Source organism: Schistocerca americana, chromosome X (assembly GCF_021461395.2).
Source record: "Schistocerca americana isolate TAMUIC-IGC-003095 chromosome X, iqSchAmer2.1, whole genome shotgun sequence".
Classification (NCBI taxonomy): domain Eukaryota; kingdom Metazoa; phylum Arthropoda; class Insecta; order Orthoptera; family Acrididae; genus Schistocerca; species Schistocerca americana.
In genome coordinates, this window is record NC_060130.1 from 1,011,607,931 (window position 1) to 1,011,896,288 (window position 288,358).

At 39.7% G+C, this 288,358-nt stretch overlaps 1 protein-coding gene and 1 pseudogene across 2 annotated transcripts; one reads left to right on the plus strand and one right to left on the minus strand.

Moving 5' to 3' along the window:
• Window positions 1-8,348: 8,348 nt before the first annotated feature.
• Window positions 8,349-206,654, minus strand: LOC124555223 (F-box/LRR-repeat protein 6). Of its 2 annotated transcripts, XM_047129076.1 has the most exons (9): window positions 206,285-206,654; window positions 192,314-192,477; window positions 184,184-184,353; window positions 175,530-175,658; window positions 143,797-143,958; window positions 128,630-128,852; window positions 80,348-80,507; window positions 31,722-31,895; window positions 8,349-10,313 (listed from the first exon to the last, which is right to left on the minus strand). In XM_047129076.1, exons 1-9 carry the CDS (start codon window positions 206,518-206,520, stop codon window positions 10,310-10,312), a joined length of 1,422 nt encoding a protein of 473 aa, XP_046985032.1. In that variant the 5' UTR covers window positions 206,521-206,654; the 3' UTR covers window positions 8,349-10,309. The 2 variants fall into 2 exon arrangements, with proteins under 2 accessions (XP_046985032.1, XP_046985033.1); XM_047129077.1 differs by lacking the exons at window positions 8,349-10,313; window positions 31,722-31,895 and adding an exon at window positions 79,840-80,032.
• On the plus strand, window positions 201,861-201,978 carry LOC124557265 (annotated as a pseudogene).
• Window positions 206,655-288,358: the final 81,704 nt, after the last annotated feature.

The window sequence follows — 288,358 nt, forward strand, 5'->3', positions numbered from 1 at the left end:
AGGCAGAAGCGACTCTCATCGCTGAAGACGACACGTCTCCATTCGTCCCTCCATTCACGCCTGTCGCGACACCACTGGAGGCGGGCTGCACGATGTTGGGGCGTGAGCGGAAGACGGCCTAACGGTGTGCGGGACCGTAGCCCAGCTTCATGGAGACGTTTGCGAATGGTCCTCGCCGATACCCCAGGAACAACAGTGTCCCTAATTTGCTGGGAAGTGGCGGTGCGGTCCCCTACGACACTGCGTAGGATCCTACGGTCTTGGCGTGCATCCGTGCGTCACTGCGGTCCGGTCCCAGGTCGACGGGCACGTGCACCTTCCGCCGACCACTGGCGACAACATCGATGTACTGTGGAGACCTCACGCCCCACGTGTTGAGCAATTCGGCGGTACGTCCACCCGGCCTCCCGCATGCCCACTATACACCCTCGCTCAAAGTCCGTCAACTGCACATACGGTTCACGTCCACGCTGTCGCGGCATGCTACCAGTGTTAAAGACTGCGATGGAGCTCCGTATGCCACGGCAAACTGGCTGACACCGACGGCGGCGGTGCACAAATGCTGCGCAGCTAGCGCCATTCGACGGCCAACACCGCGGTTCCTGGTGTGTCCGCTGTGCCGTGCGTGTGATCATTGCTTGTACAGCCCTCTCGCAGTGTCCGGAGCAAGTATGGTGGGTCTGACACACCGGTGTCAATGTGTTCTTTTTTCCATTTCCAGGAGTGTATAACCATTGCCGGTAAATACAATTGGTGTGTGCCGACAACTACAAAATTAATAGAGATGTCTGAAGCTGATGAGGCGCTTTACAACGTGAGGCACCCTGAATACAAACATAGATTAAGAAGATTGGAGACCTAACCTGACCTAACCTAACCTAACATAACCCTCTCCTGTAGCAAGGAATCGGAGTGTTATAGTGAGCCTGTCTTCTGAAGATGTAGCAGTTCTTAAGTGAATATTGTGCTTTGTGATACGAGGATACACTTCATTGAGCACATACAGAAATGTATGCTCATCCGTTCTTAAGTAATTGATGTACGACTTGACGTCTTCCACTGTAAGCTCACGTAACAAGTTTTGTTGAATGCTTTTATCGTGTCGTCGTAAAACCCACGGCTTCACCCAGATTAGATTAGTTTTGCGTTCCATAGATCCGTGCTGAGGAGATCCTCGTGGATGTGGAACATGTCGATTTTTTTAAGCTGAAATAACAATACCAATAGTATGAATAAATACAATACATCATTTGTTTCTATTAAAAATTTCGCCAATTGAGTAGAAGGAGTTGGCCAGTAGTAAGTCTTTCAGGCTCCTTTTAAACTGATCTTTATTTCTTACTAATTTTTTTATGTTTCCTGGCAAATCATTGAAGATGAGTGTTCCTGAGTAGTGGACCCCTTTTTGAACTAAAGTAAGTGCTTTTAAGTCCTTGTGCAGATCATTTTTGTTCCTGGTATTGTATGTATGAACTGAGTTGTTTGTTGGAAAAAGAGATATATTATTTACGACAAATTTCATTAGGAAGTAAATATACTGAGAAGCAGTAGTTAGTATACCCAGTTCTTTGAAGAGGTTTCTGCAGGAGGTCCGTGAATTTACTCCACAAATAATACGTATTACACGCTTTTGGACCTTGAAAACTTTTGTTTGACTTCAAGATTTACCCAAAAATATTATCCCATATGACATTATGGAATGAAAGTATGCAAGCTTTTTCATTTTTATGTTGCCTATGTCTGCTAACACTCGAATTGCAAATACAGATTTGTTAAGGCCTTTCTGCATTTCTGGGGTGTGCTCCTCCCAACTGAATTTATTATCAAGTTGTAATCCCAGGACTTTTAAGACTGTCAACCTCGTATGTATGGTTCCATTTTTCCCCCTACTTCTTTTCCGCATGTGCACACAATGCAATTGGAGTACGTAGAACTGCTGCGGTTAATAACAAGTTCTTGTCAGCCATCTTGAACTTTGACGAAAAATTTGATGACAGTGTAATACCCCTTGTAGCGCTACGTCAAAGATCTTTGTCAAATATATTGGACGGAATATTGGATCACATCTTTGATCAAATCTTTGACAAAGAAATTTGATAGTGTAATATTGGCCTCAGCACTGTACTTGACCGGGCACAGACGCCCACATTGAACAGATGATGTCACAGTGTCGCACTTGTGCTGAGAATCTACTGGCCCCACCACTAATGTTTTCAGCTTGGCCAAAGTCACAACCGTCGTGGCAACGAGTGCATATTGACTTTGCTGGTACCTTTTGGAACACTCGTTCGCTTATTGTGGTGGAAATATCCATTTGCAGTGCCCACGAACTCGGCTACATAGCGTGGTTCCATTTAAGCTCTGTCATCTATTTTTTGCTCGGGAGGTTTGCCTGAAGTGTCGGTTACAGACAACAGACTACAATTTACGGCTCAGGACTTTGAACAGTTTTTGTAAATGAGAGCAAGCACTGCTGCTGTTACACGCAATGTACTGCTCCCCGGCCCACAACAGTCGGAGCTTCTACACGGCCACTGCTCCAGTTGCAGCGCACGGCGCCTCCCGTGCTCCACAAGTATTGCTTCACACCTATCGATTCTATTCTTTTCAGAGTTTCGGTAGCACTAGGAGCCGAGAGAGAGGAGCGATTCTTCGAAATTTAGGCACTCTCACGTATTTAATTGAACGCCCTGCCGGGTATCCGCGCCACCCCCGGAACCAGATTCGTAGATGTCGATTGTGAGATTCTTCTGCAGATTTTCCGTTCCTAGATTCGCATTCTACTGGAATCTTGCAGCCGCTGTGGCCGCCGCCAGGTACCTCTTCGGCACCGCCCGTGGAACAAATGGAGCCGGACGCACTGGCTTCGCCGCCACGGCGGCTCGACTTGCACCCACGGTGGACCCGTCGCTGTTGCCACTGTCATCACTGCCCTCTCCATTTTTCGGCCGACCGGGGTCCCTACACGACATTTCGGGGAGGGAGCAAAGTGCGGTCCCAAAGCGACGACTACACACCGACCGCTGCAGTGCCACGAAATTGCCTCGAGGAGGCGTCGACAGGTGCACCGGTGGAAAGAGCGTTAGCACCACACCTCCGGGAAGACAGAGTTCGGCACTAACTGTCGGTGCTAATTTAATCGGCCACCCCGTGCCGGTCAGCCCAGTTCGGTCGCAGTCTCCGAGAACACCGGCACTGAGTAATAGCGAGACGACACTCGGCCCGTGTTCCGCAAACAGTTATACCGAACAGTAATTGCTCGTAGGAGGCACAAGCAGCACGAGTTAGGTTGCCATTTTCTTTTTAGAAATAAAGAGTAATATTAATCTTCGAGTGTTTTCTACACACGATTTGGATCCCTGACAACGCCCATCACAACTTCTCTCCATCCTCGTTCGTGTCGGTGCCGACTCCCACGGTAGCCGACACGACACACACCAGATACTCGTCTGCACTGTCTTCGACTGTGCGAATAGAGCTCTTTACTCCTCCTGAAATTTACCTCTCCCTCTAAATGACTGAATGGTTTCAATTGTCTCTCACTGCCTGTACCCAACAATTTGAAAGACATTGCTTATTATGTATCCCGACTTCACTGATCTGCTCCTGCTCTGTTTGTGAGATCATGCTTTTACAGACATAAAATACCCAACAACCGTGATTAAATATTTCAGTTTTATAAGTCCGTGCTCTGCAACTGTTGCTGTTGATGTTAGTCACAATATTACCGAGGGCTGAAGAAGCCTACTATAAGGTTAGGTCCGATTCGGGGATTGTTGCATAAAGTAGGTGTCTTCATTGCGAGAACACGTGATATGCTAATGTACAAATGAGTAGTACATAATATAGGTCACTTTTACAGAGTAAGCTGACTGGCAGGAACTGTTGTTCACAGCAGTCTGCTCCCTGATGAGGAACAGTCGCAGTTTCTCTTAAAAACGGAGAGAGCACGAATCCTTTTTCATTCGGAAATGCTATGCTGCTGCAGTTGCTGTTAACAAACAGCTGCAATGGTAGGGACCAGTTGTGTTCCAAAAATCAATAGAAATTTGAAGAGGTAAGGTATTAAGTCTAGTGATGATGTCATTGTTTAGTAAATTCAATAGCTTTCAAACTCTGAAATAAACTATCCCTATATTTGTAATTTTTGCATGGGTGCAAGAATCAGAAGGGGGAGCTGTATAACTGCTTTCTTGTGTAAACAGTTATGGATTGTAAAATTCAAGATATTGGCCTTAGTGTAATAATCTTACATTTGAGTACTTGTATGGAAAATGACTGTCTGGACAGAAGATTTAGAGACACTTACTGATATTACACTGTGCAAAAAGTTCCAGGGAGTTGTTCAAATTTGGTAAACAAAATTTTTCTTCCAAATGCACTGATAGCTTCTTTCATAGCATTCTTTATGCAGAACCTTTTATGACACAAGCCTATCTAGTTCAGACAATTTCCTGATCAGACTTACACGAGCTACTAACTGGAAGATTCACATAATCTGCTAGAGGCAAGTAAATATTTTAGTGCCATTATATTGTAAATAACATGTTTAAATGAGTGTTGGATTGCCTTCACTGCATGTCACACAGACTTTTACTTCATCACATGGGTAGCCTTACCTTCCTTTAAGGCAGTGATATATTCAGTGAAAATTTGCAAGTACATTTATACATCCATTTAACAGTTAGCAAAGAAGAGGTCACAGTGTTATGGAAAGAGTAATTTTTCTACAGATGCAGATATTTAATTTTTTACAAGCATCTTAAATCAGGAAACTTCCTGGAAGATTAAAACTATGTGCTGGACCGAGACTCAAACTAAGGACCCTCGCTTTTCACAGGCAATTGCTCTATCGAATGTGCCATCCGAGAATGACTCCTGACCCGATTGGCAGAAGTAAAGCTGTGAGGACGGCTCGTGAGTCGTGCTCGGGTGGCTCAGTCGGTACAGCACTTGGCCACCGAAGGCAATGATCCCGAGTTTGAGCCTCGGTCCCACACACTGTTTTAGTCTGCCAAGATGTTTCACGTCAGTGCACACACTCCTGCAGAGCGAAAATTTCATTCAGAAGCTTAAATCGTACTGTATCAATGAAAATAATCAATCTTCAGTTTTTGAAAATATAATGTTACTGGATAGATAAGAGAATATACTCACCAAGTAGTGGCAGGAGAGCACACACATGCAAAAGGTTAAGGAAATTTGCAAACTTTCAGAGCCAGTGACTCCTTCTTCTGGCAGAAGGACTGAAGGGGAAGGAAGAGGGATGAAGAAAGAGGACTGGTGAGGTTTAGGAAATGGGGAGAGTTTGGATTGGACGAGATCTGAAAACCTGAAGGCTTAGAGGTGAGAGACAGGGTAATAAGCAAGACTGTGATTACTGACAGAATGTCACACAAGAGTTAATGAGAACAGAAAGCTAAGAGCATTGAATGTGGTAAAGGTGGGGCGGGGGGATAGGTCAGAATCCTGGTACTGCTGATCCCTCCAGGAAAACAACACAGCAGTACACCTCTTGTCACTCAGTATTATTCTGGTCTTGAATGTATTAATCAGCAACTTTGACAAGGCTATGACTTCCTAAAATCATACCCTGAAATGAGATCCATTCTGGCCACCACACCTAGAATAACTTTTGGTCCCCTACCTCTCCCTCTCTGCAGTATCCTGGTCAGACCTTATGCTCCTTCTGCACTTATTTCCCTACCATATTGCTGCTACCCCTCTGAATGTCCCCACAGTAAGACTTGCCCTATACACCCTCCTATATCAGCCCAATAAATGGTAAAACATACACTATCAAAGGAAGAGCCACCTGTGAGAGAACACATGCAATGTATCAACTGTTATGTAAACACTTTTTGGCCTTCTCTACCACATGACAGTTGTGACTTCCATGCCTGTTGCCCCACACGTGCCATCTGGATTCTTCCCTGAGACACTAGCATCTCAGAACTCCACAAGTGGGAACTGGCATTACAACGTGCCCTTGGTTCTCACTACTAACTTACCCTTAATTTACTTTTTTTTTTTTTTTTTTTTTTTTGTCTCTGCATTTCTTCTCAGTAACCATTTCTTTCTTCACTACTTTTTAGTTTTTTATATCTTTTACTTTCTGACCTATCTATTTTTCCCCGCAACCCACCTCTCCCACATACAGTGCACTTAGCTTTTCAATTTTATTAACTCTTACTCGATGTTTTGTCAGTAATCTCTGAGTTGCTTATTACTCTATCTTCCACCTATAAGCTCTCAGGTTTTCAAATCTCATCTGGTACAGTTCCCAACAAAAGCCTTTCCTTCTCATCCCATCTGATAAGGCTTTTCTGACCTGGGGTTCTGGACGACTTTTATAAACTCCTCCCATTTCCTAAACCTCACCAGTCCTTTTTCTTCATCTCTTTTTCCTTCCCCTTCGAGCCTTTTGCCAGAAGAAGGAACCGCTGACTCCAAAAGATTGTGAATTTCCTTCACCTTTATATGTACGTGTTCTGCTGCCAGTCGGTGAGCAGATTAATTATCTACCAGGTTACATTAAACCGTACCACAAATCATTTTGTCAACATTACGAAACGGATAGACTGCCGCTCACCATAATAGAGGAGTCACAGACAGGCACAGCAAAAAGGCTGCTATACATTTGTGCTTTCAGCTCAACTTGCAATAACCGCTCACAGATTCCCGGGGGCAGCACTAGCTGTGGAGGGTATATAAAGCAAGTTGGGGGGACGTGGAAAACAGTCAGTGTTATTCCGTCCTGGAATTCCAATGTGAATCGTTTTGGAACACATATATAAGGCATCTACTTTTCACGAGATTTATCATCACTAACACATACTACCAACATAACAAAGATTCATAAATGTGATCGACAAGAAGTATATTTTGTTTGTAGCACGTGTAATGGGATAACTCATTGATACAAATTACTTTTACATTCTTTGACCTTTAAGTAGAAACGTACGATAACCACTGTGTAGTTTATCTGTGGTTTAAAGGTATCCAACTGTGGAGTTATCAGCACGCTTTGTTGTCACTGTCAAACGAATGCTAATATCTAAATTTATTATTGCAGTACGTTTGTTTTTTACACATGTAATTTGAAATTACACAGTATTGTAATATACACGGTGCAGTCGTATTAACGGAGGTTGAGGGATGTGGAAAACAGTGCCACCGTCATCGTAATCCAGAAATGGGACGATTTATCTGACATCCGAATGGACACCATCGTCTGTTTTCAGGCCAAGGATGGCAGCATTTCCAAAATGGCTAAGTTTGTAAACTGCACATACGTTACCACAGATAAAGTATGCCGCGAATGGCAAAAGGTGCGATCCACAACTGGCGCAGTGGCAAATTTGGCGCACCACAGGCCATATACGACAGGGACGAATGACGACTGCACAGACGTGTACGGACAGACAGACGTGCAGTTGTCGAGTGACTGACTGCGAGGTGAACCGAGGGGCTACCTACAGTGTCTCCTCAACGACCATTCGGCAAACACTTCTGCGTAAGGGCTTCCGCAGCAGGTGCCTGGTTCGGGCACCTGTGCCGACTGCTGTTCGGAGGCGACAGAGGCTGGAATTTGCACATTGGTACCACAACTGGATGTCCACAGAGTGGTGACAGGTGACATTTTCAGATGAATCACATTTTATGCTCCATCGGACAGCTGGCCACTGGCGTGTGCAGCGTGAAACGTTGTAAAGAATACGAGAAGGGAGTGCTACAGTCTGGGGAATGTTTTTATGTTACTGTGGCATTCCCCGGGTGATCTCGTCATCCTGGAAGGCACAGTGGATCGATACAATTACGAATCTACCCTCGGAGACCGTGTCCGCACCTACGTGCAGTCTGTTTTTCCTCGGCACAGTGGCATCTACCGGCAGAACAGAGCAATGTGTGTCACACAGCTTGCAGTGTACGTGCACGGTTCGAAGAGCCCCACGATAAGTTTATCGTACTATACTGGCCACCAAATGTACCGGATTTAAGCCCGATCGAGAATTTTTGGGACCGCCAAGTGCAGCTGGCCACGGTACAGAAAATTGGTAGAGAGGAGTATAAATTGATATTAATACACACAGTTGCCAACAGAACGCTGCAGTTAAATAATTCACTTGTGATAGGATATTGTATTAAAAAAAATAGATTAAACGGCAAATGATTCGTCTAGACACATTACTAAATTAAAGGCCACCACTTTTTTTCTGTCTTTACTTGAGGTTAATCTCAGGAACTACTTTAGGGATTTTGATACAGTTTTCACTAACAGACAGATTGATTCACAAAGAAGGTTTATGTAATAATTTATTAGTGCTATGCCAAACAAACTGTCTGGCCACAGATATCAAAGCCGGGAAAGGCAGCTAATGGAGTATTAATTTTACAGTTATTGAAACCACGATAAAGTAACAAAAAGCTGGAACTTGGGAAGATATTTGTGCTACCTGTGTGAAGCTGGTGCAGGCAGCTAGTGAAGTACTAATTTTAAGTTATTAAGATCAAAATAAAGTAACAAAAAGATGGAACTGAAAAAGATATTTAAGTAAATATGCAACACTTGAATTAAGGCAATTACCAAACACTGCAGAGCTTTGTTTCCTTTAGGTTACATGGGTCACCCAGTAATGACACTACATGAGGCACCTATTATATATTCAGTAAGGTCATAAGCTGACACTGATTTTTTTACAGAGCTTTTTACCCTCAAAGTCTTTTTTACAGTGAGAGAATAAAACTGCTCATCAGCAAATGTCTTGCATAAAGATGGAAATACAAAAATTTTTACTATGACAGGACATATTGTTGGTCAATGTAAGAATAAGAATAACAAAAATACAGGTTATCACAAATGTAATTACAAATATTGTAATCATCAAGAAAACTGTTTTAATCACTTATCAGTTGAGATTGATTTTTTTTTATTTTTTTATTTTTCTTTTTTTGTGGTACTGACACACAATGTACAACATTTTACGACGTATCCTCACAATTAATAACCAGAATAATAAAGTAATAACATGTTAACTGAATCTTCTGTCAGTTCTTGGTAGGACAATTGTATAATAAATTAAAAGCACCATGTTGCTTATGTTCTATATGATTAATTTATTGCATTAACCGGTTTTTGGCTTGCAAAGCCATTATTAGACTTTAACTGACTATTTCCACCAAAGAAATTACAATGTCTGTAAACAGCACACAAACACACAGTAAATGGCATCTTTGACAGTGTACTGGTAATGCAACTTAAAAGAAAAATAGCTGAACAATAGGTAAATATAAAGTGAGCAAACAGGAAAAACCTTACCGCTCCACTCGATAATCATGTCTGTATAACATTAAATAAACAAACCGAATAAAATAATGGTCAGTTAAAGTCTGATGATGATCTTATAAGCCTAAAACCAGTTGACACAATAAATTAATCCTTTGGAACATTAGCAATATAGTGCTTCTCATTAATTATAAAGAACCATTTTACAGGACTTGCCGCACGGTGTTTGGATGAGTGACAAAATCAGAAAAATAACAGTAATGTGTCTTCCTGTTCACTAAAAATTATGGCCGTTTTGTTGCAGAAATGCTCATGAAACTGGATCATTACAACGGTGCTTGTGATTGTGATCCTATATATAGTATATAGCTTGCACAACACGTGAAGGAAACTTCATTCATTTGGTATATCACTGCTTCACAGTGTTCATTTTCCACTTTCAGCAAGTGTATTAACATGCTAGAGCAGGCTATCTGAGGTGAATTCCAGTCATTTAAAGATTATTGTATTTACATATCTTTAAAACATAATGAACAATCCAATTATTGCTTCTCAGATAAAAATTGGAAACTCAACAGCCAATGGCCCTACTGAAATAATAATAACATTTAAACAAAATCTAGCACACAACAGGCCTTATACAAATACAGGATAGAAACATAAATATGAAGCAGCTGGAAAAATACAATCACACTGTGATGTTACGGAAATAAAAACAGTCTTTCAAAAAACTAACTTACAATACACCTCACATAAATGTAGTGTTAAAATGTAATAATGAAGCTGTTCTACAGATAATGGCTTCATAGTCTTTTTCTAAATTTGCCTAATGCAAATAGTACAATTGTCAGTGCACAAACAATGTTTCTCATGTTTCAGTACCCAAACACTAATCACCTTGTATACCTGTGATCATTTTACTGGTGTGTCAGCACTTTAATGAGATTCAGTCTCTTTTTAACACAAACTACCTTTTCCAGATATGGCTAGAAAGATCAGCTTTGTCTTTTCAAGTCCACAAACCTAGCTGAAATAGAAGTGAACAACATTTATATAAAATGCAAACACAGCTAAATCAAAATCTACACACAGGTACTTCACAGTAACATATAATTGTCATTAGCTTCATCATTGTCATTATAGATTTATCACATTGCTTTCTTACTTTCAGAAGACTGAGCTCAAAATACGATAATCTAGAGAATCTTTGAGACAGACAAGCATTTTTCCACTTTCCTAACAGACCAATATTTAAATACATAGTTTTGTCTTTTGTTCTGAGCAATAACCTACTATGGCCTTGCACATCATTACGGAACATTTTTTTCCAGCTGGAGCACCTTGTGTCAATTTCCAAAAAATTAAAGTGATGTAATTTTTCAGACTGTGTAATTAGTAAATCACATCATGGTTTTGAGGTTTTAGTGTGATCAGAGATGAATGACTTATACATAACTTCCATGAAACATTGGTTACAGACTGTAACTAGAAGACAGTGTAGCAACTTCATGAAGGAAAATTATCTGTAGCTTGTTTATTTTTCTTATCTCCATTCCATTATGTCCTGTGATGAGTATTTTCATTTATAAGGAATATTCTGAACCCAGAAACAGGTAATCCGAATTATCTGCATTCACAGTTCATGGACATCATGTGGGCTGTTGTTCGTGCATCTCAGAACTCTAACCCTGCCATCCCTCTACACATACTCTCTAATGGCATTTGTGGTTTATAATGTGGACTCATTCCAATGAACAGCAGTACTCATTTAGTTAAAAGGAAACAGAAAAACAATTTGCATTCGGATAACAGCTCTTTAACCATGGTTCCTACAGTCTATTTATATATTTTTCTGTATTTGGCTTCTATTTTCATCTTGATTTTTTAAAAGTTTTACTTGATCCAAGCATAACAATGTGCTTTAGGCAAGTATGTGCTATGCAAAGTTGGGATGGAAAAGGCCTGCCACAGTTCGACAACCGTGTTAGAAAGCTGCTATAAAATCAAACAGAGCTTCACTGCAGATTTAAACATAGCCAAAGCCTCAAAGACAAACAAAAACTACATGAAGCAAAACTTAGCACAAGGAGGACCATGCATAAAGCATTCAACAAATTCAAAAGTAAAATTCTATCTACAGATTTGACAGAAAATCCTAACAAATTTTGGCCATATATTAAATCAGTAAACAGATTGAAGCCATCTGTCCAAACACTCTGTGATCATAATGGCATTGAAACAGAAGATGACACATAAGAGTCCAAAACACAAAATATCATGAAACTTTCTGGAGGATTAAAACTCTGTGCCAGACCGAGACTTGAACTCGGGACCTTTGCCTTTCGTAGGCAAGTGCTCTACCATCTGAGCTACCCAAGCACGACTCACACCCCGTCCTCGCAGCTTTACTTCTGCCAGTACCTCGTCTCCTACCTTCCGATCTTTACAGAAGCTCTCCTGCAAATCTTGCAGAACTAGCACTCCTGAAAGAAAGGATATTGCGGAGACATGGCTTAGCCACTGCCTGGGGGGTGGTTCCAGAATGAGATTTTCACTCTGCACTCTGCTGCAGAGTGAAAATCTCATTCTGGACTAAACGTCACTTTTTTCAAAATTGTTTTACTGAGGTAGATTGCACTATAGTTCCTTCTTTAAAGCATCACACGAATGAAAAAATGACAGATATTGAAATATGTGACCATGGGATAGGAAAGAAACTGAAATTTCTCAATAGAAGAAAGGCCACTGAACCTGATGTGAGACCAATTTGATTCTACATGGAGTATGCAATATAATTTGCCTCTCTTCTAGCAGCAGAGTACCGTAGGTCTCTGGAGGAGCGAAGTGTTCCTAATATTTGGAAAAAAAGCACAAGTCATTCCTATTTTCAAGAAGGACCATTGAACAGATGCACAAAACTATAGGCCTATATCTCTGTTGTTGGTCTGTTGTGGAATTTTGGAACATGTTTTATGCTCACATATTATGGCATTTCTCGAGATCAAAAATCTCCTGTATGTGTCAACATGGGTTTCGAAAACAATGATCATGTGAAACCCAGCACACCCTAGAATGAAATTTTTCACTCTGCAGCGGAGTGAAAAATTTCATTCTGCAAACATCCCCCAGGCTGTGGCTAAGCCATGTCTCTGCAATATCTTTTCTTCCAGGAGTGCTAGTTCTGCAAGGTTCACAGAAGAGCTTCTGTGAAGTTTGGAAGGTAGGAGACGAGGTACTGGCAGAAATGAAGCTGTGGAGACGGGTCATGTGACGTGCTTGGGTAGCTAAGTCGGTAGAGCACTTGCTCGCGAAAGGCAAAGGTCCCGAGTTCAAGTCTTGGTCCGGCACACAGTTTTAATCTGTCAGGAAGTTCCAGCACACTCTGTTCATCCATGAGACCTAGGAAACAGTGTATACAAATGCCCATGTAGTGTTCCTTGAATACCCGAAGGTATCTGATACAGTATCAAGCTGCCACCTAATGAACAAAATAAAGCATATGGAATATCAGACCAACTATGTGACCAGATTGAACAGGTTCTAGCAAACAGAACATAGCATGTCATTCTCAATGGAGAGAAGTCTTCTGACATAAAAGTAACTTCTGGTATGCCCCAAGGGAGTGTTATAGGACCATTACTTTTCACAATATGTATAAATGACCAAGTAGATAATGTTGAAAGCAGCATGAGGCTTTTTGCAGCTGATGCTGTTGTATACAGAGAAGTTTCAACACTAGAAAATTGTAGCAAAACGCAGGAAGACCTGCAGAGGACAGACACTTGGAGCACAGAGTGGCAATTGACCCTCAACGAATGTAACATATAGAGAATACATAGGCAGCAAGATCCTTTATTGTACGACTACACAATAGACTAGTTTCCTATGTTAAAAATATGGATCTGATTGTTGTTATTCTGATTGATTATAACATTTAAATAGCATTTGCAGTCAATATTCTCAAGAAATATCTGTTATTTTTAAATATCACAACCTGGTCACATGATTGAAAATGTTCTGTTATTGGCTGATGCTCTGGTGATGTCACAAGCTAGGAGTAATATGAGGCTATACGTGTGTAACAGGAGTGCTAGCCACAAGTTACACAGTTTTTACATAGATTTCCTGCAAACAGTTTAGCCATTTAATGATGGAAAATGCAATTACAACTTTTAAGTAACAATAGAAAGGAATTTTGTGAACGCTGATAGTGGAAGCCCTGCGAAAGTTGATGTGTTTATGCCCCACCCATTTAGAGCAGCGGTATGTGCAATGATGGACATTCTTTTCCCTGCTCCCTGCAACATCATTAAACTCACTCAAAACTAAGGAATTGTAGAACTTTTGCAAATGGGTCCATTTATTATAACTAGATTGTCGAGTCATGAGCTATGACCCAAAGCACAATGAAATTATTCTTGGCAAAACTTAGTGCCGATTTCTTCTGCAGAAGATGCTCAGCGGAGATACTGCTGCCAGCAGGCGTACCATTGTGCAATGGATAGCTCATCCGAGTACCATTGAGGTGGTTGCCTGTTTGGATCCTGGAAGGGTCATATATTTTTAAACAAAATATGAAAATAGCACCGGTAAGAACTGACTGTAGCAGTTGTTTCGATTGTGGGATGTATCTTACGAGGGCTATCCACAAAGTACATCATGTTTTGGAATTAAAAATAAATAAAGTATTGGAAATGTTTTTTATTATATACAGATGAAAGCCACACTTAAATACTACTTTTCTTCATAGTTGCCATTTAAATTAAGGCACTTATTGTAGCGATGGACGAGCTTGGAAATTCCTTCGTCGTGAAATTCGGCCGCCTGCGCCTTCAACCACGTGGTTACCTCTTCTTGAAGCTGTGCGTCATCATCAAAATGCTGCATAGCCAACCACTTCTTCATTGCTGGGCATAAGTGGAAGCCGCTCGGTGCCAGGTCGGGACTGTACGGCGGATGAGGAAACAACTCCCACTTAAAAGATTCAAGAACTTCACGAGTGGCATTTGCCTTGTGGGCCCAGGCGTTGTCGTGAATCAGCAAGATCTTTGAGCCCAACTTTCCCCTGCGCTTGTTTTGTATTGCTCTTCTGAGGTTGTGCAGAGTTTGGCAATAACTTTGAGAGTTTATTGTAGTGCCTCTTTCCAGGAAATCCACAAAAATCACACCATTTCTGTCCCAAAAGACAGTCGCCATCACCTTCCTTGCCGACATTGTCTGCATGCATTTCTTGGGTTTTTGGGGGGAATTTGTGTGCCCCCACTGCATTGACTGCAATTTTGTCTTGCAGTTCACATGCTTAACCCATGTTTCGTCACCAATAACGATGCAATCGAGTAATGAGTCGCCATCTTTCTCGTAAGCGTCCAAAAACGTTAATGCTGCAGCCATTCGCTGATTTTTGTGAATCTCTGTCAAGATTTTTGGTATCCATCTTGCACAAAACTTGTGGTAACCAAGCTTTTCAGTAATGATTTCGTGCAACAAACTTCGTGAAATTTGTGGAAAACTCATAGAGAGTTCTGTTTTTGTGAAATTACGGTTTTCACAGACTGCGGCATCAACTTTTTCGACAAGTTCGGCAGTCACTATGCTGGGTCTTCCACTTCGCTCTTCGTCGTGACCATTAGTTCGGCCATTTTTAGATTTTATGACCCATTGACGCACTCCACCTTCAGTGATTATGTTGTCCCCATACACTTCACAAAGCTGCCGATAGATTTCTATCGGTGTACAGTATTTTGCAGTCAGAAACCTTATTACAGCACGCACTTCACACTTCGCGGCATTTTCAATTAACGCTGACATTTCAAACTGTCACAGTAACTCAACGGAGTACAGCACGAACCTCTCACAAGCACGGCAGGATGCCGAATGAGTGGCGGAATGCCATGACACCAAGATGGCCGCGCTAGCCCCGCCCCTAACGGACACAAACGAAAACATTATGTACTTTGTGGATAGCCCTCGTATATAGCCTCACATTAGTCTTAGCCTGAAAAATAGACAACATAGGATAAATGCATTTACTCTGCGAACAAGCAATTCCTTTTTGAAAAGCATTGCTAGTAGTGAAGATATCACCATACATCCACATTAAAATGAGGTGCAGGATGATGAGGTTACACAGAGAGACATAAAGCGTGTACAACATGCTGGTGACACAAACATAAGGGTTATGATGTTTTTGAGAGTAAACTGACATTAGCATTTGAAGCAGACTTACTTCATCTTTATGTTGGATCATGAAACTGCAAAAATGTAAACAATACAAACCCTAGCTGGACAGAACAACAACAAAAGCATTGTTTCTAATAAAGTAAAAAGTGTGTGGTCACGTTAACTAGAAAATATCTTTTTGAACGTGACGTGTGAACAGCAATTGCGAATGTAAGCATGTGTGAGCAGCAACGAAAACAGAATAATATTCTGTTTCTGATCAGTGTGGTGAAGTTTTTTAATTGTGATTTGGTTTTCATATGAGAGGGCTGTAGAATCATTTAACAAATAAGTTAAAATGTTCTTTCGGATTAGATTCGAACCGGTGATCTACGGATGTCATCTTTTATAATTCGACTGTCTACCGCTCTAACAACTGAGCTACTGAATAATTGAGGCAAAGTTCGGTAAAATGACAATTTTCACAAGGAGTTTAATTTCGTCAAATGGTGCTGTCCTTTGTTGTAACAGTGGGAGAGCATATCTCAGAGGTAAGTTAATGTTAACTTCACAGTGCAACACATTTTTAATTAAGTTAGTGAACTTGTGCATCTCGGTAGCAATTTGTGGCACAGTGCAACCACATTTTACACATCATCTTATTCTTTGGAACATTCAAAAACAACTTTTCAGTGTTTTTAAAGATGCAATTGTGCAGTATGGTACTGCACACCACTTGTAACCCATTTTCTGAAACGTAAATTCTAAAACAAGGAACCACTGTTAATTAGCACTATGAGAATACGAGCAGTAAGATAGCCAATGATGCCACAGGCATCACGACTTGAATGGAGCGTTACAGTTGGCCTTCAAATTACTTGCATTTCATTTCCGTTTTTATACAAGAATACTGAAATTCAAGAGGAAATAAGCATGTTAGGGGCATAAAATGACATAATTAATCATTTACAGGACTTTCCAAAAAACAGTCAAATACCCTATTGCAGAACAATCATTGGAAGCAGTTACTTCCATAAAATATGTAAGAGTACTTATACAGAGTGATTTGAAGTGGAAGGACCACATAACATTAATCGTGACTAAGACAGATGCCAGATTGCGATTCACAGGAAGAATTCTCAGGAGACACAGACTGTCGACAAAGGCAGTAGCTTACGAGGCACTCGTTTGACCGATTCTTAAATATTGCTTGTCAGTCTGTGATCTGTACCACATTGGGTTGATAGATGAAATAGAGAAGCACCGAGGAAAAGCAGCACATTTCATTACAGGTTCATTTAGTAAGTGTAAAAGCATCACGGAGATGCTCAACTAACTCCAGTGGGAGATGCTGCAAGAGAGGCATTCTGCATCACTGTATGGTCTACAGTTAAAGGTTCCACGAGCAGGCATTCCTAGAGATTCAACCAATATATTTCTTCCTCCTACATATATTTTGTGAAAATCTTATGAAGACAAAATTAAATAGCTCACATACAAGTTTTCTGAGTAGACGCAGAAGAAGGCCACTATAACCGTGGCTAAAACATTGAATTCCCCAATACAGTTTTGTACATTATGATGCGGTCCTATACTCAGAAAAATTTTACGTCAACTAATTCTGGCTGTGGCAGCTGACACATTTATACAATTATAGAGTAGATTCCAGCCCACAGCAATCGTTCTTCCCACAAACCGTTCACGATTGGAACACGAAAAGGGAGAAGTGGCAATGGTACACAAAGTACCCTCTGTCACATGCAGTAGGGTGGCTTGCGGAGTATATACGTGTATATACAGGTAAAATGTGATATTTCTGTAAGCTTGTTGTACCTGTCATTATAGTTAATTTTTAAAAACAGACGACGACAAAAGTGCATGCAGTCAGAGGTGCAGGACACTACTAGTACTGTATCCAAACATTACAGGTTTTTTCCTTATTTTATTTTATTTTTTTACAGTTACTGCTTCATATCTAAGAATTCATCTATTGAGCAGAAGGAGTTGTCATTCAGAAATTCTTTTTATTTGCTTTTAAATGTTAGTTGGCTATCTGTCAGATTTTTAATACTATATGACAAATGACCAAAGATTTTTGTGGCAGCATTATTCACCCCTTTCTGGGCCAAAGTGAGATTTAATCCAGAATAGTGAAGATCATCCTTTCTTCTAGTGTTGTAGCTATGCACTTCGCTGTTATTTTTGAGTTTTGATGGGTTATTAATGACAAATTTCATAAGTGAATATATGTATTGTGAAGGTACTGTGAATATCCCGAGTTCCTTAGATTAGATTAGATTTACTTTCATTCCAATTGATCTGGAGTGAGGAGATCCTCCAGGATGTAGAACATGTCAAAAAAACAATACATGACAAATATTTACAACTCAAACAAATAAGCTAATGTACCATTCCACAGGTCCCAAGTGGCATGGTCATCATTTTTTAATGAATGCTATATGAAAGAATCATTTTACAAATACTAAAGCATTGAATTTAAAATAAAAATGTTTTTTATTTATTTATAAGGCAATAAAAATCAGTCGGTTCTACTGAGAAATTCATCAATGGCGTAGAAGGAGTTGGCCACCAATAAATCCTTTAGGCTTCTCTTAAACTGAATTTCATTGATTGTTAAGCTTTTTATGGCTGCTGGCAAGTTATTGAAAATGTGTGTTCCTGAATAATGCACACCTTTCTGTACAAGACAAAAGTAACTTTAAATCCTTGTGAAGATTATTCTTATTTCTAGTATTGATTCCATGAATTGAGCTGTTGGTTTGAAAAAGTGATATATATTTTTAATGACAAATTTCATTAAGGAATAAATATATTGGGAAGCAGAAGTTAGTATCCCTAATTCCCTAAATAGGCTTCTGCAAGATGTTCTTGAGTTCACACCACATATAACTCTTATGGCACATTTTTGTGCCCGGTAAACTTTAGCTTGGCTTGATGAATTGCCCCAAAAAATAATCCCATATGACATTATGGAATGAAAGTAAGCATAGTATGCCAGCTTTTTCATTTTTATATCCCCTATGTCTGACAAAATTCGCACTGCAAATAGAGATTTGTTAAGACGCTTCAGCGGTTCTGTGGTGTGCTCCTCCCAGTTGAATTTATTATCAAGCTGTAATCCCAAGAATTTAGCACTGTCCACTTCTTCTATCTGCTTGTCATCGTATGTTAGGCATATACTTGTGGGACACCCCTTACAAGTTCTGAACTTCATGTAGTGTGTTTTTTCAAAGTTTAGTGACAAAGAATTGGCTAGGAACCAGTGATTAATGTCCACAAATATTTTATTAGCTGACCTTTCTAAGACTACACTTGATTTGCTATTTATTGCAATGTTTGTATCATTGGCAAATAAAACGAACTTGGTTTCTGGTAATGCTACTGACGGAAGGTCATTGATATACACAAGAAAAAGTAAGGGCCCTAAAATGGAACCTTGTGAGACCCCACATGTAATTAGTTCTCAGTTGGATGATACCAAGGAGAAGGTACCTGGATTCGGTTAACAATGATTTTGAAGTAATAGGCTTAACATCAGAAGAGGCACCAATGTTAGCACTGAATAGGGGATCATGGAGGAATTTTATAAGGGGGACTATGCTCCAGACTGAACGCTGAAAGGCATAATCAGCCTAAAATGATGATGATGATGATGATGAATTAAGCACATTTTCACTGTAAGTGTAGATAGCCTTCTCAATATCAGAACCCTTTATAAATCCGAACTGTGACTTTGACAGTATGTTATTTGAGATAAGGTGGTTATAAAGCCGATTGTACATTACTATTACTAAAATTTTTGAGAATTCTGGCAAAAGTGAAATTGGACAGAAATTTGATGCTATTTCTTTATCTCCCTTCTTAAACAGTGGCTTAACTTCAGCATATTTCAACCATTTAGGAAATATTCCACTGATAAATGACTGGTTACACAGATAGCTTAATATGTTACTTAACTCAGAATCACATTCTTTAATTAACTTCGTTGATATTTCATCATACCCACTAGACGTTTTTGATTTTAAAGATTTTATGATGGATATTATTTCTGTTGGGGTAGTGAGGGTCAAATTCATATTACGGAAGTTACTTGAAATGTCCAGTCTGAGGTATTCCATAGCAGCATCTACAGAACCTGACAACCCCATCTTGTCAGTAACAGTTATAAAAGGTTTGTTAAATAGTTCTGCAACACTATACACGTCTGTCACCAATGTATCATTTACTCTTAATGCTATTTGTCCCTCTTCATGTCTGGTTCTAGCAGTCTCCTCCTTCACTATATCCCATATAGTCTTTTATTTTGTAGTCTGATATGCTATCTTTTCCTTGTAATATATTTGCTTTGATGTCCGTATTACAGTCTTTAATATTTTGCAGTATTTCTTGTAATGTGCTATAGCATCAACATTGGAACTGTTTCGGATTGACAGATACAGTTTTCTTTTTGTTTTACAAGCTACCCCTATTCCTTGAGTAATCCATGGCTTCTTTGTAGACTTTGCTCTAACCTTGGTAAGTTTTGGAGGAAAACAGTGTTCGAATAAGGTAAGCACTTCGAATAAGGTAAGTCCTGTGAATGTCTCTGAGGAGTGTCCTAAAATGATCAATTTTTGGCTTATTGAGCTCAGATTTAACAGATTTTATGTCCTGATCAGTATTAAAATTTAACAGAAGGAACCGCATGTCATGGTCTGAGAGGCCATTGACTATTGGTTTTGTAATATAATTTTGTTCATTGGACTTTTTTATAAAGATATTATCAATGGCTGTTTGTGAGCAATTGGCTACCCTAGTGGGGAACTTTACAGTGGGAATTAAGTTGAATGATATAGTGTTACTAACTCAAATAAGTTCTTATTGGGAGAGTCTTTAAGGACATCTACACTGAAATCACCAGCAACCACTATTTCTTTGTTTTTGGTTGTTAAATGGGCCAGTACAGCTTCAAGGTGGTGTACGAACAGATTACAGTTACCTGCAGGTGCTCGATATACACTTAATATTATGAAAGATTTTTTGTGAAAATCTAATTCTGTTGCACATGCTTCCATATGCTGTTCTAGGCAAAATTTATGAATGCCTATGTTCTTAGATTTATGACAGTTCCTGATGAATGTGGCAACTCCTTCTTTCTCCATTTCTGATCTACAAAAGTGAGATGCTAACCTAAACCCCGTAACACTTAAAAGTTCTATACCAATGGTCACATGGTGTTCAGAGAGGCAGATTATGTCAGCTGGATTTGAAGACTCTAATTCATCTATGCAGATAGTTCATTCATTAATTTTATTTCTCAGTCCTCGAATATTTTGATGCAATAAAGATAGCTGACATTTCACAGTGACTGAGTTAAAATTGGGTAGAGTTAAAATATCTGCTGACTGTTGTAAATTCTTAACCAATAGCTGTTTATGCTGATGTAATAAGCTAGAATTATGTTTTTTGGTTTCTTTCTCAAACTGAAGGTTTGTCTCAGTCCTAACCTGTCTTAAAATTTGGTTTCTTTCTGTCCTCGCTACCCTAAAAAAAGGGTCTTTTCTGAACCCTATAACCACTGGTATTTTATCACTCATGACAGTGCCTCCCCCCTTTAACTTTCCTGCTATTTTCCCAGCCAGTGTACTCTTCCCGTTCCTGTTGAGGTGAAGCCTATGCCTAGTATAATCCCACCTATTGAGAGTATCAACAGGAACCACACCAATGTGTGACCCTGCACCTGACATAAACAGCCATTCCAACTCCAAATTAACTCTCTTGCCAGAAGAGTTCAAATGAGGTCGATCATGGCGCCCAAGAACAGATACAAACTCAACACTAGTATGCTTTGATGCTGATGCATCTTTGCCAGGTCACACTCTATACTGTACCCAGGATCTCTGTCAATACAATTACCTGCCCCACCCACTATAACCACGATATCTTACTTAGTGAAATCTTTGCAAAGTGATCCTAAATCCTCCGTCACCTGCTAAAGACCAGCAATAGGTTTAAAAAAATTGGTGACCTGGTATTCTGACCCTAGTTTATCCTGCAAAAGTTGGCCAACACCTCTTCCATGGGAACTACCTAACAACAACACTTTATTTCTCTCTACTGATTTCCCTACATTCTTACTTTTCAATTTGCTGCTGAAAGTTTGTTGAGCCCTGTCTACACCCGCAACTGCTTGAGGCTCACCAGCTTCTAACTGAAGCAATAGGTCAAGTCTATTTTCCACATCCACCACGAAGCTGTCAGACAAAGTTCTAGGCCTTTTCCTCCTGTTGCCTGTTGCCACTCCCCACCTCTCTTTACCCTTCTCCCTCCTTAACCTGTCAAGATCTCCCTTGGCCTTGTCTAACTCAGCCTGAAGGGCGACAATTTTCCCTTCCTGTTCTAGTATCTTCCTATCTCTACTACAAATCCTACAAAACCACTGATGAGTCTGATTTACTTCCCCTATTCCCATGCCACTACAGTCGCCCACATGGAAAAAACTACAGCACCCATCACACCAAAGCCCCGACGTAACAATTCTACAGCAAGTCAAGCACTTTTCACTCATGATAAATGTAATAGAGTATTAAGAATAACTCAGTTAAATTACAGATAAACACGAAAATATGGTTCAACACATTTGGCCTATATGCAACTGTGTGTAAACAAAAACAACAGTGCAAAGTTTCTGAAATAACAACTTAAAATTTACACTACTTTCCGGAAATGCTAGTTAAATAATGAAGAGGTACGCTACAGTTAAATTGCTGGAGAGAGCAAAGAACAGCTAAACGAAATTCTATAGATTTACTGCGGCAAAACGTAAACAGAAAATACGACTGTGCGATCTTTTCGCGTTTTCTGCTATATTACGTAAAGAAAAATGAAACCTTTAATGGTACACTTAAAAGGCACATTAATACACCTGTTCACCAAGTAATCAGTAGTAAACTATATGTTTTATAATCTAAAATGACTTAACTTTACGAGAACACCAAAACTTGCGCTAGTCGCCTGGCTGCAGGGCTGCCAACATCCTAAATGTCTGTAAGGCGATCTTGGGTGGGCTCCAGCTAGTATTCTGATTACACGCTTTTGTGCAAATAATATTTTCTCTCTTAATGACCAATTGCCCCAAAATATGATGCCATATGAAAGCAGTGAATGAAAATAGGCATGGTAGGCTAATTTACTGAAATGTTTATCACCAAAATTTGCAATAACCCTAATAGCATAAGTAGCTGAACCTAATCGTTTCAGCAGATCATCGATATATTTCTTCCAATTCACTTTCTCATCAATGTACACACCCAGAAATTTTGAGTATTCTGCCTTAGCAACAGACTTCTGTTCATAGTCCATATTTATCAATGGTGTTATGCCATTTACTGTACAGAATTGTATAAACTGTGTTTTCTCAAAATTTAGTGAGAGTCCATTTGCAGAGAACCACTTAATAATTTTCTGAAAGACATTATTTGCAATTTCCTCAGCTGATTCTTGCTTGTTGGGTGTGATTACTATACTTGTATCATCAGCAAAAAGAACTAGCTTTGCATCTTCATGAATATAGAGTGGCAAATCGTTAATATATGTTAAGAACAATAAGGGACCCAAGACTGAAGCCTGTGGGACACCATTTTTGATACCTTCCCAGTTAGAGGACTCTTGATGTTTGCAGACTATCTGTATTGTTAATTTCAACATTCTGCATTCTTCCAGTTAAGTATGAATTAAACCATTTGTGCACTGTCTCACTCATACCACAATACTTAAGCTTATCTAATAGAATTTCATGATTCATGATTCACACAATCAGAAGCCTCTGAGAGATCACAAAATATCCCAATGGGTGATTTTCGGTTATTCAATGCATTTAATATTTGATTAGTGAAAGCATATATAGCATTTTCTGTTGAAAAGCCTTTCTGAAAAACAAACTGACATTTTGTTAGTGCTTCATTTTTACAAATATGTGATGGTGCTCTTGAATACATTACTTTTTCAAGAATTTTGGATAAAGCTGTCAGAAGTGAGATTGGGCAGTAGTTGATAGCATCAGATCTATCCCCTTTTTTGTGCAATGGTTTAACAATAGCCTATTTCAGTCCATCTGGAAAAATGCCCTGTTTCAGTGAGCTACTACATATGTGGCTGAGATTCCTACGTATTTGGTGGGAACAAGCTTCTAGTACTCTGTTGGAAATGCCCTCAATTCCATGTGAGCTTACTTTTGAGTGAATTTATTATTTTCCTAATTTCAGTAGGAGAGGTGGGTTGAATTTCAATTTTAACAAACTGCATAGCTACTGCCTCTGCCTTGCATTTTCTAATGAATAGCTGGAGCCTATTTTCTCAACACTTATAAATGATTAGTAAAAATGTTTTTTACTTCTGACTTCTTGTTAACAAACTTTGCATTGTGTCTGATAAAAATACATCATCAAGTGCTCTCAGTTGCCCTGTTTCCCTTTTAACAATATTCTAAATTGTTTTAATTTTATTATCAGATGTGCTAATCTCAGACGTAATGCATATACTTCTGGACTTTTTAATAACTTTTCTTAATACAGTGCAGTAGTTTTTATAATGTTTCACTGTTTTGAGATCATTACTCCTCCAAGCCATAAGATACATTTCCTTTTTCTGTTTACAAGATATTTTTATCCCTTTAGTATGCCAAGGCTTTTTACATGGTTTCTTACAATATATTTCACTGTTTTCTTGGGGAAACTGTTTTCAAATATACTCACAAAGGTATCATGAAATAGGTTAAATTTTAAATTAGCATCATGTTACCTGTACACCTCATCCCAGTCTAATTGTTGCAAGTTTTACATAAAATTTTGAATTGTTAAATCATTAGTTGAACGCACTAGTTTGGAGGACTGTTTTGCATTACTGTATGGAGCTATATCATATACTGTAACTAGCTGTGCATCATGATCAGACAGACCATTCTTAACAGGAAAAGTTTTTATTTGAATAAATATATTACTGTGCTGCTTTGCTGTACCAACCGAGTAGGAAAATCAATAACTGTTGTCAAACTGAAAGAATCAGGTCAAGCTTTCTATCGGACTCTTTCAGAAAATATATATTGAAATCCCAACAAACAATAATTTGCTTTCCTCTGTCTGACAGATAGCACAACAAAGAATCCAAGTTTTTAAAAAAAATAGTTGAAAATTTCCCAATGGGGACCTATACACGGCTACAATTCTAAGTGCCATTATTTAGTTTAAGCTCACCTGCCCATGCTTTTATATGTTGCTCTACGCAAAAATTTTTAGTTTCCAAATTTTTCACACTATTTTAACATACATGGCAACTCCTCCTCTCCTCATAGTGTCTCTACTTACACGTGCTGAAAGCTTATATCCACCTACATTTACCATTTCCATACCTGTGACTATATGATGTTGAGACAGGCATAGAACGTCTATTCCACCATCAGTTTCTAAATCTTCTGAGTGAACAAGAAGCTCATCTACTTTGTTTTTTAACCCACCGATATTCTGATGCAATATATTAACATTATTTTTCAATGTCCTTTTTGTGAATCTTGTGACATACTAACATTATTTTCCACTGTACCGTTATGAGAATCTTGTGATATTTTCACATCTCTAGTACCTGCCTCTCTGAACTTCTCATTAGGCCTAATTTCAATCAATGTAGGATGATTGGACACTGATCTTAGCCTAAAAAAGTACTCCCATGAGTTTCAGTGCCCCCTATTAAAGATTTTGCTATAATCCCAACCAGTTTACCCTTTCCTTTCCTATTGAGATACAGGCCATGTCTTGTGAAGTCCCACCTACCAATACCATCAACTGGAACCAAACCTATGCCTGACAAAGTAGCTGCCCGAAGCAGCAGATCTAGCTCCATATCGACCCTCCTGACAAAGCTGTTCAATTGGGGCTGATCATACCACATGAAAGCAGGAACCCAGCCAACATTTGCTATTTTTACCAGGTCACACTCAATATTGTAGCCCTGATCCCTATCAATACTGTTTCCCACTCCACCCACTACCACAGCAGGACCCTGTTTTGTACAACCCTTGCACAATGATCCTACATCCTCTATCAGTTGGCTAAGACATGCATTGGGCTTGAAAATACTTGTGACCTGGTACCTGTCACCTAATTTTTCCTGCAAGATCTGGCCCACACCTCTTCCATGGCTACTACCTAACAACAGAACATTCCTCCTACTTTCTACTTTTTTTGCAACAGTTAGTTTCCCAGTGAAAGTCTGTTGAGCGCTGACTACACTTACATCAATGCTGACTACACACTCCTACTCATCTGCATTAACTTACATTTTTCCAAATTTATAGCAAGGCGCCATTCATCACACCAACTAGAAATTTTGTCTGAGTCATCTTGTATCTTCCTACAGTCACTCAACTTTCACACCTTTCTGTACACCTCAGCATCATCAGCAAACAGCTGCAGATTGCTGCGCACCCTGCCCGCTAAATTATTCATGTATGCAGAGAACAATAATGGTCCTACCATACTTCCCTGGGGCAGGCCTGATGATACCGTTGTCTCTGATGAACACTTGCAGTGGAAGACAACACACTGGGTTCTATCACTTAACAAGTCTTCAAGCCACTCATGTATCAGCGAACGTATTCCATATGTTTATACCTTCGTTAACAGCCTGCAATTGGGCACCCATATCAAATGCTTTCCAGAAATCTAGATATATGGAATCTGCTTGTTGCCCTACATCCATAGTTCACAGAATATCAAGTGAAACCGGACAAGCTGCTCATTCTGGCAACAGACACTTCCCAACATGCTCACAAAAATGCTAACGGGTCTGAACAGTCGTCAATCGTGTATACCTCCAAAACCCTGACAGCCATCTAGTACAATAATTGTCAATTAGAAAAGAAGGCTTTAGCCATAGTGAATGGCATCTACATGTTCCATGTTTTCCTCTGTGGCACCAAATTCCATTGCATCACCAACCATAAGTTACTTGTGGCACTATTTGACACCCATTTGTGACTCTCTGACAGGAATGCGCAACACCTTCAGTACTGGGCTTCGTTTTTGAGTGCATATCAATATAAGAGTCATTAGAGATCCACAGTACACGATAATGTGGATGCATTGTCACACCTGCCTACGGGACTTGACCTGGCCTTCAACAGAATCAAAGTTGTCTGTTTTCAGAGTGATGCTCACTTGCAGATGTGGCCGACAGACTTCCGGTGATGGCCCATCGCATAGCTCAGGCCATCTGGCAAGATCCTGTGGTCGATTCTGTGTGCAATGGTTGGACCAAGTGCCAGCCTGCCAAGGAGTCTGGTCCACTCCGCACCTCGTTCCTTCTCCATCATCAGCTGGCAGTAGTCGCTGGTGTTCTCCTTCTAAGTGCCAACTTGGAGGAATCAACCGTCCTCATCCCTATCATCCTGCGGGCTCGTATCCTTGCTCTCTTACACTGTGATCATTGGGATGTGACTTGCATGAAGGTCCTTGCATAGTGTTTTGTCTGTTGTCCTCAGGTCGATTCAGCCCACGAGAGGCTTATCCACGAGTGCTGCTACTATGCCGAACAGCAGGTGGCATCGCCATGAAATTTTGGTTCTTATCCCATGCCAAGTCAGCCTCGAGACTGCATTCACGTCAGTTTTGCAGGCTCCTTCTGTCAGTCTATGGGCTAGGAAGTAACTGATGCACTGTCCAGTAACCCGTATGTCCTACACACGCACTCCACCTCCTCACAAGCAACTGCGTGGGGTCTCACCCAGGTTTTCGTAACTGAAGGGTTGCCCAGAATGATCATCTCCGACAATGGTGTGCACTTCACATCAGTACCTGTTAACGATTTCTGTACCTGCAATGGTGTTGCACACTTCACGTCTGCACCATTTCACCCACTATCGAATGTGAAGGCAGAGCATATGGCACGCACCTTTAAGATGCAGCTCCAAAAGTGCTTGGTAGACTTGTCAGAAGACTCAGCATTGCCTCTGTTTCTCAACACCTATATGACCACACCACTCTATCACTGAAGCCCAGCAGAGATCTTCCATGGCTGATCTTTGTCATATGCCCTAGGGAGTCCTGTCTGGGCACATACCTTCAGTTGGCAGCCTGGATGGGTGCCAGTGACAGTGTAGATGATGTGCAGTCAGCAGAGGTTCACCACAGACATCGGGTGTATCTCTCCAGCCATCAAAACTGTCTGCATGCTCAGTTGGGCTACTACGTGCCACATCTGCAGTCGAGCAGACGCTGGTGGGGAGTCTGCCTGCAAGCACCACTCCAATCCAGGGGCCAGGTGCCACAAGACTGACTCCACCTCTGCTAATGTGAAGTGTCATGACAGCAACACATCACAGGATGCTGACGATCCAATGAAGGTGAACAGCATCGACACACAGCTGCTGCTGCATCTCAGTTGCCACAGAGTCTTCTGGGGTGATGCCGTGGCCTCCTCAGCCACCACCATCCGTCTCCAGTGGCAGTCCTGCCATTGTGGCCCATGTCTTCTTCCACCAGTGCCTGTTGTACTGGCTCCCTGAAGGGGGGAGAAGTATGGCACACATCTGCATATGCTGCCACCAACACAACTACAGCATTCATATTTGGCACCATTGGTGAGACACCAAAACAAGAGTGCCTGCTTCACTTGCTGCTAGCACCACTGCCAGCTGAGTGAGGATAGCTGTGCGTCTGCAGCACGCCCCTTTCTCTTGTGCATCATTCGCACTTCGTGAAGTTTCAATTTGCTGTTTAGGACTGTTTCACGATTTTATGATGAACTGTGCTCATTACTGGGTTGGCCTGGAGTGTTCACCTACTGTTTTCTGTCCACACTTGTGCAGAGCTCTGGTGTTCTGTGACAATTGTTGCAATTACTGTGCACTGAGTTATTTGTAAGAAAACTGTAGATACTACAACTTGGATCTGAAATGAGCCTGTACATGGAATACAAATATCGATATGTAGCTTATAAACAGTAATGACTGCAACATCAATAACAAAACAGTGGCAGTAATGAACTTTACAAAAAGTGGAGTGTTGAAAATTATTTTTCCTTTATCAGCCCAAATTAAAATACAAATTGTCAGAGAAGATTATAAGTACAGATGGTGCAGTGATGGATTAGAGATTATATAAAATAAGGAAGCAATTAACAGGAATTTCCAACTGTGTGCGCAACATAGGAGCCTCACACAAAAGGTATTATTTATTACTATAAAACAATTATTCCTTGGAGTACAACAAAGTGTCAAACACGTACTTGTTTAACTCATTTTTAAACAAAGATGAATTACTTTTTCTGGCTTTGGTATTATTTGGCAGCGAAATGTGTAGTTTAGCATCAGCGTACTTTGTTCCCTTTTGTGCAAATACCAAATACTTCAGCTCACAAAGGATATAGTCCTCTCTTCTGGTGTTATGGGCATATCTGCACTCTGTTCCCTATTAAGCAGTGTTATTTGTGACAAAATACATCAGGGAGATGTTATAATAATTGTATCAAGATGTATGAACAGATTATGACACGAGGTCTGCACATATTTGGGTGGAGGGGGTGGGTGAAGATGGGGTGGAGTTGGCGGGGGTGGGGAGGGGAGGCTACCCCACGCATGACTCAAACTGCTGTGCTGCAAAGATTTGATTTTTTTTTTTTTTTAATGCTGGAATGTTGCATCAGAATATTATGCCAGTACATATTATCAAACGAATAGCTAAAATATGTTGAATTTGAGATACTGGAGTCACTGAAATGGAAGATCACTCTCAGAACAAATGTTGATGATAATAATTATTTTAGTATCATGAAAAAATTATGTTCCCACTTAAGACTGCTATCAACAAATTGTGAGTACACAGCTTTGGTAATTGGTTATTATGCACAACTGCACAATATCTACTTCTTTTGCATTCTATAGGTTTGTGTGGAAGTGAACAATACTAGTCAATTGATCAAAAGGGAATTGTCCGGGAGCCAGGCCACATTTTCCTCAAGCATATCACTGATATCAGCCTCTAATTTAATAACTGATGTTTTATCCAGTAAAATGTGTTTGTTATAAGCTAACATAGTGAAATAACAGTTTTTACTGATGTACGAAGGCTGATCATGCCCATAACCTGCTCAAAAAAAGTTTTATCCAATCCTCATGTCTTTTTTTTTTTTTTTTTTTGAAAAAAAAAAAAAAAAAAAAAAAAACACCACTTTTGCAAAACCCTGTCGAGCACAAGAAATCACATGCAGACACCTGTGTAATGGAAATAAAAGTAAACCTTCATTCTCACTGTAGCTGAGTACAGTGGGTTGTCCCCCAAATTGCAAATGGGACAATGTGGCTTGTATATGCAGTCCAGTCTCTCAAAATACCTCACAAGGTCATTTCAAGCTTAGACTGTGTGTGCACTGTTATTTCATGGCAGGATGGGTAGTCAGCATGGGAAGTTTCCCACCAAACTGGCACACATAGCAACATCATTTGAACATATAACCACTATTGTAGGACACAAAACATTGAAGATCTGCCTCCTAGTGGTCACCTATGGTCAGCAACAGCTCTTGACCACTACCTACAAATTATGGATTGTATGTAAAGAACTGCACGCTGCCTTTTTGGAGGCAACTAAGAAGCATGTGTCAATCCAGACATTATGCAATAGTCTCCAATTGATCAATATGGCCTCTAGGCATTCATTATGAACAACAGTACAAACTCTCCAGCACCAAGATGCACAAAGAAGGTGCAGTACTGGGACAGGATTCTCCAATCTATTGGCCAGCCCTGTAGTCAACAGTTCAGCAATGGGTCTGTCCTTAAATTAAATAATTCAAGAGGTCAACCCCCATCCCATGAACACCTTCCTACATGGGGCAGAATTCAGCAAAATGCATTGGCCTTTGGAATCTGCTGATGTGAACCTGACTGAGCATGCTTAGAACATAAGAATGCAGTTTCATGGTGATAACATTCAACAAAATGTTCTCGGGCTTCTAGCCACTTCAAGAGGTTAAATTGCCACAAGCTTCTGACCGAGCACTCCTCGGGCATTGTCAAGTGGACTGACTGCTGGTATACCCTTATATGTGCTAGCTGCCAGCTGTAATGTCACTGATGCTCACAGCATCACCATACGTGAACCTAAGATGACTCAACATTCAATGCACCCACTTCAGCCTTGTGATTGCTGGGTCTAATGCCACACTGAGCTCAAGACTGCCGTCTCTGTTAAGGGTGTTGTCAATCATTTTTATTTCCACGGCTCCTTTAATTACATAGCCGCAGAAGCTGTTAGTGCAAACCGTGACAGAGGTTTTGTCAAATTTGATACGGTGACCATTTTCTCGAGCACGCTCAGCATATTTTTCACGGTAGTGTAGGTGATAAAACCTCTCGTGCTCCTTCCTGTGTTGTTCTATACTGTGCAATGTTTGTCCCGCACAAGTTTCACCGTGCTCGCAAGGTATCTTTCGGACCTCAGGTGTTCAGGAACATGCCATTTCTTTAACTGGTCTCAGTAACTGCCACATTTTTAACAGAGGCCTGAAAATCGATTTGATTTTGTGTCTTTTCAGCAGGTGACTTACATTGCCCGACACAGAGCCACAGAATGGCAAAAAAAGTTTCTTTTCCTGCTCCTTGACATTGGTCTTACTGCAGTCTTGCTTGGGACAACTTCATTTATCTGGTGATCATTGTAGCCTCTGTTCCTGAAGACCTTGTGTAGGTGGCTCAGCTCGTGGGGCAGCTTAACGACATCTGGTATCATTCTTGCATGATGTACCGATGTTTGTAACACAGTGCATTTCTGTGCCGGGTGATGACAGCTGACGATGTGCAACTACGTATCGATGTGTGTAGATTTTCTGTGAATGCTATGGTGAAGGCAACCATTTCATTTGTGGTGCACAAGGACATTCAGCATCCATTTCATTTGTGGTTCGTGAGGACATTGAGCGAGGGCAATGCATTTTCTTTTTCAACTTCCATAGTGAACTGGATGTTACTGTTAATACTGCTGAGACATTCCAACAACTCATCGAATTTTTTTCCATCCGTGGGGCCAACTGATGAATATGTCGCCAACTTATTGGCAGAAACGTCTATGCTTTAATGGGGCAGTGGCATATAAAATCTTTTAGAACTGATGTACAAAAGGGGCATTAGGACTCGATTGGTCACACATAGCAGTTTATGGCCTTAGAATGTGCTTAAGGTACATCAGGAGTTCAAATATTGAGGCTCTCAGTCATCACTTCAACTCACCTGTTTTTTAGCTTGCTGCGCAGTTCAGAAATCTCACCGCCAGTATAGCGTCTCTTCATACCACGAGACAATGCACGGCAAGATGATAGGTTCAGAGAATTTAGTAAAGGACATTTCAAGACAACAGCTTTCACAGCATGAAGACTTGCTGATGATCCACACAGGTTGAGAATCCTTAAGAAATGAAAAAAAAGTATGAGTACATAAAATACCTCAGAACAAATAAAGATTAAAAAATATCAATATCTATGAAAACCATACTTTTTGGTGTAGTCTTACATACAAATTTATGCAACTCACAATAACAGTGCAGTTATTACATACATATGCTGACTGAAATTTCGTAAATAGATCTCGCCGCGACGAAAAACGTCTTTCCTGTAATGACTTCCATCCCAACTCGCGTATCATATCTGCCACACTCTCTCCCCTATTACGTGATAATACAAAACGAGCTGCCCTTTTTTGCAAAACGAGCTGCCCTTTTTTGCACCCATCCGATGTCCTCCGTCAATCCCACCTGGTAAGGATCCCACACCGCGCAGCAATATTCTAACAGAGGACGAACAAGTGTAGTATAAGCTGTCTCTTTAGTGGACTTGTTGCATCTTCTAAGTGTCCTGCCAATGAAACGCAAACTTTGGCTCGCCTTCCTCACAATATTATCTATGTGGTCTTTCCAACTGAAGTTGTTCGTAATTTTAACACCCAGGTACTTAGTTGAATTGACAGCCTTGAGAATTGTACTATTTATCAAGTAATCGAATTCCAACGGATTTCTTTTGGAACTCATGTGGATCACCTCACACTTTTCGTTATTTAGCGTCAACTGCCACCTGCCACACCATACAGAAATCTTTTCTAAATCGCTTTGCAACTGATACTGGTCTTCGGATGACCTTACTAGACGGTAAATTACAGCATCATCTGCGAACAACCTAAGAGAACTGCTCAGATTGTCACCCAGGTCATTAATATAGATCAGGAACAGCAGAGGTCCCAGGACACTTCCCTGGGGAACACCTGATATCACTTCAGTTTTACTCTATGATTAGCCGTCTATTACTACGAACTGCGACCTTCCTGACAGGAAATCACTAATCCAGTCACACAACTGAGATGATACCCCATAGGCCCGCAGCTTGATTAGAAGTCGCTTGTGAGGAACGGTGTCAAAATCCTTCCGGAAATCCAGAAACACGGAATCAACTTGAGATCCCCTGTCGATAGCGGCCATTACTTCGTGCGAATAAAGAGCTAGCTGCGTTGCACAAGAACGATGTTTTCTGAAACCATGCTGATTACATGTCAATAGATCGTTTCCTTCGAGGTGATTCATAATGTTTGAATACAGTATATGCTCCAAAACCCTACTGCAAACTGACGTTAATGATATAGGTCTGTAGTTAGATGGATTACTCCTACTACCCTTCTTAAACACTGGTGCGACCTGCATAATTTTCCAATCTGTAGGTACAGATCTATCGGTGAGTGAGCGGTTGTATATGATTGCTAAGTAGGGAGCTATTGTATCAGCGTAATCTGAAAGGAACCTAATCGGTATACAATCTGGACCTGAAGACTTGCCAGTATCAAGCGATTTGAGTTGCTTCGCAACCCCTAAGGTATCTACTTCTAAGAAACTCATGCTAGCAGCTGTTCATGTTTCAAATTCTGGAATATTCCATTCATCTTCCCTGGTGAAGGAATTTCGGAAAACTGCGTTCAATAACTCCGCTTTAGTGGCACAGTTGTCTGTAACAGTACCATCGGCACTGCGCAGCGAAGGTATTGACTGCGTCTTGCCGCTTGTGTACTTTACATACGACCAGAATTTCTTCGGATTTTCTACCAAATTTTGAGACAATGTTTCGTTGTGGAACCTATTAAAGGCATTTCACATTGAAGTCCGTGCCAAATTTCGCGCGTATGTAAATTTTAGCCAATATTCGGGATTTCGCATTCTTCTGAACTTCGCATGCTTTTTCCGTTGCCTCTGCAATAGCGTTCGGACCTGTTTTGTGTACCACGGGGGATCAGTTCCATCTCTTACCAATTTATGAGGTATGAATCTCTCAATTGCTGTTGCTACTATATCTTTGAATTTGAGCCACATCTCGTCTACATTTGCATAGTCAGTTCGGAAGGAATGGAGATTGTCTCTTAGGAAGGCTTCTAGTGACACTTTATCCGCTTTTTTAAATAAAATTATTTTGTGTTTGTTTCTGGTGGATTTGGAAGAAACGGTATTGAGCCTAGCTACAATGACCTTGTGATCACTAATCCCTGTATCAGTCATGATGCTCTCTATTAGCTCTAGATTGTTTGTGGCTAAGAGGTCAAGTATGTTTTCACAACCATTTACAATTCGCATAGGTTCGTGGACTAACTGCTCGAAATAATTTTCAGAGAAAGCATTTAGGACAATCTCGGAAGATGTTTTCTGCCTACCACCGGTTTTGAACAAGTATTTTTGCCAACATATCGAGGGAAGGTTGAAGTCCCCACCAACTATAACCGTATGAGTGGGGTATTTATTTGTTACGAGACTCAGATTTTCTCTGAACTGTTCAACAACTATATCATTGGAGTCTGGGGGTCGGTGGTAGAAGGAGCCAATTATTAACTTAGTTCGGCTGTTAAGTAAAACCTCCACCCATATCAATTCGCACGGAGTATCTACTTCGACTTCAGTACATGATAAACCACTACTGACAGACACAAACACACCACCACCAATTCTGCCTAATCTATCTTTCCTGAACATCGTCTGCGAGACTTCGTAAAAATTTCTGCAGAACTTATTTCAGGCTTTAGCCAGCTTTCTGTACCTATAACGATTTCAGCTTCTGTGCTTTCTATTAGCACTTGAAGCTCAGCGACTTTCCCAGCACAACTACAACAATTTACAACTACAATTCCGACTGTTCCTTGATCCAAGCACATCCTGTATTTGCCATGCACCCTTTGAGATTGCAGCCCACCCCGTACCTTCCCGAGGCCCTCTAACCTAAAAAACCGCCCAGTCCATGCCACACAGCCTTCGCTACCCGTGTAGCCGCCAGCTGAGTGTAGTGAACTCCTGACCTATTCAGCGGAACCCGAAACCCCACCACCCTATGGCGCAAGTCAAGGAATCTGCAGCCAACACGGTCGCAAAACCGTCTGAGCCTCTGATTCAGACCCTCCACCCGGCTCTGCACCAAAGGTCCGCAGTCGGTTCTGTCAGCGATGCTGCAGATAGTGAGCTCTGCCTTCATCTCGTAAGCAAGACCGGCAGCCTTCACCAAATCAGATAGCCGCTGGAATCCAGAGAGAATTTCCTCAGATCCAAAGCGACACACGTCATTAGTGCCAACATGTGCCACCACCTGCAGCTGGCTGCACCCTGTGCTCTTCATGGCATCCGGAAGGACCCTTTCCACATCAGGAATGACTCCACCTGGAATGCACACGGAGTGCACACTGGATTTCTTCCCCTCCTTAGCCGCCATATCCCTAAGGGGCCTAACATTGGAGCTCCCAACTACCAATAAGCCCACCCTCTGTGATTGCCTGGACCTTGAAGGCTGAGAATCATCCTCTGAAACAGGGCAGGCAGCTGCACCTGGCTCAGCCAGAGACAGTGCCTGAAACCTGTTTGTCAGACGCACCGGGGAGGCTTTCTGATCAGCCTCCGGGGACGTCTTTCGCTGTCTGCCACGCCTTGGAATGACCTCCCAATCAACCACAGGCGAGGGCTCAGCCCCACTGCGGGCAGCAACCGGGGCAACCACAGTGGCAGACCGATCTGGGGACAGCCGGGACGAGGTTGACATCCCCGTGATACCCAAGTCCGGCTCCCCATAGTGGTGCCCATTGGCAACAGTCTCAAGCCGCGCGACCAAAGTCAGCGCCACTTGCAGCTGTGAGCGAAGGGATGCCAACTCAGCCCTCATCCGAACACAGCAATCACAGTCCCTGTCCATTCTAATCGATGTTGAACAACAGTTACTGACACACAAGTCCGTGCCTAGATAACGCAAGGGAAACACGCAAAGAATGTATTAACTAACCTATACAAATGCCTAATGACTGCACTACAATCTGCCTGAATTTACAATTACAGTAGCTAAAACTCGAAATTACACCTCCTATACAAAACTCACACGGAATTTAAGTAAGAATCTACGAAGTAGACACTAAAGCGCAATGCTACAACTCTCAAATACTATAATACGCCCGAAATTTATGAATTAAACAATGCAAGTACCCAAAAACACGCAAAGAAATTAAGAATTAAACTATGTAACAAATAAGTAAGCTAGGGGTATACGACTTGCTGCTGCAGCTGCTTATCCAACGGCGGCAGGGAGCACATCACACTTAGTCCCGTCGATCACCCATCCACTACCTTGTAACACTGAGCATTTTGCTCCCATGAGCCTCCCTTGTTCACAGCAACTGGTCAACACTAACATGTTGTTGCATACTGAGTATATCTTTTATAACACAGATTTCTGAAAATACAGATAGGGCTCAGTCATCTATTTCTGACACAGATGTCCTTCCATCCTACCTCTGAATAGCTGCACGACACATGCACTTCCACCTGTGATAACATCACATGCCGGGCATATACTAATCATCCCACTCTAGCACTGCTGAAACTCACCCTCAGCCATCAGCACATGTTAATCCCTGTCTTCTGCTACTAGCAACACGCTCTCTTCTCTCACCTGCACACACTTCCCCACTGCCGCTAACTTCACCACAGAGGTGCAGAGTGTAAACAGTGCGTACTTGCTCACTACAGATACTCTCACTGACACATACAATTGTGCATTACCTGTCATAACCTCCACTGCCACACTATGGCAGTAGAAAAGGAGAGTCTAGTTGCCCAGCTCCACTACTAGCTGCAATTCTGGCAGTACCTTTTTCCAGGGCCTATCTCAATCCTTTCAAATACTGTTCAGGGGACAGCAAGACTAGATTCAACTGCCTGCAAAAAAAAAATTAATCCACAGCTTCCTGTAAGTTTGTCAGCTCCACTCTTGCATCCCAAATGCTATTTTCTAAAGATCGAAACAATCTTGTCAGTGTTATCCCCACATCTAGTGCCTGCATTCGTGTTCTTGCGGCTTCCAAATCTCGATTCAAAGTACTCACCTAGGCCCTGTCATAATCCGTAACCTCCTCGGTGAGCTGCCAATGTATGTTTGTGTGTCATTTAGCACCCCACCCTTCAGATTCATTATCTGCACGGAATGCCATTCCACTGTCGCTCTATTTGCCTCAGCCAATTATTTCGCCGCTTCTGCAGTTTCATTCAATCTGTTCCCATCACGTCTGCTGTTCTGAACAAGATTTTCAATATTCTATTTCCAGCCTCTATTCATCCTCTCTTCACCCTTCTGGCATTGTGCGGCATGCTGACTGCTGGCACTGCTCGGGCTACCTCCTGCATCTGCTCTATCAAATGTGCATATGATCCAGATGACTTCCTGTGTGCCTTGGCACCTTCCCTAAAAAACCCATCATTACTTGTTAACTGTTGCACCTGTGAGAATACCTCTTCAAGCCTCCTCACCTTGTTCTGTGGTTCTAAACATTAAACACTAAGCTCAGTGACTAACTATCGATGGACAAATTTACAACTTGTTGCCTGGAAAATACAACTCCTCCACTCAGGTCACGATCCTGCAGCGCCCCCGCTCTGACTCTAGCAAAGAGTTACAGTACTGCCAACGCTAGCATGCTTCTCCTCTGGCCCTCCACAGTACAGCAATCTGAGGACAAGGGACAGCATCACGTCACGTCACATCATGTCACGTCACATCATGTCACTTCCCCTACCCTCCCATCAGAACCCTGCTGTCTCTGACAGCATGTGTCCACATACTACAGGCAACTAACATACAATCTCAACTAAGATATCAATGCCCCATTCTATACACAGAAGAAAATAAGAAAAAAAAGAAAAGAATCACAAAACATAATACATAACAACTACATCCTAGGCCTTAATGTATACGAGGTGCCATCCAAAATTTTCGGGACTAGTTCTGCCATCTGTTGAAAACCTTACTTTTGGCCTAATGGTCACCATCACCCTCGAAGTAGTTCCCATCCACACGTACACACCGGTCCCAGCGCTTCTGCCACTGGTCAAACGTTTTCTGGCAGTCCTGTTCTTTGAGGGTGTTTATCACTGCCAGCGATGCTTCTCGAATCCTCTCTAGAGTGTCGAACCGACGGCCTTTCAACTTGAGTTTCAGTTTTGGGAATAGCGCGAAGTCGCAAGGTGCCAAATCTGGCGAGTACGGTGGGTGGGGTACGACCGCCATGTCGTTTTTTGCCAAAAAGGTCCCGGTGAGCGAGGACGTGTGACAAGGCACGTTGTCGTGATGCGGCAGCCAGTTCCCTTGACGCCAAAGTTCTGGCCGTCGTCGCCACGTTTTCACGGAGCTGTCTCAAAACGTCACAGCAGTACACGGAATTCACTGTTCGGTTGGGTGCGACAAATTCTTTGTGCACAATTCCCTCAGTATCTAAGAAAACGATGATCGTGCTCTTCACTTCCCTCTTCACCTGTCACGCTTTTTTGGGTCTTGGTGAACCCGGGCTCTTCCACTGGGAGGATTGTTGCTTTGTCTCTGGGTCATAACTGTAAATCCAGCTCTTGTTGCCAGTGATAACCTGTGACGAGAAGACAGAAATTGATACAGACATGCCATTCCGTTCACAGATCCATCGTAAAACCGCCACACACAAAACACAGAGTATTACGGACATCACTGTGGACACGCAACACGTCCTCCCGGCTGACTGCCACTCCGCACACTGACTCGTCACATATGCAGCTCTCACCACCTAGCGGTACAAAGATCTACTACTCCTACTTTCCAGATGGCAGTACCAGTCCCGAAAATTTTGGATTCCACCTTGTATCGAGCATGAGGTATCTGGGCATGCTCCTCTCACTATACAGCTCTCGGTTTCTTCTTCCCTGGTTCCTTCCTTATTTTCATTCCCAGTTCCTGTGATGTCACTTCCTTGCATGGTCAATAATACCCAACACACAAAATTATTGATCATGTAGGTACCTGTAGCTTTACATTTACTGGTGAAGTAGTCTTAATGTCGTGATATGGGGCCTGGTACTGTGCTACAAATTTCTTTGCTTTTCCCTTTGGAGTATAAGGACTGGATAACAGGACTCACTGTCCCACTCTCTGTACTGTGGCAATGTTCACACTCACTTCACTGCATCCTCTTATTTTTTCAGTGCCTTCATATTTGCTTGCTGGGCCCTTCTCCACACATCCTTCACTTTCCTCGAGAATTCTCAGACTGATTCACCATTCCTGCCTCCCTTTTGTCGAATCAAGTCAAATGGTGATGGCATCTTCTTCCCATACACCACATCAGCGGCAACAGCCCTCTGCGAGTGTGTACCTTGGAGTTATACACACTCACCACAAAGCTTAAATATGTCCCCCAATCTGAATGGTGTGAATTCGTGTAATAACTCGGCATTCTTCCAATCGTCTGATGAACCCATTCTGTTCTTCCGTTAGCATGAGAATGAAGTGGACTACTTCTTAATTTTTGTACTCTTTGTAAGTGACACAACTCTTTCATCAGGTATGACATGAAGTTTGTTTCCCGGCCTGTAGTTATCGACCTCAAAACTGCAAACTTCAGTATGCACCTGTTAATCAATGCTTGTGTGACTGTGACTTCCTGTTGGTCCAGCATTGGCACAATCTCTTCTTAACAAGAAAAATGATCTATTATGGTCAGCACAAGATGACTACCCATTTGTGTCCGGTTGAATAGTTGTAATATGTCCACCCAATAAAACTAAATAGTTCCATCATCTCCGGCAACCTTTGTAGTAACACCTCTTTCTGGTTCAAATCTACTCACTACACATACTCTATGCAAATCTTAACATATCGATCCGCATCACCTTTCCTCCCCCTCCACCAGTACTTCTCTGCAACTCTCCACTTCTGACAGCACTATATAGCAAGCTGGAGGATGAGTGTGTGATGCTGACAGGCCAGTGGGCTCGTGTGAAATACTGTTGACAGTTACAAATGACTTTTACTGAATTCAGTACATGACGTAGTGAGACACACATACCCCTCCCCATTGTTTCTGGCTGGTGCTGATGAACGGACGGCAGCTTCTGCCCTAAATGCTGAACTGATGCCCTGCTCTGCTGAGGCCGGTGGCCTTTGGAGGTCACAGATGTTGACATCAGTGGAGGTACATGGTCCACTTGGGAAATGGCTCCTCAGCTCCACACATGGCTCTGGTTGTGTGGCATATGGAGTCTGCTGTGTGTGGGGTTCGACCTACTGCCCACAGACACGAGTTGGATGGCGGCTGTTCCTGTGGCACCGAGATCCACAAGGAACTCAGCACTGACAGTGGCAGACACTGACGGCAGGTTGGCGGGGCTGTGGCACTGAGTCTTCCAAAGGACTTAGTGCTGGTGGCAGGTACAGCCTTGTCTCGAACCCAAGGCTGCTGCTGGCAGAGCCCAGGTGTCTCACTGTCTGGCGTGACTCTGGCATTGTAGTGGTGCTGCTGGTTTCCAGCAATGAGAGGTGATCCCTGCCTTAAAATCCAGACGTATTTATATCATTCTGATGCCCATTTGTTTCACTAAAACCTGGTACCTAGTCCTGTTGCCCATAACAAGAGACTCGAAACAGTGTGGTGACATTAGCTCACTTGTTACACTGTTACCGCTGTTTACTGCTGTGCTCAGCTACCATTGCAAATCCAGTGGAGTGTCTTGTTATTGTGACCCATATGTTGCCACATCGGCGGCCACCGACCTGCAGCTGTTAACACAGCACTCTATGGCACTTTCTGTACTACTTCTCCTTACTTTTGCTAAAGACATAATTTTCTGTCCAAAGACTGGGTAGCTGCACTACAGAAGTAACGTGTGATAGTTACTTACACCTGAAGCTCATAATCTGTCACTAACTTTTTAACTCTATAAAGTAAGCCACAACAAATCTTAATATACTGGAACACATTCAGAAGAGGCAAGTCTCAAATGCTCATGCAACCACCAAGATTTAGGTTTGTGTGTTTAGTTTAGTACATTTAGTTTCATATTCCATGGATCACTTGTCCAATTATTTGTAATAATGGGAATAAGTAATTTTACATTCTTCTGTAAATATGGATACATGCCAACCACTTACAAGGTCTTTTTCTTTTTTATGGTTGTAAATTACTTATTTGTACCCACCACAGAATTCTTCTATGGAATACTAGTTGTCAAGGGCAAACTTTTTTTAAACTTATCTATCTGTCAGACATTTTACATCATTCAGTAGGTAATCAAACATTTTAGTGGCAGGCTTAAGTCAAGCTTACTGGAGAATAATTAATGTAGTTTTTCTTCTGGTATTTCAATTATGTACATTATTGTTCCTTTTGAACTGCAGTGGATCATTTTAAAAAATCAGGAGCTAATACATATTCTGTGAAGCAGTAATCAAAATGCATAACTGCCTAAACAGATGTCTACAGGATGACTGGAAGTGAGCACTACAATTATTCTTATGACATGTTTTGGAGCAATGAAAACTTTCTTTCTTGGAGGTGAATTACTTCGTAAAATTATTCCATAGCACATTACTGAATGAAAGTATGCAAAATGTGTTAACTTACTGATTTTTCTCTCTCCAAGATCTGAAATATAAATGTCAGTGAACTGAGTTGTTTTAGGAGATCAAGAATGCGCTTTTTTCAGTGAAAATTCTGACCGATATGAACACCTTGAAGTTTCCACTATTTATCAACCCCTCACTAAGTTAGTTACATATTCTACAGAACACCTGAAGAACTCTTCTATCAAAATGATGTGGAACAAGTCAGTTTATAGATATCTGTACATTATTAGTGTTAACATTAATGAAAATATTATTTTTAGTCCTATTCGTGCAACTGTACTCAAAAACTAAAAACCTAAACTAAACTCTGTCTGCAGGCCTTGTAAGACCCTAACGGTACTGACCGACCTCCGTGTCATCCTCAGCCTATAGGTGTCACTGAATGCGGATCTGGATGGGTGTGTAGTCAGCACACCACTTTCCTGGCCGTTGTCAGTTTTCATGACTGGAGCTATTACTTATTAGTCAAGTAGCTCCTCAATTTGCCTCACAAGAGCTGAGTGCACCCCGCTTGCCAATAGCACTCAGCAGACCGAACGGTCACCCATCCAAGTGCTAGCCAATCCGGACAGCACGTAACTTTGGTGATCGAATGGGAACCGGTGTTACCACTGCGGCAAGGCCCTTGGCATACTTAAAACTAGTTTTCTTTTATAGGCTGATTTTTAGTGGCTTGGTGGCTCAGTGGTAAAGTACCACACTACAGATCTGAAGGTCTTCGGTTCAATTCTCAGTCAATCCAGTCACTTATCACTTCTTTCACATCTGGCTAAGTTTGTCAATGAGAAAAATGACTAATTGCACCATGGTTTGGAATCCATGTTAAACTGTAAGTCCCCTATATCTGGCTGTGTAAGTCAGTTTAAAGGACAGAGGAAGACAATGGCATACTACTGCCAACAGGACCATGTCTAGTAAAGCACTGAGTTGTTCAAAACAATCTTCCACTTGATGACTGCTTTACTACCAGTTATTCAATAAAAATTTGTCCATGAAATAGCAGTTGTCCAGGAGAAGCAATTTGAAGTTAGATTTAATAGTTGCTTTGTTACCTGTCAGTCTTTTTATGTTGTTGGGCAAATGATCAAAAATTTTTGTCCCTACATATTGAACTCCTTTCTGAGCCACTGACAACTTTATTAAAGGGTAATACAGGTCATAGTTTCCTCTAGTATTGTACGTATGGACATCATTGTTCTTCTCAAAATGTAATGGACTATTTTTGATGAATTTAATAAGCGTATGAGCAAATGTATGTATTGTTACGGTGCAATTAAAATGCCTAACTCCTTGAAGAGGTACATACATGACGGTCATGGGTGAGCACCAAATATTAATCTTCCTGCTCACTTTTGTGCAATCAATACTTTCTTTCTAAGTGATGATGTGTTACATTTGTCATTAGTGTATTATCTTTAGACGTGCAGAACTTAATGTGCTACATCTTTTTGAAAACTGAGAGTAAGGTCATTGCAGAGAAACTCTCAATAATACTTTAAAGAATATTATTTACCATTTCTTCTGTTTCTGTATGTATATTTGGTTTGATTACAATACTAGTATCATCTGGAGAAACAAGGTCATTTTTATACACTGAAAGAAAAGAAGTCACAACACCAAGAAGGAGTTGCGTGACATAAATGAAAGTTGGTAGGTGTATTACTACAGCTGAGATTATGTCTATTCAAATTTCGTGCAAGTCACATAAAAGTTCCACTAGAGCACCACTATGAGGATGCAAATCAAGTTTGCTTTAAATACACACTGTAATGCTCATGAGTGTTATTTACTTTTGAGATTGGACATAGTGAGTTGGTGTTAGTGAAGAATGCCTTCCAGGTGAGAAAGATGCCATTATCAACACCTCACCGAGTTTGAAAGAGATTGTGTACTAGGGCTTCCCTCTGTGATATTGCAGAAAGACTTGGCAGGAATGTACCCACTGTACATATCTGCTGACAGCAGCAGTTCCGAGAATGTACGGTCACAAGAAGAATGGACTCCTGACGGCCACGTGCCACTTCCAAGAAGGGAGAACACCACGTTTGGTGTGTGACTCTGATGCATTGTAATTGCATCTGCAGCATAAATATGAGCAGCAGGTGGCACTACTGTGACGCAATGAACTGTTACCAATCAATCAGTTACTTCAATGACAGCTCCGAGCCAGACGTCTCGTACAGTTCATTCCACTGACCCCAAACCATCGCCATTTGCGACTTCAGTGGTGTCAAGGAAGAGCTCACTGGAGGACAGGGTAGAAGCCTGTTGTGTTTTCTGATGAAAGCTAGTTCTGCCTCAGTGCCAGTGATTGCTGTGTGTTGATTAGAAAGTGGCCAGATGAGGGCCTGCAACCAACCTGTCTGTGCGCTAGACACACTTGATCTACACCTGGAGTTATGGTGCAGGGTGGCATTTTGTATGACAGTAGGAGCACTCTTCAGTTATCACATGCACCTCGACTGCAAAACTGGATGGCAATCAGGTGATCCGACCTGTTGTGCTGCCGTTCGTGGATAGCATTCCGGGGGATGTTTTCCGACAGGATAATGCACACCCACATCCGAACATGCTCTAAAGAGTATTGACATGTTGTCTTGGCCTACTCAATCACCAGATCTGGCTCCAATCAAGCACATATAGGACATCATCAGATGACAACTCCAGCATCATTCATAAACACCATTAATCCTGCTTGTAATGACTGACATCCAGCACCTGTAAAACACAACTCACAATTGTTTGCATGCTTGCATTCAACATTCTGGTTGTTAATGTAAGAGCATTTCACAATTTGCAATGGTTTATTGTGCGCTTACATTAACCTGTGATCTTGAAATGTTAATCACTTAAATATGTTACCTAGACAATTGCATTGCCAAAATTTCTTTACTCTATATTAATTATTTTTTGATGCTGCAACTTTTTTCTGTCGGTGTGTATGCGTAACAATAGTGGACCTAAGATTGAGTCTTTTGGAACCTCATATTTGATTTCTGTACAATCAGAGAATTTTCCCTGCTTATATTGGTTGAACTATTAACTGCAGCTTTCTGTATTCTTCTGGTTAGATATGACATTATCCTTTGGTTGGCTACACCAACAATTCTGTAAATACCAAAGTTTGTCTAGGATACTGGGATTGAAACAATCAAATAGCTTCAATGGGTCACAGGAAACACCAAACTGGTGCCATTTTGTTATTTAATGCTTGTAACATTTGGTGAATGAACATCCAAATGGTATTCTCAGTTGGGCAGTTCAGTCATCAGATGCATAATCAGGAAATTTATTTCATTTTACCTAATTCAACAGAGCAATCTGTTGTCTTCAGAAGCTTACTGGTTAAACAGATGTCAATATCTTCATCACACAAGCATAATGTTATGACACATTGAAAAACATACATATTGTATGCAATAGTTTTACTCGCAGATTGATAATTTACAGTGAATGAGTCACTGTGTACATAAATATGATTCATTCACTGCAAATTATCAATCTGTGTTTATAACTATCACATACAATATGTACATTTTTCAACATATCATGGCATTATACTTCCGTGATGAAGATACTAACATCTGCTAAACCAATATTAAGCTTCTGAAAATAATAGATTAATCTGCAGAAACCAGTAAAATGGCATAAATTTCCGAGGTGTGCAACTGACAACTGTGTTTTATTCTGAAATATATACTATAGTTGCTGAGGAAATAACAGCTATGACTACAATCAGAAATTTAGTGGTCAAAATTACATATACACATTGCTATTGCAATTGACTGCTTCATTGTTAATTAACTTGTCCTATTGTGTGCATAAAGTTCAAATTGCAGAGCACAGCAGAATGTATTGGCAACATTGCTAACTGCACTTACTGCCCTATAGACAGACTCAGTGTGTTGAAGAAAGGAAACAGGCAAGATATAAATACTAGAATCATCAGTTTGCCCAAAAGCCACAATATCAGCAACTTTATCACTAAGTGAGGACTTTAACCCGGAAGATTAAAATATGAAGTTGTTAAATTCCTTTATAACTAAGGTGAGAGTATTGACATCAACAGTTACTGACCTGTTTCACTGCTTACCTAATTTTTCTAAATTTTTTTACAATGAGACATAACTCTGGAATAGTGACGCATCTTGGTAACAATAATACACTTATCAAATCACAATTTACATAATGCTATATATACATTCATTCACCAGATTCTACAAGAATTAAGTACCACTACAGTACCTATCCAAAAAAGTTAACGAACTTCTCATCAGTTTACATGATCTAGAACGTCAAAAGAAAGCTGATGTATTACGTCTATTTAAGCACTGTGTAAATACAGGAAACCATATGCTAAACACAGACGACTACAAATCAGTGGCCCATTAATGCAGGGAAAATATGGAGAAAGAAGACATTGCCATGTATGTAGAAAATAAATTCAAGTTCAGATATATTGATACTAGTGGTTACTGCCTAGATTAGCAATTCGAAGCCTTTGCTTGTGAACTGCTGCTACTAGAAAGGTCATTTATCACAATTACCATGCATGGATCCACTAGGAATCTTTCACATACAGTATCTGATCAAACGTATCTGAACAGCCCTATATAATGCAGAATGGACCACTAGATGTCATGACAGATGGGCCCCACTCGTGTAAAAGCAGGTGGCGAGTACTGTACGTACAGAAGCAGTAATAGAAGAATGGGTTGCTCATGAGAGCTCAGTGACTTTAAATGTGGACTAGTCATCGGATGTAACATGTCTAACAAATCCAACTGGGATGTTTCAATCATTTTAAAGCTGCCCAAAGTGACTGTTGGTGATATGACTGTGAATTAGAAATGTGAAAAACAACCTCAGCAAAACCGAAACCAGGGCAACCTCACGTACTGACAGAATTGGAGCATTGAGCATTGTGGGCAGGGGGTTAGTTTTAAAAAATCATGTGAGAGCAGCAGAAGTAATCATTTGTGAGTTACAAAATGCTACCAGCACTCACACTAGCTCAGTGACTGCATGTAGGGAGTACAATGGTCAAGCAGCTCCTCATAAGCCACACAGTTCTGCAGTCAATGCCTTAGCTGGTTATTATTGCTTACAACTCATGAGGCAGTGTAAGAAACTGGACAAAGGATGACTTGAAATGAGTGATTTGGAGTGATGATTCATACTGTACCCTGTGGCAGTCCGATGGAGGGGTTTGGGTTTGGCAAATGTCAGAGAGTGTTACTTGTCACCATGTGTAGTGCCAACAGTGATGTAGGGAGGAGGTGAGTAAGGACGTAGCCCCCTTACTGCACTTAAGGAAATGCTAAATGTGGAAAGATATGCACACATTTCACAGCACTGTGTACTGCATCAGTCGAGGAACTGTTTGGAGGCAATGACTGTTTATATCAACAAAATAATGCATACTATCATAAAGCAGTATCTTTGAGGAAATGGTTTGTGGACAATAACATTCATGACATGGACTGGCTTGCCCAGAGTATTGACCTGAACCCAATGGAATGTCTTTGGGATGAGACAGAAAATTGACTTTGCTCCAGACCCCTGCATCCAACATCACTACTTTCTCTGGTTTCAGCTCTTGAGGAAGGATGAGCTGCCATTCCTCCACCGACAGTCAAACACCCCTCTGAAGGTGTTCAGGCTGTCACAAAGACAAAGGGTGGACACGCCCCATATTAATGTCCACTAATAAGTGCCAAGATACTTTTGATTAGATAACGTATTCTTACAAACCTCTGGGTCATCATTATGCAACCTAACAGACAAAAGAAAGCAACTGATGGCCTACAGAGATTTTAGAATCAGTCTTTCTGAAAGTTTCAGATAAAAGGAATGATTTGAGAATGTTACTTGTCCTGTTATCAATTTTCCTATGAAGGTTATACAGGTTCTTCTTCTTTTTTTTTTTGGGGGGGGGGGGGGGGGGGGTTCTTAGAGCTCGGTTCCTATTTGAGATAGGGCCATGGTTTAGAAACTTTTTGGTTTAGCCCAGACCAATGGTGATTTGTATAGCCATTCGAACATCTGTTTTACTGAACCTATTTACAGCATATTAAGAAAGGTTAGAACAATGAACTGGAGCTGGCACCCAGGCAAATTGTACAAATTGATTAATTCCTTCTGCAAAAGATGTTAATTGGGCTGTAATTACTGCTCAGCTAATGGCACTATTTGTATGTGCACCATTCAGATTTTACATGCAAATACACACAAAAAAAATGTTTTACTGGGAGGTTTTTGAAGTGCCCCACTTCTATACTTTAAACTTGTAAAAATTGTGGTCCATACTTTTCACTAAGGTAGATAAATCGCTAAAGTCAAAATGATTTGTTTTATCCAATAGTCTTTATACAATGACTTAAAAGTCAAGCTAAATGTAGCCACTGAAAATCATTCTTATTTGAACTGAATGCTTGGATTCACTATAAATAAAAAATGCATATTGTGATAAAATGAACCATGGGTTGGTGGGGAGGCTTCTGTGCCTCAGCGATACAGATAGCCGTACCGTAGGTGCAACCACAATGGAGGGGCATCTGCTGAGAGGCCACACAAAAGTGTGGTTCCTAAAGAGGGGCAGCAGCCTTTTCAGTAGTTGCAGGGGCAACAGTCTGAATGATTGACTGATCTGGCCTTGTATCATCAATGAAAATGGTCTTGCTGTGCAGGTAATGCAAATGGCTGAAAGCAAGGGGAAACTACAGCCATAATTTTTCCCAAGGACATGCAGCTCTACTGTATGGTTAAATGATGATAGCTCTTGGGTAAAGTATTCCAGAGGTAAAATAGTCCCCCATTCAGATGTATGAGACAGGCGAAATATCCTCAGACTTCAAGAAGAATATAATAATTCCATTCCAAAGAAAGTAGATGCTGACAGGTGTGAAAATTACCGAAGAATCAGTTTAATAAGTCACGGCTGGAGAATACTAACACAAATCCTCTACAGCAGAATGGAAAAACTGGTAGAAGTGGACCTCGGGGAAGATCAGTCTGGATTCCAGAGACATGTGGTAACACACAAGGCAATACTGACCCTACGACTTTTCATGGAATATAGGTTAAGGAAAGGCAAACCTATACTTATAGCATTCATAGCCCTAGAGAAAGCTATTGACAATGCTGGCTAGAATACTCTCTCTCAAACTCTAAAGGTGGCAGGGGTAAAATATACAGAGCAAACTGCTGTTTACAATCTGTACAGAAACCAGATGGCAGTTGTAAGAGTCAAGGGGCACGAAAGGGATGGAGTGTTGAGAATGGAGTGAGGCGGGGTTGTAGCTAATCCCTGATGGTATTCAGTCTGTACACTGAGCAAGCAGTAACAGAAACAAAAGAAAAATTTAGAGTACGAATTAAAGTCCAAGGAGAAGAAATAAAAATTTTGAGGTTTGTCGATGACATTATAAGTCTGTCACAGATAGCAAAGGACTTGGAAGAGCAGTTGAACAGAATGGACAGCATCTTGAAAGGAGGATATAAGATGAACATCAACAAAAGCAAAACAAATATAATGGAATTTGTAGATTAGATTAGATTAATTATTCATTCCATAGACCCATAAAAGAGGGAATCCTCCTGGGTGCGGAACATGTCAGATAAACACATTACAAAAATGTAATTAGAAAAACTTGAGTTTCATTCATTTTAATGATTCTCAGTCAATAAACAGTAAAATTATGTACACGAATTAAATTTAAACTTCTAATATTTACAGGTTTAACTATATATGACGGTAGTATCTGTTCCCGAAAGAACAGTTACCGTGGATGACCATGCAGCTTGCTAGAAATGAAATGATAATTAAATAGACACCCTAGCTGCAAACAGGCGTTGATCTCCTGCTTACATGTAAGCAGGAGATCCCGGGTTCGAGTCCCGGTCGGGGCACACATTTTCAACATGTCCCCAGTGAAGTACATCAACGCCTGTTTGCAGCTAGGCTGTCTATTTAATTATCATTTCATTTACAGGTTTAATACTTACATCTGCTTTCATTAAATCCATTATTCAGACATTTGCTAGATTCTTGGCTTTTACAACCAAGCATTGTCAAAAATTAAAGTATAATAAATTTTCATTAAAATGGTCTACTGCACTTGTTGAGAAACCCATGGATGGAATAGGAGGAGTCGCCCACCAAAAATTCTTTTAAATTATGTTTAAATTGTGCCTTGTCTGAAACTAAACTCTTAATGGTTGCTGGTAACTTATTGAAAATATGTGATGCTGAATACCGGACTCCTTTCTGGGCAAGAGTAAGTGATTTTAAATCTTTATGTATATGGTTCTTATTCCTAGAATTGATACTGTGTACTAAGCAGTTAGTTGGAAAAAGAGATGTATTATTTACAACAAACTTCAGTAAGGAATACATAAACTGAGAAGCTGTGGTTAATATGCCCAATTCTTTGAATAGGTTTCGACATGATGTTCTTGGATTTACACTACTCGTTACTCTTCTTATACGCTTCTGTACTCTAAAATTTTTTTCTCTGTTTGTGGAGTTACCCCAAAATATGATACCATATGACATAATGGAGTGAAAATAAGCAAAATATGCCTTTTTTTAATATTTATATCTCCTATGTCTGACATCATTCACATTGCAAAAACAGACTTGTTTAGGCGGTTTAGCAGTTCGTTAGTATGTTGCTCCCAACTGAATTTATTATCAAGTTGTAATCCCACAAATTTTACACTCTCAACTTCTCTTATTTCCATGTCATCATATTTTATACACACACCTGAAGGAAATCTCTTGGAAGTTCTGAACTGCATATAGTGGGTCGTTTCAAAGTTTAATGGGAGTGAATTGGCTATGAACCACTTATTAATGTCAGTAAAAATTTGATTAGCTGCCCTTTCTAAATTTATATTTGATTTACTATTTATTGCAATGTTTGTATCATCTGCAAATAAGACAAACTTGGCATCTGGTAATGTAACAGATGACAGGTCATTAATATACACAAGAAACAGTAGCGGACCTAGTATGGAACCTTGGATAACACCACATGTAATTTTTCCCAGTCAGATGATGTCTGATTGCCTACTGCTGAAGTGTTACATAATGACACCCTTTGTTTTCTATTTGTAAGATATGACTGAAACCACTTTGCAGCACTACCAGTGACGCCATAATATTTTAATTTACTTGAAAGAATGCTGTGATTCACACAGTCAAATGCCTTTGACAGGTCACAGAATATGCCAGTTGCCTCTAATTTGTTGTCCAATGAATTAAGGACATTTTCGCTGTAAGTGTAAATAGCTTTCTCAATATAAGAACCCTTAAGAAACCCAAACTGTGACTTTGACAGTATGTTAATAATAATAATAATTAAAATAAACAATCCACCAAACATAACAGACATGGTACACTTCTGGAGCAACATATGGTCAAACCCGGTACAACATAACAGGCATGCACGATGGATACAAGCAGAAACAGACACATACAAGATGATACCACAAATGCCTGAAGTGATAATTTTGCAACATGAAGTCACCCAAGCAATTAATTCTACTCACAATTGGAAAGCCCCTGGAAATGATAAAATAGCAAATTTCTGGTTAAAGAAGTTCACCTCAACACATTCACATCTAACTAAATTATTTAACAGTTACATTGCAGACCCATACACATTCCCTGATACACTTACACACGGAATAACATATCTGAAACCTAAAGATCAAGCAGACACAGCGAACCCAGCTAAATATCGCCCCATAACATGCCTACCAACAATATACAAAATATTAACTTCAGTCATTAAACAGAAATTAATGACACATACAACACAGAACAAAATTATAAATGAAGAACAAAAAGGCTGTTGCAAAGGAGCACGAGGATGTAAAGAGCAACTGATAATAAATGCAGAGGTGACATATCAAGCTAAAACTAAACAAAGGTCGCTACACTACGCATACATTGATTACCAAAAAGCTTTTGATAATGTACCCCACTCATGGTTAATACAAATATTGGAAATATACAAAGTAGATCCTAAATTGATACAGTTCCTAAACATAGTAATGAAAAATTGGAAAACCACACTTAATATCCAAACAAATTCAAATAATATCACATCACAGCCAATACAGATTAAGCGTGGAATATACCAAGGAGACTCATTAAGTCCTTTCTGGTTCTGCCTTGCTCTGAACCCACTATCCAACATGCTAAATAATACAAATTATGGATACAATATTACTGGAACATACCCACACAAAATCACACATTTGCTATACATGGATGATCTAAAACTACTGGCAGCAACAAATCAACAACTCAACCAATTACTAAAGATAACAGAAGGATTCAGCAATGATATAAGTATGGCTTTTGGAACAGACAAATGTAAGAAAAACAGCATAGTCAAAGGAAAACACACTAAACAAGAAGATGACATATTGGATAACCACAGCGACTGCATAGAAGTGATGGAAAAAACGGATGCCTATAAATATCTAGGATACAGACAAAAAATAGGAATAGATAATACAAATATTACAGAAGAACTAAAAGAAAAATATAGACAAAGACTAACAAAAATACTGAAAACAGAATTGACAGCAAGAAACAAGACAAAAGCTATAAATACTTATGCCATACCAATATTGACCTACTCATTTGCAGTAGTGAAATGGAGTAACACAGACCTAGAAGCACTCAATACACTTACACGATCACAATGCCACAAATATAGAATACATCACATACATTCAGCAACAGAAAGATTCACATTAAGCAGAAAGGAAGGAGGAAGGGGATTTATCGACATAAAAAACCTACATTATGGACAGGTAGACAATTTAAGAAAATTCTTTCTAGAACGAGCAGAAACTAGCAAAATACACAAGGCAATCACTCATATAAATACATCGGCTACACCACTGCAATTTCATAACCACTTCTACAACCCTTTAGATCACATAACATCAACAGATACGAAGAAAGTAAATTGGAAAAAGAAAACACTTCATGGCAAGCACCCGTATCATCTAACACAGCCACACATCGATCAAGACGCATCCAACACATGGCTAAGAAAAGGCAATATATACAGTGAGACAGAAGGATTCATGATTGCAATACAGGATCAAACAATAAACACCAGGTATTACAGCAAGCATATTATTAAAGATCCCAATACCACAACGGATAAATGCAGACTTTGTAAACAACAAATAGAAACAGTAGATCACATCACAAGCGGATGTACAATACTAGCAAATACAGAATACCCCAGAAGACATGACAATGTCGCAAAAATAATACATCAACAGCTTGCCTTACAACATAAACTTTTAAAACAAGACGTTCCTACATACAAGTATACACCACAAAATGTACTGGAGAATGATGAATACAAATTATACTGGAACAGAACCATTATAACAGATAAAACAACGCCACATAACAAACCTGACATCATACTCACTAATAAGAAGAAGAAATTAACACAACTAATCGAAATATCCATACCCAATACAACAAATATACAAAAGAAAACAGGAGAAAAATTGAAAAATACATCCAACTGGCTGAGGAAGTCAAAGACATGTGGCATCAGGATAAAGTTGACATCATACCAATTATACTATCAACTACAGGAGTCATACCACACAATATCCACCAGTACATCAATGCAATACAGCTACATCCAAACATATATATACAACTACAGAAATCCGTAATTATTGATACATGTTCAATTACCCGAAAGTTCCTAAATGCAATATAACACATACCGTACAGTTAAAAGGAAGTGACGTTTGATCAAGGTCCGCGTCACTCCATTTTTAACCGGACTTAACGTCTGAGAAAGTGAAGGAAATAATAATAATAATAGCTTTATTCAACATCGAATGGTACACTGCACATGTACAAAGAAACAGTAATGATTAAAGTTATTTGTGCAATACACAAGACACATTCTTCTGAATACATCATTAATTTACAACAAAATTACAATAAGATGTTTACTGATTTCTATTCAGATAATTTCACAAAGCATTTGTTGTTCTTCATATAAGTATGGTACTCTTCTAATGTGTAGCAAGGGTGTTTTACTAAAAATTTCTTAAGCTGATGTTTCAGTTTAATTGTAGGAAGAGCCATGAGTGCACTAGGCAGTGCGTTAGCTAATTTTATACCTGCGTACTGAGGCCCCTTTTCGTGAAGTGCTGTTCTGTGGCTGCCAATGTAAAATCTTTCTTTATTTATAGTATTGTACTGGTTGAAATCTGAATAAGCGTTTGGGTGCAGTCTTTTCACAAGCAAGATGGCTTTTAGAATGTGTGTGTTTATAACAGTTAACACCTCTGTTTTTGGAAACAAGTTGCGACAAGATTCCCTATATTTTGCTCCACAGATTATTCTCACACCCCTTTTTTGAAGAATGAGTAGCTTATCTAGATTAGCTTTAGTTGTTGCCCCCCAAATTTCAATACCGTAGTTCAAGTGAGAGGAGAAAAGAGCATGGTATGCAGTCTTTAGGACTACAGTGTCTCTACAGAACTTGCTAATAGTACTGATTGCAAATATATTTTTTGACAATTTAGTTGCTATGGAGTCAATATGTGTGCCCCATTTCAGGTTGCTTTGGATTGTTACGCCAAGGAATTTTACACTAGACTCTTTCCTTACCAATTAGTTGCCCATGTATAATTTAATTTCATTATTCAAACTGCTTCTGTTAAACTCCATCAAACATATTTTACTGGTGTTTACATTTAAGTGGCTTTAATTAAAAAACTGAACAACTTCTTTCGTCACATTATTACACTCGGCCTCTAGTTCATTACATGATTCCTTTTTACACACAATGGACGTGTCATCGGCATACAGAACAATTTTGGAATTTATAGTACAGTATTTAATATCATTTACATAGATCAAGAACAGAAGGGGGCCCAACACCGAGGCCTGGGGCACACCATATTTTATGCAAGTGATCTCTGATTTGTAGACACCACTTTCCATTTTAAGTAGAACAAAGTGTTTTCTATTGCTCATATAACACTTTATTAGGTCATAAGCAGCGCCTCTAATGCCCACGTTCCATAGCTTGTCTAATAGGATGCCAACATTCACACAATCAAAGGCTTTTTCCAGGTATAGGTATACACCTGACATATGTTCCTTGCTTTCGACACCCCCTAACACCTCTTCAATTAGTTGAGCAGCTGCAGTGCTAGTTGATTTACCTTTTAGGAATCCATTTTGATTTTCAAATACCAGGTTGTGTTTGTTAAGAAAGTTTATAATCCTGTTGTATATAACTTTCTCAACTATTTTGGAAAAGACAGGAAGGATTGAGACTGGTCTGTAGTTTTCTATTTTGTTGTTGTCACCTTTCTTAAAAATGGGTGTTACCTGTGGTATTTTTAGTCTGTCTGGAAAGGTGCCTGATTCTATTATATTGTTGACTGCTACAGACAGAGGTACAGAGACATTTTGGCTACAGGCTTTTAAAACATTAATATTTAGGGCATCATGCCCTGCTAAATTAGAAGGTTTTAGAGAGCTAATGAAGCCCATTATTTCTGCACAGTTTGTGGGGGCTAGATATATACTATGGTCATATGTATTACCTTTAAAACTGTAGTGCATGTTTTTATGTTTGTCATTTATGGCTTCCCCTAAGGAAGAAAAATATTCATTAAAATATTTACAATTTCCAGTTGGTCTTTTATGAGCATGCCATTGTGGTTAATGGTATAGTCCATACAGGATTTGTCATTGCAAGTTCTAAAACTGTTTATGACTGCCCAGATGCCAGCAGTTACGTTGTGTGAGTTTTGAAGCTGATCTGCAACATAGTTGCTCCTGGTCTGTGTGAGTAAGTCCTTATAGTGTGCTTGATATATTTTGAGGGCTTCCTTTAGCTCAGAAATCTCTCTATTATTCAGCATTGCACTGTGGAATAGTTTTAATTTTTCCCTCACTTCAGTGACATTACTATTTACCCAAATATTTTTGTTTATATTTTTTGTTTGTTTTATTTTTGTGATTTCAACTGGGCATGTGGTATCAAAGCAGTAATAGAAGTCAGCAGCAAAGCTATCATATGAAAAGCCATTATTTTCAAACCATTTTATTTGTGCTAGCATGCAGTTTAGTCTTTTATGTTGTCATTATACATTATTCTTTTAGTTACAAACTGTTGCTTTGTGGTGACAGTGGGGGGCCTCATGGAGCTCCAATTTAAGCTGTACTGCATGGTGATCTGAGGTGGTTAGTTTTAAAACCGATGCACTGTGGGATAGGTGGGTCATGTTTGTTATTATGTTGTCAAGACATGTTTTACTATTGCCAATTTCTCTAGTGGGTTCCCGAATGAGTGGGGTCAGGTTAAATTCATCACACAGATGATGTAACTTTTTGGTGCTGACATCACTTGTTAATAAATCTATATTTATATCCCCTGTAACTATAATATTTACATGACCATTTGGCCCAGAAAATGTTGTGTCTATATATACAAGCAAGTCAGAAAGATTTACAAAAAAGGTATCTGTATTTGCTGCAGGTGGCCTGTAAACACTGATAACTGTTATGTTATCTCTACCCCATTATAGGTTTATTGCAGCAAATTCTGAGACTCCTTCCAAGCAGAAGGCACTCACATCAATAACATTAAAATTACTTTCATTTACAGTGAAAATTGCTACACCTCCCCCAGTCTTGTCTTTTCTACTGAAGGCTGTGCAGAATTTCATACACAGTGGTTGACTAATGCTAATCAGAGCTTCATTGTACCAATGTTCAGTTACAACTAATATATCGGGTTTGTCAATCCGTGAAATTACATGTAGATCATTATGCTTATTTCGAAGACTACCAAGATTCTGGTGTATGATTTTAAAGCTGAGTTTCACCTGCTGGACCTTAGAGGATAATTTTGGACTAGCAATGAGGCCAGCAGGCTTTACAAGTTTCCCTGGCTTGCCAGCGGTGGCTGGTGTTGTAGCAGGTCTTGTTGAGGTGGGTTGTACCACCCCATGGCAATGGGCTTCTTTTCATCACTTTGTGAACAATGTCGCCTGACTTCCTCAATAATTTTGCTACTAACAATATTTTTGGCTCTTTTGTTCATGTGCAGACCATGAGATGTGTGCAGCTCCCTTTCTAGATAGCTGACATCTACTAGAGACACATTCTGAAATTTGCTACATAGAGCTTTAATCCTATCATTTGTTTTATGAACTTCCCGGTTCACACTAGACTGTTTCATAAGATCATGCCTCTGTGGAATGTTGACAACAATTGATTTAGTGTCATTTAACTTACCCAGTACCATTTTCATATGTCTAATTGCATCATTTGCTTGATTTCTTGCTACATCATATGAACCTCCCATAATAACGACACAGTCATTGGATGAGAAGGAGTCACAATCCTGCATGCACGGCTTCACCACGGCAGAAAGAGGGGCTCCAGGCTGGATGTGGCCTACAGCTGCAAAATTGTCTTGCATATTTGCGATGTTTTGAGCTATTTCACGTCCATGTCTGTCTCCATATAATAGAATCTGGCCCTGCTTGTGTTTCTGATTGTCGTCGTTTCTTCCGTTTTTCTCTAGGGACGATTTCTTGCATGTACTTTCACAGATTCCATTTCCTTGGACGGTTTGTTTACATTCAGTTTCATGTTTTGCACACGAGTTTGGGACTTGGTGTTTTCGGAACTTATCACTGACAGTTTTTTTGCTGCTTGAAGGATTACTTCTAGTTTGCAAGGACTGAACTTGTTCTTGTTCCACTATTTCATCAAGAATTTGAAACCTGTTTTGAGTAATGACGGCAGGAAAGCTTTCCTTGGTTTTTAGTTTAGGCCTACAGTCGTTCATCATGTGCTGTTGTTCAAATTCACACACATTCTTATTTAAGAGAGTAACTTCAGCCTTTAGGCTCTGGATTTCACTTACCATATTGCCGACTAGTACAGAGAATTCACACCTACAGTCACAAAGTTTTGCTTTATGATAGTTATCTGAGTTCTTAACGCAGCACTGACTACAGTTCCAGCATGTTATAAATTCATTATTTTCTTTCACAAATGAGTCCACTTTTGCACATCGAAAATGATACGAGTTATTACATTCCTTGCACGTGATTCCGGTTTTCAGTACTTTTCCGCATTTTTTACACTTTTCCCCGTCAAAACATGAGTTTTTACATAAGCTAAGAACTCTACCATTACTATTTACCGCCATCTTATTTTCACTAAGGTGCTTAAGTAGATGCTTGAACATAACCTTTTCAAAGATTTTTGAAAAAGCTGGCAAAAGTGAGATCTGTCGGTAATTTGACGGCATTTCTCTGTCCCCTTTCTTGTGGAGAGGTATAACTTCAGCACATTTAAGCCAGTCCGGGAATGTTCCTGTGACAAGCGATTGATTACACACTAACTTAAGATATGACTAAGCTCACATGAACACTCTTTTATTAACTTTGTTGATATGTTATCATAACCACTAGAATGCTTTGATTTCAAGGACTTTATGATGGATTCTATTTCTTTGGGTGAAGTAAGTGTCAATTCCATTTTACTGAGATTGCTTGTGTGCACTGGTCTCAGATATTCCATTGCATTATTTACTGAACCTGACAACCCCATGCTATCACTAACAGAGACAAAATACTTGTTTAAATTAACTATATCCCATATTGTTTATATTTTATTGCTGGATATATTTATCTTCTTCTCATAATGCAGGTGTTTAGATTTCTGGATAACCTTCTTCAATATTTTGCAGTAATTTTTGTAATGAGCTATAATGCTAGTATCAAAGGTGTCCCTATGAATCAGATAGAGTTTCCTCTATGTCTCACATGATACCAGACTGAGATTCATTGGAAAAATCCTAAGGAAATGCAATCCAAAAACAAAGGAAGTAGGTTACAGTACACTCATTCGCCCACTGCTTGAATACTGCTCAGCGGTGTGGGATCCGTACCAGATACGGTCGATAGAAGAGAGAGAGAAGATCCAAGATCCAACGGAGAGCAGCGCGCTTCGTTACAGGATCATTTAGTAATCGCGAAAGCGTTACGGAGATGACAGATAAACTCCAGTGGAAGACTCTACAGGAGAGACGCTCAGTAGCTCGGTACGGGCTTTTGTTAAAGTTTCGAGAACATACCTTCACCAAAGAGTCCAGCAGTATATTGCTCACTCCTACGTATATCTCGTGAAGAGACCATGAGGATAAAATCAGAGAGATTAGAGCCCACACAGAAGCATACAGACAATCCTTCTTTCCACGAACAATACGAGACTGGAATAGAAGGGAGAACCGATAGAGGTACTCAGGGTACTCTCCGCCACACACCGTCAGGTGGCTTGCGGAGTATGGATGTAGATGTAGATGTAGATCTTTATCCCTTGTGTGATCCATGGTCTCTTATTAGACTTCTGCTTAATTTGAGTCACCTTTAGGGGAAAGCAATTTTCAAATAAGGTGCTAACTTTATTAATGTATGTTTTGCATTTTCCATTTGTGTCTTGCATGCTGTAAACATCCATCCAATTAATTTCTTTGGGCAATCTCCTAAATTTCTCAGTTTTTGACTGTTTTATTGGCCTTCTGTACTCAGTTCTGATAGATGTTTTACCCTGACAATTTTCAAACTTTAATGTTCGGTGTTGCTAGTCATGGTCAGATAGTCCATTTATTACTGGTTTTGTAATGTGGCTTAGTTGCCTAGAATTGTCTATAAATATATTATCAAAGGCAGTCTTATAACATTTGTATACCCCAGTTGGGAAATTTACAGTAGAAATTAAATTGAATGACTGATTTCAGTAACTGTTCACTGACAGTGATTTTCAGGACATCTATATTAAAACCACCAGCAACCACTAGTTCTTTGTTTTTTAATTTTAGATGAGATAATAAATCTTCAAGACCTTTTATAAACAGGTTGAAATTTCCTGAAGGTGCTCTGTATATGGCTACTATTATAAAGAACCTATTATGAAATTCTATCTCTGTTGCACATGCTTCTAAGTGCTGCTCTAAGCAAAATTTATTAATGTCAATATTCTTCAATTTAAAACTGTTTTTAACAAATGGGGCAACTCTTCCTTTCTCCATCTTTTGTATACAGAAGTAGGAGGCTAACTTAAATTCTGTAAGGTTTAACATATCTATACCAGTAGTCACACGATGTTCAGAGAGGCAGATTATATCAACTAGGTTCGATGACTCTAATTCATCAATGCACATAAGTAGTTCATTAATTTTACTTCTAAGCCCTCGAATATTTTGATGCACTAAAGATAGCTGGCATTTCACATTTACCAAGATGAAATCGGGTGAAAATAAAATTTCTGCTCATTGCTGTAAATTTTTAACCAACAGCTGAGTTTGCTGATCCAATGTGATAGGATTATGCTGTTTGATTTCTTTATTAAACTGAAGGTTTGTTTCAATCTTTAGTTCTCTCAGGACTTGACTTCGTTCTGTCCTACCTATCCTAAAAAAGGTGCTGCTCCAACACCTATGACCACTGGTATATTACCACTCATGGCAGTGCTTACCCCCCTTTCATTTTCTTCTATTAGCCCAGCCAGTTTACCCTTCCCTTTCCTGTTGAGGTGTAGGCCATGTCTAGTATAATCCCACCTACTGAGAGAATCAACAGGAACCCAATCAATATGTGAGCCCGCACCCAATCCAAGAAGCCGTTCCAACTCCCAAATTAACTCTCCCAACAGAAGGGTTTAAATGAGGTCAGTCATGGTGTCTCAGAATAGACACAAACTCAACACTGGTATGTCTCGTTGCTGATGCAATCTTTTCCAGGTCACACTCTATATTATAACCAAGTCAATACTATTGCCCGGCCCACCCAGAATAACCACAGTGTCTTCCTTGGTAAAATCTTTACAGAGTCAACCTAAATCCTCTGTCACCTGACCCAGACCAGCACTCGGTCTGAATTAAATCATGTGATGCTGAGGGAATTAGATCAGAAAATAAGACATTTAAAGTAGTAAATGAGTTTTGTTATTTGGGAACTGATGATGGTCAAAGTAGGGAGGACATAAAATGTAGACTGACAATGGCAAGAAAAGCGTTTCTGAACAATGAAATTTGTTAACATTGAGTATAGATTTAAATGTCAGAAAATCCTTTCTGAAAGTATTTGTATGGAGTATAGCCATGTATGGAAGTGAAACCTGGATGATAAACAGTTTAGACAAGAAGAGAATAGAAGCTTTTGAAATGTGGTGCTACAGAAGAATGCTGAAGATTAAATTAGTAGATCATGTAACTAATGAGGAGGTACTGGACAGAATTTGGGGAGAAGAGAACTTTGTGGTACAACCTGACCAAAATAAGAGATCGGTTGGTAGGACACACTCTGAGACATCAAGGGATCACCAATTTAGCACCGGAGGCAAGTTTGGGGGGTAAAAATCGTAGAGGGAGACCAAGAGATGAATACAGTAAGCAGATCCAGAGGGATCCTTTGCTGTTCCTTATCTATATAAACGATTTGGAGACAATCTGACCAGCCGTCTTAGGTTGTTTGCAGATGATGCTGTCATTTATTGACTAATAAAGTCATCAGAAGATCAAAACAAATTGCAAAACGATTTAGAAAATATATCTGGATGGTGTGAAAACTGGCAGTTGACCCTAAATAATGAAAAGTGTGAGGTCATCCACAGGAGCACTAAAAGGAATTTGTTAAACTTTGGTTACATGATAAATTAGTCTAATCTAAAAGCCATAAATTCAACTAAATACCTAGGTATTACATTTACGAGCAACTTAAATAGGAAGGAACACATAGAAAATGTTGTGGGGAAGGCTAACCAAAGACTGTGTTTTATTGACAGGACACTTAGAAAATGTAACAGATCTACTAAGGAGACTGCCTACACTATGCTTGCCCGTCCTCTTTTAGAATACTGCTGTGCGGTGTGGGATCGTTACCAGATAGGACTGACGGAGTACATCAAAAAAGTTCAAAGAAGGGCAGTAGGTTTTGTAATATCATGAAATATGAGAGAGAGTGTCACAGAAATGATACAGGATGTGGGCTGGACATCATTAAAAGAAAGGCATTTTTCGTTACGAGGAAATCTTCTCATGAAATTTCAATCACCAACGTTCTCCTCTGAATGCAAAAATATTTTTTTGACACCGACCTACATAGGGAGAAACGATCACAACAATAAAATAAGGGAAATCAGAGCTTGTACAGAAAGATATAGGTGTTCGTTCTTTCCGCGCGCTATACGAGATTCAAATAATAGATAATTGTGAAGGTGGTTCAATGAACCCTGTGCCAGGCACTTAAATGTGATTTGCAGAGTATCCATGTAGATGTAGATGTAGGTTGCAGTAGTTACTCGGAGATGAAGAGGCTTGCACAGGATAGAGCAGTATGATGAGCTGCATCAAACCAGTCTTTCAACTGAGGACCACAGCACATTGAAAACGTGCTTTAAAAATGTGATTTCATTTGGATTTCATGTGCAGAAAACATGTTTTTTGTCACTTTTTTACATGTGCCACTTATACGTTTCAAAAATTTCTAATTTTGTAAGAAGGTAGACAGATACATATAATTAATGATCAACCTGTTGTTTTGTGAAAGCTTTATACATTGCCATGATATAAGTGACATGGTTCAAAATAAAATTTTAAAAAAAATCTATATTGGATCAGCCATCACCCAAGGCAACAATACTTTGGTTGCCATGCTATGGAGATCTAATGTCAAAATTATGGTAGAGTAAAAGTTGGGAACCAGAATGAAAAATGCTCTTGTCATAGCACAAAAATGCAAATATGTCCTGGGCAGAATTAGGGATGTACAAGACGGGAACTAGCTTTTTGTCTTACCTGGCAGCTTCCAAGACATTTAAATCAAAACATCTTTGCCAGCCACAGTAAACAATATATAATATCATATGAATGAAGAGCATACATGCAATAGCTAAAAAAAAGTTTTTCTGGGAGGATAAAATTTCTGGGGGTGGATTTGTTCCTAGGGGGATGACATAATGTATCATGTTACTTTACCTGACACAATGTATTATATTACGTGAGATAGGTACAAATACTAACAAGTAAAAAAGTGAGAACATGTCAAGATGTTTTAATCTAAATGTCTTTGAAGTCGCCAGATAAGTTGAAAAGCTAGTTCCCTTCTTTTACATCCCTTACTCTGCCCAGAACATATACACCTTTTTGTGCTATAATAGGAGCATTTTTCATTCTGGTTCAGTGATATAAATGTTTATGCACTGGTAGATGGCCCCTCTGGCCATGATGCACAACTAGCCATACTAAACAACTAATCTCTTTACAATGAAATGTTATCATGAATAACAGTTACAGTAATCTATGAACACACAAGATAATGTTTCAAGGCAGCACTTTAGGAAGCTGACTGAAAGGATGTGCACAATATGACAGAACTTTTCTAAAATTAATGTATTTACTGCTGGGCTTCTACCAATCTTCAACAGCTGCTTTCCCAAGGAAAAATAAAGTCTGGTACTACTATACCAAAAGAAGCCCTGGACCACAAAAGGGAATTAAATAACATCTGCACAGAAAAGGAAATTGTTTGAAATGCTTGGGACAAGTAGAGAAATAAGACTGATTTTATATTACCAGAAATACTGTACTGTACTAAGTGAAGTGATTAAAGAATCAAAGTCTGAATGCAACAATTCAGATAATAAAATTAAATCTATATGGGCAATAGTTAAATGAGGGACCAGGAAATCAGTTAGAAATGGGAGTACTTTGTTATTGAAGAAAACAGCCAAATAATAAATGATAGCAGCCGAGAAGACTATGAATTTAACAACCACTTCCTTGAAGTACCTCAGAAGATTGGTAGGGACAGTTCAAGGGATAAAGCAAACGAATATAAAAGCAAACGAATATAAACAAAAACCATTGCCTCATAGATACAGGCAAATTACAATTACTCCAGGCAAATTACAATTACTCCATGCTCTTCCAAAGAAACTGAGAACTTAATTAACTCCCTCACACAAAAAATTTGCATGGAGTTAATAACATCTTGAGGAAAGTACTAAAATTCTGCTCTTCACAGATATGCCATGTTTCCAGTCACATATGCAACACATCGCTATCACAGGGGATATTTCCAGACAGATTGAAAATATGCTATTTTCAAACAATTTTACAAGAATGGTAGTAAGACAGATATTAATAAGCACCAATTAATCTCATACTTACCTACTAAATGAAAATATAGGAAAAAATTAAGTGTGCACGAACAGTAACACACCACTCTGAAAATAAGTTACTTAGTCAGTCTCAGTTTGTATTTCAAAAGGATTTCTCTACAGTATACGCTATTTTTAAATTTACAAATGAGATAACACAAAATTTGAACAACAAAATATTGCCAACTGGTATCTTATGTTACGTGTCAAATGCATTTGATTGTGCAGTTCATATCCTTCTCTGAGAGAAGCTCAGATATGGTAATACAGAGATTGCTGGCAACTGTTTTTCATCCTATCTAACTAAAAGGACGCAATGTGTTGCATTAACAAATACAGGAAGTGTACACATTGAAACAGCATCTTCAGAATGGAGAATAATCACTACAGGTGTAAAACAGAGATCGATACTGGGTCCGTTCTTGTTCTTGTTACATTCACTGATGTGCAAAACTTAAGGATGTGTATGATGTGCAACAGCCAAGAAATGTAGCATGATGAAACTTGGACCATACATAGAAAGAACTGTTACATTGTAGTACAGAAAGTACACTACCGGCCATTAAAATTGCTACACCACGAAGATGACGTGCTACAGACGCTTAATTTAACCGACAGGAAGATGATGCTGTGATATGCAAATGATTAGCTTTTCAGAGCATTTACACAAGGTTGGCGCCGGTGGCGACACCTACAACGTACTGACATGAGGAAAGTTTCCAACCGATTTCTCATACACAAACAGCAGTTGGACGGTGTTGCCTGGTGAAATGTTGTTGCGATGCCTTGTGTAAGGAAAAGAAATGTGTACCATCATGTTTCTGACTTTGATAAAGGTCGGATTGTAGCCTATCGTATCGCGACATTGCTGCTCGCGTTGGTCGAGATCCAATGACTATTAGCAGATTATGGAATCGGTGGGTTCAGGAGGGTAATATGGAACGCTGTGCCGGATCCTAACGGCCTTGTATCACTAGCAGTCAAGATGACAGGCATCTTATCCGCATGGCTGTAACGGATCGTGCAGCCACATCTCGATCCCTGAGTCAACAGATGGGTACGTTTGCAGGACAACAACCATCTGCACGAACAGTTCGACGATGTTTGCAGTAGCATGGAGTATCACCTCGGAGACCATGGCTGCGGTTACCCTTGGCGCTCTATCACAGACAGGAGCGTCTGCGATGGTGTACTCAACGACGAACCTGGGTGCACGAATGGCAAAACATCATTTTTTCGGATGAATCCAGGTTCTGTTTACAGCATCTTGATGATCGCATCCATGTTTGGTGACATCGCGGTGAACACACTTTGGAAGCGTGCATTCGTCATCGCCATACTGGCGTATCATCCGGTGTGATGGTATGGGGTGCCATTGGTTACACGTCTGGGTCACCTCTTGTTCGCATTGATGGCACTTTGAACAGTGGATGTTACATTTCAGATGTGTTACGACCCGTGGTTCTACCCTTCATTCAATCCCTGCAAAACCCTACATTTCAGCAGGATAATGCACTACCACATGTTGCAGGTCCTGTACGGGCCTTTCTGGATACAGAAAATGTTCGACTGCTGCCCTGGCCAGCACATTCTCCAGATCTCTCACCAATTGAAAACGTCTGGTCAATGGTGGCTGAGCAAGTGGCTCGTCACAATACGCCCGTCACGACTCTTGATGAACTGTGGTATCGTGTTGAAGCTGCATGGGCAGCTGTACCTGTACATGCCATCCAAGCTCTGTTTCATTCAATGCCCAGGCGCATAAAGGCCGTTATTACGGCCAGAGGTGGTTGTTCTGGGTACTGATTTCTCAGGTTCTATGAACCCAAATTGCGTGAAAATGTAATCACGTGTCAGTTCTAGTATAATATATTTGTCCAATGAATACCCGTTTATCATCTGCATTTCTTCTTGGTGTAGCAATTTTAATGGCCAGTAGTGTAATTGAAAGAAATACATAAAGAGATAAACAGAAATTACACGTTTATGTACGGACAATAGTTACATTGACATCATTGCAATTCATAATGATCCCCTGGACCATTACAAAAGATGGGATATAATTCTTAAAAGGGTGTCTGGTCACCACGGATGGCAATTCTTGCACTCCAACTTGCTCCCATGTTAGCCATAAGGTTGTTAAGGAGTTCCTGTGGTAGGACATTCCATTCATCCACCAGCACAATTGACAACTGGTGGAAGAGTGTTGGTGCATGTGGACGTATTGCAATATGTCTCCCCGATGCAACCCCCATGCGCTGGTGGAAATTGTGGAAGGTTGTTGGTGCACGTGGATGTACTGCAGTATGTCTCACAACCCCCACGTGTTCCATGGGATTTAAGTCAGGAGAACAGGCAGGCCAGTGCATTTGCCTAATCCCCTCTCATTTCATCTGCTTACTTTGATGCAGCTGCACATTGTCATCCATAAAAACAAAATCGGGCTGAATGTACCCGTGAAAATATGCACACTGGGAAGAAGTACAGCATCACAAAAATGTTGACCAGCGAGTGTATAGTGTGACATTATGTCCCCCACACCGTAACACTTGAGAGACCAAAATGGTCAAGTTCAACAACCTGTAATGTCCCGGGAACCATTGCAAATTATGGTCACTTCAGCATAATTACTGTCTTTGGGAAAAAAATGTCATTTCTGGTCATCTCTTTCAGTTATCTTCCTCTAGCAGTTCTTTCTATGTGTGGTCCAAATTTTGTCAAAATGGTTCAAATGGCTCTGAGCACTATGGGACTCAACTGCTGTGGTCATAACTCCCCTAGAACTTAGAACTACTTAAACCTAACTAACCTAAGGACATCACACACATCCATGCCTGAGGCAGGATTCGAACCTGCGACCGTAGCGGTCGTGCGGTTCCAGACTGTAGCGCCTTTAACCGCTCGGCCGCTCCGGCCGACCCAAATTTTGTCATATGTTACTTGTCAATGACACATCAAGTGACAGTAATTTTCAATCTCAAATTCTAATCATTCAGTAATGTCATGTGGAATTGTGTTTTGCAGCAATTCATCTTTAGAAAAGAATGTTATCACCGAACAAAAGTGTAGGTACCATTAGAATAATACGTTGTGCTCACACTCAATCATCTGATTCACAAATGTTTAATAAGATAGGTATTTTAACTGTATCATTGTAGTACATATTTTCTCTCATGAAATTTGTTGTAAATAGTCCAGTTGAGTTCTGAAGAAAAAATGACGTCCTTAATTACAAAATATATAAACAGATTACCTTACTTATTCTTCATTAAAACTGATTTTAACTCAGAAAAGGGGGAATAATGCTGTCACTAAAATCTTTGATCACTTATGTAATGATACCAAATGCCTGACAGTGAACTGTAAAAGTTCCAACTGGGTGACACCCTTTAGTCTACGTGTAGACACGTTCAGAGTACCAGGTAGGAGGACTGGTGGCACGCATAAACACGTTCAGGGAACACAGGAACAGGCACAAAGGCACGCGCGTTACCACGTCCAGAGCAGTTAGAGGGTTAATAAAGAAAATAATGAAATTCTGGAAGTAATGCCAGATGGGATGTAGGAAGCTATTCAAAGTATGAAGAAAGGAAGGCACTAGGGAACGGCTAAAGCTGGAGGGAAACTAGTACATAAGGAACTTGCAAAATTGTTTGCAAAGGCGGGTAATTCTCAGAACAGGAACAATGTTGTAAATGTTCTACTACACAAGAAAGTGGATAGATGTAAGACATAAAGAATTTATAGTCTCATTAGCCTCCTTTTTGTAATGTACAAGAGATGCGGTAAAACTGTCACCACCTGCTTCTGGTAAAGGTACAAGCTGACTTTAGAAATGGATATAGAACAATGAACCATTTACAAGTGTTGTACAATATTACAGAATGTAACAGTGAGTATGAATCACCACTTGTCTGTGATTTATAGATTACACTAAAGTTTTTGACTTGGTTTCAATTAAATATGAGCCCTAAAAAAGCAGGTCACTACTTCAGCATGTGTTAGTATACCGAAGGCCGTAAACCGATGTGAGAGCTTTCATTGGATTTATCATGACAGCAAAAATTTTTAAATTAAAAGAGAAGTCAAATATGGATATTGGAAAGCCAAAGAATATGTCTTCATGGAACATATCTGAAAAACCTTTGTTTTGCAGATAATACTGTACTGTGTGTGTCAAGTGCAGATAAATATGCCCTGCTTAAACTGAATGCCCTTTTGAGCTCTTTTAATTTTGTTTCCAAAATTGAAATAGGTTGCACCATATTTGAGTGAAGTCTCTATTATCTCTCAAAATGAATAATTGCTTAATTAATGATTAAATACAACTTAAATATAAACATATGACACATTGTGATGTGGATAACTGATGGATGTAGTTCAAATCAACTGTAAAATCAAAAGTATTTAACATCCAGATACAAGGTGATCATTGGTAGTAAATTATCCATTCAACTATCATTTGAAACTTCATTCGCAACCATGGCTATAAAGATCAGTGAGCTGTTAATTTTTATGATTAGTGTAACTACTGCTTTAGGCAAACTGCTACAACTTCTTTAATTTTTATTGTACAATCATTTCAGCATACTTGCAATTTTTCTAGAAGTGTTTAAAGGTGTGGAACTTTATTTCAGATCTATCAAGAAACAGTTCTTGTTTTAGGTGAACAAGAGGCTCACCGCTACAGCTTTGCATTTGTACCAGAAACTGGGTCGGTCCCAAGTAATTTTGTGGTGGCCAGTAAAATACACACTCATTTGACTCACTGTCATTCAGCTTCCTATTCTGGCTACCTCACTATTTGAGACAGATAATCAAGCATTGACATGGGTGGTAGCAAGGCTGTGAAAAACAAGATGTATACCTAGACAGGCTGTCCAGATCTTGGCATTTTGTTTTAGTGTGCACCATATTAGGGGCACTGATAATCAGGTCACTGATGCTTTGAGGCACATATCTCAATGTGAGAATGAGGAGAACAGTGGTAAGGAGCAGCACCAAGAAAAGGGTTTAATATAGCTATTGTGTTAGGGGAGATACTGGAACAGTTTAGGGGCCTGTGAGAAAGGCAAGATGATAATGGTCATTTGGGCACTATAAAGGAATGCATTAACAAGGATGAGGCAGTGCCTGGATACTCTATCCATAAGGGATTATTACGTTTTAGAACCCACAATGATGAAAGATATAAAATTTGCTTAATCCAGGAATTAGTTCCTTGCATGTTCAAATATTACCGTCACTCTCTATGTGGAGGACACCTGGGGATGTACAAAACAATAACGTGCATTAAAGAATATCCTACTTGGCCCTTTTTGAATAGTGATGTCTGGAAACTGGTCAGGCACTGCGAGGAGTGTATTTGCACTAAACCAAACCCTGACACCCAACTGGGTGAGCTCAGTACTGATCAGGCTGACCACCCAACGGATAACATTTTTATTGATTACCTGGTGCTCTTTCCTCACACCAAACACTGCCATAGGTATGTGTTAGTTGTTATGGATGTGTTTACCCATTTCGTATCGCTCCCGCAAAGCCAAGCTAGTATTAGCAGTGCTACTGTGAGACACCTGAGCCAAATCCTCTCAATATCTGGTGCACCGAAGGTCCTGGTTAGTGATGATGTGCCAGCATTTATGTCCTAAGAATTTCAAAATTCTGCTTTGCAAGTCCCATAGCATAGGTGACCACCACTCCTAATCATCTGCAGCCCTTGTTCATCAAATGAGTTAATCATAATCTTAAGGTGACCTTGACAAGTTATCATCATAAATCTCAGACCAGGTGGCACGAATTCCTCAGATGGCTAACCTCCACTGAATCATATTCTCCAAGCTAATGTTTTCCTTCTTAGGTAACTTTTCACTGTCAAATTTACTATCCATTAATGATCTTCTCCCAGCAGACAACGATCCTAAGACTATCTGGAAGAACTCGGAAGCTGTCCAGAACAACATCCGGCTGGAGCATCATAGGGTGGTTGTTGTTGTTGTGGTCTTCAGTACTGAGACTGGTTTGATGCAGCTCTCCATGCTACTCTATCCTGTGCAAGCTTCTTCATCTCCCAGTACCAACTGCAGCCTACATCCTTCTGAATCTGCTTAGTGTACTCATCTCTCGGTCACCCTCTACGGTTTTTACCCTCCACGCTGCCCTCCAGTACCAAATTGGTGATCCCTTAATGCCTCAGAACATGTCCTACCAACCGATCCCTTCTTCTAGTCAAGTTGTGCCACAAACTCCTCTTCTTCCCAATTCTATTCAATACCTCCTCATTAGTTATGTGATCTACCCATCTAATCTTCATCATTCTTCTGTAGCACCACATTTCGAAAGCTTCTATTCTCTTCTTGTCTTAACTATTTATCGTCCATGTTTCACTTCCATACAACACTTAAATCAATACTCGATGTTAACAAATTTCTCTTCTTCAGAAACTCTTTCCTTCCAATTGCCAGTCTACATTTTATATCCTCTCTACTTCGACCATCATCAGTTATTTTGTTCCCCAAATAGCAAAACTCCTTTACTACTTTAAGTGTCTCATATCCTAATCTAATTCCCTCAGCATCACCTGATTTAATTTGACTACATTCCATTATCCTTGTTTTGCTTTTGTTGATGTTCATCTTATATCCTCCTTTCAAGATACTGTCCATTCCGTTCAACTGCTCTTCCAAGTCCTTTGCTGTCTCAGACAGAATTACAATGTCATCGGCGAACCTCAAAGTTTTTATTTCTTCTCCATGGATTTTATAACCTACTCCGAATTTTTCTTTTGTTTCCTTTACTGCTTGCTCAATATACAGATTGAATAGCATCGGGGAGAGACTACAACCCTGTCTCACTCCCTTCCCAACCACTGCTCCCCTTTCATGTCTCTCGACTCTTATAACTGACATCTGGTTTCTGTACAAATTGTAAATAGCCTTTCGCTCCCTGCATTTTACCCCGGCCACCTTCAGAATTTGAAAGAGAGTATTCCAGTCAACATTATCAAAAGCTTTCTCTAAGTCTACAAATGCTAGAAACGTAGGTTTGCCTTTCCTTAATCTTTCTCCTAAGATAAGTGGTAGGGTCAGTATTGCCTCACGTGTTCCAACATTTCTATGGAATCCAAACTGATCTTCCCCGAGGTCAGCTTCTACCAGTTTTTCATTCGTCTGTGAAGAATTCGCATTAGTAATTTGCAACTGTGACTTATTAAACTGATAGTTCGGTAATTTTCACATCTGTCAACACCTGCTTTCTTTGGGGTTGGAATTATTATATTCTTCTTGAAGTCTGAGGGTATTTCGCCTGTCTCATACATCATGCTCACAAGATGGTAGAGTTTTGTCAGGACTGGCTCTCCCAAGGCTGTCAGTAGTTCTAATGGAATGTTGTCTACTCACGGGGCCTTGTTTCAATTCAGGTCTTTCAGTGCTCTGTCAAACTCTTCACGCAGTATCATATCTCCCATTTCATCTTCATCTACATCCTCTTCCATTTCCATAATATTGTCCTCAAGAACATCGCCCCTGTATAGACCCTCTATATACTCCTTCCACCTTTCTGCTTTCCCTTCTTTGCTTAGAACTGGGCTTCCATCTGAGCTCTTGATATTCATACAAGTGGCTCTCTTTTCTCCAAAGGTCTCTTTAATTTTCCTGTAGGCAGTATCTATCTTACCCCTCGTGAGATAAGCCTCCACATCCTTACATTTCTCCTCTAGCCATCCCTGCTTAGCCATTTTGCACTTCCTGTCGATCTCATTTTTGAGATGTTTGTGTTCCTTTTTGCCTGCTTCACTTACTGCATTTTTGTATTTTCTCCTTTCATCAATTAAATTCAGTATCTCTTCTGTTACCCAAGGATTTCTACTAGGCCTCGTCTTTTTACCAACTTGATCCTCTGCTGCCTTCACTATTTCATTCCTCAAAGCTACCCATTCTTCTTCTACTATATTTCTTTCCCCCATTCCTGTCAATTGTTCCCTTATGCTCTCCCTGAAACTCTGTACAAGCTCTGGTTCTTTCAGTTTATCCAGGTCTCATCTCCTTGTTTCTTCAGTTTTAATCTACAGTTCATAACCAATAGATTGCCGTCAAGAGTCCACATCTGCCCCTGGAAATGTCTTACAATTTAAAATGTGGTTCCCAAATCTCTGAATTACCATTATATAATCTATCTGAAACCTTTTAGTATCTCCAGGGTTCTTCCATGTATACAACCTTCTTTCATGATTCTTGAACCAAGTGTTAGCTATGATTAAGTTATGCACTGTGCAAAATTATACCAGGCGGCTCCCTCTTTCATTTCTTAGCCCCAATCCATATTCACCTACTACTTTTCCTTCTCTTCCTTTTCCTACTGTCGAATTCCAGTCACCCATGACTATTAAATTTTCATCTCCCTTCACTACCTGAATAATTTCTTTTCTCTCATCACACATTTCATCAATTTCTTCATCATCTGCAGAGCTAGTTGGCATATAAACTTGTACTACTGTAGTAGGCGTGGGCTTCATGTCTATCTTGGCCACAATAATGCGTTCACTATGCTGTTTGTAGTAGCTTACCCGCACTCCTATTTTTTATTCATTATTAAACCTACTCCTGCATTACCCCTATTTGATTTTGTATTTATAACCCTGTCTTCACCTGACCAAAAGTCTTGTTCCTCCTGCCACCGAACTTCACTAATTCCCACTATATCTAACTTTAACCTATCCATTTCCCTTTTAAAATTTTCTAACCTACCTGCCCGATTAAGGGATCTGACATTCCACGCTCCGATCCGTAGAATGCTAGTTTTCTTTCTCTTGATAACGACGTCCTGTCGAGTAGTCCCTGCCCGGAGATCCGAATGGGGGACTATTATACCTCCGGAATATTTTACCCAAGAGGACGCCATCATCATTTAACCATACAGTAAAGTTGTATGCCCTCGGGAAAAATTACGGCTGTAGTTTCCCCTTGCTTTCAGCCGTTCGCAGTACCACAACAGGAAGGCCGTTTTGATTAGTGTTACAGGGCCAGATCAGTCAATCATCCAGACTGTTGCCCCTGCAACTACTGAAAAGGCTGCTGCCCCTCTTCAGGAACCACACGTTTGTCTGGCCTCTCAACAAATACCCCTCCGTTGTGGTTGCACCTATGGTATGGTTATCTGTATTGTTGAGGCACGCAAGCCTCCCCACCAATGGCAAGGTCCATGGTTCATGGAGGGGGGGGGGGGGGGGGGCAAAGGTGGCACGTTATTATAAGGGCAAGCATCCTATCTCCCTGCAGCCTTGGAGCTTGGTGTATCTAAGAAATCGTTTGGCACAGAGTAAAGGGGTATCCAGGGCACAACAGCCAGCTCAAGTTTGCCAGGGGGGACCAAGGTAGCATGGAAGGTTGTGCCCAGATCAGTCAACCCCACACCGCCTTGTCCCACATTAAGGAGTGGGGGAAGGGGGGGGGGAGGGGAAGGGGGGGTTGTTCATGATGCATGGCAGTATTTCTGGTGTGCTACACACTATCAACTCTGCTCTCTTCCTGGTTACATCTTTGGCAGAGGCAAGGTGACAGCAAAAGGCAGGCTAGATCATGAGGAATGGCTATACAGAGGTGCAAGCAGCTTGCCGGAGGGAGGTGTTTACTCTGCTAGTGTAAGTGACTGAAGGTATGTTGTGTGGGGCCTGGTGCCAGGCTCCCTTGAGAAGCTGAACAGAGTCCCAAGACGGCAGCTGCTTGAAGAAGATGTCGTTGGACACCATACCCACAATGCGGAAGAGCTGTGTGAAGTCACTGTAACTGTGGAAAGATTCAGCCATCTGTTGGAAGGCAATAAACTTCCTTTTTATTTGATGAGAACATCTCCAATTCATAGCCACAAACTTATATGTGCTAAAATATGCTTGCTCCTTCACTTCAGTTTGCTTTTGTGCTTTCCTGACCTGGTATCAATGATTGATAATCAGCTACGACATTTCCAATTCACCTTGTGATTTATATTTTCCTGCTCTCTCAGGCATAAGCATGACATTTTTGTCTGCTCATGAGGTTTGATCAGCTGATACAGTGAGCTCACGTCTGTTTGAAATCATTTTGCTCTCTTGAGCATTGAGATCATATGGTGTAAAAGTTTTGTATTTCATTAACTTGTTCTGTTCTGTGTATGTTGCAGCAGTAACTTGTATACATACATAATGAGAGAATTATTGTTCTATACTTTTTTCTATTACCGCTGAATTGGTGTGACAGTTGTGCACCATCCGTATTTTGAAAATGAAAGGCTTGTGCACAGGCAAGAATGCTTGCACTGTAATAGGATACTTGTGTCTGATTAGGTAAAAATTGAGAACTTTCTGTGGATGAGTGAGCACAAGTCTGCTTCTCCACTTTTGTAGTGTAAAGATTAGAGTTTTTGAGTTTTGATTTTCTTTATAATTAATTGGTGGAGTAATTTCTCATTATGTATTTTACAGTAGTAATCAGTGCATTACATGACTGACAAGAGTCTTGAGGTTCCTTCTGGCCTCGATGCAAACTGGCAATGATAGCGGCACACTGGGTGCATATTGTAAATATTGAATGGACGAGAATGCACACGGAGCAATAAGGTACACATCTTTACTGAATTAAGAATGATCAGCCATCTGATATAGATGCCATAAGTATTACAGTTAATCTTTTGTTTTGTCAATTCAGTTGTAATTTTTAGTGCTGTTTAATCTCTTATGTAAGTGTGCATTGCTGTGAGAGGCATGCACAGATGTGTCTTATTTAGTGTTTCTCTTGAAAGGTCACACTAAATGGTAGCTATTACTTTTGTTGGTCCACTTACATTTAAAGAATTGGTTACAACCATGAAAATTTATACTGGCTCAGCTGTAAGTTTTCTAGTAAGGCCTCCTCACTGCAGAATTCTGATTTTGGTATGCACAAGTACCTGCCCTGCTGATTTTGGTTGGCCTCGTTTTGACTTGAGGTACCTGTTGGGATTGGCCTCTTGGTTGCATAAATTAATAATTTCTGCAAAGGTATGAGATTGGTTAATTGGGGAAGCTGTGAGTGATTGCTTCAAGTTGGGCTAGTGTGTCAATGAGTGTTTAAATTCTTGTCGCTCCAATGCTTAACTGTGTTACTGCGTAGGCAAAAACCGAGGTGTGGTATTATTTAAAGAATACTATCAGTAACTGATTGCCTGCAGCAGTGCCACAAGATTAAACTCACTCTGTACTGTGTGTTGGCAGCACTGCGACTCCCATGTTCTGTATAATAATTCAGCTAATTTGGCATAACTGAACAGTACTTGCACTTTAGATTTTATGTACTTGTACATTTTTTTTAATGGTCCTGAGACTATTTGTGCACCAAGAGTACTTATTCCACATACCTGTGAGTATTAAGGGCTGCAAGTGCATAATATCGATTTCAAGATGTTAACTCAGTAATACTATGCAGCCTTGTCACTGTCTGTTGTTTTATAAAGGAGAGTAAATTTTAGATTTGTGTCTCCACTAGGACTGTTGATATTGTTAGAAATATTGGGAACCTGATATATTGATATTTAAAAAAAAAAATCATTATTGGCCCTCGGCATATCGACAAAAAGTATCGGTATATCAAAGGAAAAAATATCGACATATTGGTCTATAAAAATATTGGCTACACATTGTAAATATACTGGTGATTTTAGAGTTGTATATTTAAGTATTGATTTATTATTCTGTACCGCAACAAACTAGCATCCTGCCTATCCCCCTCAGAGCAAGAATTGAAAGAAAAACAATTTGAAAATTTGTATGTTAGTAATGGGCCTCTGTGCAGATGAAAAGCTTGTATTACAATACTTTTTTGGTCGACTGTTGTGTTGGTAATTAACAACTGTGTACATGGTGCAGTGTCATGAAATATTTCATTCCAGTTAAACTCTCATACCTTATTTTCTTAATTAGTGATTGGCTACATGGCCAAATAAACCTTTTTTCATGCTGATGTAGGAAAATTGCCTGTAGAAGATAATGCTGCAGTTTCTGTTGGTAGCAGTGAATGCCAGTTACGTCAGCATTTCCCCTCACACATCTCCACCCACCGCGAAGACCAATCTTGTCATTTAGATTTTTGTTCATCATTTTTAGCAACTGTTTTTGAAAAACGCCGATGTGAAGAAATAGCACACTAAAAAACAATTCCCTTCACACTGCCATAACCCTCCCCCCTTCCCAGTACAATTGGACTTCTTCTTTTGTGCCATCTATACTTGCTTCCCACAATCACATAGTCAAGGAGAAAGACTGGATGTGATGAAAGCTCAAACAGTAGTAAGACTCCTTCACACTATAAAACTAGAATTATGGTCTACTACAATTTCAAGAGAATTATTTCAAATATTTACCAAAAATCACAAAAAATATAATATAAAACAAAAATAGCGGAACTCAATATTGCCATTTTAATAATGACATATCGATTTTCATATCAACATATTGATATATCAGGGAAGAAAATATCACCAACATATATCGATATTTTCTCAGGGAAATATCAATATATCAATATTTTATCAACAGCAACAGCCCTCATCTCCACATTACTAACTGTATTACTGTATATTTAAGTAAGGAAATTATTTGGTGGCATTATCACATTATTATAAAGATTAGTTCATGCCTTTTAACAGATTTCCACAAAATTTTGCTGCCTGTAATTTTTTTAATTGTGTAAATAAACTCACATTTAACTTTGGACTTCATTTAGTTGGGAACCAGTACCTTATGCGTTCCAAACCTAGTTCCCTACCGAATCAATGGTAACAGAGCATGGTTGAGTGGAGGGGCAGGGTTCTAATCCTGCTGCAGAGGCATTTAGGAAATGCTCGAATTATCAGCCATCATTTTCCTACAGCCTAGCCATCCTGATCACCTGACCTTAAACCATGTGACTTCTGGCTGTGTGGTTATCTGAAAGATGTTGTTTAAGTGCTCCAATTACAAACGTAGCTGAACTGAAGGCATTCATTGCACAACACATTCTGAACATGACCCCTGAGACACTCCGATTTGTTGTGGAACATGCTGTTTCTTGGTTTCAGCTCATGGCAGAAAACGTTGGCAGAAAATGGTGGCCAGCATAGTGAACTACTGTCTTGTGAAACTGATGTAAATTTGGCTTTTTATGCAGTTTTCAACCCCAGGACAATAAAAAAACCAATGTCAATTTGCTTTTCTGCAGTTTTTGTCCCCAGCATAATTAAAAACTGATGCCATTTTGTTTTATATGCAGTTTTTGGCCACAGGACAATTAAAAACTGATTTTTTCCATGCAATGTGGTACGATCTTGTCATGGTGGATGGGCTTATCTAACTACCAGTGATAGAACTGTTGACTGTTGAACTTGTGCATTCACACACATTGAACAGTATGGATGGTGTAACGTGCAACTCAAACCAGAGCCATTGTACTGTGATTCATCAGTCATTTGTAGCCGAACCCAGATTCTTTGATCGATTTGCGGTAGGGGACCAAAAACAGTGAAGTCATCAGACCCATCGCGTTAGGAAAGGATGGGGAAGGAAGTTGGCTGTGCCATCTGAAAGGAACCATCCTGGCATTTGCCTGAAGTGGTTTAGGGAAATCACAGAAAACCTAAATTAGAATGGTCAGACACAGGTTTGAACTGTTGTCCTCCCACATGTGAGTCCCGTGTGCTGACCACTGCACCACCCCGCTTGGTGGGCCAACCTCATTTATGTTAAGATGTTCACTGGATCATCTATTGGTAAAATTTTTATTATTATTATTATTATTTTTATTCTTTTGACATTTCCCCCTGCCTCTATAATGTGTTGTTGAAATGTGATGTCATTCTGAGTAGTGGTTTTCTTTCTACAGCATTTTAAAACTGGAAATTTAATTATGGACATCCTGTATCATTAGGTGTGGCCCTCACTTGTGAGGAATGCTTTTCTTTTTCCCAGTTCTGTCACCTCAACTCAGTTCATCCAACATACAATTTACCGTGCAAGTGGAACAGGATGGTGCCCTCCCATTTCATGACTTCCTAGTGAAACAGAACCTAGATGACAAACTGGCACACAGTGAGTACAGAAAGTTTGCACACACTGCCTCCAGTGGTCACCATATCTCCCAATATGAAGGCATCTTAGTCACACTATGACACACCTGCGATCAAGACAGTCTTCTAACTGAGGTGATGCACCTGGAGACAACAATCCATGGAAATGGGCACAGCAGCAAACATATATGGGGTGCATTTGGACAGGTTGTACAGAGACAACAGCAGGAAGAAAGAGAAGAGCACAAATCATTAGCACGCATCTTGTTTTTCTGCAATACTTCCAGAAAAGTAAGCAGAGTCTTGGAAGTGACACAATGTCAAATGAGTATTTCATCATCCGCTAAGACCCTGACACTACTAGCGTCAGTTAAGGATGGTCTAAGCCTTCACTAATGAGGGATCTACCAAATCCCCTGCCAATGTGGCAAAGTATACACTGGAGAAATTGAATGCATTATAGAAGAGAGATGCCATGAACACAGATCAAATGGTTCAAATGGCTCTGAGCTCTACGGGACTTAACATCTGAGGTCATCAGTCCCCTAGAACTTAGAACTACTTAAACCTAACTAACCTAAGGACATCACACACATCCATGCCCGAGGCAGGATTCTAACCTGTGACCGTAGCGATCGCACGGTTCCACACTGAAGTGCCTAGAACCGCTCGGCTGGCCGTGAACACAGATGCCGTACTGAATAATACTAAATAACTAAATCAGTGATTGTCAACTATAGCACAAAAACTGGCTATACTATAGATTACAACAGAACCGAGATACTTAGGCAATCTTCCTCCTTCTGTGGTTGTGTGATTAAAGAGTTCATTGAAAGTAAGGTCCAAGACAGTCTAACTAACAAGACAGTGGCCTAAAACTGAGCCGAGAAAAAGAAAACTTTTCCCATACAGTGAGGTCTGCATTTGATGACAACAGCATGGACACTGGTGACCACAGCTCACAGCCACCCTCACCACCACCACCGCCTATCACAGTGAGTGCTCTGATAGTGACAGGAGCAGAGTGACAGAGGGGTAATGGCCAATATATACAAGACAGCAACATGAGCGCAACAGCAGTCATCAGAAACCACCTGTAAACGGCAACGAGTCTGTTCGCCAAATTATCACAGACAGGTGACGTGACCCAAACAGATTCATTCTTTCATTCCCTCTGTTCATGCATGTGCTATTACTATTACTTTACCCCTCCTCAATTTTCTTTTTCTTCTCAGCATGCAGAGTCTTTCACTACAGGCTCAAAATGTTTGTTATGCTGGTTTATTATAATTTTTTGTTATAAATGCAGTACCAGATTGGACAGTTCCACACATTTTCTTCACCATACAGTAAAAAAAATACAGATGCATATTTATCAGCCCCTCTCCTTGGTCTCTCACTTATAACAATGGTACAGCAACATCATTTTCTGCCCCCTCCACCCCCCCCCCTTTCTTTGTCACCCATTCCACTTCTTGCCAGAGCCTTTATAATATCACCTTCACACATCATGGTCATGCACCTTCACACATCATGGTCATGACCTACTGATTACCTTTGTCATTAGTAGTAGCTCATGATGTGAAACATTTAAAAAGTGGATTATTGGCTCCAACTGAAAAATTTCTTTTTGACAGACCAGAATTTCTTGAAGGTGTATTCTCATATGATGGATCTAATATTCTGGCAGAGCCCTCCCTGCACAATAGTAGAAGGTGCACATTATTTGGTCTCCATGGAACCTTTTGCTGCCATTTACTGAATGATTAAGTTTCTTATACCAAAATCTATTGCCTTTGTCAAGTGCATGTATTTCTGACACTGCATTGCCTCTATAGAAAGCTTTTCATCACTTGGTATAACTTTTGCCATTACTCAGTCACTCAGCTGACTATGATTATTTTCTCAGTATATGTACAAATAATTCTTCCTCTCTATTCCTGAGACTAAATAAAAGGCTGTATGTGGACATTTCACTTTATTTTTCGGTTAAGTATGTAGCAATTTTGTGTAGTTATTTTTTTTTCTCCATTGGAAGTATCACAGATAATCACCACTGATAAAACATTTAAAAATAAAAGGAGCAAAATATGTATGTTAGAAAGGGTCATTTATTTAGTTGTATAGACTGGCTTCAACATGCCCGGATTGCTGTGTGTGTTAAAGTGCTGCTTCTGGGACAAGGAGGTGTGCAGACCGGCAACGAGGTTCCACGTGCCGACCAGCCCGGATGTGGTTTTTAGGCAGTTTTCAACATCCTATGTGAATATCAGGCTGGTACCCAAGTCCCACCTCAGTTACACGATCTGCAAACATTTAGAAAACTGCTGTTCACTTTCACACGAACAGCATTACACACAGAGAGTTGGGATACAAATATGCTGACCCGGAGGGTAATGGGGGTGGTGACAGGAAGGGTGTCTGGTCACCCCTTAAATTAACCATACCAAATCTGTTCAAACTTTCACTGATGCAGGACAACAGCACACGAAAACGAAGGTGATTTAGACTGGCTTCAAATACTAAGACCATAGTCACAAAAAAGAAAGTTTCGTTGATGAGCATAGATCACTTAATTTAACCTCTTTACAAATTATATAGAAAAATTGGTTCCTGCTTACTGTAGTTGTGATTTTTCTCCACATTCAGCAAGAGCAGTCAGGCCAGAGTCAAGAGATTCATTAATATGCACCCAACTTAAGTCCACCTCCACTAAACTATGATTCCATTTTTGCATAATCAGCTCCAAACCAGAAACATTTTTCCGTGAGATACAGCAACCTGAAAAATATGTTAGAAAGAATACGAGACCTGGAGAACAACTACTGCCATTCAGAAATAGAGTTATTGGAATAGAGGTAACACATTGAACAATAATTTTTTAAATTCTCCATTCAGGATGTTTGTAACAAATAAAAAGAACCTTGTATTTCCCATATGGCTCTTTCAGTTACATCAGGGGACATTTCCTTACCTGTATGATTCTCTTCTCATTTACAAACTTCCTTGTCTTTAAAACTTACATCTTGTCATTCCCTTTTTGAAAACAAAAGCCAATAATTTTAATTTTTCTTCATTCCACATATGAAAACTTTTTCTCATCTCCACACCATCTCTCCAATATTTCAGCTACAGTAATTAAAACAAACCCTTGTGTGACCTGAATGACAGTATTATTATCTGCCACACAGTGTACACAGACTTGCAGAATTTGTATGTACATAGATGTCTATTTCCTAACAATGCTATCCACTGAAAATGTACCCCTGAGGAAAAAGAAAATTCAGTTTGGACTGCATTACCATTATCTAACATTAATTCACTTAGTGTCCCCAGACTTATGATTTCAGTTCCCCATTGGGGTATGCTACTGTGGTGATCTTCAGTCCAAAGATTGATGTTACTACATTCCAACATTTATGGTGTCTGTTTTGATATACAGTGGAACCTCGCGTTGTGAGCATAATTCATTCCAGAATCTTACTTGTAGTCTGAAACACTCATTAAGCAAAACAATTTATCCCATATAAATTAATGTAAAATACAATAATGTGTTCCATGCAGAAAAAGTACTAAATGTTTTTCTTATTCACGCCATTTATTCAAAGAAAATTTTACATACAGTACTATGTAATTTATTATTCACAATGCATGACTAATTATTTTTTACTAGGAAGCTATCTATAGCCATTTGTTTCTGCCGACACTTCAACACTTGGCAAAAATGCGACACTGCATCATTGTCACAAAATTTGTAGCATCCATAACAACTGCTTTATTGGGGTGATGATTTTCAATGTACGATGCAACCGATTACCGTGCTTTCAGCATTTCTCTTACTGCGCCAGAAGATTGCTGCTTTGCTGTTACTGCCTCCTCCTCCTCCTCCTCCTCCTCCTCCTCCTCCCCCCCCCCCCCCCCCCCCCGCCCTCTGCACAACTTTCTGTTGTAAAACACACTGCACCTGCATAAGCTCTTTAGTGATCACTTCTTGGCTGTGATCTTCCACAAGCTCATCGATATCATTGTTATTCACTTCTAGTCCCATGCTCTTCACCAAAGACACAATCTCACTGACTACAGGCACCACAGGTACTGACTCAAATGCCTTAGCACCACATTCAACACGGCACTCCAGCCAAAGCTTCTTTCAAGCAGATGTGAGAGTTCTCTTGGTAACCCCTTCCCATGCCTTTTCAATTATCTTGATGCAGGCAACGATGTTGAAGTGATATTTGCAAAACTCTCTGAGAGTGAGATTGGTAGCTTCAGTCAACTCAAAGCAATGCTCGAAGAGTGCTTTAGTGCAGAGCTTCTTAAAGTTAGAAATAATCCACTGGTCCACACGCTGGAGTAACAGAGTGGTGTTGGGAGGTACAAATTGGATCTTGACAAAATGAAATTCTTCAAGGTGGTGGTCTTGTAGGCCTGGAAAATGGGCAGGAGTGTTGTCCATAACAAGCAAGACATGGAGGGGCAGATTCATCTCAAGCAAATATTTTTTCACCAAAGGACCAAACACTTCACTGATTCAATCACAAAAAAGATCACGTCACCGAAGCCATGTTATCGAAGCTCCACGTCACATTTAACCTGCTCTTCTGGACTTTACACTTCTTGAAGGCTCGTGGAATTTCTGAATGGTAAACGAGCGGTGGTTTAATTTTCAAATCACCGCTTACATTGCCACAAAATAGCAGTGTGAGATGGTCTTTCATTGGCTTGTCACCAGGCAATGCATTCTACTCTGCTGTTATAAAGATACGCTTTGGCATCTTTTTCTAGAATAGATCCGTCTCATTACAATTAAAAACCTGTTACAGCAGATAACCCTCAGAATCTACGAGCATCTTGAAGTTGCTGATGAAGTTCTATGCTGCCTTCGTGTTGGAGCTGGCTGCTTTGCTGTGACTCACAGCGCTGTGGATGTTGGTTCTTCTCTTAAACTTCTCAAACCATCCACAGCTTCCCTTAAACACTTCTTTGGCTGCTATGATCCTGGTGTCTTCTTAATGAGGTTGGTGAAAATCATTCTTGCCTTCTCACAAATGATGTTCCCGTTAATAGTGTTGCCTCTCAACTGCTTTTTATTTATCCATATAAGGAGCAACATTTTGATATTGTCCCTTTGAAGCATCTATCTTTTTAATCTTGTCCTTGTTCTTGAGGATAGTGCAAATAGTTGATGTAGATTGATTGTATGTGTGTGCTAAATCAGCAATGGTCACACCATGTTTGCATTTTTCTATGATTTTACATTTCATTTCTAAGATCATTTTCTTTCTCCTATGTTCATCTTCTTGTGGCTTTATCTTCAGGGACATTTCTATGAAGGTTATTAAAATTTGCACACAAAAAAACTGTGTGAACACAAGTTTAGAAAAATGTGTGATCACAAGCTGCACTGAGATGGTAGCAGAAAGAGCACTAAATCCAGACTGCAGTACACACTAAAGACATTGTTCATATGCCTTTGCTGACAATGAAACATTTCCCCTGTCACATCAAGCCCAAATGGCTGGTAATGTCACACTAAATCATTGTCATTCATTATGTGAAACATTGCTTGTCAAGCGAGTCATTTTTTTTTTTACAATTTGTTTTGCTCTTTATGCAAATTGTGTGTTATAGGAGCTGCTCGTTAAGTGAGGTTCCACTGTATAATAGTAATAGAAATATCATAAAATACTACAAGCTTTTTTCTTTTACTAGAGAACAGGCAGAAAGAAAACAATCTATGAATGCATAGACTTTACATCCAGCATGCAATGTTTTGTTAGTATGATTCAGCACATCACCAAAGCTCACTGTACTATCAGCAAATAATAAAGCACTCACTTAGTATATAAATCTAAATTTCTCAAACAATTTAAAAATAACTTCATATCGAATTAGATAATCTACTACTTTACACCTGTGGCAGACAACTCTATGGAGACTACGAACTTTATATGCGTCTTTGTTCTGTTACTGAATCGTAGATGTGAGGCATGAGCATTGATTTAATGACTGCCTGCATGGTCCAGTAGTTAGCGTTACTAAGAACTGACAGGGGGCCCTGACTTATTTTCAGTGACCACCTTAGACTCTAGAATGAGAGGCCAAATTGGAAGTTATTTGAATTAATAAGGTCTGTTATTGATACACAGACTATCAATGCAGGATCAGATTCAAAGGTTTACAAAAATCTGTGAGCCATGTGACATTCATTCATTCACTGAATTTAAATAGTTTGGATGAATTAGACTTAACCACTGTGGAAGTCCAAGTTTCGAAAATTGCTTGCACAGTAAGAACTTGCAAAACAAACATAATATCTAAGGAAAAAATATTAATAAAATTATTTGTTATCATGCAGTTCTGTAAAATTTTATGCAAGGACTAACAAATACAAGATCTCATGTTTAGCTTGCACAAAAACTACAGTCACACAAAAAAATGAAGCACCTATACAACAAGGTCAGATTTCAATGTAACTTCATACACATACATATCATTGGCAGGTATGTAAATGAATAGGGTTGCAATTCTCTGTGACATATATAACACCAACATGAGTGCATTAATGATGTTTGTATTTAGTGTTGTTACCAGGCCTGGTAGAGTATATAAGGGTTGTGAAAACCATCAGATGTTGAGTGGTCACCGTAAAGGACACCGAGATGCAGCGCACTCATGAGAGACAGCATTATCATCACTTGATAGAATTTGAAAGGGGTCCCACTGTGAGTCTCCACTTGGCCAGCTGGTCGAATTGTGCAATATCCAGATTTGTGGGGCATTCAGATGTGATCTTGGTCCAGCTTTGAACTGTATGGAATCATAAGTGCAGGCATACTCGTCAACATTCTGGTCGACGACATCTGACCACCACAAGGGAGGATCGTCGTACTGTGCACCGTGCACATTGTAATCCCTTCACATCCACACCTGGCATCTGATGATGCATAATGGACTTCCTGCGTCATTCAGTGTCATCCTGTACCATTGGTCAGAGACTAACAGGAGCCACACTAGGGAGTTACCATCCCACGTATAGGCTGCCATTAAAACCACAGTGCAAACAGCTGCATTTGGAGTGATGCTGTCACCAAGAAGCACGGACTGCTGATGAATGGCATCTCGTTGTGTTCAGTATGGAATTGCAGTTCTGCACTACCCTGGATGACCATCATTGGCACGTATGGTGCCGATCTGGGAAGAGGTCTCTTTCTTCCAGTGTTTTGGAAAGGCAGAACAGAGTAACTTCTGGTGTCACAGTGTGGGGGAACCATCGGGTATGACTTCTGGTCATGGCCAGCAGTTATTGAGGTAACTCTGATGGCTCAATGGTATGTCACATCTTGCATCCCCACGTGCTAGTATTCCTGCAATACTACTGTGGCGCCAATTCTCAACAAGAAAATGCTTGTTGCACATGACATATCTCTATGAACTGTTTGTGTGAGGTTGAGATAATCCCGTGGTCAGCAAGATTCCCAGTCTGTCCCTGGCAGACCATGTGTGGGACCAGTTTGGACATCATCTCCTTCCCAGTGTCCGTATATCAAGTACCAGTGACAACATTTGTGGGCCAGCTTCCCTCAGGAGAGGATACAACTGCTTTATGACCCTCCTCCCAACTGAATCAATGTAGACATCCATGCCAGATGGAGTGCAATGTCACACTCATAAGTGGGCTCATACTTTGTAAATCTGACACGATATAATCAGTGAAATAACTTCACATACTCTCTCAACCCATGAAGTTTCAATTCATCTCGTCCTCCCCTTCTGGGTGCTTCACTTTTTTTGTCAAGCAGTGTATTTAGAAGGATGCTGAAGACAAATCTAAAATAAAATTAACTCTTTCCCATTTTTGACAAATATACTAAATTAATGTAGTTTCTATAAAATTAAGTGTATGTTTTGCCTGAGGAACTACAAAGTCACAAACATGAATTGCAATATAGAGGAGGCATTGAGTAGCAGACAGGCACATCTAAAAGTGGACTAACCTACTGGACAAAATCCTCCTTCAGATTTAGAAAAACACAATACTCATCCATACAGGTAGAGGGATGTGGCGGGGGTCTGCTAGGTACAACATTGACAGGCTATGCTGGGAGAGGGGAGAAGGACAGGATGGGGGAGAGGAGAGAAGCAGAGAAGGGGAACAGACCATGCAGGCATGCTGGGGGTTAGAAGGCAAGAGTGCTGGGGGGGGGGGGGGGGGGGGCGAGGGGGGGGGACACAAGGCATGTGTGAGCTTGCAGCAGGAGCAGGGAAAGGAGCAGGGGCAGGTGGAAGATGTGGACTAGCGAATGTTGAGATCAGGGTGGTCATAGGAGGAAACAATATGCCACAGGAGATTTAATACCTGCGCTATTCTGAAAAGCTGTTGTTGGTGGGAAGAATACAGATGGCACAGGCTATGAAGCAGTCGCTGAAGTCAAGTGCGCCGTGTTGCACAGTATGTTGGGCAACCGTGTCTCTTGGTCACAGTTTGGTGGTGGCCACTCATGTGGACAGGCAGCTTGTTTGTGGTTATGCCTGCATAGAATGCAGCACAGTGGTTGCAGCTAAGTTGATACACAACATGGCTTCTTTCACAGTGTAGCCCTGCTTTCGATGGGGAAGGAAACGCTTGTGACACGACTAGAATATCTGGTAATTGTCTTTTACAGAAAAATGAGGAATTGGGTAAGCCTCTGGGAGCAGGGGTGAACATACAAGGATACTGCACTGGTTGGGTAGGTGGCAGAATACCACTGTGCGGTATTGTAGCCTATTGATGCCACACAGGGAGCAATTGTTCTGGGTGCAGAGATTGGCACTAGAGAGTCCATTGCAGTCTGACAGTAGCAGCGACAGCAATCGGCAATGCCCAACTGCCAGCCACATGAGTGCCATGACACCTTAGCTGAGGTGCCACCAGCAGCATGGACCACGTGTTTAAGACACTGCCCAACTGCATCTCTGCCTAGTTGAGTAGCTCCAGTCTAGCAGAGCTTGAGTATTGTTACAGTTGCAGTCACAACTTTCCCGACAAGTGTAGTGCAACAGAACTGGCCTCAAGACATGACTTATGTTTAATTCTGAGGCTTGCTAGCCAGAGTTGAATTGTGAACTGTTAAGATGTTTAACTTGTCCCAGCATTGTCCCAGGACTTGTATAATGATTTTGATGAGGATTCATTGTGCTAAGTTGCATATATTACAATATTTCTCACACTGCTTGTGTTTTCTCATTCTTTTTATTTTTGCCTCAGAAGCCCATGCAAGGTCCAAAAGGGCACGTCACAATTTTGGTGATGGGTCTTTACTTGGTCACTTCACTGGCGATGTGGATTGTGGAAGGTCACGTTCATTGACAAGCAAGGATTGTGGCAATTTCATTTTTGACAATGACTACCAGGCTGTTTTTGTGAGAGGACTTTTGTGGATTTACCACAAGCACAGCATAATTCTGCTTTATTTCAGAGCCAGTGCCATGCCCACCAGATGTTTTAGTGTACCAAAATGTGTACTTTACTCAGTGTTCCTATAGACCTAATTGTATTGTGGTTTGTTTCAGCACTGCACTTCTCGTTTTCTGCTTTTTGTTTGTTGCTTTCCTCTACTGCATTTGCTAGTGTATTTGCAACTGAAACCACTTTGTTGTGTTTTGCTTTGTGAACCATGGGCACACAACACATGTATCTGACAAATGTTGTTCACTTTCAGGCATAGCAGGTACTGTAATTAATGGAAGGAATGACCAAGTTACTGGACGTTCAAACTAAGACATCAGCATTGCTTGCTGCTGCCCCAGCACCACCACAGCAAACAATACCTGCACATGCCCTGCAGTTCAGACAATTTAACACACAGCAGGAAAAATGGGCAGAGCATATAGTGTAGTCATACACACACACTGTGGCGCACCACATTCAAGGTATAGATTGACATACACATCTTTTGTCAATGGTAGGAGTGGAAGTGTATATCTCTGTTGCAAACTGTTTCCAATGACCCATCCTGAAAGTGTTTCATATGAAGAAATAGTTGCTGCCCCAATAGATACTTTGACAAACAGATTCATGTGGTATCTTTTAGACTCAAGTTTCTCAGACTTTACAGACAGCCCACTCAAACAGGAAATGGGTAGCAGAGATCTGACTATACAGTGTAAATTTAAGTGTGAATGTGAAAAATTCTATAGTGATGAGATGTTACGTGATGCCATAACACAGAATGTCTCAGACAGTTGTATCTTCCTGTCGGGTAGACCGTTCGCCTGGTGCAAGTCTTTCGATTGGTCGGCACTTCGGCGAGTTGCGCGTCGATGGGGATGAAATGATGATGATTAGGAGAACACAACACCCAGTCCCTGAGCGGAGAAAATCTCCGACCCAGCCGAGAATCGAACCCGGGCCCTTAGGATTGACATTCTGTCGCGCTGACCACTCAGTTACTGGGAGCGGACTGTATAGTAGTGACAGTAACCAAGCGGTGCACGTAGATCACACACCATGACCCAGCATGGCACATGGTCATGTAGCGCAATGGAAGTAAACAACCATCCCAGACCAAACAGTCAGTTCCTAGGACAAAAATCTTGTCTGCTTTGTTTTAGGTGTAACAAGTGGCAGGGCATGCATGCACGCATGCACAATGTTACACTTGCGAAAAGTGTGGTCACATTCAAACTGTTTGTTTGGAAAAGATCATTTAGAAAAAGTAAGGAGTTCATTCCTCTAAAACTCAAGCCATGAGTATTAATGTACTCACATCCAAACTAGCTAAGGAGAAGAACAGTGTAACATCAAAATCAAAGTCAGTGTCAAATTCCCAGAACTTGTCTTCTATTCAAAGGTAGGTAACAAGTTGTTTGTGTCATTGAACATTTCCAAGCAGGACATTTGTTTGCAACCTGACCCTGAAGCATCTGTCACACTTTTGAAACATGTTATGAGAGGCTAGGTCAGCCTAAACTCTGTCAGTCGCAGTTTTGCCTATATACCGAGTGGTTATAATTAAAATGCAGCTACTCGCAAAGGGCTGTAATTGTCATATGACAGTGAAACTGGGTAGTTATGCTAATGCGGAACTGATTTATGCTGCAAAAAAATTAGTTCTGATTTTAGATTAGATTAGATTAGATTTACTTTCATTCCAATTGATCCGTAGTGAGGAGGTCCTCCAGGATGTGGAACATGTCAGAAAAACAACAATACATGACAAATATTTAAACTAAAACAAATAAGCTAATGTACCATTCCACAGGTTCCAAGTGGAATGATCGTCATTTTTTAATGAACACTAAGAGTCATTTTACAAATACTATTGCACTGAATTTAAAATAAAAAAGTTTTATATTTATTTATAAGGTAAGAAACATGTAATACAACTACTGTAATACTTATTTACAATGAACACATTACTGCACTGAAATGGTGCAGAAGTTAGATTATACTTACACACACACACACACAAACACACACACACACACACACACACAAATTTTCAGTGAACACATTACTGCACTGAAATTGTGCAGAAGTTATGTTGTACTTATATACAAATCAGTTGGTTTTCCTCAGAAATTCATCAATGGAGTAGAAGGAGTTGGCCACCAATAAATCCTTTAGGCTTCTCTTAAACTGAATTTCATTGGTTGTTAAGCTTTTTATGGCTGCTGGCAAGTTATTGAAAATGTGTGTTCCTGAATAATGCACACCTTTTTGTACAAGACTAAGTGACTTTAAATCCTTGTGAAGATTATTCTTATTTCTAGTATTGATTCCATGAATTGAGCTGTTGGTTTGAAAAAGTGATATATTTTTAATGACAAATTTCATTAAGGAATAAATATATTGGGAAGCTGTAGTTAGTATCCCTAGTTCCCTAAACAGGCTTCTGCAGGATGTTCTTGAGTTCACACCACATATAATTCTTACTGCACGTTTTTGTGCCCGGAAAACTTTAGCTTGGCTTGATGAATTACCCCAGAAAATAATCCCATATGACATTATGGAATGAAAGTAAGCATAGTATGCCAGCTTTTTCATTTTTATATCCCCTATGTCTGACAAAATTCGCATTGCAAACAGAGATTTGTTAAGACGCTTCAGCAGTTCTGTGGTGTGCTCCTCCCAGTTGAATTTATTATCAAGCTGTAATCCCAAGAATTTAACACCGTCCACTTCTTCTATCTTCTTGTCATCATATGTTAGACATATACTCTTGGGACACCCCTTACAAGTTCTGAACTGCATGTAGTGTGTTTTTTCAAAGTTTAGTGACAAAGAATTGGCTAGGAACCAGTGATTAATGTCTACAAATATTTTATTGGCTGATCTTTCTAAGACTACACTTGATTTGCTATTTATTGCAATGTTTGTATCATCAGCAAACAAAACAAACTCGGCATCTGGTAATGTTACTGATGAAAGGTCATTGATATACACAAGAAAAAGTAAGGGCCCCAAAATGGAACCTTGTGGGACCCCACATGTAATTAGTTCCCAGTTGGATGATGCCTGATAGCTTGATACATGTCTCTTTCCTAATAACACCCTTTGTTTCCTGCCAGAGATATAAGATTTGAACCATTTTGCAGCATTTCCTGTTACACTATAATATTCTAGTTTACTTAAAAGGATATTGTGATTTACACAGTCAAATGCCTTTGACAGATCACAAAATATACCAGTTGCCTGCAATTTTTTGTCTAATGAATTAAGTACATTTTCACTGTAAGTGTAGATAGCCTTCTCAATATCAGAACCTTTTAGAAATCCAAACTGTGACTTTGACAGTATGTTATTTGAGATAAGATGGTTATAAAGACGACTGTACATTACTTTTTCGAAAATTTTTGAGAATGCTGGCAACAGTGAAATTGGACGGAAATTTGATGCTATTTCTTTATCTCCCTTCTTAAACAGTGGCTTAACTTCAGCATATTTCAGCCATTCGGGAAATATTCCACTGATAAACGACTGGTTACACAGATAGCTTAATATGTTACTTAGCCCAGAATCACATTCTTTAATTAACTTTGTTGATATTTCATCATACCCACTAGATGTTTTTGATTTTAAAGATTTTATGATGGACATTATTTCTGTTGGGGTAGTGAGGGTCAAATTCATATTATGGAAGTTACTTGAAATGTCTGGTCTAAGGTAATCCATAGCAGCATCTACCGAACCTGACAACCCCATCTTTTCAGTAACAGTTATAAAATGTTTGTTAAAAAGTTCTGCAACACTATACACATCTGTCACCAATGCATCATTTACTCTTAATGCTATTTGTTCCTCTTCATGTCTGGTTCTACCGGTCTCCTCCTTCACTATATCCCATATTGTCTTTATTTTGTTATCTGATATGACTATCTTTTCCTTGTAATATATTTGCTTTGACATCCGTATTACAGTCTTTAATATTTTGCAGTATTTCTTATAATGTGCTATAGCATCAACATTGGAAATGTTTCGGATTGACAGATACAGTTTTCTTTTTGTTTTACAAGATACCCCTATTCCTCGAGTAATCCATGGCTTCTTTGTAGACTTTGCTCTAACCTTGGTAAGTTTTGGGGGAAAGCAGTGTTCAAATAAGGTAAGCACTTTATTAGCAAAAATGTTATATTTTTCATTCATGCCATGAGCACTGTAAACATCAGTCCAGTGAATGTCTCTGAGGAGTGTCCTAAAATAATCAATTTTTGGCTTACTGATTACCCTCTTGAGCTCAGATTTAACAGATTTTATATCCTGTTCAGTATTAACATTTAACAGAAGGAACTGCATGTCATGGTCTGAGAGGCCATTGACTATTGGTTTTGTAATATAATTTTGTTCATTTGACTTTTCTATAAAGATATTATCAATGGCTGTTTGTGAGCAAGTGGTTATCCTAGTGGGGAACTTTACTGTGGGAATTAAGTTGAATGATAGTGTTACTAACTCAAATAGGTTCTTATTGGGAGAGTCTTTAAGGAAATCTACATTGAAATCACCAGCAACCACTATTTCTTTGTTTTTGGTTGTTAAATGGGCCAGTACAGCTTCAAGGTGGTTTACAAACAGATTAAAGTTACCTGCAGGTGCTCGATATACACTTAATATTATGAAAGATTTTTTGTGAAAATCTAATTCTGTTGCACATGCTTCCATATGCTGTTCTAGGCAAAATTTATGAATGTCTATGTTCTTAAATTTATGACAGTTCCTGATGAATGTGGCAACTCCTCCTTTCTCCATTTCTGATCTACAATAGTGAGATGCTAACCTAAACCCTGTAACACTTAAAAGTTCTATACCAGTGGTCACATGATGTTCAGAGAGGCAGATTATGTCAGCTGGGTTTGAAGACTCTAATTCATCTATGCAGATAGTTAATTCATTAATTTTATTTCTCAGTCCTCGAATATTTTGATGCAATAAAGATAGCTGACATTTCACATTGACTGACTTAAAATTGGATGGAGTTAAAATATCTGCTGACAGTTGAAAATTCTTAACCAATGGCTGTTTATGTTGATGTAATAAGCTGGAATTATGTTTTTTGATTTCTTTCTCAAACTGAAGGTTTGTCTCAGTTCTAACCTCTCTTAAAACTTGTTTTCTTTCTGTCCTCCCTACCCTAAAAAAGGGTCTTTTCTGAATCCTATAACCACTGGTATTTTACCACTCATGACAGTGCCTCCCCCCTTTAACTTTCCTGCTATTTCCCCAGCCACTTGGTGCAAATCTGGCACTGTGAACGCATGAACAACATATAGAAATACTTCCATATGTGATGGATTAGGAATGGGATGAGGCAGAAAAGTTCAAACAAGTGAGAAAGACACAATGGTGATTTTATTATTAACAGTCATTTACACAATTTGTCCAGTGTGAACACCAGAGACATCAACAAGACGCTGTGTCCATAAAATGATGTGACCAACAGTTGTTCGCAGCAGTTCTGATGAAATCTGAGCAATGTGTTCCTGTATACTGGCCTTCAGATGAAGTAGAGACCAAATGTGTACCTGGTAATCATGTTCTTTTAAATATCCCCAGAGCCAAAAGTCACATGGATTCGGATCAGTTGATCTTGCAGGCCATGCATCTGGAAAACCTCTGGAGATAATATGTTTGTGGAAGGTTGCATTAAGCAAGCAACACGAAGGTGTGTCCCATCTAGCACGAAAACAGTAATTTCCACACAGTTATGCCCTTCCAAAGCAGGAATCTCATGCTGTACAATGAGGTTTTGAAATATGCAGCCACTGTTATACACCTGACAGGCCCTCTGGTTGTATTCTCTTCAAAGAAGAACAGAATAAGAATAAAGGTGCTTGTGAATTCACACCATACAGTCACGTATAGCAAGTGCAATGGCTCTTTGTGCACAACATGTGGTTTACAGTGCACCAAATTCAGCACTTCTGTGTATTCACTGCACACTGTAGTGTAAAATGTGCCTCGTCACTCCATAGAATATTGTCTTGCCAAATGTCATCATCAACTTCGATTTTTGCCTGAAAATGAAGAGCAAATCCAGAATGTTGCTGCAGATCATGAGGCTTCAGTTGCCACACCATCTGGATCTTGTACAAGTACCAGTGTAAAATAGACCACAAAACTTTCCATACTGTTGACCACGGAATAGACAATACTCGTGACACTGCATGAGCACTAGCACTACTTAGGGCATGGTCAGTTACAGCAACACAAACACCATCAGTGGGGTAGGACGCTTTCCTCTTCCAGCTACCCCACACAGCTCACTTGTGTCTTCCAATTTCATTATCATCTTTTTCATACCATTTACTGACATTGGGCCTCTACCTCGACCTTTCAGTCAGTAATATTCTCTCAATGCAGCACTGTAATTGCTGCTGTTCACATAAAATAGTTTCACTAACGGCACATGATCTCTCTTCTTTATAGCCATACTGTCCACTCACATTATGGCTTGTCACACGAGAGCACGGATGCCATGCCATCGTACAAACAGTGTACAGTGCCAGATTTACACCTGGTGGCCAAAATTGGAACTAATTTTCTTCCAGCATAAACTGGTTCCACATTAACACATTAGCATATCTAGCAAACATCCCTGCCATACAATAACTACAGGCCACATTGGAGCTCTGTGAGTAGCTGCACTTTAATTACAGCCACCTGGTTCAATGGTGATGCTATCCTTATCTTAGGTGTTGGTAGTCTCTCTGCCACATTCAAGGAAGTTACAAAACCAGTTTTGTTTGTGGTTCTCGGTGCAAAAAAAAAAAAAAACAGTCTGAACATTTTCGGCACGGACGCCTTTGACCTGTTTAGGTTGCAGATACAAGACAATGTGTTGTCAGTGAATGCTTTCGTGCCTAAAGACAGTGTCTCACAGTTACGTAATGAGCTTCACAACCTCTTTCGAGACATATTAGGCAAAGCTTACACTTCTGAGGCACACATAACATGAAAATAAATAACTGGCAATAGAAACACATGAGCTGTCCTATGGAAAAACCTGTGTGGTCTTGGTATAGGCAAAGTAAAAGCTGCAGCTGATTCCATTGTCCCAGGCAATGAACTGAACTGGTTCTTCACATTACCTTCAGTGACAACTGAACCACAAACAAAACAGAAACTGATTGATTACTTGATGAGGCTAGATGACTGCTGCCACAAAAATTTCTACCTAAGGCATGTTACTTGCAACACAATCAAAAAAGGCATCACGTGTCTCAGATCAGTATCTACTGGATATGACGGCGTCACAGTCCATATGATGAAGCTTATTATTGACCCACAACTGCCCACTAAACACATATCTTCAATCACTCCTTAACCACAAGTGTTTACCTGAGGCCTGGAAACACGGGCTAGTTAAGCCATTATCCAAAAAGGACACTGCCACAGTACCCTCTGATTACCAACCTATTTGCATTCTTCTTGCATTGTCCAAGGCCTCAGAACATATAGCCCATGATCAGGTAACAAATTACCTAACTACAAACAACCTACTAGATGAATACCAATCAGGTTTCCGTAAACATCACAGCACAACATCTGACTTAATAAAGACAACAGATGACCTGAAGCTTGCCATGGATGCACAAGAGGCAACTATCATGTGCTTCTTAGACTTCAGTAAAGCCTTTGACATTTTACTTCTCATACTTAGCAGCCTAAATCTCTTGCTAAGTGCAATACAATGGTTTTGCTCATATTTGACATCTCACCAGCAACGCGTCATGTCAGGCATCATAAAGTCGCAATGGTGGCAGGTAGTAGCAGGCAACCCTCAGCGTTCGGTATCAGATCCTAGATTCTTTTCATTGTATGTAAATGATGTGTCCTCAGCCCTGTCTTATTGAAAATACCTTGTACCAAGCGCAAAACCTATAAACCTGAAGACAGCTACCGAGAATCTCAATACCAACCTGTGTGCACTATCAAAATAGGCACAGGATATACTAAAACCCAAGCAATACTGGTTAATCATTCTAGGCTCATTAGCCCAAAATATTAGGAATCCCTATCATCTTTAACCATAAATGGGATCCCTATCGTCTTTAACCATAAATGGGACAAACACCATGTAATGGATCTGGGAGATGTTATTTTTTTTACCGTATTTGTCGATACTGAATTGAAAATGTTTTCTTATATTTTTGTCAGAATTTATTATAAATTGTCTTATTATATGTTAATTTACTTCTGTTTTTGAGAGTAAAAGCATATTGATTACTATTAGAAAATGTATCGAAGAATAGCAAAGAAACTGATTGTGTAAAATATCTTTGACGTTGGAGTAGTCTTTGACTATAGTCAGTCCGAGTCGGAAGCTAACTCTTGGTGTGTGTTGACGGAAGAACAATGTGAAGGTCGCAGTCATAAATAATTTTGAATTATGTTAACTATTATTTTTGTATTAACTAAAAAGAAGAAACTACATTGGAAGAAACTGTATTTGAAACACCAAAATGAGAGAAACACGCTGAACCACGTCATTTTCTGCAGCCGACAACGATACATTGTGGAATCATACTTAGACAACTGAAGCCAAGACTTATATTTGCTTGCAAACGTCTAATGGAAAAGGTACTGTCACAAAATATGGCAAATTTAAGTTTATAAAAAAAACAGTGACCATATTTTCAACTTGTGTAATAGCCGGGAAGGCATATTTCAACTGGGGACTGTAGCCGGGATATTGTGCTCACGAGATCTTCAACAGTGCTACGAGGAAGAAAATTTTTGTGTGTTAATACCAGTTTCTTCAGAATGTGTGTTACAGTGTTTGTGTTCATCGGGAAGTAAAAGTTTTGGAGAAGAAATGTTTCGGCAAAAAATATAATTTTCGACAGAAGAAAATACTTCAAGAATTTTGGTCAACAATCACATGGATGGAAAACGTGGTTTTGCAACAGTAGAAGAGTGTTCCAGATAAGTCACGAAACCCTCGTATTTTGTTAAAACAATATTTTTATCTTGTTTTGTATTGTTGTTTATAAATTTTTGTTCTTCACAATGACTTATGAGATTTTCGAGAGTATTGTGCCTAAAGTAGAAAGTAGTAATTTAATAGACTTCGAACATCAGGACAGGTCAAATGAAAGAGAAAGAACCGATCAATTTAATTTAAAAAGTTTTCTTGTAAATTTCACGAAAGAAATTAAACAATCAGTTGACGACAATAAGACATACTGGGATGAAAAAATTGATAACATTTTGTTGCAAGTCCAAGCAGTCAATACCCAAGTGGGTGAGCTTTCGAACAGAGTTGGCAGTGTTAAGGAAAAAATTGAATCTGTGGAAGCGAAAGTAAATGAAATTTATGTTAAATTGAGCGGTGAAATTAATACTGTAAAAAATGAGTTACTGGTAGATAGGGAAAGAAATTTAATTGATTTTAATGATATAAAAGGGGAAATTAAAAATTTGGATGAGAATACAAAAGTTTTAGTTAAAAATGTACAACAAGAAACTGACAATCGTTTGGTTACTCTAGAAGAAAAAGTAGAATGCTATGATTTGGAAAACAAAAAATCTGTCAAAGAACTTAGCGAAAAAATTGAAAGTTTTGACATTGAATTTCAAAGCAAAAATTACAATGTCAACACGTGTAATCTTATATCTAATATTCCAGTGAAGCACTTTTTGGTAGATGGACCCTTACATCCCGTTGATTTTATGCAGTATTGTAAGGATTGTTTTTTACCTCACTCACCAGATGAAATAAAAATTAAATTTGTGAAAAAATTCTTGGAAAGGGAAGCTTTGACTTGGGCAAACCAGATTGTAACTTTGGGGATGACCTTTTCAGAATTTGAATCAAAATTTTTGGAAAATTTTTGGGATGATCTTAAACAAACTAGAATCAAAAGTGAATTTTTGAATGGGCGAAACTATAGGGAATCAGATGGGAACATGAAACAATTTTGCAAAAGTGAACTTCAAAAACTTATTCATTTAACAAAACCTTTGGATGACTTGATCAAAATTGATACCTTAAAGAGAAGATTGCCATCAGCAATGCAGTTGAGTTTAGTTCATTGTCCTGATAGTAATGTAGAGCAGTTTCTCAATTATATTGAAAAGTTGGATAGGGTAACAACAAGAACACACAGTGGGTTTACTCAGAAAGATAATGGTCAAAATTGGGGAAATGACAACTATCAAAAAAGGGAACAAAACAATTATCATGGCGTCAGTCAAAATTCAGGGGGATATAGCAATTTTGAAAAGAAGGACCATAATTTTTATCCAGAACAAGAACAACATTTTCGCGTTAATAATCAACAAAATAGAGAACACTGTAGGGATCAAAATCACAGAAATTTTGATAGAGGTCAGTACAATAGAAACTACCAACAATCAGGTAATGTTTGGCATAGGAATGGGATCAGAAATGTTGATCAGAGACATTGGCAGAATCATAATCAGCAGTTCAAACAGGAACCGGAAATAAAAAACGAGTAGACGCCCCCTTGAAGGTCCGCAAGGTTGAGGCAGAAGGTGAGCATGATGAAAGGACCAATGGATGTGACTATCATAAACCCAAACAGGTCAGTTCCAAACCTAAGCTATCACATGAGGTCATTAGTTGTTACTTATTGAAGAAATTTCAAGAGGAAAATAATAATGATAAAGATAACATTTTCAATACACAAGAACATACAGTAGATAAAAGTAATTGTGATTCATTTAATTTAACAGAGTTTTACACTTGGGCAGAAAAGAAAAACACTTTGTCGGATGATGTAATTTGCAGTAGTTCAGAGATGTGTGTGAATGAAAGAGAGAATGCATGCTGTGAGAATGAAAATGTTGGTGAAAGGGATCTGGTAACTTTAGAAAGGGGAAATAATATTTTGGGGGATAATTTGAATGTGTATGACCTGAATATGTGTAATGATAATGATGTTGTTGATAAAGTTGATAATGATGGTAATGGTATTGATGATGATGTTGAGGAAAGGTATTTCATTAGTTTAAATAGGGAGTTGGGTATACACATGGTTGAAAATGGATTAAATAGTGAGAATATTATAGAAATTCCCAGGGATGTTACCAGGATGAATAATACTCGCAATCTGGGTGTATGTAAAAGTGTGAATTTAGATGTTGCTGGTAAAGAATCTGACTACACAAATAACGATGACACATGTGTAACTTCTTACCTAAGTGAAACTTTTACAGATACTAATGATACACACACATTTCTTATGAATATATGGCTGAACAGTGAAACCATTTCTTTTGACAAGAACTTTAGAAAGATGCTTATTAATGTATGTGAAACTGTATGTCCTGAGTGGTGGAAAAAGATGAGATATTTTATTTTTGAAAAGCTGAAGGATAAGTACTTCAATAGTATACAATGTGATTTGGATGAAAATTCTTGGCTATTTGAGATAATAGAGAGTACTAATGACAATTTTGCATCTTGTGCAAATTTTATAACTGTGACAAATAATACATATAATGGTATACCATATGATTCTGATAAGTATAGGTTTGGGGAAATTGAAAGTGATTTATTACATGAGAATACAGGTTCTGAGAAAAGTGATCAATTTTGCAGTCCTTATATAAAAGTTCAAATTGGGTCATGGGTTGGTAAATGTTTAATTGATACAGGAAGTGAGATCTCGGGAATATCTGAAAGATTAAGCAAAAAATTGAAAGTGGGGAAAGATTATGTTGAAATGCCAGTTGTTGGGGTAAAGATAAAAGGTGCTACTGGGAAGAGCAGTAAATTGGTAAAAAGCCAGGATTTAGTGACATTTTTAATTGAAGGCAAGTTGTTCACACATGGATGTTTTGTAATTCAGGAATTTAATGAGTATTTTCTTTTGGGTATGAATTGGATAGTAAAAGTAAATACAGCATTTGATTGGGTTGGAAGAAAACTTTTGATAGAAACTAGTGAAAGGGAATACATTCAGACAAATTTTGTGAACACACTTGGTGATCAGAGTAATGGAAATTTTGACAGTATTAATTTACTAAAAGAAAATAGATTGGAGAATATTGAAATTCATAGATTTGATACTGATGAAGTTGAATTTGGGAATTTAGTAAATTTGAAAATTTCAGAAACACAAAATTTATCTGGGGAGCAAAAACAACAGTTAGAAAATCTGCTGTGGGAATACAGTGATGTTTTTAGTGACATACCTGGTAGGGTAAAGGGTTACCAGTGTGAGCTTCAGGTAAAACCTCATGAACCATTTTTCATAAAACCATACACTATTGCAATATCAAAAAGACCTGCTGTTGAGAAAGAGCTGAAAAAGATGGAAGGATGTAATATAATAGAAAGGAGTATCAGTGCATATAATAATCCTCTAGTAGTAGTTTCGAAAAAAGATGGTGGAGTAAGATTGGTTTTGGACTCTAGACACTTAAACAAAATTTTGTTCAGACAGACAGACCATCCTGAAAATATTGATGAGTTACTCTATAAATTTACAGATATAAAATATATGTCAAGTTTGGATCTAACTTCGGGTTTTCATCAAGTACCACTTTCGGTTAATTCTAGAAAATATACTGCTTTCTTGTACAATGGTAAGAGTTACCAATATTGTGTTGTGCCATTTGGGTTAAATTCTTCTGTTTCCGAATTTATAAGAGCTTTGGATCATGTACTGGGGCAAGAACTTGCGTCTAAACTGATAATCTATGTAGATGACATTTTGGTTACAGGGAAACTATGAGGAAACAAGGGGAAAAGAGGAATAAAAGACATAACAATAGGGTAAGATTAACCACTTTTAAAATTGGGGATCTTGTTCTGGTCAAATCTCATGAAAAATCAAAAATGTTAACTTCAGAAATTAAAAAATTCTTTGATATCTATATTGGGCCTTTTGAAGTCATAGAAAATCCACACCCTAATGCTTATCGTTTGGTGTATCCTAAGTCAAAGAAATTATTTGGTCTTAGGATGTTGTCTCTTTAAAACTGTATAAACAGAAATCATAATTTCAAAAATTTAAATAATCTATTATCATCTAAAACAAAAGTCCTCCACTGGAATACACTTGTTAGAACAAAACTGCCTGTACAACCAAGTGTGTATATTTGCATGTATAAATTAATAATTTGAAGTCACATGTTAATTGAAACTGATGAAAAAAAAACACTGATGTAACAAAGAATGAGAGAAAGATTTATTTTTAGTTTTTTACAAAAAAAAAAAAAAAAAGTCTCCCTAGTGAGCATTTCTGAATTTTTCTAATTTTGGAAGCTAAGTCTTCCCTGTGGGTGAAGGTATGCATGTGAGGACATGCATGCAAAGGTATAAGTTTCAAAACCAATTTTAGATAAAGCCTCATGATATATGAGCAGTTTATTGTTGTTTATACTGATGTTGTGGGGAGCAAAAGTACTCTTCACAAGAATGTGACTTGTAGTAATATTGTAGTAGAGAGGAAAGAGTACATAAATAATTGCAAAAAATTTAGATAATACTGATGTATCTTTAGCTGTACTAAAAGAAGAAAATCATAAAAAAAATTACAAAATAAAAAAAAACATGAGTAAAAAAAAATTAAAAAGAAAATCATAAGCAAAAAAAATATACAAAAAACAAAAAAACCATGACTAATAAAAAAAATATAAAAATTTTTAAAAAAATCAGAATTTTTTTATATATATATATATATATATATATATATATATATATATATATATATATATATATATATATATATATATATATATATATATAATGAAAGTGCTGGCAGGTCGACAGACACAAACATACACACAAAATTCAAGCTTTCGCAACAAACTGTTGCCTCATCAGGAAAGAGGGAAGGAGAGGGAAAGACGAAAGGAAGTGGGTTTTAAGGGAGAGGGTAAGGAGTCATTCCAATCCCGGGAGCGGAAAGACTTACCTTAGGGGGAAAAAAGGACGGGTATACACTCGCACACACACACACATATCCATCCACACATATACAGACACAAGCAGACATATTTAAAGACAAAGAGAAAACTCTTTGTCTTTAAATATGTCTGCTTGTGTCTGTATATGTGTGGATGGATATGTGTGTGTGTGTGTGTGCGAGTGTATACCCGTCCTTTTTTCCCCCTAAGGTAAGTCTTTCCGCTCCCGGGATTGGAATGACTCCTTACCCTCTCCCTTAAAACCCACTTCCTTTCGTCTTTCCCTCTCCTTCCCTCTTTCCTGATGAGGCAACAGTTTGTTGCGAAAGCTTGAATTTTGTGTGTATGTTTGTGTTTGTTTGTGTCTGTCGACCTGCCAGCACTTTCATTTGGTAAGTCACATCATCTTTGTTTTTAGATATATATTTCCTATGTGGAATGTTTCCCTCTATTATAACCATATCATTAATTTGAACCCAACAATTACGTTTGTTATTGTCGCTGTTGCATCTTGAAATCTTTCCTGTCGTCTTATTTTCTCTTTATTTTCTCTTTCTGTGTTTACCAGTAGTCTCACTTTCTATTCACCTTCCCTTTTTACCGTAATACAAATTTATCCCGCCTATATATACTCTATAATACGTAACCCACTGCCAAACCATAACCAAAAAATTTTTATTTCGCGCTTTCGACAATACCGCTAACCGTTTCTAGTTCAATAACAGCTGCCTTCACGTATTAAACAACCATTTCGGCTAGTTCTAATAACTTTTACTTTATTTCCACTTCCGTTTTTCGTACATCACTGATCATTTTTAGCCGCTCTCCACAGGTTTTTACGTCATTATTTACAATTGTTAGCCCCATTTTCGTAATCTTTCACCACAACACCACGCCTTTTAATACATTTACACGTTTTTTTCGAAATTTTCCCGAATTTCTCCGTCCTTTAACGTGTTTTAGCGGCAACACAACCACCTAACCTTCATGCACATCGCTGTCTACCAACCCAAGTTCACCACAGGATCAACTTAACCAACACTTTTTCGCATTTTTTCATACCAGATCTCCAGTTATTTTCTAGTTCACCCTTATCTCTCCCCATATATTTTTATCTTTCATTTTCATTTCAACCTCATCTTACACTTTCCACCTTCTAATACCATGTCACCCTCACAACACCCCCACAACGACCCCATTAAGTTTTATTTACATTCCCTCCGCAAACATGCCTTCACCCTAGCCAGATTACGCTCGCATATTTTATTTTCTCAGGCTTGAAAACTCTTTGTCTTTAAATATGTCTGCTTGTGTCTGTATATGTGTGGATGGATATGTGTGTGTGTGTGCGAGTGTATACCCGTCCTTTTTTCCCCCTAAGGTAAGTCCTTTTTTCCTTTTTTCCCCCTAAGGTAAGTCTTTCCGCTCCCGGGATTGGAATGACTCCTTACCCTCTCCCTTAAAACCCACTTCCTTTCGTCTTTCCCTCTCCTTCCCTCTTTCCTGATGAGGCAACAGTTTGTTGCGAAAGCTTGAATTTTGTGTGTATGTTTGTGTTTGTTTGTGTCTGTCGACCTGCCAGCACTTTCATTTGGTAAGTCACATCATCTTTGTTTTTAGATATATATTTCCTATGTGGAATGTTTCCCTCTATTATAACCATATATATATATATATATATATATATATATATATATATATATATATATATATATATATATATATATATATATATATATATATATATATATATATATATATAAAAAGGCAAATATAGAGAAAAACACATTACACTATATATGTCCAGTATCATTTTTACTGTACAATATGTAAGCATAATGAAATTAACATTAATATTAAAAAAAAATAATTAAATCTTATTCTAGGAAATGAGTTTTACCTTTCTATTATTTTCAATCTGTATGCTGTATGTTAGAATATTTCTCATGTATGTTTTATACCATGTATATTTGTCATGTTAAATAATTTCTTTACTTGAAATTTTTGTGTATGGGATTGATGGGGAAGTATCATTGCAACAACAGCCAGTAACAAGTCCACAGATTCAAAGAGTCCAAATTTGGAAGAGGTTATCAGTCTGCATCATTAATGTACTAATTGTGTAATACAGATCCATCACTGAGTGTTGTCAGGATTTTGTTGTATATGTCCATAACAACAAAAGCCCTGGGGAGCAGTAGTAATGGATCTAGGAGATGTTATTTTTTTTACCGTATTTGTCGATACTGAATTGAAAATGTTTTCTTATATTTTTGTCAGAATTTATTATAAATTGTCTTATTATATGTTAATTTACTTCTGTTTTTGAGAGTAAAAGCATATTGATTACTATTAGAAAATGTATCGAAGAATAGCAAAGAAACTGATTGTGTAAAATATCTTTGACGTTGGAGTAGTCTTTGACTATAGTCAGTCCGAGTCGGAAGCTAACTCTTGGTGTGTGTTGACGGAAGAACAATGTGAAGGTCGCAGTCATAAATAATTTTGAATTATGTTAACTATTATTTTTGTATTAACTAAAAAGAAGAAACTACATTGGAAGAAACTGTATTTGAAACACCAAAATGAGAGAAACACGCTGAACCACGTCATTTTCTGCAGCCGACAACGATGCATTGTGGAATCATACTTAGACAACTGAAGCCAAGACTTATATTTGCTTGCAAACGTCTAATGGAAAAGGTACTGTCACAAAATATGGCAAATTTAAGTTTATAAAAAAAATAGTGACCATATTTTCAAGTTGTGTAATAGCCGGGAAGGCATATTTCAACCATCTTCTCTCCTTCAGAAAAGAATCTAAGAGCAATAACTCTGGGGAACAATTTGTAACTTAATTTCTGTTGGCTTTGATTCTTAGGCTGTTTTAGAGGTAAATGGACATGCTGATTCCAAAACTGTAATTAGTTTTTTTCCTATCGCGTCAAGTTTTGTTCCTACAGTTGTTGCGCATGCGATTACGCTTCTGACAGGCAATTTGTTTGTTGCAGAAAGCAGTGCTGCACTCTGTCGGCGAACCTTAAACCAGTGACGACTGGAGGGGATAGTGACACCGCACGACAGGTTTGAATTCATTGTCTAGACTAATGTGGTCAGTTACGCATGAGACGCTGTAGTAAACAGGTGTACTTGTCGCTATGATATAGTGAAGCCAGTTTCCAACACATAGTGCAAGAATTTGTATTTACACAAGATTAACAGTATTTACTTCTTATTTATATATAAACGAGAAAGTTTCTTTATGTCTGCCACTGGTAGTTCGCATCTTAAGTGCTTAAAGAGTCCCGATTCATTTTGTTATATATGGGGCAGTTTTACCATTCCCAGTCAATGGACAAAAATCAGTAATTTTGTCAGGGAAGCCTATTTTGCTTATTATAAAGTAAAAATTGGCGACTAAGATAAATCATGGGCCCCTCACAAAGTCTGCAAGCAGTGCGTGGAGGGTTTGAGAATGCGGACAAAAGGAACACGTGATAAACTTCCGTTTGGTATACCAATGATTTGGCGAGAACCCAAAGACCACTCCAGTGATTGTTACTTTTGAATAGTAAAAATGTCAGGATTGAAAAAAAATTACCCTGCTTTAAAGTCAGCTATACACCCTGTGCCACATTCAGCTGAAATTCCAGAGCCAGTGTTCCAAGAATTACCCTCTTTGGAAAATACAAGAAGATGTGTCGGGCGAAGATCGAAGTGACTCCAGTGACAAAGATTTTAAAGATGACGATGATTCTGTTTGCAAAGGATTTAATCAGCATGAGCTATGGTACGGGATTTGGGACTATCCAAAAAGCATCAGAACTTCTAGCATCAAGACTACACAAAAAAACTTGTTAGAAAAAGAAGCTAAATCACCTACTTCTGATCGAGAGAATGTGCATTTCTGTAGTTCTTCCGGAGTGCTGATGGATTTGTGTATTGCCACAACATACCTGGTTTAATGATGGAATTGAGAATTTCAGACTATAATGCAACCGAATGGCGACTGTTTATAGACAGCGCAAAACGTAGCTTGAAGTGTGTTCTCCTCCACAATGAAAATTTATACAGTTCAGTCCCAATAGGCCATTCAGTTTTCTTGCATGAAAAATACGAAGACATAAAGAAGGTCATTGATGTGTTGCAATATAACTTGCACCAATGGATCATCTGTGTTGACCTTAAAATGGTTTCTTTCCTTCTTGGCCAGGAACGTGGATATACCAAGTATCCAAGTTTTCTGTGTATGTGGGACAGCAGAGCTCGTGAGAAGCATTGGGTGCAGTCAAAGTGGCCACCAAGATCTGACCTCAAACCTGGTGATCCAAGCATTGTAAATCATCCACTTGTTGACAGAAAAAAACATTATATTTCCACCTATGCATATAAAACTAAGTCTCAAGAAGCAATCTGTTAGAGCTCTGTCAACTGAAGGGGACTGTTTTAAGTATATCATTTTAACATTTCCTAGCTTGTCATATGAGAAGATGAAGGGTGGTGTCTTTGATTGGCCACAGATTCAGCAACTTATTAAAGATGAACATTTCATAGAAACAATAAGTGAACTTGAAAAGAATGCTTTGTTGGCTTTCAACAGTACTGTCAAGGACTTTCTAGGAAATACACGAGCCCAGAATTACACCAAAATTGTTCAACAACTCTTAGGTAGCTTTAAAAGCTTGGCTGTAACATGAGTATAAAATTGCATTTCTTACATAGCCATCTTGCTAACTTTCCAGAAAATCTTGGTGCTGTTAGAGATGAACAGGGTGAGAGATACCACCAAGATATCAAGGTCATGGAAGCAAGGTATCAACATAAATAGGACGTCGGTATGATGGCTGACTACTGTTGGAGCATCAAGCTAGAATGTCCCCAGATGAAACATTGTAGGAAAAGTTATAAGCAAAAATTTGTACCCTAATATCTTTGTTTTTATTATCTGTATAAACACAATGTAACTTTGAATATTATAATAACCTTTGAATGAATAAAATATTCTAATATTCTACTACGTTTGGTTAGTACCCACTTTATTTTCTTTTGTATGTCCAGTTTTAATGACCGTTAGGGTAAAGAGAGAGTATCCTGTAGTTTAAAAACTTGACGTGATAGAGAAAAACCGCTAACAGTTTTGAATTCAGGGACCAAGTCACAGATCTAGGACAACAAAATGGCTGTTCCCCAGTGTAATAGATGAAAATCTAAACTGGACTGAGCACTTAACTATAATATGCAAGAAAGCATCAGTATCTCTCCGAGCCCTGCAAAATTATAAGAAGCTCTTCCCTCTTGACCTGAAGAAGGAACTCGTACAAACACCTATACTGCCAATTATTGATTACAGTGGCCTTTCTCAGAAAGTCTCATGGTACTGGGAACTGGTTAAGAATGCTTGCATTCATTATGTCTGTGATGTTCAACTCTTTGATCACATTTCACCACCATATGCACAGCTATTCTGGCTGTGTGCAGACAAGCACAGAGATTTCCATACCCTCCCCATCTTCTCTACTGTCTTATCAACGAACACAGTCTCTCATATGTCTCCTCAACTCATTGTTCTTGTCTGAACAGCAAGACAGAGATGCCTGTTCCCACCGGAGCAAGATCCTTTCTGTCTCATTGCATCACACAGCTACCTTCTCCTAGTCCTTGTCAGTATTGGGAACCCAATTCTGCAACAACCGCATTATATTAGAGAACTAAATAACACCCCCAGCTTCAGAAGACAGTTAATGATGTATCTACTAAAGCAACAATAAGATTACCATTGGCCCTGTTTGCATTCGTTACCCTTGTATGTCTCTCTTTTCAACCCGATTTTCCACATTCCCCAGTATTCTTAGCTGATGTAGTCTCCTTAAATTTCCTTCTCAGAATTTGCTATATCAGAAAACATCTACTTTGTAGACCTACAAATTGTTCTTTTATCTGCCATTATCATTATTATTATTAATGTCACAATTATTGTCATTACAGCTATTATTATTATTATTATTATTATTATTATTATTATTATTATTATTACTATTATAAATATTAATGGCTGCAGCTGCAGTAGTTTAAGTAATGCCAGTATTAACTTCGTTAGTTCATAGTTGGTGTAATTTACTCACGCCACCACTGCAGACACTCAAATCATGTTAATAATAGTTGTCATATTAAAATTGTTACTTTCCTCGGCAACTATGATGTAACATACATTGTATGGGTGAAACTCTGGTCCGACGTGAGAGCGGGCTTGATGGCCCTAATTAGATCAGGTTAAATAAATAAATAAAATAAAATAAAATAAATAAACGCCAACACACACCAAAATTCTTTTCGGCATTGTTGGTCCTGCAAGCTACTTGGAACAAAGTAGCTAAAGAATTAGAACAACGGCAGGAACAAGGTGTTCTTGAACCAGTTGCTGCAAGCCAGTGGGCTTCTCCTCTAGTGATCTCACCAAAACAAAATGGCAAGTTAGGCTTATGTGATGACTTCAGGTCCACTGTCAACACTCAAACAGCTGTACATTTGTATCCCGTGCCACAGCTGGAAGAACTAATGGACAGATTAGGTGCTGGTCAATACTTCTCCAAAATTGATTTGCAACACGTTTATCTTCAGATACCCTCGGACGAACAATCACAGCAGTTTTTTGTGATCAATACGCACATGATCTTGTTCTAGTTTCTACGGTTACCTTTCAGCAGTGCATCAACGCCTGCCATACTCCAATGATAAATGGAACAGTTGACAGCAAACGTACCCTCCTGCTCCAATTATCTGGATGAAATTGCAGCTTCTGATCATACAACAGAAAAACATTTCCCAAATCTGCAAAATCTTTTTTGACATGCTTTCCTCTCTGAAACAAGGACCAGTGTTTGCTTTTCAGATAGAGATCATCCCTCTAGGATATGTGAGAAATGCACAAGGTATTCATCCATCAGAGGCGCATCCCTCAGTCATTTTTGATGTATCAGAGCCCCACAAGATCATTGAAGTACAGGCACTGTTAGGCAAACTTACATGCTATATTCAGTTTATCCTGAAATCGGCTCAAATTGCAGCTCCATTGCATTGACTTCGTAGGAAGAATACTCACTTTGTGTGGTCCCAGGAGAGCATTTCAGCTTTCAAGAAATTAAAAGACACTTTGTTGAGTGACAGTTACCCGACACATTTTGACCCATCCAAACCAGTAATTTCGGCGGTTGACACTTCATCGTGTGGGATCAGGGCAGAATCTAGGGGGCAAATGCATCAACTGCATTTGCATCTAAGTTGCTGAATAAAGCAGAGTGCTATTACTCCCAATTACAGAAAGAAGCTCTTGCAATAATTTATGATGTCAAAAAGTTTCATTGTCAGTACCTGTATGGGCAATAATTCTGTCTTGTGATGGACCACACCCTGCTGACTTCACTGCTCAGCCCATTCCACCCTGTCCCACTGTGCACAGCTCAGAAACTGCAGCACTGGTCTCTTGTTCTGTCTAATTAGCAGTGTGAGATTGTCTACCCTCCTATGGCAAAGCACTAAAATGCTGACAGCCTGTCACAGTTACCTATTAGGACTGACTCTGTCTTTGACGACAACACTTCAATATTTCCCAATCACGCATAGGGTGGTTGGTCAGGAAGTGGTGGCAGATCCTGGTTTCCAAGTGTTGTTGGTTCAGTACATCTGCACCAGTTGGCCACGGACAGTCAAAGCAATTCAGACCTCGTTGGTTTGTCAGTATTTTGCACACCAACTTGTTCTATCAATTCAGCAGAGTGTGATTCTCCTCCATGTAGAATCAGATCATTCACAAGCACTTATACAATGGTCTTTACAACAAAAAGTGCTTCATTTGCTGCACAGAGGTCATGGGGGCATGGTCAGTACAAAACAATTTGTCTAACACAATTCAACACGATTGCATTTGCACCAGGATGGGACTCCAGATCAAAAAGTTGACTGCCAGCTGCCAGGCCTGTGTGGAGCACCGAGCCGCTCCAACCCAGAAATTCTCTGAGTGGCCTAAACCCACTGCCCCACAGCAAAGACTGCATACTGATTATACTGGCCCATTTTGGAACATTTGATGATTAATTGTGGTTGATGCATTTAGCAGATTTACATTTGTTGCACCATGCAGTCCATGACGGCTTCTCAAACCATCAAAACACTGACGCCAGTTTTTTTCGTAGAGAGACTTCCACAAGTAACTGTTTTGGACAGTGGACCACAGTTTGTGTCAAGAGAATTTCACAAGTCTGTGACACCAACAGCTTACAACACATGACTAGTGAGCCACCCCATCACCAGCCAAATGGAGAGGCGCAACATTTTGCATGCACTTTAAGCCCAAATGAACATACTTCATACTTCCCACATATAGGAAAAGGCACTGCAAACATTCTCGGCATCCTACTGTTCGCAGTCAAGAGAAGGCAAATCACCTGCGGAAATGCGGCATGGCTGCCAAAGTAGAACTTAACTTCACCTACTGCAATCACTTCAGCAGTCAGCTAAGTACCCTTTCAATATTCAGTTCAAAATTAATGATGATGTCTTTTTCAGATTGTTTGGAGCCCGCCAAAGATAGGAATGTGCACAATTATTAACAACTGGCTAATTCTATTTTTGTCATTCGAGGCCCTTCCAGTGTGCACAGACTGCACTACACCCTAATTCGTGCATGTCAGCTGCGTGATACTGCCTCAGATCTCTCAGTTTCAGGTTTGCTGCCAAACGGATTCTCTCTACCACTGCCATCTGTGCCTCCCCCGGGGTTGGCTCCATCAGTGCTAGACGTGGAGCTGAGGGAGATCAACGCAGCACTGCTGATGCAATCACGGTGCCTACTGCTTCTGACACTGGGGTCGGGTCAGGATCGCCCAACTGCCCTTCTTCACAACAGCAAGGACCCACAAGATGCTGAGATGTCATCCACTTCAATAGAGCCTCAGCCACTGGACACAAGTGTGTAACCTATGCCCGGTTTTTCAGCTGGTGTTCGCAGGCATTTGCAAGGCAGATGCTGGATTGTTGGTGGTGATACTGCCTTAGCCATCTACATCTACATCTACATCTACATCTACACATACATACCTACTTCACAAATCACTGTAAGCCGTGTAGCGGAGGGTACTCTGCACCACTAGTAATAATTTTCTTTTCTGTTTCACTCACTGATAGAGCAAGGGAAAAAAACAAGATCTATGTGCCTCCTTATGAGCCCTAATTTATCATATTTTATCTCATCCCAGCTCATGTCTCCTCAGCAACACCTGTGGACAAGCCTACCTGCCCGCACTCCTCCCCACCCCCCAACCCCCCTCGTGCCGCCATTGCTTTGCTCACTACATGACAATGGTGAGGAAGTTTCAGATGGAGGGATGTGGTATTTTAGCCTGTTGATACAACACAGGGAAAATTGTTGTGGGTGCAGAGGTTGGCATTAGATGCTCTGTTGTTGTCTGACAGTGAAACAACAGCAACTGGTTCCGCCCAACCACTGGCCACATGAATGCTACATCCACTGAGCTGAGGCAAAACTGGCACCACGGATCGCACGTTTAAGAGGCCCTCCGACTGCAGCTCTGTAGAGCTGATTAGCTCCGGTCTAGCAGAAGTTAAGTATGTAATGTAATTAAATGTCGGAGATAAAGTTTATCTCATGTGAAAAGTACGATGCCCACACTAAAGAGTTAAGATAACTTCATTATGTTGCCATACAATGTATTTAATTTATTTATTTATGAATATTTTCTTTTATGATAAATAATGGATTTGTTTGAGATGTTAAATGTTGTATATTTATATGTATTTATTTATATGTGTCTTTGGAGTGTATTAAGGTCAGAAGACCAAAGAATCTGGAATGCAGGAATGTCTGCAACTTCCGGGCACATGTTGGCTTGCCCGCCACTTCTTTGTCAGTATTGGAGGGAGATGGACGTGTTTAAGTGACCAGTACAGTATAATGCATTTTTAGGGTATCAATGTTCGAAGTGAAAATATTGTAGTTACTAAACAGAGAGTACGAATAAATATTATTTTAGCCGAAAGTAATTCGAATCCGGTAGTGTTTATTTCAAACAAGAAGAAAACCCAGGCCATGCTTGTTAGAGTAATGTTTTGCAGACAAAACCCCTAGACAAACGAGATCTGCAGTGTGTAATCTTTCAGCAGCTACTAATAAATAAGCCTTGCTGAAATTGTGCTGGAACTACTCGTATTATTATAAATTACAAACACGTGGTGCGAATGTGGTCCTACTACAATATACCGCGTAAGATTCCACATCATTCAGTTATCAATAAACGAGATAGGTAACAACCAGTACAATATGGTGGCGTCGTCCGGGATTATTGAAAATGTTACCGAAATAAACTACCACCGTGATTGCGAAGAAAACGACAGAATTCGTACATCCTGGATGAAAATGTTCGAGGAAGTCGTATGCTGATACCTTCAAGACAAAGGAAATCGTATGCTGATACCTTCAAGACAAAGGAAATCGTATGCTGGTACCTTCAAGACATCGGAATGCAGTTACTGGAGCAAGAATAACGGCGCAATAAGTCAAGAAAGAAGAAAAAAAGTGTTAAGTGTTGTGCAAAAAAAAAAAAAAAAAAAGCAATATTCATAAAGTGTAGTGTTTCAGTGTTGTGAATTCCATCACGCACTAATCAACAAAGAAGACGTTATAAGATAAGAAAACCAGTAAACTGTGAGTAAGATTGTTTAGTATCCTTTAGAAAAGATAAATTTGTTGTGTTTTGTTTATTCCTGTGTAAAAAGATGACTATTGTAAAAGAGGAAGGTATTGACGACGGTGTCGCCAACGCTAGTACAGATGTAAATTTATCATACGAAACTGAATGCAACAGTAATAGTCCGAATCCTGTAGACAAAGTTGAAACTCGTACGGAAAGACAGAATGAAGTTAAAGACATGCTATCAAAAATAATGAATTATATGGAGGGAAAATTTAAGGCAATTGATGACACTAACAGACAAAACGGACAGTGGTTAGGAAATATTAAAGACAGACTCGATGCTAATGAGATTCGTTTGGATCAAATGGAGCAAAACAACGCTGCTCAGTTAGGCCAGACTCTTAAGCTCATGAGTGACAAATTTGAAAAACAATTCAAAGAATATGAAAAGAAAAATGACGATCACTTTCAAAAAGTAGAAGCAAAAATTTCCAGTTTGAGTCGTAATATGGTTAAGATCACGGGTAAGGTCAATTATGTCGGGAGAAAAGTTAAAAATGTAGATGCAAAAGTAAAAAATCTGAAAACTGAAGTTACTACAGGTAGAGAGAAAATCCATAATGCATTTAAAGTTGTGCATTCAGATATCAAACATGTAGAAGAAACAGTATCTGATCGTATTTCTCTTGTAGACGATAAAATTGTTAAAGTAGAAAGCAAATTTGAACAAAAGATAGGAATTATTACTGGAAAAATAGATGTAAATAATCAGATAAACAAAAATGAAGTCAAGAGTTTAGAAAGTAGTATTAATGACATCACTAAGAAACTTGAAAGTGTTAGTAGCAATACGGTCACCAATGGTTTGCCGAACAATATTGGCACTTTGTGGTACAATATTCCAGTAAAAAACTTTTCAGATGAGAGCAGTATGCATCCGGTAGATTTCCTGCAGCATTGCAAGGATAACTTTTTTCCAAATATGAATGATAATTTGAAAATTAAATTTGTGAAAAGATTTCTAGAAGGTGAAGCATTGTCATGGACTAATCATTATTGTACGGAGGGAATGTCTTTTGCAGAGTTCGAGGAGAGGTTCTTAAGTAAATTCTGGTCAGAGACAGAACAGGCAAGAATAAAAAGCGAATTCTTGAATGGACCTGTTTATAAACATGAATTTGGTAGCATGAAGCAATTTTGCAGAAATCAGTTAAGGAAACTCACTCACCTAAGCAAACCTTTTGATGAACTCACTCAAATTGATGCACTCAAAAGGAGGCTACCATGTGAACTACAGTGGGAGTTAGCTTATGGTCTAGATGACACAATAGATCAGTTTTTGAAATATGTTGACAAACTAGACAGAATTATTGAGAAAACGGGTAAACCACCACACCATAGTCAAAACCATTTTCAAAAGACAGGGCATACAAATTGGGGAAACACACATGATAAAAAGGAACCACACAGTTTTGGAAGTAGTGATTCTCATCAGAGAAATCACCAGCACAACTTCAAGGGATCACAAGGACACAATTACCATTACAAGGGTCAATATGGAAATAGTCATAATCAATTTGGTAACAGGCACTTTGGAAATAAACCAAAGGAGTGGAATAGTCATAATGGTATGGGGAGAACTGAACAAGAGTTAAAAAACTGAATAGGGCTCCATTGGCGGTCCGCAAGGTAGGAGCTACTTATACACAAATGGAAAGGGCCAACCCAAACTGTCTAACTAAACAGAAAGATACCTGTGACATAATGAGTAATTATTTTAAAGAGAAGTGTTATCCCATTAATGTAGTATCTGTTACAAATAATATATGTCATACAAATAAACCAGAAACAAAAGGTAAGTTATTTAAAGACACTGATTGCTTAGAAAACTGGGAAGAAGTAAACTTAGATTCATTCTATGAGTGGGCTGAGAGGAGCACCTTGCTGGAAAATAGTTGTTCAAATGATCAAAGTGTATTAGGAATTAGAGAACTTATGGAAGAGTCTGGTGGGCTAGGAATGAAAAGAGCACCTAGTAAGGATGATTTAAATGTGTATCTGCATACTGAAGGTAAGAGTGCAGAGGATAAAGATGATGATTTTTGTGATGTTGATTGGGAAGAAAAGGAGATTGAGGGTAGTAGTGAAAGTAGATGTTTTATTGGTGTAAGTGAGGAGTTGGAAGCTTTAGGGATTACTAATATAAAAGAGGATAGTAATGAAATTAGCGAGGTACACATGAACACAGTTTACAATTTGAATGATAAGGATGCCAGAATTTCAGCCAATGAGTTATTTGATCTTGATACATGGAAGAAAAATGAGAAGGAATTGACAGCAGGTAATCTTAACAGCATTAGGGGAGTAGGGGATGAAATGTCAGATAGTGAGCAATTTTTGTTTAACTTATGGGTTAAAAGTAGTGCCATTAAGGATGATGAAAATTTCAGAACGGTAACACTTGATATATGTGAAACTTTGTATCCAGACTGGTGGCATAGATTTAAGTATCACATTGCACAAATGTTAAGAGAGAAATATAAAGGAGAGACACACAATAGCACAAATGAATGTAGTTGGATTAATGAAATATTCAGAAATAGTAATCAGGTCAAAGAAAATGCAATTAGGGTAATAACAGCATATAACTCTGGTAGTAATGATACAGGTAAGGATACTGGAAAGGGATATGGATTCAGTGAAATTGAAGATGACTTATTACATGAGAATATTAACAAAAAATTTGACTTTGATGTAAGCAGTCCGTTTATTGATGTGCAGATAGGATCATGGAAAGGAAAGTGTTTAGTAGACACAGGAAGTCAAGTATCTGGGATATCAGAATCATTAAGTAAAAAACTGAAAACTAATAAGGATTATGTCGAGTTACCTGTGGTAGGAATTAAAATAAGAGGTGCTACCGGGAAGCACAGTAAATCAATAAGGAGTCAGGCTTTTATTACTTTTGAAATTGAAGGAGTATCATGGTCACATGGGTGTCTCGTCATTCCTGATCTCACAGAGGATTTTATCCTAGGCATGTCTTGGATAACAAAAGTAAGTGCAGCATTTGATTGGACAGGGCAGAAATTAATGATGACTCTACCAAGTGGTGAAGTCATCACTACGAAACTTCTTCAATCAAATGTGTTTTGTATGAATAAGACTGTGAACAGTATTGAAGTTACAAAAGAAGGTAAGTACATTGAAAGCCATGTCACAGATTTTGATACAGACGAGATAGAGTTTGAAAAGTTGGTAAATGAAAAAGCAGCCGAAGCTAGAGAACTAACTGAGAACCAAAAACAAGATTTGAAATTATTTTTGTGGGAATATAGTGATGTATTTAGCAATATACCAGGTAAAGTAGTTGGATACCAATGTACTTTACAGTTGAAGCCACATGAACCTTTCTTTACAAAACCATACAGTATTCCAATCTCGAAAAGGGTAGCAGTGGAGAAAGAATTGCAAAAGATGGAAGTGTGTGAAATCATTGAGAGGAGTATAAGCCCTTATAATAATCCCTTAGTCACTGTAAATAAACCTAATGGACAAGTCAGACTAGTACTAGATCCCAGACAGTTAAACAAATGTTTATACAGAGAAACTGACCACCCAGAGAACATCGATGAGTTGTTATATAAATTTAAAAATATCCAAATTGTGTCAAGCCTTGACCTAACTTCAGGTTTTCATCAAGTACCTCTTGCAATTAGTTCCAGAAAGTACACTGCTTTCTTATACAATGGGAGATGTTACCAGTATTGTGTAGTGCCTTTCGGATTAAACTCATCAGTCGCCGAATTTATAAGGGCACTAGACTATGTACTTGGCCAAGAAGTTGTGTCAGAATTAACAATTTATGTAGACGATATATTAGTTTCAAATCAAAGTTGGGAGGATCATTTGAAGTTATTGAAAAAGGTGTGTGAGAAACTCAGAAGAGGTGGTATGACATTAAAACTGGAAAAATGTAAATTTGGTGTGTCAGAACTCAAATTTTTAGGTCATGTCATTACTAAGGAAGGGATAAGTGAAGATCCGGAGAAAATAAAATCTATCGTAAACTTTCCATCTCCTAGAAACCGGAAACAATTAAAGTCTTTCTACGGACTCTGTGGATTCTATCGAAAATATGTAAATGGACAATGCCTTAATGTAACATGTTTAAGCAAATTACTTAGAAAAAATAGTCCATGGAATTGGTCTGAAGAGTGCCAGAAAGCATTCGATAAAATTAAGAATGAACTTTGTAAGAACAGTCTTTTACACAGACCAGATTTTAGTTTGCCATTTTGTCTTCACACTGACAGTAGTGATTATGGACTAGGAGCAGAACTATTTCAGGAGAAAGTTGTGAATGAAAAAAATCTTCATTGTACCATTGCATTTGCCAGCAGAATGTTACTTAAACATGAGAGAACATACACTGTCACAGAAAAAGAATTACTCGCAGTACACTGGGCGTTTACAAAATTTAAAACATACCTGTTAGGACACAAGATAAAAGTATATTCAGACCACAAAGCTTTAAGTTACTTGCAGGAGTGTAGACTATATCACAGTAGATTAACCAGGTGGGCAATGTTCATGCAACAGTTTGATTACGAAATTGTGTATATTAAGGGATCAGAAAATGTAGTAGCTGATGCTTTATCCAGGTTACCAGTAGGAGGAGATCAGGAAATGTTTGATCAAGAGGAAGAAAAGGAATTTAAAATAAGATACATGAAGGGAATCCAGGATGAAAAGCTCATAAAGACACTTTGCAATAACATCAGGAGGGGACAGAATAACGATCCTAATTGGAAATTGGTTAAGGACTGTTTAGGCAAAAGAGGGTATGATAAACTTGACAAGTACTATAAGGTCTTTAAGGGAACACTCTTTAGAAGAACAGATGTGGACTCTGATGATTGGAAGCTATGTTGGCCAGAGTGTGAGGCAGACAAATTAATAAAGTACACTCATGAGAGTTATGGTCACTGTGGAATACAGAAATGTGTAAAAAAGTTACAAGAAAATATCTACTTTTATAACATGGTAAAGAAGGTGAGGAACGAAATATCAACATGTGACAAATGTCAAAGAGTAAAAGTAAGCAACAGAACATGTCAGGGAGAAATGCAGAACATCATTCCAGATAAGCCATTAGATTTAGTAGCTGTAGACTTTTATGGACCTTTACCTAAAAGCAAAGGTGGCCATTGTTTTATATTCGTCATGGTTGATGTATTTTCCAAACTAATTAAACTTTATTCTGTGCGAAAAGCTACAAGTAAAGAGATCATTGCAAAAATTGAGAGAGATTACTTCAAGAGTGTAGGGAAACCTAAAGCTATACTGTCTGATAATGGTTCACAATTTGTTTCAAAAAACTGGAAAGCATTCATGGAAAAAACTAACACAAAACATATCTTGATATCCGTGTACAACCCATCTTCAAACCCAGCAGAAAGGTACATGAGAGAAATAGGGAGACTTTGTAGGACATATTGTAGTCACAAACATCCTAGTTGGTCCGACCATGTAAACAACTTCGAGGATATCATGAACAGCTTGCAGCATAGCTCTACTGGGTTTTCACCATATGAAATTATGTTTCACCTCAGACCAGCAAATCTTATTTCTGAATTAATAGACTTTCCACAATGTAGCTTAATATCAATGAAAGAACGTGAAGAGATTGTAAAGAAAACCATGAAGAAACTAGGTGAAGCTAGGAAAAACAGGCATAATAGGAAAATAAAGGCTACCACATTCAGAGTAGGTGACCATGTCTTAGTGAAATCCCACGAACGATCAAAGTTACTAACAGCAGAACTCAAGAAGTTCTTTGACATTTACATTGGGCCATTTGAGATTATTGAGAACCCCCATCCAAATGCGTACCGATTAGTATATCCCAAGTCGAGAAAGCTGTTTGGTCTTAGGAATGTTGTTTCTTTGAAGCCTTATATTGAGAAAAGAGCAAACTGAGCCTACAAACATGCCTTTATCTGGAAAGAATTTTACTGGAAAAAAAAAAGAAAAAAGAAATGCAGTCACCACACTATGCCATGTAACACATCTCATGCAAAATGATGTTGTATCTAGACCGATTGTCACATAATTCTATTATAAGATTAGATGTCATGATTCCTATGTGTTTTTTTTTTAAAGTAATTTTACAGTATTTAATGAATTGCAAAATATGTAAACTTGATAAATAAGGGATTTTATTTTACTGATGATGCTAAGAGACAAGACATGTCACCCACCCTCACAGTTTGAGAATAGCAAATCTCATAAATTTTGAAATCTTGTTCATTCACTTAAATAGACCATAATGCTTAAAAAAAAATTGTATAGTTAATAGAATATATTTTCTTGTATATGCAAGTGTGCTTTTGTTTTACATCATGCTCACCATAACTGTTTTTATTCAGCTCTGTTTATAACACAACACAGATAATTTGTTGGCTTATTTTGTCTCTTAATTTTGATATCACATAATTTACAAGGCTCATGAGAGAATAGTGTTGTTGAATTGAAATACTTTTGCAACCTCACTGATGATGTAGGAGTTGGTACTATGTTTATTCTAATATGAGAAAATGTTTTAACTTCAGTATTATTTTATAGTAAATTTCTGGGCAACAAAATGACATATGTATGTATGTAATCTATGTTGTGAGACAAAGGAGGAAGTCACGGGTTGATGAAAGAATAAACAGTTTACTACAGTTGCGATAAAAAGTTGTATACAAGACAATGATGCAATTTCTGTATCGGACTGACAAGTGGACCAAGGTACACTTGTAAGTCCTGGTGGGCTATTGTAATGTAATTAAATGTCGGAGATAAAGTTTATCTCATGTGAAAAGTATGATGCCCACACTAAAGAGTTAAGATAACTTCATTATGTTGCCATACAATGTATTTAATTTATTTATTTATGAATATTTTCTTTTATGATAAATAATGGATTTGTTTGAGATGTTTAATGTTGTATATTTATATGTATTTATTTATATGTGTCTTTGGAGTGTATTAAGGTCAGAAGACCAAAGAATCTGGAATGCAGGAATGTCTGCAACTTCCGGGCACATGTTGGCTTGCCCGCCACTTCTTTGTCGGTATTGGAGGGAGATGGACGTGTTTAAGTGACCAGTACAGTATAATGCATTTTTAGGGTATCAATGTTCGAAGTGAAAATATTGTAGTTACTAAACAGAGAGTACGAATAAATATTATTTTAGCCGAAAGTAATTCGAATCCGGTAGTGTTTATTTCAAACAAGAAGAAAACCCAGGCCATGCTTGTTAGAGTAATGTTTTGCAGACAAAACCCCTAGACAAACGAGATCTGCAGTGTGTAATCTTTCAGCAGCTACTAATAAATAAGCCTTGCTGAAATTGTGCTGGAACTACTCGTATTATTATAAATTACAAACACGTGGTGCGAATGTGGTCCTACCACAATATACCGCGTAAGATTCCACATCATTCAGTTATCAATAAACGAGATAGGTAACAACCAGTACAAGTATCATCGTGGTTGCAATCACTACTTTTCCTCCAAGTATAGTGCAACATCATTGGCATCACGACTTGACTAATGTTTAATTCTGTGGATTGCTAGCTACATATGAACTGTGAACTATTAAAGGGGTTTAACTTCTCCTGGCAATGCTCAAGGACTTATATATGGATTTTGATGAGGATTCATTGTCCTAAGTTGAGTATATTACAATATTTCCCACAGTGATTGTGCTCACTCATTCTTTCGATTTCTAACTCAGAAATCCACACACCATCCCAACAGAAGGAAGGACGATTGGGATTTAATGTCTCACTGACTTCGAAGTTGTTAGAGACAGAGTACGAGCTCGGACTATTTCCAGGATGGGGAAGGAAGTTGGCAGTGCCCTTTAGAGGAATCACACCTGTATTTGCCGCAAGTGATTTAGGGAAATCAAGGAAAACCTAAATTTGGATGACTGTATGCAGATTTGTATCATCATACTCCCAAATGTGAGTGCAGTGTGCCAACCACTGTGCCACCTCACTTGATCTGTCCCAAGGGACACATCATAATTTTGGTGGTGAGACTGTACCTGGTCTCTTCTCAGAACATGATTCAGTTGCTCCAGTCCGTGCAGGGGGGGGGGGGGGGGGGGAAGGGGGAAGAGGAGGGGTGTGCTCTTTTGTGGCTGGTCAGTGGGTATGTGAGGTACAGAACGTGACTGCAGAAACAAGCATGAGATATCTGTTTCTAGACAAAATGGGGGCAATTTCAGACTGTGCACAACTCTGAGAGACCCTCAGCATATTTGGAGAGGGATTGCTCCCTACTGAAAATGCAACAACCACAGGCTTTACTGAAGGGACTTCTTGGTAAGGAATGGATGGGACCTGTAAAAATGGAGGAATTGTTTGTGGTTGGTATGTTTGATGTGGATGGAGTTACTGATGGAGCCATCTGTGAGGTGAAGGTAGACATCAAGAAAGGTGGCTTATTGGGCTGAGAAGGACTAGGTAAAGGAAAGGAGGTGTTGAGGTTCTGGAGAAATGGGGATAGGGTGTTTTCACACTTGATCCAAATTGTCTTCTGTAACTTCACTACAACCCTGCTGAGATTGTTGCTCACTGCAATCGAGTCTCAGTGACTGCAGACAACAGAGTGTACGAGAGGGTGAGTGGTATGTATCCATGTGTGTTTTATAAATCTGAATAAGGATTTCATCTGATAACTTTGTCCACTTTTAAATGTGCCTGTGTGCCGCTCAACTATGTGCTGAGTAGCCATCTATCCTGATTCATAGTGTTGTTCCTTCCTGGATTTCCCATTATTTTATTTTATCTAGAGCCTTCCATCCTACAGCCCAGTGCTGTTTCCATTTGTTAGTGTTCTCTGTCACATTCCGTTACATAAGCACCCTGTAACTCACTGACTCATAAGCCACCTCTGGGTTCTACTCAAATCAAAAAAAGTTTTGCATCACCCCAGTTCCCCAAACTCCTGAGGATAGACGTTGACTGTGGATATTGTATCACAGATACAGTCTCTTTGACTTTTCAGAGATGTCACTAAACCCATCCAAAGATGTAAACAACCATGCATGAGCAGCACCTATAAGATGGAGGGGTTCTAACAGCTGATCAGTTCCAGTCATTCCACCAGGAAGGACGTACAGGGCTCATGCTGTCTGTAGTTCAACCATGTCTAGACAGTCAATACTGCGGATCGATTGCGTCCGCATTGTTATTTTGTGCCAGGAAGGACTCTCAACAAGAGAAGTGTCCAGGCATCTTGGAGTGAACCAAAGTGATGTTTTTCGGACATGGAGGAGATACAGAGAGACAGGAACTGTCAATGACATGCCTCGCTCAGGTCGTCCAAGGGCTATTACTGCAGTGGATGACCACTACCTATGGATTATGGCTCAGAGGAACCTTGACAGCAATGCCAACATGTTGAATAATGCTTTTTGTGCAGCCACAGGACGTTGTGTGATGACTCAAACTGTGCTGCATGATGCACAACTTCACTCCCGACATCCATGGCGAGGTCAATCTTTGCAACCACGACACCATGCAGTGTGGTGCAGATGGGCCCAACAACATGCCAAATGGACTGCTCAGGATTGGTATCTCCTTCTCTTCACCGATGAGTGTCACATATGCCTTCAACCAGACAATTGTCAGAGACGTGTTTGGAGGCAACCTGGTCAGGCTGAACGCCTTAGACACACTGTCCAGCAAGTGTGTGTGACTAGGGCCTGCCATAAGGTAGAACGTTCGCCAGGTGCAAGTCTTTCAATTTGACGCCACTTCGGCGACTTGCGCGTCAATGGGGATGAAATGATGATGATTAGGACAACACAACACCCAGTCCCTTAGGATTGACAGTCTGTCGCGCTGACCACTCAGCTACTGAGGGCAGATGCCCAGCAAGTGCAGCAAGGTGGAGGTTCCATGTTGTTTTGGGATGGCATTAAGTGGGGCCGATGTACACCACTGGTGGTCATGGAAGGCGCTGTATTGGCTGTATGATACGTGAATGCCGTCCTCCAAAAGATAGTGCAACCATATTGGCAGCATATTGGCGAGGCACTCGTCTTCATGGACGACAATTTGCGCCCCCATCATGCACATCTTGTGAATGACTTCCTTCAGGATAACGACTTCACTCAACTAGAGTAGCCAGCATGTTCTCCAGACATGAACCCTACTGAACATGCCTGGGATGGATTCAAAAAGGCTGTTTATGGATGATGTGACCCACCAACCACTCTGAGGGATCTACGCTGAATCGCCACTGAGGAGTTGGAGAATCTGGACCAACAGTGCATTGATGAACTTGCGGATAGTATGCCACGATGAATACAGGCATGCATCAATGCAAGAGGATGTGCTACTGGGTATTAGAGGTATCGGTGTGTACAGCAATCTGGACCACCACCTCTGAAGGTCTCACTGTATGGTGGTACAACATGCAATGTGTGGTTTTTCATGAGCAATAAAAAGAGCTGAAATGATGTTTATGTTGATCTCTACTCCAATTTTCTGTACAGGTTCTGGAAACTTTTTTTTATGTGTGTATTGCTTAAGAAGTCTTCAAGCCCCTTACATGTCTGGGAAACTACTCCATATGCTCATACCTTCATTAAGTGTCTGCAGTGGGGCACCATGTTAAATGCTTTTCAGAAATCTGCCTGTTTCCCTTCATCCCTGGTTCACAGGATATCATGTGAGAAAAGAGCAAGCTGAGTTTCACGTGAGTGATGCTTTCTAAATCTGTGCTGATTTGTGGACAGAAGCTTTTCTGTCTCAAGGAAATTTAGTATGTTCAAGAATTCTGCTGCAAACTGATGTTAAAGATATTGGTCTATAACTTTGCCGGTCCATTCTTTTACCCTTCTTATATATAACAGTGACCCACGCTTTTTTCCTGTCACTTGGGACTTTGCACTGGATGAAAGATTCATGATAAATGCCAGCTAAGTAAGGGGCCAATGCCACAGAGTACCCTTTGTAAAAACAAATAGGTATTCCATCCATCCTCCCATGAGCACACATGTCCTAACCATCCTAGCACGACTAACTTAATAACTATACTATAAAAGCAGAGAGAGAAACCTAAATATGCAACCTGCTACCCTCCTGACATGTCACCAATAGAGGCTGACTCTTACTGAGCAGAGTAGCTGGCCATTCAAATAAATTAAAACTGTGCTACAGACTGCACAAATCTAATAATACTGGGCAAGTCCCACAAATTTCATTGAAACAACTGTTCAACATTTTCAGGTGGTGGTGGTTGCGGTCACCGCTGTAAAATGTGACGGATGGTAATCACCCAGCAGTGGCGAAATTATTCTGGCCAGGAGCATGAAATATGTATGCATGGGGGTGTGCTCAGGGTTGGGTGAAAGTGGCACTGATACTGTTCCATATGGAACCAAAGAGAGGCCTTCCGTGCATGTGCAGTGGGCAATGACTGTGTCTCCGGACGCTCCTGTAGTTAAAAGATGAATTAAACCTCTACAGCATACTGTGTCCAGTCATGAGTTGGAGATTCTTGTTTCTCCCGTATAAATTTAATGGCAGCCAATACTGCATTGCAGGCAATGCTTAACTGAAAAACTGCATCACTGTTGATAAGTTTGTTCACCATACAGATAAGTATGGCCTCCTTAAAAACACAGTCCTAGAATGATGATGCTGAGGATAAAACTTCAGTATTTTCACAAAACATGTGATGCCTCACATTCTGGCAATTATCTGCTACCACTAATTTATCAAGTTGGCTCAGGCATGTATGAAAATAGCATTCAACATAACGTTCTTGCATGTTTCGACATGTTCGCCAGATATAAGATTTCCCACAATGGCACGGGATCTTATATCCTCTACCTTTTTATAAGGCCCAAGATTGTCATTGACTGAACACAAAAAAATCCTCCGTTTTGCTGATGGGTGAAAAACACACTTGATGTCATGTCTCTTGAGGATTTTTTTCATTCTTGAAGACATGCCACCAAAATATCTCAAGAAGGCAATTGCAATGTGTGCCTCTGCATCTCCATCTACATCCCTACACTGAACTTGCTTTGTTCACAACACATTGCATATCTGCCTACCAGAATAACAGTGCTGTTGGAACACCGTTCTTAGCGTTGTAGCTCACTGTCGGTATCTGAGACCATATGGGCTCTATGCACCAGAGCATAAGACACTACTTCATTAAGCAGGGTGGTGACTGCTTTTGGCCTGCAAATATGACTCTATGTGAGTGGGTTTGCAGTAGACACTTTGTGCCATTTTTTCTTCTATGACATTCAGGAGTGGTAAGATGCCACCTTTTTCCACTTCCACAGGGAACTGAATATTTAGATGGAGCAAGTTCAAATGCTGGAGAGGCATAGTTAATGTCTCTGGCCTATTGGGCCACAACACAAATCTTCAAGGTTAGCTACTTAGAGTCTTTCCATTCTTTTGTAAATAATTTGTATAAATTTTTTCAGTCATGGCTTTCGGTATTATTCAGACCTGACATCACCTGCTTTCTTTTGAATACAAAGTATTTCTTTCTTCTTGAAGTCTGAGGGTATTTTGCCCATCTCTACATCTTGCACAGCAGGTGGAATTCTTTTGTTGTGGCTGAATCTCTCAAGGTGTAGATGCAGACATGAATAGTACACTGATTCCTCCACAGGAGCGAGCTGGCAGTAGTGACTTCTTAATAGTAATAGCCTATCTAAAGGTATGGTTCTCTGCAAAATTGGAGAAGTACCATACCAGTACCAAACTGTCACTGGCTGTATACATGACACCACAATGGATGGATGGCTCTGCCAAGGATCTCTGTAACTCTAAGAAAGTGTCATCTACTCCAGAGGCCTTATTTTGACTTCTGTCCTTCAATGCTCTGTCAAATTCTTCTCACAATATCATATTTTCCAAGTCATATTCATCTACTTCCTCACCCCCTTCTATAACATCGCCTTCAAGCTCATTTCCCTTGTACAGTCCTCATATATATTCCTTCCACCTTTTAGCTTTTCCTTCCTCACTTAGTACTAGCTTGCCATCTGAGCACGATATTCAACTGCTACTACTCCTTCATTGAAAGGTCTCTCTAATTTTCCTATAGGATTTACCTTCTTTCACCTCATCATGCTTGTTTTTACAGCCTTGTATTTCTGTCTAGATGTTCCTGCTTTGTCATTTGGCACTTCGTGCCAATCTTATGTTTTAGATGTCCATATTTCCTTTTGCCTGCTTCATTTGCTGCATTTTCATATTTTCTCCTTTCACCAATCACATTCAGTATCTCCAATATTATCCAAGGATTTCTACTGGGCTCTGTTATTTTGCCTATTTGATCTACCAACTATATTTTAGCCCACAACTACTTTCCCTCTGAAGGTAAGGTTTATGAACAAATCCACAGCACAACCATGGGCACTCACATGGCATCCTCCTATGCAAACCTGTTTTTGGGTCATTTAGAAGCAACCTTCCTAGCCTCCCAATGCTCCCAACCTCTGGTCTGTTTCTGGTTCACTGATCATATTTTCATGATCTGGACTCGTAGCCAAGATACCCTACCCAAATTTCTTCAACCTCAACACCTCTTCTCCCATCTGCTTCACCTGGTCATCCTCTAACCAATGTGTCATCTTCCTGGATGTTGACTTCCACATCTCTGATGGCTCCATTCACACCTCTGCCCACATTAAACCCACTAACCCCCAACAGTACCTGTATTCCAATAGCTGCCACCCCTTCCAAACCAAAAAATCCCCCCATATGGTCCAGACATCCATGAACAACCTATCGTATTTACTCGAATCTAAGCCGCACTTTTTTTTCCGGTTTTCGTAATCCAAAAAACCGCCTGCGGCTTAGAATCAAGTGCAAAGCAAGCGGAAGTTATGAAAAATGTTGGTACATGCCGCCACAACTAACTTCTGCTGTCGAATATATGTAGCGCTACGCAGGCATGCTTTGTAGGCACAAAGATAAATACTGGCGCCAAAACCTCTGCGTCAGTAAATAAATTTAAAAAAAAAAGTTGAAGACGAGCTTATTTCTCCGCCGCGAGTTTCGACCACTGCATTTTCATACATTATCCAACGAAGTAAATACAAATTCCGTATTGTTCATCTTTGAATGTAGCACAATTTCAGTGTACTACGAAAATCTGACTGGCAAGACTGTTTGGGATGTTTGTCAATTTGGCCAACTCTACGTTCTGAATTTTTTCCTGTCTGTGAGAAGAGATGGTTGCTAATAGGAACTTGATGAAATTTGAATCACATACAGTATTCTCTTCACTATAAGAATAATACGAATATAAACATTTTGCCATGTATTCTTTCGTGTTTGCCGCTATCTCATTTAAATCCTGTCTGCCAAATAAACTACGAAACTAGAGTGAGACAACAGCAAACGCGGAAGAATATACGTATAGTGTCATGTTTATATTCGTATTATTCTTATGCCTAATAGCGATACAGTCAGAAATGAAGCACGGCAACTGACTAGATTTTTAAATCTAAGATGACTAATTTCTGTACAGAATTTGATGTAATAAAGAAGCGGCCGCAAAGATTTTCAAACGGAGAAAAATTTTCGCCCAACTCTCGCTCAGAACATGTTATATCATACGCAGTCTATTATTTGATTCTTGTTGATCATTATCAAAGAAAGCAGCAGTGTAAGTAACAACAAATAGCAGTCTCTTGCCATTGTTTCGCTAATGAGACGATTCCTCTGTTTTTTTTTTAATTGTACGCGGCGGTAGAGCGCACAAAAGCAAGCCATGCCGCGAGCCGCGACAGGACGTAAACACGCACTATCAAAATGCGACAAACAATGCATGACACAGTGCAGTAATGCATTTTCAGCTTAAGAGTGACGCAAACACCTATAACAAAGAAAACAGCACTTATCAGATCAAAGCAAAATAAGCAATCGATTCAAACCAGACGAAGCACGTGAAAAAGGAAGGGCACCCGTATAAATACGGACGGAGCACCTGACGCATAGCAATGGCTACGTGGTAAAGCTTAACTGCTAAGCTTACGACTCGAACCAAACTACTGTAGCTGTATCATCATTCATTCGACCTAAATTGTGTCTCATATTACAATGGACCAACTTTGTTTCGATTTGGAGGTGCGGCCTACAACTTTTCTCTCCCCTTGAATTTCGAGTCTCAAATTTCAGATGCGGCTTATATTCAGGAAATTTTTTTTTCCTTTATTTCGAGTCTCATTTTTCAGGTGCGGCTTAGATTCGAGTAAATACGGTATCCACTGTGACGAGAAATCCCTTGCACAGTATGCTGAAGGTCTTAGAAAGGCTTGCACAGACAGACAGGAAATTCCACCCCCTCCCCCACCCAAAAAAATAAATAAAAAAAATCTACTACCACACCCAAGAATCAGCTACAAAGGAGTAGCCTCTCATTATTCAATATCACCCCAGACTGGAACAACTGAACTATATCCTTCACCAGGGCTCTGATTATCTCCCACCCTGCCCTGAAATGAGAGATATCCACCCCTCCTAAAGAGGTGTTCTACCGTGCACCCAACATATGCAATATCCCTATGCCATTCCCAGTCCAACTCCCTAGCCAAAGGGATCATATCCCAAAGTACATCGCCTGCCCAATCCACCCAACCAGCACCTCCTACTCCAGTCCTGTCAAAGGCTTATTCTACCCCACCAGAGGCTGGGCCACCTGTGAAAGCAGCCACATCATAAACCAACACTGCTAAAAACACTGTACAGATTTTTATGTTGGTATGACTACAAACTAGCTGTCCACCAGGATGAACAGCAACCTCAAGAACAAAGTTGACCACCTGGTGGCACAACATGCAGCTGAGCACAATATGCTCAATTTCAAAGGCTGCTTCACAACCCAAGCCATCTGGATCCTTTCCTCCACCAGCAGTTTCTCTAAACTACGCAGATGCGAGTCATCCTTACAACACATCCTCTGCTGCTGTAATCATCATAGCCTCAAATTCTGGTAACCCTGTGTCTCTGCACCCTCCACCCAACAGTCTCTCCCTGCCTCCCATTTCTATTTCCCTCCACCCATCCCCCATTAACACTACTCCCACCACAACCAGTCTGCCTGCTGAAAAAATAGCATTGGCACTTTTAGCCCAGTCAGCTCCATGTACAGGCACAGGCATATGTGTATATGTGTGTGTTTGTGTGTGAATTGTACTCTAGCTCATCAGAGGATAACTCTGAAAGATAGTAAGAACTTGAGTGAAACATTAATTAATGTCATTCTTATGTATGAACTCATTATGAGTGGACAAGCTGGGTTGCCTATTCCGTAATGTTCAAAACGTTGTACACTGGGAAATAATATATGAGACTGGTTCCAGAAGAAATGCTTCATATTCATTTATATGAAGTTGAATACTTGTTGAAACTTTTCGATGCCAGCATAAGCAGGACTGCATTGGTGATGAAGTCCATCATATTTGCACCAGCATAGTCCAAACAGAATTTGATTTTAGGTGCAGACATTCAGAGCTACAAAAAGTAACAAGCTACAATGTGAACATGCTTATATTCATATAAGGGGAATACTGGAAGAGCTAAAAGTTATCCTAAGGATCGAGTTCCAGAGGTGTTTCGGGGATTGGAGAAAGCACTAGCATAAGTGTATAGTATCTAATGGGGACAATTTTGAAGGGAATGACATTGATGTAGACGAACAAATTAAATTCTTTCCAAAAAACAATAATTCCCACTACTTTTTATCACACATACTAACCAAGATTGTAAATTTCAATTGGTACTTACCTGCAAGAAATAATCGTTCAACATTCCATGCAGGTAATCTTACTAAACCTGCATCTGACACACTATTCTGGCCACGAACATCTAATAGCTTAAGTTTAGTTGAGGTTTTTAAAATCCTTTCTATGGAGTTGTCATCAACTATGGGTTTTGAGCATGATTCATCAAAAAGAGTAAATGCTGCAATATTTAATTCCTCAAGGTCAGGGAAGCCAGGAGATAAAACCTGAAACAGTTTCAGTTGTGTTCTGTACTTTCTATCACAGAAATAAAGACTTAACATGTATCCTGAAGTAGTTGAATAAAATTTACTTTACAATGACATGGAAAGTGCTGGATGGACATAATCATACACACATGAACAGTTTTTTTACCCTACTCAGCATAGGTAGAACACAGTCTATACACTCATTCTCACAAGCAGTGATGCAAAGACTGGTGGAACAGATATGCAGTTCCTATGGTTGATGATGGCAGAGTTCACAAAGTGGACAGCTATCCAGAAGCAATGTCCAGAACATAGTGAAAGCCATTGTAAACATACATAAACAGCTCAGCGAGTGGTCCAAATTGAAAAACATAAAAGTGCTGTGTGGTGGACCGATGATGAGTCTTGAAGTTATAGATGCTAAGAAACAATGTCCACTATTGCAGCCCATGTGCCGTTTTATCAGGAAGTCTTGAGTGTGGGACAAATAGAGGAATGAGAAGTTTGTGACTGGACATCAGGTGAACTTTAGTACCACAGAGATATATGTGAAACTTCTTCATGCTATGTATGACTGTCGAAACTTCTTTCTCCATTTGTGAGTAGTTTCCCTGTGCTGCATTTAATGTTTTAGACACAAATTCAAGGGGCTGTTCTATGCCACTGGCATATTTGTGTGACAGCACTCCACCAATGCCACACTCTGATTCACCAGTGGCAAGTGTTAAGCATTTCCCCAAGTTGAAAGTTTATAAACAAGGGACTGGTCTAAGGTAAGAAAGCTTTCTGGCATGCCTCTGACCATGCAAATTTAACTCTTTGTTCAGCAATTTATTAAGCACATACACTCCTGGAAATTGAAATAAGAACACCGTGAATTCATTGTCCCAGGAAGGGGAAACTTTATTGACACATTCCTGGGGTCAGATACATCACATGAACACACTGACAGAATCACAGGCACATAGACACAGGCAACAGAGCATGTACAATGTCGGCACTAGTACAGTGTATATCCACCTTTCGCAGCAATGCAGGCTGCTACTCTCCCATGGAGACGATCGTAGAGATGCTGGATGCAGTCCTGTGGAACGGCTTGCCATGCCATTTCCACCTGGCGCCTCAGTTGGACCAGCGTTCGCGCTGGACGTGCAGACCGCGTGAGACGACGCTTCATCCAGTCCCAAACATGCTCAATGGGGGACAGATCCGGAGATCTTGCTGGCCAGGGTAGTTGACTTACACCTTCTAGAGCACGTTGGGTGGCACGGGATACATGCGGACGTGCATTGTCCTGTTGGAACAGCAAGTTCCCTTGCCGGTCTAGGAATGGTAGAACGATGGGTTCGATGACGGTTTGGATGTACCGTGCACTATTCAGTGTCCCCTCGACGATCACCAGTGGTGTACGGCCAGTGTAGGAGGTCGCTCCCCACACCATGATGCCGGGTGTTGGCCCTGTGTGCCTCGGTCGTATGCAGTCCTGATTGTGGCGCTCACCTGCACGGCGCCAAACACGCATACGACCATCACTGGCACCAAGGCAGAAGCGACTCTCATCGCTGAAGACGACACGTCTCCATTCGTCCCTCCATTCACGCCTGTCACGACACCACTGGAGGCGGGCTGCACGATGTTGGGGCATGAGCGGATGACGGCCTAACGGTGTGCGGGACCGTAGCCCAGCTTCATGGAGACGGTTGCGAATGGTCCTCGCCGATACCCCAGGAGCAACAGTGTCCCTAATTTGCTGGGAAGTGGCGGTGCGGTCCCCTACGGCACTGCGTAGGATCCTACGGTCTTGGCGTGCATCCGTGCGTCGCTGCGGTCCGGTCCCAGGTCGACGGGCACGTGCACCTTCCGCCGACCACTGGCGACAACATCGATGTACTGTGGAGACCTCACGCCCCACGTGTTGAGCAATTCGGCGGTACGTCCACCCAGCCTCCCGCATGCCCACTATATGCCCTCGCTCAAAGTCCGTCAACTGCACATACGGTTCACGTCCACGCTGTCGCGGCATGCTACCAGTGTTAAAGACTGCGATGGAGCTCCGTATGCCACGGCAAACTGGCTGACACTGACGGCGGCGGTGCACAAATGCTGCGCAGCTAGCGCCATTCGACGGCCAACACCGCGGTTCCTGGTGTGTCCGCTGTGCCGTGTGTGTGATCATCGCTTGTACAGCCCTCTCACAGTGTCCGGAGCAAGTATGGTGGGTCTGACACACTGGTGTCAATGTGTTCTTTTTTCCATTTCCAGGAGTGTAGAAAAGGTGGGCCACTTTAGGAATGAACTTTGCATAATAATTAACTTTGTCCAGGAACGACTGTAGTTCTGTGGAGTTCTTAGGAGCTGGTAAGTTATTGATTGCAATCCTGCCCAGGTGTGAGCCCTTTTTTACTTAATATACGTCCTAGGCACTTTATACTTGGCTCACAGAAACTATATTTGCTAAGGCGTCAATGCAGCTGAGGGACTTGAAGCCGTTCAAAGAACATATGTATGTTTTGCAGGTGATTCTCCCATGTGTACCCAGCAATTAGCAAGTCATCTAAATAATTGACAAATCGTCAGTGAAGTCTATCTTAGAAAAATAATGGGTCCCCCCCCCTCACCAACACACATTGCTCAACAAACCAAGCAAATGCCTGAGGGGGAGGCAATGATGCTGCAGCTGCAGACTGTTGTTGGTTTTGCAGTATCTGTAACAACAACATGTGCTGTTTGCTGTTGCAATTCTCACTACTTTCGTGCTGTTGTTATAACTGCTGCCACAACTTTATAAACTCATGATCCATGCTTCACACTGAACAATTACACAGTAAGAAAGTCTTCATCATCACTTTCCTATACAACTCAGCACAGGTACAATACAGTTTACGATCACTCCTACCTGTGGTGAAACAAACACCAATGAATCTTCCAGGCGGTTCCTGTGGTTGACAACGGCAGAGTTCCGAGTACACAAAGTGAATGGCTAGACAGAAGAAAAGTCCAGAGTGTAGTGAAAGTTGTAATAAGCAAGCACAAACAGCCAAGGGAGCAAGCCAAATAAAAAAATGTAAAAACAGGCAAGGTCAGTCATTCTACTATCAATGGGACATACCGAAGGCTTCACAGAATAGCGAGAAATGCCAGACGAGTGTGGAGCCATGGTGTTTACAGGCACTCTTGCATCAATGGATGGGCTCACATGACATGCGCACAGCTGTGGTGGCACAATGAAAGAGAAATCTGCGGCTATGATTTGAAACTCTAGTATCTCTGACCTTTCCTCCATACTGGTACTTGGGCTGAGCAGAGAATCCAAATCACTGTCAGATACTAAACACGTGAAAATGTAGCTGTGTGTGTGTGTGTATATGTGTTTTCTGAGGGCTTTTTTTGTTAGCTGTGGAAAAGGAAATTGTCCAAAAGCTGATCAACGTTTTCAGTCTTATGTTACTGTTGACTACTCAATGTCTCAGCTATATGGTGAGTGGATTACCTTTTTTGCTTCCATTATTCCTCTTACAATTTACAGTTAATAATAAAATGCTGAAAGAAGTGTATCAATACAGTTTGAGACATGCCAAAAATCATATTCTAAGTCACAATAGAAGAAACAGTACTTACATACCAGGAAAAGAAAATACAATATCTCAAAAATAAAATCTCAACTTACTGTCAAATTCGTAGATGAACACTTATCAAATGTGTTAATAATAATTGAACATGCACGAAAATCTGGTGGAATAATATATTACAGATTAGAAGACTACTTCTAATAAATAGTAATTGCAGGCAACGTGGTAGTATGGCAATATATGTTAATAAACGTATAGCAGTCTAAAAAATTTCACTTCTGGAACACCACAACAAAGATTAAGCATAAAGTGATTGCGGTATGTTGCACACTAAATGAAGATGTCATGTGCTTAATAGCCAGACTTACTGGTAAAAAGGTAAATTCAAATAATATAACACACACAAAATTTACTCATTTATTAAGTTCATGGAATATTTTAAATACAGTAAGTTCAGACACTAGAGTACTGGACACATGCTCCATCAGAATAGAGTATGCTGTAATCAACAAAAATGTTATAGATAACACAAATTACAGTACCTTAGATTTTTCATTATTTTGACCGCTCTCCTGCAGAAACAAATTCTAATTGATGAAACATTAATACCTTTAAACACAAAGTAACAGAATAATAATGAGGTTCTATGTAACAAATTAAAAAGGTCTAGTGACAAATCGAATGAGTTCTACTCAACCCTCCTGACATACAGCATTGCTGCCTTGTTAAAAAAATCCAGAAGGTAATGAAAAATTACCAAAATGGAAGTAATTCTAGATTGAAACTTCCACCAAGTGTGATTATAGACTCACAAAGAGTATACATAACAAAAGCCTGCTTTACAAAACTACTAAACCACTGATTTTTAACAAAAATACAAGGAGTCTCAAAAGAAAATTTATACTTGATGACCTCTCTGCAGAGGTGCAATAAATCCGAGGAGGGGGGAGGGGGGGGGGGATGCGTTGAATGCTTGCTAGGCCTTTTGGAATTCAGTCAACATGGAGCACTTCTTGGGAGTGGACTGCGCGTTCTGGGTGCAAAAATTTTACAAAAATGGTGATTCAGTGACTCTAGGATGGAGAAAATTTTACAGTGTGGACTGCATAATGTAAATGATGCTCGAAGTGTTCCCCTTATCCGGAAATGGACCAAAAGGTTTGTGGAGGCTGGTTCAACAACGGTCAAACAGAAGTCCAGGTGACCAAGGTTATCAAGAATGAGTGAATCCATGGAGAGTATAAATTGGTGTGTTCGTGATTATCCTAACCTCTCTATTCATAAGTGTGCAAGTTCTTTGAATGTGCACAGATCATCACTGCAGCATTACAAAGACCAGTTGGTGCAAGAATTAAAGCCTCAGAATGCCAGACATAGCCTGCAATTCATTAATGATGCGTGCCCTCCATTAACAGCATCTTGTTTTCTGACAAGGCTCATTTTTACTTGAACGATCACATCAATAACCAAAATTTCCGCTACTGGAATGCAACAAATCCTAAATAGAAGCATGAGAACCCCTTCATTTGCCAAAAGTTACTGTATGGGCTGTGATTTAGGATCGAGGAATAACTGATCCGTACTTATCAAGGTCAAGAGCAGTCATGCAGTTACAGTGAATTCGGAATGTAATGTGACGATGTTAAATGATGTTTTGGTACCTGAATCGCAAAACTTTCCTGGTGATAACCAAAGAACATGATTTCAGCAAGACTGAGCCACAGTACACATGTCCAATGCATCTTTACTGCGAGTTCATAAAATTTTTGCTGGCACAATGATCTCCAGGAGGGGTGACATAAATGGGCCATCCTGTAGTCCAGATTTGAGCACCATGAATACAGTGTATGTCAATAATCCAACTTCTCTGGAGCAACTGAAAGAAAATATCTGTAGCAAAGTGGCAGCCATCCCTGTGTTTACATGCAGAGAGGTCATGGAAAATTTTGTTCATAGTTTAAATGAGTGCCATAGGCATGCTGGATTGCATTCAAATGACCTTATTTTTAAGAAGTACATTTCTAAACTGTATTTTTCTTTACTAAATACATATTCTGTCAATAGACTTCAAATTCTATTTTATTCTGACATATCAAACATAAACTTTCTGTTGAGACACGATGTACAATCCATAATCTCTAACCTCAGGAAGCAGACTAACAAAAAAGCAATAGGGCAGTCTGGTAACACAACTTAGGCATCCTGAGAGCTAATTGACAAATATTGTAAAGGTCCCAAGAAGATGAATGTGGAACCATTCAGTGTTAGACATGAAGGTAACATTGTGAAAATCCTAAACACTGCATGTAGTATTTTTAATAACTGTTTGACTTCTACTATTAACCAACGAATCCATATGCAGATGCACAGGTAGAGAGACCCCATGTCCCCTTACTCAGTGTACCACGTTTGAATTTGAGGAGGTGAATGAGCAGAGGTATGCAAAGTAATACACATACTAAAGAAAAAATATTCATCTGGATGGAATGGCACATTAAGTGCAATTACTAGAGTGCTTTTAAGAAGAATTTCTAAACCCCTTGCCTAACGGATTAATTGCAGAATTACAGGAAACATGTAAACAATTGTTCTAAACAAGAGTGTTGTGAAACCATAGTATAAAAGGAGAAGTAAGAAGGAGGTCTCCAGTCGCAGATACAATAACAAGAAGAAGAAGAAGAAGAAGATTAAAATCTATTGTCTCTACTATGGCAAACACAGGAACAATTGGCATTCACACAGAACACTGAGAATGCAGGTTTCACAGTTGTACATTCTGATCCCAGTGGTTGTGTTTTCTGATCATGTAACTGAAGATTTTAGGTCTTATGCCACAGGCCTCCATCCTCACTTCTCACCACGGAAGGCAATGGCTGAATGAATTCAGAAATATCTTTCACTATTCTGGTTTCAGACAGAGCTCCCTGCCACCGTTGGATAAGCAGCAGCCAGCAGCAAGTCGTACTCTTAGCTCACTTATTTGTTTCATAGTTTAATTCTTGATTTCTTTGAATGTTTTTGGGTACTTGCATAGTTTAATTCACAAATTTCGGGTGTATTATAGTATTTGAGAGTTGTAGCATCGCGTTTAGTACCTGAATAGTATAAATTTGTGTAGTTGAACGACCAGTGTCGGTTGGTCACAGCCAGTGAGCTCCCTGCCGCCATTGGATAAGCAGCAGCCAGCAGCAAGTTGTACTCTTAGCTCACTTATTTGTTTCATAGTTTAATTCTTAATTTCTTTGCATGTTTTTGGGAACTTGTGTAGTTTAATTCACAAATTATGGGTGTATTATAGTATTTGAGAGTTGTAGCATCGCGTTTTAGTACCTGTATAGTGTAAATTGGCGTAGTCATCAGTCATCTGTTTGTTTTAAACAGCTTGTGAGATAAGAGAGAGGAAAAAAAAATTGTTAGGGATGGATAGGGACTGCGCCTGTTGTGTATGGATTCAGGGGGAATTGGCCACTGTCTGTAAACAGCTGGAAGCTGTGTTGGCCGTGATCGACAGGCTCCAGGCTGTTGCCCTGGGCCGCGGTGACATTGGAACACCTGAGGCGAGCACTTTGGCGCCTCTGGAACCTGTAGCATCACCTGGGATCTCTGATGCCACTGTGCCCTCGGATTCGGACATCCCTGTCGGTCGGCACTTGCCTGACAATGATTGGCGAACTGTGGTGGGGTCGCGAATCCCTGGGCGGAAGGCGAAAGTTGGTGCTGGTCACAAGGCTGTACCCTTATGCCTCTGTAACAGGTTTGAGGTGCTGCCCACTGCTGAAAGTACTTCTGAGCCAGCAAGGGAGACCTCGCCTGTTGCGGCAGTGGCCGGTCTCCCTGAGCGGTCCGGACAACCACAGAGGGTGGGATTGCTTGTCATAGGGAGCTCCGATGTTAGGCGGGTGATGAAGCCCCTTAGGGATATGACAGCTCAGGACAGGAAGAAAGCCAATGTGCACTCCGTCTGCATACCGGGGGGAGCCATCCAAGATGTGGAAAGGGTCCTTCTGGATGCCATGAAGGGTACAGGGTGCAGCCAACTGCAGGTGATGGCTCATGTCGGCACTAATGATGTATGTCGCTATGGATTGGAAGAGATTCTCTCTGGTTTCTGGCGGCTATCTGGGTTGGTGAAGACTGCCAGTCTTGCTAGCGAGACGAAGGCAGAGCTCACCATCTGCAGCATCATCGACAGGACTGAGCAGACCTTTGGTACAGAGCCAAGTGGAGGGTCTGAATCAGAGGCTCAGATGATTCTGAAACTGTGTAGACTGCAGATTCCTCGACTTGTGCCATAGGGTGGTGGGGTTACGGGTCCTGCTAAATAGGTCAGATGTCCACTACACACAGGAGGCGGCTACACGGGTATCAGGGGCTGTCTGGCGTGGACTGGGCGGTTTTTTAGGTTAGACAGTCTTGGGAAAGATCAAAAAGGGCTCCAGTCTCAAAGGGTGCAGGGCAAAGAAACGTCAAGAATCGACCAAGACACAGTCAGTATTGTAGCTGTAAATTTGTTGTAGCTGTGTTGGAAAAGTACCAGAGCTTCAAGCGCTGATAGAAAGCACTGAAGCTGAAATCGTTATAGGAACAGAAAGCTGGCTAAATCCAGAGATAAATTCTGCTGAAATTTTTACAGAGGCACAAACTGTGTTCAGAAAGGACAGATTAAATAAAGTAGGTGGTGGTGTGTTTGTGTCTGTTGGTAGTAGTTTATCTTGTAGTGAAGTTAAAATAGATAGTTCCTGTGAATTGCTATGGTTAGAGGTTATACTCAACAGCCATACCAAAATAATAATTGGCTCCTTCTACCGACCCCCCCGACTCAGATGATATAATAGCTGAATGTTTCAAAGAAAACTTGAATCTCATTACAAATAAGTACACCACTCATACAGTTATAATTGGTGGAGACTTCAATCTACCCTCGATTTGTTGAAGAAAATACATGTTCAAAGCTGGCCGTAGACAGAAAACATCTTCCGAAATTGTACTAAATGCTTTCTCCGAGAATTACTTTGAACAGTTAGTTCATGAGCCCACATGAATTGTAAATGGTTGCGAAAACACACTTGACCTCTTAGCCACAAATAATCCTGATATAATAGAGAGCGTCATGACGGATACAGGGATTAGTGAACACAAGGTCATTGTAGCGAGGCTCAAAACCATATCAACCAAAACCACTAAAAATAAATGCAAAATATATCTATTTAAAACAGCTGATAAAAATTCGCTTGATGCCTTCCTAAGAGAGAGTTTCCATTCCTTCCAAGCTAATTATGTAAGTGTATACTGTATCGACAGAAATAGATAGATTCATACCGGGTAAGTTAATAAGAGACTGATCCACCATGGTACACAAAACATGTCAGAACACTGTTGCAGAAGCAACGAAAAAAGCATGCCAAATTCTGAAGAACGTAAAATTCCCAAGACTGGCTAGTTTTACGGAAGCTCGAAATTTAGTGTGGACGTCAATGCAAGATGCTTTTAATAGTTTGCACAATGAAATACTGTCTCAAAACATGGTAGAAAACCCAAAGAGAGTCTGGTCGTATGTAAAGTACACCAGTGGCAAAAAACAGTCAATACCATCACTGCGCGATACCGATGGAAATGTTACCAATGATGGTGCCACTAAAGCGGAGTTACTAAATACACTTTTCCGTAATTCCTTCATGAAAGAAGAGAAGTAAATATTCCAGAATTCAAAACCAGAACAGCTGTTAGCATGAGTGACATAAAAGTAGATATCTTAGGTATTGTGATCCCACTCAAATCACTTAAGAAAGGCATGTCTTCCAGTCCAGATGGTATACCAATCAGGTTCCTTTCAGAGTATGCAGACACAATAGCGGCTTTCTTAGTAATCCTACACAACCGCTCACTTGACGAAGGGTCTGTTCCTAAAGATTGGAAAGTAGCACAGGTCACACCAATATTCAAGAAAGGAACTAGGAGTAACCCTTTGAATTACAGACTCATATCACTGACCTCAATTAGCAGTAGGATTTTGGAGCATATACTGTACTCGAACATTATGAATTACCTTGAAGAAAATAACTTACTGATTCATAACCAACATGGATTCTGAAAATATCATTCATGTGCAACACAGCTAGCTCTTTATTCCCATGAAGAAATGAGTGCTGTTGACAAGGGATCTCAGATTGATTCCCTATTCCTAGATTTCCAAAGGCTTTTGATACTGTTCCTCACAAGCGACTATTAATCAAATTGTGTGCATATGGAGTATCATCTCAGTTGTGTGACTGGATTCGTGATTTCCTCTCAGAGAGGTCACAGTTCATAGTGGTAAACAGCAAACCATCAAGTAGAATAGAAGTGATATCTGTCGTTCTGCAAGGTAGTGTCATAGGCCCTCTGCTGTTCCCGATTTACATAAATGATCTAGGTGATAATCTGAGCAGCCCCCTTAGATTGTTTGCAGATGACGCTGTAATTTACCATCTAGTAAAATCATCAGACAATGAATTCCAATTACAAAATGATCTAGAGAGAATTTCTGTATGGTGCGAAAAGTGGCAATTAGCACTAAACAAAGAAAAGTGTGAGGTCATTCACACGGGTACTAAAAGAAATCTGATAAATTTTGGGTATACGATAAATCACACAAATCTAAGGGCTGTCAATTCGACTAAATACCTAGGAATTACAATTACGAGCAACTTAAATTGGAAAGACCACATAGATAATATTGTGGGGAAGGCGAAACAAAGACTGTGCTTTGTTGGCAGAACACTTACAAGATGCGACAGACCCACTAAGAGACAGCCTATACTACACTTGTCCGTCCTCTGCTGGAATATTGCTGCGCGGTGTGGGATCCTTACCGGGTAGGATTGACGGAGGACATCGAAAAAGTGCAAAGAAGGGCACTCATTTCGTGTCAATGCACTGTACGCATAGTGCCAGAACTGATTCACTTGGCTCACTGTCCTGTACAGCCTTATATTTTTCAGCAATAAGTCATTTGTTAGATTGTGGGTTTACAGAGGACAGTACTAACAAAGTATTCTGTGATACTGGCATTAACTGATATAACATTTATTGTATCTGCCGGGGATCTACCTACACACAATACACGTGTGTACTGCAGGCTGCTGCTTTTCTGGCACTAGTGACACCATTATGGGAGATGCAAGAAAACAGTAAGATGACAACATAAGCATACCGCACTGTCGTCACAACCACCATGGTAACATGTGGCACCAGCTTCGCTGCCATCGCAGGCACATTCTTTTTCCACAGGTCATATGCCCATCGATCACCGTGCCAATATTCTTCTGCCATGTGGCTACAAAGGATGCTGCCTAACCAGTCAGTGCCAGTTTTGCACTTAGAGTTGCTCCAGACCAAGTTTCAACCACATTTTGCCAGTCCCTCAACTGGAGTTCCCTTCGACCCATTGCAGTCATTCGCTCCAAGCTGTGTCTGAATCTTCACTCTGTACCTTATCTGAGTTCTCCGTACCAATCACCTGTGTCTTCGCTCCGAGCTACATCAGAATCCTCACTCCACGTCTCGTCTCAATTTTTCCACACTGAACCTGACACCTTCACACCCACAACCCCAGCCATGCTACCTCCATCCGAGCATGCACTTCCATCTCCGCAGGACCTCTCTCCTCATGCCCTACTGCTCTCCATCAATATGGCCACACTGATGTCACCCTACTAAGAACTTTCCCAGTGCAATGTCAGTGACTATTGGGGGATTAGAACCAAATATTGAAGCTTCAAGTCTGAATGACTGTATTGTTCTATTCAGTTTATGAGTGTAAATAAAGTTCATTTATTCTAGCTACTTAATTGGTGCTGGTGGGACCTTCTTGCCCACAACACAATAACATTTATGGCCAGAGAGAGAGAGAGAGAGAGAGAGAAGGAAGGGAGGGGGGGGGGGGGGGGGGGGAAGGGGGAGAACGGCATATTAACAGTCATTGAATCTCTAAGAAAATTTGGATGGTTTTAAATTTTGCCTGTACATCTGAACCCAAATAATACTGCAGATTGTCATTCAAAAGACAAGAAACAAACATCACTGTAATTTTCAAGAATGGTGTTCATATATGGTGCTGGGTGGGAAAAAGACATACAGAAGCTACAAGTATTGTACCATGTGACATTTACACCATTCACAGAGCACGTACCAAATTTCTGTAATGATACACTGTCACCAGTTGAGGTATTTTGTAGCTTGCTGAAGGAACTTCACTAGGCCAATCAAACCATTTTCTTACAGAAGTTATATTTTTATGGATTTCATGGTTCAGCATACACTTAGTTTGGTTCCTGTTTAAGATACAGAATGCATAAAGTTTCATTAGGCTGTTTAAGTAACGTGGAGGGACTGCTCACCATTTGTACTGGGAGAAATTATGACAGATGTACTGTTGCTTCAGTTCCATATTAATGCCCTACCAGTTTATTTTAATCACAAGGTAGAATTAATCAATTTGCAGCTATGAAAGGTCTATCTTTCAGACCAGAATTCACTTTGCAGTGATGTACAAATTAGATAGAAACAAGATGTGATTCAGATTCCACATTGAACTTTATGTCCCCTTTCGCCAGTTGGACAACTAGGGTAGGCTAGAAACACACACGTCACCAAAATGGTGTCCAATAGAAGACTTGCACCAGGTCATTGAGCCATAGGAAATTATTATTATTATTTCTTTCTTGTCTCAGACGTTATGTCTGGTTAAAAATGGAAGGTGACGCGGACCTTGATCAAGCGTGACTTCCTTTTAACTGTACGGTATATGTTACATTGCATTTAGGAACTTTCGGGTAATTGAACAAGTGTCAATAATTACAGATTTCTGTAGTTGTATATATAAGTTTGGATGTAGCTGTATTGCATTGATGTACTGGTGGATATTGTGTGGTATGACTCCTGTAGTTGATAGTATAATTGGTATAATGTCAACTTTATCCTGATGCCACATGTCCTTGACTTCCTCAGCCAGTTGGATGTATTTTTCAATTTTTTCTCCTGTTTTCTTTTGTATATTTGTTGTATTGGGTATGGATATTTCGATTAGTTGTGTTAATTTCTTCTTTTTATTGGTGAGTATGACGTCAGGTTTGTTATGTGGTGTTGTTTTATCTGTTATAATGGTTCTGTTCCAGTATAATTTGTATTCATCATTCTCCAGTACATTTTGTGGTGCATACTTGTATGTGGGAACATGTTGTTTTATAAGTTTATGTTGTAAGGCAAGCTGTTGATGTATTATTTTTGCTACATTGTCATGTCTTCTGGGGTATTCTGTATTTGCTAGTATTGTACATCTGCTTGTGATGTGATCTACTGTTTGTATTTGTTGTTTGCAAAGTCTGTATTTATCTGTTGTGGTATTGGGATCTTTAATAATATGCTTGCTGTAGTATCTGGTGTTTATTGTTTGATCCTGTATTGCAATCATGAATCCTTCTGTCTCACTGTATATATTGCCTTTTCTTAGCCATGTGTTGGATGCGTCTTGATCGATGTGTGGCTGTGTTAGATGATACGGGTGCTTGCCATGTAGTGTTTTCTTTTTCCAATTTACTTTCTTCGTATCTGTTGATGTTATGTGATCTAAAGGGTTGTAGAAGTGGTTATGAAATTGCAGTGGTGTAGCCGATGTATTTATATGAGTGATTGCTTTGTGTATTTTGCTAGTTTCTGCTCGTTGTATAAAGAATTTTCTTAAATTGTCTACCTATCCATAATGTAGGTTTTTTTATGTTGATAAATCCCCTTCCTGCTTCCTTTCTGCTTAATGTGAATCTTTCAGTTGCTGAATGTATGTGATGTATTCTATATTTGTGGCATTGTGATCGTGTAAGTGTATTGAGTGCTTCTAGGTCTGTGTTACTCCATTTCACTACTCCAAATGAGTAGGTCAATATTGGTATGGCATAAGTATTTATAGCTTTTGTCTTGTTTCTTGCTGTCAATTCTGTTTTCAGTATTTTTGTTAGTCTTTGTCTATATTTTTCTTTTAGTTCTTCTTTAATATTTGTATTATCTATTCCTATTTTTTGTCTGTATCCTCGATATTTATAGGCATCTGTTTTTTCCATCGCTTCTATGCAGTCGCTGTGGTTATCCAATATGTAATCTTCTTGTTTAGTGTGTTTTCCCTTGACTATGCTATTTTTCTTACATTTGTCTGTTCCAAAAGCCATATTTATATTATTGCTGAATACTTCTGTTATCTTTAGTAATTGGTTGAGTTGTTGATTTGTTGCTGCCAGTAGTTTTGGATCATCCATGTATAGCAGATGTGTGATTATTATTATTATTATTATTATTATTACTGAAAACAATTGAGAGGTATGGCGTAAAGGAAAAGTATGTAATGTATTGTAGAAATCTGCGCAATATAATGAAGGCTAGCTGATGAGTAAAACACGAAGAGACATTAATGCACAAATGAATATGTGAAATAAGAAGAAACTGTTGTAATGGGGCAAAAAAAAAAAGACTCAGTAATTAATAATTATATCATGCATAACTAAAATGGCAAAAACAGGATTGGAAAATATTAATAGTTCTCCTATAATGGAACAATTATTTACATCTATAGCAACACTTCAGGAATGATCTTACAATGTGTGACAGAGACTACTTGAGGACCACTACTGTTTTCTCCGTTTCCTGCTGTACTTGGGAATAGTGTGCAGGGAGAATGACTTTCAGTAATAGTGAACATGAACTATGAAATAAGAAAAACAGAGAGATACTGATACAAAAGGAAATATCACAACAGTAATTGTAAAAAAAAAATTAAATAAAGAAATAAAATAAATAAATAAAAATAAAAATGAGTAGATGAAAATGGCAGCAAATGACAACAGCAATAAGGAAAACTTGGAAAGGAAATAAAAACAAAACCTGCAGAATGAAGCAAAAAAAATTGGGACGATAGACTTCAGAGCAATGATGGAAAATGGAAATGAGCGTTTGGCGTCATTGGCCGGGAGGCCCCTCGCGGGGCAGGTCCGGCCGCCATATCGCAGGTCTTATTACATTCGGCGCCACATTGGGCGACCTGCACGCCGGATGGGGATGAAATGATGATGAACACAACACAACACCCAGTCCCTGAGCAGAGAAAATCTCCGACCCAGCCGGGAATCGAACCCGGGCCCAGAGGACGGCAATCCGTCACGCTGACCACTCAGCTACTGGGGCGGACAGAGCAATGATGACATACAGGAATAGTGTTTTTATAGAAAGTTATGTGAGTCGCAAATATGTCACCAAATGGAACTGAGTAGTTCAGCAGTGTTAACAGTATTACTACACAGGTAACTGCTAATGGGAATGAAACCAATTTTAATATACTTTAAGAGGTATTGTAATGATATAAACCTTACTTGTATGTTAAGTGGCACTGGGCTTAAAGCTATATTGCTGTTTGTAACTCTCAAAACTTTCAGTTTCTGGCATCCGCTCTGAAATTTTTCCAGGTTTATCAGTGCAGTAGAATGCATCTGAAGAAAGGAAATATCCAGCAGTTCTAGATTAGGGCATGATGTCTGAAATAAAAGATTAAAGAAAAATATTAGTTACATCAGATCACATGGAAATATTATCTCTGAGCCTATATTCCCAGATGCTATTTGTATCTGCATTGTCTAAGATGAGTGAAAATCATTTCAGTATCTGACACTGACCCATTATTCATTTTTTGCTAAAACTGTCTATTGAAATTAGACATAAACTGAATGACAATAGTTTATAATAGTTAATTAGTTTTCATTTTGATTACAAAATAAACAATTTCAAATATATTCTTTTATGTTGTTCTGTTATTTTATTCCCTCACAGTAAGACTGTCACATGTTATCATGGAAAATTATTCATAATAAAAAGCTAAAGTTGGAAAACTACCAGTACAACTCATCAGAAATAATTTGGAAAACTCATGTAACACTCAAATCACAATCGGGGCACCAAGTAGCAATGCTAATTACTCATCACAAATACAAGAGATCGTCAGTTCCATTCATTTCTGTACCAATTACAGTTGCGTAAACTTTAAGCATATTCCTGGCAGATTAAAACTGTGTGCTGTACCAGGACTTGAACCCATAACTTCGCCTTTTATGGACACAACTCACCCAGGTGTGACTCACAGTCTACCCTCATAGTTATAATTCTGGCAATACCTCTCTCCTATGGTCCAAACTTTGTAGAAGTCTCCTGCATACCCTACAGCACAGCAGTCACGGAAGAAAGGATACTACAGTGAAATGGCTTAGCTATAACCTGAAGGTTGTTTCCAGATGGAATCTTTCATTCAGCAACATAGTGTGCACTGTTGTGAAAGTCTGCAGCTCATGGTCTAGTGACTAGCATTGCTGCCTCTGGATCACGGGTCCCAGGTCCGATTCCCGGCCGGTTGGGGATCCTCTCTGCCTGGGGACTGGGTGTTTGTGTTGTCCACATCGTTTCATCATCATCGTCATTCGTAATAGTGGCTACATTGGACTGTGGAAAAAAAGTGGGACTTTGTATGGGCGCTGATCACTGCGCAATTGAGGACCCCACAAACCAAACATCATCATCACTGTTGTGAAACTTGTGACAGATTAAAACTACGAGCTGAATTGGAGCTCGAAACTGGAACTTTCATTTTTCAAAGGCAGTGTTACATCTAATTTAGATATCTATGCACAGCTCCTGGCCTGCCTTCACAGATTCAACTTTGTAGTTACCTCTCTCCTACTTATAACTGCTCACTGTTGTTCTATAATATACTTCTGCAATATACACAGCTAAAGGCACTTCCATCCTGTTTCAACACTTTTAATTGTGCAAGCAAAACCACCTATTGGTGAACATCAACACCTAACCACAGCTGGTATCTTTCCTTTGCTTGAGTTCAGATGTCTGGATGGTTTACTCTGTGAAGTATTATGAATTCGCTGTTTCTCTTTGAAATACAATCATATTTGTTGTCAGCAGGAAGTTACATTCAGAAATCTTCCATCTTTCTTTTAACATCACTGCAAACAATTGTTTTGACAGTACTTTGAAGACTATAGTCTCATTGATAAAGAATTATCTCCTCCTGCACCCTCTACCTGCTGATACTACACGTCTTTACTTAGGTTATTTCTTGAAATTTTAATTTCAATAACTTCTTTTATTATGATATCCCAGTAACAGTTCTCATCATAATGAGAGACAAGTCACTGAATGTAACTCAGTATCTATTTTCTAAACCATGTTCTTCACTGGCTGATTTCCTGGGATAACATATGTATAAAAAGTCTGATGTTCTGTCCAATGTTGCTTTACAATGCATATTAAATTTGCTCAGTGTAATAGTAGTCATACTCACAAGGTACCACACATACATCATGTGCTGAGAGACTTTTATCATCCTTCGCAGGTGTCATTAACTGCCATTTCTTTCCTCAGAGCTTGAAGACTGAAATCATGTTCTCTCTCTTTACGGGCTGGCTAATTTTCCCTGTCACTGAGCCAGAATATGGCAAAAATGCAACTCCTATGGAGGCATTTTGCTTGTTTGTCTCACCTGATACAGGTTGCAAAACCTGGCAGTGATTGTACCCCTTTCGCACAATATGTTTTACAGGTAAATCAATTCTTGATGAAGATTTATGGTGTCTGAGCCAGCTTTCACACAATACGCTAGGGTCTTCAGAACATTGTGCTTCTGTGCCAGGTGATGGTGGCTGAGAGTAGCACTTGTAACTTACTGGGATGTCCATGATTACTTTGTCTCTTAGACACACTACAGGCAACTTGAGAAGTTACAGCATACAGGGAGTTTTACAGCCAGAGTACATCTCATTGATCTGGTGTCCTGAAGATTATTTGTAATTCTGCACCAAATACAGTACTATAAATTCATTTGGCATATGGATATTGAAGAAACAACCAGGAAAACCACAGGGCAGCTAAGAGAGTCCTCATGCTTAGAAGCTTCTGTGAAGACTCCTACACAGTTGTTCTCTTATGCCTTAATAAATCTAAAATTATTCCCAGGCTCCTCAGTAACAAGGGCAGGTGCCAGTTTCAGTTGGTATTTGATCCACACCTATTGCCACAAGGCTATACTTTATGAAGAACCCAAGAGGCCTTGTTTTTGCAGACAATATGTGAAAATTAGTTCCAGACAAGGGCAACAGTTTGATATGCCAATAACCAAAATATTCTTCCTTCATGAGCAAGAAAATTGTCCAGTACATCACACTGAATTAAAAAATTCTAAGAGGGTTTTCTTTGATTTGGTTTTCAGGTGTCACAGTGTCCTATTTTGAATTTTGTAGTGACTCAGTATAGTGCCATCAGCCTTATATAAGTACCAAACCCTGCTCTTACACAGAGAAGGGGCAGTTTCATGACTAAGAATTATTGGGTCAGAAGTCTAATGTAACCCTCTCCATTGTTGCATGGCAGTGGTGGAATGCTCGATCCTGGCTGGCAGTGGCAATAGCCATGACAAAATGGTTTACCGCTGTGTGGGTGATGTCTCCAGGTGTTGTTTGAAGACACTGGTACCTCTGCACAGCTGTTACAGGTGACTGATTTGGCGAACCAAAAATCATCCTGGTAGATTTTCATATTTCTGTGGAACAAATAGAGTATCTGACAGAGCACATGAACACTTCCCTCTGTGTTTCTTTACCTCCTCTGATTGCTTATTTAGCTTTGGCACTCACAGCCTGAAGGGCTGTGGCATTTTCTTTGGCTGGTTGATATTTGTACTATACCAGAGCTGCACATCTGACAGATTCCAGAGTGACACTTTTCATTTGACCTAGGAACATGGTGAAAAGAAGATTATGGTATCATCCTGTCACTGGTGAGACCAGTAGAGGTGGAGCAAAAGCTTGGTTTTGGAAAGGTGGAAAAAGGAAATGGTCACACCCTTTTCCAAGCAACCAGCATTTGCCTTACGCAATTTAAGGTAACCACGGTACAAACAGGATGCCCAGGTTCTCTGCCACTGACATGTGAAAGCTTCTTTACTTCACATACTTTCACTCCATTATATCCTATGGTATCATATTTTTGGGACAACTCTGTGCATTCACAAACAACATTCTTATCCCAGAAAGGAACAGTAGATGGAATGATTGTAGTATCCGTTTGCAAACCTGGTGCTCGTCAATACTCAAGCATCTGAAAATTCTACCTCTGCTATCTCTTTTTGAAGACTACAGCATGGGAGTTTTTGTTAATAATACAGATTAATTCAAAAGAAATTGCAACATTCATTCAGGGAAAACTAAACAGAAAAATGTTTTGAAATTGTATGACCAGTACCAGTGCGGGTATATGTGAGGTTGCTAATGTGAGGGTATATGGTTCCTGGGACTTCATGGGGCTCTCTACTTGACCCGTGGGGTAGGTAGAGGATGAGCTCCTTAACATGGCAAGTGCATTAGTGTATAAGTAGGACAAGAGGCCAGGGAAGTTTTTACCAGGCGAATGAGAGTCTCATAGTCTAATACTACTTGCAGTGGTAAGTATAGTGAGCATTTAGTTATCCTCACATATATTTCAACAACAATTTCTTAGAGATCAACAGCCAGGAAGAAATAAAGAAACTGTGTATGTTGTTTACAAATACAACCATATTTTCTTTGGCCCTACAACAAGGTCATCCTTGATGTGGGAGGGTATAGCCCCTTAGCACATGTGCATCAGTGAGTTCAAAGCGGCTCTCTAGCAAAGATAAGTTCAAAGGTCTTCCCTATGCCAGTTTCTCCACATGTATCCTGTAAGACTGTATGAGAAGTTTGGTGGTACCCTCAGACTTCACAGCCCATGGTGTTTCTATAAATATCATCAGATCTTTCAGATTAAAGTAATGGTGATTGGTCTGATGGTTCTAGATTCAATTGTGCAAATTACTTCACTTTCATTTGCCTCAGTCTGTGTCAAGATGCTAACTTTCTGTACTAGTGTTTTCAATGTTGCAGCAGTTGTTCTTGCGAAGTTGGGCAACTGTTGTGTTTTGTGTAATTTTTGCTTCACTGACTTGGTCCCTCGTGTTTTCTGTGTCTTTGCTCCAAGTAAATGGAACCATCATTACTCCACAGAGTATGGCTCTCACCACAATTAGCATACAATGGTGGCAATTTACATAGGGTATTAGGTTCATTGGCAACTTTGTCTTCATTTCTGCAAGCTCCTATGCTCTTACACATACCAGTGCATTGTGTTTGAAACATTTGCATTTAGAACACCTCAGAGGGTTCGATATGTGGAGCCAGACTTCCAAGGGGCTTAGCACTCTCTGATATATTTGGAAAGAACAGGCATGTTAAAAGTCAACACAAATGCTGCTGTACTTTGGGGTTCACTATTGAACTTTTTGACAATATTTTGTACATTATCAATCTCCCATTCTTCCTTGTGGTTTACGATTTAAATTCTGAAAAATTATGTTCCTAGAAAAGACAATGAATATATTGCTTCCTTCTACACAGGAGGTGTGATCAAAAAGTAATGGGAATTTTTTAATTTCGCAGGCTTTATACGTCTGATTTTCGAAATTTTTTATCCTGTTGATACACATGTTCCTGACATCTGCCCGCATTTTCAGCTGTTTTGAATATTTAGTTTATTGTTGACAGTTTAAAAGCTTATATACATTTTCGAGTGCTTGGTAAATTTCTACTTTTGAAAAAAAGGCATCAAAGAATTTGCATTAAATTTTGGCTGAAGATGGAATAAAGTGCAGCAACACATTTGAAATGTTGACTGTGGCTTTTGGAAAATCTACTGTGAGTATGACAAAAGTTTACAAGTGGTTTAAACATTTCAATGAGCGTCAAGATGATGTTGAAGACGATGACTGCCCTGGATGCCCTAGCATATCAATTACTGATGACAATATGGAAGAGGTAAGGAAAATAGTTCTGGAATCACAATCAGAGAGGTTGCATGTGATGCCGGCATATTCACTGACCCATGCCAAGCAACTTTTTTGGATGTTTTTGGCATGAATGTGTAGCAGCAACGTTTGTTCCAAAACTGTTGAATTTTGACTAAAAACAATGTCATGTAGACATCGTTCATGAATTGTTCAATGAAGTCGACAATGGTCGAGAACTTTTAAAGAAGGTTACAGCAGATGATGAAACGTGGGTATGACACTGAAATCAAGGCCCAATCGTCTCAATGGAAACTGCCAAGAGCAAAAAAAAATTCGACAAGTTTGATCACATGTGAAGATTCTTCTCACTGGTTTGTCTGGTTACAATAGGATAGTACATCATGAGTTCCTGCATTATGGTCATATGGTCAATAAGGAACACTACCTGGAAGTTATGCGCTATTTGCACGAAGCAATCTGTCAAAAACGACCAGAATTGTGGCAAAACGACTTGTGGAAATTGCACCACGATAATGCTCCCGCTCACATCTTAATGCTTGTTCATGATTTGTTGGCAAAGAACACAAAACCATTATATTTCCTCAGACACTGTATTCACCAGAAATGGACTTCTGTGACCTCTTTCTACTCCCAAGGCTGAAGAGAACCACGAAAGGGCGTCGTTCTGACACCATTCATGGGATAAAAATAGAATCACTGAAGGATCTGAACACCATTATGGAAAGTGAGTTGCAGAAGTGAGTCCAAGATTGGAAAAAGTGCTGGCACAAGTGTATTATATCTGAGAGTGATCCCTTAAAAAGGGACAAAGTTGATGTTGATTAATAAATAAATAAATATTCTTTAACAAAAACAAAAATTCCCATTACCTTTTGATCACACCTCATATATCTCACAAGAAATACCATGAAGATTAAATCAGAGAGAAATTTGCGCATAACAGGAGAGGGTGGAGGTGACAGTGATACCGCAAGTATCTTCAGCTACACGTCAGGAGGCGATTTGCCAAAATATACATGTAAGTTCACTAGTGTCTAAGTCTTTATGATCCTGCAAATCACAACCACTTTGTTAAAATCTAGAGTTTAGTGCAGCTCTGTCACTGCTACTCACCAAGTTGTTTTGCATTCTGTAGTACTGTAGTTCTATATGAAGCAGCAGTTTCTGCTTGCAATGTTACATTTCAAAAATGTTTCACTGTCTCCATGGTTCCTCCTAACCCCTAGCAAGTTTACAAATTTGGACAAGTGACACTTCTCTCTTTATTATTAAAAACATATTCTGGAAGTTGATATGTGTACTGTTACTATTATCTTGTTTTATTTTAGTTGGTTCATGTTCTCAACTTCTCTTGTTGATTCAAGTGTTAATATCATTCAGTGGCCCCACCAAAAATTTTATATGCTATTGTAGGATCCATGAAAATCCCATAAAGAGCTAGAAAATAAAGATATCACCTCAGATAGAGCCCAGGAATGCTAACAAAGCATTCTACAGTTAAGATTAGCAGGTACCTCAGACATTGCCTGCGAAGGAATGATTTGCTCAACAGCCATCCACTTCATCAATACATAGCATACCTTGAGATTGAAGATATTTATATAGAGATTCCCATCATTTTTGCAATTGGAGAAGTTAAGCTCAGATGCTCATTTACTGTGTCACATGATGTCCCCATGCTACACTGGACAGTGTTTGCTGAAGTACTCCCACAGAGGACTACTGGCAGTCACCAGCCCCAGCCCAAGAACTCTGAGTTCATCAAACCTGTACCCAACCCTGGCAATGAGGTGCTTGGCATTTAGCTTGATCTAGGATGAATATATGGTTTACCCAATGGCACAGATAGTGTATAAGAAGACTTTTTCTTCCAGCTCAATTATTTTTGTCACGCCTCAAAATACTGAACTTTTTTCAAAAACACCCCATACATGTATTAGTTGTTGTCAGTAACCAAGGAACAAAATTATGTTCATGTTTACTCATTTATTTTCTCCGGTTCTATGGCATAAGCCACTATAAATATACTTTACAGAATTGAGATTAGGAATCAAAAACATAAAACAAAACAAAATATTTGTGATTTTTATGTACACTTATCACTAAATTACATCAAAAAACTGTCAGGTCATTTGCCACACCAGTATGGGAATGATAGGAATGGAACACTTGGAATTATCAGAATGGGACATCATTCTGTATAAGTTAGATGGCTGACTTGATGTGCACATGCTTAGACTGGCTGGGTAATCAGCACTGTGAAACAATGGATGTATAATTAGATACATGCAATTTGATGCCACACTAGGTTTATCAAATGGTGCAGAAGAATTATTATACTGATCAGCAGTAGTAGACAAGGCTGTCATATTCAGAGATGTACCACATTCTACTGGATATTCAATAAATTAACAAGTCTTAACAAGATGTATTCATTGTAATTTGAACAAATCTGGAATACCAGTACAGTGATTTTTGAACTATTCAGTTCATGGTATTATTTGACATACACCAAATTTCACAACTGGATTAAAGGATGGTGATGCACTGTTTTCTTTGATGATTCATATTTCACCCACCAAGCAGGTGATAATCGTATAAAGATTCATCAATGCAGTGAACTAAAAAAAAATCACTTAAATATTCATAACAACCACACATTTATCGTTTAATGTATCAGTGTTACACTACTTCTGCTTCTCATCATATTTTTGTTTCTGTTTCAGGGGGTGGGATGGGTTGAAGAAAGCATAATAACATGTTAATGATTTGCTGACATTTACCTTGAAGTGTACCTTGTTTCCTGACCCTAAAAAATAATGCTCATATGACTCAGTTTTTACTGGCTCTTATCTGTGGGGTCATTTATTTTGTCACATGCTGAGCATATCTTAGAGGAAATGTGATATATTTTACACCATCAGTCCCCTGCATGGACATTTGATTTACTTGTGGAGTTTCAGAATCAGTTGTAGAATCTACTACAAAACATTATATGTACCATTTACAATAGACTGCTTCATTGTAGATTCCACCTTTCTAGATTTCTGGAAAGCGTTTAACATAGTGCCCCACAAGTAGGCTCAATCAACTCGCGAGTTTTACAGAGATGCTTCATGAACTCATGTGGGAATCCCTGTAGGGGAGACAATGTTCTTTTTGCAGAACACTATAGAGGAAACTCAGGAACCGGCACTTGAATCTGACTGCAGAATGATTCTATTGTCACCATTTCACATAAGGACCATGAAGATAAATTGGGGCTCATACAGAGGCATGTAGACAGTCATTTTTCCATCACTTTATTTGCAAGTGTAACAGGTAAGGAAATAACTAGTAATGGTACAAGGAACCCTCCACCATGCACCATATAGTGGCTTGTGTAGTAGGTATGTAAATGTAGATCTCGAACAGCTCATGCTCCACCATTGCTTCCCATACTGAGTTGGTGCTCGGTTATTGTGAAACATAATTTACGTTATACTAGCTGTGATAGTTTAATTGTGCTTCACATACTGGAGGATAACAGAAATTACCATAGGGCACATTACATGGTGAAATGTCTCCTCGTTTGGATACAGGCTCGAATCTATTGTGGCATATCAGCAATGAGTCAACAAAGCAGTCCCGGTCCAAATTGTCCCCACTCTTCAATAAGGATTCTGCGGAAGTCGTGCAAAGTACGTGGTCATTGCAAATGTCCAAAAACAGCTTATTTAACTGAATTCACATCCAGGGAACAGGCAGGTCACTCTATTCTGTCGATCCTCGCATGCCGAAGGAATGTGTTCGTGAGAACAGCACAATGAACGTGTGAGTTATCACCCGTGAAGATGAAATTATCACCAAAATGTTGGTGATATAGTCTCACCAGTGGTTAGAGAAATTTGCCCATCTCATAGAGCAGTGAGATTGCCTTCAACAACCATGAGAGTTGTGTGGATGCTCCAGGTTATGGCACCCCAGAACATCACTCCACCACCGCCTTGTTACACATGTGGGGCACAGTGTAGGTAGTGTTCAATTTTACCAGGTTGTCTCCATACCCATTGGCTATGATTATCAGTGTGCAAACACATCCCAGTTTCATCTGTAAACAACACCTGATGCCAATCCTGGGGTGTCCATTTTACACAATTTCTTGCCGCTCTGTGGCAGTATCCGTGGTGTTCTGGTGTAAGATGTGGTATTTGCCACAGTTGTCGGGAATGGAGATTCACATCGTGCAACTATCTCCTAGCAGTTTGGTACAATACGTGACCTCCTCCAGCCCCCTCGAATGCTGAATTCAGTTCTGGAGCACTCAGCCCACAGTTCCTTTGACTCGACAGTTGTAGACACGGATCATCAGGAGCTCCTTTTGGATGTGGTCGGTCAGCGCAGTGAAGTCCTCGTCAGTACCCGTCGATTGGAACCCATTCCGTGTCCACACGACATTACTTTGAATCTATTGCACTTCTCTGGCTGACGAGCCTTTCGCACATAGCGTGATAATGTGGTCACAACTGTCCTTCGTGGCACGACTGATGTTCACTCTGCTGTTCCACAGGTGGCTTTAATGGATCCCTACCAGTGCTTTACTTTCAACTGAAGTGCTGCAGTTCATTTGAGTGCAGCATTCTAACTGTAAGTAGCGCTCACGGTAACTGTATGTATGTTTACAAACAATATCAGGGGTGACCCTCCAATCAGTACAGGAACATATCGTGGTGATCCAATATTTTTGTTGATGTGCATATTAAGTCGTGGTTACAGAAAATCTAACTTAAAGTCAAGGTGGACATTAATATTGGGTGTGTCCACCCTTCACTTTTATGGCAGCTTGAACTCTTCTGGGGACACTTTCAATGAAGTGACTGAATGTCTATGGAGGAATAGTAGCCCAGTCTTCCTCAAGAGGCAAAACCAGGGACAGCCAATATTCTAACTCACACAAAAGATGTTGGATACATTGCCTAGCACACTGATTAAACTTGAGCCTAGCTGCTACAATGTGAATTTGGTGACTGTGTTAATCAGCAAACCATAAACATCAAAATAAGTCCAACTACTAGGAATGATCAACTGATGACTTCTAGTCAATGTCATCATCCAATTTACTGAGTATGTGTTTGTCTGGTAGTTTGGTGGCACAGGATTCAGTAGTTAAAGCAGTAGTTAGTGACCATCTGCCCTCACTGTCAGTAGATGCCCACAAACAGAAGCATTTCAATCGGCATCAGCATGTTGCAAAATGAGCATTGTTTTATTTCCCATCATTGTCAACAGACCCCAAAAAAGTTTGTGCCATCAAATTGTTTCCAGACTGTTGCTGACAGCATCCATGGTGTCACTTCCCTTCCCATGATATCATCTGTTTTGCCTGCTGCAAAATGGGGCACATTGTGAGTGTCTGCCTTGGCTAGTGTGTCTCAACAACATCGGCTGTCAGCACACAATGTGCTGTCTTGCTGGTGCCCATACCAGCTGCAGGGTGGCTGCAGTGCCTCATGTTGCACCTGGAAATTAATGGGGCAATGGCAGGTTTCCAGTTGGTGCAGCCTTGTCTCTGATTAACGAGGACAAACAATACTGGTGCACTGGCTTCCCACAGCTGGAGTCTCCTCAGCATAAATGGCCAGTCAATCCCATGGTGGTGTCAGGTCATTGTCCAAGCTAAGTATAAAAATGTAGCTCAGCAACTAACCTTTGCTGTAGTCAACTCTTCGATGGAAAGTAACATTTTTGGTTTGGACGCTTTCACATTTTTTATTTTCAAATTCAGCATCAAGTTAATCTAGTTTCAACTGCATCACATTCATAGAACTTTTATGTTGTGTGTTAAAACCAAGCAGCTGTCCATACTTACATTAGGTTGTCCATCAGAGTTACAGACCAACATATCCATAAAGAAATTGGTAATGCATAAGTTTTGTAGAACTTGTTCAGTGCCTTTCACCATGAACGTACAAGTTAAAGCAGAACTAGATAGGTTACAAAGTGAGGGTTTTATATCCCCAGTAGCATCTATCCAGTGGGCTACGTCCATGGCCATAGTTAAGAAACATAAAGGCACCATTTGTATTTGTGGTGCTTTTAAGTCTACTGTTAATGTTCAAGCAAATGTCAATTTATATTCCCTTCTCTGGCAGCACGAATTTTTGATTAAATTGCCTGGGGCTATTATCTTTCAAAGATAGATCTCACTGATGCCTACTTTCAATTGCCTGTAAATGATCAGATGAAACTGTTTCTAGTGCTTAATATGCCATTCAAAAAGTATAATTATAACAAGTTGCCATTTGGAGTTGTAAGAGCACCAGCGATGTTTCAGAGATATCTTGGGCAACTCATCCAAGGATCCCCAACTGTGCTAATTATTTAGAAGCCTTATTAGTTATGGGGCCACATGGGAGAAGCATCTGCCCAGTCTACAAACGTTGTTTGAGTGGATCCATGTCCATGGCCTGTGTTGTCACCTCAACTATGTAGTTTCTTTGAGCCACGTATCAAGTACTTGAGACACAAATTAAGTAGAGATTGGCTCACACCCACACAGGATCATGTGGATGCTATCACTAACTTACTGGCTCCTAAAACCTCAAACAACAACAGTTGTTCCTTCACAAAGTACTGATGCACTGCAATGTGGCGTCGGTGCCATGCTGTCCCACAAATATGCTGATGGCATAGAATGGCCCATTGCATTAGCATCTAGAACACTGAATGTAGTGCAGAGAAATTATTCACAAATTGAGAAGGAGGCATTGGCTATTATATATGGCATGCAGGACTTTCATGTGTACCTCTACAGTGCTAAGTTTCACCTGATCACTGATCACAAGTCCCTTACTTCACTTTTCGGCCCCCATCTGAAACTTCTTGATAAAATGGCACAGAGGCTGAAAGCATGGGTGTTGTACGAGGCATGTTTTTTTAAGTAAGGTCCATTTGAACATAAGTACACAATGAAAGGTTATTTCAAAAAAGTAAATTTATTTTCAGAAAGTACATGCTTCACTCTATTTTTTGACATAGTTGCCAAGTTTGTTGAAACACGTATCATACCTCTCAATCAATTTTAAAATACCCTCTTCATAAAAACTTGCCACCTGCTCCCATAACCAAGAGTTCACTGCTGTTTTCACATCGTCGTCATCATTGTAACGTTTGCCACTGAAGTGTTGTCTGAGGTGAAGGAGCAGATAGTAATCGCTCGGCGCAAGATCAGGACTGTAGGGTGGGTGGTCTAAAGCTTCCCAGCCAAAACTGTCCAATAAATCGCGGGTCTGACCTGCGGTGTGAGGTCTCGCATTGTCACGGAGAAGGACGATTCCCTTTGTCAGCATGCCGCGTCTTCTGTTTTGAATCGCTCTGCGTAGCTTTCTCAGGGTTTGGCAGTATGCTTCTGCATCAATAGAGGTTCCTTGTTGAATGAAGTCGACCTACAAAATACCGTGCCTATCCCAAAACACCGACGCCATGATTTTGCACTGGGACAGAGTCTGTTTGACCTTCACCTTTACAGGCACATGTGTGTATCTCCATTCAACACTTGGTTTTTGTGGTCCTCTGTTAGGAGTTTTGGGACTCAATGGGAGCACAGCTTCCTAAACTTTAGGTGTTCAGACACAATGCTGTAAAGCACTGATCTCAACACATCAGGAAATATCGTTTGAGAGACCTGTTATTGTGAAGCGCACATTCTCATGAAACCTCGCTTCAACTGAAGCCACCAAATCGTCTGTAATCAAAGAAGGGCGACCGGAGCGGTCCTCATCACGGATGTTGTCACGGCCATCTTTGAATTCTTGTACCCACTTATGCACTTTGCTTTCACTCATAACAGTACCACAGTACACTTCGGCAGGCAAGCTGATAGCCTTAAACATTTCGAAAACACAGAACAGAACCGTACAGGTTAGCAACAGAGTTGAAATGGAGCACAGTTGTTCCCGAGGGATGCCGGTACACGATGCACACGCTCATTGCGGTAGATGCACGGACTACTAGTGTCTACAACAAAACAGACCTTACTCAAAAAACACACCTCGTACATAAGTAACTATACTTATGAGATCCATTATCACCATCATGCAGCACTCCAGCACTAATACTCTTTCCCAGCTGCTGTGCGGTCCAGAAGCTGAATTTGATAGGCATGAGGCACTGTGTTTTGCCACGGATGCAAATCAGTGACACACTTTTGACAAATTCCTGATTATGGCATGCAAAGTAGCAGCTGAAACAGCCCGTGATCTGCTCCTCAGCAGGGTGTTGTCTGATGTACAGAGGGGTTGGCCAGAGCACTTGCCTAACAACACTGACCCAGAATGGTGTACCTATTTTTCCTTATGGCACAGGCTTAATGCCGCTGAGTGGGTCATCTTGTTGCCTACGGATGATGTTGAATGCCAGGTGATAGTTCCTTTCGTGCTTTACCCCTGCAAACTTTAGCTCCTCCACACTGCACGTTGAGGAATGTGCACAATGAAAGCAATAGCACGCATCTCGAGTATTGGCATGTGGTTGACACTGCCACTGAATGCACCATTCAGAATTGCCACATCTGCACCCACAACCAGTCAGCCCCGGCACAGCATTTCGACCGTCTGCACCCTGTCCATCATATTTGCTACAGGGAGGGGAGGAAGGCCCTTCCATCCTTGTTTCTGACAACAGCCCTCAGTTCATGGAATCTGCATTTCAGATTTCTGCTATGGGCTGTTACACAAGATGTCCAGAGGGCCTGAGGCAGCATCAGCAGGTGCTCGGTATCCACACAGCTGCTGACGAGGAAGGTGCTGCGAAGACAACTGTGGCAGCATCGAGATCCCAGAGATCGACACCCAATGCCAGGAAGACTAAATGACTGTAAATAATAAACAAGAAGGAGCAGTTCTAACCGTGGGTTGCCTTCTTCTGCTGGATCCACATCTGTCACTGGCAGATAATCATTCATCCACTCCAATACATCCTGACACCCCATCACAGTACACAAAATGTTTTCAAGCCAAACATTTCTGTAGATGTGAGAACAGGCAGAAGTCACAGGGTGCCAAATCTAGAGAACAGGGTTTATGTTCCAACAATGTGCACTTCAAATACTTCCATTTTCTCATTGCCAAAGCAACTTTTTGAGCAAATGAAACGGCTTAATGAAAGATGATTCTTTTTGTTCTTTTGAAGAAGAAGAAGAAAAAATAAATAAAGCGGGAAAGGAAGATCAGGGTTTACCCTCCTACCAGCAATGAGACCATTACAGATGAAGCACAAGCTTGTATTGATTCGAGGATGGGGAAGAAAATCGGCCGGGCATTTTCAAATGAACCATCACAGCATATTTTACGGACATCACAGAAAACCTAAATCAGGATAGTCAGATTTAGATTTGAACTGTCATCCTTTCAAACACGAGTCTAGAGTGCTAACCACTATGCCAACTCCCTTGGTTTTCTTTTATGGTTGCGACCTCTCCTAACACATTATTTCACGGAGATGAGTGCGTGCAACCCAATTCAAGGATGTGCTGAAAAGTAATGTCTCCAAATTTTTAATGTGAAAATATGTGCAGCTTTGTAAATAAAACAAACTTTATTAACATTCTACATCTTTATTCTTCATGTTTACATATTTATTTCTTAATATAGTCACCCTAGCGATGAACACATTTCTCTCAACGAGACACCAGTTTGTTGATACACTCACTGTACAATATTTGGCTGTGTTGATGGATCGCAGCCTCACCTCTGCTTGCACTGATCTATCACTATCAAAGTGGAGTCCTTGAAGGTGTTATTTAAGTTTTGGAAACAGCTGAAAATTGGATGGGACCAAGTTGTAGCTGTATGGAGGATGATCAACGACAGTGGACCTGAGGTATCGGATTGTTATAGGTGTAGTACTCGTGTGTGGTCTGGTGGTGTCATGCTGAAGGAGAGGTTGCTCCATGTGTGGACAAACTTCAAATTAGAAGCCTGGTTACAGCACGCTGTTTCTCACACTTCAACATACACTCCTGGAAATGGAAAAAAGAACACATTGACACCGGTGTGTCAGACCCACCATACTTGCTCCGGACACTGCGAGAGGGCTGTACAAGCAATGATCACACGCACGGCACAGCGGGCACACCAGGAACCGCGGTGTTGGCCGTCGAATGGCGCTAGCTGCGCAGCATTTGTGCACCGCCGCCGTCAGTGTCAGCCAGTTTGCCGTGGCATACGGAGCTCCATCGCAGTCTTTAACACTGGTAGCATGCCGCGACAGCGTGGACGTGAACCGTATGTGCAGTTGACGGACTTTGAGCGAGGGCGTATAGTGGGCATGAGGGAGGCCGGGTGGACGTACCGCCGAATTGCTCAACACGTGGGGCGTGAGGTCTCCACAGTACATCGATGTTGTCGCCAGTGGTCGGCGGAAGGTGCACGTGCCCGTCGACCTGGGACCGGACCGCAGCGACGCACGGATGCACGCCAAGACCGTAGGATCCTACGCAGTGCCGTAGGGGACCGCACCGCCACTTCCCAGCAAATTAGGGACACTGTTGCTCCTGGGGTATCGGCGAGGACCATTCGCAACCGTCTCCATGAAGCTGGGCTACGGTCCCGCACACAGTTAGGCCGTCTTCCGCTCACGCCCCAACATCGTGCAGCCCGCCTCCAGTGGTGTCGCGACAGGCGTGAATGGAGGGACGAATGGAGACGCTTCTGCCTTGGTGCCAATGATGGCGTATGCGTGTTTGGCGCCGTGCAGGTGAGCGCCACAATCAGGACTGCATACGACCGAGGCACACAGGGCCAACACCCGGCATCATGGTGTGGGGAGCGATCTCCTACACTGGCCGTACACCACTGGTGATCGTCGAGGGGACACTGAATAGTGCATGGTACATCCAAACCGTCATCGAACCCATCGTTCTACCATTCCTAGACCGGCAAGGGAACTTGCTGTTCCAACAGGACAATGCACGTCCGCATGTATCCCGTGCCACCCAACATGCTCTAGAAGGTGTAAGTCAACTACCCTGGCCAGCAAGATCTCCGGATCTGTCCCCCATTGAGCATGTTTGGGACTGGATGCAGCGTCGTCTCACGCGGTCTGCACGTCCAGCACGAACGCTGGTCCAACTGAGGCGCCAGGTGGAAATGGCATGGCAAGCCGTTCCACAGGACTACATCCAGCATCTCTACGAATGTCTCCATGGGAGAATAGCAGCCTGCATTGCTGCGAAAGGTGGATATACACTGTACTAGTGCCGACATTGTGCATGCTCTGTTGCCTGTGTCTATGTGCCTGTGGTTCTGTCAGTGTGATCATGTGATGTATCTGACCCCAGGAATGTGTCAATAAAGTTTCCCCTTCCTGGGACAATGAATTCACGGTGTTCTTATTTCAATTTCCAGGAGTGTAGTTACGTTACACACTGTCATGTTACACATTACAATTTGGAGCCTTTTAGCAGCAGAGAGCTGTAAATACAAATACATGAAGTATAAAGATGTAGAATATTAATAATCTTCAAATAATTTATGGGAATGCAGCTGGGTGATGTCATCGACACCAACCAATATTTCGACAGGAGCACAGCCTGGCATTTTCAAGGTGTGTGCGCTCGCTTGCTCGCTCTCTCTCTCTCCCTCTCTCTCTCTCTCTCTCTCTCTCTCTCTCTCACACACACACACACACACACTCTCTCTCTCTCTCTCTCTCTCTCTCTCTCTCTCTCTCTCTCTCTCTCTCTCTCTCTCTCTCTCTACAATGAAGTGTGCGCTGATATAAAACTTCCTGGCAGATTAAAACTGTGTGCCTGACCGAGACTTGAACTCAGCACCTTTGCATTTCATGGGTAAGTGTTTTACCGACTGAGCTACCCAAGCATGACTCATGACACGGTGAGACAAGGTACTGGCAGAATTAAAGCTGTTTGGGTGGGTCATGAGCTGTACTTGTGTAGTTCAGTTGGTGGAGCACTTGCCCGAGAAAGACAAAGGTCCCAAGTTTGAGTCTCGGTCCAGCACACAGTTTTAATCTGCAAGGTAGTTTCATATCAGTGCACGCTCCATTAGAGAGTGAAAATCTCATTCTGGAAATATCCTCCAGGCTCTGGCTAAGCCATGTCTCCGCATTATCCTTTCTTCCGTGAGTGCTAGTTCTGCAAGGTCTGCAGGAGAGCCACTGTGAAGTTTGATAAATAGGAGACAAGGTACTGGCAGAATAAAAGTTTTACAACCAATCCTGTTCAAAATGCTCCCTGTGTACGGCAGAAAGGCCCTAGAATTTGGTGTCACCTTGGTATTATCATCAATCACCCAGTGCAGAGTTGGTCAATAACGCAATGCACATCTAATCTGTCTTTCACTATAACTATTCTGACGAAAGGTGACTCTAAGATGGGCTAACTCAGTTGACAAACTCTCAGGGTCTGAGATGGGATTCCTCTTCATCTGACTGTGAGTAACATTAGTGCTCTTATGTACTCTGTAGCAAAACAACTTGCTACTCTGTTGTCCCTATAGTAGACTGGTGTGAGAACCACATTAAAAACTTAGCGGATTTCTTATGTTGAGTAGAGGGAATACTTTTGAATGACTCTGATATTCTAGTAAGTTTTGATGTTATCTCCCTCTATACGCACACGTTCCTCTGTATGGTTTGTTACAGTTGATTAAGATCAGGTTTGGTGCTGAATTAACAAACCTATTTCAACATGTTGATTTCCACTTACTTTTTATTCGATGATCACTTCTATGAACAAACAGATAGAGTTGTGATGGGCAACCTGTTGTCACCTACTGTTGCCAATTTGTTTATGGAAGATTTCAGGGAATGTGCTTTGGAGATCATGGCTTTGAAACCAGCATGTTTTTAGAGATATGAAGATGATACTTTTGTTGTTTGACCTCATGGCAATGAGAATTTGAATGACTTTTTAGGACACCTGAATTCAATCCACCTAAATATTTGTTTCATGGTGGAGATGGAAAAGGATGGCTGTCTGCCCTTCTCTGATGTTTTGGTCAGAAGGAATGTGGATGGTACATTGGGACATGCCATTTGGAAGAAGTCTACTCAAATTCACTTGTATCTGTAGGTTGATAGTTGTAACCATCTGGCTCAACATGAAGGGGTACTTCCTACCTTAGTTCACAGAACCCATGCCATCTTGGACCCTGATAGTTTGTCAGCTGATTAAGCTCATTTTGAAGTCAGCTTTCATCAGAATGGTTATAGTGAAAGGCACCTCAGATGTGCAGTGTGCTATCGATCAACTGTGCACTGGACGAGGGATGATAATACCGAGTCTACAGTCTTTCTGCCTAATGCATAATTATGATGTGAAGTGTGTTTTTCAACCACCATCTAAGATCAGGGTACTATTAGGTTCTGTAAAGGTCGCTCTTGGTTTGTGTAAGGCAGGTTGTGACAAAGCAAGATGGGATATTTTTACTTCCCCTCTTGTTTTGCCATCTGCCTCCTTAAAATTCATTTTTTCATTTTTGAATTAATTACCATTAACTTACGTGAATATAATCTGAATTTTTATAACAGAGAAAGAATATAACACCAGATCTAATTTTGTGCTTAGTTTTATGTATGTAATTGATTTTCTTATTTTTTTCAACTATTCCTAGTTAGTATCTTTTGTTATAGGGTGAAATCGGTAATTGTTTCGTAACTTAAATTCTATTGTTGACATATAAACAAATATAAATTCTGTACTAATTATGAAAATTTCAGAGATGAAACACTAGTATTCTTATAGCGTCTATTTGGCTCTATCCGAAAACATGTTATCAAAACCAGGCCATCATTAATTCCAAAGTAATTTACATGTTTGTCAAAAGTACTGTTTACATAACTATACATGTCAACTTCATCATTTAAACAAATAATTTGGCCTAAATCTTGTAGTATAAGAAACTGTTAAAAAGACGAAATTTTTCGATGTATTCAGTTAATTTAATCTATCGTATTCCTTGCAGTTGTGGCATGTCATATACTGGTCAGACTATCAAGATTGTTGAGGACCGGTGTACTGAACACAAGCGGCACACACACTTACAACAGCCAAGCAAATCTGCCACTAAAGAATATTGGCATTTCCTTGGCACCGGTCATAACAACACATAACAACACAGAGATTCTGGCATGCACCTCCAGCTATTGGGATAGTGTTATTAAGGAAGCTGTTGGAATTAAATTACGAAGTATCCTTATAAATAGAGACAATGGCTTTTGTTTAAAATTCTGCATGGAATCCTGCTCTCTCCCTTGTAAAAAAATAAAAAAAAAAATATAAAATAAAAATAAAAAATAAAAAAAGCAGAAGGACAGAGTTTATGCCACTCACATATCGATGATTAATTTCACTATCAATAACTTCTGATGTCGGTTATCTTTGGTGTGTGATGGTGCTAGGTTTACTTTGTGTGTGTGTGTGTGTGTGTGTGTGTGTGTGTTTTATCTTTTTGGAGATTTTCTTAAAATTAAGGTTTTAAATTCTCTTGCACAGCACTTACTTGGTGCAGTTTTGACTTGAAAATGGCAGGGTGTGCTCGTGTCAAAATATCAGCGATTGACGGTGATATTACCTGGCTACATTTCTGCAAGATATTTGAACATTGTACATGTGGGGAGAAATTCAAGTCTCACAATGTTAATAACATTTGTTTTATTTAAAAAGCATTGAGAGTTTTCACATAAAAAGTTACAATTCATTATTTTTCCACACACCCTCATAGTTTACAAGACAGGGAAGTTCGTCAGGCACGGCTCAAATCCACTTACCAGATTAATAACCATACATCTGGCATACTGGCCAGTCTGAGAGTAGCAGTCTCCTTCTCTTCTTAGTTAATGCTTGGCTGGTCTGCAATCTTCACCTCAATAGACATGACAGACACAGAACAAAGTTTACTTTTACTTGATTCACAAACACATGCCACACACAACCAACTACAGGAGGAGCTTCAGTTTAATGTGGGTTCCAAAGCATGATGCAGCTAATCATTTTACACATACACACAAACCATTGCCAGTGCCCTAGGTGAAAGATGACAGAACAAATTCTGGCACTGAATGAGAACTGAACTATGGACCTGGGATTTGTACTGTGCCACCAACCTATTTAGTCATCAAGTCACACCTGATATGGTGCTTCGAGAGTTTTCACATGAAAAGTTCCAATGCACTATTTATCCACCGCCTTCATTTCAAACATCTTTAAGTACCATTTCTTCGAGACCAAAGCAAACATTTCCTAAATTTCTTAATGAGTGATTGTAGTTCTGTGCCATCCACTTCACGGATCATCTTACAAATAAATATGGCCCTGCTTGAAATCAGACACCGAATGAGAGGCATAGTGATTGGGAAATGCTGGGATCATCTCTTGGGAAAGGAAATGGCCAATTTTCATCCCCATATTTCCCCAATCCAAGTTCGCACTCCATCTCTAACATCCTCATCATCAACAGGATGATAAAACTTTAATCTCACTTATTTATTTGAATTCGGTTGCCCATGTCTTAACTGTCGGAAATAAAGATGCAGATGGGTCAATCTATATGAAGTGGTCCAGTGATGGTTGCTTGACCATTTTTAAATATTTTAATTTTTTTATATGTGATTGCCCTATATTTGAGAAGTTCAAATAGGTTTTTAAAATAATTTATCTTGCACCTTTACTGGATGGTAGCCATTATTATTTGTAGGCGCACGATTTTTCAGTCTGGAGACATTAGCGAAAATTTGAATATCTCTGCACCGAGTTAAGTTACAACATTGAAATTGACATGATTGTTTTTAGAAAAGTGTCCTCTACAATGTTGTCTATTACACAAAATATCCTAAATTCAAAAATAACAAGTCAAAATGACCTCCAAAGTTTGGTATCCAAATATTCAAAAATCCAATTTTAGGCCCAAAAATAACAAACAAGGAGTGATTTATGAGAGTCTATTTTTTTCCTATAGTTAGATATCATACACTACTAGCCTTATATAGAGCAAGAACACATACAAATGTTTATGTAATATTTTATGAATTTTTGAAATTAGAAAATTTTCATTTTTTGTAATGTTTGGGGTTAGTTATCTCAAGTGGGACTGAATATAAAAATATGATTCTTGCACTGTTTGTACACCTATATGATTTTTACTGTAAATTTCAACATTGGTATCTGACTGTGAACAAAGATATGAATTTTTGAAAATGAGGAAATAATTCACATTACTCAACAAACTGATCTTATGGCTGTTGCCAACTTAAATGGTTTATTGTTTCATTGTAATAAAATTTAATTGTGACATACATTTAGTTAACACTATCACCCCATATTCATTTAGTTTGTTTATTTTTAATAATGCAATATTAAACAACAGGAGCTTTCGCTTTTGTTCTATGGTAATAAAAATGCCCATTTACGTTTAGGTTTATTGTCAACAAAGAAGTACATTATTGCTGGGCGTGGCATTGTTGTAGTCAGTCTACATCTACATCTACATCTATACTCCGCGAGCCACCTTACGGTGTGTGGCGGAGGGTACTTATTGTACCACTATCTGATCCCCCCTTCCCTGTTCCATTCACGAATTGTGCGTGGGAAGAACGACTGCTTGTAAGTCTCCGTATTTGCTCTAATTTCTCGGATCTTTTCGTTGTGATCATTACGCGAGATATATGTGGGCGGTAGTAATATGTTGCCCATCTCTTCCCGGAATGTGCTCTCTCGTAATTTCGATAATAAACCTCTCCGTATTGCGTAACGCCTTTCTTGAAGTGTCCGCCACTGGAGCTTGTTCAGCATCTCCGTAACGCTCTCGCGCTGACTAAATGTCCCCATGACGAATCGCGCTGCTTTTCGCTGGATCATGTCTATCTCTTCTATTAATCCAACCTGGTAAGGGTCCCATACTGATGAGCAATACTCAAGAATCGGACGAACAAGCGTTTTGTAAGCTACTTCTTTCGTCGATGAGTCACATTTTCTTAGAATTCTTCCTATGAATCTCAACCTGGCGCCTGCTTTTCCCACTATTTGTTTTATGTGATCATTCCACTTCAGATCGCTCTGGATAGTAACTCCTAAGTATTTTACAGTCGTTACCGCTTCCAATGATTTACCACCTATGGCATAATCGTACTGGAATGGATTTCTGCCCCTATGTATGCGCATTATATTACATTTATCTACGTTTAGGGAAAGCTGCCAGCTGTCGCACCATGCATTAATCCTCTGCAGGTCCTCCTGGAGTACGTACGAGTCTTCTGATGTTGCTACTTTCTTGTAGACAACCGTGTCATCTGCAAATAGCCTCACGGAGCTACCGATGTTGTCAACTAAGTCATTTATGTATATTGTAAACAATAAAGGTCCTATCACGCTTCCCTGCGGTACTCCCGAAATTACCTCTACATCTGCAGATTTTGAACCGTTAAGAATGACATGTTGTGTTCTTTCTTCTAGGAAATCCTGAATCCAATCACAAACCTGGTCCGATATTCCGTAAGCTCGTATTTTTTTCACTAAACGTAAGTGCGGAACCGTATCAAATGCCTTCCTGAAGTCCAGGAATACGGCATCAATCTGCTCGCCAGTGTCTACGGCACTGTGAATTTCTTGGGCAAATAGGGCGAGCTGAGTTTCACATGATCTCTGTTTGCGGAATCCATGTTGGTTATGATGAAGGAGATTTGTATTATCTAAGAACTTCATAATACGAGAACACAAAACATGTTCCATTATTCTACAACAGATTGACGTAAGCGAAATAGGCCTATAATTATTCGCATCTGATTTATGACCCTTCTTGAAAATGGGAACGACCTGCGCTTTCTTCCAGTCGCTAGGTACTTTACGTTCTTCCAGCGATCTACGATAAATTGCTGATAGAAAGGGGGCAAGTTCTTTAGCATAATCACTGTAGAATCTTAAGGGTATCTCGTCTGGTCCGGATGCTTTTCCGCTACTAAGTGATAGCAGTTGTTTTTCAATTCCGATATCGTTTATTTCAATATTTTCCATTTTGGCGTCCGTGCGACGGCTGAAGTCAGGGACCGTGTTACGATTTTCCGCAGTGAAACAGTTTCGGAACACTGAATTCAGTATTTCTGCCTTTCTTCGGTCGTCCTCTGTTTCGGTGCCATCGTGGTCAACGAGTGACTGAATAGGGGATTTAGATCCGCTTACCGATTTTACATATGACCAAAACTTTTTAGGGTTCTTGTTTAGATTGTTTGCCAATGTTTTATGTTCGAATTCGTTGAATGCTTCTCTCATTGCTCTCTTTACGCTCTTTTTCGCTTCATTCAGCTTTTCCTTATCAGCTATGATTCGACTACTCTTAAACCTATGATGAAGCTTTCTTTGTTTCCGTAGTACCTTTCGTACTTGATTGTTATACCACGGTGGATCTTTCCCCTCGCTTTGGACCTTAGTCGGTACGAACTTATCTAAGGCGTACTGGACGATGTTTCTGAATTTTTTCCATTTTTGTTCCACATCCTCTTCCTCAGAAATGAACGTTTGATGGTGGTCACTCAGATATTCTGCGATTTGTGCCCTATCACTCTTGTTAAGCAAATATATTTTCCTTCCTTTCTTGGCATTTCTTATTACACTTGTAGTCATTGATGCAACCACTGACTTATGATCACTGATACCCTCTTCTACATTCACGGAGTCGAAAAGTTCCGGTCTATTTGTTGCTATGAGGTCTAAAACGTTAGCTTCACGAGTTGGTTCTCTAACTATCTGCTCGAAGTAATTCTCGGACAAGGCAGTCAGGATAATGTCACAAGAGTCTCTGTCCCTGGCTCCAGTTCTGATTGTGTGACTATCCCATTCTATACCTGGTAGATTGAAGTCTCCCCCTATTACAATAGTATGATCACGAAACTTCTTCACGACGTTCTGCAGGTTCTCTCTGAGGCGCTCAACTACTACGGTTGCTGATGCAGGTGGTCTATAGAAGCATCCGACTATCATATCTGACCCACCTTTGATACTTAACTTAACCCAGATTATTTCACATTCGCATTCGCTAATAACTTCACTGGATATTATTGAATTCTTTACTGCTATAAATACTCCTCCACCATTGGCGTTTATCCTATCCTTGCGGTATATATTCCATTCTGTGTCTAGGATTTCGTTACTGTTCACTTCCGGTTTTAACCAACTTTCCGTTCCTAATACTATATGCGCACTATTTCCTTCAATAAGAGATACTAATTCAGGAACCTTGCCCTGGATACTCCTGCAGTTTACCAATATTACGTTAACTTTTCCTGTTTTTGGTCTCTGAGGACGGACGTTCTTTATCAACGATGATAATGTCCTCTCTGGTAAGCCGTCAGGTATTTTATCGTTTCGCCCAAGGGGGGGTCCCTCTAACCTAAAAAACCCCCGTGTGCATGCCACACGTACTCTGCTACCCCAGTAGTCTGTTGTAAAACCTCTGTTAGAGTGGATGTACATACTTCATCGAGAGTGTAGAATGTGTTATGTGCTTTGTCCGGTGTGTAATTTGTAATTAATTTTGCAAGATTAACTGGAATTCAATAACATCGATGAATAGTGCTCTGTTGCACAGATAGCAAGTGAAGTGTGTCACAAAACAGTTTACAGTTCAGTTTCAAAAACTTAAAAAATGTCAATGACTTTGATGAAGTTAGACAAACTTTGTTTAAATTTAAAGTAAGTTCCTCTGTAACATGAGTGTGTGAGTATCATGAGAAGAAATACATTCTGAAGTACAACCATATTTTTGGAAGAAAGAGCTGTGATACACTTAAAGCTCATAAAAAGCCTATTACTAAAGGTTTGAGGGAAATAAAACTTGAACATTTGTCCTTGTTATGTGAGAATGAAACAGCTTCCCAAGTGAAATGTAATGTGATTCCTGGAAATTCCCTCCGCCCAAACTGTTACTCAAAATTATTTGTCGTGAATCCAGAAGCAGAATCATGTAAACTTGTTAATGACATTTACATTCCTAATGAGGAAGCTGTTAGCATTTTGGATATTGCTTGTTCTAAGTCAGACATATCTCCTGCTTCAAAAATAATAAAATTAAGTAGCAGAAAAAGAAAAGCAGCAATTGAAAATAAGGTACAACAAATCATCATCATCATCATCATCATCATCATTTAAGACTGATTATGCCTTTCAGCGTTCAGTCTGGAGCATAGCCCTCCTTATAAAATTCCTCCATGATCCCCTATTCAGTGCTAACATTGGTGCCTCTTCTGATGTTAAACCTATTACTTCAAAATCATTCTTAACCGAATCCAGGTACCTTCTCCTTGGTCTGCCCCGGCTCTTCCTACCCTCTACTGCTGAACCCATGAGTCTCTTGGGTAACCTTGCTTCTCCCATGCGTGTCACATGACCCCACAATCTAAGCCTGTTCGCCCTGACTGCTACATCTATAGAGTTCATTTCCAGTTTTTCTTTGATTTCCTCATTGTGCACACCCTCCTGCCATTGTTCCCATCTACTAGTACCTGCAATCATCCTAGCTACTTTCATATCCATAACCTCAACCTTGTTGATAAGGTAACCTGAATCCACCCAGCTTTCGCTCCCATTCAACAAAGTTGGTCGAAAGACTGAACGGTGCACAGATAACTTAGTCATGGTACTGACTTCCTTCTTGCAGAAGAGAGTAGATCGTAGCTGAGTGCTCAATGCATTAGCTTTGCTACACCTCGCTTCCAGTTCTTTCACTATGTTGCCATCCTGTGAGAATATGCATCCTAAGTACTTGAAACCGTCCACCTGTTCTAACTTTGTTCCTCCTATTTGGCACTCAATCCGTTTATATTTCTTTCCCACTGACATTACTTTCGTTTTGGAGATGCTAATCTTCATACCATAGTCCTTACATTTCTGATCTAGCTCTGAAATATTACTTTGCACACTTTCAATCGAATCTGCCATCACAACTAAGTCATCCGCATATGCAAGACTGCTTATTTTGTGTTCACATATCTTAATCTCACCCAGCCACTCTATTGCTTTCAACATATGTTACATAAATAATATGAACAACAGTGGAGACAGGTTGCAGCCTTGTCTTACCCCTGAAACTACTCTGAACCATGAACTCAATTTACCGTCAACTCTAACTGCTGCCTGATTATCCATGTAAAGATCTTTAATTGCTTGCAAAAGTTTGCCTCCTATTCCATAATCTCGTAGAACAGACAATAACTTCCTCCTAGGAACCCGGTCATATGCCTTTCCTGGATCTATAAAGCATAAATACAATTCCCTGTTACACTCATAACACTTCTCCATTATTTGCCGTAAGCTAAAGATCTGGTCCTGACAACCTCTAAGAGGTCTAAAACCACACCGATTTTCATCCAATTTGTCCTCAACTAATACTCGCACTTTCCTTTCAACAATACCTGAGAAGATTTTACCCACAACACTGATTAAAGAGATACCTCTGTAGTTGTTACAATCTTTTCTGTTTCCATGTTTAAAGATTGGTGTGATTACTGCTTTTGTCCAGTATGATGGAACCTGTCTCGACTCCCAGGCCAATTTAAATTTCAGACAAAATTAGAAAAGACTTGGAATAATGCTTTAATAATACAGATACCAACATTATTTATAAAGAAGAAGAAAACCTACCAATAGCATCATTTGACACTGAATATTTTAGCTTAATAGAGAAATTAAAAATTAAATGTTCAGTGACATCTACAGAGGGAAAAGTTAAAATTTTAAGTATGCTCCCTGACACATGGCCAAGAGAAAAAATAGTTCATGAATTCAACGTCTCTCATCGTTTGGTTAAACTAACCCAAAAATTAGTGAAAGAGCAAGGCATTCTTCCAGTTTTAGGAAAGAAGAAAGGAGTAGGTATACGTGAAGAAACAATTAAAAAGATCCAGCAGTTTTTTGAAGATGATGAAAACGGTACAAAGTGCCCAGGTTGCAAAGATAGCAAAAAGAGTTGTTATAAATGGAGTTAAAGTAACAAAGCAGAAACGACTAGTGCTGTCAAATTTAAATGAACTTAATGTAGCTTTCAAAAATTCTCATCCTGAATGCAAAATTGGAAGGTCAAAATTTTGTGACCTCTTCCATAAGTGATGTATTTTGGCTGGATCCTCAGGGACACACTCCGTATCTGTTTGTTTATATCATCAAAATGTCACACTGATGATTGCGGGTGCAAAACTCAGTGACCTTAACTACAAAGAGTTACTAGATTTAATGGTCTGTGACACTAACAGTTATGACTGCATGATGAGTTTGTGTAGTAAATGCCCTGGTAAGGAAACCGTTATTAAATTGTTTCACAAATATGATGAGGAAATGCCAGACAGAATTACCTTCAAACAGAGGGTCACAACTGACAGGACAGAAATGATAACAGTGGTTAAATCTCAGGAAGAGTATTTGGAATCTTTAATTGATAACTTACAAAAACTCAAAAGTCACCACTATGTTTCTAAAACACAAAGTAAGTTTTTAAAGGACAAAAAAGCACAACTTCATCAAACTGAATGCATAGTGCTAGCTGATTTTGCAGAAAATTTTACATTTGTGATGCAGGATAAAATACGAGGGTACCACTGGGTCAATGACCAGGCAACAGTGCATCCATTTATTCTCTACTTTAAAAATGAGAAAGATGAAGTTTGCAGTTCTTCAATTTGCATTCTAAGTGACTACTTGGAGCACAACACTTTGGCTGTACATGTGTTTCAAAAGTACATAATAAATTACATAAAAGAAAATTTTCCCAAGGTTGAGAAGCTAATATACTTTTCAGATGAAGGAGTAGTCAGTATAAGAACAAAAAGAATTTTTCAAATCTGTGCAACCACGAAGTAGACTTTCGGTTGGAGGCTGAATGGCACTTTTTTGCATCTTGCCACGGTAAAAGTGCATGTGATGGAGTAGGAGGTACAACAAAACGTGAAGAAGAAGTGGTTCAGCATATGAAAACCACACTTCAAAGTAGATTTGAAAAGTGTATAGCAATAAAAGCAACAAAGCATTTCCACATTCCTTGGCACTGCAAAAAACCTAGTTCGATGCTATGTAACATCAGAAACCGAAATTTATGAGGATCATTGTGTCAGTAAAATTACATCTCTGTCTTTAACATTGAATGACATAGTGGCATGTGTGTATGATGGACAGTGGTAGCCTGCAGAGGTTGAAAGAATAAATTTGGAAAACAATGATGTTTTTGTGCATTTTTACCATCCTGCTGGCCCAAGAAATCCATTAGTGACAAAGTTTTGATACCAATGAAAAATGTTTTAAGGAAACTTTCAGTGATTGAACTTACCACAGAAACTGGGAGGTCTTATTCTATATTACAGAAGCTGTCTGAAAAAACAAGTGTTCTTAACATTCACCACCAGGTTTAGGAACAGTCGCATCATGAAGGATGTACATTGAAAAGACTTATTTTATGTCAAAATTATATAAATGTTAATTTCAGTGATGTTTCCAGTTTTGTATATAATTCAGTACCTTACTTGAATAATAATTGATTATATCCCGCCAATATCACACATGAATAGGCAAAAGTCATAAGATCAGTTGTAGAGTAATGTGAATTATCTCCTCATTTTCAAAAATTCATATCTTTGTTCACAGTCAGATATCAATGTTGAAGTTTTTACAGTACATTGCTATCATATAGGTGTACAAACTGTGAAAAAATTGTATTTTTATATTCAGTCCCACCTGAGATAACTAACCCCAAACTTTACAAAACATGAAAATTTTCAAATTTCAAAAATGTATAAAAAAATTAAGGAAACATTTGTAAGTGTTTTTGCTCTAGATGAGGCTAGTAGTGTATGATCTCTAACTATAAGAAAAAAATAGACTCTCATAAATCACTCCTTGTCTGTTATTTTTGGGCCTAAAAAGTGGATATTTGAAAATTTGGATACCAAACTTTGGAGATCATTTTGACTGGTTATTTTTGAATTTAGGGTATTTTGTGTAATAGACAATGTTGTAGAGGACACTTTTCTAAAAACAATCATGTCAACTGTAATGTTGTAACTTAACCCAGTGCAGGGATATTCATATTTTGGCTAACGTTTCTAAACTGAAACATTGTCACATGCTTACAAACGAAAATGGCCGCCATTCAGTAAAGGTGGTAGGTAACATTTTTTAAAAAACTGTTTTGAACTTCTCAATTCTAGGGTAATCACATATAAAAAAATTAAAATATTTAAAAACGGTCAAGCAACCAACTTAATTTTTATTGGACCACTTCATTTGGATTGACCCCTACTCATAAAAGTTCACCAAGTCTGGAGGAATTTCCATTACCAATAAACTGCCAAAAATGAAAAGAACTTGATGACTGCTTAGTATCCATTTAAATGAAAAGTACATAACACCACTGGCCACTGGATTACTCTACTGTAAAACGTGTATCAACACACCAGAAACTCAATTTCATTTATATTAGAGTCTTGTCAGTGCCAGACTTTTTCCTTTGTACTCATATAATATCTTGAAAATAGTGAGCATCAGTTAACAAATTCAAATTGATTAACAAAAATTCAGAATCACTTTAATATTTTTCTATAGCCCTAGCTCACATAAGTAAGTAAAACAGATATTCTATCCGAACATTATGTAACTATTATATTTTTCTAGGGAGCTTAAGAGTGCTTTAGAGCTAAAAGACTGACACTCAACTGCAGTAAAATGTGATGGGTTTGTCCTTCTGATGCCCACTATGGAAACATGGTTAGTGAAGCAGAAGACACCAGATTTCTGGTACTGAGAGTATATGGAAAGTTTTTGAAGGTACATAGCCACAACTTCCTGTATATGCTGACTGCTGCTACCTTTATGATTTGGATGTTATACACAGTCAACATTGGCAACACAGTCAACATTGGCAATAGTCAATCCTTGAGTTAATGTTTGCAGAAAATCAGTTTCTATCCCAAAAGCCAGCACAGCCATCGGTGGGGTTATTTCACCAACTTCCCATAGGCCTCTGCTAAACATACCGAAGATTCTTACAGTGTTACTGTGTGCATTGCTGTGCAGCATACATTTTCAAAAGGTAAAGTGCAGGTGTTCAAACACAAATTGCTGGACTTTCTCCAGGCAAACTTCTCCATTTCTTGCAGGAGCAGTTTTGGCAAATAAATTGTGTTATGGCAATGGCAAGTCACTGAAATTACTTGGAAGTAGAGAAAAAAGCGATATAATTGCCTAGGCTTCTGTGGCCTGAGTTTTCTGGGTATGGTGCCACACCATATTGTAAAATAACAATCACTGGATAAAACTGATGTTTTGGTCATTGTTACAGTGACCTTCTTATGTGTCTACTGGTCAAGAAAAAGACCCAGAAGAAGGCCACTGTAACCTCGGCCAGAATTTCATTTTTATCCACCGATAATCATTTTATGGCATGATGCAGTACTATATGGAGAAAATTTTTATGTAGACAAGGAAAAAAATGTTCACGTAAACATCAATTCAGTCATATTTAACTGGTCTAGCTATAGTGGTTTGAGATTTCTCTGATTTTTTTCCAAATCAGTCAAGGAAAATGCTGGGTTAATACTTAAAATAAGAGAAAGGCAACCACTCACACAGCAGACTGATGACTGGAACACAGAGACACAGGCAACCACTCACATACAGCAGACTGATGACTGGAACACAGAGACACGTAACAGGAAACAGCATTCACACTAGCTTTCAAGCTCTCACTCTTTTTGTCACAAAATTACACATGTTCACAAACATAACTACACAGACACCTAAAAGTGCTCTTCTATGGCCCTCGTTAGAGTTACCTGTTACGTATCTAATTGCTCCATGCTTTGGTCTCTAAAGGTGAGTGATTGCCTTTTCCTTATTTTACGTATTGCTCCATCCAGGAATTTGTATTAGTGTTGTAAAATGCTGAGTTGGTTGCTACTGACTGAATATGACCAACACATTTCCCATTCCTTGAGCATTATTCCGCTTTTTCAGAACATAGTACAATCTTATGCTGACTAATTACTACCATTATTGTCACTTTTATTTTCATTGTGGCATTTTATACTTCACTGTGTACACAGTTGAAATTCTGAGTATGTGATGATATATTCCATGATCATGTACCAGACAGAGAGATTCTATGGAATAATAATTAAGTACTTTATATTACCAGTTTCTTATGAAATCAAGCAAACTATTATGCAACAGATAAAAGAATTCATTTCCTTACTTACAGACAAAGCAATAATGATCTGTGAAAGGCCACACATTGTGTTGTTTGATAACACCAAATGTGTCAGTCTATGAGTCATAATTTGAAGAACAGATGTATATGACTGTGCTGGGACAACTTTACCATCACTCTGAAAATAAAATAATAATAATAATAATAATAATAATAATAATAATAATAATACACAGTTACAGCAATGACATTTGTTATGTAATTAACAACACATATAATTAATAGGGAATTCATAGAAAAACAGAAAAATCAAATGATGAATGAGAGAAAGAGTAACTACTCAGTACATGCAAATTAAAGAAGTATTCACTGAAAAATTAAAATTGTGTTTGGAATTATTCTAACTAGATCTATGAACTCTGTAAAAATAAATTCAAAATGCATGACTCTTTATGTTCATAACTGATAGTATTTGTCTCAATAGCATAACAATGTTGCTCCACAGAAGGCAACAGTACTGAATAAATCCTAAAACATAGTACTGTTGGTAATGTGTGCTTATGTCACGTGGTGTAGACAACTGTGCAGGGCAGACCAAATGGAAGACCAACTGACTCCAAAATCCCACCGTATTTAAACATAAAAAAAATTGTTAATGATGGATGAATGTCAAGAGCTCAGATGGAAACCCAGTTCTAACCAAAGAAGGGAAAGCAGAAAGGTGGAAGGAGTATATAGAGGGTCTATACAAGGGCGATGTATTTGAGGACAATATTATGGAAATGGAAGAGGATGTAGATGAAGATGAAATGGGAGATATGATACTGCGTGAAGAGTTTGACAGAGCACTGAAAGACCTGAGTCGAAACAAGGCTCCGGCAGTAGATAACATTCCATTAGAACTACTGACAGCCTTGGGAGAGCCAGTCCTGACAAAACTCTACCATCTGGTGAGCAAGATGTATGAGACAGGCGAAATACCCTCAGACTTCAAGAAGAATATAATAATTCCAATCCCAAAGAAAGCAGGTATTGACAGATGTGAAAATTAATGAACTATCAGTTTAATAAGTCACAGCTGCAAAATACTAACGCGAATTCTTTACAGACGAATGGAAAAACTAGTAGAAGTCGACCTCGGGGAAGATCAGTTTGGATTCCGTAGAAATATTGGAACACGTGAGGCAATACTGACCCTACGACTTATCTTGGAAGCTAGATTAAGGAAAGGCAAACCTACATTTCTAGCATTTGTAGACTTAGAGAAAGCTTTTGACAATGTTGACTGGAATACTCTCTTTCAGATTCTGAAGGTGGCAGGGGTAAAATACAGGGAATGAAAGCTATTTACAATTTGTACAGAAACCAAATGGCAGTTATAAGAGTTGAGGGGCATGAAAGGGAAGCAGTGGTTCGGAAGGGAGTGAGACAGGGTTGTAGTCTCTCCCCGATGTTATTCAATCTGTATATTGAGCAAGCAGTGAAGGAAACAAAAGAAAAATTCAGAGTAGGTATTAAAATATATGGAGAAGAAATAAAAACCTTGAGGTTCGCTGATGACATTGTAATTCTGTCAGAGACAGCAAAGGACTTGGAAGAGCAGTTGAACGGAATGGATAGCATCTTGAAAGGGGGATATAACATCAACAAAAGCAAAAGGAGGATAATGGAATGTAGTTGAATTAAGTCGGGAGATGCTGAAGGTATTAGATTAGGAAATGAGACACTTAAAGTAGTAAAGGAGTTTTGCTATTTGGGGAGCAAAATAACTGATGATGGTCGAAGTAGAGAGGATATAAAATGTAGACTGGCAATGGCTAGGAAAGCGTTTCTGAAGAAGAGAAATTTGTTAACATCGAGTATAGATTTAAGTGTCAGGAAGTCATTTCTGAAAGTATTTGTATGGAGTGTAGCCATGTATGGAAGTGAAACATGGATGATAAATAGTTTGGACAAGAAGATAATAGAAGCTTTCGAAATGTGGTGCTACAGAAGAATGCTGAAGATTAGATGGGTAGATCACGTAACTAATGAGGAGGTATTGAATAGGATTGGGGAGAAGAGAAGTTTGTGGCACAACTTGACTGGAAGAAGGGATCGATTGGTAGGACATGTTCTGAGGCATCAAGGGATCACCAATTTAGCATTGGAGGGCAGTGTGGAGGGTAAAAATCGTAAAGGGAGACCGAGAGATGAATACACCAAGCAGATTCAGAAGGATCTAGGTTGCAGTAAGTACTGGGAGATGAAGAAGCTTGCACAGGATAGAGTAGCATGGAGAGCTGCATCAAACCAGTCTCAGGACTGAAGACCACAACAACAACATAATGATGGAAATGAAAAGTAGCTCCAAAATGTTCTCATGGAGCTGACTGACACACATACAATTCATAGTTAACTTAAGAATATTCTGAGAATTGCAAAAACACTATTCATCTCTGTCCATATATCATATGATAAGCTTCTCTGACAAACCAGCCTCACAAGCTGAAATGAAGATCCATAATGATCACTGCAACAATATGAAATGGACCAATACCTTGCCTCATGTCAGTGGTGACTAATCTCCGAAACTTGTAGTGAATGTAGTTGAGCTTCATGACAAGATTCCTCAATTCCTGTTATTAGCTGAATAATATGATTATTGTCTACCCTTTTCTAGAAGCAAAAGAGAACATAGTGCTCATCAATGTCTCTGTTTCATGTTCACGGAATAAAAATAGCGTAAATTGTGCAACACCACAGATGGTAACATTACAATGGTAGCACCGTTGGATTGGGGTTGGGTTGTTTGGGGGAAGAGACCAAACAGCGAGGTCATCGGTCTCTGTAGCACCGTATACCGACTGTTAAATATCAGTGCAAACTGAGCAGAAATCAGCTAAAAACACCTGCTATACTCAGTTGCAAATAGTAGCAAATAGTAGGAAATCATCATGTGCCACAAATATATTATTTAATATTGTACCTAAATTCTGACACAAATCTGAGCAGAAACATTTTTTGCTAAGTTGTCAGTACAGATCTTGGGGATTTACACTCCAGTTTCCTTAGATGGACACAAGTACACCTGAAACTTACATTAGACAGCTTTTATGGTATATCAGATAAAGAAGCCTGTGCAAAGAATAATTCTGTAATGTGAGAAACTCTCCAGGAAGATAAAATCCATTTCATTTTGGCAGGTACACCTGAAGAAATGTTCAAGTGGCTGTTGTAGAAGAATCTGGCAGTAACTGGTTGTTAATTCTTCATTATGTATATGTTTTGGAGTGTATCACATGAGATGGATAAAAATAAATAGCAACAGTTCTCTACAACATTCTGTGTTCTGAAAGATTAGAAAGGAATGAAGTGAAAACTGCAGTCAAGAAAAAAAGTAAAAATCTAAATGTAGACCATGTCCCATGTATGCAGTTGGTAGCACGCATGTTGAAATTTGCAAGATATTGTCTGCAGTACGACTGGAAAGACTAAAGTGCTACTTGGTGGAAAGGTAGGAAGGAAATTTAGGGTTTAATGTCCCATTGATGATGAAATCATTAGAGATGGGCATAAGCTTGGATTGGGGAAAGATGAGGAAGAAAATCAGTCTTATCCTTCTGAAATGAACTCTCCTGGCATTTCCCACTACTGATTTGGGAAACACAGAAAACCTAAACTAGGATGGAAAAGGGATTTGAATCCTGCTCCTCCTGAAAATGAGCCCAATGAGCTAAACACTCTTCTACCATGCTCAGTTTACTTGACTGAATCTCGATTGCCAAAAGTAAATGTGAAAGAGTCGGAATACATTCAGTAGACAACTGGTCTGACAAAGACACAATAGCAAAAAGAAAGAAGGCACAAAGATTCTGCAAGGTGTGTACCCACATACAAATTAGAGTTCTCATTCATAAACGTAGTCAACTACAACAGCAAGCCAATAGAAAAAATAGGGCAAAAGTTAAACAAGGAAGTTTGTATAAATCAGGAAAAGTAATGTAATTTTGCAGGTCAACAGTGACATTTGTGGTGCCTCACAAAACACAAATCATTGAAAGTGAGAAAGTTAGGTTGTGGAAAAACAGAAGTTTGAATTTATCAGGTACCATTTAAAATATGTGTTATTCCTAATAAGCTATCAAATAATGACTTCCTTTGGTTTGTAGTGATTCAGTGGCTGTTCATATTTTGAGAATAATCTTAAAGCAGTTGAGATACATTAGAGGTCTTACTATTAACAATATAAACAATTATGACTTAATTCAGTCCTTACGTGTAGCATTCATTAATGTATCGATGCATTACACTGTACATCACTCAGCCTTAGTGTGGCACAAAAAGGAAGAAGGCAATCAGCCATGAAAAACTGTGACCACTTAACCCACTAATGTGAAGGACCCACAAGGTAATTTTATTATCTACAAACACAAACTGAAATCATATTTACTTGGCAACTATCCTACTCCATAGAAGAATTTATGCATTATGTAATATTATAAAGAGTGTGTGTGTGTGTGTGTGTGTGTGTGTGTGTGTGTGTGTGTGTGTGTGTGTAATGGTGAAGGGGGCAGAAGAGGGTGGGAAGGGCGGGGATGGGAGGGAGGGAGGGAGGGAGGGAGGGAGGGAGGGAGGGAGGGAGGGAAGGGGTGGGAGGGGGGAGGGAGAGAGACTGATCACAGAGTTAAATAGAAATTTATTTACTTATTTATTTAACCAGCTATCAGGATCTCTCTTACAATGGACTAGGATTTCACATAAACAGTACCTTCTTTTCTACATCATAGTTACCTAAGACATAATAATTTTAATATAACAAATAGAATTATAATGATTTGAGTGTATATAGTGACAATGTGAACAAGTAATACTGACCATGAACTAATAAAGTTAATACTGGCAGTACTTGTACTACTGCTGCTGCCGTTAATAGACAGTGGTTAGCACATTGGACTCGCATTTGGCAGGACAATGGTTCAAACCCGCATCTAGCCATTCTGATTTAGATTTTCTGTCATTTCCCTAAAATGCTTCAGGCAAATGCTGGGGTTGTTCCTTTGAAAGGGCATGGCCGACTTCCTTCACCATCCTTCCCTAATTCGATGGGACTGATGACCTCGCTATTTGGTCCTCTCCCCCAAATCAACCAATCAACCAACCAACCATTAATAGTGATGATGATGATGATGATGATGATGATGATGAGATGATGATGATGATGATAATAATAATAATAATAATGAAAATACAGGGGTAATCCCAAAAGTAAGGTCTATCATTTTATAAGTACAGAACTCTGTGTGGCAGTTGGTCACACTGTTATGAAGAGTGCTTCATGTACTGTGTGTAAACATGCGCATGCCATGCTGAGGTGCTCAGTCTTGGCTTGGCAGCTGTTGAAAATGGAGCTCCCATTGGATGTTACCGCAAAGTGCTAATTGCACTCAGTTATTCGGTTTTTGAATGCAAAGGGCACTGTGCCGATTGAAATCCATCACCAATTGATGGAAGTGCTAGTCGTGTATGGATGTCAAAAATGTTCATAAGTGGTGTAGAGAGTTTGCAGCTGGTAGCTGGTCGGACCGAAATTCACAACGAACAAAGGAGTGGGAGACTGTCAATTTCTGAGGAGACAGTGTTGAAGGTTGAGCAAAGCATGCGTGAATATCGAGACCAAGCAACAAGCGTGCCAGTGGCGGCATCCTTCTTCGCCAAAGCTGCAAAAATTCAAACAAACACAGTCTGCCGGTAGAGTCATAACAACCGTTTTTTGGGATTGGAAAGGGTTATTGTTGGTTGACTTTATGGCCACTGGGACCACAATTAATGCTGACAGATACTGTGAGACTCTGAAAAAGCTCAAACAGGCGATTCAGAACCGGAGAAGAGGAATGTTGAGCAAGGGCATACACATTCTCCACGACAACGCTCACCCACACATCGCTCGGCAAACCGTTGCTCTCCTGCAACAGTTTCAGTGGAACATAATCACCCACCCACCCACTCACCCACCCTATAGTCCTGACTTGGCGCCCAGCGACTATCACGTGTTCCCTAAGTTAAAAGAACATTTGGCTGGAAAGCAATTCAGCTCCAACGACGAGGTGAAAGAAGAGGTTCATAACTTTCTGAACAGCATGGCGGCAAGCTGGTATGACATGGGCACACAAAAACTGCCACAGCGTCTACAAAAATGCATCTACAGAAATGGTGATTATGTCAAAAAATGGCTAAATGTTCAAGCTGTAAACTGATGTAAACCATTGTAGAAATAAACAGGTCTAGGTACTTATAAAAAAATAAGAGACCTTATTTTTGGGATTACCCTCGTAATAACAATAATGACAGTGGCAGATATAAAAAGAATGTATACGTGTGCAAAATAGATGTTTTCTAATATACTGTGTTCTGGGGAAAGGAAATTTAAGGAAACTGCACAAGCTAAGAACACTGGAAAACGAAGAAGATCTGATTGGAAAGAAGGATTTATACAAGGGTTACAAGTGTGTACAGGGGCATCCTTATTGTTGCTTTAGCAGACATGTCATTAACTGTCTTCTGAAGTTGGAGGCAGTTCCCTAATATACTGCAGATGGTTATTCCCAACTCAGGTTTCTGTTACACGAGATATACAATGGCGGTAGCAGAATTATCACACTGTCTTCTTCAAATATCATTTCTCTAAACCCAACAGAGTTTTGCAATAACAGCATCACTTTTCTTCCAAAGATTTCCATTAAATTTCTCCAAAAACCTTTATTAAACTTTTTTATGGCCTATAGCATCACAACTGAATGCATTCGGTGCCGTGTCTACTTGATAAGAACTCCAAAAGCTGGAGCAATACTGTTTTAATAGGTCGCACTAATATTTTCTAAGCAATTTTTTTTGCAGATGCATTGTTGTTTCCTAGAATCCTTCCAACATCTAATTTCTGCATCTGCCTTGGCAAATAATAATCTTACATGCTCATTCCATCTCATAACACTTCTTAGCATTACCCTTAAATATTTTTTAAATGATGTGACATGCTCCAGATATTCAACATTAATCTTATTATCAGATACAATCAGGTTCTGTCTTTTTGTTACAGGCATTATCTAGAATGCATTCCCAATTAAAGAAAGCTACCATTCAATACATATGTGGAAATTTTGTTCAAGTCTTTCAGTTCAATGATTACCTAACAACAATATAAATCTCTAGACAACAGCACCATCAGTGAATAATTTTAGAATACTACTGACCTTATATGATACACCATGTACGTATTTTGAGAACATCAGAGGTCTTATCATGCTTCCTTAGGGCACAAATGATGCCACTTACATTCCTATTGATCATTTTCCATTCACTATAACTCACTGAGTTTTATTTGTGACAAATTCCTCAAGCATATATTTGAGAACACTCTGTATGATCATATCTTGGTTATCAATACAAAAACCCTGATTCATTAAAGAATCGAACTCTCTTGGATAAAACAGCTTCCAGCAACTGGTTACTTCACAAATGAATTACTGTGTTAAACATCTGACTTTTGCATGTAAGAGAAAAAGAGTTTAGAAAATATTTGTAATTATGCTTAAAGTTTGTTGAAAATCATTAACTGCTCTCACTATAGAACACTGTATAAATACAGTCTGGGTAATTTGCACTCCTGAATTGTGTGTTGCACAATATGATTTTTCTGGTACATTCAGTGATATATGTAGATCCCGTCTGTGAAGAGTGTTGCAAATATAGAGTTAGTAGTAAAGAAGTAATAAATGAAAACATCATGGCTGAGGCTGAAGTTTTATTGCATGCCATTTTAAGCAAAAGCTAGTTCTTTAAGCAAATAAATGTTTATGTTGTCATATCTCCTGAACTATGTGTTGTTCAATGATATAATCTTTCAGATAAATTCAGTGGTACATGCAGATACTGCCTGCAAACTTTGTTGGAAGTAGAACTGGTAGTAAAGAAGTAATAAAATGACATGTGCGATGCTGAAGTCTGCATGAAAAGTTAACATGTAGTAAGTGATAAACTCTTTTCTTGTAGTAATTTTGTGGGGCATGTCAGCAAGTAAAAATTTAGTAAATGTTTGAAATTTTGTTGTGAAGTTTGTTGGAAGTCACTAAATGCTCTCATTTTCAATTACTGGATGAATATAGTCCAGACAGTTATGTGCCATCAGTTATGCTGCCTTAAGAAAAACATGCAGTTTCTAACTGTAAAACTTGTTTTACTGCGTTAAACTTTTAACATTATACCTCCTAATGAGTACATCATGACAGCATCTAAAATTTTTAAATTTGGTCAATAATTACATGAAATATTGAAAATAAAATTTTTGTGTCCCTGGAAGCCATTAGACAATTAACCTACAACTGGCACTGCATTTCAGGATAGTGGCTTAGAGATACATTGTCGAACACCTTTCAGAAATCTAGGAAACTGGAATCTCCTCGTTCATCTGCCTTTATCATTTGCAAGGTATTATGTATGGATAAAGCATGCCATGTTTCTCATAAGTGCTTTTTCTTGAATTCATGTTGAGAACATAGAATATTGTAAAATCTGTATAACGTCGAATATTGTAAAAATCTGCATACAATGATAATGTAAAAAAAAAATAAAAATAAAAAAAACACAAGCCATAACAGTTTTCTAATGACAGCACAACGGAGTATTTACAAAGTAAATTTTAAAATAAGATTGTAAAGGATTACGTACAACCGTCCTTGAAAGATCAACTCTTGACAAATTAGGTAAATTAGTTGCAACATATGCTAGATTTGCAGGACTCAGTCTTGTCCAGCCCGACAATGACAGACTTTCCAGTCTTTGACAACTTTCACATATAGCCGCCAGCACATCAGTTACATTTACAAGTTTCCAATCACCTGTAAAACAATGTTATGAGATATTTGCAAATGAACACTGTTCTTTAGCACGTATTTATTTATTCATTCTGTAAAATCTGTTTACATACAATGTATGACAGATGTTGTACAATGTTTTAGAGTGCATCAATATTACACAGTTATTCTAGATTGCTACCCATATAACCAGACATACTGTTAAAATTTTTTTCTTAATACAAAAGATTGACTGTTTTTTTGAGTGCATTTACTTCATTGGTGCTCTTTATAATTTCTGGCAGCTTACTGTAGAATGTAATAACTGAATGGCATGCACCCTTTTGACACAGAGTTATGCTGCAACACTTTATATAATTATTTTTCTTTAACCTAGTATGGTACTCATGCACTGCAGTATTTGGGATCAAGACATTCTCCTTCTTCACCACACTTTTCCTTACAAACAGTACAAATTCTAAAATGTAAATGGAGGGAAGAGGAAGAATATTTAAATATCTAAAAATAGGCTTACATGAACTTCCATTGTCAGATTTTTTTTATTATTCTGATTATTTTCTTTTGCTTCCTGAATGTTCTTAAGGCATGAGGAGGATTCCACCAAAACATAACACCATACCTTAACAGTGAGTGTCTCTGAGAAAAATACACAGTTTTTACAGTTTCATGGGTTGCATGCTGGATAGCACTCTGATTACATACAACTTAGACAGCTGTAAGTTGAAGGAATATATGTGAGACTTTCATTTTAGATTTTCTTGCAGGCAAAGCCCTAGAAACTTTGTCTCAGTGATATTTTGAATTTCCTGGTTGTTAATGTGAATTAGTTGCTTTTCTGCATTTTTATTTTGCTGGGTCTGACAGTGTAACTAACAGTTTTTGTGGGTTTATGATGAGCCTTTTTCTATAGAGCCACTGGGAAATTTCATCTGTGATGACACCTGCAGAAGTGGTAAGATCTTCTCTATTTTTGGCTTCAATAAGTAGAGTGGTATCATCTGCAAATAGTATTGCTTCTGCATTCTTTACACATAAAGGCAGGCCATTAATGTACACTAGAAAAAGAAATGGTCCTAAGATAAAGCCTTGGGGTACCCTGTGTGACAGTAAGCGTGGCTCTGAAAGATAGTTCTGTGTCGTGTTACTGTGCTTGTGTTTGTTCTGTGTAATCTAATATCAATTACTAAAGTAAGAGTTCGGCCACTCCTGTGGCACACCGTAACAGTCAATTTTGTTTAGGAGAAGTGAATGATCTATAACATCAAAAGCATTTGTCAAGTCTAAGAAAACACCTGAGATTTTGAAGTGTTTGTCAATTGCATTTAAGGTATGGTTGACAAAATTAAAAGTAGTGCTCTCAGTGGAATGCTGTGCTCTGAAACTGTATTGGCATACAGATAATATAGTATTCTGACTGAAACATATTGCCAGCAGAGCTAGAAAGAGTTTGATTTGTATAATGCTGCCAACCGGTTGCAACAAAATTCAACATGACTTGATTTTGACACCAACTGTGGGTGTTTTCTTTGGAAAAAAAACAAACAAAAACTACTGGCTACAAAAGATTAAAACACTATTAAGATAGAGGAAAAACCAAGACTACATGGTTATTATGCTGAACAAATTTATGATGTGACTATACTCACAGGCAGTGACAGTTAAAACAAATTTACAAGCAGAATACCCCTGTCCTATAAAATAACTTCTTAAAATCATATTTAAAACCGATACCTGTAGTTCTTATATAGTTTTAAATATGATTTTAAGACATTAGTTTACATGATGAGAGCATTTTGCTCATAAATCTGTTTTCAACTGTCACTACATGTGAGTATACTTAACTCATAAGTTTGTTCAGCATAATAATAACTAACTATTCTTGGCTTTTTCCTCTATTTACATAGAGTGCAGCAATCAGTCGTCCTTTTTTTGTAGGTTTTATTTGGCAAATCCAGATTTCAGCTACTGCCTAGCCATTATCAATGCACTATTTTCTAGTCTCTCTCTCCTTTTTTTTTTTTTTTTTTTTTTTTTTTTTTTTTTTTTTTTTTTTTTTTTTGGGGGGGGGGGGGAGGGGGTGGGGGGCGGCACACAACTACAGTGGTCATTAGTGCCCAGACTAAATTATGAATGCACTGTGAGGCATAATGTTAAAACAGCAACTAAAAAGGACAACACTATAAAAGGCACATTAACAGGCAAGGGATTAAAAGAAAACAGCAGAATCAAATGTCCTTAGACAGGTTTGTCAAGTGGATAAAATGAAGAACGCGAGCAGCTGCTCCTGGGTCATCCGCTAAAATTTCATCCAGAGTACATGGCAGTCCAAGATCAATGCACAGTGTATCAAAATTCGGACAGGACGTTAAAATGTAGCATACCGTCAGCAATTGCCCACATGGGCAGAATGGCGCCGGTGCAGCCGTCAGCAGATGGCGGTGGCTGAACCGGCAGTGTCCAATCCATAACTGGGCCAAAACGACCTCCTCCCGCCGAGAAGGGCGTGAAGAGGTCGTCCAAGCCCTGGGTAGAAGTTTCGAGGCCCAAAGCTTGTTTTCAGTAAGTGTAGACCAATCGGCATGCCACAGCGATAAAATGCACTGACAAATGACCCTGCTAAAATCAGATGAAGGCACACAGCCTTGGCCGCAGCATCTGCAGCTTCGTTCCCAGGGTTACCGACATGGCCAGGAACCCACATAAAGGTAACCGGAGAACCGTCATCTGCCAGCTGCTGAAGAGAGCGTTGGATCCGGGGCACGAAAGGGTGAACCGGATACGGATCACTGAGGCTCTGGATGGCACTCAGGGAATCGGAGCAGATGACATAAGCAGAATGTCGGTGGCGGCGGATGTAAAGAACAGCCTGATAGAGGGCAAATAGCTCAGCTGTGAAGACCGAACAATGGCCATGGAGCCGGTATTTGAAACTGTGTGCCCCAACAATAAAAGAACACCCGACACTGTCATTGGTCTTAGAGCCAGCTGTATAAATGAAGATCGAACTAATGAACTTCGAATGAAGTTTGACAAGCCGTGAGCGGTATACCGAAGCTGGGGTAACCTCCTTTGGGAGTGAGCTGAGGTCAAGGTGAACGCGAACCTGAAGCCAAGGTGGCGTTTGGCTCTCGCCATTTTCTAGTCTCGATACATGTCAGTTCCCTGTTGTTCGGGTGTCAGTCACAGTTCTTTGAATACGATATTCAACAATAATATATTCAAAGAATACTATACGAACTGTGACTGACGCCCCAACAGGGAACTGGCATGTATCAAGACTAGAAAATAGCGCAGTGATAATGGCTAGGCGCTAGCCGAAATCTGGATTTGCCAAATAAAACCTACAAAAAAAAGGATGACTGATAGCTGTGCTCTATAATTTATAAATAATATCACAGTCACTGAGTGTACCAACTTTCCTATGGAAGGTAACCTGATGAAGATTTTAATGGTTTTGTGCTCTAGGTACCTGTTTTTGGTTTTTTCTGATGAAGACACCCGTAGTAGGTGTCAAAAACAGGTCAAGTTAAATCTTTTTTAAATCAGTTGGCTGTATTACACAAACTGTATTCTTGTATGGTTGCTGCCACACAGCCATGTTTAAAATTTCTGGCAAGATTTGTTCAATAGTTTTTAAAAGCCAGATAATAGTGCTACAGGTCTATAATTTGACATTTCCTGTGAGTCTCCTTTCTTATATAGTGGTCTTACTTTAGCAGTTTTTAGAACATCAGAGAAAATGCCCTCTGGCGCTAAAGAACTGTGTATGTCTAATATGGGTGTGAGAATACAGTTTGCTGACAATTTTATCATGTGATCAGGGATCTCATCAACACCAGGTGAATGACTATTTTCAATGAGCTCTGTGCACATCAGCTACATCTACAACTTGTTAGTCACCTTTAAAACAATAGTACAAGGTTTATACAAATGAATACTGTTCTTTAATGTGGCATTGTGATTTTTCCTGGAACATTTTTAGTACTGTATGTTCAACTTCAGCAAAATATTTAACTGAGGTACAAGAGCAAATAAGGCCAAATTCTCTTCAGGAAATATCAAGAAAAAATAAAAATCTTGAAAATTTTGAAACCACTTGTCTGATTTATCCTCTTTATTGACTTTCAGTGATTGATAGATCATTTTGTCAGAACTCTCTCTCTCTCTCTCTCTCTCTCTCTCTCTCTCTCTGTGTGTGTGTGTGTGTGTGTGTGTGTGTGTGTGTGTGTGTGTGTTCTCACTGAATGACTGGTATACAGTAGAATCTTCACAGATATAAGTGTATTACATAGCTGTACTAAAGCTGCAATGAACAGGGACACTATCTGATCTACGAATCATTATGAAATACAGTGCTCACTTTGTAGTGTGACACAAGTAGGATGGGACGTCAATACGGTTGCATACTGAAGCAACTAAAGGACAGTCAGCTAGATGAACACATGAGACTTCATTCTTCACTAACATGTCTATGACTTATATGCTTTGGGCATTACAGACAAATAAGATTTTCTCTGGTTCTTTGTATTTAAGACAGACAACCTGAGCGTCTTACATATTTATGAAGTAAGTTAAATTTGTTAGAATTTACAGTGTACATCATTTTGTTTGCCAACATAGCACATACGTAAAGTTGAATGACAGTCCAATTCTAGAAAACAATGTAGTCTGCAGTTTGGCTAAACACCTGTTATTTGGCAGGGCTTAAAGTTAATAACGTCATTGTCATTGATACAAACCTCTGGAATTTAATATAATGCAGAGATGAATAAATAGAAAAGCTGTTAATTTCATGGAATTTTGTTTCTAGTTTATATTATTGACAGGTGTTGACAGATGTGAAAATTAATGAACTATCAGTTTAATAAGTCACAGCTGCAAAATACTAACATGAATTCTTTACAGATGAATGGAAAAACTGGTAGAAGCCGACCTCGGGGAAGATCAGTTTGGATTCCGTAGAAATATTGGAACACGTGAGGCAATACTGACCCTATGACTCATCTCGGAAGAAAGATTAAGGAAAGGCAAACCTACATTTCTAGCATTTGTAGACTTAGAGAAAGCTTTTGACAATGTTGGCTGGAATACTCTCTTTCAAATTCTAAAGGTGGCAGGGGTAAAATACAGAGAGCGAAAAGCTATTTACAATTTGTACAGAAACGAGATGGCAGTTATAAGAGTCGAGGGGCATGAAAGGGAAGCAGTGGTTGTGAAGGGAGTGAGACAGAGATGTAGCCTCTCCCCGATGTTATTCAATCTGTATATTGAGCAGGCAGTAAAGGAAACAAAAGAAAAATTTGGAGTAGGTATTAAAATCCATGGAGAAGAAATAAAAACTTTGAGGTTCGCCGATGACACTGTAATTCTGTCAGAGACAGCAAAGGACTTGGAAGAGCAGTTGAACGGAATGGACAGTGTCTTGAAAGGAGGATGTAAGATGAACATCAACAAAAGCAAAATGAGGATAATGGAACGTAGTCGAATTAAGTCGGGTGATGCTGAGGGAATTAGATTAGGAAATGAAACACTTAAAGTAGTAAAGGAGTTTTGCTATTTGGGGAGCAAAATAACTGATGATGGTCAAAGTAGAGAGGATATAAAATGTAGACTGGCAATGGCAAGGAAAGAGTTTCTGAAGAAGAGAAATTTGTTAACATCGAGTATAGATTTAAGTGTCAGGAAGTCATTTCTGAAAGTATTTGTATGGAGTGTAGCCATGTATGGAAGTGAAACATGGACGATAAATAGTTTCGACAAGAAGAGAATGCACTGTCTGGAACAGCTTGGAAGACAACTGTTTAGGGAGATGAACAAGGCATCAACTGGAAACAAAATGGCAGAATACAAGCTATCTCAAATACTGGGATCCCAAGAATCATCAGTGTTTGGTGTTAGTGATCATTTAGATATGAGTCATGTTAGTAAAATGTCTCAGCAGCATATTTGTTGGGGACGAACCTTCACTGACTCATTGTCTACAGGTCGTTAAACATTAATCTCCTACTCCTGATCATTTTCAGCAACTTCCATGAAGCTATGCAAAGTTTATTTGCTCTCTCTATCTCTCTCTTTCACACATTGTAGCTGTGTGAATGCCACATGGATCATCCACATGGTTGCAGTGCTCTAATGACTACTACTAAAATAACGAACACTCACTTTTCTTCACAGTAAAAGAAATCTGAGCAGCCCAAGCATATCAGTTCCACATAGCTGATCTTAACAGGTACTTCCAAATCACACCATCTGAAGTCTCATACCTACAACAGTTTCTCTACACTATGATGAAGGTCTTTTCTGTCCTGAACACTCTTATGATCTCAAAATCCTGTCTCCCTCTCTCTACATTTCTGTTCTCCTAACCTCGTGCTTATATTTCTTCTACTTCTTCTTAGCTTCAGGCGTCTCTAATGTTTTCTTTAATTTCATTTGTTATTTATTTTATCCTCCTTGGGGATCATTTCTTAAAACACTCACATTTTTATGATGTTGCCTTTTTCCTGCACCCCACTGTAATGCACCACCATCTTCCCATAGGTACTGTGTCCGCATTGATTCATCTGTGTATGCTCTCCCTGTGTTCAATTCACCTGTCCCCTCCTGCACTCACTCTAAGCAATCATATGTCATGTTCTCTTCTACTTTTCCTGCCTCTCCATCCTCCTCAGCTTAGGCCAACAATCTTGAGCCACATTACAGCTACAGAAGCATGTGTGTACGTATACTTTCTTACTATGACAAAAACTGTAGTGTGAAGGCTTTTCCACACTAATGGTTACTTTTTCTGTGTCTGCTTTCCCTGTAATTCTTCATCTTGCAAGTAATTGATGATCTATACTCTCAATCATTGTTGGATTTTTGTTGTTAAGCACTAGGAAGTGAATGTACTGCATATGAATGTGAGCTTACCAACTGTCTTAAACATGCCTTGTCGTGGAGATTTATCATCAATGCTATGTAACGTTTTAATACTTGTTCTGCAACGTAAGTATACTACTGTTGTTGCTGCATTTTTGCAGACTAGAAAGGAGAGAAAATGAAAAATTGCTACATTTTTTATTTTCAGTTCAACAGAATGACTTCTCAGCATAACTCATAGTACACTAGAGTTGAACAGAAAAACACCCAGTAGTTGGACTGAACCGAATCTGGGGCAAAGTCTGGACACTTTAAAAAGAATTACCATAAACAGCAAATTAGGTGTTAGTCAACTTACAATAGGGGTAGTTCTCTAAGTAACATAATACTGAAAAAAGAAGACAGTATGAAACAGTGAAGTTACTCACTTACAGAGCCAATACAGAAGCCAAAACTGTTATCTTCTATATTTATTGTCATTGGAGATACCTCATTATTGAGTCTAGAGCAAACATAACAATTTCTTAAATGAAAGAAGGGAAAAAAACAATAAAAACAGAATATTTTAGATGTAGTAGTCATTTTGGAATTGGAAATAGTGGATGTAAGTACTGCTAATTTCACCATCCAATGGAATTAAACCTTAAAATGGCACAAGATATAACACTTCACTAAAGAAAGTTATTTAGCCACCAAATAATGGTGCTGTTTACTATATAGCAATAACTGCTCTTGTAAAAGTATCCTAATAATTCAGAGCTGTCCTATTCGATTAAGTTGAATTCTGATTAAAGCAATCTAACTTAAACATATCAGGTGATACTTCTTGTAGTGTTCCCTGTTGCTGCACTTGATGTGTCATTTATACAAGTAAGGCAACAGTTCTGTGTCCCTGTAAGTTTGCACCTCCAATCAAACAAATATTTTCTGCAATTATTACAGGGTATTGTCTAAAAACCCCTCTTACTTTTTCTTTCTGCCCTGATAGTAAGTACACTGAATAATGTTAAAAGTAAAATAAATAAATAAATAAATACAACATAACAAATATTTGGAACCTACAGATTTACATGCAACTGAAACACATCAGAAAATAAATCAGAAAAGACCTGCATTTGCATACCAATGTCAAGATGACGTACATGTGTCAATTTATTCAAAAATAATCGTCTGATACGAGTATCATTTTTGTATGCTTTTTTAAGACGGTTTCCTGATAGATCTACATTGTGCCACAAGGAATTAATGGAAGCTACACGGTTCCAGAGATGACACACTTTTGATGCCCTGTAAAACAAAAATATATTAGAAGTCAAATGATACAACAAGTTTACTGTTATAGTATAGCTTAACCTAAAATGTTCACATTAAAAATATATTTGATGTTTTATGTTTCATTGCTCCTAGAATAATGAATCAATGTGTGGTACTATTTACATGGTATTCTTCAGCATGATTATTGGTTTTAATATCGAAAAAGTATACTACAGGAGGTAAACAAATGAAAAAGTGTAAAGTAACAAATCCTCCTGCAGAAGTCTCACTCTCCCCTGCTTTTGCTAACACTTATCTTCAAATTCCCCTGCCATTCAAATGGAAATTGAAATAATTAGTTTCACTGTTACATAAAATACATAAAAAAGTAGAAATACAAAATTCTGCAAAAATGCATACCAGGTGAATGTGGCTAAGATATCAGTTTAGAATAAAATTACATGTCAATATCCTGAAAATGGATTAAAATCTTGTTAGCCTATTAAGGAAGAAGCCAAACATTGTATAAAGTGTTTGTATACACACTACTTTTTTAAAAAAATGGTTCAAATGGATCTAAGCACTATGGAACTCATACTACTTTCATATTGTCATTAATTTAAATAGAGGGTGGGTACAATAATAGTAAGTTCCTTGCAACTTATTATCAAGTACAGCTCAGTCAGTAAAATGTAGAATTTAATTTTCCTCTTGTCCCATACAGTAATCAACACACCCAAGCCATCATCCACATGACTGAGAGCATGTGCAGTACATACAGTTTTGACACCTGATGTAATTACACCACGGTAACCACAAGAAAAAATTTATTGACATATGTAGGTTGACATCTTGCCTCCTGCATTTGTGAAATTGTTTTGATAAATGTTGCTAGCCTTATTTTGATCCAAAGAACAAGGTTAATTACACACAACTCATATGTCCCTAATTTGAGCCTTGTTGCTATCTGATTACACTTACACAAATTCCAGACCTGGTAATTAGAACAGACTGCTAACCATCTTCACTTAACATCCTGACAGATCCTTGGACCTCATAAAAGAAAAGTTCTGAAACAGCAGTTAAAAAGCAAAAGTTAAACTGCCACATGTGAACCAATACTTTTGTTTCCATGGAAACACTGAAATTTATTTACACTTAAATAACTGACCAAGTGTGTTTCTCCAACCAAAATCTCTAGCTTGATATAAGGACTAAAACCTAACACTGAATTACCCCCTCCACTAAACCACAACACTTCCCTTCAAATATCAAAGCTTCCCACTTGCAGTTATTTAAACTCCATATGCATAGTATCATACATGTGATGGACTTGAACACTTTTTGAGCAATAGAACCCAATACATTGTTGTAGATGGCAGAGACAAATGTAGTGTTACAGGACCACTCCTTTTCTCCAGCCACATAAATATCATGTCAGGTTCGCAGTTATCCAACACTGATAATGACACTTTTAGTATTGACACAGGCGTGATAATGCCTTGGAATTGTCATTAGCAGCATGAATGGAACTAGGCTAGCTGATAGTGGCTCAACTACAAACTGGGGAGCTGAATGCTGGAAGAGGGAACAGATCTTAACAAGTGAGTTAATCTGCGGGGAACATAGAGTCTGAATATCACGTACAGAATGAGCATGGAGGTAACCACGACACATGACTAACGCGAGCAATTGACAACAGAGCACATGGAACAGAGCACTGTGTGGTGCTGAGGCTTGGTCCACAGGCATTGAAATCAGTGTTAGAACTGCTACACCAGGCATACAGCTACTGATACCTGACATCAGGGTCAGTGGCTCTGCTCATGCCATGCTTCACACGTGTCCCCAAGGCAGTGCTCTGCACTATTCTGCTGTAGTATCCATGTCAGCTTCATTGCATACATCTCTATGTCTGCTGATGGGGATACTAAATCCCTTCCCCCTGAAAAGGCCAGGTAAGGTCAAAATACAGCTTGCTCTGCCAGTGGAGCAGCAGAGGCTGGTGTAATGGTTGGTTATCCGACACAGTCAGGGTGTAGACTCCGCCACTGGCGAGCAGGGAAAGGAGGCAATGGTTCAAATTCCACGGGTTCCACAGTAGGGGGCACAAGAGCTAGCCTTACTGGTGCCCCACTCCGTGGTCGAAGGTAGAATGGTGGAGGGCACATGGGGACAGTAGCAGGGGAGTAAGCAGCTGCAATTGGGAGGCTCCCACTGAAACAATGCCACAACCGACCCCATTGTCTGTCTAACAGGGCACAGCCGCAACTGATTACAAGGATGGATCAGCTGTTCCTGACCAGTATCCACAATGCCAATCTATGTGGTCCACCACTACACCCAGCAGCAACCCTGCTGCTATCTGAAAGACCGGGTTCAAACGAACAGCAGTCCTGTGAGAAAAGCACATCGGGATGTGACAATCCGAGGCATATGACATTGTGGCTGGGCATGTGGCTGGTGCCCACGTAAATGTTCCATCGGACTACATCTGTTACCTGGCATCGCCCAGTATTTAGCCAGGCAACTCAACGGGGTCACAGTATGAGGCAAACACACACTTCTGCATTTGGATCTTGTACATACACACATAGTACTCCACCTGTGAGTTAGACATCGGGTGAAATAAGGTCGTGGTCAAATGCTGGATACCACTGCAAATGCAGTCTTTAAAATCCTGTGACACAAATTGCTGATTGTTATCAGATACGAGAATTTGGGAAACCCCTCGATAGCAAAAATTACAGCTAATGCACAACCATTTGCTGCCGACATTGTGGAGGACAGTTTGGTGACATAAGGGAAATTCGACAAAGCGTCAACCACCAACAACCACAAAGGAGTCTGCAAAGCTGGCATGCACCCTGCCCCCAATAGTGATCTGCAACTCACCAAGGGGAAAACTGATGCGGCAGCACAGCACGGTTTTGTGCACAGGCCATGCAAGCCAGTAGATGTGAAGACGTGCCTAAGCCTTCATAAGAGTCATACGCCAGTGTGATGCGTGCTGCAGCTGGAGTATGCGAGGGCACAAAACTGGAGGGATGACAACTGGACAGCTTTGCTCCTCCATGATGAGTATGAGGATGCCCTGGAGAATGCTGAGTCAATCATAGCAGAAAAACAATGTACATCACACCAAATCTGCTCCAAAAAGAGTGCCTCAGGCCACCCCACATGGACAGCTGAAACAATTTTCTGGAAAAGTAGGGCAGTGGTTGTGGCAGCTACGACTTCCTGTGCTACCGTAGGAAAATCTGGCAACGTCTGTCGCAAGACATTAGCCGAGGCAAAAATGAGGGCCTCCTGTGGGTTGAGTTCTGGATCTGGTCCCACTGGCAATCAAAATAGCCCATCTGCATTTGTATGCTGGGCAGTGGGCTGTTATTGAATGTCATAAGAATAATTATTGAGAAAAAGCGCCTCCCTACAAAATCGGTGGGCAGTCCTATTCGGCAGTTTGGAATGAAGGCCGAATAAGGAAAGCAATGGCTTGTGATTGGTGGTCAGTACCAACTTCACCCCATACACGAAAAGTGAAACTTTTTAATTCCAAAAATGATAGCCAGTTCCCTCTTTTCAACCTGTGAATAATTATGTTGCACAGCAAAAAGCGTCTTTGTCGTACAAGCGATGGGCTATTTGGTGTCGTCTGGATTCTGATGTGATAGTACCACACCACAATGCCATACTGGAATGTGTCACAGGCCAGGGTTAAAAACTTACCCAGCATAAAAGAAGCCAAATGGGGAGCACAGAACAAACACTATTGGTAGGATTGAAAGACCCTGTGACAATCTGCAGACCAGAGAAATCTGATGCCCCTTTGGCAAAGCCAGTTACGGGAATGGCAGATGTGGGTGGCTTGGGAAATGAATCTTGCCCAAAGAGGTCTCAAGGTTCTCTGATGCTGGCAGGTTCACAATGTCTCGATGTGCTCCATAAGGCTGAGGCAATCTTTGCTGAGCACATGACGCAAAAAATGCTCCTTTGGGGAAAAAGACTACATTTTTTTCTAATTTGCAATGAAGGCCAGTCTACAAACGGCGTTGGAAATCTGTCTGCAGGTTCCACAAATGCTCCTCTCGTGTGGAGCCCGTGGCCCAGATGACATTGAGGTAGTTTACGCAACAAGGAATTTCCTGAATTAACTTCTCCAAATATCATTGATAAAGTCCAGACATGAGAAGGTCCAAAAGGTGAGCACTTACACTGATAAGAGCCCACAGGAGGTGTTAAGCACTAACAAACTCCAAGAAGTGGTGTCCAGTTGCAACTGCACATGTACATCATGCAAGCTGATGCACAAAAACTACTGGCCCCCTGACAACTTTGCCAACAACTCCTCTGGGTGCGGGTTGGAATACGAGTTCATAACACACTGTACATTTATCATCTGTTTAAGATCACCGCAAAGGTGACATATGGCTTCTCAATCGTAACCAAAGGGATGGCCAACTGACTCAATGAAATAGGAGAAATGACACTGAGGTCCTGCCGACAATGCAAACTGATCCTGATCTTACGATGCATTGGGAAGGGAATGGGGTGGGGGTGACAGAATTAAGGTATTGGCTTAATGGTGTGTGGACCACTATCAGTGCAGCATGAAAATGGAGTAATTCCTGATTCTGTTTGAACAGTTCCAACATTTGCTCCTGCTGCAGATTTTATTGCTGCTCCTGGAGGCACAACTGCTCCTTCCGGCATTGTACAAATGGGTCCATGGTAGGCACAGTTTCACACTCTAAGGAAGAAAAGAAGAGTGTAACATGCACAGGACTGTCTGATGTTGCCACTTGGTACAGGCTTGACAACGCCATGGAATTAGCCTCTGTAACTAGGGTAGTTGACAGTGACTTGACTACAAGCCAGCAAGCTGAACACCGGAACAGTGAACAAATCTCAACACGTGAGTTAATCTACGGGGGAACAGAGGGTCCAAACACTGCGTAAAGAATAAGCGTGAAGGAAAACACCCTAATGACCAGCACCAGTGACTGACAACAGAGCACACAGAATAGAGCACAGTGCAAGGCTGAGGCTTGGTCCGTGGGCATTGAAATCAGCATTAGAACTGGTGGGCTACAACTATTGCCGACAGTAAGTAAATATCTGAGTCAGAGGCTCTTCCCGTGTCACACTTCGCACGTGTCTTACACAGCAGCATTCTGTACTATTTTGCTGCGATACCCGTGCCAGCTCCTCTGAAAATTACTGTTACATACAGAAAAGTGACACTGTTGAATGACTGTAGAGGGACAACTTGACCATAATTTATACCTTATATAATAAACAGCAGCATGCTTTATATGTTGATGGATAGGAGAAACATTAATGTAATGTTCAAATACAGTATTATGACACGAAATAGATGGAGCACATATGGATAGTTGTACATAAGGCAAATAGCCCAGCTATTATTTATTCAGAGAGAGTAGTGCATCTATAAAGGAAACAGTGCACAGAACACTTGTGTGACCCACTTTTCTGTACTCCACAAGTGCTGGGGATTCTCACTTGGTTAGATTAAAGAAAGACATTGAAGCAAATTGGTATGCTGTTAGACTTGTTACTGGTCAGTTTGATTAGTATGAAACTGTTATGGAAATGCTTCATGAGCTTAGATGGGAATCCTTTGAGTAAAAAAGATATTTTTGAGAAATGGTATTAAGGAAGCAAACTCGGCATTTATGACAGACTGCATCGTGATTCTGCAGTCTCCTACATTCATCTCATGTAAGGATCCTAAGGACAAATAAGGGAGATCAGGGCTCATACGGAGGTGTACAAGAAATCATTTTCTCCTTGCTCAATTTGTAAATGGAACAGAAAAGTGAATAACTAGCTACACTACAAAGTCCCGTCTGCTACTACCACACACTAAACAGTGCCTTGTGGAAAATGCATACTTTCTGTAATAAGCAGCAGCATGCTGCAGATGCTCTTTTTTTGCACTGAACTGTTTTTTCAAGCTCATAGGGTGTCAAGGCTCACAGGTCTACAAAACTGTTTTGAAATGGTACAGCATTTTTAATGCAACTGAAAATGGTGATGAAAGTGTCAATATCTTCTAACTGTATTACCTTGGTGAAAAAATGAAGCACCTCGAGCATTGCAAATAATCTAGTTCTTTCCCCGAGCACAGTGAAAGCAATATGACATGAGTTTTATTCCTCTCATAATGTAGAGAATTTCATGCTATGCTGTAAAGTCAAGTGCCAGCAGGCCACTCGGGAATGACAGGGAAGAAATCAGCCAATCGCACGCTCACCATACCTCCCTCCACGACGACAACACGACAGGAGCGGACCGTGCACGAAGAGGACATATGCACTGTGACAGACTGGTGACAGCCTAGTTCAAAAGCAGCTTCAAGATTAGTGACTTTGGTAGCAACATCAATTCTAGTAACTTTGCTTGTACTTTCTATGTTGCACAGACTGGGGATTGTTTATACTGAAGAAGATAGATTATTTTGTATGTCGCCTTTTGCTTGCCACACATCAGTGTAACTGCCAAAGTTAAGTATTGTAATTTTGTTTTTGTAATAAACCCCATTAATATCACTTGTTTGATTGTTTGTCTAGTGAACCGAGTATGCAGGCTTCCTAGACACTAGACATTTGGCAACGAGGTGAACAAACACCATAGCAACAACCTGTTACCAGAGCCAACAGCCTAGACAGACTCTCTGTTTTGTTTTGTCGTGGGTCGCTGAGTAAGGTGAAAAACTGCACTTCCTACTACTGACAAAAAGTAATATAGTTTCACAGTACCTGATACCCTGTGAGCAATGATGTGGGCTTCATGCTGTTGCAACCTCTCGAGCCCTTTTTCATTAAACTGGTGAAACGACACAAGAGTGGGTCACACAAGTGTTCTGTGGACTGTTTCCTTCGTAGATGCACTACTCTCTCCCAATAAACAATAGCTGGGCTACTTGCCTTCTGTACAACTACAAATGCAATAGCTCAGTCCTCACCACAAGCTGCAGATTTACGCTCCAATACTGGTAACAGCTTGTCCGAGAATCTGGCACCATCCTCGTAGGTGTCATCTCCATTACTGCTACCATCAACATACGCAAACTTATTGCCGACAGTGGGATTAATACTCGTGTTGGCCAATATTCTGGTGACCTTGACAATAACATCCTGTACAGAAACTGTGGAACCTCTTATATCTGAACTTGAGACAGTTCCAGTGGCTGTGCTATTATCCATATAAAGATCTTTTTCAAGACAGAGTGACAACAGCTCCAGTAAGGCACTTATTGCTCCTTCCTCCACATATAGCTCTGTCCTCGCAGTATCGCTTTGAGCCATCAGGTTTCCACGAGCACATCCCAAGCAAACCACTGTGTCTCGTCTACCAGGGTATTTTTTCATTAGTTTTACAAATAATCCAAAGCAACCATCATAAGCAATAACTGTGTCACAGCACTCATCACGGCATCCTTCGTACAGTCCAGATTTAGCACCTCTGACTTCCATCTGTTCCTGATAACGATTTATTAAAATATTCCCATCCAAACCAAATTAACGAAGGTAGAGGTATTACTTTTCATTCAGCCCTCGTACATAATGGGTGCTAATTTCAAACTAGTCCCCATACACTGATCACCCAGAACAATGTGACCACCTACCTAATAGCCGGTATGTCCACCTTTGACACAGATAACAGTGGTGACACATCGTGGCGTGGAAGCAATGAGACCTTAGTAGGTTGCTGGAGGGAGCTGGCACCACATTTGCACACACAAGTCACCTAACTCCTGTAAATTCCAGGGAGGGGGACAATGAGCTCTGACACCACATTCAATCACACTCCAGATGTGTTCGATTGGGTTCAGATCTGGCAAGTTGGGGGGCCAGCACATTAATTTGAGCTCATCACTGTGTTCCTCAAACCACTCCACCACACTCCCGGCCTTGTAACATGACGCATTATTTTTCTAAAAAATGCCACTGTCATAGGGATACATCATCACCACGAAGAGGTGTAAGTAGTCTGCAACCAGTGTACGAAACTTCTCGGCTATGATGGAGCCTCACACGGGCTCCACTGGACCCACAGATGCTCACGAGAATGTTCTCCAGAGCACAATGGAGCGGCCATTAGCTTCTCTCTGGTCCACAGTACAGGTGTCGAGAAGATGTTCCCCCAGAAGACGACCGATTCGCACCCTCCCATCAGCATAATGTAGAAGATATCAGGATTCATCAAACCGTGCAACTCTCTGCCACTGCTCCGACATATAGTGCCGACAGTTATTTGCCCGTTCCAGTCACAGTTGCCAATGTCGTCGTGTTAACAGTGGCACACGGACGGGTTGTTGGCTGTGGAGGCCCATCATTAGGAGTGTTCAGTGCACTGGGTGTTCAGACACACTTGTACTCTGCCCAGCATTAAAGTTTGTGTTAGTTATGCCACAGTTCACCACCTGTCCTATTTTACCAGTCTGCCCAGCCTACGACATCCGACATCTGTAGGGTGGCCGCCCAATCCTATGATGCCTGGACGTGATTTCACCTTGCTTTCTCCACATGCAGAAAATACCCACCACAACACTCATCGAACATCCGACAAGTCGTCCAGTTTCTGAAAGGCTTGTGCCGAGCCTCTGGGCCGTCGCCATCTGCCCTCGGTCAAACTCGAGCTCGTGCGCCTTTCTCATTCTACACACTGACAGCACACTCACTGATACTACATGCGCCATGCATGTGTCTCACTAGCAGTCATTCCTAACCAGGTGACACTGCTTGGATGCGTTTACACCAATAATAGCTCAGTGGTCATAATGTTCTTGCTGATCAGTGTATACTCATTACAAACCTTATCCTTAAGATTGACTCCACGTGATCATTGCAAAATGCAAACCTCTACTGAGTGCAGTTTTCATCCATGTCTCTTCTTCACATCCCATATACCACTGTTGGAGATCATTACTGGTCTAATTGCTACTTTGTATTCTTTGCCTTTGCTTCAAATAGGCATAGGATCAGCTTAGTCTAGTGGTTTCAAAATTGTATAGTATGATTTCTGTTTCAACTCTACTGACACACAAGCTAGCACACAGTAATGCCTCTCTGCAGCACACATACATCCCTCTCAATTTCTTGACTGTCTTCTGATAACAACACCTTATCATCAGCATGCAAAAGTCAAATCATTCATAATGATGATGAACAGGAATGGGTCAAGAGCCAATGCCTTGATGTACAATGAAACTGTCTGATTGACCAACTGGACTCCTGGCTCATCCAAACACGGTTTTACGTATCAGCAATAATGTTTATGTAATATTCAGCTATGCTGCATACTCTCAGAACCCACCATATGATTGTTGGAGAATGTACACATTTATGATGATCTTCCATATTTTTAATTTATGCAAAGTAAGTTCCACTGCCAATGGCCTTGCCGCAGTGGTAACACGGGTTCCCATCAGATCACCGAAGTTAAGCACTGTCGGGCTGGGCTAGAACTTGGATGGGTGACCATCCAGTCGGTCGAGTGGTGTTGGCAAGCAGGTAGCATTTTGATACAGTCTGCTGAGCACTGTTGGCAAGCGGGGTGCACTCAGCCCTTGTCAAGCAAACTGAGGAGCTACTTGAGTGAGAAGTAGTGGCTCCGGTCTTGGAAACTGACATAAGGCTGGGAGAGTGGTGTGCTGATCACATGCCCCTCCATATGCGCATCCGGTTACTCCTATGGGCTGAGGATGACACAGCGGCCGGTCTGTGCCATTCGGTCTTCGTGGCCTGTTCGGGAGGAGAAGTTACACTGCTCTATAGTGTCCGCCCCCATAGCTGAGTGCCCAGTGTGGCAGAATGCCATGCGAGAGGCCTGGGTTTCATTCCCGGCCACGTCAGAGATTTTATCCACTCAGGGAATGAGTGTCGTGTTGTCTTCATCATCATTTCATCCTCATCCGACACACAAGTCGTAGAACTGGCATCAACTAAGATGACTTGCACTAGGTGACTGGTCTACCCAACTGATAGCCCTAGCCACACAAACATTTTACTGTTCTATAGTTTTCACAATCTTGCACGTTGCATTTATAGAAAGACATCAGTCTACTTTTCCTCCATGCATCTGGCATTACTCCACATTTCACTGCGCCATTGAGGAGTTCTGTAAGCAATGTGATGCCATTTACTGTGAGGAGTTTCCATAGTTCACATCTGGTCTGGACCAGTTGCTCCACAGTTTTGCATTTTTTTATAGCTGTACCTACCTTTTCTGTGGTAATCTCATTTACAGAACATTGGATCTTGCAGTTCTTCTTGCAATAATAATGGAATTGCAAATACACTTCTCGGGTTTGCTGCCAGATTGTATTGTGTAACTCGCACAATACGATCCGGCAGCAAACCCGAGAAGTGTATTTGCAACAGATCCATCGGAAAAGCATGAAAAGTCACAATAATAGAACTGTTAACATATAGCTTTATCCATTGTTAACTGCACACCTTTATTATTACTTATGTATTTACTTGTTATGAAATATTTGCCATAAAGACATTTGTTGCTACAATTCTGCATCAGCAAATGCAAAAAAGTTCTGTATCATATGTTTGGCAAAAATTTTGCTTCCCTAAAATTAAGTATTTATAAATATGCTCACAATAATAGTAACACTTATTTACAAACCACTTAAGTGGGAATAGTTGGAGTAAATCTGACAAATTTAAAAATACAACAGAAACCCTTTATTTATGATATCTCCAAAACTAAAACAGAAAGAAGAGGGGATACAGCACAAAGTACTCGACACAGTCCCTCCAAATTCTCACCTTCAATAGTTGCATGTCTTACCCTTTGTGATCTCTCCAGCCCGTCCCCTCTCCCCATTTTCTCTAAAAGAACTGTATTGTTCATATTCATTTCTTAAATATATACAAGTGTGATAAATAATCATGGCATAACTTCTGGGTGTGTACATACTCATTTTAGTATGGTGACACAGGATGAAATACAGAACTGGTCCAATACTGACACACCATTAAAACATTTGATAGAATGGAATAACATTAGCTTCAATATCTCAATGATACCACCTTCACATGTAGATATATGCATCAATATGACAAACTGTGGACTAAAGAAAGTAAATTGTTCGTAACATATTTGTTTTGTTTATTGTGTAAAAAAAATTTGTTTTAAATCAAAAGTAATTCTTGGCTGACAGTTGTTATGCCATGTGGTTTGAAAATGTTTCTGTTAAGAGTCAAATCAGACGGTTGGGTACATCACAGAACTGTTGAAATATGACAAACACTGTGAGGCAATATGAACTGCATACAGGACATTATATTGTGGGAAATGGCTACTAGTCATCCACCCAACAAGGATACCAAACAGAGAATTAATATGTCTGGTGTCTACAGTCGACAGTTGTACAGTCAGTGACGAAGATACTTGCTGATGGCGACAAGAACAGTATAATTTACCTCCTAAAGCACTGTCCACAGAGAACAACATTTGTGCCTTGACAAACTTAGGCATATTGTACCATCAATTTGTAGTCGGGCAGTATGTAATGTGCTAATCATCTATTCTCATCGAAATGTGTGTGTTTATTACAAAAAACAATATATTGCTAATTGATAAAATTTTAGTGTTTCCTCATATCTGTTCTGGTAAATGAGGAAATGGTTCCAGTTCAGGTAAATGTAATGATAGTTCTTAAAGAGGACACCTCTGATTTCCTCTATTAACCTTCTGTTACTAAACAAAATCTGTACATCTAACAATCTCAACATCAGTTAATAGTGAAACTCTTCCACACACATACATACGTACATACTATGCATGCCACCATATAGTGCATGGTGCAGGGTACTTTGTATAACTGCTTGTTATTCTCTTTCTTGTTCCACTCGAAAACGGACCGAGGGAAAAGCAACTATCTATATGCTTCCGTAAAAGCCCTGATTTCTGTTATCTGGTCTTTGTGGTCCCTACACAAGATGTATGACGCCAGCAGTAGGATCATTCAGCAGTCTGTCACAAATGCCAGTTTTTTAAAATTTCTCAACATTGACTCACGAAAAGAATGTCTTCTTCCCTACAGGGATTCCCATTTGCATTCATGTAGAATTTTATAATACTTGCTTGTTGATCAGATCTACCCATAACAAATCCATCTTCTCACAGACCTTGAAGGTGTATACTCATAGTTTTGTTTAATTTCGCATATCCTACACATTTGCTTGAAGCTCTTGAAGCTCACCTTCTATCTCATAACTGTCTTGTTTCAATTGAGACTTTTTTCTATTACTCCCTTCATACTTACAATATCTTTTGCTGTTAGCACAAGTTCTTTTGTTAAATAAGTGACCATTTCATCTGTCTGTATAACATTCATTTTCTTAAACACTGAGTTCTTGCGTAATTTAATCTCAACTACTTCCCTATTCTTAAACAAATAGGCACAAAAACATGAAGGTGCTACAATATTGGGGTGACAATAGCACTTCACACAAAAAGTTATATAAATTGAATAATTGCCTGTGCCAGATGTCTGATGCATCTGGTCAAAATAACCTAGGCCTATACCAGTGAAGTTTTGCAGGACTGGAATTCAAACCTCTTTTGTTGGTGCACCTGGTTTCTACAATACAAGTTCAATGCATGTAAGTATCTTTGTTTACCTGTTCTGCTCAAATACAAAATGATTGTTAGCTAAAAAACAGACATTGTATGAGGTAACGGGTTAGTAAATATGTTCCATGGTCCTCCACCTTTTCCCTCACACTGATCTCTTGTTAGCGATGATTCTCTAACTGTTTATACGTGTCACATGGTGGGTATTCAGTAACTGGACATATGTTCACTGGTAAGAGAGCACTGCTACTTTCCTTCCAGGTGGCTGTATATGCTCCCCACCCCAACAACAAATGTCCAAACTGATACTGCCTGACCAGTGTGTGTGTGTGTGTGTGTGTGTGTGTGTGTGTGTGTGTGTGTGTGTGTGTGTGTGTGTACAATCTAACTTCTGCACCATTTCAGTGCAGTAATGTGTTCATTGTAAATAAGTATTATAGTAGTTGTATTACACGTTTATTACCTTATAAATAAATAAATAAACTGTTTTATTTTAAATTCAGTGCATTAGTATTTGTAGAATGATTCTTTCATATAGTGTTCATTAAAAAATGACGATCATTCCACTTGGGACCTATGGAATGGTACATTAGCTTATTTGTTTGAGTTGTAAATATGTGTCATGTATTGTTGTTTTTGTGACATGTTCTACATCCTGAAGGACCTCCTCAATACAGATCAATTGGAACAAAAGTAAATCTAATCTAATCTAAAAGTAATGGATGTGCCAACTCTGGTCAATGCTATATCACACAAGAAGATCAAAGCTGAAAGATGGCACAATCCACAGTGCACTTGACAAGGACTACAGTATGTAGGACCTTGGTTCATGTCCATCTACTTTCCTACTTCATAATGACTTTCCCCCAAATATAATGTTCACTTTGCATAACAAATAATTCAAAGGACTGACATAGGTACTATCCCTTACCAAAAAAATTATATGATTACAAACATTTATTGATACAAAAGTACAAAATGACCAACTCACATATAGATTTGAAACATGCATTATGTTTTTGAAACTGATGATGCAGTTAATGTCATAATGATGCACACCACGAGACTTGTGGTCTGCACAACTTACTACCAGCATTACCTACTGCAATAAAAAAGTTACAATGGTGTATTGCAAGGTATAAAATTACCCGATGCACTTAAAATAACAATAATATTTTGTGATCACTATGAGGACAAACTGACCTAAGATGACAAATACCTGACAAGGAACGGTATGCATCCAGTTTCACTGCACACTAAGGAAAATATATGCATTAGTACATTCTCTGGAAGTCTTCTTCCCCAGTCACTTTGTGCATCTGTAGTTTCATCCTTGGCATTGATTGACTCACCATTACTATGCATAGGTAGTCTCTCACTTGAATGTCCATCTTCAGAATGGTGAGTTTCACTTTTATCAGTATTTTGTTCTCTCAAACAGGGATTTTTCAACATGGCTAGTTGAGTTGTCGCAGCCTCAGTTCTATAATGCCAGTGTTGATTAAAAAAGTTTTCTGGTCAAAGGACACACTGATTTAACGACTGTCCAGTCGTATGCAGATGCTTAACAGTTTGTTATCGATACAATTTTCTGTATCATTCAGCACATTTATCCCTTAGAACTTGCACAGCTGCTGTTTATCAATGGTGTTTCCACGTTCACTGGACATTCAAAATTATTTCCATTTTCTTTGTTGGTGGTAAACAGCTAATGGCACCATCTGCTAAAAACTAATGCGTTTTGAGTCCAAGAACTTCACTTTTGAGAAATCTGTTAACTTCCACACGTCCAAAAGTAGCTCAAGATAGATTTTCACATTCTGATAGAACAATAGTCTATATTTTATTTTCAGTACACAGGGTAACTGTTGTGTTCCTAAGGGAGAAAAAATACAAAGGATAAGAAACATTAAAACCTGTAAAAGTTTAATTTTTTTGCACATGTTAATTATGAGTCAAATAATAGCAAGATTAGATCTCTAAGGCAACTAACAATCTATATACTGCAATTTACATTCACATCTCTTTCTTTTGCAAGCATTGCTCAATAGCAGAGCATCATTCACCCAAGGCAGAGATAAGTGTTGGAGAATCCCAGTTTAGCACAGAGATTTAACCCATCATAAATAGTCTCACATTTTATTACGCAGAACACTACCTCATTTTAGGAAAAAATACTGAACTGTTATATAATAACTGTATAAAAAGGAAAATTCACTTGAGAAAACTATAAAATTACAAAGGGACAGAATATATTTATAACAGGAAGTGAAAATCCAGCACTACCAACAGACATAGTTAAAAGTCTCATTTTTCCTGGCCTTATCCAGTGTATTCATGGGTCAGGATGTTAATCTGTATTTGGCAATGTTAGAGGTAGAAGCTGCTTGGGGGCCCCTCCTGTCAACACCCCCCCCCCCCCCCCCCCCTCACAGTGAAGGGTGAGAGCATTTTCAAGATGATTGTGAATCATGTAATCTGGTATTCACATAGTTGGATGTGGGAAACTACCTAAAAACCACACCCATGCTGGCCTGCACACCAGCCCTCAACATTAATCTGCCAGACGGATTTGATCCAGGTTGGGAGCACCTACCCAAATCCAGCAAGGAATAAGCTAACATGTGTGCTATCTGGGAGGGCCAGATACATTTAAAAGTGAAAAATATCTATTCCTTGCTTTTGAAACCATTAGCTCCGTCCTCTGGGAGCAAATCGGGATGGACTAGGAAAATGTAAAAAGGAGGGTCTGGTCATTCAGACCCCAGAATGAGAGGATGTTGGGATGATTATTCCCTATTCTCTCTTTCTTTGCTTCCTGGAAAAGATATTAATAGTTCCAAAAGTTAAGAACAGTTTTTTTCTGTTAAAAGTGTCTTTCAATTGCAGTGGAATTTTCCTCCTGAAGGTAAGTACTGGACAGCCAATGTGTCTGTGAGTTGTTGTTGTCTTCAGTCCTGAGACTGGTTTGATGCAGCTCTCCATGCTACTCGATCCTGTGCAAGCTTCTTCATCTCCCAGTACTTACTGCAACCTACATCCTTCTGAATCTGCCTAGTGTATTCATCTCTTGGTCTCCCTCTACGATTTTTACCCTCCACACTGCCCTCCAATGCTAAATTTGTGATCCCTTGATGCCTCAGAACATGTCCTACCAACGGTCCCTTCTTCTTGTCAAGTTGTGCCACAAACTCCTCTTCTCCCCAATTCTATTCAATACCTCCTCATTAGTTATGTGATCTACCCATCTAATCTTCAGCGTTCTTCTGTAGCACCACATTTCGAAAGCTTCTATTCACTTCTTGTCCAAACTATTTAGCGTCCATGTTCCACTTCCATACATGGCTACACTCCACACAAATACTTTCAGAAACGACTTCCTGACACTTAAATTTATACTCGATGTTAACAAATTTCTCTTCTTCAGAAACGCTTTCCTTGCCATTGCCAGTCTACATTTTATATCCTCTCTACTTCGACCATCATCAGTTATTTTGCTCCCCAAATAGCAAAACTCCTTTACTACTTTAAGTGTCTCATTTCCTAATCTAATTCCCTCAGCATCACCTGACTTAATTCGACTACATTCCATTATCCTCGTTTTACTTTTGTTGATGTTCATCTTATATCCTCCTTTCAAGACACTGTCCATTCCGTTCAACAACTCTTTCAAGTCCTTTGCTGTCTCTGACAGAATTACAATGTCATCGGCGAACCTCAACGTTTTTATTTCTTCTCCATGGACTTTAATACCTATTCCAAATTTTTCTTTTGTTTCCTTTACTGCTTGCTCAATATACAGATTGAATAACATCGGGGACAGGCTACAACCCTGTCTCACTCCCTTCCCAACCGCTGCTTCCCTTTCATGCCCCTCGACTCTTATGTCTGCCATCTGGTTTCTGTACAAATTGTAAATAGCCTTTCGCTCCCTGTATTTTACCCCTGCCACCTTTAGAATTTGAAAGAGAGTATTCCAGTCAACATTGTCACAAGCTTTCTCTAAGTCTACAAATGCTAAAAATGTAGGTTTGCCTTTCCTTAATCTACTTTCTAAGATAAGTCGTAGGGTCAGTATTGCCTCACGTGTTCCAAAATTTCTGCGGAATCCAAACTGATCTTCACCGAGGTCGGCTTCTTCCAGTTTTTCCATTCATCTGTAAAGAATTCGCATTAGTATTTTGCAGCTGTGACTTATTAAACTGATAGTTCAGTAATTTTCACAACTGTCAACACCTGCTTTCTTTGGGATTGGAATTATTATATTCTTCTTGAAGTCTGAGGGTATTTCACCTGTCTCATACATCTTGCTCACCAGATGGTAGAGTTTTGTCAGGACTGGCTCTCCCAAGGCTGTCAGTAGTGCTAATGGAATGTTGTCTACTCCCGGGGCCTTGTTTCGACTTAGACCTTTCAGTGCTCTGTCAAACTCTTCACCCAATATCGTATCTCCCATTTCATCTTCATCTACATCCTCTTCCATTTCCATAATATTGTCCTCAAGTACATCGCCCTTGTATAGACCCTCTATATACTCCTTCCACCTTTCTGCTTTCCCTTCTTTGCTTAGAACTGGGTTTCCATCTGAGCTCTTGATATTCATACAAGTGGCTTTCTTTTCTCCAAAGGTCTCTTTAATTTTCCTGCAGGCAGTATCTATCTTACCCCTAGTGAGATAAGCCTCTACATCCTTACGTTTGTCCTCTAGCCATCCCTGCTTAGCCATTTTGCACTTCCTGTCGATCTGATTTTTGAGACGTTTGTATTCCTTTTTGCCTGCTTCATTTACTGCATTTTTATATTTTCTCCTTTCATCAATTAAATTCAATGTTTCTTCTGTTACCCAATTTTTCTTGTTTTTACCTACTTTATCCTCTGCTGCCTTCACTACTTCATCCCTCAGAGCTACCCATTCTTCTTGTACTGTATTTCTTTCCCCCATTCCTGTCAATTGTTCCCTTATGCTCTGTACAACCTCTGGTTTAGTCAGTTTATCCAGGTCCCAACTCCTTAAATTCCCACCTTCTTGCAGTTTCTTCAGTTTTAATCTACAGTTCATAACCAATAGATTGTGTCAGAGTCCACATCTGCCCCTGGAAATGTCTTACAATTTAAAACCTGGTTCCTAAATCTCTGTCTTACCATTATATAATCTTTCTGATACCTTCTAGTATCTCCAGGATTCTTCCATGTATACAACCTTCTTTTATGATTCTTGAACCAAGTGTTAGCTATGATTAAGTTATGCTCTGTACAAAATTCTACCAGACGGCTTCCTCTTTCATTTCTCTCCCCCAATCCATATTCACCCACTATGTTTCCTTCTCTCCCTTTTCCTACTCTCGAATTCCAGTCACCCATGGCTATTAAATTTTCCTCTCCCTTCACTACCTGAATAATTTCTTTTATCTATCATACATTTCATCAATTTCTTCATCATCTGCAGAGCTAGTTGGCATATACACTTGTACTACTGTAGTGGGCATGGGTTTCATGTCTATCTTGGCCACAATAATGCGTTCACTATGCTGTTGGCAGTAGCTTACCCGCATTCCTATTTTTTTATTCATTATTAAACCTACTCCTGCGTTACCCCTATTTGATTGTGTATTTATAACCCTGTATTCACCTGACCAAAAGTCTTGTTCCTCCTGCCACCGAACTTCACTAATTCCCACTATATCTAACTTCAACCTATCCATTTCCCTTTTTAAATTTTCTAACCTACCTGCCCGATTAAGGGATCTGACATTCCACGCTCCGATCCATAGAACGCCAGTTTTCTTTCTCCTGATAACGACATCCTCTTGAGTAGTGCCCGCCCAGAGATCCGAATGGGGGACTATTTTACCTCCGGAATATTTTACCCAAGAGGACGCCATTATCATTTAACCATACAGTAAAGCTGCATGCCCTCGGGAAAAATTACGGCTGTAGTTTCCCCTGGCTTTCAGCCGTTCGCAGTACCAGCACAGCAAGGCCGTTTTGGTTAGTGTTACAAGGCCAGATCAGTCAATCATCCACACTGTTGCCCCTGCAACTACTGAAAAGGCTGCTGCTCCTCTTCAGGAACCACACGTTTGTCTGGCCTCTCAACAGATACCCCTCTGTTGTGGTCGCATCTACAGTACGGCCATCTGTATCGCCGAGGCACGCAAGCCTCCCCACCGACGGCAAGGTCCACGGTTCACGGACGTAAAACTTTATTATGTAGTAATTCTGTCATTGGTCATTTATTAAATATACACAATGGACATTTGCATGTAAGTATGAATTATATTCTTTCAACTAGATTAATTACTCTACGGGCATTCCTGCCTACCTGGATAACCACGTATATTAGCACACTTTGCCCGGGATTCGGGTAGGTGTACTAGCCTCGGATCAAATCATCCCAGCAGATTAGTGGCTAAGAGTGAATTACGTGCAAATAAAAAAGAAAAATCACAAAAAAGACTCCCATTTTACGTAGTACCTCAAAAATGAAGGTATTATTTATGAAACAACTGTGGAAATGGCAGCCTATATTTCAGTAGTCTGCCATAGCTGATGAATTGATATGTGTCAACATGGTATCAATACTACAATGGATACCATTTGTCTCTCAAATTTTGTTTAGTATAAAAATGAATTACGATAAAAAATTCTGATATGAAATATACTAACTTATGCAAAACAGGGCAAGAGTAGCAGAATTTGCCAGAAATGAGTAATCGTGGTCACAATGCTAATATATCAACAGCAACTGCTAACATAGAAGAGATACTGGGAACTGTTTGTGTATATCTTGAACGAATTATACAAATATCCAGGAAACACACAACAAGGAGATAATATCAGTGTCAGCAACAACAGTAAAGACTAGCACCATAGTTAGAGTTCAACTACATTTGAAAATGGCCAAAGTGTCAGATTCAGTGAGAAAGGAGACTAGTTCCACATAATTTGTTAGCATTTGGGAAGATCTAACAACACTGTGAAACAGCAACAAGAATATGTGGGTGGGACAGAAAGCATGAACACCAGGAAAGTGCTCTAAGACCCCTGCAGATAAATAAGATTGTCTTCATTTGTGAAGCATGTACAACAATTTGCTGTTACACTCTCTATCCAGAACATACTGTATTATTAGTAACTATTTCTTTGCCACTCAGTATTTCACTGTCACTCAGTTGAACAGAATTTGTCTATTTGGTGATCAATACGATATTTCTGTTCCGCACTACGGATGGGACTGGACAGCATTCCACAATGGCTCCAGACATTATTTGGACACGGAATAAAAGCAAAATCTGACTCTTATGCAAGTAGGAAGCAGTAAATCAGCTTGCAGTGTCAACTGACAACAAATTAGACTCTAACTGACGGGCAATGAAATAGGATATTAGGGTTGCCACAGGGTGTTCATATAGATTCACCACTCTTCTTGTTATACGTGAATGACCTGCCATTGAATATGATGCTTATTTCAAAACTCTTCAACTTGGACAGAACACAAGTGTCATTGTGAAAGCTGTGGTCCATGATGTAAATGGTTCAAGAAATATGGTGGTAAATAATATCAGATTGTGGCTGTTCAAATACAGCATTAGTAGTGTCCAGCTCGATATAGTCACACCATTTAAATATTTGAGCATAACGCTGAAAAGCTATACGAAATGGAACGAGCGTGTGAGGATTGTAGTAGGGAAGGTGAATGGTCAACTTTGGTTAATTGGGAAAATTTTAGGAAAGTGTGGTTCACCTGTAAAGGACACTAGTGCGACCTATTTTTGAGTATCGTTCAAGTGTTTGAGATCTGCACCAGGTCTGATTAAAGGGAGACATTGAAGCAATTCAGAGGCAGGCTACTAGATCTGAAACCACTAGGTCTGAACAAGATGCAAGTATTACAGAGATGCTTCAGGAACTCATGTGGGAATCCCTAGAGGGAAGGCGACGATCTTTTCAAGGAACACTATTGAAAAAATTTAGAGAAGTGGCATTTATGACTGCAGAATGATTCTACTGCTGCCATTGTAAATATCGCATAAGGACCGTGGAGATAAGATGTGAGAAATTACGGTTCATATGAAGGCATATAGGCACCCATTTTTCCCTTGGTCTCTGTCTTCAAGTGGAATAGGAAAGGAAACAATTTGTAGTGGTACAGCAGTACTCTCCACCGTGCACCGTATGGTGGTTTGTGGAGTATGTATGTAGGTGTAGTAGATTAGATTAGATTAGATTAGATTAATACTAGTTCCATGGATCATGAATACGATATTTCGTAATGATGTGGAACGAGTCGAATTTTCCAATACATGACATAATTAGGTTAATTTAACAACATATTTAAGTTAATATAACAACTTTATTTTTTTGTGTTTTTTTATTTTTATTTTTTTATTTTTTTTAATATTTTTTTTTCTTAATTTATATCTAAAAATTCCTCTATGGAGTAGAAGGAGTTGTCATTCAGAAATTCTTTTAATTTCTTCTTAAATACTTGTTGGTTATCTGTCAGACTTTTGATACTATTTGGTAAGTGACCAAAGACTTTAGTGCCAGTATAATTCACCCCTTTCTGTGCCAAAGTTAGATTTAATCTTGAATAGTGAAGATCGTCCTTTCTCCTAGTATTGTAGTTATGCACACTGCTATTACTTTTGAATTGGGTTTGGTTGTTAATAACAAATTTCATAAGAGAGTATATATACTGAGAAGCTACTGTGAATATCCCTAGATCCTTAAATAAATGTCTGCAGGATGATCTTGGGTGGACTCCAGCTATTATTCTGATTACACGCTTCTGTGCAATAAATACTTTATTCCTCAGTGATGAATTACCCCAAAATATGATGCCATATGAAAGCAATGAGTGAAAATAGGCGTAGTAAGCTAATTTACTAAGATGTTTATCACCAAAATTTGCAATGACCCTTATTGCATAAGTAGCTGAAATCAAACGTTTCAGCAGATCATCAATGTGTTTCTTCCAATTTAATCTCTCATCAATGGACATACCTAAAAATTTGGAATATTCTACCTTAGCTATATGCTTCTGATTAAGGTCTATATTTATTAATGGCGTCATACCATTCACTGTACGGAACTGTATGTACTGTGTCTTATCAAAATTCAGTGAGAGTCCGTTTACAAGGAACCACTTAGTAATTTTCTGAAAGACAGTATTGACAATTTCATCAGTTAATTCTTGTTTCTCAGGTGTGATTACTATACTTGTATCATCAGCAAAGAGAACTAACTTTGCCCCTTCATGAATATAGAATGGCAAGTCATTAATATATAATAAGAACAACAAAGGACCCAAGACTGACCCTTGTGGAACCCCATTCTTGATACTTCCCCAGTTTGAGGAATGTGCTGATCTTTGCATGTTACGAGAACTACTTATTTCAACTTTCTGCACTCTTCCAGTTAGGTACGAATTAAACCATTTGTGCACTGTCCCACTCATGCCACAATACTTGAGCTTGTCTAGCAGAATTTCATGATTTACACAATCAAAAGCCTTTGAGAGATCACAAAAAATCCCAATGGGAGGTGTTCGGTTATTCAGATCATTCAAAATTTGACTGGTGAAAGCATATATGGCATTTTCTGTTGAAAAACCTTTCTGGAAACCAAACTGACATTTTGTTAGTACTTCATTTTTACAGATATGTGAAGCTACTCTTGAATACATTACTTTCTCAAAAATTTTGGATAAAGTTGTTAGAAGGGAGATTGGACGGTAATTGTTGACATCAGATCTATCCCCCTTTTTATGCAAAGGTATAACAATAGCATATTTCAGTCTATCAGGGAAAATGCCCTGTTCCAGAGAGCTATTACACAGGTGGCTGAGAATCTTACTTATCTGTTGAGAACAAGCTTTTAGTATTTTGCTGGAAATGCCATCAATTCCATGTGAGTTTTTGCTTTTAAGCAAGTTTATTATTTTCCTAATTTCAGAGGGAGAAGTGGGTGAGATTTCAATTGTATCAAATTGCATAGGTATGGCCTCTTCCATTAACAGCCTAATGAACACCTGGATCCTACTATATCCACAACATTTAGAAAATGATTATTAAAAATATTTTCAACTTTTGACTTTTTGTTCGTAAAGTTTTCATTCAATTTGATGGTAATACTGTCTTCCTCTGCTCTTGGTTGACCTGTTTCTCTTTTAATAAAATTCCAAATTGTTTTAATTTTATTATCAGAGTTGCTGATTTCAGACATGATACACATACTCCTGGATTTTTTAATAACTTTTCTTAATATAACACAGTAGTTTTTATAATTTTTGATAGTTTCTGGGTCACTACTCTTTCTTGCTGTCAGATACATTTCCCTTTTCCAGTTACAAGATATTTTTATACCCTTAGTAAGCCATGGTTTGTTACAAGGTTTCTTACGAGTATATTTAACTATTTTCTTGGGGAAGCAGTTTTCAAATGCATTTACAAAAATGTCATGAAATAAATTATATTTTAAATTGGCATCAGGTTCACGGTACACCTCATCCCAGTCTAACTGCTGTAGGCTTTCCCTGAAATTTGCAATTGTTAAATCGTTGACTGAACGTACTACTTTGGAGGACTGTTTAGTATTGCTGAATGGAGCTATGTCATATATTGTAACTAGCTGTGCACCATGATCAGAAAGACCATTCTCAACAGGCTGAGCATTTATCTGGTTAAACTTATCTTGGTCTATAAAGAAGTTATCTATCAGTGAGCTGCTATCCTTTACCACCCGAGTAGGAAAATCAATAACGGGTGTCAAATTGAAAGAACCGAGTAATACTTCAAGGTCATTTTTCCTATTACCCTCTTTCAGAGAATCTACATTGAAGTCCCCACAAATAATAATTTGCTTCCCCCTGTCTGACAGATAGCACAACAAGGAGTCCAAATTTTTCAGAAATAGATGAAAATTTCCTGATGTGGACCTATATACAGTTACAATTATAAATGTGCCTTTATTTAATTTAAGCTCACAGGCACATGCTTCTATATGTTTCTCTACACAAAACTTTTTTGTTTCTATACTTTTTGCACAATGATAACTTTTGACATATATGGCAACTCCTCCTTTCTCCATATTTTCTCTCATTACATGTGCAGAGAGCTTATAACCACTTACATTTACCTTATCCATATCAGTAACAATGTGATGCTCAGACAGGCATAGTATATCTATTTCATTCTCAGCTTCTAAATCTTCTAAACAAACCAGAAGCTCATCTACTTTATTCTTTAAACTCCCAATATTTTGATGAAATATACTTACATTATTTTTAATTATACTTTTATGAGAACCTTTCCTTATTCTAACATTTGCAGCACTCTCCTGTCTGAGTTTCTCATTGTGCTTAGGCCTAGTTCCTATACCAGTGGTCACATGGTGTTCAGAGAGGCAGATTATGTCAACTGGGTTGGGTGACTTTAATTCATCAATGGAATTACCTAGGACTGAGATACAACTTGGTGGAGATAAAATTTCTGGTGATTGGTGAAAATTTATAATTGATAGCTGTGATTGGTGATCCAATGTGCTAGAATTGTGCTGTTTAATTTCTTTCCTAAACTGAAGATTTGTTTCAATCCTGACCTCTCGTAGAACTTGACATCTTTCTGTCTTACCTATCCTAAAAAAGGTGCTGCTCCAACACCTGTAACCACTGGTATTTTACCATTCATGGCAGTGCCTCCCCCCCTTAAATTTCCTGCTTTGTCCCACATAAGAAGATCTGCTAACAATCCTTCAGACAGCTTCCTGGCTGAAGTGTTGCAAACTGCGCCTGCATGTGAGATATTGCCAGCTGCGCAACATACCGTATTTACTCGAATCTAAGCCGCACTTTTTTTCAGATTTTTGTAATCCAAAAAACCGCCTGCGGCTTAGAATCGAGTGCAAAGCAAGCGGAAGTTCTGAAAAATGTTGGTAGGTGCCGCTTCAACTATAACTTCTGCTGTCGAATATATGTAGCGCTACACAGGTATGCTTTGTAGGCAGAAAGATAAATACTTTCGCCAAAACCTCTGCGTCAGTAAATAAATTAAAAAAAAAAGAAGAAGAAGAAGAAGAAAGGTGGAAGACGAGCTTTTTTTTTCTCCGCCCCGAGTTTCGACCACTGCATTTTCATACATTATCCAACGAAGTAAATACAAATTCCGTATTGTTCATCTTCGAATGTAGCACAATTTCAATGTACTACAAAAATCCGACTGGCAAGACTGTTTAGGATGTTTGTCAATATGGCCAACTCTACGTTCTGAATTTTTTCCTATCAGTGAGAAGAGTTGGTTGCTAATAGGAACCTGATGAAATGTGAATCACATGCAGTATTCCCTTCACCATAAGAATAATCGAATATAAACATTTTGCCATGTATTCTTTCGCGTTTGCTGCTATCTCATTTAAATCCTGCCTAATAAACTACGAAACTAGAGTGAGACAACAGCAAACGCGGAAGAGTATACGTATCGTGTCATGTTTATATTCGTATTATTCTTATGCCTAATGTGATACAGTCAGAAATGAAGTATGGCAACTGACCAGATTTTTAAATCTAAGATGACTCTAATTTCTGTGCAGAATTTGATGTACTACAGAAGCGGCCGCAAAGATTTTCAAACGGAGAAAAATTTTCGCCGAACTCTCGTTCAGAACATGTTCTGAAATACGCAGTCTATTATTTGGTTCTTGTTGATCATTATCAAAGAAAGCAGCAGAGTAAGTAACAACAAATAGCAGTCTCTTGCCATTGTTTCGCTAATGAGACGATTCCCCTCTCTCTTTTTTTTTTTAATTGTAAGCGGCGGTAGCGCGCACAAAAGCAAGCCGTGCCGCGAGCGGCGACAGGCCGTAAACACGCACTGTCAGAATGCGACAAACAAAGCATGACAGTACAGTAATGCATTTTCAGCTTAGGATGACGTGAACACCTATAACAAAGAAAACGGCACTTATCAGATCAAAGCAAAATAAGCAATCGATTCAAACCAGACAGAGCACGTGAAAAAGGAATGGTACTCGCATAAATACGGACGGAGCGCCTGACGCATAGCAATGGCTACCTGGTAAAGCTTAACTGCTAAACTTACGGCTCGAACCAAACTACTGTCGCTGTATCGTCATTCATTCGACGTAAATTGTGTCTCATATTACAATGGACCAACTTTGTTTCGATTTGGAGGTGCGGCCTAAAACTTTTCTCTCCCCTTGAATTTCGAGTCGCAAATTTCAGGTGCGGCTTAGATTCGGGAATTTTTTTTTCCTTTATTTCGAGTCTCATTTTTCAGGTGCGGCTTAGATTCGAGTGCGGCTTAGATTCCAGTAAATACGGTACTTTTTTCAGCAGACTTGTGACTCATAATCGTAAGGATACCTGGCAGCAGATTTCTGTAACACATGTGAAAATGGTAAACAAGTTCCATACATTGTAAATAAGTATTATTCATTGTAAATAAGTATTACAGTAGTTGTATTACATGTTTATTACCTTATAAATAAATAAAAAACGTTTTTTATTTTAAATTCAGTGCATTAGTATTTGTAAAATGACTCTTAGTGTTCATTAAAAATGACGATCATTCCACTTGGGACCTGTGGAATGGTACATTAGCTTATTTGTTTTAGTTGTAAATATTTGTCATGTATTGTTGTTTTTCTGACATGTTCCACATCCAGGAGGACCTCCTCACTACGGATCAATTGGAATGAAAGTAAATCTAATCTAATCTAAACACCAGCAGCCAACCAGCCTCATTTTCGGCAAACCTTGGCCAGGCCCAGGAATCATTCGCAGTGATCCTCTTTGTTTCTGAGTTGACTGGACTATTTTTCTTTGCATTTCAGACAGGAATGTCCACATTATGAGGTTGAATGTTAGAAATGTTTATATAGATGTCTCACTGCAGAAGTATGTCATAGCACAGCAGACACCAGTCACTGGTCCCAATCAATTTAAACAAACAACATTTCAGGCAGTGACCAGGTGCTGGCACTGCGTAAAGTTTTGTTACATGCAACAGTGCAACATATTCCCGTGACTTTGCTTTTCAATATTGGCGTACTGGTCTCAGTCATTAACGTCTGTGTACTTTTCTGTGTCCAGTCCCTTGCTCAGCAAAATGCAGTCAAAATTGTGGGCATACAACTAACACGATATGCCACTCTCAGTTCATGCGCAACTGATGGTCACTTATAATCAGGTGTCTCGAATGTTGTCTTATCGGTTGTATCAAATCCGTTGGGTGAGAACATTATTGGTCTCAATGCATATTCCACCTTTGCATTTTCATTACATCATGAAGCACACAACTTCAGTTTGTTGGTACCCTGTAAAGCCACTGATAGACTTGATACACAATTTGTGTGTCTATTTGAACCAGGTTTAGGGAAGGTGGTTGACTTTCAGGCCTATGTCATCTTAAAGGTGAGAGAAAGTCCAAGATTTTGCCATGCTCATCTTATTTTGTTGGCCATTAAGGATGAGGTTAACATTGGACAAGACAGAATAAAACAATATCAAATTTTGTCCCCTGTTTCTTATATTCAACAGGTTTCATCCAACAGTGACTGTTAGGAAGTCTGGGAACTCTCTTCAGTTGTGAGAAGACTTCACACAAACAACTAATGCTCAAGTGCACATTGATTTTTATACCTTGCTTCACCCAGATGAAATTTTTTTCAAAGCTTTCAGGATGAAAACTCTTTTCTAAAATCACTCTAGTGGAGGCACAGGTTCAGTTGCCGGCTGACAAAGACTAAAGAAAGATTTTAGTCTTCAACACACTGTTCAGACTGTACCAATGTAACACATTGCCTTTTAGTATGGCTAGTGTTCCCGCCATCCTTCAGAGGTTTCTTGATTAGATTATTGCAGGAATTCCACACTGTGTGAATTACGTCGACAATATTCTGGTCACTAGTCGCATGACAGAAAAACATCTGCACAATCTACATTTGGTTTTACAGCCCTTGCAAAGAAATATCTTAATTAAAACTTTTCCAAATGTGCATTCTTCAACCAACAGCCCACCACAGAATATGGACATGCTATTACATACATCCCTGTGGCGTAAATCCGTTAAGGATTTTGAAGTATTTTTACGAGATGTGAATTACTGTGCAAGATTTATTCCCCAGGCAGCCTCCATAGCCCACCCACTGAGTTGTCTTGATACAGAGGGAGTCCCCTTTCAATGGTCAAAGAGTGCTAACAGGCTCTTCAGAAATTAATACTAGCCTTCCAATCAGCACCCCGCCTTGTGACTTATCTGCCTCACTTGCCATTGGTGTTGGCAGCAGACGCCGCCTCACACAACATATGGGTTTTTCTCTCGCATCAGCTAGAGCACAGGTGAGCAACAGGTGGCCGATGGACTGGACCTGGTCCGTGCAAGAAATTTATGGGAGATAGAATGAAGCACTTGCATTGTAGTATGGCTGGGACATATTTTCTGCTCTGCTATCGTGGGTTAGAGCAGCTTCGGCCATTTTGTGCAGTGCTAATGACATACAATTTATGCCTATCATCTGCAGTGGTAGTAACATTACATGAACAGTATTAATGCCGAGCAAAATATTCTCAGTATTACTAACATATGTTGAGAGTGCGAGGGCGCATTATCAGTTTGACAATTTGCTATGCTGTTGTTTGCATTTTTCCAATTTGGCTTCTATCTGCTCTGCTATCACGTGTAAGAGCAGTTTCGGCCATTTTGTGCAGTGTTAATGACGTACAATTTATGCCTATCATCTGCAGTGGTAGCAATGTTACATTGAAGTTAACAGCCTCTCATATGTTCAAAATTACTATCAATACATAAATATAATGGCCCTCAGAAAGCGAATATAGTCATATTGTCAATACTATAAGAAATATTGACGAACAGTATTAATGCTGAGCAAAATATTATCAGTATTACCAACGTATGTTGAGAGTGCAAGGGCGCATTATCAGTTTGAGAATTTGCCATGCTGTTGTTTGCATTTTTTCAATTTAGCTTCTATATAATACAGACGATGCACACTGTTTGACCTATTTATACTTATTTAAAGTGAACAAAGAAATGATGGCTCAGTTTATTTAAAGTTACAGAAACAACCAGTGTCCACGCAGTCAGTCATCAGAAGTATTTTCGGACAAATATGTAGAAAGTATAAAAATGCTTGTTAATAGTACTTGTGGACATTAACACACTAAATTTCAAACACTCGAGTGACTCGCACGCCGCCAAAAATCGCAAAGACAACTGTTGTGAAACATTGTAAGTAAGTAAACAATGCTCTGACAAGTAAATAAACATCTCAAGATGGGTTGAACATAAAATGAAGGTACTCTCAAAAAAGGTTGTTTCGAAGCACAATTTGTCGGCACGGCACATCGGGAAAGGGGTGCTATTCAGATCGATGCATTACGCCATAGAAGTTAGTGACACAGGTGCTACAGTTTGGACTTTATGCACAAGGAGCGCTGCTGTCACATCACAAGACGAGGTGACCCGAGGTCGCCCAGGCCAGAGTTAGTGGATGGTTCGGAGAGACTAGCTGTGTATATGTAAAAGACACTTACTTCAGCTCGAGAATGTTATTCACAGATCAAAAAGGAAGTGTTGGCCATTGCCTTTATAGTGTGCAAACAATTTTTTTGTACGGTCAAAAATTTCATCTAACCACTGACTTATAAACCCCTCGTCACTTTTTTGACCTGAGGCAAAACTGTGTACAGCACATCACTTCCAACGATGGGGTCTTTATATGACAAATTTTCAATCCCCAATAATTATTGCACCTCTGCTCGTCATTCTAATGCAGATGCACTTTCTCGCATTCCACAAGGTTGGAATCCTGAATTTGACCACCAGGAGACTGTTTTCATTTAGAGGCAATTGGAGCAGTCACTTTTCCACTGGCAGAACCGACTTCAGATTTGGAAAGGTTTGGTGCTCCTTACAGAAGGCAACGAATTATGGCTCGTTGTGGTAGCAATGCTGGCACTGACTCTGGCATCCAGTCAATCGTACAGATGGCAAATACTGTCACGGGGTGCATTTTGCAATGCCCGCTTCACCTGTTCACATAGTTCCGTAAGAGGTGTCGTCAATGAGTCGCTTCACGTCCCACTATATCCCACGCGTACTCGATTGGAGATGAGTCCAGAGATCGTGCTGGCCAGGAAAGTTGCTGCACGTGTTGCAGAGCGCATTGAGTTTCACGGGCAGTGTGTGGGTGAGCATTATCCTGTTGGAACGACACATTATCTTCTTGTTGCGAGGATGCCAAAAGAATAAGTCTGGCAACACTCTGCATGTACTGAGCACAGGTTAGCATCCCCTCCAGAAACACAATTGTAGCTTATCATGCCCTGGGGTGGGACCAGTGTGTCTTAGACGAATGATCTCTACAAGACGGCACTTACCAGATCTATGTTGTATGCATAAATGGTCACCACTTTCGTGGAGGCTGTCCCACATACTAATATGGGTGTTTCAGTACGGATTGATAACTGGTACCTCAGAACTGCTTGTGCTACTGATCTGTAAATGCAATCATTTCATGTGCTCCATATGCACTGTTACAACAATAAAGCTTGAATGAATAGGAAACCTCTAAAAGGGTGAACTTTTTTTCCAGCAGTGTTAATGCACATCTTGGCAACAATGTATGACATCCTAAGTCATTTCAGAAATCACACAAGAGGACATATACATGCTATGCAAATGTAGCTCATCCTGCATATCCATACATGGATGCAGAAATGACAATGAGTGGAATGAGAACTAGCCACTTAGATGCTGCCAAAATCAATCAACAGTGAATGTGCATATAAGGAAAGATTACATAAGACAAGTTCAGTTAAGATTCGTTGTGCTCAGTGGAAATACGAGAGAATCACATAAATGAAAACAGTGTTATACCACTACTAATTATCATGATTTGGAACAAGTACAAGGACTAAAATTGTCAGAACAGGACATGAACATTACATTAGAAGAAACATGTCACACAGCTGGAATTCTGTATACGTGTATGCACGATCACAGTACGGATCAAAGTTCTTAATATCGTGAAATGGTACGGCAACTGCCAAAAAAATTTAATTAAGTACTAAGCGTATTCCGGTGAAAGTTAGTGGCAACCGTAGACTGTGAGCCTAGTACTTTAAACTGGAATCTTTGTATTGCACTCCCCCCCCCTTTTCTCTCAATATTATATGTCCAAATCCTCAAAGTCTGTGTACCATGAGACCACCTAGTGTTGGGAGAAGAGTGTATAAAATTCAATAAATTGCCAGAAACAATGAAAAAAATTGGTTTCAGATAAAGTACAGTTTAAACAGAGTTTGAAAGACGTTTTGGTAGGCAACTGCTGCTACTCTGTACACGCATATCTTAACAGACCACCTTATGTAAAAATGTCTGTTGCATTTTAGTTTTAACAGCACTTGGTCACAACAGTCAAGATTAGGTATTTTGTGTGTGATAAATTTATTAAAAGGGCATAACTATGTTTCATTCTGACAGTGTATTAATTCTATAAATATTCGTAGTTACAGTTTACTCTAATGTATTCACATATCTTGACAATCTCCTGACAAATGATCAGGGAAGTGAGTATTATACTCACATGTTCTATGTCTTTTATGTTACACTTTCTAACATGTTCCACATCCGTGAGAATCGTCTCATTTTTGTGTCTACAGAATGAAAACTGAATCTAATCTAATTAAACATGTTTAAAATATCTCTTGAGGACCTGAAATCCCATTTAGCTTTTATCTGAGCACACTGTATGTTTGTGCTGGCTACAGAATTAGGGTTTCAAGTCCTGCTGACAATGAAGTCATTAGAGATAAAGCACAAGTATGGATGGGGATAATGATGTGGAGAGAAATCAGCTGTGTCCATTTAAAAAAAAACATTACAGCATTTGCCTTGATCAGTATAAGGTAATCATGGAAAAGATAAACAAGGATGGTTGGATGGGGATTTGAACCCTGCTCTTCCCGAATGCACCATCTAACTTGGTCTAGGGTACAAGATAAATTTCATCAATGAGTCTGAGTTACGTTCATTGGCCAACATACTAGAATACTGGACAGGCTAGAAAAGAAACAGTATCTGCACAAGCCACAAGTGGCTGAGCACTAGCCTGTCCTCTGTGGCCTGGTGCACAGTCTGTTAGGCATCATGGAAATCTTGCATTACAAATACGTGAATTACATCCACACACAACAGATTACAGTAAGTATGTAGACTGAAAAAGCACACCAATAATGGTCTTCTAACACTGTAACAACAAAGCAGCTCTGCAGTGAGTCATTGCCATACTGGTTAAGAGTCCATTTTCTTGTACAAATGTAACATTTCACGATCCCATACCATGTCCAAGGTTCTGTGCTTAGGTCTAGAGATCCTCTTTCAAACACACACCAATAGAGTAGTATTATGCCTAAAGAAGACTGGAGTTCCATGAGATGGGAAAAGAAGACTTTCATAAACACCTGTTCCCTCTTCTTAACTGGAAATATGTACAGAGCTCGAGGTGTAGTGATTAGCATTGCTGTCTCAAGATCGTGGGGTACTGGGTTTGATTCCTGGTCGGGCCAGATTTTATCCCCTTTGGAAGTAGGTGTTGTCCTGTTCTCATTATCAACGCAGAAGTTGCTGAAGTGGAGTCAAATAAAAACACTTGCACTAGGTGGCCAAACAATTCCAGGTGGAAGTCTCCAGGGCAATAATGCTGTATAGGCCCTAATCATTTCATTTCAACTGGAAATATGATGTCTTTCGAATTCAGTGTGGCATATATCCAATGAACTATTCACAACCAGCAATCATAAATACATAACATCCAGTGCTCCTCAACAGACTTGTCAGTCAGTCCATAGTTCACAGAATTTGTAAACAAAAGAAGCTATAGAATTAACAAAACATAAAAAGAAGTAATGGTGAGTGAGCTGAAAAAAATAATGATTAAAAAGAATCTGCCTCAATTGCAAATAGAAACCCGATGTTGACCTAGGATACGGTACGGATAACCACGCCTTCTTCGGAACACACTAAAACTACAAACTGCCTAAAGAGGTGTTCTGTATTAATGTTGGACCGTGCCTCTTTAGGCAGTTTGTAGTTTTAGTGTGTTCCGAAGAAGGCGTGGTTATCCATGCCAAAACCTAGGTCAACATCCGATTTCTATTTTCAATCGAGGGGGATTCTTTATAATCATTAAATTATCCAAGATTGCTGATGTGCTGCAAAGCTAAAAGTTCTCAAGCTGACAAAAAAAAAAAATAATTATAGGAAAAAGTTCTCAACTACCTGAGGAACTGTTGTACAGAGTACAAGGAGGGTGCCACAAAGAAACCTTTCACCTTAGGTGTTTGAATACTTGGAGTTTCCATCCAAATTTTTCTTTTTTCAGTTTTGCTGGAGGCCTCTTGATTATGAAACCTGAATAGATAACTAAATGTCCAACTGAAAATCATTTTACCATCTGGTATCCACTGAATTAATGTTGCAGTTTCCTTCAAATAAGTCAATGCTGCCAACAGCATATTCCATGATGGAGTATATGTACAGTGAAGGCAGAGTTGGAATTCAGATACACCTGAACAATGGCCTTTAAACATTTCACGAATTGACATACAGACCAGCCTGACCACCATTTTATGGACTAAAGAATATTCTTGGTGAGAGAACAGTTGCCCTAACATATGATGCCATATGAGGATAACAGAGTGAAAGCAAGCAAAGTACATGAGCCTTTGCATGACAGTATCTGAGGTAGTGAACACTACTGTTTTATTGAAGATATCTGCACTCAGTTTCTGTTCAAGATCTTGAACCTGACACTTCCAAGAAAACCTTTTGTCAATAATCAGTGCTAATAATCTGAAATGGTCGACTTCAGTGACTGTTTGACAATTTTTGGAGAATAATATTTCACTTTCGCAACTATATTTTATTTTTTGCCATAAATTTATTGGAATGCCTCGTTAATTTTGCATAATTTTCATGCTCCATTCATGAAAGCAGTAAAACTGAAATCAAACATACAGTTTTTATTGCTACTTACATCTTACAACTCAGACAAAAATAATACAAACTCACAAAGGAAAGGATTGCTCTATCTTGGGTGTAATATTCATCAACTGCCACATACATAAAGTGACTGCCGGTCCATTCCCTCCATTTGGTATCTTACAGTGAAAAGTTTTTTTTAAAAAAAATAAATTAATTAATTTTAAAAAAATTACAGGAAAAGTTCTCCACTACCACGAAAATTTACAAACTTATACTGTAAAGCCGGGGCTGTTAATGTTCTATCCTCATGATGCAAATGGTGTCCCTTATTTGTCAAGTGTTTAACTGGTTTATAGTTTCTAAGCCTTTACAATTTCTTACACTCATAAAGGAAGAAAAGATAAAGATGTAACACCCACACGGGATCGGTAGAGATGCAGTACAAGTTTCGATAAGGCAAGGATTGTATGGGAACTCGGCTATGCCCTATTCACGAGAAACACAGTGTCACATACTTCAGTTGATGTAGGAAGTGTATGGAACGCCTAAATCTGAACGGCCGGGCGAGGATTTGAGCCATACTTCTCTCGAATGCGAGCTTAGAGAACATCATACGGTAACGGGATTAGCTATTATCTACAAGCGAAAAAAATAATAAAGGGAGTAAGAAACTTCGGGTCGACAGAAGCGTCCGATCCAACGCGTCGGCTTTGACCCGTGACGTAAGGGTGTTGTCGTGTGTGACGTCATGACGGCGCGGAGTTTGGTTTGAGTGTGGCTGTCTCCAGTTCTGTTTTATCTTATTTTATTTACTTTTCTGATCTGTTCGTTCTATCTCGTGAGATTTTTTTTAAATTTAAAAACACTTATTACTTATTTTAATTATGTTTCCTCGAATTTATGTTTTAGTTTATTATATTTATCTTTCTGATCAGTTCGTTCTTCCCGGTGAGATTTTTTTTAAAAAAGACAAAAAACACTAATCAGCTACTGAAGCATCTTTATCTTCTATGAGTTGCAGGGGTTACGACCCCTGGGGCGGTGGGTGGCTATTCATGCATGGCTGTCTTCACTTACACGTTGTAGCTACGCAAGGCATCTAAATTTGTTTATATTTAGTTTGCCCCCACCCAAAACACCCCATTTCCCGCGCTTGTCCCGTTAGTGTCATTAGGCTTCTTGTGGAAAGTGTGTGTTTGTTTTTGTTTCCGCCATATTTGTGACGTCATGGGTCAAAGCAGACGGGTGGGATCGGACGCTTCCGTATTTCCGAAACTTCTTATTAATCCTAGATGATTTAATCCTCGTAAAATTTACGATTGCGTCAGGGTACAAAATGGCTCTGAGCACTATGGGACTTAACACCTGTGATCATCAGTCCCCTAGAACTACTTAAACTTAAATAAGCTAAGGACATCACACACATCCATGCCCGAGGCAGCATTCGAACCTGCGACCGTAGCGGTCACGTGGTTCCAGACTGAAGCGTCTAGAACCGCATGGCCACACTGGCCAGCCGTCAGGGTACAAAACTGGGCATTTTGTACTTGATTTGGTATGTAACATACCATTTGAGTTCAAATAATTGTAATTAACATATGCTTATTCTATTACTTATGGCTTCCTTTGAATAAAATTTGATGTAGGTAGTACCCTCCCCCCCCCCCCCCCCCACCGCCCTCATCGGTATTCCAGGATTAAGGCAAAAATGTTTCAGTAACATTAGAGTCTAATGTGGCATATCGTTCTTCTCCAACATCACTAAATTACTAACCTTGCCGTACATGGAGATGTTCCAAGTTATGCGAAAATACTACCTCCCAACATAATTTCTTAATAATGTGTACTCCAAAGTTTACATTCAGAACGTAAACAGTTTACATCACAGTCACACTGTCAACATAAACACATACATACACAAAATACCTCATGCCAAAGATCGATAGACACAAAGAGAGTTCAAGCAGAGTCAGTAAAAACAAAGTAAGGTGATAAAAGTGTTACTTCATGTTACAGATAAAAAAGAGAACATTATCCGCAGAAGATTCCCAGAGCAAAAGAACATTCTCTGAGAAAGTTCTCAATTTTGAATGAATAAAAAATTCGCAGCACACTATCTGACCATGGAGAACCTTCTCACCGCCTCCCCTCCTTTTATTTATGTATGTATTTATTTATTTTGACCCACCGTTGAGAATTTTAATGCAAACGATGTCGTAATAGGGAGTATATTTCACAAATACGTTTTGTTGACATTATTATAGTACACATACTAATAAAAATACAAGGCGCATAAACTATACGCTAGAGGAAAATTTCTTAATTTTACAGTGCACAGAAAACTATATACGGAAGTGTCAAATAAACTAGTGACAGGGTAAGGTAAATACAAAATAGTTTAAAGTTAGAAATAATTTAGCGTCTCATGTTATCCTTGGAATAGTTTTGAAATTCTGAAATATTGTTGAAAGCCTTTTCTTGATTGATTTATCTGATTTATTTATTTATTGATCCATTTTCATCTACAGCTGAAAAACTTTCAAAAGATATTTGGATTTTTATGTTAATATTCACAATTTTACATATAATATACCTTTGTACGTAATAACACACATTAATAAATCAATTAATGATGAATACTTAAATAAATGTTGTCACGCTATCTACACAGAGATAACATACAAATGTTCTTCTGTATCAGACTGCATTGGTTAACATAGAAAAATTTATTTTTGTAGATATTCATTTACTGTGTAAAAGCAATGATCAACCAAGTAGGACTTCAATTTAGAATTGAAGTGACCAATGTTTTGTATGTGTTTAATTGTATTTAGTAAGGCATTGTATAGTTTGATACTAGTATGGATATTGAAATAACTTATACAAGGAAGAGGCAGGATCATCCTTTTTTGAAACAATGGTCTACATGATTTGCGATTATCTACCCCTTCCATTTTCTAATTTTTTTTTTAATTTGAATGTTTTGATGGCATTTTCAGAATTTTCCCAGAACATGATCCCATATCAGAGGTGATATTCTACAATTGCATAATATACACACTGAAGAGTGTTGTAGCTGCTACAGTTTTTTAATGTATGCAACACAAAACAAGAAGCCCTTAATTTTTTCTTCATTTGCTCAATATGTGCTTTCCATTTCAAGTTGTCTTGTAGATGAAGTCCAAAAGATTTGTTACAGGCTGTTTTGGTAATTGTCTGTCCATATAGCTCTAGATTGTGTAATACCAGATTTTTTGTTTGTGCTGCATGTATATCAATAGCTACAGTTTTTCCAGTGTTTATTATTTAGTCATTGTTATCAAAGGAACATGTTAGCCTGTCATTGGCTTGTCTTATGTTTTCTACAAGAGTTTAAAACACTCATATCATCAGCAAATTGAAATATTTTACTGTTGTTATTGCTATGTTTAGGTCATTTCCGTAGAGTAAGAGCAGAACAGGACACATTACTGATCCTTGTGGCACACCTTTAACAATCAGTAGCTTGGAATTATATTTCCTAATAACATTACCCCTTTCCTGATCTATTTCCACATATTGTTGCCTGTTCTTAAGATAAGAGCTGAGCCACTTGTTGTCTGTTCCCCTAATGACAAGATTTTCTAGCTTGTGTAGCATATTGTCATGACTTATGGTGATAAATGCCTTTGACAAATCTAAAAATATGCCCATGGTAAGTTTTTATTGTCTAGTGCTGTCAGCACCTCTAATAGAAAAGAGTTAACTGTTGATTTGATTGAACGGTTTGCTTTAAATCCATGTTGAGATTCTGACAGAATGCCATTATCCTCTAAGAAATCTATTAGTCTTATATCGAAGAGTCTTTTTAATATTTTTGAGAAAACAGACAAAAGTGTCAATGGTCTGTAGTTGGAAATATCATCTTTGTTTCCTTTTTTGCACAATGGCTTTACTTTTGCAATTTTCAAACATGAAGGAAAAGTTCCTGTAGCAAAAGGTAGGTTCAAAAGGTGAGTTAAGGGCTCAGTAATCAAGTCCCCACATTTCTTTACAACGAAATTAGCTTTATCATCTATGTCTGCAGAGAGTTTCATTTTGAGACTTTTTATTGTAACCTGTACTTCTACATTTGTTGGGTACAGAAACACTGATTTGCTTAGGATTTTTTTCCCTGTTTCTGTATGCTGTGCTCTATTGGAGGTCTTAATTCAATATTGTTAACTCTATTTTTGTCAGATTGGGTTTCTTTCTTTACAACTTGCCAGATTGCTTTAGCTCTATTCGAAGTATTTTCTATGTATTTGCCAATGTCTCGTTTCTTTGGTTCCTTTATTATTTTATTTAAGATATATTTATATTTTTTGAAGTAACTATCAAACTCCTGAGTTATGTTATAGCTTACTGCAATATTGTGTAGGTACTGTTTTCTAGCACAAGATTTCCTTATATCACTAGTAATCCACTTGTTACAATTAGTGGTTTGGGTTGTTTTGGCTTTCAATGGAAAAGCAAGTTCAAAATAATATTCAAATATATTCATGAATGTCTCAAACTTATCAGAAATATTTTCTGTTCTATGCACTAGCTCCCACGATTCATGTAGGAGATAATTATGGAATGTTTGTACTGCAGCAGTACTGAAAGTTCTGAGTCTCTGACTCCATAACATCAAAGTTTCTCCAGTAGTATTATATGGTTCACTGTTACCTTGCTTAGGTCGACTAGAATGGATTCAGCAGATAATTTTGAATCAAATGAGGTTTTTCCAAAAGAAATTATACATCAGCTGCTTTCACTGTTGATAATTTGGAGCTAAAACCATACTGAGATTGAGTCAGATCATTGTTTTTAGATGAATGTCTGCAAACATCCTGTTGTATGCAGGATTTATAACTGTCAGTGAAGTTAGACGACAATTGCTTTACACACCTTGTTACTGTTCTTATGAATAGGGTTGACAACTCTTCTTTTTAGACAATCTATAAAATGGCCACTAGCATGCAATCGGTCTTTTAGTGTACAAACTAGGGTTTGATATGAGATCTACTATTTTTCAATCACAAAATTTTGTAAGCCATAAATGTCCTCAGATTTTGAATTTCCTAGTTTTGTTATTAATTTAACCATGTCACATACTTGTATCTGTGTTCACTGTTAAGTTGGTGCAGATTTTGCACAGTTTCAGAAATGGGGTGTAGGTTATGAGCATATGTTGAATTGGAAACATGCTCGCCAGAAATTGCGGTGATAGTGAGGATTGCTGCCGTGACAAAAAATTTATTACATTTACCTGCTGTGATATTGACAGCACTTGTGGTTTCTTTACAATTTATATCTGTACCCAACTCTACTTTTATAATCCTCCATGCTGCCTTACTTCTGTTATTTCAGTTTTCACTGTAATGTTCATTTACCTTACATTTGGCTATTCTGATTTGTTGTCTGTAATGTCCTTTGAGATTAATCTAAGTGGCTTTGTCCAGAATACCGATTTTTACTTTTCCACAGCAAATAAGTACCAAGAGTCTCAGTTTCTGTTAGGTGTAAACTATTTGTTTTGTGTAGGGTATCTGGGTCTTCTGACTTTATTACTATATTTCTTCTTATATTTGGGTAACAAATATAACTTTTAGAGACAATGTTCATGAATCTGTTGAAGGCTTACTCAACAGTGTTTGAAGAAAGTAAGACAATATTTCAGTCTACTAGTTTTAGTTCCTCCCTATGGATGTTAATACCATTGCCAGTTAATAATCTAAGCTGCTGATACTGAATTTGTTCTTGGTCTACAGTTAATTTCTCAGTAATTACAACTGCACTCCTTATACCTTTATGGTCTGAAGGTGATCAACATTAAACAGTCGCAGCTGAAATTCACTGTTATGCACATTTGTTATGAAGTTATCAAGACAAGACTGAAGCCTTGTAGGACTTTCATTTGTAAAGAAAATATCATGTTATTTTAATATAATTGCTAAGTTAATATTTTTTCTAACACCAATGATTAAGTCTCTAAAAATTGGTAAGTTCTATATTGGTATGTTCTATATATATATATATATGAATCGGTTATTTATGAAAGGGCTCTTGCTGCAAAAAGTAAACTGTTGGGAAATTTAAAAAAATTGTTTATTTTCCTAATATTTCTAAATACGACAAATTTTTCTATTCTAGTTATTTTATTCTACTGACTGCTAATAACAACGATGATTAAAAACAATTATGTTGTTTATGATGCATGATAGTGCCTATCAAAGTTGCCTGACAAAAGTCCTTCATAAAGAAAGTGCTGACAAAAGCCCATTCATAGAGGCAAAATTAAAAAATATTGCAATGATTGATTGAGACTTTATGAAGGCTATTTATCTTACATTAAGCATTGTATACACAACTGAGATTTGCTATAAAAGATACATGAGAATGGGTTTTTAACAAACACAAATTAACATTAAAATCTCATATCATTAAATTTCACAGTTCTTTTTCAACTGTAGGCCACTGAATCACCTTGTCATAGAAGAAACCATGTTCCTCAGGGGCGAACTCAATAAGCTTCTTTATATCATCCATTTTCCTTTTAGGAATAGGTATTCTTTCAGTGTATAGGTAGAGAAATGCAAGATTGTGGTAGGAAAGCTAGTCTGTATGTGTTGTAGAGGATTCTACTAATAAAAGCTGATACTGTTCCTTTCCCTTTACTTGATTGCTGGAGCGAGAATTCATGGCAGTTCGAAATAGTAAAATATTCTCTTTTTCCCTTCTTCAAATATTTGGTTTCTTCTGAAACAGTACATTTTTTATAGAACTGAGGCGACCATTTTAAAATTCAAAATATTTTCTGTTTCTACCAAATCAACACTAAACTTTCCCTGTGCTATACACGTTAATATCATTTCACATACTTCTTTTTTTATGTAACATCGGTCACATTTCCTTAATTTTCTTTTGACAAGGCCAAAGACTCTGTCACAGGGCAGATAAGAGTGGCCCCTTAATGGTAGTCTGTACACAATCTTTTTGAATCTTCCACTGTCTGGAAGAGAAAGTAGAAACCTAATCATTGTGTGATTTTTGTTTTGACCTGTACAGTTCTCACTGTACAGGTACAATTCATCAACATTTCCTGGTATATTATCATTGATACACTTCATTATAAAAGACAAAACCTCATTGCTGCCCTTTCCTGCAACCCCCTGGTGGTACAAGCAAATCAATGCTGTGTCAGTACTGCTGTCGTGGATACAAAATGGATTTTTATAAATTATTATTTCGTTTGGCATCAAGGATACATTACTTGAATTGAACAGCAATGATGTTACTGGTAACACAATATGCATATACTACAAATAAAATAGATTACATTCATTTATGGTAATAAAAGTGTTAGATTAGATCGATAAATCAGTAATATACATATGGATAAAAACACTAGGATGAGTTACATGTAAAAGAGAAAAATGTGGTTTTTATAAACAGTAATATTGACAAACAGAGCTTAAAGTTGTAATAAAAACTATAGGTTAATATCTAAAGTATCCAGCCAGGAGATTGCTTCCTCAGAGACCTCATGTATGCTGGTCAGAGTTCCAGCATATTTCCGTAGGGGACACTCTGTGACTATGTGGTGTATTGTTTGTCGTTGGTGTCTGCAGTCATACTTGGCACTTTCAGCGATTCCCCACTTATGTTTCAAGTCCTGGCATCTTCCGTGCTTGGTGCGTATGTGATTTAGGGTGGTCCACGACCTCCTAGGTAAGGCAAAATGGATAAACTGATAACAAAGAAATGTTTGCCACGTAGTCAAAAAAAAAAAAAAAAAACACCGAAGCACAGCGTTATCATGTTCTGCACAGTACTGTTTTCTTTCACGTAATGAAGAATAAAATTTGTTACCCCGCCTTTTGTGCTTGAGTAACTGTGTAACAGCTACTCGTTTTGCTGTATCATTAAGATGAGGGTTTTTGATTAGCTTATTAAGCATCTCACACTCACAGATAGCGTCAATTTGGGGCCTTCCAAACCATTAGCTAAAATGTTCATCGAATACCTTATAATAAAAACTATATTTTACATCACGACTATGATGTTTTTCTAAGAACATGTTGTATATTTTCTTTATGTTAAGCCTTGTGTCCAAATATTCTGTTTCTTTCGACTAGTTTTTAGGGGGAATGACATAATGTGGTCTTTGATTTGGTCAGTATAATCGCGTGGAAAAGTCTTAGGGTTGTTCTGTTGTCCTCTCAAATCTCTAGGTGACTCATCTTTTAAAATTCGGTCTTTCAGTCTTCTAACTTTTTTATCCTCTATGGCATACAAGCTCAGAAACGCTGTTTCGCAGACCTTAACTCGTTGTTCACCAGCCATAACATGAAACATAAATGAGCTCACATGTTCAACAGAATGCATAGGCTTAGTAAACTCCTCTTCTTTGTTATCTGTGGGATTAGGTTTCAAAAAGACCTTACATTTCACCGGATGGGCTTCTATTAATGACTGATAAAATAAGTCTAGTTCATCCTTGCTTGGAAAGCTTCTGCCTCTGATAAGAATGTCAATTTGGTCTTCCTCAGAAAACTTGTTGAAACATTTCATTCTGCACCTACCAAATTCAGTATAAGTTAGTCTCATTTCTTTTAAAATCAGTTTAAAAATGTAAGACTTGGAGATATAGTCTAAGTTAGGGCTCACATAGAACAACAAAACGCAAGAAATTGAAGCATGGCCTACAACGCAAACCTACAGAACTGTCTAGATCTAAGGTATTTTGTAATAAATAAATCAGCATACGAGCATGGTGTCCCTGTTTTTCTTGCTTGAAAAATATTACCCTTGTAATTAATACACTCATCACCACGGATTCTTACTTTTTTTATATGATCTACTTTGTAGTTCTCGATCTTGTGAACTCCTCTTTCACGATTATCACCTTCCACGACGTCATTATCACTTTCTGACATTTTTTAGGAGCACACGAAATCTTCTTAACAACTCTTAAATTAATTTTAGGTTTAAGATATCACTTGAAACTAACCACCAACAATAACAATCACAATGAGGAGAGAGGAATACAGCTATGAACTACACAGACTAGTGAACAGAAACATATGGTTACCAGACCACCACTGCCAACCATGCTTTATTTAAGAAAGGGCTCTTGTCATTGGCACTGTGGGGTGGTGGCTATAATTTATAACTTTTAGAGATTAGATTAGTACTTGTTCCATAGACCATGAATACGACACTTTGTAATGATGTGGAATGTGTCAAGTTAATAAAAGGTGTCTATACAAGATATTAAATTACGCAAAATATTACATAACACTCAATAATTTTTTTATGTGAGGGTTGGGGAAATTACCCACTTATTATATCCAAAAATTCATCTAATGAGTAGAAGGAGTTACCATTGAGAAATTCTTTTAATTTCCTTTTAAATGCTATATGGCTATCTGTCAGACTTTTAATGCTATTAGGTAAGTGACTAAAGACTTTTGTGGCAGCATAATTTACCCCCTTCTGAGCCAAAGTTAGATTTAACCTTGAGTAGTGAAGATCATCCTTTCTCCTAGTGTTGTAGCCATGTACACTGCTATTACTTTTGAATTCACTGCTTTCCACGCCGACTTTAAGAATACACAGAAGGCACACTAAAAGATATTTTGGCAAAATCTAGTCGATCCAGGACGGTGTACACTCCTTGTGAGTTCACTATCAGTTATTACAGAAAATCTGCGTTTTGTCACAGTCCGTCTCTGACATCATCCGAGGCAGAGCGCAATCTGGCGTTTGACAGACTCAGATCTTACAGTGGCTGAGTGCAAAGTGAGCTTTACTCCTGCCTCTCGTGGTGTATTTACATGTATGCCGCAGCAGATGGCCTACGGAACACCAAGTGTCATCTGCCATATGCACATGGCAGCAGTCCCTGAGCGACCGCTTACTCGGACACATAATCTTTAATAACAAACATATGAACTACTTTAGAAGCCTTTTAATTTTTACCTGCAATCACGTAAGTCGGTTGAAATACAGAAAACGTTTCAACTGGCTTGCATAAAAACTTCGTCTTCTAAAATTTTTAGAGTGGAACTAATGGTAGATCGTTACCTCTGAACTATAACTTTAATAGACCTTGTATTGGTTGTTATTAATACTAAGATCCTAAAATTTGTTGTAGATCTATTATTTAGTAGGTTTTATCATGTGCTGTAACCAGAATATCCTAGCATTAAAATTATAGGTTCTTAATCTACTACGAATGGGTATGTTTTAGTTACAAATTTGGTTTTCATTGAATTACTCTAAAACCATTAGAGGTAGCGTAACGTGGTCTCTTAGTTATTATTTTTAGGTTTAACTGAAGTGTCATACAAATTGTTACATTTCTAAGTCCAATATTTATGCGCCTTCAGTTTTTCTTAAAATGTGGATTCTAACTATAATTTTTATTATATACTGTTGAAAATTGCACCACTTATTTTTGACATACATTGGGACATTATGAGCAAATTCTGGGTTTCTAGCTTTATTATTTAGCGCCACTTATTTTTTTCTTAGAACTATTTTTATGAAAATTATTGATTTAATTACCGTAACACTTGACATTTAAAACATTATTACATTAAAGTATATATTGACAAAGTTTGAATAAGAAATTTTGACTTTTAATTTTATACCTAATTGTATTGCAATACTTGTGCACTACATGCAGATGTGTTAAGATGACATGGCTCTACTGGCACTGAACTGGGGTAAGTCCTGGGACACTCGCTCACCTCTGTATCCCACAAACGATGCAGCACTTGTTTCACTTTATCATCCCCTATTTATTTTTGTGACAGAATTTATTCTCAAACAAAATTAAATATCTAGAAACAAGGGATGTCATTCTTGCTAACCTCTTATAAATAAAATTGATTTTTAGGAAATATGTAAATAGTACACATACAAAATAATCATTCTTATATACACATAGGAAACATGAGACAATATACTTTTACAAAATCATTTACGAAAATTAAATAAAAGCATTAATTAAAATTTTCAACAATTACAAAATTATTATATTTTTCATAAATCTTTCAATCTTTACCTGGAAAAGACATATACAAATTTTTCACTTTATGGTACTCATACTTTTTATCACAATCATAGGCCCTAATGTGGGTATCTGTACAACACTTTCACTAAATAATTAAAAAGGTGGGTGGAGAATTTACAATTTCATTCTAGTTTATTATGAAAAGGAAAGGGTATGATTCACTGAAGATCGGGTCGCCCTTACATTCATTTCCACTTCAGCTCATAGTTAGTCTTTCATGCAGCCTCCATGTGCCTGAGAAACAGATAACGCAACCTAAGCTTCTGCTCTCAATTTATATCTAAGGGAAGACAAAGCACATTTAATAATCTATTTCCTGGCAGTCATTCTAATAACTGAGATGTTGTCAGAAGTAAATTAGCAACAAGTTACATTTATTTATTAACTTATTTACACATCAAGTTCCATAGGAGCAAATTGAGGGGCAAATCTCCAAGGTCATGGAATGTGTCAGAACATGAAAGTACAACACAAAAGTAATAACAGATAAAAATAAATGTTTATGAACCCGAGAAAAATCAGTCCATAAGTTTAAGTAAACGCAATCAACAATACAGTAAGAATCAGCTTAATTTTTGAAGGAACTCCTCGACAGAACAGAAGAAGTGGCCCATGAGGAAACTCTTCAGTTTCGATTTGAAAGCGAGTGGATTACTGCTAAGATTTTTGAATTCGAGTGGTAGTTTATTCAAAAAGGATGCAGCAGTATACTGCACACCTTTATGCACAGGAGTTTAGGAAGATGCAGGTTTGATTTCTGCCAAGTATTAACTGAGTGAAAGCTGCTTATTCTTGGGAATAATCTAATATTATTAGCAAGAAATGACAGTAAGGAATGTACACTCCTGGAAATTGAAATAAGAACACCGTGAATTCATTGTCCCAGGAAGGGGAAACTTTATTGACACATTCCTGGGGTCAGATACATCACATGATCACACTGACAGAACCACAGGCACATAGACACAGGCAACAGAGCATGCACAATGTCGGCACTAGTACAGTGTATATCCACCTTTCGCAGCAATGCAGGCTGCTATTCTCCCATGGAGACGATCGTAGAGATGCTGGATGTAGTCCTGTGGAACGGCTTGCCATGCCATTTCCACCTGGCGCCTCAGTTGGACCAGCGTTCGTGCTGGACGTGCAGACCGCGTGAGACGACGTTTCATCCAGTCCGAAACATGCTAAATGGGGGACAGATCCGGAGATCTTGCTGGCCAGGGTAGTTGACTTACACCCTCTAGAGCACGTTGGGTGGCACGGGATACATGCGGACGTGCATTGTCCTGTTGGAACAGCAAGTTCCCTTGCCGGTCTAGGAATGGTAGAACGATGGGTTCGATGACGGTTTGGATGTACCGTGCACTATTCAGTGTCCCCTCGACGATCACCAGTGATGTACGGCCAGTGTAGGAGATCGCTCCCCACACCATGATGCCGGGTGTTGGCCCTGTGTGCCTCGGTCGTATGCAGTCCTGATTGTGGCGCTCACCTGCACGGCGCCAAACACGCATACGACCATCATTGGCACCAAGGCAGAAGCGACTCTCATCGCTAAAGACGACACGTCTCCATTCGTCCCTCCATTCACGCCTGTCGCGACACCACTGGAGGCGGGCTGCACGATGTTGGGGCGTGAGCGGAAGACGGCCTAACGGTGTGCGGGACCGTAGCCCAGCTTCATGGAGACGGTTGCGAATGGTCCTCGCCGATACCCCAGGAGCAACAGTGTCCCTAATTTGCTGGGAAGTGGCGGTGCGGTCCCCTACGGCACTGCGTAGGATCCTACGGTCTTGGCGTGCATCCGTGCGTCGCTGCGGTCCGGTCCCAGGCCGACGGGCACGTGCACCTTCCGCCGACCACTGGCGACAACATCGATGTACTGTGGAGACCTCACGCCCCACGTGTTGAGCAATTCGGCGGTACGTCCACCCGGCCTCCCGCATGCCCACTATACGCCCTCGCTCAAAGTCCGTCAACTGCACATACGGTTCACGTCCACGCTGTCGCGGCATGCTACCAGTGTTAAAGACTGCGATGGAGCTCCGTATGCCACGGCAAACTGGCTGACACTGACGGCGGCGGTGCACAAATGCTGCGCAGCTAGCGCCATTCGACGGCCAACACCGCGGTTCCTGGTGTGTCCGCTGTGCCGTGCGTGTGATCATTGCTTGTACAGCCCTCTCGCAGTGTCCGGAGCAAGTATGGTGGGTCTGACACACCGGTGTCAATGTGTTCTTTTTTCCATTTCCAGGAGTGTATATATTGAGAGGCCAATGTCAGATTACCCAAACTGGTGAACAGGGGTCGACACGACGTTCGTGAGCTTACACCACTTAGGGCCCGAACTGCCCGTTTCTGAGCCAAAAATATCCTTCTACAATGGAATGAGTTACCCCAAATATAATACCATACATCATAAGCGAATTAAAATAAGCAAAGTAGACAAATTCTCGTGTTGAACGATCTCTCACGTCTGATACCGTTCAGATAGTCAAAATGGCAGTATTAAGTCTTTGAACATGATCCTGAATGTGGGCTTTCCACGACAGCTTGCTATCTATCTGAACACCCACAAATTTGAACTGTTCAGTTTCACTAATGATATGCCTGTTCTGTGAGATTAAACATCAGGTTTTGTTGAATTGTGTGTTAGAAACTGTAAAAACTGAGTTTTATTGTGATTTAGCGTTAGCTTATTTTCTACAAGCCATGAACTGAGGTCGTGTGCTGCACTATTTGAAACTGAGCCAATGTTGCATACAACATCCTTTACTACCAAACTCATGCCATCAGCAAACAGAAATATTTTAGAGTTACCTGTAATACTATAGGGCATATCATTTATACACATAGGGAACAGGAGTGGCCCCAACACTGATCCCTGGGGCAGCCCCCACTTGACAGTACCCCACTCAGACCCCATTTCACAGCTGTTATCAACATTGTGAATAATGACCTTTTGCTGCCCATTGCTAAACTAAGAATTGAACAAATTATGAGCTACTCCCCGTATTCCATAATGGTCCAACTTCTGGTGCAAAATTTTGTGATAAACACAATCAAATGCCTTAGTTAAATAAAAAAATACGCCAAGCCTTCGAAACCTTTTGTTTAGCCCATCCAGTACCTCACAGAGAATAGAGAATATAGCATTTTCAGTTATTAAACGACTTCTAAAGCCGAACTGTACATTCGACAGCAAATCGTGTGATATAAAGTGATCAATTATCCTTACACACACAGCCTTTTCAATAACTTTTGCAAGCACTGATGGCATAGAAATAGGTCTAAAATTATCTGCATTATCCCTTTCTCCCTTTTTATAAAGCGGCTTTACTACAGAGTACTTTAATCATTCAGGATACTGACCATCCCTAAAGGAAAAATTACAAATATGGCTATATATTTGTAAACATGTGCAGCACAGTACTTTAATATTCCGCTAGACACTCCATCATAACCATGAGAGTCCTTAGTCTTCAGTGATTCAATTATTGACTCAATCTCCCTCTTGTCTGTATCACAGGGGAGTATTTCAGACATCAGTCTTGGAAAGGCATTTGCGAAGAGAGTTATATGATTCCTTGTAGAAACTAAATTTTTATTTAATGCACCAGCAATGCTCAGAAAATGATTGTTAAATACTGTACATATATCCGATTTATCAGTAACAGAAATATTTTTACTGCAAACTGACTTTATATCGTCAGCCTCGCACTGCTGATCAGACACTTCCTTCACAACTGACCATATGATTTTAATTTTATCCTGTGGATTGGCTATTCTATTTTCATACCACATACTCTTTGCCTTCCCAATAACATTTTTAAGCACATTAGAATACTGTTTGTAATGGGCTACTGTAGCTTTATTGTGACTACTTCCAGCATTTTGATATAATTCTCGCTTTGTTCTACAAGATATCCTTATCCCACTAGTCAGCCACATGGGCTGCCATTTACTGCTAGTATCCTGTTTAGAACGTTCTAATGGAAAGCAACTTTCGAAGAGCATAAGAAATGTGTTAAGGAAAGCATTGTATTTATCATCTATGTTATCGGCACTATAAACATCCTGCCACTCTTGTTCCTTGACAAGGTTTAAAAAACTCTCCATTGCTGTTGGATTAACATTCCTACATAGTTTGTGATTAAATATGACATTGGTTTGAGTATAAAAGTCTTTCAGTGTTAAAATTTGTGGCTCATGGTCTGAAACGTCATTCACCCTTTTACTAACACAGTGAAGTAATGAAGAATGAGTAAAAATATTGTCTATGGCTGTGCTACTGTTCCCCTGCACCCTAGCTGGAAAAAACACAAATCTGCATCAGATCATATGAATTTACAAGATCTACCAACATCCTTTTTTTGCACCATCAAATACAAAATTAATATTGAAGTCACCACATATAACTAACTTCTGGTACTTCCCACAAAGTGAATCAAGAATTTACTTATTTATTTATTTATTTAACCTGGCAAGATTAGGGCCATCAGGCCCTCTCTTACATCTAACCAGACATTCTACTTATTTTACATTCATATGTTTTATTAGGCATGTTTAACTACATCTAGTACAATAAGTGAAATAAACAATTACAAAGGCACACTTGGAAAAATACATACATATACAGTTTATATTCATAGATGATAAGTACTGTTATAATTAGACATTGTGAAAGAGACAGATTTTAGATCGGAGTGCTAGCAGGAAGGAGTATGAGGGAGACCGATGGTGAAGGGAGGAGAAGAATAGAGACATGATGAAACATTACTAAGGAAATATAAAGGAAAAGAAGGCTGTGTGGCTAATAGAGATAGATGAAGAGGAAGAAGATAAAGGAGCAAGATAGGAGACACTAGCTTTTCTATTTGACAGATGGGAGGATTGGCCTTGTACATCAATTTTGTGGAAAACTTTAAGAGGATGATAGTAGGAAATGGTTAAACTTCTTCTTAAAAGAGGTAAGGGACTGAATTTTGCGCAAGGTAAGGGGCAGTTTGTTCCAGAGGCGGACAGCGGCAACTGAGAAGGAGTTTGCAAAAGTTTTTGTTTTGTGAGTGGGCACAGTCAGGATTCCAAATAACAGTGACCTTGTGTTTCGATTATGATGGCATAAAAGGTTTTTGATCTCTGAAGGAAGCTACTGGGGTGCTTGCGCTACGAGGAGTAGGTGAAGTAGACATAGTATGTGGTAGTCACGCAATTTGTCCAGCCACAGCCACCCTAGCTGGGACTATGAAGCACTAACATGATCATATCGGCGAATGATGCTGGTGCAACGCACATAGGCATTCATGGTTAATTCTAGCTGTCTTTTGTTTTCACTACTCTTGCCTTGTTGAATTACATCACAATAGTGGAGATTCGGTAGAACGAGTGCTTGCATGAGCTGGCATTTCACGTCCTGTGGAAATACATTCCGAAACTTTTTGAGAGCATAGAGACAAGCGGACGTCTTACAGCACACTAAAACTGTACTCTCCACCCAGTTGAGATGCTCATCCAACGTTACACCCAAGTTCTTAACTATTTTCTGATATGGTATTGGAATACTGTCGAGCAGGATAGGAGGCAGCCGTTCGCGGAAATCTGAGCTTATTAATTTCTGATGGGCTATTAAGATTACTTGTGTCTTTTTTGCATTCAGTTTAAGCCCCAGGTTTTTCGCCCATATCACTACTAAAGACAGATCATCATTCATCTGAGCGATTGCAGTGTTTATATCTCCAGGTCTGATGTTTAGGTAGAGCTGGAGGTCGTCAGCATAGAAATGATTTTTACAGGAGGATAGAACCGGCGAAATATCATTGACATATAAAGAAAACAAAAGTGATCCTAAGACTGATCCTTGTGGCACTCCCAAGGAGACATGTTTCCAGGAAGATTTTTCATTTACGCTGACAACACATTGCTGTCTGTCTTTTAAGTAGCTTTCAAACCGTCTCATTGCACTATCTGAGAAATTAAGCTGGTGCATTTTCTGAGCAATATGTCAAAGTTAACAGTGTCAAAAGCTTTGCTGAAGTCTAGTAGAGTCAATATTGTTGCCTTTCAGCTGTCGATGGCATACTTCAGTTCATCAGTTACTTTAATTAGAGCAGTGTTTGTGCTGTGGTGTTTACAGAAACCGGATTGAATTTTGTCATATAGGCTGAATTCATGCAGGCGTTCAGTGATTTGAATATGAACAATATATTCAAGTGCTTTGGATGCAGCAGGCAATATGCTAATTGGTCGGTAATCAGTAGGTAGTTTCAGGGTTTTCGATCTTATTATTGCTATGATTGTAAAATTTGTTATAGCTCCATTGTTTAGTAGGTTTTATCATGTGCTGTAACCAGAACTTCCTTAAAATTACATGTATTTAAGCTATTACAAAAGGGTATGTTTTAGTTACAAATCTGGTTTTCATTGAACTACTCGAAAACTATTAGAGGTAGCGTGACGTAGTCTCTAGGTTATTATTTTTAGGTATAACTGACGCATCATACAAATTGTTACATTTCTAAGTCCAATATTTAGCTCCTTCAATTTTTCTTAAAAATGTGCATTCTGACTATAATTTTTATTCTATCCTGTTGAAACTTGCACCACTTATTTTTGACATATATTGTCACGTTAAGACCAATTTCTGGCTTTCTAGATTTATTGTTTAGCCCCACGTATTTTTATTTTTATGAACATTATTGATTTAATAACTTTAAACTTGACATTTAAAACGTTATTACATTAAAGTATATGTTGACAAAGTTTGAATAAGAAATTTTGACTTTTAATTTTATACCTAATTGCCGTGCAATATTTGTGCCCTACATGCAGACGCTTTAAGATGACATGGCTCTACTAGCGCTGAACTGGGGTAAGTGCTGGCACACTCGCTCGCCTCTCTATCTGTTTTACTTCATCACCCCCTATTTATTTTTGTGAAAGCATTTATTCTTGAACAACATTAAATATCTAGAATCAAGATATGTATTTGTAGCTGATCTCGTTCAAATAAAATTAATTTTTATAAATTATCTAAATACTACACATACAATATAATCATTCTTATATACACGTAGGAAACATTATATAATTGACTTTTACAAAGTCATTTACGAAAATTACATGAAAAGATAAAATAAAAATTTCAACAATTACAAAATTATTATATTTCTTATATAACTCTTTCAGTCCTTGCCTGAAAAAGGAAGACATATAAATTTTTCACTTTATGGTACTCACACTTTTTATCACAATCGTAGGTATCATGGGTATCTGTACAACAATTTCACTAAATAATTATAAATTATCATGGAGAAATTACAATTTCATACCACTTTACTATGAAAAGGAAAGGATATGATTCATTGAAGATTCGGTCGCCCTTGCGTTCATTTCCACTTCAACTCTTAGTTAGTCTTTCATGTAGCCTCCATGTGCCTGAGAAACAGGTAACACAACCTAAGCTTCTGTTCTCAACTTATATCTAAGAGAAACAAAGCACATTTTTATAATCTATTTCCTGGCAGTCATTCTAATAACTGAGATGTTGTCAGAAGGAAATTAGCAACAAGTTACATCTGAGAAAAACTAGGCATTTTGCTATATAATTTAGTCTGAATCATAAATTCTGCATTTATGCTTTTCCTTTTTTTCATAAATCATAGTTTTTATGTATTCAAGTTACATTTATGTTCTTAATTAGTGACTATTTAGCTAATCTGCGAATTGTTTTATTACTTGAGATGCTGCTTTAACTTAGAAGATTGAGTAACCTTTGCAAGTTTAACTTTCGTTTGGATCAATTATCATATGGATTAGTACACTAAAGAAGTCATTTGTTTAACAGCACTTACTTTGCTTTGTTGTACACATCATTAAAAGCTGTTTTTATTTTCAACATATCGATATTTTATGATCTGCATTTCCCACCATATTTGTAGGCTTCTGTTGTCTATTTTTATCAATCAAATTTACCATTTGCCTTAAGTAAGATTAAGCATTTCTCCACCATTTTAGGAGATGCGAGGGAAATTATTCATCAATCATCCATTTAATCATATATATATCAGCTTACTGACTTTATTTCTCCAGTTTCTCCATTTTCATAATGCATATATTTCGCCGCCTCTTTCTCCCTTTTTCTCTTTTTCAGCCTACAGCCCTTATTACTTATTTACACATTTGCTGTGATCCTCACACAATTTCCACATATCTCTCTTTAAATAATGTTAAAACGCTTCGACTTGCCTCTAGGGGCACTACATTCTTACTCTTTCTTCTCTTCAGACAACCTTACTCCCGCTAAAATCATTACTCTTTAGATTCTAATGAATTAGATTTAGGCCTTTCCATCTTCAATAACTCCTCTTCATACAAAGTGTCTCTCTATTTTTGTAGTTACTAACACTTTTCATGGATCTTATTTCTATTTATTTATCTTTAGCCACGTTTTCCTCTTATTTCTGCACAAAAGTTACTTCTGCAATCTAACTGTGACAATCCTTAGAAAGTCATCATTTGGATTGAGTCATGTCAGGAATCAATTATTTACTGGGAAGACTATTCACTAGGAAGATTACTTACTAGGAGGACCTTATAACCTAATAGAATATATACAATATGAAGACATATTTGGTTCTTACTTACTGTGATAGAACTGAAGGGAATAAAACTTGAAATGGAAATAAAGTTTCATTCAGCTGCGACTGCACAGTTCGCCAAACTGTGTATCCGTCATAGAGTGGCAGACGCCCTACAGTAACTAATTACTGTTATTTTTAAGTCGCTTTCCTATCATCCTGAATGGTCCTTTATGCCCTTGCATAAAATTCTTCTTTTTAAATCTTTAGTTAGTTTTTAATTTTACTAGCTTTTTAATGTTAAAACTAGAAGAAAAAAACTTTTGTGTAGTGCCTCCTCTTCCATTTCTCACTTTATGCATTAGAATATGGCACTTTACTACTGAATTCACTATTTTTCTGCAGATATTCATCATTCCTTATTACTGTAATAGGCAGTGCCCTTGCTTTATTACTACTGCCTCTTTGCTTATACGGAAACTGTTCAATTGTTACTTTATTTATGTTCACTGATATCAATACCTCATGCTGTACAGGGCTAGAAAATTTTCCAGTAGGATTTATTATTCTTAAACCACTTTCTTTCATGTCAGCTAGTTTATTCTGATCAGGAATAGCTTCACTACCACTATCAAGAATACAATGCTGTGTTACTTCACAGGTGTCACTTTCTATAATAAGGTAGGTTAATTTAGTCTGAACAGGTCCCTCACAGACATCTTCTAATGAATCACTTTCAACCTGTTTTCGCGCTAAAGTAGTTTTCGTCAGTTACAAGTAGACTAAAATATCGGGGTTCATCAATCTCTACATTTTTAGCTTTTTTTTTAGGCTGTCCACTAACTTTAAATCAAAGCACTTGACGACTCCCTCTACTTCTGCTTGCTGCACGTCAGCCAAACTATCCTCTAACTTTGAGCAACTGTGTCCCTGCACAACATTGCTGCTTATAATACTGTTGCCAGCTTTCACCGTTTGTGGCAAGTCAATACATCTATTAGGTTCCTTAACCTCATACTATTATTACCCTGTACATTCATCAATTCCTCCTCTTTAAAACTTTGCAAAACTAATTCTACTTCCGCTACCGCAACTTAAGCTATTAGATTGCCATCATTGTCGAAGATGTAATCTTTTACCTCACCCTCGTCCATCTACATCTACATCTACATGGTTACTCTGCAATTAAGTCTTAAGTGCCTGGCAGAGGGTTCATCGAACCATTTTCATACTACTTCTCTACCTTTCTACTCTCTAATGGCATGTGGGAAAAAGGAACTCCTAAATCTTTCCGTTCGAGCTCTAATTTCTCTTATTTTATTATGACGATCATTTCTCCCTACGTAGGTGGATGTCAACAAAATATTTTCGCGTTCGGAAGAGAAAGTTGCTGATTGAAATTTCGTAAATAGATCTTGCCGCAAAGAAAACTGCCTTTGTTTCAGTGACTGTCACCCCAACTCTCGTATTATATCAGTGACACTCTCACACCTATTGCGCGATAACACGAAACAAGCTGCCCTACTTTGTACTTTTTCGATGTCCTCCGTCAATTCTACCTGGTAAGGATCCCACACCACTCAGCAGAGGACGGACAAGTGTAATGTAAGCTGTCTCTTTAATGGGTTTGTCGTATCTTCTAAGCGTTCTGCCAACAAAGCGCAGTCTTTGTTTCCCCTTCCCCACAGCCCGCATCTCGTGGTCGTGCGGTAGTGTTCTCGCTTCCCACGCCCGGGTTCCCGGGTCCGATTCCCGGCGGGGTCAGGGATTTTCTCTGCCTCGTGATGGCTGGGTGTTGTGTGCTGTCCTTAGGTTAGTTAGGTTTAAGTAGTTCTAAGTTCTAGGTGACTTATGACCACAGCAGTTGAGTCCCATAGTGCTCAGAGCCATTTGAATTTGAACCATTTGAACCCTTCCCCACAATATTATCTATGTGGTCTTTCCAATTGTAATTCCTCGGTATTTAGTAGAACGGACAGCCCTTAGATTTGTGTGATTTATCGTATACCCAAAATATAAAATAAACGCAAAATATATCTATTTAAAACAGTAGATATAATTTCGCTTGGTGCCTTCCTAAGAGAGAGAGTCTCCATTCCTTCCAAGCTAATTATGTTTATTTTAGTACCCATGTGGATGACCTCACACTCTTTTTGTCTAGTGCCGATTGCCACTTTTCGCACCGTACTGAGATTCTCTCTAGAGCATTTTGTAATTGGAATTGAACCTTGCGTGAATGTCTGAAAAGCTAATCAGTTGCATATCACAGCATCTTCTTCCTGTCGGTTAACTTTCGCGTCTGTAGCACGTCAATTTCGTGGTGTACCAATTTTAATGATGATTTTACTAGAAGGTAACTTATAGCGTCATCTGCAAACAATCTAAGGGGGCTGCTCAGATTATCACCTACATCATTTATGTAAATCAGGAACAGCAGAGGGCCTATGACACTACCTTGCATAACGCCAGATATCACTTCTGTCCTACTCGATGATTTACCGTCTATCACTATGAACTGTGACCTCTCTGAGAGGAAACCAGGAATCCAGTCACACAACTGAGACGATACTGCATATGCACACAATTTGATTAACAGTCGTTTGTGAGGAACGGTATCAAAAGCCTTCTGGATATCTAGGAATAGGGAATCAATCTGAGATCCCTTGTCGACACCACTCATTACTTCAAGGGAATAAAGAGCTAGCTGTGTTGCACAAGAACGATATTTTCTGAATCCGTGTTGGTTATATATCAATAAGTCATTTTCTTCAAGGTGATTCATAACGTTCGAGCACAGTATATGCTCCAAAATCCTACTGCTAATTGAGGTCAGTGATATGAGTCTGTAATTCAATGGGTTACTCCTATTTCCTTTCTTGAATATTGGTGTGACCTGTGCTACTTTCCAATCTTTAGGAACAGACCCTTCGTCAAGTGAGCGGTTGTGCAGGATTGCTAAGAAAGCCGCTATTGTGTCTGCATACTCTGAAAGGAACCTGATTGGTATACCATCTGGACCGGAAGACATGCCTTTCTTAAGTGATTTGAGTGGGATCACAATACCTAAGATATCTATTTTTATGTCACTCATGCTAACAGCTGTTTCAGTTTCGAATTCTGGAATATTTACTTCGTCTTCTTTCGTGAAAGAATTGTGGAAAACTCTATTTAGTAACTCCGCTTTAGTGACACCATCATCGGTGACATTTTCATCGTTATCACGCAGTGAGGTTATTAACTGTTATTTGCCCCTGGTGTACTTTACATAGGAGCAGAATCTCTTTGGGTTTTCTACCATATTTTGTGACAATGTTTCATTGTGGAACCTAGTAAAAGCATCCCGCATTGATGTCCGCACTAAATTTCTAGCTTCCGTGAAACTTAGCCAGTCTTGGGGATTTTGCGTTCTTCTGAATTTGGCATGCTTTTTTCGTTGCTTCTGCAACAGTGTTCTTACATGTTTTGTGTACCATGGTTGATCAGTCCCGTCTCTTATTAACCTATGCAGTATGAATCTATCTATTGCTGTTGATAGAGTATCTTTGAATTTGAGCCATATCTGGTCTACGCTTACATAATTAGCTTGGTTCAAATGGATCAAATGGCTCTGAGCACTATGGGACTTAACATCTGAGGTCATCAGTCCCCCAGAACTTGGAACTACTTAAACCTAACTAACCTTACTCCTGCATCTCGGAGTGTATTTATGTATGTTCCACAGCGGATGGCCAAGGGGACACCAGCTATCATCTGCCTTACGCACACGATAGCAGTCCCTAAACAACCGCTTTCTCAGACACATAATCTTTAATAACAAAGTTATGGATTAATTTAGAATCTTCTTAATTTTTACCTGTATTCAGATAAGTCGGTTGAAATACAGAAAAAGTTTCAACTGGCTTGCATAAAAACTTTACCATCTAGAATTTTTAAAGTGGAGCTAACGGTAGATCGTTATCTGTGAACTATAACTTCAACAGACCTCATATTGGTTATACTATGATTCTAAAATTTGTTATAGCTCTATTATTTAGTAGATTTTATCATGTGCTGTAACCAGAATTTGCTAGCATTAAAATTACAGGTACTTAATTGGCTACAAATAGGTATGATATAGTTACAAATTTGGTTTCCATTGAATTACTCGAAAACTATAAGAGGTAGCGTAACGTGGTCTCTTAGCTATTATTTTTAGGTTTAGCTGAAGCATCATACACATTTTTACATTTCTAAGTCTAATATTTAACGCCTCTAATTTTTCTTAAAAATGTGGATTTTGACTATAATTTTTATTCTGTCCTGTTGAAAATTGCACCACTTATTTTTGACATACATTGGCAAATTATGAGCAAATTCTGGCTTTGTAGCTTTATTATTTAGCGCCACTTATTTTTTTCTTAAAACTGTACTTTTATGAAAATTATTGATTTAATTATCTTAAGACTTGTCATTTAAAACGTTATTATAATGAAGTATATGTTGACAAAGTTTGAATAAGAAATTTTTACTTTTAATTTTATACCTAATTACGCTGCAATACTTGTGTGCTACGTGCAGACGTGTTAAGGTGACGTGGTGATACTAGCAGTGAGCTGGGTTAAGTCCCGGCATACTCGCTCGCTTCTGTATCTCACAAATGATACAGTGCTTGTTTCGCTTCAACACGAGCCGTTTCATAACTAGACACATATTTGCAATGGTTGTATCTTGAAAAGAGTTGATGTGAGGATGAATCACCACGCAGCTGATGCTATGTGGCCGTGTGAACGACTGTATTTTCATACCCCCTAAGAATCTAAATAAATCATAGTTTTCAAACTTGGTGTACTACTTTTTGTTATTCAGTAGAAGATCTCATAAAAATTACAGCTTTCGAACTATTATAGTTTCGGAGATTGATCAAATTACCTAAAAACCATAAAACCGACACTTGGGTGCAAAATTCAGTTATGGACAATAACCGTTTGTCTTTTGTTAATAATTGAAATTATAACCAAAGTTCTAAATGAGTAGAATTACTTAATTGGGATTTTTATTTTCAAAAACTTTAATTATTTCGCAGAACGTAGTGCGAAATTCATGAAAAATTAATATTTGTTTATTATGTTGTTGTGGGAATAAATGGGAATGAATGAGAGTATGTATGTGGGATGTACGTAAAATCTGATATTACTTTCTGTAAAACATTACAGAAACGGATATCGGGAAAGCTGTATTGTACCCACATTGCTGACGACGTATGTCAAGGTGTGATTGCTTTTGTAAGAAGGCAGCCAGAATATCAGTCAGAAGTGTAAGCGGTTTCTAAATTAATTTCCAGATTATTTTTCTATTGGTCTTTTTGTTAAACATTAAATTAGCATTTGCATTTGGAATGACGTCAATGACTTTCTGTTTAGTGATTGGCTAAGGCAAGTTTTGCTGCGAGAATGATCTAGATGGATCATTCTGATTGGTCAGTCAGACTTATCAGCCAATCAGAATTAAGACGGTCCCGCGCACCGAAAATTAGATATGCAGAGTGTGGGGAGGCATCCAGAGAGTCGATCGCCAGCTGTCGGATGTGAAATGTCATGGGAAATTTCATGGTGCTCATTATGTGTAAAATGAAGAAATATTGAGTTCGCGCATTCAGTAGAGTCGTGACTAAAGCTATCGCAGTTACGAGCATTTTGATGAAAGTTTGAAGTTTCTGGGTTGTTTTGTTGGAAAGCTGCTAGCGTGTGAACTTTCGGCCTTAGTGAAAATTCCGCGTGGCATATTTTGTATTCATTTATGGAGTATTTGGCGAGCACATCTTTTATGTAAGACCACTGAATGTGACTGAATGTAGAACTCGAAAATAGTGGTGAATCAGAGACTGTGTGACCGCAAACATGAACAGGTCAGACTTGTGTAGATTTCTGACTGCTTTGTGTGTGAAATTTGTTGTTTGACTAGGAACTGAGAATGATAGGATAGTACCTCATTAAATGTGGACTTGACAGCCATGAACGTGTTTTCTTAAACAATAAATATTACTGGTCTTGAAATCTTAGGACGCGTATTTCAGTCAAAAATACACCATATTACCGCCCAAAATGTTGATAAATAGGAACATTCAGGAACTGTTCCCACGACTAGAGTTATGCGGACTCTGCTGGGTAGGTATTAGGCGACATTTTCTGCAATGCTGCTTTTTCGCCGTCTATTAAGTTCCTGCGATTGCAGAGTGAAGGGACGTCGAGCGGAAGCTGTACTGAGGTAGGTTGACATTTAATAAGAGCATTCAATGCTTTCTACTTGATCATTTATATACGACGTAAATAATAATGGTCCTATGATACTTCCTTTCTTCCCATGTAATAAGCCCAGTCTTGTCTGAAATATATAATGTATCACTAACTCAAGGCATTTTTCCAGAGAGAGTGATATATATAAGAAAGGTGATAAGAGAGATGTCAATAACTACTGTTCATGTTTCACTGCTGATATCATTCTCCAAAATTTTTGAGAAGATGATGTACTCTAGAAGAGTACCTCACCTCAGTAACAATAGAATCACAGTTGGGGTTTCAGAAGCTTTGCTCTATTGAGAATGCCATTTACAGATTCACTCAGCAGATTTTACAAGAATTTAGTAATAAAAAGCACTGATTGGTATTTTCTGCTACCTCTCTAAGGCATTTGACTGTGAATCACAATGTTCTCCTACATAAATTGACGTTTTATGGGACTGATGATATACCCAAGTGATGGCTAATGTCATATCTAACCAAAAGAATGCAGAAAGTTGTACTTAATCATTCAGCCAATATAGTCCAGGGTCATGATTCTGACTGGGAAGAAATCATGTCTGAGATTCCCCAAGGTTCAATCTTAGATCTACTACTGTTCCTCATACATGTAAACAATATTCCATCTCGTATACAACGAGCAGAATTAGTTCTTCTTCAGATGACGCTAGTATTTTAATCAATCTGAGCATACATACAGAAACAGAAGAAATGGTCAACAAAGTTCTTGAAATTATTATTGACTGATTTGCTGTGAATAGTCTCACCGTCAGTTTTAAAAAGACACAACATATTCAGTTCTGCACATCTAGAGGTACTACATCAGTGATAAGTGTGACACATGGCGAGGTATGATAAATAGGGTGAAAACATCTAAATTCTTAGGGGCCCACGTTGATGAAGATTTAAATTAAAAGAAAAACACATTTTGGAGCTCCTAAAGCAACTTAGTTCAGCCACATTTACGCTGACAATCATTGCAAATCTTGGGGACAGACAAGTCAGTTAGTTGAAATATTTCACATATATTCGTTCGATAAATGGGAATCTAAAAGTAGCTCTGAGTACTATGGGACTTAACATCGGAGGTCATCAGTTCCCTAGAACTTAGAACTACTTAAACCTAACTAACCTAAGGACATCACACACATCCATGCCCGAGACAGGATTCGAACCTGCGGCTGTACCAGTCACGCGGATCTGGACTGAAGCACCTAGAACCTCTTGGTAACTGCAGCCGGCCAATGTAAATCTATTCATGTGCCGGTGATGAGGATGAAATAATGATGAGGACAGCACAACACCCAGTCCACAAGTGGAGAAAATCTGCAACCCAGCCACGAATCGAACCCAGGCCTCCTGCATGGGAGGCAAGCGTGTTACCATCCTGCTAAGCAGGCGGACATTCATTCGATAATGACATATAGAATTACATTCTTGGGTAACTCATCTTTAAGAAAGAAAGTCTTCATTGCACAAAAACATACTGTAAGAACAATATGTGGTGCTCACCAACAATCGTCCTGTAGACATCACTTTAAGGAACTACTACTTCACTACTGCTTCACAGTATATTTATTTCCTCATGATGTCAGTAGTAAATGATGATCTATAGTCCAAAAGGAACGATGACGCACATAATTACAATACCAAAAGGAAAAACGACATTTATTACTCCACATTAACGTTTTCTTTAGCACATAATGGATACACAATACTGCAACAAAAATTTCCACGAGACTCAGAGGGCCACAGACACGGGTTCACAGGTAGATGCTGTGTTTCTTGACTTCTGCAAGGCATTTGATACAGTTCCCCACACTCGTTTAATGAATAAAGCAAGAGCAAATGGACTATCAGACCAATTGTGTGATTGGATTGAAGTGTAACAGGATGACTAGAGTGGGTGACGTGGTCAGGGGTTGGGTTGGGGTTGGGTTGATTGGGGGAAGAGACCAAACAACTAGGTCATTGGTCTCATCGGATTAAGGAAGGAAGTCGGCCGTGCCGTTTCAGAGGAACCATCCCAGCATTTGCTGGGTAGAAGAAGGTGGCAGTTTTTAGCAATCTTCCTCTTTATTGTTGGTTCTTACAATACATTTTCTGGTAGTTCAGCACCACCGCTCGTGTCGTGGTGGAGACTAGAGTCCTGCATGACCGAGTAAGCGAGCACAAAATACGAGATGGGGCGAGCACACCCTAACTGGATAGGCTGCCCGCATTAGTTCTTGTATCCGAGCATAGACGCTGTGACCGAGTATGTAGCACGTAACTTCAAACACGTTACACGTATCATTTTCCGCTTTAGATTGCAGCCAGTACGTGCTTCTCATTTGTGGTGTGTCTCCCTCTGTAATCATGCAGCTCGTGGAAGCCAGTGCAGTAAGACGTAAGACTGAAACCAATGTTTACACACTGAAGAAAGGGGAAGCTCTAAAAAGTCAAGTACGGAGTACATTTCTGCGTCTACTGGGTACGTATCGTGCATAAACTGCTCCACATTGTGTTTCCAGTCGGGAACCACTCATTTAAAGAAACACAGTTGCAAGAAACCTCACAAAGATACAGCTCCTTTAGGGATACCGGCAGTAATAAAAAATAGTATTACCGCAAAGTGTGTTGCAATGTGTGCTGAAGATAAGAGACCTTTTAATGCTGCTTCCTATGAAGGTTTCAGAGAACTAGGCCAAGAATTAATACACCTAGGTGCGCATTATGGAGACGTTAACGTAGCAGATGTCATGCCACGCTCCCCTACTATAAACAGATATGTCAAAGAACAAGATGATGCAATACGAAACAGCATAATGCTTTCTGTTATTTTGGAAGTTATTAATGTAACATGTGCTACGACAGTTGACATGTGGACTGATTCGCATAATCAGGTGCACTATTTGACGCTTACAACGCATTACATTAACACAAATTTGTCTCTTGTGAACAATATTTTATTTACAACAAAATTCCCGGACGTTAACAAGACGGGAGTAAATATTACGAAACAAATTGAAGAGAGGATGGCTGATTGGGTCATTGCACCGGACATGTTGCACAGTTTTGTTTTTGTCTCCGACCAGGATGCCAATGTAATAAAGGCTTTGGAAAATCACGAAGGGATTCCTTGTGCTGCTCATTGTATAAACACAGCACTTAGCCATACTGTCGATGAAGGTACCTTCTTGTTAAATCATGCCCCGAACATTGCATCAACAATAAATACTGCAAAATGCATTTTAAGTTACATTAAGAAAAGTGTCCTCTGCTCGTCTTTGAAATCATCGTTGAAACAAGTGGTCTGCACACGCTGGAACAGCTTGTGCACTATGTTGGAATCCTTATACACTCAGTATAACGAAGTTGCTGCTTTGCTGACGGAAAAGGACTCCGCTTACAGATTGAAATGATATGATAATGAGCTTGCAGGAAAAATTGTGCATTTTCTGAGAACATTTAAAGAGCCCACAGATGAATTAGAAGACGAAAAAGAACCGACAATCCAGTTAGTTCTTAGCCGGTTTCACAAACTGCAACAAATTTGCAGTGTCAATGACACTGACTGTCAGGTGACTAATTACTGCAGTTAAAAGCACTGTTTCATTATGATACGCGATAGTTTTATAATTAACTAGCGTAATTGATGTGTACTAACATATGTATTTCTTAACAGGAGGTACAAAGGATTAAAAATCGAGCCTTGACTTTCGTTTGTGAGAAGATTGTGATCATTTGTATGTGGCAAGTTACGTCAGTAAATGTTTAATGTTCTGTGTATGCTTCCTTTATGAAGATGGTTGTCTTCTAGATTACAGGAACAGCACTTATTTAATGTTTCCTGTTAATGAAAGGAAAAATGTATCTTCTGTTTGGAAATGAGACTCGTCTTATATCCGCCATTGTATTGAAATATCATTTTACTTTTCAAGTGCTTTACGAATTTAGCTGTGTCACGTACCCGTTCTTGGAAACGTTACTTTTGTGTTAAAAGAGAGAGAGACAGAGATAAATACATTGTGTGTGTGTGTGTGTGTGTGAGAGAGAGAGAGAGAGAGAGAGAGAGACAGAGAGGCGTTAGATTTGTACAGTACAGTGCAGCGAGCCGGGGCGAGGCGAGGTGAGACGTCAGCAGTGACCGGTCACGCTCGGTTATCCGCGTGTCCGGAATCCGGACGACAGACATGGGGCGAGTACGTGACCGAGCCGAGTCGTGTGGGGCCGGACACGAGCGGCTCGGTCCCCCAGTCAACAGGCGAGCCGTGACCGGTCAAACACTGAGCGCTGCAGCACTCTAGTGCGCGCCGCCTGGGGAACGTGACGCCGTGCTCGGTCAGCGGCTGCGCAGGCACTAGGAGGTTAGCAGCACGAGGCCTGCCCCAGCGCCCCTCCTGCAGATGCAGTGGCTCGTGACGACGCCGGGAGTCGCCGGTGCAGCAGCGGGCAACGCTCTCCGCCGGCCGGTCCTCGGGGACAGCGTCACTGATGACGACGACGTGACAGCGACCGAACGCCCAATCGGTCGAACCGAATGCCGACGCCCACCTCTCATGCCCATAATTAGTCCAGACCGCTGCTGAATCCCTCCGGTTATGCAGCACCGTGTTCATTAGAATGTTCTTGATGAGTTGGCTAACACGACTGCACAACACGCAGCCCGCGCCTCCGTAATTCTGCTAATGCTGCATTCTGGCTGTTGATGGCTGCCACACACGTACACAAATACCGACGCTTGTTGCAAAACTGTGTCCCTGCATAACGTGCTGGCCAGCCTTCGTCTGCCGTCTGCCGTGAGGCTGGCACACTGCGCACTGAAACACACTAAATCACAATTTCGCACCATATTTCCAAGCAATAACCCCTTGTCCTCTACAATTAATCCTTCATACAAAAAGAATTCGTCCCCGAATTCAACCAAAAAGTCAAAACAACTACAGTTCTCTTCACAAACACCACAAAATGCGATTGATTCACTATTTACACTGTGTTCATTCACTTCTATCCTCAGTCTAATCTTTGTTCATCAACATTACTCAGTGTTCTGCTGCAGTGCCTCACAATTGTTCAGTGATTTTGTCTGGACCCTTAGGTTAAAGGTTGGAAGGGGCAGGATTTGGGCTACCTTCCTCTTGAGCCGATAGTACACTAATCCTACAACAAAAATAAAAATACAGGTGACAGTGGTTGATGATCCAATAACTAATAAGCGTTGCTTATGCTCATTTCGGTACTCATGCACTCATTGAAAAAGATGTTCCATAGTTATACGTCCATCCTGAGCTGCTAGCATGCGGTCCAAAGAGGCGAGTAAAGTCGGGTCTAATGTGCTATTCAAAAGAGTGATATTTTCTTTTGTGACGAATCGCACCGGTTGGTCGGGTACATAGATCAATGTGCGTCTGTTATGTTCATGATTGTAGCTCCAGTAATCACGGCTGGTAAACGGAAAGTTGCCCCTGAGACGTCACACTGTGTGCCGTTAATTAACAGTCCCTGCCCCTGCAATTCTATTCTTTGCGTACTCCCTTGCTTACCGTGCTCGTAACAAACGCAAATAACGACTGTGTTTTCTATTACTGAAAATACCCAATGTCGACCCACTTGCTGAAAGAACTGCACCATGCCTGCTATAATTTCCTTAGGGCACTCCGTGACTGGTTCTTGAGAGTGGAATAGAGAATACTCACAAGATTTGGGAACAGTGTGTAACAATTTCGCGGGGCAGATGGTAACTGGAACTGTTCAACAATGCAGCAAGTCTTCTGCAGTGAGTAACTCATGAGTTTGTTTGTTATGTGCCACTAACAGTATTTCCCATACGGTTAATTGTATGAATTTCTGCAAAATTTCCCACTTCACTGGATACGTGTGCAAGGCATATAATTCAAATTTACAATCCTTACATGTTAATGGTATTATGATATGAATTCTCAAGCAGGGTACCCGTCCGCATACTGGTAACAGTGGCCATTTTGTAGTATAGCGATAAATGTTTGTCTGTTAATGTCGTCAGTAGCTCCAAGGATGCGGGCAATTCCGATTGAACTTTCCGTAATCCTTCCCGAAGTTGTTCCGAAGGTAACAGTACCGGGGTTAGGTGCCCGTGCATTGCGTGCAACAAAGCCTCCTGTAGTTCCGTGGCTTCTATGCGTGCTTCCGTAATACTGTCAGCAAGAGAACGGAGCAGCTTAGCGATTATCAGCTGTGAATCGATGTTATCCAACCGGTACTTGATTATACCCAAGTCGTGATTGGTTGTGTCGGCTGTGGCCTTAATGTGGGACATCAAGGTCGCGGTCAAAACTCGCAATTTCTGCGTATTATTAACTACATTTTTCTTCGAACTCTCTAATTGGGTTGTGTGAAGATCAAGCATTCCCTGGTTGCTATGCACATTATCCTGTACCTGCTGTAGCGTTTCATTAATACTTTCAATATCTTCCGCATCAGCGGCCCCAAAAGCAGTTTTTAGGATACAGCCCCCTGCATCTAACCATCCTCTTTTCCTACGGATGTGCGGGATTAACCCTGCAGTTTGCCGCAACTGAGATTGTAAGCATGCAAAAGCTGATCGTAGTAGCTGATATTTCCCCTGTGTGACATTAAACCTTGACTCATTGGCCACCATGGAATGAAGTTCATTAAATGTATCCCCTAACTTACAGATTTCGTCTTCAACCACCCAAATATTACAGTCCACCCTTAAGGTCCATTGATGTCCGAACATAATTACGTCCACTCGTCGCGAGAACAAAATACCACTTGACATAGGATGTACCTTCAAGGCTTCAGCTAAGTTGCAACAGCAAAACAGAATAACTATGCTGAGGGATAGTTCACACCTTCCCTTTTCCCTCTTCAGCATAATCCATGACGCCGGAACTGCTGGTCTTCCCAAAAGCGTCACGCCTCCTGAGAAGCAAAAGAGAAACATCTCACATTAGCTCTTCCTTTTTACGCATGGCCTATGAGCATAGTAGCATGTCTGATCGCTTCCACAATTAACTGGGTTCTCTTGTTTATCTACTGCTTTTTTATTCTTTTGTTAGATTCATCTTTCTCTCCAAGTTCCTCAAAATTCCCCTTGAAAGGCGTAATTCGGCTCAGATGCACAATAGTAGGGCGAGTTGGAAGCTGTAACTTTACATTCACCGGCGACGTCATCTTGATCACCTGGAAAGGACCTTGATAACGGGATACAAATATTTTCGTTTTGCCTTTTGGCACATACAGATTAGTCATCATCACCCCTTGTCCTACATGATAACTGGGTGAAGCCGCCTTTCTATTGTGAACTTTGTCCTGTCTCTCTAACGCATTAGTGTTCATTTTTTTCACCTGCCGCCAGATTGTTTTCAACTTTGTGGATAAATCCTTAACAGCCGAAATATCGGTTCCTGGTGGGGTCTTGAGCAATTCAAACGGAGATGGCATCTTCCGACCGAACAGTACTTCATACGGAGACAATCCTGTACTTTCATGGACTTTTGAGTTACATGCCGTGGCTACAAACGCCAGTAGGGTATCCCAATTGTTGTGTTGCGAATTTACATAATAACTTAACATCTTAGCTATTGTACGATGAACACTCTCAGACCGACCATTAACCTGCAGGTGTAACGCGGTCGTTCTCAATTTCTTCACATGCAACAACTTCCATAACTGTTTCATCGTATCAGACATAAAGTTTGTCCCTTGATCTGTAATTATCGTTTCAGTTGTTCCGAATTTCAATATCCATTGATGTACCATGGCGTGAGCCACTGTTTCAGCTCGCGGGTCCGGAATACCTGTCATAGACATATAGTGCAGAAAATGATCTATTATTGTTAAAACATTGCGATTACCCGCTGGTGTTTGCACAAACGGTCCCAAGACGTCTATGCCAAGTAATTGGAGAGGTCTATCTGCTTCTGGTAGTCGTTGCAACACAATTTTCTGATGACTCAATTCCGCCCGTTGAGCACACAGAATGCAGTTCCTTACGTACTGATCGACATCTTGCTTACTTATTGACCACCAATAACTCTGTGCTTCCCTCGACCCGAATGACCAGAAAACAATGAATCATGTGCTTGCCTCAAAATTTCGCTTCGCAATTTTTCTGGGACGACTATGCGCGGACCGTTCCTAGTGTTACGGTACAATATCCCGTCTTCCACGACGAACTGTCGCTGCGAGGTAAATCGTTGACATTCTCTGTTGGCGGTTTGTGCCTCCACCCATTTGTTCTCATTTATTCCTGTACGTTCCATGGCACATACTTTACGACTCAGACAATCCGAGTTTCCGTGTGATTTACCCGGTCGATGAATCACTTCAAAATCGTACTCACTAAGACGCAAAGCCCACTTAGTTAATCTACTCGTTGGGTCTTTAAGCCTTAACAACCACTTAAGTGCTGCATGGTCAGTAATCACCTTGAAACGTCGTCCATACAAATAACACCGGAAATAGGTTATTCCGAGAATTAATGCCAGTAACTCCTTCTCGCTTGTTGAGTAATTTTTTTCTGCATTATTTAGCTGTCTGGAAGCATATGCTATCAGGTGTTCCTGCCTATGTATTTCCTGAGATAATACAATACCCAAAGCAAAATTGCTGGAGTCACAAGATAATATCAATTGTTTACTAAAATCTGGAAAAGCCAAAACCGGACTAGATGTTACCGAATTTTTTAACTTTTGAAAAGCCTCTTTGCATTCTGTTAACCAGTGAAATTTTGCTCCCTTCTTCAACAACTGCGTGAGAGGCGTTGCAATTTCCGCAAATTTTGGAATATACCTCCTGTAAAAATTGGCGAGACCTAAATAAGACTGCAACTCTTTTACTTTTGTGGGTGCCGGAAAATTCATTACCGCCTCTACAAGTTTTGGATCCATGAGGACACCCTCCTGTCCTAAAATATGACCTAAATAGCGGACTTCTTGCAACAAAAAATGACATTTTTCCATATGAAGAGTTAACCGCGATCGAAAACTTCGAGCAAACGGCTCACATTTTCTTGCACGTCCTTCGAGAAAACAATTACGTTGTCCAAATATACCCTACACTGATTGGGTTTCAGCCCTCGTAACATGCTATCTAGTAACCATTGGAAGGTTGCCGGAGTATTTTTGAGTCCGAAAGGCATTCACTGATACTGAAAATGACCTGTAGGTGTTGAAAAAGTTGTTTTCGGTCTGTCTTCCGCGGCGACCTCCAACTGGTGGTATCCGCTTCGAAGATCCAAGGTCGTGAAGTACCGACACTGACCCAAATTATCCAGAGTTTCAGTGATATTAGGCATTGGGTATGCATCCGATACAGTTTTTTGATTCAGGAAACGATAATCACACCAAATCATATAATTTTTTACCTACTATTACGACAGGAGCGGACCAGGGACTACTACTGGTTTCTATTATCCCATCCCTAAGCTGTTGATTAATAAATTCTTCCATGACAGGCTGAAAACATTTTGGAACACGATATGGACATTTATACACCAGTGCTTCATTCCCAGTGGCGATGTAATACTGAACTAACAGTGTGGCGGGCAGTGGACCATGAGAATTAAATAACTCTTTATATTCCGTCAAAAGGTTCTCCATGACATCTCTGTCCTGCCCTTCTAAATGTGCTACTTTACCCCTCAGTGCGGACCAGCTGACAGACTCTCCCGGCATTGTGTAATCTGCTGCAAAATCCTTATCCAGTTCGTCTTCCCCTATTATCTCCAGATTCGCTATTACGGTACCCCGTGCTAACTGCACCTCTTCAAGGCCAAAATTATCTATACTGACAGGCACAACCTTTTTTCCTTCTATCTCCTGCACATAGGACACGCTATGGCGCATAAAACACTCTGTTTTATCCAGCGGCCCATTCTCAGACCAAGGTTCAACGACACACAACGAATTTACCGGCACGCTAGCTCCAACATCTGCCCAGATTATTTTCCTGTACTCTTCGGTATAGTATCCTGCAAGTTAACCCTAAGGGACCTTGTACGCAGTTTAGGTGGCCCACCTGACGTCTGGGCGGTTCCTTGCGACAGTAATGTTTTTTTGGCTGCAGAACCTAAGCGAAATTGTATTATGCCATTCCAGGTTAACGTTTGCGTGATGTGCAACCAGGAAATTCAATCCGAGTATGACATCATATCTGCTGTCAACAACTGGAAGAACTTCTACCTTCACCTGGAAGTTCCTCATTTCCGCTCGGAAGTTTAACACCGCTGATCCGAGTGAGTTCACCTGTCCCCCACCCACGCCACTTAACACCCAGTGTGGTGGTTTTAATTCTACTTTACAGAGTACATTTTTACTCGCCACGGATACCTGAGACCCGGTATCCAATAAAAATTTGTACGGTCTGCCCCTTACCAAGCCGGTCAGAAAAAAGTCTGCCACTGATTCTGCGCTAGCATTAATCCTTACCGGGGGTGTTGCACAGTGGACACACCACCCCTTGCCCCATTTAACTGAGGGGGGTGAGGCCCACCTTGCGGTTTCCTATCATGTTTCTGCCAGGACCCATTGCAATTAGGCTCCCGATGACCTCAACGTATGCATTTCCTGCACTGCACTTCCTTGCAATCGTGTCTAATGTGTCCCATCTGACCACATCCGAAACATTTTATTTCTACATTAAACATTGCTTTCCTGTCCCACGTCTTTGTTACTAGCCGGCCAGAGTGGCCGAGCGGTTCTAGGCGCTACAGTCTGGAACCGCGCGACCGCTACGTTCGCAGGTTCGAATCCTGCCTCGGGCATGGATGTGTGTGATGTCCTTAGGTTAGTTAGGTTTAAGTAGTTCTAAGTTCTAGGGGACTTATGACCTCAGCAGTTGAGTCCCATAGTGCTCAGGGTCATTTGAACCATTTTTATCTTTGTTACTGTTTCAACTTCCTCTAACACCACAGCGATTCCGACCGCCTCATTAAGAGTCTTAGGGAATTCCATCCTAATCTTGCGGGAGGTTCGGGTTGTATTCCCTGCAAAAATGCGTCTAGTGCCCTCTGCTCAGCTTCCTGCAGAACCCTATCGGAATCCATTAGCTCATGGGTATTAACATTAATTTTTCGAATTCGATCTACAGAAGCTTCTATTGATTCCCCATTCCTTTTGATACATTCTATTCAATTGTTCCCGATAATATCCAGGCGTGTTTTTCCTCCGATACCTTTCCAGCAACCCTATTTTGAATACTTCAAATGTCTGAGCATCCCTTAATTCTTCATCGCATGTAACGTACGCTCTGGCATCCCCAGTTACTTTCAACTTAGCCACATGCAACTGTTTCTGCACGCAAATTTCCGAATTTAGCGGCCGTGCTAAGGTTCGAAAAAAAAATCATAACATCCTCCCCAGCTTTTCCCGAGAAAGGGGTGACCAAAGACGCAACGTTAGAGTCAAGAATTACTGCATTAACAGGAAACCGTTCTTTGCTCGCTTCTTTAGACCGAGCAAGCTCTACCTCTAATTCCGACACTCGCTCAAGTAGCTGCTGAATAGCCAATTCGGCTGACACAGACTGCTCCATCATTACCAGCTATCGAATCAAGACTACAGCAAGCCCAGAAAGAAGAACAGGAAGGGAAGACAGACTATGCTACAGGTTCAGACAAACCACCAAATGAAAAATTGGCATTTACTTGTCATGTTGCTGATCCATTGTTGCCCTTCTCAGGTGCCACATATCCTCGTCGATTACCAGCCACAATTTCCTCCAAATCCAGGGACAAGACCACTACTGTCACCAATTGCAACAGGAGTGTGTGATGCACAGATTGCCCAACTGACACCACTTCTAATAGGATGACCAGAGCAGGTGATGTCGTCGGGGTTGTAGGGCGTGGCTGGGTAGAAGAAGGTGGCAGTTTTTAGCAATCTTCCTCTTTATTGTTGGTTCTTCCAATACATTTTCCAGTAGCTCAGCCTCACCGCTCGTGTGGTGGTGGAGACGTGCTGATGCACGCGGCCCGGGGAACACGACGCCGTGCTCGGTCAGCGGCTGCGCAGGCGGTAGGAGGTTAGCAGCACGAGGTCCGGCCTAGTGCGCCTCCTGCAGATGCGGCGGCTCGTGACGACGCCGGGAGTCGCCGGAGCAGCAGCGGGCAATGCCCTCCACCGCCTGGTCCTTGGGGACAGCGTCACTGATGACGACGACGTAACAGCGACCGACCGCCCAATCATTCGAACCGAATGCCGACACCTACCTCTGATGCCCTTAAATAGTGCAGACCGCTGCTGAATCCGCCAGTTACGCGGCGCCGTGTTTATTAGAACATTCTCGATGAGTTGGCTAACACAACCACGCCACACGCGGCCCGCGCCTGCGTAATTCTGCTAATGCTGCGTTCTGGCTGTTGATGGTTGCCACGCACGTACACGCATACCGACGCTCGTTGCAAAACTGTGTCACCTGCATATCGTGCAACCAGGAAATCCAATCTCAGTATGACATCATAGCTGCTGCCAACAACTGGACCGAGCGGTCTAAGGCGCTACAGTCACGGACTGTGCGGCTGGTCCTGGAGGAGGTTCGAGTCCTCCCTCGGTCATGGGTGTGTATGTTTGTCCTTAGGATAATTTAGGGTAAGTAGTGTGTAAGCTTAGGGACTGATGACCTTAGCAGTTAAGTCCCATAGGATTTCACACACATTTGAACAACTGGAAGAACTTCTACCTTCAACTGGAAATTCCTCATTTTCCATTATGGTTATCAAGCCAATAATAAGCTAATGAATCCTGTAGGGAGGAGGTTGTTCTGTAACCTCTACACAGTGTGGCAGCTGTGCAGTCCCAGCTGTGTGAGATCTTCTTTCCTTTTCAGGTCTCACTCATTCTTCATCTTTCCTATTCACCAAAGTTTCGGCTCCTTCTTTGCAATACTACAATTTTCCGTCATGGCTATCAAGCCATGAGTTCTGTAACCATTCTATCCACCGATTAGTGAAGAAAATACCTAATGTGACAAACCTAACAGTGACATAAACAACAGAGAAGTATGATGTAATTAAGATACAATGGTATTTGAGTAACAAGTATGTATAGAACCCTGGTAATATTATAAGTACAAAGTTCTTGTTTTATTGGAAATGGTCCACAAAGCAGTAATTTAAAAAGATATGCAAATTCGTGTACCAGCAGGATCTGAAGTGGCAGTGAAACCTATTGTACGCTGTAGAGCTAGCTAATTAATAGTAAAAGAGATTGCTTAGTGTTATGAAAAATATGCAGATAAGTTGTAAGAATGAACTCACCTTGTGTAGCAAGGAATGGCAGTGTAATAGAATTGAACAGTGTTTGTAGTTGAGACGTGAAGGATACGTCCTTGAAATATTTATAAGGTTGGAGCTGGCCATTATTTGGTGCAGTGTGTGACAGGACACACCTACACGCATTGAGGTTATGAGTTGGAGGCGTGAATGCGACCATAGGTACCCTTATGTTAGATGAGACAGAGCAGCTCATGGTGTCCTATAGGTTTAAGGAATTTAGCATTACGCTCGTCCATAATTACTGAATGCACTTTAGTGGTAGGTCGAGAGAGACTACCTGTGGTTTCAGCGTCCGATCGAGTGGAAATGGATTGCCACGTGAGCAAACTATCAGCTGCAATACACTATAGATATGAAATAAATGTGCTATCCTATGCTTTAAATTTTAATGGAGTGAGTATTACTTAAGTTCATACACTTGCAAAGTAAGTAAGTATGTAATTGCAGGCGTGGAACTGACACAGCAGCAGAAGACCAATAAGTGGATTTAGTAGTCAACTAAACGTAGTGTGTTTTGAACACTCAGAACTGTACTATTACCACAAGTTACTCACATGTACAAAGAAGCTGAGAAGACAGCTACTAATCACATATACTCATACTATCTCTAAGAATAAGGTAATTGAAGATGAGTCAGCTAAGTAAACAAAATACAAATGTACCGAGCATTGGTTCAGTGTTCTGGCTCAGAAATAATAAATTGAGATTAAATAGGATTTATGATTGTATACCTTGAGCATAAATTTTGTCTAGTACGTGACTAACGGCGTTTTGAGCCATTTGCTTACCGATTTTATGACAGTTAAGTAACCATGAGAGTAAAATTGAAAAAGTTCTGTTAACTTTGTTCCAGTGACATATTGAAAGATAAAATGTATATATCCCCATTTCATTGTGACCCACCCTTAGATATTAAGTGAACAGAGTCTGAGGCACTCTTTTTGTTTGTTCTACAGGACAAACCAGATAATGGCAGCCTGGTAGCTGCGTGAAAGCGTGGAGTGACTTGGACACAACTCACAGTGACCCCTCCCTTTTCCCCATGTAATTTAGAGTGAACGTGAAGGACGCACACCACAGCAACTTCCCCTCCTCTAACCTTGTGAATGGAAGTGTAGAACGCCAGCCAAAGCGGCTACAACCACATGTGTAAAAATGAAATTGTCATGATTTGTGAAATTTTCTTCCAGGTTTACAAAAGACTGCTAAGATATAATTATCTGTTTATGTATCATGAATAACTGTGTTATTTTCTTTGAATTTGTGTATGTAAAAATATTTACAGACAATTTAATGGATTTAAGATTTTAATAATTTTACATATTTTTATGTGTTTGTCTGTCTAAGGCAATATGTATGCCAAAGTGTTTCATTGATTTTGCTTAAATTTTGAGTGATAATGTTGCTTAAGAGGCAGTGAACATGCCAGCAATTTAAATATTTGAAGTAGGTAATAAGTTTTCTTTTAATATTTCTATATGTTTACATTTCAATTTTAATTTTCATAGGGAGTTAATCTGTACTCTTGTTTCCCTTTTTGTAATTAATTTTTTTCATTTACATTCAAAAAAATTAAGTAGAGGGTGATTCGGGAAGCAGCATACTCACACCTTATAAAATTCACATCAGTCTTTCCATTGTGTTCCAGCCTAGTCCGCTGTAACTAGCTCTGACGTCATAAATATTGCGCAATACTTTAAATGAAGTAAATAACCTGAAACGTTTCTAGCATGTCAGGAGTAATACAAAATCAATATGTGTTGGATATCAGTTCAATAACTTTAACCATTTTCGAAATTTGGATGTTTTCTGTAAAAATCATTGGCGCAACAGAAAAGAGCTAGAAACTTAAAAATTTATATTTAAATTCCTTTTGCATAATAATTTAGTAGAAACAGTATTCTGGATCTCACAAATTAAAATTTTAGTTGAAATTCATGTGTTTCTGGTTTTTGTCTTAGAAATTAAGGAAGCCCAGCGGCTAGTCGGGAGAGCAGATTTGATCAGGCATTCCCTTAGCCGTCCGCACCGCGGCTTTATATGTAAGAACGCTGCACGAGAAAAAGGAAGGCCCCAGTTCTCTCCAGACGCTGATTAGCGCACCACCTGTGCTGGGAGTCGTGTCGCGTCGGTATCGTTGATATAAACAGCCTCGGATGCAGTAATAAGTTACTCGGGATACGCGTAACCATGAAATCGTTTTCGAGTGAAGTGGTAATTTTGGGATGACGTTAATGATCTATCTTTAGTTTGCATATGTCGTATTTTCACGTGCCGCCGCAGGACAGACATTCTACCATTATTAGCGTGGCGTTTGATGAACATTATCATCAAATTATGGCGAGCATTCACTTAAACATTTAATTTGAACAGTTATAGTGGCATCAGCGCATTAGACTCTGAACTGCTCTGGTAGTTGGATTGTGTTGATTCTTTTTGGTCTGTGACTTTCAGAGCCGGCCGAAGTGGCCGTGCGGTTGAAGGCGCTGCAGTCTGGAACCGCAAGACCGCTACGGTCGCAGGTTCGAATCCTGCCTCGGGCATGGATGTGTGTGATGTCCTTAGGTTAGTTAGGTTTAACTAGTTCTAAGTTCTAGGGGACTAATGACCTCAGCAGTTGAGTCCCATAGTGCTCAGAGCCATTTGAACCATTTTTTTGTGACTTTCAGAATATAGTGAACATTTTAGAGAGAATGGTTTTTGATTATGAATCACAGACAATCTCCTAATTCCTCAGAGCTATAAGCTGTAGCTATAAATGTATTTCTCAGATGAAGTGGGCACTAGGAATTCAACTTACAGGCTTCACGTTTTGCTAATCACTTTCTGGTTGCCAATATTGTAGTTAGAGAGCCAGTGTTGAGAACGGCAAACAGCATAAATACAAAACATCTATTCTATTATTCAACCCGCCGCCCCACAATACCACCTCCACCTCTTATTATGGTGTGTCTTCTATCATGCATGGTACACTACTGATGAGATAGAGGTCTACGCTCCCTGTTATATACTAACTCGTCAGCGTCAATCCAACTATTTTCTGATGATGGAAATCCTAACCATTTAACTGGCGCTCTATTCCCGCGACATCTTATCACGCATTCAATTAGAAATACATCTGGTTCACTACTCTTCTGCAATTCCTCCGTATAAACGCATCCTGCAATTTTTCCACCCTTGCCATCCTTTAAGATATATGTCCTAGGGTTCGTTCTCTGCACTTTGGATACTGTGAATACCTCCGCTGACCAGTTTGGTAAGTACGATTTCTCGAACGCTGTCTTGTGTTTTGATATACGTACGAAGTCGCCAACACTGAACCTCTGTTTGTGCGGGTCCAGCATTTTAATGCGGAAATATACAGTGTCCATGAGTGAATTATCGCGAACATCGATGGGTCTCATTTTTATTGTACTATGTTTGGTTCGATTATACCATGCAGTTATCTGTGGGATGATGTCTAACCACTTGTACAAACCGCGAAGATTAAAGCGCATCCACATTTGAGATTTGACCATTCTGTTCAAATGATCCACAATGCTATCTTTCAGGTGGGTAAACGTGGAGTAGTGGTTTATCCTGTACCGCTCCATCATCGATTCGTTTCTGTCTGCAGCAAACGCTCAAACACTACAACAAGTTTTCATGGGTAATACCCATGCGAATTTAGAGTGTGTATCAATAGCCATTAGAATGTATTTCAGACCATTATTCTCATGTGAATATTGCCGCATATCTACAAGATCAGCTTGCCACAAGTCATCCAACCCTTTAATCATAACATGCCTGGGAGGGTATGTTTTGCGTGCTGGCTTGTGCAGTTCTCAAACTACCATCCCCATACTTATTCGATGATACCTCTCTCTCGAAGCTCAGAGATTATCGAAACATTCTCATTCAAATGAGTTGTATTGCCCACACAGCCAAAGCCACCAACAGTCGAAGTCTGTCTATTAGTTATCCAGCTCATCGTAATATATATACTGCGGGAGTTGATGGCTCACACCTTTGTGCTGAAAGCCTACATCCTCACCAATGCTTTTAGGTTGCTCATTCACTAAAGGCTGTATAATGGTTGTGTATTTAGAGTTTTGCGGGTTTCTCAGTATTCTGTCAGGATTTTTATACAGCTCAGTCAACTGTAGTATTTCACGATACACTTTGTGATCATTGTTAGGGTATTTTAACTTTTTTGAGGACCTAAGGAAGATTAGATTCATTAAGCCAGGTGTTCTTTGAAACTCTGTATATCCAATGCATATTGTGCTATCGGATAAACTTATAGTTTGAGAGCCTATCATGCACGGTCTCTCCCTGATGACACCAAATGTTCTATCTATCTTACCCACCCCATACTGGTTGGTGAAGTCTGCGATTGGATCATTAGCACGTGAAGCCATCCTACTGACAGATTCGGTAACAGGTTTAAAAATTTCTCTTAGTGTTTGCTCGCAATCCATATGTCCCAACCTCAGCAAGTGTAATTTCTCTCTAACTGCTTTGTGCCCGTGAATGACTATTCTTTGTCGACATCTCGGAGCATACTAATCAGAGCTCTGCATATCACGTGGTTTTATATATGCTTTGTTGTTGTTCTTCTTCTTCTTGTTTCCTACGCCTCCTTTTTCAATAACAACCTCAGCTTCTATCTTCCCCTCAATTGCGCTAATTCTATTCTCTAGCCGATTTTGGTTAAGCGCAAGAAGTTTCAGAGTGTCCTTTAATTCACTTACAACCTTACCGAGTCTTCCCTCAAGATTCTTAAATTTCATATTGGTGTACATGCGAGCATTCTGTCTATACACACCTAACCTCTAGCGTCCGCCATGCATGCGAATTTGTCCATGGTGTAGTGTCTACTGACGCACTCAGCTATTTTGTACGTTTATATATGGAGAAACTCCTGGAAGTTCCGGCTATACCTACTGTCATTCAGTTTGCGACTTTTATCTATAACGAGAAACCCGTGTTGTGAGTGCTTCCAACAATCAGCACATATCTTTACAAATTCATTGCATGACATGTCCGTCACTACATGAGCCAGGTACATGCGTTTCAAATTGAGATTGTCTTGTTTGAAGACTATAATGAGGTTGGTGTTATCCCTCACCAACTGTTTTGGGATCCTGGAATATGTCTACATCTACATCTACATTTATACTCGCAAGCCACCCAATGGTGTGTGGCGGAGGGCACTTTACGTGCCACTGTCATTACCTCTCTGACTTAAATAAAATACTTCAATACATATATGAAGACCAAAGCAGAAATATCTACGGATTTGATCCTGCTGTTCAGCAGCCACATCGTCAGATATGAAGACAGTGTTAGGCTTTACCTCTTCAGGTGGGGGGATGTCGTCGCTTTCACTGAATGCTCTGTACGTTACACCATCTACCCCATCTAATATTTTCTGCAGTAACTGGTACTTGGGTAGAAAGAGTGTTTTGGAGAAGACGAAAAGGTGCTTGAAGCAGACTCCTTCTATGTGCGTTAACAGAGCCATGAGGACATTTGTCTTACCACAGTTGGAAGGATCTACAATTATCGCTCGTATGGTGTCAGGAAGGAGTGCTCCATTCTTCTTCTTCTTGTCAGTCTTCTGGTCTTGGTCATCATCACAGGGCCAGTCACCTATAACAAAGTCCTTGCACCGAGGGTGCTTCACTCAGCCTGCCATGATACCTACTGTGCTAGGTAATGGCGTGCAATAGGCTTTTATGTGATAAATAATATGTGTGTGTATCCATTACAGCGCAGTCACCTTACCAACTGAGCTACAACGGCTACACGATAGAATGAACTCCAAGTGGTATATTTCAAGGGACGAGTGTCACATACATTAACGTACATAAACGTATACTAACGTGCATTAACGTATGTGACATTTTTGTCTAGAGAAACAAAAAAGACAAACAGAAACTTAAGATTATAAATATATTTATTTATTCACGATCTACAATTATGATCAGCATGGAAAACAATAAGTTCCTTTTTTTTTTTAACGGTGCAGCAGAAGTACAGTATTTGGAAAATAGCTACTTTTTGTATCCCTCAGATTCAGCACATATATCTCGTAATGTTATAGGCGCATTGCAATAGTCTGGTATTCCATCAGTAAATTTGAGTTCAACATTTTCAACACCTATTCGAGGAATAGCACAAGATTTTGGCACTGCAGTTATACAGATACTAAGACAATGATCTATATCTTCTACGTGAATGGTACTTGTGTGAAGCCAGTTAATGATGTCACTGTATACTGCTTGAACATATGGGCGCCATCTATTTAGTCTCTCTATTGTACTAGTTACTGCCATGTCTAGACTGAATAAGTTAACAACAATCGAGTGCTGCATGAAAATACTATGACCATCAGCACTTTTAATTCTTAGTGTAGCATCATCATACATTGATAGAATACTCACAGTTAGACTGCCACAGTACATGTCCTGGCAGGAGTGGGATGGAGCGTATTCGGTAGTCATATGCTTTTTGTTATATGTTTTTACATGACAGAGTTCATCCCACTCGTAGTCAGAAAACCTAACTTTATTATTTTTTGGCACATTTTCGAGCACTAACACAGTTGACAGGCTACCACCTTGTGAAACTTCAAGCCCTACACGAAGACATTTTGAACCACTAACTGTTAACACATAGCATGAGGCGAACAGTAAAGGCTGTGGTGCACTAGTGGTCGGTATCTTCTCATCTACAACATCCACACCAGCGCGATTAGCCTGCTGTTCTTGCACTGATGGTTGTATGTCTCTTGTGCGATGATCGATAGACGGCGTGTACAAAGGAGTCCAGTACTGTGAAGCCACCTCACACGCAGTCTCTGGCACTAACATTAGCACCTCGCTATCCTGCTCAAGCATGCAGAGAAGCTGTACTACAGGATCCTGCGTGGAAGAGACTGAGGTCAGCACATGTGTGGACCACGACAGGTTGGAACCTGCTGACGCTGATGTCACGGGTGAAGCTAGCGGACAAAGAAGAATATCCATAAGCATAATATGCTGCTGCTACAAAAATAATAATAATAGTAATCTTGCGAAATAGATTCTTACTTTTCTGCTGCTTCCTCCTCCTATTCTGCTGCTGCTGCTGCTGCTGCTGTGGTGACTGACACTTCATCTTGACTGACTGACTGACCTGAACAGAGATCGAGTAGCTGCTGAGTCCTCCTTATATACCATCCCCCTACGTTATCATGATGCCGTGTTCATATTGGCTGAATTGTGTGATCACATGACCTATCGAAGTGCCCTCTAGCGGTGAGTTCGTGAACTAGATCAGTTCTTCGGTCTGCTGGATCGGAGGCAGTCGTCTCTTCTGGGCTGGAAGCTTACATAGTGCTTTTAGAAAAGGCAGACAGTTCTAACAATAGCAGATGTTACCATGAGGTGGGTAATGCATCTTTAAAGCATCTCGTTGCAACTCATTTATTTGCAGGACCGTATTCTTCCTCTTCATATGTTCGAGCATTAATGCGCGCTTCCATTCCGCATGTAGGAGTCTATGGGGGCAGCCCTCGGCTGTATGCTTACAGACAACATAGCTGTTAAACTCATCCTGCTGAAACACCAATAACTCATCGACAGAACACATTCAGCACGACCACAGGGATGGGGGGTGAGCAGCTGATCTTCAGTGGTACATATCAAGTATATGAATATGCTGAGACCGAAGTGAATTGACATCAACTGGATATCTCTTATGTTTTGGGAGAGTGAATGCTTCATGATGACTATCTCGACAGTTTGCCCATGCACATGAGCATGTGCTGGCTACGATATGCATCCTGGCTCCATCCTTCTGCATTGCCGAAATCTGCTGAACAGAATTCTTGTACTTCTTCCTCCTACACTCGTCCATTATCATACTCTTCCTTACGTGATGTGGTGAACTGTGACTACACTCCCTCGAATGTCTACAAGTAATGCAGCTATTGAAAGCTGCTCTATCCTTCACATTCATCTCGATGATCGAACACATGACGATAGTTTGACAACAACAGCTCAGCAAAGACTGAATGTGCACCACCAATTACGATCATCTGAGTGGATAAAAAAAATTATCACCATCTTAGATAACGGTACTCGCGTCATCAGCTGACGTCAAGACAGCATCCTCTGTGTACCTAGCCACATGCTGGATACACTGGGTACAGCCATCTTGAATAACAGTACTTGCATCATGATCTGACGTAACAGTGGCGCTCTCTGGTGGCGACAATATGAATTAAGCCGGTTGGAGTCCAGACCCAGTGGCGAACACACATGCTTGAAACTGGTTAAATAATAAAGACAAGTCCCTTTTTCGCACCATTTTTCTTGGTGTGACGCATTATCATGTTGGAATTTGAACTTTGAGTCATTTCCTGGGGGGTGGGGGGTTAGGTTAGTGGAGATAGCCCAATTGACCTTCTTCCCGCCAAAATCCGCCATCTTGGACAACGTCCTCACCGCCATCTTGGATGACGTCATCGCCGCATTCTTGGATAACGGTACTTTGTGCCACAATCACCCTTGTTCCAATACTTATGGAATCCCATATTTTATATGTTATTTATGTGGGAGAAGATTTCGGGTAGTGACAGATCATGCTGCATTGAAGTGGTTGGGGTTGAAGGATCCGTCCACTAGACTCGCTAGGTAGGCTGTGAGGCTTAGTGAATTCGACTACAATGTAGTGCACAAGCCTGAGAAGAAGCATGGTAATGCGGATGCACTAAGTAGCAAGGTGGCAAAAGTAGAAGTCATAAGTTATGACATAGCAGTATGGCAAGAATTACAGGACGCAGGCGACGATTGTAAATTGTATCGAACACAGCCACAATTTAATGTGTACGACGGCCTTCTGTGCAGGGAAACGGCGTTAAGACCAAGGGTAGTAGTGCCAGCGAAGCTGAGGGATGAGGTTTTAAAGGGAGCACATGATCGCGTGTTATCCAGTCATGGAGGGTGTAGAGTGACGAATAGGAGAGTGGTGGAGAGGTACTGGTGGAGAGGTAGGAAAGTAGATGTGGATCAGTATGTCAAGAATTGTATACCATGTGCGCAGAGAACGGCTTTGAGTCGGAAACAGATACAGCTACAACGATTACCGGAAGCGACATATCCATTCTCTGTGTTATGACCTTTCAGGTGAACACCATCGGGGAACAGATTCGTTCTGACAATAATAGACCATTTTTCGATGTATGTGGAGATGGTGGCTATGCCAGGTCAACAGGCAGCAATGGTCACGCAAGCGTTAGTGAACAAACTGGATTTTGAAGTTTGGTGTACCGGAGACAATAAATTACTGACCAAGGGACCAATTTCATGTCGGATTTAATGAAGGAACTGTGTAAATTCTTGAACGTAAAGAAGTTGAGGACGAGCGCGCTACATCCACAGGCCAATGGAAGGACAGAATGGGTACACAGAACAATCGGGGAGATGCTGAGTTTTTACGTGGATTCTCATCACCATCAGTGGAAAGAGGATTTGAAACATATTGTATGCGCATATAATGCAAAAGTCCATACCAATACCGGTTTGTCTTCGTATGAGGTAGTGCACAGGCGAAAAATGCCGTCACCGTTTGATTTAGTGAAGCTACAGAAAGGAAGGATTGGTGAATCTGTACATCAGTTCACGAGAACAATTCGGGGTGTTTGGAAACGGGTACAAAAGGCGAATACAAAGGCTTTGGAAAGGCAGGAAGATGCAGTGAAGCGGAAAGGAAGTTAACCGCAATATAGAGTGGGGCATTGGGTAATGCTGTCCAGCCCATATATGCAAAATGGGAAAACGAAGAAGTTCCTCACGAGGTATCAATGGTCATACCAAGTTGTTGAAACCACATCCCCGTTAACTTCAGCTCCAACTAGAACAACGATAGTACACATTGGGCTGTTGCTGCCATTTGAGGGTTGTCCCAATGTGATTCCAGGGATGTCGCAGGAAGGAAAGAGGAAGAAAGAGAGAGTGAAGAGAGGTGTACAGCGCAGAGAAAGCTAGGAAGATAGAGTAAAGCATGATGTACCGTATGCTTTGCAATCCAGAAAGTAGTGGACTAGATATAGTTATTTTTCTTCTTATGTGTCGTTGGGTTTGCGTAGATTAATTAGGTATTGTAGTTTCATACATGTAAGTGTTTTCGAGTATTGTAAGCCTGCTAGGAACAGCAGTCTTTTTGAAGAGGGAGGAAGAGCGATGGTGATCCCTGTCCTCAGGTCACCGAGAAAGGGAGTGTTGGCGGTAATCCATCTCTTCAGCATCGCCTTCCGAGTGCAGCAGCTGGGTGCAGGTGTGCTGTACTCGAGGCAGGAAGATGTGGTGGTGTCGAGTCACCAGTGGGCATTAAGGTTGGTATGGAATGTATGGGAAATGCGGAATGAAGTGTTTGAGGAGCTTAGGCAATGTGCAGAGGGCAAAGGAATGCTGAAGGAAGTGGCTGGGGAGTATAAGAAATTGTATCAGGCTTATGAGACGCCACGGAAGCAGGCAGGACGGATGGAGGAAGCGGTGCCACGGATAAGACGAAAACGAGAGTGACTTAACATAGGAGGGGAAATATTGAAAACAGTCTTTGGAACCACAGACGAAAGCGATATAAAGGAGATGAACAACATGGTGGAAGTAGCGAGGCAACTTGCAGAGGGGAATAGAGCAGCGGAAGCTTAGCACGCAACCCAGATAGGGACATTGGAAGGGGAAGTCCTGAATAACACACGGTTACACGGTTACTCCGTTCATTAGCAGGGCAGTTATTGGAATACGCTAAGGCGTCGGAAGACGTAATAAATCGTAACCTGGGAACCTTACAGGGGTGTCTGGAAGTCCTAGATAGCCAGGTGGTGTTAACTAGACTTCTGCAGGGGGTATCTGACAAGTGTGGGATGTGCAGGGAGTGATAACGAATCTTCAAGAAGATCATCATCACGCTTTGCGAGGCGAGATAAGTAGCGAGTTGTTACCACCGGAGCCGGCCGATGTGGCCGTGCGGTTCTAGGCGCTTCAGTCTGGAACCGCGTGACCGCTACGGTCGCAGGTTCGAATCCTGACTCGGGCATGGATGTGTGTGATGTCCTTAGGTTAGTTACGTTTAAGTAGTTCTAAGTTCTAGGGGACTGATGACCACAGCAGTTGAGTCCCATAGTGCTCAGAACCATTTGAACCATTTTGTTACCACCGGACCAATAATTACGCAGGTTGCGCAAGGCGCAGAAGGAACTACCGTCAGGGTTATATTTAATAATGGAGCCCAGCGAACGAAATTTGGCGTTTTTCTACTATGTTGCAACACTAAAGGTAACGACCGACCGCGCACGAGTGTATATTTTGATCCAATTCCCAATTATGGGGAAAAACGCAAGCTTTCAATGTTACACGGTCCACCCGTATCCAGTGAAGTGGGGAGCATTGAGCAAGTTTGTAGAAGTAAAAACTGAGGAGGTATTGCTGATCTCGGCAGTTAACAGCCGGTATGCCGAGATGACAAGGGAGGAATTACAGAGCTGCCATAGGGGGAAGGTAACGGTATGTCCAGCCAGGGTGATAAGCACCAATCCGAACACGTGCACGGTGCAGTTGTTTGTAGCTAGGAGGAAAGAAATATACTGCCAAGGGACATCGTGGAGCCAAAATTGAGCTTGCAACGGGTCGGGATCATTGGATCTTCTCCATTTACGAAAAATTAATAGCAGTAGCAAGTTGTTTTGTGCAGGGAGTATTTGCCAAAGCGAAACGTATAGAGCTCGAGGGGAGCGGAATTTAAATCAATGGAACTGCGTGTAACATAATAGGACCAACCTTCCACCTGCCAGCATCTATCTCAGGAGTCACACAATTGAATGTTACGCAGCCACAGCTGTACTGTCCAGAAGCCACTTCAGAGTTTTGCCGAGGCAGAATCTGACCTGGTTAAATCAAACTCTGGAGCCAGGCCTGTTGAGATCTGTAAACCAGTTCATTTTAGAGCAAGAGTGGCGCATATCAGCCGAACAGCTTGTGCAACGTGTCGCTCAGTATAGGGAAAGGCAACGACAAGTAACGGTCGTTTTGAGCACCTCTGTGCCAAGTGCCATCGCAGATTTAACTTTGTTATGTGTTATTTTTATTCTGATCAAGCGGAGAGCCAATTCCAAGAGGGAACCAAAGGTAATCCGAGTCCCAGTGGATTGGATACTGAGGGCGTGAGACGAGCAGGTAAGGGGTTGATCGAGCAGTGGTCGTTCAGTAAGGAATTTTTACGCTTTGCTTCATGTCATGGTTTTAACGGGCACTAGACCACATTTAAGTTTCCTAGTAGTAAGGAAATATGCCATAGATGCCGATCCAAACAAGTTAAGAGTTAGTTAAAGGTCGACCCGGGGACCAGGTCTTTCCGAAGGGGGGAATAATGTAGCGGCACCACCGTTTGGGATAGGAAAAGTCAGTTTTGGTGCAGTATTTCTGACTGCGCAAGTTACAGCCAGGTGTGGGCCTGTTTACAGTGAATTACGCTCATCAGCAGTTGCTCTCTAAGTTTTTATATATTTTTAGGTTTCAGATACATATTTTAACGGTTTTTATGATAATACTTACTATATAAGTGACTTATTAGTGGTTTCTTCATTCACCTCTGTCTTTCTTGTGTTGTGACCTGATATTTGTGATGTTTCGTATGGAACAACTGAATCTCTTACCTGTGTTTACATTCCGCGCTGACCAGTTACAGCTGTAGCATCAAAAGCTAAGTACTAATTAATTGTTTGTGTATAGTGGTTTATTTAGGAACTTTAGTAGTCTTCAACCGCTGTTCTTGGTGTTTTCTGGTGAAATAGTTTCAGAAGAACTTTTTGGGAACTCTTTTCAGTTTCGTTACTGTGCCATTAGACGTTTGATTTTTTTTCTGTGTTAGCCTTTTGTTATATTCTCATTTGTTGTCGATTAATACTGTCAATAATAGTAGTTACTTCCCTTGTATAGTAAGTTTGTGATTATTGTAGTCAGTTTTTTAACATTTTCTTATCGTAGTAGCGGAACTTAGATAAAGTAGTTTTCTTGTTTCAATAATTGTAAAATTTTACCATGAGTGAGAAGTGTGGGCTTTGCCTTAGGTTCGTGAGTAGTGGATTACGGTGTGAGACTTGTTCGAAGTATTTTCACTGGGCGGAATGCAGTGGGGAAGCCAGTGGGCATTCTGGTGAGATCCTCTCCTGGAACTGCAGGTTATGTAGCAAGAGTAAGTTGATAGAGGAGCAGGAGCGTAAGATCTGTGCCCTTCAGGTGCAGTTGAAAAACGCACAGGAGGGGCTAGATAGGATGAGGAGGGAGAAGGGGGTTGGGGAATGGGAGCTGGCTGTTGGCAAGAGATCTGCTAGGAGAAGGAGATTTTCAGATAGTTTTACTATTGGTGTTTGCAATAGATATGACCAACTGTCAGAGTGTAGTGGAGAGGAATCTCTAGTAGCTGTAGATGTAGGAAGTACGCAGCAGATGCCGGCCGAGCGGTTCTAGGCGCTGCAGTCTGGAGCCGAGCGACCGCTTCGGTCGCAGGTTCGAATCCTGCCTCGGGCATGGGTGTCTGTGATGTCCTTAGGTTAGTTAGGTTTAATTAGTTCTAAGTTCTAGGTGACTGATGACCTCAGAAGTTAAGTCGCATAGTGCTCAGAGCCATTTGAACCATTATGCAGTTACAGTGGCTAGGACAGTTGCAGAGTCGAAGAGAAAAAATGGTTCAAATGGCTCTGTGCACTATGCGACTTAACTTCTGAGGTCATCAGTCGCCTAGAACTTAGAACTAATTAAACCTAACTAACCTAAGGACATCACACACATCCATGCCCGAGGCAGGATTCGAACCTGCGACCGTAGCGGTCACGCGGTTCCAGACTGAAGCGCCTTTAACCGCACGGCCACACCGGCCGGCTCGAAGAGAAAGAAGAAGGTTCTGCTGTTAGGTAGTTCTCATGGCAGAGGTGTAGGCCAGCATTTGCAGGAAGTGTTGGGGAGTGAGTACCAGGTCGCCAGCATTGTGAAGCCTGTGAGGACATCGTTATTTTGCGATAGATATATGTATTTATCTTGTTTTTTTCCGTCTGTTCATAAATTTTTGATGTTGTAGCGCATTTTTCTTTTGTCCTGTAATATAGAGATAAAAGTTGTTTTCTAGATGTAATATGTAACTGGAAATTATTTCTTTTTTGTAAGTAGATAAATATGTTTAGAGTTTGTTGATTGTGGAAAGCTTTAATTTTTTTTGTTTATCGTTTACTGTAATAAGTTTGGTAGGAAATAGTTGTGTAAAGATATATGTAATTTACTTTGATGTTGTATAAACTGTGGACGAGAGTATTGAGAGAGAGAGCAATATCGATAGTCGATCCAACAAAGCGGGGGGTGTTGTTGGGTAGCTAGATAGGAGGGCCTATGTTTTACTGTGGGAGTCGTGACTTTTACGAGCTGGTGAAGATTGAGTTTAGTGCCTAGCGATGTACGAAAATGGTTCAAATGGCTCTGAGCACTATGGGACTTAACATCTATGGTCATAAGTCTCCTAGTACTTAGAACTACTTTAACCTAACTAATCTAAGGACATCACATAACACCCAGTCATCACGAGGCAGAGAAAATCCCTGACCCCGCCGGGAATCGAACTCGGGAACCCGGCAAGCGATGTACGTTTTTAATGACTGTTTTATACCAGGACGTGATATGATAATAGTGAGTGTAGAAACTGGGCGAAGTAAATACTGAGACTGTGCCGTGAGACGAAGTAACTATGACAATGCAACCGAGAATGGACGGTATTGTAGCTCTGTATCTGTGAATTGGACTGCGCTTGTATTGTGACTGTGTTTTCGTACACTCAAGTACTGTGAACTTACGTATTTATTCGCGTTTCGATGAACTACCAGACGCCTATAATCAGTAACAGTTGTTCTGAACTGTCTATTGTGTGTGAGTACATTCCCGCCCAGGACGCTTTTTCGCGATCGCGGCACTCATAATACGAATTGACTTTCTACAGAGTTCGCGGTCGGAAAGTTTTATAATCTGTGCGTGGCATAAGTAAACTTAAATTGTGTGCGCCAGAAACATTAAAACTGTGCACATACGGACATATGTAACAACAATTACATCGACCAGCCTGTGGCCTGTAAAACGCCACTGTAATCAGATTTGCAACTTAATGAATACCGCCGCCCGCCCGATTACGAGGAAAGAATCATCAGCTGCAATCACACGATCGTGGGAGCAGATCTCAGCGTTTCACCAGGACCAGCCAGCTGCCGTCGATATCACGACCATCGTCACAACACACAAGAAAAGATTTAAAGGAAGCGCTCTCCTCTGAAAGACTCAAAATTATTGCAAACAATTTTAATTTGTAATTTCTTTTCCTTTTGGCTGACATTCACATAACATTTGTCTTCTTTAGAATAAAAGTGTTCTCCACGAAGTGATGTGTTCTATGTAGACATTGTTGACTTTCATTAGCAGTAGCAATTTCCCTTTTAATTATTTTCATTTTTTTTACATTTTAAATCCGCTGCCGCAGCATGTGTATTTTTTATAACTTTTGGAGGGTATGTATCCAAATTCGTGTGCCGTAACATTTACCAGAAGTATTGTAATGCTTTGCTACTTGGACAAGGGCGCCCGCCATTAATTTCTTAAATGTCGACCAATGACAGTGAAGCTCGCTTGCTATTGGTGCTAACATTCTATAGTGAGTAATTAGAAGGTGGGTAGCTGTCAAACCACACGGGTTGTGATTACTTTGAATGAGAGTCGTGTAAGATTGTAGGCTCATAACTCAACTTTGGTATTCTTCTGTTTGTTGATGTTAGAAGCAAATTTTTTTGTCAATGTCCTTAAATCTTATTTAAAATGGTTACTCTATGCTAAACTGGGATAAATGCACGGTCAGACATTGTGTTGAGAAGTAAAATTTGGAGAAACGTCTATTTAGATACGACTTGATTTTGACTGCATTAGTTAACACGGTGCTTTTCGGGTATTTTGGCGATACTTAGTGACAGGGTAGAATCGCAGTCGTCACATATGGCGACCGTGGAGTGACAGGACAGGGTATTTTGACGCTGTCTTACAGAATTGAAATCTTCGGATCTCAGTTTCAAAATTTTGATAATTAGTGGTAGTGGTTTGTTTGTGTTAGGATCAGAAAATAGACAAGATGACTATTAAAGAGGATGAACGTGTAGCCAGGTTTAAAGTGTGGGATGACGAGCAAAGGGAAAATAAAGAACATGAAATTGCTATGGAAAAGGTGGAAAAGGATACAGTAATTGAGACAGAACCAGAGGTTGATAAAGATGTAGATGGAACAGGAGGGGTAAAAAGGATGTTTGCTGTACTGTTAGCGGAAATGAGAGGAATGAAAGAGGGCCATAAAGGTTGAAGAGAAGATATAGAGGGTATAAATAAGAAAATGGAAGCTGTTGACAAAAAGGTGGATGCTGTTTGCAAATCACAAAAGGATATGGGAGAAGAGCTAAAGAATTTAGATAGGAAATTTGAACAAAGGTTTGAGGATTTTAAAAGGGAACTAGATAATGGAATAGAAAAGAGGATTTAAAATATAAAGTTGGATATAGGCAAAGATTTTGACAACTTTAAAGATGATGTTAAAAAAACATTTAAAGAAACTGAATTTGAGCCGATGGAAAAGCAAAGGAGTTTTATGGAGGAGGTAAATTAAAGGGTAGATTGCTTGGATAAGAATATTGTAACACAGGCTGAAGTGTGTGATAAAAGACAGACAGAAGTGAAGGAATATTGTGATAGAATTTAACAGGAACATAGTAAGAAAGCTCAAGAAGAAGTGGGAAGAATCAGGGAGTCCACTTCTGTGATTGAGAAGAGAGTAGGAACTTTGGAAAGAAAAGTAGAAGATAGGAATTGACAGCTCCATCTGTGGTAGTACATATGAGAGATGGTAGGAATTTTAATAATATAGTATATGATCCTAAACGCAACGTCCATCCAGTGGCTTTTGTAAATAGTTTACGAAGTCAGTTTACTGTAGAGTGGATTGAGAAATATAAATTAAGGAGGGCAAGTGCATGTTTAAAGGGTGAGAGTTTAGATTGGGGAGCAGATGCACCAGATAGATATGAAACTTTTGAGGATTTTGTGTCAGCTTTTCTAGAAGAGTACTGGTCTACAGAAAAACAGGGTGATGTAATTGAGGCTTTTAAGAAGGCACCATGGCATAATAACCGAAATAGGGAGAGCATGAGAGAATATTGTGAAAGATGGATCAATAGGTTGAAGCATTTGGACAGTACTTGGAGTGATCGAGATACAATAGAAGTACTGATGGGGAAGTTACCGCCTAATAGTAGATGTGGATGGGCATAATAATAATCTGAAAGATTTTCTGAATAGGGTGAGAGATGTGGATAGATGGTAGACAAATTGTTCTTTTAATGTAAATAGAGATTCTTGGAGGTATCAAGAGAACAGAGAACAGACCAGTAGAGTGAATCAGGTAAATGTGAGAGGTAGGGGAGAAAGAGGTCTGTAACCTCCCCCTCACTTATCGACCGTAATGACAGTGAAAAATTAAACCGTGTGCACCTAATGGAAATTTGGGAAAAGCAATCGTCACTGAAGTTAATTTGTCGGTAAAGAGGGAGGAAAGGGTTACATCTAAATTAAAGGAAAAATACAAATGAAATTGGTGAAAATTAATTTTGAGAAAAGGGTAAACTTAATAAAGAAAGTAAATGTGCGGTCATTACGTTAACAATTAATTGGCGTTAATTAGATATTTGAGATTTGGGGAAAATTACGGTCGCCAGTCTTATGGACAACTACTATAATAACTGAAAATGAAAGATTAATGCACATATAATTAGCACTAAAAGCGTGGCAACTGAAGGTTTGTCAGAAGTAATAAATTTCGCTACACTCTGACTTAATTTAGCAAAAGAATTAATAAAACCGGAAAATTGAAAGTTAATTTAGTGACTGAAATTAATAGTGAACTTTGTTTCTGAAGCACTACGAAATTAAATAAAATAAGGTTAGTCTTGGGCCACCTCAACAATCATTTAAAAAGCTACTTGAATCTACGCAATTTAGAAATAAGAGATTCAACTTTGAACTTGAATTAAATGATTCTGAACAATTAAAAATAGTAAAATTTAGTACGTCCTAGCTGAGCTGCAGTCACTGGTAAGCTAAATTAAAAAAAAAAAAATTAAAGCAGTGAAATGGAATGATATTACTTTAATGCTGGCGTATGAATTTCAACGACACTCGGGTTCATTCCAGAAAAGGAAGGGACCCAGCTTGGTAATGCAATTGTGACAATGAGCAACAAAGGTTCATGCTAAGTTGCTGTATTTTTGTGATGCAACAGTTTGAAAAGCTGAGGTCTGCCATACAGTTCTAAAACTTTACGTGCTTTTAGTCTTCCTTGTTGGTTGATTGAAGGTTTGCAGTCGTGGAACAGGGAGGTGCGACAGGCACTCATTGTCGGCCGTTGCTGTTGCAGCAGCTGGATGTTGGCGCACCTTCTTCTCGACATGGTCACCAGGCGAAACGGTCTCTTGATGTGCGCCAGCTAATGCTTCCCGTCCGCGATACCGTGTCAGAAACTATCGTAGCAAGTCGAGCGCAATTAAATGCTGCCGAACCCCGAAAGCGCGGCAACTCGCGGGAGCGTCACACAACACACCTGCTCCACCGCCCTACTCCAGCCAGACTCCCTCTGCCCACGCTCCACACGGCAAAGTTAGCCCTACCAAAGATCCTAAACACTTTGGTTCTCCACACAACCTATCGATGTAATCGTTCGATAGCATAGTTTTCCCTAGGCCAGACCCAGCGTAAAAATACAAATAATATTTAAAAAACAAACTAATTATACATCGACATAAATGTATATATATATACACAAATAGTAGAACAATTACAATATATAAAGACACACAAATGTCATAACTTCAGGTAACAAAATAAGGAAAAAAATTTATAGTACAATACATGGAAATAGTAGGATATGCATTTCCAGCGTTACACATCGAGGGAATTTTAGGGGTAATGATAGAGGTTGTGATAGGAGAGGAAGTTTTAATATGGGAAACGGTACACCACAATAGTAAGGTACCATCCTGGAGCAGGTCAAGTATCAGGGCCTACCAATGTTGCCAGTTGCAACAATGATGTCAGATGTTTTGTGATGTGCAGCAATAGTAATACCAATCATGGTGATAGGGGGTGTGGAAGTCAGAACTTGGTACCTGAAGAGTTAGGGCCCAAAATTAAGTGTGGGAATAATATAGAATTGGGAGGTTCATGTATGGAGGTGTATGATGGCGTTACAGAATATGATAGGCCTAATGCAGGCTTGGCTCAGGTGACTGTTAACATAGGGGGGTTATGTAGGGGTTTTACTAAAGAGGATCAGGTAGTGATTGTTGGTGGGGCTGGTAATAGTATTGATAGGGATGGGGAGTATGACATAGATGGTGACCAGGAAAAGATAGCCACTCAGACTGGCAACACGAATGTGCATTTTGTGGAACTGTTTCAGCATCACGATCGGCCTCATCCTAATACAGCTGTCAGGCGTAATAACATGAGACTTGGGGGTGCGCTGATGACAGAAGGCATGGGGCACATTTCAGTGGTGTCGGTGGAGTCTATCAGCAGGACGGGTTTCACTAGACATGGCCTGCACCTCGACAGGTATGGGAAGGGGAGGTTGGCCAAGCTTATAGGTGACAGCATAGGTGGGGGTGGTGGGATTACTCATGGGAAAATTCCTGTAGTAGTGGGTGTTAGAGCTGCACCTTTTTTAGATTGAAGTCAGCTGTTGGTATTCCTGCTGAAGGGAAATCTCTCTAACAAACGAACCACTTTCGACAAAGCTTAGGTATCCGAGTAATGAGGAAATTAGTATAATATTTCATCAAAATATACAAGGCATTAGAGATAAAGTTAGCGAACTGCTTATAGATGTTGACTCTGAAATTATCGGTATATCTGAACACTTCTTTTAAATAAGGAGATAATTCAGAGGCTTCCTTTACCAGGATACAGGTTGGCTGGCAGCTTTTCTAGGAACTCTTTGCAGTGTGGGGGAGTAGCCGTGTATGTGAAAAAGAACATCCCATTTGAGTCAATTGATGTTTGAAAGTACTGTACAAAAAAGGTGTTTGAATGTTGTGCAGGTGTGGTTAAATTTAGTGGAGCTAAACTTCTAACTGTTGTTATTTATAGATCCCCAGACTCCGATTTCACAACATTTTTGCTAAAGCTACAGGAGGTTCTTGGTTCACTTTATAGGAAATACAAAAAGTTAGTTACATGTGGTGACTTCAATATTATCGTATAAGTGATTGTGCAGAGGGAAAGGATGCTGGTAGTCCTCCTTAATTCATATAATCTTATGCAAACCGTATTCTTTCCAACGAGAGTGCAAGGGAACAGTAGAACAACCATAGACAACATTTTTTTTCATTCCTCATTACTAGAAGGGCAATCTGTTAGCAAAAAGGTGAATGGCCTTTCAGATCATGATGCACAAATTTTAACTGTAAAAGATTTTTGTGCTGCAACACATGTTAAATATAGTTATCAACTTTTTAGGTAAGCTGATCCAGTTGCTGTAGAGACCTTTGTAAACCTTATCAAGGAACAAGTGGAGCGGTGTACCATAGGTCTCTAGAAGAGCGTAGCGTTACAAAGGGTTGGAAAAGGGCACAGGTCATCCCCGTTTTCAAGAAGGGACGTCGAACAGATCTGCAGAACTATAGACCTATATCTCTAACGTCGATCAGTTGTAGAATTTTGGAACACGTATTGTGTTCGAGTATAATGACTTTCCTGGAGACTAGAAATCTACTCTGTAGGAATCAGCATGGGTTTCGAAAAAGACGCTCGTGTGAAACCCAGCTCGCGCTATTCGTCCACGAGACTCAGAGGGCCATAGACACGGGTTCACAGGTAGATGCCGTGTTTCTTGACTTCCGCAAGGCGTTCGATACAGTTCCCCACAGTCGTTTAATGAACAAAGTAAGAGCATATGGACTATCAGACCAATTGTGTGATTCGATTGAGGAGTTCCTAAATAACAGAACGCAGCATGTCATTCTCAATGGAGAGAAGTCTTCTGAAGTAAGAGTGATTTCAGGTATGCCGCAGGGGAGTGTCATGGGACCGTTGCTGTTCACAATATACATAAATGACCTGGTGGATGACATCGAAAGTTCACTGAGGCTTTTTGCAGATGATGCTGTGGTGTATCGAGAGGTTGTAACAATGGAAAATTGTACTGAAATGCAGGAGGATCTGCAGCGAATTGACGCATGGTGCAGGGAATGGCAATTGAATCTCAATGTAGACAAGTGTAATGTGCTGCGAATACATAGAAAGATAGATCCTTTATCATTTAGCTACAAAATAGCAGGTCAGCAACTGGAAGCAGTTAATTCCATAAATTATGGGGGAGTACGCATTAGGAGTGATTTAAAATGGAATGATCATATAAAGTTGATCGTCGGTAAAGCAGATGCCAGACTGAGATTCATTTGAAGAATCCTAAGGAAATGCAATCCGAAAACAAAGGCAGTAGGTTACAGTACGCTTGTTCGCCCACTGCTTGAATACTGCTCAGCGGTGTGGGATCCGTACCAGATAGGGTTGATAGAAGAGATAGAGAAGATCCAACGGAGAGCAGCGCGCTTCGTTACAGGACCATTTAGTAATCGCGAAAGCGTTACGGAGATGATGGATAAACTCCAGTGGAAGACTCTGCAGGAGAGACGCTCAGTAGCTCGGTACGGGCTTTTGTTAAAGTTTCGAGAACATACCTTCACCGAAGAGTCAAGCAGTATATTGCTCCCTCCTACGTATATCTCGCGAAGAGACCATGAGGATAAAATCAGAGAGATTAGAGCCCACACAAAAGCATACAGACAATCCTTCTTTCCACGAACAATACGAGACTGGAATAGAAGGGAGAACCGATAGAGGTACTCAGGGTACCCTCCGCCACACACCGTCAGGTGGCTTGCGGAGTATGGATGTAAATGTAGATGTAGAAGATGTTTATAGTACTGATACAGTAGACGATAAATATAATGCTTTCCTCAAGACTTTTCTCGTGCTCTTTGAAAGTTGCTTTCCGTTAGAACGTTCAAAACAGGGTGCTAGCACAAACAGGCAGCCTGGGTGGCTGACTAGAGGGATCTTGTAGAACAAAGTGGCAATTATATCAAAACGTTAGAAACAGTCAAAATCTAAATGCAGCAGTCCATTACAAACAGTATTGTAAGGTGCTTAAAATGTTATTAGGAAGGCAAAAGGCATCTGGTATGCAGATAGAATAGCTAAGTCTCAGGATAAAATAAAAACCATGTGGTCAGTTGTAAAGGAAGTGGGTGGTCTGCAGAGACAGGTCGAGGATACAGAATCAGTGCGTAGTGGGAATGTCCGTGTTACTGATAAGTCGCATATATGCACAGTATTTAATAATCACTTTCTGAATATAGCAGGTTAACTAAATAGAAACCTAGTCCTAACAGGGAATCATATAGCGCTCTTAGAAAAAAGTGTTCCAAGACTGTTACCTGAAATGCTCCTCGATGATACTGACAAGAGGGAAATTGAGTTAATAATTAAATCACTAAAGACCAAGAACTCTCATGGATATGACGGGGTATCTAACAGAATACTGAAGTATCGTTCTATGTATGTTAGCCCAGTACTTAGCCATATCTGTAACTTTTCCTTTAGGAGTGGTCGGTTTCCTGACCGATTAAAATACTTGGTAGTGAAGCCACTTTATAAAAAGGGAGACAGGGATAATGTTGACGATTATAGACCTATTTCTATGCCATCGGTGTTTGCTAAAGTTATCGAGAGGGTTGTAAACACAAGGTTACTGGAGCATTTAAAATCACATAATTTGCTGTCAAATGTACAGTTTGTTTTAGAAATGGCTTAACAACTGAAAATGCTATATTCTCTTTTCTCCGTGAGGTTTTGGACGAATTAAAAAAAAGGTTGCGAACGTTAGGTGTTTTCTTTGATTTAACGAAGGCTTTT

Bases quoted from the DNA above. Each gene is read 5' to 3' on its own strand.
- LOC124555223 (XM_047129076.1), bottom strand. From the start codon at position 206,520: ATGTTGAAAAATCCCTGTTTGAGAGAACAAAATACTGATAAAAGTGAA. The intron at 175,659-184,183 runs GTACGTAATCCT...TTTTATTTTCAG, and splicing joins TTGATCTTTCAAGGACGGTT to AGTGATGGTAAAGTTGTCCC. The intron at 80,508-128,629 runs GTAAGTACCAAT...CATATTTTTCAG, and splicing joins TGAACGATTATTTCTTGCAG to GTTGCTGTATCTCACGGAAA.